Below are 288358 nucleotides of genomic sequence, written 5' to 3' on the forward strand. Positions count from 1 at the left end.
AGCACGACCAGCAAAAACGATCGTCTAGCTGTCGAGGATGATTACTGGCTTTCGTCGCTGTTATCATAATTGATGTAACGGTATGAAAAGTAGATTTAGGGTTTAAGAAAGTCTGTTTCAGCGAAAAAACAGAGTTATTTTTTTCTTCTTCTTCTTCCGCAAACGACTGAAAACATTTATTTTATGGCAGATTGCTGTCAAGAAGACGTATGAGAGCTCTGACTCAGAGTAATGGAGTTTAAAACGATGATCAGTGTCTTCCTCTGATTAGAGTGCCGTCGTTTGTCTGTCAGTTCTGTGGCCGATGCCTTGCTTACTTCGCAGTAAGTAAGTTCATCTTCAACGATCAAGTTCAGTTTTCAGTCAGGGAACTCGTGCAGAGTGGATTATCGTTGAGTTACCATCACACCTCAGGATTAGCAACAAATGAAATGGTCCACACGATAATGAAAGGTGAAATAAGTATTTATGAAACGGTGCATAGCAATTAATGGAGGAAATATGGGAGTGTTAGGCATCAGTGGTGTGAAGCGTGTGTGGATGAGTCAAGTATAAAGTAGACGCAAAGATGTGGAAGTGAAGAAAACTAACACAAAAGCAAAGTAATCTATAGAGAAGGCCGTATGGAAGGGGTACATCCCAATTTTCCTTAAATTACATCAAGGTTTCACTCACTTGTGTCCTTTCCTGGCATCAAGGAAACAATGAAATCTGTTTTAAGAGAATGGAGACGTCCTTTCCCTCCGAAGCTTCATGTGAAGTGACGTCTGTCTCTGATGACATCGGCTTTGACAGCTGTAGAGAGGTTTGATGAATGTATCTGCACACCTGTGCGCTGTGCTAACACTAACAGAGGCACACTGTAGATCACTGCAGTGTTTTTGTTACCTGTTTCACAAACACCTGCTCATGAATAGGAAGCCGCGCTCTGTATTCATACTGCGTACTGTACCCTGCTCAGAGGAACAGGAGCCATTTCTGCTGCCAGAATGCAGTTTGTTTAGTTATTCATTATTTCCATCTGTATCTCTTGATATTCTGATTCTGAATTCATCATTCAGTAACACAGGATATGATTTGGAGTGGAGTCGTTTGGATGATGGAATATTATTTATTAGGATAAATCTTTCAGGGGAAAATATGTAAGGTATCAAACCCGACACTCAGGAATCATCAGCCTCACATGTGACTGAAGGAAATGATTATAAATGATGAGTAGAGATGATTATAAATACTGAGTTAAGATTAGAAGCACTTTTTATTTTTAACTAGATGGTGAATCAGGACACAAATTAAATTCAAACTTCGGAGAAACACACTTGGTTTAATCTGTTATCTGCTTCATGAAACTCCAGCGATGTTGTGATGTATCGGGGATCAGTACGATCAGCTGCAGCATCCGGTCAGCAACAGCATGGGGCGTTTGTCGGCCATTAAAAAGACTTGGGTGATGCCTCGTGTGTCCTCGCTTCTCTGAGGCAGAAATAAGTGCTTTGGGACGGCGTGCAAGACGATGGATCAGAGCGACTTCCGTTTCAAGCGAGGAGCGAGGAAATGTCAATTAAGGGAATTGAGAAGCACCCTGAGAGAAGACAGGAGAAGGAGTTAAAGCCTGTGACTATAGAATACTGTATTTATTTCTGAGCTTGTCGCTCTCCCCACGAGGAAACCACCAACCTCAGCTCAGCGGGGAGCGGAGAATGATGACAATGACTTCCCCCGGAGAGATGTGTTTGATGTCGACAGAGCAGTATGTCATGTTAGCGCTGCAGTGACAAGTGCATGCTGTGAGTGCAGCGGCAGACTCAAGTTGATTGCTGGAACTTGCTTGCAGGCTTCATTGAGTTAATGTTCAAAGGTGGCACGACAGCATAGTAGTTTTGACTCGTGAGATTAACAGTATTGTGTATTTCTGCTCCCGTTATAGATGAATCTGGTGACTGATTTATGTGGTGCGCTCTCAGGCACGGCCTCCATTACTGTGGCGACGGAGTGGAGCTGAACACATTTAGAGGGAGCAGAGATGTTTGGGGTTTTTTCACAGTCGGCGGTCACCCCCTCCAACAGATGAACATATTTTGTATGTATGTGGAAGTTTTTCAAGACACAAAGCACTTGTCTGAAACTGGCTATGATACCAGCAATTGGGGGAAAAATAACATAAAGGTACCACTTCTGTTAGACCTCCACACTCTGTGAAAGCTCTGTGTAGAGATGGCTCAACCCAGCAGAAATTATTTAAATAATTTTACAAAAAAGACACCATTTAATACAAATTAAAGACACATGATGTTGTTAAAGTCGAACGTCTGCCAGTAAACGTAGTAACACGGAAGCCTGACAGGCAGCTGGTTCTTGGTTGGTCCTATAATCGCATAATGCGATAGAAACTTTAAAGATTTAATGGAGATTTATGAAACTGAAATGGATTTCATGGAGCAGAGACTATTTTACCCAAAATAGCTGATGAAAGCACAACCCAGAAAAGATCTCCAGCTGTCTGTAAAAACTGGACTAAATATCACTGAGAAGTTTCAGTTTGTAGATTATAAACTTTATTTTTATGGTGTTTGATGGCAGGATTACAGGATCTGTGTTCAACCCAATGTTTGTTTCTACAAACCACTAATATGTTGGAACTTTATATTTCTTTATGTTGCAACTTTATGTTTCTTTAGGTTCAATTTTCTATTTTATGTTTTATGAAGATCGTGAAGAAATTGTCCCGATCTCTCGTCAATTTATCAGTTTTTTGTTGCCACAAACATAACTGGAGATCGTCCTTGGTCACCTGAGGTTACTGTGATCCAGAGTTCTTCATGCTGTGTATTTTCACTGTTACATCTGAAAGAAGTACCCCATAACTGCATCAGCGTCAAAACACTGAGGTTAAAAGAAATGATCTCAATTACAGTTGGGTGCAAATGAGGTCATGGGATGGTTTTGCAGTCACAATAAGAGAACAAAGTGCACCGGTTGTGACTTTTCCGTATGATTTCAGACAAAAATCCTCTGAGAACATGTTGCAGGATGAGTTCAAAGACCCTGAAAGGTAAAAAGCAATAAAAAGTCATCCAAGCAGAACCGAGCATCCCCTTTTCAAATCAATGTGATGTTTTTATAATTAGTTATCCTGCCTAATTAATGCATGAAGCAAAGTAAAAAAGAAAAAACAGTTTTAAATAATAGATTCATGAAGATAACGTTAAAAGCATTGTGATAATTATTTTCCTTCTTGCATAAAAAGATGTGCTTTGAGTGAAAATAGTGTCTTCATTTTAATTTTCCTCTTAACACCATAACAATTAACTGAGATCACTTAAGACTTATCTGCTCTAACATGCGTCTGTCCTGAGCTGCTTGTAATGGCAGAGATGACAGAAGGTACACGTGTCAGAATCGCTGGTGTTTCTCTTTGAAGCAGCTCGAGCTTCCCTCTGGCTGCTTTCATCTCCGTGCATTCACATGCTTTTGGTTATTTTCCTCTCTGTGCTTCACCACGCTGTATGTCCCCACATGAAGCAACAGACAGCATTTGATGTAAGAATTTCTCGTAATATACGAAGACTCGTGTAAGAAGTGCAGATCAGATTAAAAGACTTTGTTGTTAGGAGTGGGGGAGGACACGTTAGTAAGCCCCTGAAGACCACTGTGTTCTGTGCATCCGAGTCGGACGGTAATTTTTAACTCTGCATGTAAAACCTAATCTGGCTGCAAATGTCTTCCAGGAAAACTGCACTCAAATAGAAGACAAAGTGGTAAATAACGCAACCAAACATGGGTGAGAACCGTGACATTCATGTTCATGAGTTATGTTTAATTTCAGCATGGCATCCTCAGCTGGCAAACAGTGGCAGTGTCTCTCCTACTGTTGCACTTGACATTTTGATTTGAAATAACAGGTTTGTTTCTGCCTTGTTAATGGTTTTTAATTTTACACCCAGGTAGTCAAAACGTTGCCACTGAGCAGCTTTCATAGAAATCCAACGCTGTTTCCAGATTTCTCTCTAAACTCATTAGATATATGGTTCTGTCCCTGTTCGGCCATGTTCGTAGAGAAGCTGCTGAGCCTGGTTCTGTTGCGGCGGTAGCTCAGGAGGTAGAGTGGGTCGTCTAGTAATCAGAAGGTTGCCCCCAGCTGAACCCCAAATTGTGCCAATTGTGCCACCCATTCACACACATACATACACTGATGGATGATGCAGAGGCTGCCATCAGTGAATGAATGTGACTAGTGCTGTAAAGTGCAGCCAATAGACTATAGAAATGCAAGTCCAGTTACCATAGCTTAGGGTTACTAACTACACGGCTAACTGAGCTAACTAGCCAGCCTGTAGCTACAGCCAAAGATAGCTACAGCTAAGAGTCATGAGCCGCAGTGAGGTGGTGTGCGGAGCGACCTTCGTCAGGAGACCAGTTCTTACATATTGCACCATTAATATATAAAGACATTGCTGTTTGTGTACCTCAAGATTACAGTCTGCTGCGGAAATACCCTTGTGTCGTGCTGTGTGTGCTATTATGCAACACGTGCTGAGAGAAGTCTCTTAAACAACCGGTGACTCGTGATGACTTCAATCATTGTCTCTGGGACTCACTGCTCTGCTGGTTCTCATGCTTTTTTAGTCAGACGCTAATTTACACCTGGAATGCCAGCTGAATGCATATAATTAGATAGCAGAATAGAAAACCAGCAGCAGCCTTGGTCAATTACCAAACACTTAACTCTCTGCGGCAACTCATCAGTCCTCCAAGATGAAGGACATGATGCACGGGTTAATTGGGTGCAGGTAAACGCTGTCCTGATGGACCTCTGCTGATGCTCTCTATTAGTTTTGATTGACACCTGATCCTGACCCCGCCTGCCAAATGTGCTGCTGTATGTCAAGTAGTGCATGTCCTCCTGTGGGTTGTATGTATTTGCACCTTAATAGCGCCGTATGTAAACAGTCGACCTTCTTTGCAGTCACTGTGGCACGATGCCAAGTCCTCATACACGCACAAGAATCCTGCTGTAAAGATCACATTATTATAAGCCTCTGTATTAGCAACAACCGAAGAACAAAGCCAAATCCAATATCCACCAAACATATTGGGGTATATTGTCTTAGTTTTAATCTGTCTTTACCTTTCCTTTCCTTTCCTTTCCTATTCAGATTCAGATTCTGTCCTCAGCTCACCTGTTCTTTGCCTAACATTTCAAATTGATCTGAGACTAACAAGCTCAACAAAGACCATTAGCACACTTGCCAGCTGATGTAATTAAGCCTGTTTCAATACGATTGCCCTCCCAGCCAGAAGCAAATATAGAGGTCGTCAGAAAAAATATTCATAAGCTCAGATGAAGATGTGAAACTCATCGACATATGGAGTGTGACTAATCTCTGCTGCACATATGCTGTTCTAGAAACGACATATTTGTTGCTGAGCTTCCTTCATAAACAACGTAGAGAACATATTGTACATGTAGAGGATGCCGCCATTATGGATCGTGCAGCCGTTGATCTGTGTAAGAATGCAGATTAAGATGTGGGCAGACGAGGCAGATGGAAGCTCTGCCGCCAACATTTAGGAAGTAATTACTCGATCATATTAAATATTCTGTGCAGTGTAAAGACAAAAATAAGTGCAGTGTAAAGACAAAAAATAAATAAAAGTTTGTTTTTTTTATTTAGTAAAAGTGATCCAAAAACTTCGATATCTAATATCCAGCAGTTTTTTTTCTTGTTGTTACTGAATGTATTTATTAAATTCCACCTTTCCTGTGTGGCATTCAGGTTGTCTTCACATGCACAAGTATGCAAAATACTCCAGCCTATTTGTTTGTAAAAGGCCACACACTTGCATCTTTAAGGTAAACAACTCCTTTTACCATGCCAGCTTGTTGTATGGAAAAGCTACCTGAGCTGCATGTACATCATGGGAACTAGCAGGTGTATGACTGACTGCAGTCATATGTCGCTGTATGTCTCCTTTATTTAAACTTTTCTTCTGACTGAGAAGCTGCTCAGGGCAGTTTGATACACACTTGTAGTTACCAGCAATAACCACAGGTGGCACCACATCAGCCTGGACTGAAATGAAAGGAAGGGTCCAGCCCTGCAGACTGTACAAATGATGCCCCCTTAAAACATTGGGTTTCCATTTCTTGTCTGTGAGGCAAAGAAAAAAGAATGACCTGGTCTGTGTTTTGCAAATAACTTCCTCTTCTTCTTCCTCCTCCTCCTCTCCTTCTTCTTCATCATCGTCATCTTCTTCATCTTCTTCTTCTTCTTCGTCTCCTTCTCTTCTTCTTCTTATTCCTCCTCTCCTTCTTCTTCTTTTTCTTCTTCTTCTTCTTCTTCTTCTCCTTCTTCTTCTCCTCCTTCTCATTCTCAATGCAGTGTACACCATTCAGGGCTTTTATTGTGAAAGGTACAAAGACAGAGAGTCTGCAGCTGTGAGCAGAATAACAGTTTGCTGTCCTGTTTCAGACTCCGCAGCCTGCTATTATTAATTTATTATCTTCATAAGTATTCGCTCAACCTACAATATTTATGAACATAAATTGGCCTCTTCTTCAACTTCCGTCACGTTTTTGCTCTTAGCTGCAGCTGGATATACATTCAAATCAAGGCTTGTGACGGTCAGTCATGAACATGAAATGTATTATATGTAAGACAATAGATACGTTGATGATTGATGAAGAAATTTAAAAGAAATATGGTTAATTGGCCACAGAGCTTTCATAAAGTCCAGGGAACATATTATTTGAGGACGTGGCCTGTATTTCTTGAGAGAGAATATTTTAATAATGAAGATGAAGACGCTCGACATAGATCACATGGATTCACGTCGTGAAAAGATAGAATGATACAACACTGTGTTGGTGCGTGTCCCTCAGGCCTTTTCCTCTAGTTCTCTCAGCAGCTTCTTAAAAATCCCATTTTCTTCATGGGCTTCCTGATAAGACCGGTCCGTATATCAAGCTTCTACTTTGCATTTTTTCCCTCCATCCATCCATCGCTCCATCTCTGACCAATCAATTCAAACGGACGGGGGCCCTACAGTGATTTCTCCCATATCAGAGGAAAAGCTTTGCAGCGCACTCAAGTATTGTCATGTGTGATATTTCCCCTTTATAAGATGTAAATAGAAATCTGGGTGCTGATGATGGAGATAGGGGAGGAAAACGCAACGCGGTCTGCAAAATCAGCGACATCTGAGATAGCTGGTGATGAGCAGCTGTCCGTCAGTTAATCTGCAAGTCAATTTCAGAACACAGCGTGAAAGTACAGGGACAGGACGCCGCAGATTCACATTAACTGCACGGAAAGTCAACTACTGCAAAGCACCATCACAGAGGGACTAATATCTGTCATCAAGCCGGTCGTTAAATATCAAATTTTACAGGTGGTAGTTTTAAGAGGAGCTGGGAATTATGTTTTCATCTAGAGGGCGTGAGGATGGTCATTATTTTCTCCAGCTCTTGAATCTCAATCATCCCGGGCTGTTTGGTTTCCCAAGAGAAAGGGAGATGGATGGAAAACAGACGAGTGGAATCCTAATAAAGCTTTTTGAATTTGACAAATGAGCGTTTCAAGCTGATTCAAACCGAGCCAGCAGCTCGTACGTGCTTGATATACATTTATATGCGGGATTTAAGTGATTATCACATTCGTGCTCATTTTTCTTGCATTGCAGGTGTCCTTATCTCCACTTTTTGTCTCCTAGCAGAGAGCCGTGCACATACATTAGTCCTTTAATTAATTAATGACAAACTCCAATCCTATTTACGCTTTTCATTAGGAAGCGTGCTGCGTTATCAGATTTTTAATTTGTGCCAAATCACATTTAATCTCAGTGTCACGATTTAATCCTGCACCACCTCCACAGGTGATCAGAGATGCATCGGAGTTAGCTCATTAACATCAAATTGAAAATACAATCTGGGAGCCGACTGAAGACTAAACTCAGTTATTTAAAAAAGAAAAATGCACCAGTCTTGAGCCTTTATGTGGGAAACCAGCCCTTTAAAATATATTTCCAGAAGAGAAAGAGATTTTAGGTGAAAAAAAGAAACCTACTTACTCAACCTACAATCAAATCGTGCTCTGTAAAAGGCTGTTAAAGGCACAGGAGCAAATGTCATTATATGTATACTTACTGAGACTTACGCTGTGCTAAAATGATTGCGGCTTTGAACGAAATGTCACCCAAAATGTCACACAAATCCTCTGGTTGATGTCTCACATGTGGAAAACTCACATATTGTCACAGTCTGGGTCACTTTTTATAAATATCACCATCTCTGAGGATCATTTTTATGTGCACGTCTCATTTTCACATTTGACTCCGGAGCATTGTGAGAAGTGACCCCATGGTAACAATCGTTGTGTAATGATAGCCCGGCTGAAATAAGTACTAAAAAGACACACCCAACACACACACACAACTCAAACCTAAACCTAATCCCTGCCGTGTAACCCAGCCTCCATCTTCCTTCTTCTTCGCAGCTCTGATCTCAGACCTCACAGATCTCAGCCAAACCATGACTCAAAGCTGTGAGTCATCGCTGAGGAGGCCAGGGATCACAGTACGAGAGCTCCTTCTTCTTATTAGATAAACGTTTTTGGACACAAACACCGTTTTTCAAGTCGTAAACTTGAGTAAGAATTATCTGAACTCGGTCCTCGATGTTATGACGTTAAGCAGTATTTATCGCGGCTGTGTTTCTTCATCATGTTGGCTGATCCTGTCGCCCCTGGTGACGTAACTCCTCTGTTTTTTGGAGTTGTAGTGTACTGTACCGTATGAGCTAAACCAAAACAACCACTGGATTCATTATTTCCACTGGTTTTTTTGGGGATGTGGTTTGTCTGTTTACAGTTGCAGAGGAGAAGGAGGAAGAGGTTTGGCTTATGCTGACATGCTGAAACACCAACCAAAATATCATACTGCTTGAAACGAGCCGTGTGTTGTTGTCATAACAGAGGATATCTTTCTTTTATATTTGTGGGTAAGCTGCTGAGAAAGTCAGAGCATTTTGTCACACAACTTTCTCTGCCCAGATTGTCCAAGTGGTTTTATTTTTCACCAGAAAAACAAACCAAAACTTGGTTCGAGGTTAGTTTAAAAAAATGTGATAGAACAAGTTTTAACCAGGGAAACTCCAGCAAATCCAGCGGGACTCTTACAGTTGGTTTTTAGCTTTGGATGGTAGCCAGGCTGCTAACGGTAGCCATGTTGCTAACGCTGTCTTTGCGACGGTGGCACCGACAGCAATACCACAAGGAAAGTTGAAAAGTTATCTTGAAAAATGGGGTTATATTGTCGTTTTAGTTAAAGGCTTACTCCACCAATTTTACGTATCAAAGTGTGTTTACAGGTCTTGGGGACTACAAATGCATATATGTGGGTAAAAAAAGTTAAAAGCCTTTTGTGGCTCCAGAGGAAGCTGCGTGTAATCTGATAAATCGCCTCCAGTGATGTCACTCATTGGCTCAGTTGCATTGTGGGAAATGCAGGCGCCAGGTTTTCTTTAAAAGCAGTCCAGACTCGTTTTGGACAGTTTTAAGACAACCAGAGATATCACCTGCTGTATTCCACACATTCTTCTTCCTTTTCAAACCATGGTGCCTACATTACCCACAACACAACTCAGCTACTGAGTGACATCACTGGAGGCAGCGTATCAGATTACATGCAGCTTCATCTGAAGGCTTCACACTACTTTTTTTGACACATGCAGTAGTACTCCCGGAGACCTGTAAACACACTCGGGGGAGTTGCCTTTTGACTGAAACCACAACCTCTTCCTGATTAATTTGACATTATAATCAATTTTAGCCAATGAATTAAATAATCAAGGTTAAGGGCACATTGAGGTACTTGCCACTTTTCACTCAAGGGGCTTTCTACCAGCAGTTGGTTAAAACAAAAGGTTTTTCTTTGCCAATTCTCAGATTTTTCCTCAGTGTAGGGTTTTTATGGATTGAATGGATTAATTGACTGATTTCTTTCTGTTCTTATGACAGTGTGTCTTCTTTATCCAGTCCACACCAGTTCACTGACCTACCTCATTTTCCTTCGATTTGGATAATTAACCCGGCATTTATGTATAAATAAGTAAACATTCCCCGCCCACAATCAGACAGCCTACTGTCTTTCACAGAGCGACGAGTGAACATGTTAACGGATGCCATGCGAGGCGAACTACCAATACTCCCACCTTTGATCAAAGACAGATCTCTGCATATTTATTATTCATGGTGAGCAGACCAGCAGCAAAGACATGACCCTGTATACCTCCCACTCCCTCTCCTCATTACTGCCTGATGAGAACTGAAACATCCCTTCAGGGCTCAGGCAATGCAGTAATAGCTGCTGTCTGGTGACTTAGAGGTCTGGTGAAGAGCGCAGTCACCCATGGCATACCAAGCTCTAACCACTCATTTATTCAGCCTGAACAAATTGACCCCACTAGCAGCAGCAGCACCTCCTTTCAGTACAAGTGGCTGTTATGCAGGAAATACAAATGTATAAATAATAATATGTACTTAAGCATCGGAAGGCATAAATGGTGTAGTAGATAGATTAACTCGCTTGTTTGCTGCCTGAGCTCCCCGGGGAAAAACAGGCCAGTTCAAAATTTAACACATAGTAGTGCAGTGTGGTACAGTACAGTATACAGTATACAGTATACAGTATACAGTATACGGGAGGCTCATTAATGAGATCAGGAAGGTTTGTCTTTTCTTTTTTCTTTTCTGCAATATTTTATTTCATCTTTATCTTTTCTTGTATGGCTTGTTTTTATCGGTTATTCTTTATCTTTTCTTATTTTAACCACATACTTTATTGTAATTGGTGTGCATTAGTCTCTAAACCTGATTTTGTTTTCTTAACATACCATGTTTTCTCGTTTACTTGTAAAACACTTTGAATTGCATTTTGATTTGTTTGAAAGATGCTATAGAAATAAAGTTTTCTTTTCTTTTCTTTTCTTTTCTTTTCTTTTCTTTTCTTTTCTTTTCTTTTCTTTTCCGCTTTCTTTCTTTTAAAGTTTGTGGATAAACATGTAATTATGGAAAAGATACAGCCAGTACGAAAAGCTATTCATCATTTTGGCTGTTTGGCCATTAATTAAACTTCCTATACTTTAGATACAATCCAAAGCTTAGAGCTGCAACAATTAGTTGATTAATAGATGAGTCAAAGAGAAAAGAAAATGAATCACCAATTAATTTGATAATGGATAAACTGCTTTATAAAAATATCATTACAAAAATGTCCAAATTGATGTTGAAAGATGTTACTATTTATTTCATTTTTACATTTTTTATTATTATTATAGTAGTTAGCACCTACATTACATCTGACAAACTGTAACAGACCTGGGATTTTGTATTTAGGACAGTGATGCTCACACGAAATGTCAATTTCTACATAAGATTCAGAGTCAGACAGCTTTATTTGAACAGTTTGCCTTGCACACATAAAACATACAGTTACCTGTAGACACAAAAATAGATGAGTAATAATAATGTTGTTTTAACAAGAAAAAATACACTTCAGTGCAGTGCTTGCAGAAAAAAATGGCAAAGTAACTTTAGTTATTCTTCACCACTGGTGCACTCAACACAGTCCTGAGAGGAAGTGTAAACAGCGCTTTACCAAACTATGATTTATTGCAGGACAGTGTGCAGGTACAGGTATAAACTAGCAACTCCATGTATCTTTATCTTCATATATCTGCTGTGTTGACAGCCTTGGAACAATACATTATGATTCAGCAGCTACTGTGTGAATGTATAGGGAGTTACATACAGGCAGGATGAGAGGGGTCATAATTTAACTCAGAGGTCTGGGCGAGAATACAGATCAGATTATGTGAGTGTTAGATGTGACTTGGATGTTCAGAGATTGGTGAGATTCATTAATTTGTCACTAAAGTCACTAATTTAATGTTTCTCACAGCATAACAAATGTAAACATTTGCCGCAGATAAAAAGAAGGGCTACAAAACTGAGTCTATTTTCTTTGGTTTTTCTCATTCCTCCCATTTGTTATCATGTTTATTCAGCCATACGACACGCTGATAGCAAAGGGAACAGTTGCCAAGTTCCCACAATGCAATGTGCCGTCGAGGGCTATATGTTTTCCTGCATTTGTTGACAAGGCAAATAAATGGCGCTTATTTCCAAGTAATCATTTCCTGATATTTACTTTGCCTGTGTGAAAGGAGCAGACAGCGTTAGATTTACTGCGGCTCTCTGGTGCTATATGTAATGGGAACATTGAGAAAAAGAGATACATGCTGTTAATGTTGGACATAAACAGAATTTTGTGTCTCCAGCTTTGTCTTTACAGCTTTGAGGAGGGGCAGCTCATTTTTCTTATGTGTGTCCTTGTTCACCCCGCTCCTCTATAGAACATTGAGACAAATATTTGGTCTTTAAAAAGACAGATTGAGTAGAAGATGGTAAATAAGACAAAAAATAGATTAGGTGTGTCACTGAAAAGAGGCTGGATCCATGGAGGAGAGCGGAGGAGAGAGTCTGGTGCAGAGCTAGACCTTCTGGAGGAATAAACACCCCGACTCGCATCGTATTCTGATGTGATCCAGAGCGGAAAGCTCATAGATTACTTTCACTTTTTGGGATTAAAAAGTGGGTTTATCTTCACTCCTGTTTATCAACCTGACTGCAGCAGCGCTCCTCGGAGGTGACCTCCCTTGTCGGGTGTTTACGTTCTGTAATGTTGACTCCTGACCGGAGCTGGAGGGGCTTTACTTCATGAACGTAATGTTACAGAGAGGATATTTGTTTGGCCAAACCCTTATAGTCCCTAACATTAAATCAACTATAATTTATTGGGAAATAAATACAGTGTAACATTTAATATAAAAGTGTTTCTCATCAATTGAATGTATTTCATTTTAAAATAGTATCACTGCATGATTTCAGATGATATTTTGTCATCAGAACTGATTTCTGTGGACATTTCAACTGTGAGTTTATTGGTCTGAGATTAGAGAGCTGCCTCTACCTGTCAGTCACGCACCGAACCCATCAGTGAGATCTGGGCTTGTGCAGGCGCCATTAGCATTCATCACATTCGATAAAATATGATCACTGTCGCCATGACAACGTTGTGTGTAATCATTTCATGTAATATAAATATCTGCACAAGTTATGAAGGGTATTTACCGTGATTTGAGAAGACGGACCCAGAGAGGAAGAAGACAATTTATCCCTGAATACTCAGTGTGGTCAGTGTGTGAGTTTCATTGCTGTCAGTAAGGTGCAGCAGAGAGATCACAGACGATATCTGTGCTCACCTGAATGTGTGGCAGGCGCATCAGGAGGCATCACAACCAGAACAAAAGTGAAAAGAAGTCCTGCCAACACTGCTGCTGACATGATTATACATGACACTTCAGTCTACATGACATTTATTAGGTATGAATGTTATATGCCATGTATAATATGCCAGCAGTAATTCAAGATTACTAGTACTAAACTAGTTAGAGAGTACTTGGTTAGTGTTAGGGTTAACTACGTGTCCGGGTTGCTAACAAGCACAGTTTAGTTTATGACTGATTTTTACCGGTCCAGAATCAGATCCTGTGACCCATGTGGGCATGTTAAGTTTCTGAACAAGTTGACGGGTACACCGTTTAAGGCTGCAGAGGGTTATTGGATGCTGAGCGCTGCAGAGTTCACACCAGTTTTGTCCTCCAAAGTTTTTCTTTTCTGCTTTCAGAGGAGCTGCTGAAATGAGAACGGCCTTGAAGGCGTGTTTTTTAATGTATTCAGTCTTGAAATTCAGACCTTGAGCCCCCCGAACTGGGATGCAGCAGCAGTTCTGTCCCGAGGTAAGGGAATATATCTTGACCCCGGATAGAAGGATCCAAACTAACCTGATAAGACTTTGCACTACTGCTCAGAGCAGCTGCTGTAAAATTAATTGGACTATACTGTCATGTACATAGTGTTCATTGTCTCTTAACAACCACACACACTCGCAGGTGTAAGTGCAGTCACAGATGAACACACATGGTTGGACATAAATCTCTTGATGCACAGCCCACTTTACAGAAAAAAAAACACTATTAACACTGCGGAGAGAGCTGCTGGAAAGAGCACAATTACTGCTGCCTGGTTTCAACCCCCAGGACCAGGAACATTTTTATGATTCATACGGTACATTCAGACTAAAGCACAAAAAAATCTGTATTTTTAGAAAATTGAGGGCATATTACCATTTATATAGTTATTTCAGTATTTATGGCCATCATTCCTGCTGGTAAAATTTGAGATTTTTTACTCGCTAAGCTAACTTCTCAGATCTGAAAACAGAGCTGCATCCCGAAGAAGAAGTCAGACAAGAAAGAAACACTATTTTTTATGCAGTTTTGCCACAACGTGGAAGCGATGCCGAAAATATGGATAATTTTATACCCAGGCAACAAACTCTCCTTATATACTTCCACGGATCAGACAGGCTGCAAATAAATGTTAACGTGTGACAGAAATGTGACAGTTTACAGACCAACTTCCTGGTTCAACTTTGACATACTGCACTCGGGAGAGGAAGTGATGTATACATACATATACATATATGGCCAAAGCTAACAAAATAAGACAGAAGTCTTGATAAATGTAATAAAACCATTGCAATCTATTATATTTATGATGTTCGTACACGTCGCATACAGTAATATTTGCTTGATGTGTCATTCACTTCACCCGTGCCTGCCCACAAAATGTTTTTTTTAAGTTTAACAGTACATTTTAATTATAGATTTTGACAGTCAAGTTCTTAAACGCTGTTTTTCTTCCAGCCCTCTCTCTGCCTTTTTCCGTGAGCCCGACAATATTCAGCACAGGTTGATTGAAATGTTAAAAAAAAAGTCTGGTTACAATCAATACACCTTGGCCACACAATTATTTTCATTAGTGTAATTATACAATGGGATGATTCGCTCCGAGTCCTGCCTGGTTTCATCAGAGACTCTCCTACTCTTTTTTAGCCACCTATTGTGCCTATAGAATTTTGTATTTTTGGTCAGATTACAGTCTGTTTCATGGTTAATTATAGTATTCCTGCGTCTATGAATGTTGTGTCATGCCCAACCAAATGAAGCAGGGAGAGTAAATTACTGTTATTACTGTTGCTTGTTTGGGTTTCTTCTATATAAACAGTCACCAGATCTAAAAACACATGAATGCATTAGTTTGTTATGCAGTTTATTCATGTGTGCTCATTCAAGAGACCTTTTTCCAAGAAGTTTTCCTACTTTTACTTCTTACTTCTTAGTTATTCATTCATGTTTGTCTTCAGGAATCCAAGCCATTATCCCCGTGACCTTTTCCCGACGCTGAACTTCAGACTGAGTGGGCGGACATAAATGATGCACTACATAAGTATACATCAGCCGTCGAATCGATTGCTCACTCAGAACGCTCCACACGGTGTTTGGTTGAAGGCTCTGGTTGTAAAAAACTGTTGAGGGATTTCCTTCACTTTAATGCGATATTAGATATTCATGAGAAACAGATGCATCTAACGGACGAAAATGGAACGTGGACGAAATGGACGTCTGCAAACAGAAATTACAGCTTTTTCCCGGGTTATTCCCAAATGAATACGATCGCTGCCTGACAGGTAATTCAACATGTCTGATAAGCAGATATTTGTGTGATAATTCCTGTGGGTTTAAAGATGTCATGAATTATTTTGTATCTGCCTCGGCGAGTTGATCAAATTAACATTTTTAACAGCGAGGCATTGACACCACTACCTAACACGGGCATGATGGATTCCATTGATTTGACATCGGCTTGCCTGATCTATCGTCCATTCCTGTAATTTGTCCACATTTTTGTCCTCAGTTGACAATAATGTGGATGGATGTTAAATATTTAATATGCAGGAGGGGAGGTAATGTAGCCGCCGGCCCCCCTGAGCCAAACCCTCCTTTCCTCTTCCTGTGCTGCTGCTGACTTGGCAGGATGTCCTCAGCCACTTAGCCACTCAATTACCACTGAACAGCTATCGAGGCCCATTCCTCTGAAAAGGATGCACACAAACACAGTGGTCAAGTTCACATACGTGCATATAAAATTGGACAGATGGGAAGATTGGAAACACATTGGAGCAGTGCCACACACAGAAACACTTTAATTTATCCAGTGTAGCTCTGCTCAGCTCAACAGTAAGGCTCAATCTACTTGCTACTTTAGATTAATACAACTGTGTTTGTAAGAGATTCATGAGGTTGCTGGTGCTACACCCTTGACACACCACTGCTGTTGTACATATATTGCAATATTGACCTCTGAATGCTTCGCCCTGTCTGCCACGACTGCAGAGAGCAGACTGTAAACACACAATTATGGAAAATTAAACGTTACCACTTGACGCTGGCAGTTTCATCGTCCTTCGGGGACTGTTAGGAAACTGAAAACGACAGCTATGATATGTGAGAATTATAAGTTACAAAACTACTACCGTTTGGCCAGGAACTTATCAATTTGTCCATACTGACCAATCAAGAACTGTTACCAATTTAGTACCAGTCCCTGATACTCATCCCTACTCCACAACCTTTCTCTGGCAGTAGAGTTAATTCCTTTTCCGGCATGATTATATTAGATGACTTGCAACTGGATGTTCATGAAACTCAGAGGTTGGACCGTCATGCCATCCGACAGCCATAACACACACCGGCTGCGCCGTACAGGCTAAAAATGGCTGCTTTTCGTGATGAGTTGACTCAAATTGATGCTGGTAAAAATGGAAGTGGCGTATCTTGAGCAGTCGTCAACCCGCAAAAACATGTGCCCCGAGATGCCGCGGCGCACGAGCTCCACTGATTCGTCCCTGTTTTTGTCTGTCGCCATAGCAACTGTGGCTGAGGCTCGTGGGTATCTCTGAAAGCCATAACAAGACTTCTTAGAAACAAAACGTTTGAAATAACTCAAGCTGACAACCGTAACATAAACGTGTGGTTAATTTCTCTGGGAGACCCCTGTGTTTCTATGTTGTGGGGACGTTAAGTGTATAATTTAAAGAAAAAGTCTATTGCGTTAGATTTTCCGCTGGGAATGTTTTTATTTATTTATGAAGCTACAAATGAGAATCATCTCAGTGAAAATAAAGACGCTCTCTCAGTCTGTCTGTCGCTCTACTTCTTTCTGAGACCATTCCTCTCAGCCTTCACACACACACAGAATACCTGTAGACACAAGCTGACCCCGAAATCTGACAAGGGTCACTGTGATATTAGGCAATAAAGAAATACGAGGCTTCTGTGTGGAACCGCAGATCAGCGAGGCTTTGATTTTCTCACGTTGCCCTCTCTGGAATCATCCGTAGAGCCTGTAGTGCCAACAAAACCAATAAAAGACAGCTGGAAATATCAGTGTGGGCTTTGCTCAGGAAAGGAGAGATATTGAAGACAGAGGATGAGGAGAATAACACCATTTTTTAATGAATTGCCAGATTCCTTCTTGTGGAGAGGCAGCGCTGGAGCTTAGGAGTAAAATGTCTTTGATTTTGGACCAGCTGGCATTTTTCTGTAGCTGTATGTCTGTTTTGGGGGCTGCTGGTATCTGGTGTGTGGGGGCCTTATTCAAGGGCACGAGCAGTGAGCATGCATACAAATGTCCATTTTCTCAACGTTATACAGAAGAGCACATACACAGCCCGGCCTTTCATTTGTGAGAACAGTCTCACACACACATCCACCAGAAAAACTGTCTGACTGGGGATTTGCAGTCTCTAAACAAATAATATTTATCTGTGTATAACACCCTAATTATGGTGCATATTAACATTCCTTGTTAGGGGGCGACCTCTAGTGGCTGTAGTATATATAACGGCTGCAAAGGAGGAAGTGAATAGTTGTATAAAGAGCAGCAAGTCTGCATGGGAAGGAAGTGAGGGATGGATGGTTGGGTTAAACAAGCAGAGGCCTGTCACCCAGAAGACCGCTGATACCGTTATATTTTCCTAAACCTGACCAAAGTCCAAGCGTACAATGAAAGTGTGGTACGCCTGTTGCAGGTACACAAATGGTCATGTTGTTTTGGAAGAAGAAACGCTGCACTGCTAAAGATTGTGACTCATACAACACGGTATGTATTCCAAAATGTTCTGATTAATATGTGTCCACAGGAGCATTTTTTGGTTGCAAGGGCTGGCGCTGCTTCCCAGCATTGGACGCTTGATTAACAACCTCCTACAACCATTAAAACATCCAGCCGCCCCTGATTGGATGAATGCCACTCGTGAGCTATCCACTCCGGATTTCAAAGTGGACCAACACGGCTGCTCGTTCAGACACATGTTCCCTTTTATTCTGAAAATAGCTCAGCGAAACGTGTGAAATTTTAGGCAGTTGCCGAATCTTTCTTCATTTAGACTCGACAACCCAAATTGCCCCTGATTTGCATATGGGTCAATGACGTGACGCAATTTTTTTGGTGTTCTTATGTTTCAGTTGAATTTAAAAAGGTTAAAATTTGAAAATAAACGTACAAATTACTTGCATACATTCTCTTTTTGAAGACCACATCTAAAATTTCTGGATTTAATCAATTTTCAGAGAATATTCAGGGGATAATGGCAAAAATGTCAATGAGGTGTAACCATAAAAACTTCGTACCAAATAGTTTAACTTGTTCAAAAAAAGGTGAAATTCTCAATAAAACACCCTATCAACTAGTTTGGCATAATCTTACATTTGTGTTGTTTAATAATGAATAAAATAAATGGAACACCATTGTTCTGAATATTATAATTAATTTGGGGAATTGTGTCTGTCAAGTCAACTTCCTAGTGTGTCAAGTGTCAAGGTGGTTTAACCAACATTCAAGGAGCCATTTTGTTAATTTGTGCAAGAAGACCATGTGACAGGAAATTATATCACAGAGAAGGACCCCTGATTAGCCTAACTGCTGCATGACGAGGTTAGTAACTCTCTTTGAAATCTTGATAATTTGACATTTTTAGGGTATGGTCAGGTGTGCTTAGGGTTACATGTCAAATGGTATGACCCCAGGAAAACATTAATCATTCATAATAATTCTATCTTTTCTTCAGGAGAGATTCACCTGCCCTCAGACAACTTCTGCCCTGAGACCAGGAGGGATTCACCTGCCCTCAGACAACTTCTGCCCTGAGACCAGGAGAGATTCACCTGCCCTCAGACAACTTCTGCCCTGAGACCAGAGGAGACAGTTGCCTCCCTTTTGTCCAACTACGTTGCCCTGAGAACAGAAAAATATGACTTCTGCCCTGAGACCAGGAGAGATTCACCTGCCCTCAGACAACTTCTGCCCTGAGACCAGGAGGGATTCACCTACCCTCAGACAACTTCTGCCCTGAGACCAGGAGAGATTCACCTGCCCTCAGACAACTTCTGCCCTGAGACCAGAGGAGACAGTTGCCTCCCTTTTGTCCAACTACGTTGCCCTGAGAACAGAAAAATATGACTTCTGCCCTGAGACCAGGAGAGATTCACCTGCCCTCAGACAACTTCTGCCCTCAGACCAGGAGAGATTCACCTGCCCTCAGACAACTTCTGCCCTGAGACCAGAGGAGACAGTTGCCTCCCTTTTGTCCGACTACGTTGCCCTGAGAACAGAAAAATATGACTTCTGCCCTGAGACCAGGAGAGATTCACCTGCCCTCAGACAACTTCTGCCCTCAGACCAGGAGAGATTCACCTGCCCTCAGACAACTTCTGCCCTGAGACCAGGAGAGATTCACCTGCCCTCAGACAACTTCTGCCCTGAGACCAGGAGGGATTCACCTGCCCTCAGACAACTTCTGCCCTGAGACCATGAGATTCACCTGCCCTCAGACAACTTCTGCCCTGAGACCAGAGGAGACAGTTGCCTCCCTTTTGTCCAACTACGTTGCCCTGAGAACAGAAAAATATGACTTCTGCCCTGAGACCAGGAGAGATTCACCTGCCCTCAGACAACTTCTGCCCTCAGACCAGGAGAGATTCACCTGCCCTCAGACAACTTCTGCCCTGAGACCAGGAGAGATTCACCTGCCCTCAGACAACTTCTGCCCTGAGACCAGAGGAGACAGTTGCCTCCCTTTTGTCCGACTACGTTGCCTTAAAACAGAAAAATACGACTTCTGCCCTGAGACCAGGAGAGATTCACCTGCCCTCAGACAACTTCTGCCCTGAGACCAGGAGAGATTCACCTGCCCTCAGACAACTTCTGCCCTGAGACCAGGAGGGATTCACCTGCCCTCAGACAACTTCTGCCCTGAGACCAGGAGAGATTCACCTGCCCTCAGACAACTTCTGCCCTGAGACCAGAGGAGACAGTTGCCTCCCTTTTGTCCAACTACGTTGCCCTGAGAACAGAAAAATACGACTTCTGCCCTGAGACCAGGAGAGATTCACCTGCCCTCAGACAACTTCTGCCCTCAGACCAGGAGAGATTCACCTGCCCTCAGACAACTTCTGCCCTGAGACCAGGAGAGATTCACCTGCCCTCAGACAACTTCTGCCCTGAGACCAGAGGAGACAGTTGCCTCCCTTTTGTCCAACTACGTTGCCCTGAGAACAGAAAAATATGACTTCTGCCCTGAGACCAGGAGAGATTCACCTGCCCTCAGACAACTTCTGCCCTCAGACCAGGAGAGATTCACCTGCCCTCAGACAACTTCTGCCCTGAGACCAGGAGAGATTCACCTGCCCTCAGACAACTTCTGCCCTGAGACCAGAGGAGACAGTTGCCTCCCTTTTGTCCAACTACGTTGCCCTGAGAACAGAAAAATATGACTTCTGCCCTGAGACCAGGAGAGATTCACCTGCCCTCAGACAACTTCTGCCCTCAGACCAGGAGAGATTCACCTGCCCTCAGACAACTTCTGCCCTGAGACCAGGAGAGATTCACCTGCCCTCAGACAACTTCTGCCCTGAGACCAGGAGGGATTCACCTGCCCTCAGACAACTTCTGCTCTGAGACCAGGAGAGATTCACCTGCCCTCAGATAAAATTGTGGGAAACAATACTCTCTGCCCTGGGACCAGATGAGACTAAACAGCCATGAGGAAAATCCTACAAAACGACTTCTGCCCTGAGACCAGAGGAGACAGTTGACTCCCTTTTGTCCAACTACGTTGTCTTAAAACAGAAAAACATGAATTCTGCCCTGAGACCAGTTTTTTCTTCATTGAAAATAATTTTAAAAAAGTTCAATTGACCTTGCTCACTGTCATGCTTGATTGTTAGTGCCAGTTTCTTCAACAAACAATGGCCTTTGACTGTAGAAGCAACATAGTCAGGTTTTGTAACTGGTTTGTGTCAATTGGTGTAAGCAGTATTTTTCATAAAAATATTATAATATACAGGAAAATTCATGTGGAATAAGATGTAATCCTCTATTGCAATGTATTAAAATATTTTTTAACAGTTTATACATAATTTGTCAAATATTATTTAGAAAACACAAAGTGTTTTCAGCATTTGTCCTGCTCTATATTACAAAAACGCATACAATTTTAATTTGAAATAATCCTAATAAAATCTATTTTCATGTGATATTTTAAAATTAAGTAACTGTTTTCATAAGTACACTTGCATACGCTCTAGGTGGAAAGAAATATTTAATATTTCTCCTTTTGTTGTGGTTACACCACTTGACATTTTCAGGGGCAATCAGTCTTACCTTTCGTAAAAAATAGTTCAAATGCTATTTCAAATTACATGAAACCAACATAAATATTGCAACAAAGCACACTTCTGATACGTATTTTTACTGACTTTTAACATATGTAACGTGATATGATTTAAGGAGCCAATTCATGATTATAAAGTAGGACTATTACTTTGTTTTTAGTAGTTTAAAGTGCTGATCCAATTTGCAGAACTGCCTAAATTCTCCCCTGCTTGGTGCTCTCTAACTCCTGGAGACTTTTTAATGCACCGTTGTGATGATAATGTTCCACATCCGACAGCAAAGAATAATATATTATAATACAGTGTTGTTCCCCTCCATTGTTTTCCAGACAGGCACAGCACACATCTCTAAAGGCCCAACATTAGGATTTTATTTCACTGCACTTTATGCAAATCAGATGAACTGCTGCAGAGCTCATTTACATGTGTCGTCTCAGTAAATATCCAGCTAAATTGGAAAAGAGCAGTGGTGCCAAATTTTGCACTCTGGCTGTGATCTAATCTGCAGTAAATATCTACCTTAGTGTCTTCTTATTCTCTAACCATACATCCTCATCTGCTCCTTATTGTTTGACCTCCCTCCGGCAGTTTCAAGCTGATTTACACTTTGACATTAGTCAGAGATGCTCTTAGTCCTTCCGCTAATCACTTACTAGAGCTGCTCCGGAGCAAAGTGCCTACATGCTACCAGCCTTTTAAAATGTCTGCATTACGGGAGAGACTGGGAGGTGGTGAAAGAGAGAAAGGAGCGATGTGAGCGAGGTGAATCTACAGAACATGTGAGGGGAAAATGGCTTTTTATTTTTCCTTTGGCAGACTGGAATTTAATTGGTGAGATTGGAGAGAGTTGCAGCAGCAGCGAGGGTTCAGGTCCAAGCCAAGAATGGAGGCTTTAGACTGTGTGTGTGTGATGGAGGCTTGAGCTGTGCCAAGAGTCACATCTGCAGCATATGCAGCATACATACATACCTCTGTAATGGAAACAGAGAGTGGAAAAATGTAATTTGAGGTCCAGGGTCAGACCATCTGATGATGTACTCAAGTTAGTCCAGTTTCTTTTTAGATGTTCCAGTTAATATCTCTGCGTCTTTGAGGCCATTGTGGTCAATGTTACACATGAATGAGCAGGACTGTTTTATAGGAGTTTTTTTTACAGGCATTTAATTCACCAGATTCGACAAAGACTGACACTCCCATCAGATTATTTTATACATTTAGTTTACATTTAAGGTAGTGCTGAAAATCGATACTCAAGTAAAAGTGCTATTACTCCATAAAAAGTTACGCAAGTAAAAATGAAAATCCACTCAAGTAAATGTAAAAAAGTGGAACCTGGTTGATAAATTATTCAAAGCACAAGTTACTTTCCATTTTAATAGTTTTAGATTCTTAATTAATTGCAAACAGTGTGGCCAGACGTAAGCAGAGATTGTTGCTGGAAGCTCCCTCTTGTTCTGGGTTTTGCTTTGTTGTGGTCAAAAGACAGGTGGTGCTCCTTTTTCTACCAAGCAGATGGCAACCTTGCATCTGCAGTAGAGATGCTCCTTGCTCCCCCCCATCCTACATTTAGGGCACACTAGTTGTAACAAAGGTAAAACAAAATGGCAAATGCAGTAGATTACTCGTTAAAAAGTATACTTGAGTAAAGATTAGGAGTACAGCTTAAAAAAAGGAACATGAAAAAATAAAAAAGTACCTTTATGCTCATGTGCGTTACTTTTAACACAACCCACCCCGTCAATATTATGATATATCACACAGATTTTAATCAGAGTTATGTCTCATCCTAAAAGCACCACATTTTCTAAAACAATTTCCAACAAAATCCTGTTTCAGAAAAAAGCATAACTACATCTGAAGTGCTACTTGTCATATCAAAGATTTAAAAGAAGACATTCAGATTCAGACAACTTTATACATATTTTATTTTGGAAGGGAAAAACGGTGAAAACTAGCGGGGTTTCGAAAAAGGAGAAGTAAGTGAGCTTTCTATCCTTTTGGGTTTAGCGGGTAAAAAGAAAAAAAACAAGTGAAACGCCTGGGTGAGCAGAAGGGAGATGGAGCACAACAGGGCCTGACTGTGCCACACTGTGCACCGGCGTGACCTGTTAACACACTGGGCCCTCTATCTCGGACGCTGATCCTTTATTTTTTTTCCAGGTTGTGCACACCTGGGGCAGTCAGTCAGAGGACGATTCAATGTCACAGAGTCCCAAAATGTCAGTGAAGACGATACCGCTGCACCGTTTCCAAGCACGTATATCACAAAACCACACAGGGATTTAACGAGTGCAACAAATGGATGTCTCGTTTGCTCCCTGTGGTATCTCTAATAACCAGCGTGCCATATTAGAGGCTGTTGCGTTGTCCTCGTACTGTGTACACTCAGACTTAAAAATAAATCAGTGCGTATCATCCCGGTGAGTATTGCATGCCTTTGGCGGTGTAGAGTTCTTGCGTTTGGCTTTCGTCCCCACTATATGTTTATATTTACTCAGAGTGTTCATTACATGGTATATTTGATGATAATAAATGAAATCTCAGATGGAATCGCTGAGAGCTTAACAAGGGAACACTTCCCAACAACAAAGACATTTGGTTTGGCAGTGGCACACATGAGAAATTAGAGCTCGCACTCTTCCTGCTCGCATACCTCTACAGCTTTTCCTCCTCTTGCTCTCACTGTCTTGTTTTCTCAGGCTCGCGTGGAATAAGAGACATCTGGGGAGAAAGAGGGCACACGGCAAAACGTAGCGAAGGAGCGGCAGAGGCTGTGTTTGCTTTGGATTCGGGGTCGTAGATGAGCTTTAAGACAGCTGCGCTTCCAGGCACGGCGACACGATGAGACGTCTTATGAGTATCAGGCTACAGAAGAAGTCAAGAAGATGAGGGAGCGATTGGGCTAAGTTTTATCTTGCGTGGTCTTAGATGTGTTGGGAGTTTGAAGCAGGATCACAGCTTGTGTTGCATCACATCGTCCCCGAGGATTCTCTTTTTTAAGACGTGATTTTTTTTTAACAAAGGTTGCATGCTAGACTCCAAACCAGGCACACTGTAATTACAGTATACAGCTCAGTGCATGTCTCAGAGCTGCCATCTTTTTGATCACCCTTACTTTTAAATGCACCAAACCTCTCAAAAAAATAGCTGAAGAAAATTGTCAAAACATCACTTTACAACAGAAGGTAAAAATAAGGAATAAGTGTTTCCACTTGGGTGAAATGTGTCAGTTTTCTTTCCACCTGTGCATTAAGGAGAATGTGGTCTTTTCAGGGAAATTCAATGGTTGGTGCTGAAAGCTTGATGGTGTTATTTGTAGTGTTAAACAGCCACTTTCCAGGTTTCCATCCAAATGTGTCACACATTTTAACTGAATTTCAAGAAATTAGCCAAATAAAAAAAATGAATGATGTTCATTATGTGATTAATAGGTGTTGGTTCATTGAGCAGTAGGTGGCACCAATTCTCTAGTCACCACTATACCATTGCAGAAGAAGAGGGGTGCACCTAGATGATGTCATTTAAAGAGCACCAGCAGACAACCCAGTAACCAGAATAAATGTTAGCTGAGTACGTTTTTGCAAAACCACAGATAAATTCAAGCTGCTTTTTCTTTATGTTGCAACTTTACGTTTGTTTAGGTTAAATTTTGTGCTAATAAGCACAGAACAAAATGAGATTTTTTTAGGCACGTTATGAAGACAAACATCTTGAAGAACATCTCAAACTGATGCAGTGAACCTCAGCAGCCTGCAGTGCGTGAACACGATCACCAGGGCAGCTTAGGACTAAAAACCGTCTTTTTTTTGGAGGACATGTACTCATTTTGTTCTCCTTCACCATGAATATTGAACAGGACTTATCGGCCTCCTTGCTGTGGTAAACCCTCTGCACCTGCAGCGTCAGTCTCCAAGAGACTCTGGTGGAGCAGCGCTTCGATCCTCTGTGCCGTCAAATCAGCGCAGCCAGAGACCTTCATATAGACCTATAGTAGTGTGGATATTATCAACGATTTACATTTACAGCATAGACTGCGTATATGTTTTTGTCTCCGTGGACCGTCTGCGCTCTGAATATGTAAACAGTGAACGCTCACCACAGAGAACTGTGGGCTTAAACATGTATTAGAAGTGTTTGGCTTGTTCTTCAGACTTTATGCATGGTGTTTGGATGTTCGTGTGTGTGGTTATAGAGAAATTTCATGACATTGTGTCCCTTCTAGGGCTGTGGCTAACAAATATTCCTATTTTCACTCTGTTAAATGTCTCACAGTTTCCCAGAGCCCAAGATGACATCTTGAAATGTCTTTTTTTTGTCTGACCAGCAGTCCAAAATCTAATTAACAATGACATACATTGTAGAACTGTATTTTCACACGTTGATGAGTTAAAGGTTAAATGCAGTTGTGAAAACGTGGGCTGGGTCCCGCAGGAGCTTGCAGGAACTTAAATAATTTGGGAACAACAAACATACAAGTGTTTTCCACTAGCAAGGCTTTTTAAGATTTAGGTTATCATTATTTATTCTGACAGCAGCCCATTGTGCAGAAGATGGACACATTTTGACAGCTGATGCTCATTGAACAGATACGTCAGTCAAAACTGAAATATTTTTGAAGCCTATCTTGCTCGAGGGTTCGGTTCCAGTGCGATGGAGCCTGGCAGCTTGTGCTCAGTTTAACCTTTAGCATTTTTAGCTTCACATGCTGAGCAGCGTGGCTCTAGGAACAGCAATGTCAGTCTGTATGTCGGTCAGACAGTCATTCATTCTCATACAGAATGAATGACATTTAAAATTTGTCCAATACTTTGGATAACGACCATGTAGCCTGCACGCAAAAGAAATGAAATTTCCTTGAGCTTCAGCTGTTTGTAAAGCTCACCATTTTAACATTCTAACCCTTTATGGTAAACATGGCACATCTGCCAAACATCAGCATGTTAATATTGTTACTATGAGGATGTTAACATGCTCACATGCTTAGCATTCAGGTCAAGGCACCACTGTGCCCAAGTGCAGCCTCACAGAGCAGCGTACATGTTGATTTGCACAAGAGAAGACATGCCAAGGTGAAATAAATCAGTCATGTCAGGGTTTTGATATTATTTTAGCGAGACAACAGTTGTTTTTAATTCAAAATGATTTACACAGTGGGAGTACACTTTGTCTGCTTCACAAGAGGCAACAGAGAACAACCTTTTTGATATGAAGTGCCATTTTTAAATTTTTTATGTTGATCAATCTTGTTCATCAGCCATAAAAATTAACAAAATAGTTTTTTATGCACACTTCTTATTTAAGCGCACTGCTTTCAATAACTTCCTCTCATCTGCAGTGTCGTCAAACAAAGAGAAATAAGCGCAACAAACTTTCTGCTGGAGTTGTAAACTTTCTTTTGACAAACTGTTTAATCACTTGCGAGTTCCTCTCCTCTGCATATGGGCTGTGCTCGCCCTCCTTTCTAATCAGCTTCTAATGGAGAACAATGCTGTGTGTGTTCCAGGCAGGGTACATATCTGTATGTGAATATGCGCTGTCCCTTGTGGGCTCAGCACAAGCTACAGTGTGAAGTGATCTCCCTACAGAACACCACTACACAGCCAACACTCTGTCTCTCTCTCACACACACACACACACACACACACACACACTTGCATGGACCAGAAATATTCAGATTTTTTCTTCAAATCCATGCCAGCTCCCGGGCAGGAAGGCTGGCATGTGTGTGAGGCACGTTTATTCAGAACATACAGGCCTTGTAAGTGCTGCCAGGAGCTGGTCTGCATGTGGAATCCCGAAAGCGCTGCAGTCCTGAACATGCCTCGGTGCTCGTACACGCGTACACACATACAGAAGATGCACGCAAATTACACAGACACGCACTCTCATGATTATCTGTTATCAGGCTTCTCTCTCTCCCCACTTGTCACTCAAACACTCAAGCACTCAGCCCATGTATTAGATGGCGCCCTGCTTGGCAGAAGAAGAAAGGCGATAGCAGAGGGAATCTGGAGGCTGTACGTTCTATCACACAGCAGCATTAGTATGCAGAGGAGCCCAGGAGCCAAAACACAGGCGATCAAGACGCTTCTATAGCAGCTTGAAAAGAGATGAAGGCCACTTAAAGGTATGATGGGATACGACCCCAAGTGTCCTTTGTGCTTGAAAGGCTATTAAGCACATTTACATGTGATATTTTAAACATTGAGACATTGCAGCGTCCCCCCAACTGCAGAGTAACCAACTGGAACTGCAACCAATTCATCCTGAGACATGTTTTTTTTTTTTCTCCTTTCCGCGATTACTGTATATTTTCACATATCAGTATGTGAGAATTTCTGCTGCCATGAAATGCAAATTATGGTCATAAAAGCATTGAAAAATTACATTTACAATACGATACAAAAATACGCTTTGGGTTGGTGACCGACCCGACCTACCAACCCAAAGTGTATTTGATGAGTTAGGAATGAGAGTCAAGAAATAACTATCTTACAAATAGGAGCTTTCAGTTGAAGTTGAAATGTCAAAGTGTTTGTTTGATAGACAATAAACGGTTTTCATTTTACAAATCCCTCCCAAAACTATTTTTAAAAAAACCTGAATAAATTAAACTAACCACCAAAACTGGACCACCAGACCTCCACCCTCAACAGAAATAAAACACAAACTAAGAAACAAAAGTGACAAACAAATAAATATCTGAGACTGTCAGAGCTGCTTTGCTCCTCCAACCCACGATGGTCCAACGTGGGCAGGACAATCCTTCAATCATCAGCCTGTCAGAAGCACCTGAGAGAGGAGAGAACAAACACAAGGAAAGGGAGCGTGTAAAATCGACATTATCAGAAAAGCATTCGTCTTAACATTGCGATATTGATTCTGAACACTGTGTCTTCATTCTTCTGTGGAAAGAGAAATGCATTTTTTTTTTTTTTATCATGTTGAAGATGTAACAATGTATGAAAGAGCCGTGAAAGTGTGCAGTCAGTCTCTGCAGCTACTTCCTATCAAAGGAGCCGTCCCTATGGAAACAGTCACCAGCGAGATCTGTTAACAATCTGGAGTGACAGGGACTCTGTTTCTGGAAAGACACTTTGCTATAGAGCTCTTCAAATGCTTTGTTGTTGTCGTACAAACCTCAGAGACGGATAAAAGCCCAAACTATCTTCATTTCAGGCACCGCGAGAGGTGTTTTTTTCCTTCAAATTTCAGGTGAACTTCTTCTTTTGTAATGTCGGGGGGACTGGCCCTTTAAAATCGAGTGCTAACATCACCCACAGTTGTTGTACACGGTCAAGGTTGAATAGAGCCGTCGCTGAACAGTAGTAAATAAATAGTATGGTTCTCAGTGGTGCAGAGAGTCACAGCGAAGAGACAAACTGTTGATGCGTCTGCACACGGACGAACAATGGCTCAGTTTTAATTCAGCCCAGCCTTCCTCTCTTATTTTCTGTGCCTCTAACCCTCAACACAAAAACAGTCTGTAGTGTTTGAGATTGTTTCTCACTCTGTTTGCCATCATCTCTGTTGCCTTGGACACATGAGCACATTGTGCACATACACTGATAAACACTATGGATGCCCCCTCACAGTACATAGCACTCGGCTGCCAACAGAGTTTGTGATTACGGTGGGCTGAAATGTGCAGCAGGGGGTGTAACACAGTGCTATATGCATTGCTGTGTTTAAAGGAGACCTTATGCTCATTTTCAGCTTCATAATTTTATTTTGGGTTGCTGCTAGAATAGGTTTACATGCTTTTATACTCAAAAAACACATTTTCTTTGTCTGTTTTAACTCCTGTCTCTTTGAGGCTTCCCTCCCGAATAAACAGTCTGCTCTGATTGGTCAGCTCGCACATGCCCGAGCCAGCACCGCCCATCATGTTTCTGGTTGGAAACAGTTGCCTATTAACACTGAATAATCTGAACTTGCAAAGAAACTAGTAACTGTGAAAGAAAAATATGATTCAAATGAATCTAGTGGAGTGGAAGTACTGTATAACATAGCAGAAAAAGGAAATCTTTAGGTACAATATCGTACAATCTGTCTCCTTCATTACAAATAATTGCTATCAGCCCTGAGAAAACGAACCAAAAAACACGGTATCTCTGGTGTCCCACAGTACTTCTTGCAGTAAAATAAATCACAAAGCACCCCCTGACTGTATCATTCAAATATATTTCTACGTGAGCTGTCGTGCTCAACGGAGGAGGAATCCTGTAGATTCAAACAGAGTGACAATATATCAAAATAACTCAGCTGTCACTGTCAGTGCCAGCACATTCATCACATTTCAAAGAGAGACATTTACCAACAACTGCCCCCTGTTTTTACAAATCTGTATGTGTGAGTCCTGTAGATATCTCAATTTATTGTATTTTATCCACCGTTGTGCAGAGACCACATCTGTATTTTCGCTGTGTTGCCTCTGAAACTTTCCCAAACAAACTTCTCACTGAAATCACTGCATAAAAATAAATGCAGCGCTATTATTGTGAAGTGTTTACTGTAAGTCAAGTGCTCCAACAATGGCTGTAGACCTTCTCCCTGAAGAAAGGCAACATGTTTATGTTTCTGTTGTTGGAGGTATTATCAAGAGGTTGATTCTCCAAAGCCACTCTGCACTCTGTCTGTGTGTTTGTGTACTCTGACTCGCTCCTCAGTAGGGCGAGGATAAATGATGGACTAGCTATTACAACTGTTATTTGTATGCATAACTACACATGACTCCATCAGCGAAATGGCGGGAGCAAACAATGCGGCGCACAGTGCTGAAGTCACCACACAAAGGTCCTGCAGGAGTCTCTATTATCAGCCTTTAGAAATCTTTGTTCCTGCTGTTCAATCAAGGTGTCACTTTTTCTCTCAGACAGGGATCTTGATTATAGACAGATGCCGACAGGAATATTATCTTCAGGGCTGCAATTCTCCTCCGCTTTTCAATTATGGCTCCATTGCCATCACATGAATTACTACAATTTCACAGGAAGAGGTTATAGAATCATGGTCAAAAAAATCCGAAGCAGACCTTTGTGCATTTCAGGCTGCAAGTGTGCAAGCAGAGTTATCACACTTCTGTTTAAAAATCTGTTCTGCAATAACAGTTTGGTTGTGAAATACACTTCCTTATGTGTGAGAGCTGCCAATTACTATACGCATGCATGCCTAAGTTTAAAAGCAGGGGAGAGACAGTAAGTTTATTTCGGTCAGTGTATAATCGAAAACACAGAATTCACACAAAACATGTCCTGAAAAGTCACAAGATTACTGGAAGAAATTCAACCTTTTCTTACCTTACTGTCTGTCAAAATGTTCAATGACCTTTTGTTACAAAACATCTCTCACTCTCCATTTTGTTTTTGGGGTTTTTTTTTTGCAACTTTTTATGTCGTGACAACACTGTGCTCATTGTCTAGTTAGGTTTAGGCCCAAAAACCACTCGGTTAGGGTAAGGAAAAGATCCTGTTTTGGCTTGCCTTGTTCTGTTACCGCAAATATGGCTGGAAAAAGTCCTGACGTCTGGTTAAAAATAGGCTTTCCAGTGGTTTCGTGCTTACAGATGCTGAAACGCCATCTCAGATGTGCTCTCTGGCTTGGCAGCCTTCACACTTGGGTGTAACACTGCCACCACCCCCTTCACATCTGCCGCAGGGGTAGTACAGGTTTTGGGCACAGGTGCTGTGTGCTTTGTGCTAACGTTTGCCCCTACAGGAGTGTGTTGCTACCACAAAGACTTTGTTTTGGGTTAGGGTTAGGGTTAGCCAGCTCGGTTACCAGCTGAACGACAGTCTGTCACTGCCACTGCTGCTCACTTCTTCACTTGAGTTAGCTAGCTGCTGAAGAACAGGCTGTGTACTGTACTGTCATCGTTAACCAAAACCCGACTACCTCATGTCTCTCTCACATGTAAGTAAACATGTAACATTATTATAATGAATGTAAACAACAAATATGGCTGCTGCTAGCACTCATCGCTGTTAAACTAGTATGTTAACATTTGGGAATTTTGGTTTATTACTTTATCTGCCATTCTTGTGCCACTAGCTGGCTAATAGATTTAGCAACACATCCGCCTAGCCCTGCAGAAGACTGCAAAGGGTAGAATGTGCACAGGCAAGTATGAACTGTAGGTAGACAGTAGCTAGCCTGTTCAATCTTTTCATACGATTTGAATGAGTCCAACGTTACTGGATTTTTTTCTTTTTGATTTGTCAGAGCATTTGATGTATAGACTGCTGTCAGGAGGCTACAAATGTAACAAAAAACAACTCTTCTAGAATAACTAACCAACCCCAGCTTTAATAACTGAGTGACTCTTCCAAGATTTCCAGATATTTTTCCTCTATTTATTGGTTGTGTAAAAAAGCAGGAACATGCACTGAAAGAAAAAACAATGACCTGACATATTTATTCTCCACCTAGAGGCTCTCTTTATTGTCCATAAAAACAAAGTTCATTATTGTTTCGGAATATCAAATAAATGCAAAGTCACGGACTGCTGTTCAACGCCAACAGCATTTTTTGAAATAAAGCATTCCTCTTGAAACACAACACTGTAGAAGACCGTCTCTGTGTGCTTTTCATTGATCCCCACAAGTCTTTTCATTCCTTTGTTCGTGATTATTTTCCCATAAGCCTCCCCAACTGTGCTGCGTTTTCGACACTTCTTTCTCTCCTCTTGTTTCATTTAGTCGCGTCTCACTCCTCATCATCTTCTGCATTCCCTGAGTTGCTTGTGTGTGTTGTCTCAATTGAAGTCCGTGGCCACGTGACCTTGGCGCACATGTTGACGGTTGCGGATCGTCCTGTCCGTGAACGAACATGTTCGATCCACACTGGGACTGTGTCCAGAGGAAAATCCATCAAATGTAAACTTTGTGTATCTTAGATTTGGTGTTGCACAATAGATGAAATTGGACATGTGACGCGCGCACACACACATGCACACACACACTTGGTCTCAGTGTGAAATGTAGAAAGAGAGGACACATAAATGGATATTCTGGCAGGAGAGAATTTAGAGAGGAGTGGGGGGGAAAGTGTGTAAGAAGCCTATTATCTGGCAGCCATTAAAGCTCAGCTACACATTTCTTAGACGTGATGATGAACAGGCCTCTCCCATCAACCCTGACTTGCACTGTATTCTCACCATTATAATGGCAGCGCTGAATAAATTGTTTGTTCTCCTGACTGTAAATCTCTTGACGAGCCCGGCCCAGAGAAGCAGCTTGACTGCATCTTTTAAATCCTGCGGTCCGACCGCACTCGATCTCTTTATGTATATGCGTCCATATGTTGCCTGTTTTTTAAAAAAAAAACGCTGATGTTCACGCTGGGTGGACGTTCCTGACATGTGTTGACATGTGAAGCTAAACTTCATGGTCTGGCAGCTGGGTTGGACATAAACACGCTGTACAAACATTTGTACAGATTTTTTCCTGCCATAGTTGGATTCAGAAAAGGGGAATATCTCTGCAATCACTTCTACCATTTGACACACGCTGTGTAATTACCACTGCCGTCAGAGGCAAGCCGATTATTGTGATTATTAGGCTGATGAATGAAAATGATATTTGGTGAACATATACACGCCAAGTTCATTATGAATGGATTTAAGTGGAATAAATATGCTGGTTAATTAGTCATTTAGACCTCCTACAGGGCTTCTAATTCTCCATTAATGATTTTGTTTGGTAAGTGTTTCCACAAAGCCACTACAAGAAACTTTTTCAAAGAATTACAGACGAGTGCAAGGCTGACCCTGTTAGGATGGTCAGTTATAGTTAGTTTACAGAGAAGTAGTTGTGTGCACATCTGGAGATGCACCGATTGATCGGCTAGAGACGGGCATCGGACAGTTTTAAGCATGACCGGCCAGGAAACACATGTTTTTTAATAGTCTTTTTTTTAAAAAATTTATGAACATATAATTGTTTGTGTATGCTGTCAGTTATAGTTATTTAAAAGAAAATTGGAATTGGCAAAAATCAGAATCGGCAGGTCAGAGAAAACGCAAAAATCGGATTAAACTAAATAAAAAACCTCAGTTTATGTTCTGCACGGTCATATTATTGCTAACATGACCGTGCAGAACTGACACTGGAGGGGAAGATAGAGGGTCGTAGTTTGAAGCTGCTGTATTTGATGAGTTGGAAGTGAGAACGTGTTGCTGCTCTGTTAGCCTGGTAAAGCTAGAAGATACAGTCAGGTTGCTGGTACAGGTGGGCATGTCCTCAGTTCTCAGTCAGATCCACCCCTCGCACCCAACTCCAACCACAGAAGTCACGGTGGCTATGTACACTTCTTTTCTACAGTCCGTAGTTAGAAAACAGGCTCACCGTGTGTGGATTAGTCCTCTCAGGATTGTCTGACTTTGCACGTGTCTTCGTAACAGATTCTAACTTCTACATCTCACTCTCACACTGTGTCACACTAATCACGGCTAAACAAGGTACGCCTCCATGATGGAATGAGGCTCTTGGCGCTGTGCATTTCAAAGGGTTCCCCTCGTGACCGGCCATATCCATTTGGATTTTGCTCCACAGGGATTTTGACTCTCTCATTTCCTCCCCGCCACTGCAAAACCAAAGGAAATCAGTCTTTGCCGGTGCTGAGCCCCAGCCATAATGAGATTTGAGGGACATCAAAGTGCCTCTCCTTTCAGAGGGAAAAATAGATCGGATGAAAAATAGGCCTGAAATGCAAATGTCCCACTGCGATGATGAACATGAGTCAGCTTCCTCAGGAGCGCGGCACAAAGGGATGAAACGGGCTCAGACCACTGAGAAGTTTGGAAAATGAGTCTGTGGACATGTTTCAAAGATAAGCTGTTTTTGTCTAACACCAGATATAAATCATGTTGTGATGAAAAGGGCCGCGGGGGGCTCCAGTCGCAGAAGTGGCACTCACAGGTATGAAACAGCTGGAGAACAAGATACACAACAGAATACAAGCAGAGTCATTCATCCTTCTCAGGAGCCCGAACGGCTTCTGATTTGATTTCTGATCACTGACCTCTCTCTTCCTCGTCGAGCGGGATTAGAGGGTTCGTCGGCAAAACTTTGAGGTGAACCCTCGGGTTCAACCTGAGCTCTGTTGCCATGGTAACGGCAGGAATATAATTGGTGAACACTGTCTGATTACGAGATAATAAGAAGGCCTGTAGTTTATTAGCTTTGCTTTGCTTTTTCACGATAATCAGATGATTGTTATTTCACAGCTTCTGTTAAAGGCTCCCTGTGGAGTTTTTGTACTATGGATCTGTTTCTACAGCCACTTTTTCACGGCTTGTTCAAGGCAGGACTGTTTTCGCATTTCTACGGCCTCCGCGTTGCATGAGGAAGGACATGCATTTAATACTCAAGGATACACACAATGTGTTTTTGGTGAGGAACACTGAATGGAAACATAACAAGTGTTGTTTACAAGAAACCTCCACAGGGTTCCTTTTAGAAAAATCTTTTGACAGGTTCTCAGCTGAACTCTCAGTTTTGCAACATGTCAAGATGAGGCTGACAGTAGAGTAAAGACACTGTTCTTCACCTGCACATGTTCCCCTTCCTCAGAAATGGATGATTTTCTGCATGAATTTGTGCATTGAGCAGCCATCAATACTGCATGTCAGACCTGTCCTTCGTCATATTTATAAAGCTGTGTATAAACCTTATATAGTTCTGTTTTCCTAATGGCCATTACTGTGAAACTTGATGCACTTGCACAAATCTAAACGTCTACTCCCACTCACAACCACCGCACATACTGTCATTAATACATCACATGTAGCCTCCCTGTCTTCAGTGATAACATCTTCATTATTAAACATAAGAAAGGTAATCAATTATATATTATTTGCACTGTATTTGAAACAGAGTGCTTCACAATAAAGGATGAATTGAAAATATCATCAACAAATAAATGCTAAATAATCACACCATCACTTAAAACAACCTGAACAGTGTTTAATTTTTAGATGCTGTCTCTCGCCTCATGTTGCAGCTCCATGTTATTCCACCTTCAGATCTGAATCATACCACGCATTTCTGTGTGGCTGCTGTGTGCTTCTCATACACATCTGACCCCAGGCTGTGCTGTTCCTGCCGCTGATCCCTCAGCGCTTCTTCCCATTGATTAACAAGCCAACAAAGCGCTGCAGCATCTTTAAATAGTACGACAAACGTTCGTTTCATGATTAAATGCCACCCCGGCGCTTTGCTTACACTGTGCTCCCACCAGGGTTGTTTCTAACGGCTGATGTTACTTTGTCTGAAATTGTTCCCAACTCCTATTTTTCATCTTATTTTGCAGTGTAGTTTGCTAAATGGCGTTGAGAGATCCCTCTTCTCTTTCCTTACAAAGTACATTTGCATGCACACTTGCTTACATTTCAATGAATGATAAATAGCACTGTTAAAGATCGCACCGACTGTGAGAGTAATGAATCATAACCACGTAGCAGTTCGAGTGAAGCTTGAGTGCTCTCGCTGCTACAAGCGAAGCCTTAATAGGAACATTATGAGAGCATTTGTGCTGTAAAGGTTGATGGTAAAGAGACAGTGAGAATGCAACGTGACATAAATTGGGTTCCAGCTTCTTATTCGAAAAGTGAGTTTTGGTCTAACAAGCTGAACAGCCAGAGGATCAAAGTGTAATTCTGATCACTATTAAAGTCATTGCAGCTGCTTGATTTGTGATTTTTTAAAATTGATTTACAAAATACAGATTAAAATGCTGTTTCCTCCCGGGTCTGGCAGCCTTAACCTAAAGAAAGCTTATAAATGGTTCTCGCTTAAAAATTGATTGGGGTTTTTATAGTGTGCGAGTATCATAGAGTATAAAGAAACACAAGCCTGGAGCCTGCAGGCGTGTCTAGAGATTTGTCTGGGGTCAAATAATTTGGCCTCTCTTACACTTCTGGTCTCAGCAAACAGTTTTTCTTTTCCCCCCAGAAGCTTTCAGTTGTGTTGTTTACTGCAGCAAAGAGAGGAGAAAGTAATGTTCAGATTGTTCTTCCTCAAACCACCAAACACAGCAATAATAAAAGGAAGGGCGCGGAAATAACAACAGATTTTTATCAGTGAGATAACAATCCCAAAGGGTCTGGTAAAAACAAAAACCGTCAGTGGACATGAGCGGAGACGAGAAACAGTAATTCTGTACAGCTGAATTATGTTCTGGATACGTTTAATTTATAGCTACATGCTACACATTGGACAGGTCAGACAACAAAGACAAAGATGTTGAAGATGATAAATGAAAAGTAGGAGATGGAAATATAAAAAATGAACAGCATCAGTGCAGCTTGTTGTGAAAGCACAGAAACAAACATAACGTCATGTTGATCTGAATATTGTTCGAACGCAGCGAGAAAGATAGCGACGCAGACGTGACATCCATGACAAGGAACAGACACGTTAAAATGGCTGCCTCTTCAAAACTTTTTGAAATAAACTTTCGTCATACACTTGAATAATTTCCTCCAGACCAGCTGTGAAATACAGGGCGTTTTAGGGTTGCGTGATTTGCTTTTGTTTGCTGAGTGTTTTCAATAAGTCTGCTGCCGGTCGGGGTCGTATTATGTGTAAGACTTTGTTTTCTTAAGAACAGAATAGAGCAGGTATCCACCCTGCAGTATGTGCGCTTAAATGTTGGAAATCACTGCTGTGAAAATGAATGAAATTATTTTTTAAGAAGCAAATTGTTCTGCATCACAGCTATTTTTGCCCAAACCAGCCCTCCACAATCAGTTGTATACCACCAACAATCATCCTTGCAGTCAGTTAATCATCATTTGTCATCATCATCATCATGGCATGGTACTGCGGACCAATTACCAGGAGAAAATACTGGCAGTTGACATCACTGCAAACCACTGATGTACATTTTGTACCTGTCATTGGCCTGTGTTGACATTTCTACAATATGTGTCATGCCACGATCACATTAGATGTTTATGACCCGACTTTTATATCAGGAGTTGGAGGGGAGGTTCCAACATTTGTAAGCATGAAACCATTGGATATTTTGGTATTATACTAAATTTGATATTTTTGGGTATTTTGAGCCAAAACATGATCTTTTCCTAACCCTAACCAGGTGGGTTTTGTGCCTCAACTCAACCACAACATAAGCACAGCTTTGTCACAGCATAAACTAGAAATTTAAAACCTACAAGAAACATAAAGTTGCAAAATAGAGAGGAATAAAGAAGTTTCAACATATCCGTGGTTTGCAGAAATGAACATTGCCAACATTCTTCTGGCGAGTGGGACGGGCACTATCGGTGCGTTCATTAACTGTCAGTATTATCAGATGAAAAAAAAGGTTTTCCGACTGGAAAGATTCACGTGACTGCCCTCTCGAGTCGGAACAACAAGTCAAAAAGTCGGAGAAAATGTTGGTACACGAGTTGCCGAGTTGACGTCATGTGAAGCTGAAACATGGCGGATGAAAGTACACTTTGGGTTGATGGTAAGAAACTTTGACCAATGTCTTGTACAGTCATTGTATCATTTCCTTGGCTCTTCTTCGTCACTCAAATAATGCAAACAGCTGTCAGCGTGTTGTTTAAACGCTCTGAGCGATAAAACGCAAAACAACTTCTTTTTGGCATCCATGTTGTTCCCACATTCTCACACGAACACCCTGAATTCTGATTTCCCAACTCGAGACGAAGAGACCATGCTGCTCAGTCTCTTCCTCAGCTTCCCTGTCGCACACCTGCTCCTCTGCCTAGCAGTGACCATGGCCCAGCCACCTCTCCTCCGTCCACCCAACCCCTGCAGCAAACATATCTGTGATTTTTGCACATTTGGCAGCATCTGCATCTAGATTCTTTGTTTCTTTGGCCCAGCATGCTTCTCAGCACCCCCTTCCACTAAATTTTGCTTATCCATCTTGACAACTGACAGCAGATGTTTGGCTCTGGGCCACAGCATCTGACACGAAAAAACAGAAAGGATATAGGGGGAGGGGTGGGGCCAGCCCAGTAAGGGATGTGATTATGTCACCCTTCTTTATGTTGAAAATTAAATATAAAAATTCAGCCCCGAGGTGCCTGTAATGCTAGATCACCAGTCCCACACTGATAACAGCAGCACTCTGAAATCAACAGACATATTTACCTGTTTTTATGAGCTTAGTGTTTTGTTTCATCAGGAATTTTCATCCGTTTTGTTATGGTGGGTAAAATTATATACAGAGTGCTTCTCCTGAGATCTCATGAATATTGTGCGTGGGCAAAGTGTTAATCACACTCTGAAGCCGAGGAATTGAAAAACAATTTCCTTTATTCCTGAAATTCAAAGTTGTAAGACTTCACTCCCAGTTGATTTGGCAACACGTGCGGCAACTGGTAATAAGCTACGACAAACAATCGATGAGCAGCTACTCCATCAGAAATAATTTTATTTCAGGTTATCCGTGGTGTGAGTCATTTTTCCACACAGCTGCAGGGCACAGTAAAGTTTGTCACCTTGCTGACCAGCTGTCAATATGCAGAAAAAATTTAAGTTTTCTTGTTTTATAGATAAACAATCAGCACTGACGTCCTTGACAAGCACATAAAAGCCACTGTGTTTTGCCAGTTAAATGCTTTTAACGTGAAACAGTAGCAGTCTGCAATTTTTGTGCATTAGTATTAGCTATAGCATTAGCAGTGACCTGATACACATATTGCTGTAGGAGGCTAAATAGTAAGAAGTGACACTGATATGAATGAGATAAGATCATAAACAAAAGCTGGATTACATACTCTGTTGTGAACCCCTTGTGGGTGCGAAGGAAATTTCAATCTAGTGTCAGACTGGCGGACCCCGCCACAAACCATTTAACGTACTACATAGAGAGGTAACTACAGATTGTAAATACATTTAGTAGTAAGAGCTGAAACGTTATGAAAAGAAGCAAAAAACAGGGTTTGATTTTCTTGTAAATCATATTATACCCTTTAAACACATCCATCTTAACAAGGTGTTCTCATGTTCAGCCTCATGCAATTATCTTTGTGGGCGGGTAGCGCTCTGCAGGGTAGCCTCTGCCACCAGTGCGTTAATGTGTGTATGAATGGGTGAATGCTGTGTTGTGTTGTAAAGCACTTTGCGTGGTTGGTAAGACTAGAAAAACGGCATATTGTTTATAATAATAGGTAATAATTTGACTTGTTCTCAGTGTAGTTTCTCTTGTTTCAAGAATTTTCTAATTTTCTTCAACTGAGACAAAATAAAACAAACCATGTCACGCTTTAGGAAGACGAGATTACTCAAAGTCTCTCAGGAAATAAACAACAATTTCCTAAATCACAGTTCGTTTTCTAAGTTGATTAATAATGAGTCGTCACGTAACCTTTACCACAATGGCGTCTTTATCAAACAGAGAACAACATGTTAGCTTCGATCAACAGAGAACTTCATCATGAGCTGGATTAGGTACCGCTGCCATTAAAGCAAAGGACAAGCTGCAGATGGAGTGATCCATTATTCAGAGCAGAGTCTCTCCAGCATCAGGCTTCGACAGCCATTTGTTAGATTAACTCCAACGTGTTTGCATTTGGACAAAGGAGCTATAATGCTGACAAACATATGGGCTGCTTCCAAAGTATTGTATCTCAACCTATATACACACCAAGCCCTTTTTAGAGATTTGTTTAAAATGGCAGACGCTTCTCGGGTTCTAGATTCATATTCAAAAAGGCTTAGGCTGCTCATTTGTAGTCCTAGTTTTTCTGCTGGGAAATGTCACAGGTGCAGCCCGCCATTAAAGTTGGTTTTCCCCTTCAGTAGCACACAATCAGTGGAAAGGGTCAAGAATACAAGCACAAAGGATCAGGAGATGGAGGCAGAAGTGTGACCGGTGTCACTAATGACCACTCTGAACCACTTGTTCCAGCAATTTCTGTCCTGAACAAGGGAGTGAACTACCTATTGAACCTCTATTTGTTATCTTTTTTAGGTTTTGAGCTGGATTTCTGATTTGGACGTCGCAATAAAAATGATAATGAACCGGCTCAGCTCACATTCCTCGAAAACAGAATTCATTAATTTGGGAGCGTTGTGAATATTAGGCTGTGAAAAACAGGGAGATTTTCTGAAGTGTCGTCAAATTGCGTAACCTCGACGGCCCCTTCCCGCTCCCATATAACCAAACACCACAGATTTAAAAAGAAATACAAGGATGTGAAAGTAAAGTGCCTTTTCATTAGTCTGAAATTCATCTAAGATTTACATCTCAAGAAATATCTTTAAGTGAACATTGTGAATGCTTGATGAGGAGCCAGTAATTTCCAGGTAGTACTATACTTCAAAAAGGAGAAGCGGTAGTATAAAATGCTGGAGGACTGCAGTCTGCAGGGTGGAGGAAAGAGGACGGGGGGGCCAATGTCGGTAAATGCGAAGGTCTCGCACCAAATTGAGTGAAATCTGTAGTGTATTTCTTCTTCTTGGGAACCGTTTCATCCATTTTTCAGCAGCAATCCGAGCAGAGTGGAGGGCTCGAGTGAGCGCAGTGATGAGACACACATCAGGCAAGGTCGTGGAGAGGTGTGCTCACCTCTGCCTCTGGGTCGGGTTGCCAGGTACCACGAAGAAATATCCCACACAGAAACTGAGAAATGCCTGTTTTATTCTCATCAATATAAAATCAGGGCAGATCAACGGGAGAAATTACAGCTTGGGTGCAAACCAGCAACTACTACCCGTCTCTGAAGCGAGGAAATAAATTACATCAAATAGCACTGATTTTTACATAATTCTTCCCATTTTGAGAACAGAACCGTTGGCAGATGGGCTACGAAAAATCCTATTTAGTTTTGACTAACAAATACATGGAGACTGTCCATCCAAGAGGAACAACAGCATCAGTCATTTCAGCAAGAGCCCCAAAAAGACACACATATACGACTTATGTACCCACATGTACACTTTAAGGGTTTTTGATGACAGAGCAGTGGATTTTTAATCTGTCTCTTCACTCACAAGAGTGATCAGTGTCATGTTTACGTCCTTTAAATGATACATAACAACGAGAATTGTCTCACTTTGGTCCATCAGTGTTATTTACATGTTTATTGTGTGCAATAAAAACATTCAACGTATTATCTACCACATGTAATCTCAGTTTAATCCGGACTAATGATGCACGCTGCTGTAGATGATGTAAAAGAGGCTATGCAGGACTTAACTCCCCGTCGGTGTGAGCAGCGTTAACTAACAGACAAAATACGGGGCAATGTATAGGATCAGAGTTAAAGGAAATACAAGGCTTATTCCAATATTAAATCCCGCTTCCAAATGGGAGCCAATCTCTTACAACATTCATGGTGTCAACAAGTGCAACCCCTTGAAATACAATGAAAGAAAGGAGGGTGAGGGTGAAAGCTGTAAATGCCAAGTTTTCCCTTGTATGTACTTAAGAAAATGCCAAAAGTTGCTTTCAGGACATTTCACAAATCTAAAAGTGGACTCAGATGTGAATGGTTATAAGATATTGAAGGTTTTAAAGCACTATGTGTGTCTGTATGTGTTTGAATGCTTACACTAAAGGTTCATGGCCTGATTTTAGTGTGTTTGAGAGTGTTTGTACAGCCAGACGACGATTTACAACCCTGGTAATAGAGCAAGAAGTTTATTTATTGAACACATTTCTTTCCGAGGGTGCTTTACAGAAAAGCAAAGAAAAGCAAATTCAAATTTAACTGCGTTGACACGAGGCTAATTAAAAATCACAGACGAGCATGAGTCTTTATAGTGTTTCTAATGCATCGCAGGATATTATCAGAGCTCGCAGACAGCTGATAGAAAATAACAACCAATACCAAATCAAGAAACCTCTTTGACACTTGAGACAGATTGTGTTGATGTTCTCCTTTGACCAAATTTTAATTTCTAGGCTCAGTAATGGCGGCGATTGGTGAACCCAAAATCCAGTGCCAGATGCTACTTCCATATTTTCCACCAGTCTGTGGTGGGAATATATTCCTATAGAAGGGCCATTATCCATCTGTCCATCCTCGCGTCCATCCCGCTCTTTAGGCCAGATGTCCCCTTTCCATTCGCTGTAGGAGTAACGTTCACTTGGACGACTCTGCAGTTTATGGCTTGCGTCCGGTGCCAACGCTCAGTGCCAACGTGGGAATTAGAGTGACATTTATAAAACGCTGCCAAAAGTAATGTTGGAGTGGTGGATGGGCGTATTAATTAATATGCTTGATGGCACACTTGAGCCCACGGTTTGCAGCATCAGCTTGTTTCTTAACATTAAAACCTTGAAGATGGTTTTGTCCTAACCACGATCGAGCTACCTAAATTTAGAGAATACGTTTGGATTTTTAGTCGCAGTGTGGCTGAAGTGACGGTGATGTCGGTCAGTCAATACATTTTGGATGGATTGTTTGGAAATTCATGGTTCCCGGATTAGATTATGTGTCCTGGTGACTTTGGTGATCCCCTGACCTTTCTTCATGCTTAACCATGAGGAGAGGAGAGGAAGGAGGGGGAGGAGGAGGAGAAGAATATGTAGGAAGAGGAGAAGAAGAAGAAGAAGAAGAAGGAGAAGAAGGAGGAGAAGAATAAGCAGGAAGAGGAGAAGAAGAAGGAGGAGAAGAAGGAGGAGAAGAATAAGTAGGAAGAGGAGAAGAAGAAAGAGGAGAAGAAGGAGGAGAAGAATAAGCAGGAAGAGGAGAAGAAGAAGGAGAAGAAGGAGGAGAAGGAGGAGAAGAATAAGCAGGAAGAGGAGGAGAAGGAGAATAAGGTGGTGGAGGAGGAGGAGAATAAAGAGGAGGAGGAGGAGGAGAAGAAGGAGGAGGAGAAAAAGGAGGAGGAGGATGGGGAGAAGAAGAAAAAGGACAAGGATGAGAAGAAGAATGAGGAGGAGGATGGGAAGAAAGAGGATCAGAATAAGCAGGAAGAGGAGGGGAGGAAGAATGAAGAGAAGAAGAAGAAGGAGAAGAAGAAGAAGAAGAAGAAGAAGAAGAAGAAGTAGAAGAATCACCACTATTGATCAGCTGATGGTACTTTGATCGGGGACACTGACGGGAGAATGAACCTCATACACACATACTGACAGTGAGAACAACAGTGAGACAGAAAGGCCTTCACCCGTTCAGATATCAAACCCAGGACCTTCTAGCTGTGACATCACAGTGTTTACCTCTCAGCTGATGCTCTGCTGCCACTGGATGTTCTGCCATTAAACGTGGTTGCTATCTCCCTCTTACACTGGAGTAAGCTCTCACGGTACTCTGACAAAGATGGTCCAGATCTTCCCACTGTTTTTAGCAAGAAGCCCTTCAGGGTATATCTGATTTTCTCAAGTCTGAGGTAATGCATAGTGTCTCTGTGAAATCTCTGAACATGTCTCTTATTTTTTATTAGACTTTATCAGCGGACGGACTTCATAGAAGAGGCCGTTACTGGAAATCGAAGAGGAAATGAAACGGCACCGGCATGTAATCGAGTAGCAACTTCCTGTATCAAGATATTTTATACACTCCCATATAATGAAACGTCCAAGCCTAGTACAGGCACGCACACACACACACACTCACTCTCACACACACATACATATATCGATAATGCTCTCAGAGGAGCAGCAGGAATATTCTGTGTGTGTGCAGCTGCAGCAGCATTTGCACTTAAAATAAACCTTTATTCTCTTCCACCTCCTCCACTCCTGCAATTGAAAAACATCAAATGTAAATGTCACACCGCCGGGCATTCAGCGCGACGAGATCGTGTCACCTGCAGCTGGTGACTTCCTGCATATTTGCCTGTTAGATTAGTGACAGAAATATCTGACTGCTGGAAGGTTTCAGTCAGCATACATTTGCTCAGCACAGAGGAAGGGGGACATCGTTTGAATCGGAGCTGAAGCCATCCCATTGAATAATATTTTATGAGCCCTGCCCGCACTAAAGCTGGACTCCCTAAAAAAAAATGGATGTGATGGCATGAATAAAAAAAAAGGCTTTCACTTTGCCGTACGCTGACAGATCCTGGATGTGTTCAGGATGCCGCTGTCGGCGTGCGGCCTATTTGAAGCAATTATGGTAATTTTGTTGTTGAAAAGAAGGTTTCTGTTTTTCCAGCTGTTACTTCGATCAGAATAAATGGAAAGCATTATCTCTCACATTTGAAAGGTATGCAGATATGATCATGAGGAAGAGTATTATCCACTTCTGTCTATCTGTCTATACATCCATAGATTTGTTGGTGGCTATTAAATAAAGTGGAATAGATAGAATAGAAAAACAAAGCTCATTTAGAGTGATCAGAGTGAGCCCTGATCCACTCTGCTGGTGTTCGTTCTGCGATAACGATCACCACTTTGCACAGTTTCGCTCACAGACTGCATTTAAAATCAATGGTAAATGCTAATTGCCACAAATTCAGTTTCGTTATCAAAATATAGAGTGAAATTTATGGTAATTTATGCGGTTTTCTTTACATTAAGTGTCAGAAGTCACACAAATGTTCATCCAAGAATGTGGCTCTAAAAAAAAAAAATCAATGTTAGTGCTGGTGGTAATGATTTTTATCATAACTCATTAATCTGTGGGGAGTTTATTTGGGGGAGTTTGTTTGTTTACAAACTTTCAGTGTCTGCAGAGCTGCTGTTACAGCTGGTCCACTGTCACAAAGTTAGATATAAACACATTTGGCAATTGATTAGCTGTTAAAGGGAGAGAAGGCCAACATTTGCTGGTTCCAGCTTCTCAAATGTAATGAGAAAAATCCTTGTTTGTCTCTGATTTAAGGCATTATAAATAGAATTTGGGGCCCAGGAGGTAGAGCGGGTCGTCCAGTAATCGGAAAGGTCGCTGGTTCGAATCCACGACTCCTCCAGCTGCATGTGGAAGTGTCCTTGAGCAAGATACTGAACCCCAAATTGCTCCTGATGAACAGTTGGTACCTCACATGGCAGCCTCTGCCATCAGAGTATGAATGGGTGAATGTGACAAGTGCTGTAATGCAACTCCGTTTACCATTTACCAATATCTGAGGCTCTGTGGACAAAACAAACAACCCAAAGACGAAACCTTTTGTTATTCTGCACCGATTTAAAGACATTTTAGCCACTAAACTGAAGAAACAAAACATTGATAGATTGATGATAATGAAATTTAAAATTACATGTTGAATGAAATCATTAAAATTGCATTGTTTGTCCTCCAGAAAACCCTTACACAAGAAGCCGGCACTGGGACATGTTTAGCATTTTTGCTTGACAAATGACCTAAATGATGAATTTAGAATAAAAATTGTTGTTAATTTCCTGACAATTGACTAATTGACTAATTATTTCAGCAGTAATCAGTATAAGAATGGATGACCACATCGAATCATGAGGGATCTAAAAACTGAATTATCATTATTATCATCAATATTATTATATAACATACTATAATGTATATCTATGTGTTGTTATTCTGTTTATTAGCCTATAGTAGATACCATATATATATACACTACTGTGTATGGATATGCAAGAAAAGTCAAATGAAGTGTGTTGCATTATATTTGGGGACCAGAAATATTCACAAAACACAAAAAATAAAAATTCTGAATTAACAATCAAGTGAAAACACTAAAATATCCCAATGATCCCTCACTATTTTGAGTCGTGTATATCGACAGGGCTGCACGGTACGGTCAAAAAGTGATATTGCAAATTATTTTGACATATATCGCCATATAATCCATGATAATTATGTATTCTCAGTGCTGTATCGTAGGCAGCTGGACGTGTTTCAGTTCCTTGACGATGTCTCACATCTCGTCCAAGAGGCTTCTTCAGTTCTGACTAACTGGAGGGGAGTTGCAGGGTTTTAACCTCTGTGTGGGAGTGTCCTCGCAGAGTCGTTATGGACACGTGTGAGCTCTGAGTTCACGAGTAGTTAGGGCCACTTGTGGGTTGTTGACTTAACCGGCCTTCATGTGGGTTGCAAAGGCTAGGTGAGCCCAGGTGTGAATGGTTGTTAAGCTGTCTGGGGAGAGAACTCAGTACTGCATTGTAGGTGTAATAATTATGGATGATTACATTTTACACAAAAACTAGTAAAATCATGAAGACGTGGCATTTTTCTCCCTGTCTCGGCCAAGTAAATGTTTTTTATTACATCTGGAGAACAATCTTCTCTGCAGCGCTACAAAATGTCATTAAAACACTGTTTTGTGACACATTTGACCTTTTATAATAAAATAATTGTCATATTGCAATTTCGATTATTTTGCGATTAATTGTGCAGCCCTATATATTTATGCATCGTACGCTCTTATTTTGCACATTGCAGCATCAGTATCTACTGCCACCGTGCACAATCCAGGTCAAACTTTGTGCACTACTGGACACATGTGGACAGTCTTCACCTACTTTAAAATCACTCACACTCTATTCATATTTATATTCACGCTCTAGAAATACAGATAGATAACTTTATTAATCTCTGAAGGGAAATTAGGGTATCGTATCAAAATACAAGGACAAATATAGAAACAATAAAATACTATATACAATAAAAATGCTTAAGTAGCTATGAGATAAAATAAGATAAGAGGTAGTAAAGTAAAATAGAATAAAATACTGAGGTAGAAGAGAAAAGGTAAGTTGTATTACCACACAGCACGTGTAATTTATCTACCTTATACAAGGTGGACTAATCTCACCTTTCCCAAAGGGAGGAGGAGGAGGAGGAGGAGGAGGAGGAAGGAGGCGCAGTGAGGATGAGGTCAATAAATAAGGAAAGCAGCGGAGACGTTCCGCATTTCAGTCCCGACATGTGTGAGTGTGTACAGTGCGTGCTTTACAGTGGTGGTCCTGTAGAGAGCGGTAGATAGTTTTAATAAGTGGTCACACGGCCCCGGCAGCGCTGCCTTCACTGTACTGTACATAAGCGGAGGGAGGAGCGAGCCGTGTAGTATTTCTTTTTTGGTTCTTTCCCTCCCTGTCGCTGCAGCCCGTCCAAAACCCGCTCCTGGAAGAGACCAGCAGAAAGAAAAGAAGAGAAAAAAAAAGAGGGGAGCAAACAAAACGACTCATTTCCACGCTTGGACAAAAAATCGTAGGACGGAGGGGAGGAAAATAAATAAAAAAAAAAAAAAACAGGGGGGGAGAATCCGCCTTGTGAGAGGAGGGAAGAGAGAGGAGAGGACCGAGCAGCTTTGAGCGGAGCACCGGGCTCGGAGTGAGGCTGGTTCGGGGAGGGGGGACGTGGAGCCACTCAGCGCCGCCGCGACACTTGTGCAGAAACCCGGAGGAGGAGGAGGAGGAGGAGGAGGAGGAGGAGACCCCCGCTGACTTTTCTCCCGCTTCATTTCCTGCCTGATGCCCTGATATCCCAAGAACCGAGCTGGTGTCCGGGGACCGCGTGGGGGGCTCGATCCGACGGTGAGTGTCGTTATCGGGGCTGGGAAAGGGGGGAGAAACCGATAGCGTGGTGGTGGTGGAGGTGGTGGTGGTTGCATGCAGTTGTTTGGCGGAGCTAGCTTCAGTAGCCTGGTTTGACAGATCAGATCAGATCAGCAGCCAAGGTACACACACACACACACACACACACACACACGGTGGTACTGCACTGCCGGGCTGCAGCCGTACCGACACTATTGTTGTTGACGTTTGGTGCTTGTTGTCAATGAATCGGGCCGGATATGGGTGCACATAGGGCCGTGGTGCATGTGTGATAGTGGGTCATGTGTGTGCACCACACAGGCCCCGAACTTGGGTTTTTTTTTTTTTTTTTTTTTCATGCCTTGCTGCACTCTGGGGCGCGCGCATTGGTCCAATCGCGCATGCACACGTGCACACAAGATAGACTGATCGATAAAAAGCTCACTATCAGCTGTAACACAGCCCCTGATCGTCCTGCAGGGAGCTCCCTTCCTTCTTACTCCTGCAGGAGTGACTTTTTTTTTTTTTTTTTTTTTTTAAAAACGTGTTTATAACAGTGATCCAAAATAAACATGCAGTGATAACAAATGTGATTGCACACCTCCCTCTGTGCCACGCTGAGATGTGTGATGATCATTAACGCTCATATTATTCATGCCCTTTTCTTGAAAATGCAGTTGATGGTTGTGTATAATGGTGCATGTGATGCTCACACGCTGGCATTTAAGAGTTGATTAGTCCATCTCATATGTCTGTGCTTCATGGTTTGTGTTGCTGCAGCGCCGGTGATCAGTTCTGATTCCTCCCCACTTCTTGATATATATCAGAAATTCACCAGTATCAGAACAGGCTGTTCTTACGGAGGCACAATGTGCATTTCATTAGAGGCTGTCAGGGTCCGGGGGTATTAAATTACCACAGATGTGCCCAGTACAGCTCAAAAACAGTGTGTTGTGCTTGAACTAAAAATGCTTAAGTGATATGCCCTGAGTGACTGCTGCCATCCCGCTCCTCAGACCCATGTGAGAGTTCCCAGTAACAAAAATGACCCCAGAGCAAGCAGATCATCAGTACAATGGTGACAGTTTGTTTAATGCGTCTGCAGATGTTTGTGTACGTGGGGCTCCTTCATCACCGCTGTAATAATTAAATCGCCCTGTGTAACCACTCTGCTCGGAGCCCCTTTTTATTTTTCAGGGGGTCTCGATTCTCGCTCGCACTCATTTCCCACTGTAGTATCTCCCTCTGTGCTGATGGGAAGTGACAGTCTAAAAGCTGTGTGTACTTGCAGTTGAATCCATTGAGCTGGCAACAGAGGCATCTCCTCTGGCACACTGAGGGCTTTATCCTGAAAGTGGATCAACATGGTAACCAGTGAGAATTTCCAGCAATTTTTGACTCTTGGATGTCTAAATCATGAGGCTGGGGCTTATTTTTACGGTATGAAGTCCAAAAATACTCAATCTCATACCCGTCTGGGAGATTGCACGCACCTTGATTAATAAGTAATGTGTAATAATGTCATTATTATGTAAATTTATCCTGCTAAACCACTGCAGAGTCCTGGGATTTGACACAAAAATGAGCTGAAACAAAAGCTAATTTATGTCCGATCAGCTGGTTTTGGCCCCAGATGCCCACTGTTCATTAATCATTAGCCATCACCATCAGTTTAAATCGCTGTGTTCTTTCTCCGGGTTGATTATTAGCTCCCGAGACCAATCCACTGCTCGAGATTTCATCTAAGAATAGGATTTTTTAAACAGACTTAATGTGGACAAACGCATGTAAATAAAGAATAACACTCATGGAAACAAATACAGAAACTCTTTGAATCGTTCAGTTGACGTTTTCTCCAAAATCTTCCCACTTTTTTCCTTTTATTTTGAACATTTTTTTCCATGCATAGAAGGGAAATACTGGCTCCGCTCCCAACCGAGTGATGTAACAGTGTTGTACATGAGAGAGCACACACAGAGGCTGTGGTGGGTGTAGCCCCATGTGACCTGGTCTATATCTTCTCTTCTTCTCTTCTCTCGGCTCTTCTCTTCCCTGCATGGCTGGGGCTCCTTCAGGGGGCCCAGAGGTGACCTTCTTCAGTCCCTCCCAGCAGCGAGCACCCCAGTGGGCCTCTCTTTTTGTGACCCTGTTTCTGTCTGTCTTTCTTCCTGGCCTCCTCCTCCTCCTCCTCCTCCTCCCTCCTCCTCTCTCTCTCTCTTCATCTACTCCCATCCCCTCCTATTCCCCCGTGGTGGGGCAGCAGCGCTTAATGCTTAGAAACATAGAGCGTTCACTTATATAACCTTGGCTGTGCAGCTGATGTCCTGGTCTGTATCTGCTGTATAATGATGTCAGAGCTGTCTAGAGAGGCAGAGGGCATGCTGGGTAGGCCAATATGTCAAGAGCTATTCCTGAGCCGAGCCTGGTGAGAGAGGGGGGGGGGTGATGATCCTAGGATTTGCCTCCCCATTTCCTCCCTTTTTTGTCACTTAGGATGATGATGGAAGCTAAATGGAGGCCGACGGAGATACAGTTGATTAGATGTTCGTTTTTTTTGTCAGTCAGCTTTAATGAAACACGCGCGCATGATGCATCTAAGTTAAAGGAATGTCCTGGACATGGCAGTAATTGTCCCGAGGGAGCAGCTACACATTGTTTGCCCATATGTCAAGCTGAATACCTCAAGTCTCCACGACTCCTCTGATTTAGATTTTTCAGGCGTTTTTTTCAAACACACCTATTGGTAGATCGGCGGATAATTAAAGGTCAGAGAAGGTGACATATTTGCAGCTGATTAGCGTGACACGTGAGGCTTGTTTGATGTCGCCTTTCCCCCCATGAATGCACACATCCGAGACGACAATGGAAGGACATGCTTGTTATTCTTGTGCCTTTACGTTCTGTCTGACCTCAGTTGACTGTTGCTCATCTTATAGAAGCCGGGGCCCCAAGGCGCTTAACCACGTTGTCTGCGTTGTTCCATATGACTAATTAGATTATGCCACCCATATGCTATGGACTTGTAGGTTGGGTCATAGGATCTATTCAGCCAGGACGGACGCAGCCAACCACAAAATGCCATCTGATCATCACGGGTTCCTGCACTGGAACTGGGTTAATGGATTTTGTGGCGGCGTTAAATATAGCTTGTGTTTACCAGCGTAATGTATTTAGAAACTTGTTGTAAACAAAGCCATCTTTTATCAAAAGCATTTGTATAGAAACATTTGATCCCGCTTACTTTCATTTAAGGGAATAAATCGGCCACTTTACGCACAAAAAGCTCGCTCAGATGACCAACATTAGGCGTCTTTGTCTGTATAGGCCTATAGATCATCGTGCATGCCTATTGATAGAGTCCAGGCACAAATGAAGTCATGATGATCTGCTGATTTGGGTGAGCTAGTCACTGCCTCACAGCTCCAACAGCTCTCTGCTGCTCACAAAACTTCCTCTTGTGCCACAAAAATCCAGGTCTGAGCAACAAGTAACAACAAACTTGAGCTGTTTCAGTGTTTTCAAATGCTTCAATTTGGAAATTTTATCAGTTAATGCACATTTTCGAGTCATAATTAAAATTTCTAATTCTGTAAGTTTGTTGGTAGACTTGAGACAAGCAGGTTAGCGGACGGCACACTAGGATTTATTGCAGAATAAGTACATTTAGAGTGATCGACGCAACTTATAACTCTTACTTTATATTCATGTTTGATATTTTCTATACTTTATGTTTATATTGCATGTTTAAATGTATAGTGCATGCTCATATTTTATATTTATTCCTTTTTGTAGCTTGGTACAGCACACTGCATCTTGTTGCATGTATACAATGACAATAAAGGTATTTTATTATATAGTACCTTTTGTGCGAACATGCCATCCAACGTCCTTTATATAGCAAAATTTAAAAAAACAACACAGACCGGATGGCATCTATCTATCTATCTATCTATCTATCTATCTATCTATCTATCTATCTATCTATCTATCTATCTATCTATCTATCTATGTCAATATAATTTAATAAACAACGTAATAAGAACTCGTGTATCCTCCGTCCTCTCTGCCCTGAAGGAAACTCCGTTGCCATTTCCTGCAGTAATATCTGGCACGCAGAGTAATGACCGTGTCCTCGCTGGCAATTCAAACCTCATTAGCCCGAGAAGAATGAGGCTAACCTTTCTGTGTGATGTCGTGGCTGCCTTGTGTAGTTGCATTGAGAGGCCCGTGCAGCTCCACCACTGATAAGCATGCTGTCATGGTGAACACGACAAGAGATTATCAGTGCATTCTGCGCACAGACCACTTGGGGTCCTGCTGTCTTTGAGATACTGTAACCCCCCCACCCCACCCTGACACACAAACACACTTGTAGTCACATGACGTCAGATGTCAGCCAAGTTTGTGGCTTCTTCTCACTGTTGTGTTTTTTGTTGCCCCTCCCTTCAGTCCCTTCTGAGTGAGTTCGCTTTCGTTTTCAGTAGTTTCTGTTGAGCAGGGGTTTCCATGCCTGGCTCCCCCCATGTCTTTTTTATTTCTCTGAACCATTGTTACTCTCTGCTGCTCTCTGTCTCGAGCCTTTGCTTCAAAAGCTTCTTAAATCACAAGGGAAAATGATCATTTTTGCAAAAATGGCCTTTGTTGGCCAAAGAGAGGAGCGAGGCTGTTTTTTTACACAGCTGTACTGCTCACTTATTAACACCAGTCAGCTTGGCTCTGCCCGGGTACAACTGGGGCCACTCACAACTGGCTTTTCATCAACGGGAATACTTGGCACCGAGGGCCTGTGAGGTTTATTTTTGCCAGGGTGAAGCGGAGCACTTTACGAGGAGGAGTCCATCCCACATTCGCTGGCACTGAACTGCGTCCGCTCGAGAGAGAGAGTGAGAGAGAGCGAGAGAGCTGCTTCAATTTATTCAGTGGGATAAAAATTAAGTCACTACACATTTGCAGACATATTAAACAAACCAGTTCCCAAGACAATAAAGTGGCCACTCTTTTCTACTGTGTCGTAAACAGTGAGTCGTTGTGGCGTACAGAGGGATTCCCTTCATGTGGATTTGAGATTAAACTGGCAGTAACAGTTTCAGTATCCGTGCCCCCGGGGCAGATGATAATCAGTTTATAATCAGAGTTCCCGAGAGGAATTAATGTGTGATTACGACTCAGTTTGTGTGTTGGCGTTAAAGAAGTGGAACTGATAATAGGAATTGTAAAAAAAATAATAATTGGGGTTTACTTTGGATTGATAATTGTTTTGCTTTGACTGATGCAGTGGTAGATAATGTGTTTGTATGCTGGATATACCTGTAAATAGATAAACAATACAAGATTGTTTTCGTCATTATTTATCTGCAGACATTTCTCAATTAATTGATTAATCGCTTGGGCTATAAGATGTCGAAAAATGGTGAAAAATGCCCATCATGTGGGTTAATGGATTAATTGTCAACTTTAAAATGAATTGCCTAACTGTTTTGATAATCAATGAATCGCTTTAAGTTATTTTCAAGAAAATAACACCCAGATTTTGTAATTTCAGCTTCTTAAATATGAATATTTTCTATTTTCTTGAGTCCTCTAAGGCTTCTAAGTCACCTCAAGCAAAATTTTATGGACCAGACAACTAATCGATTGATCGAGAAAATGATCGACACATTTATCAACCTCAATTACAAGTTCCGAGAATCGATGGTGACGTCCTTTAAGTTGTTTTGTCCAAACAAACAGTCGAAAACCCCCAAATATCCAATTTACAGTGGAATAAAACAGAGAAAAGCAACAAGTCCTCAAAATAGAGGAGCTGGAGCCAGATAATGTTTGGACTTTTCCCCTGAAGACACTATTTTGATAATGGTTCAGCTATAGTATGAACAGTACAATGTTTTTTCTGTGCTGTGTGTATATATAGTACACAAATTACATCACCACAATCAACCGCCTCCCAGACGTAGAGGACAGTACGGTTGATGGCCCCTGATGAAGACAGTGGCTTTAATGCATGTGATAAGAGGCAGAAGAACAGATCTGTGATGCTGCTTTCTCTTTGGAAATGCACCATGCTTCAACGTATTAATCTGCTGAGGTAATGAATAACTCTGAGCAAAGAGATGCTTATAAAACCCCACAATTAGAATTTTTTGGCCGAGACCCAAGTTCCACTATGGCTCCTCTGCTCTTCCCGACATGTATATAGGTCAGCGCTGCATTTACTGTCGGAAAAAAAAAAGCAGCGAGCGCAGAATAATTTGACCTTTTTTTTTCATATCCCATCAGAGTGAGGTTAATGCTCTTTACTCGATGCCCTTGCAAATGAAACTGTAGCAGGATTTTTTGGTAAACAACGGTATTGTATGTCTTGAATGCCCCAGAATTAGAAGCTGGATAAATCATTGGCAATGCAAAAGTAAAGGCTGGAGTTTTTACTGCTCCCTGTTTTGTAATCTGTCATGCTCGAGGAAACTTGGATGGAGCCGTTCCAACGCCTGATGGTTTGGCAAGCTTCTGCAAAAACTCCACCTCTTGATCATTGTGTAGTTTCTAAATTCAAACTGTGGTTAAGGCCTCCACATATATACAAGTCACCTAAAGTACATTTGCTACTGAATAGCTGCGTAATTACGAGACCAAAAATAAAGACCTCTTGGCCTTCAGAATAGAAACATGTAGGTTTTCATTAGGGGCCATGACTTTTCGCTCCAGACAGTGTGGAATTACAAGTGTCAGGGGTGAATGAGGCTGTTATACATGTTGTACAGCAGCAGACACCCACAACCCTGAACTCTGTTAGGCCCCCTGCAACAACACCGCCCACCATGGTCCTAATTTCTTCACTTGAAATGATTTCAAACTGGGTATTAGTCAACTGTTTATTATATATAAGTGGATAAAGTGCTGGATCCACAATATTTTTTATCATACGCTTGATTTGTCAGTCAGCCAGATATTACAAGAGTGCAGACTTTACTTTTGATTCAAGCAAACAAAACTGTTTATCCATTAGGCTACTTTTATTATTTATACATTTCGACAATCTTTTTCAACCATTTATCCATAAGTTTATCAAAGTATCCCAACTGTTTCTTTTATTCTAGCAAACTATTGCCATTTTTCCACGAGCAGTTTTGGCCACGGCCGGGCCGTGCTGATTTGCTTTTCGGCGATGGACCTGCTCCAGAGTAGAGTCAACCCACCTCCAATTGGGCCGCGATGATGTCTTGCTACTGCAGCCAACCCCCAACAAGCACCCGTCTCCCCCTAAAATTGATACTCAACTCACGTCAGTGCAGGAAACCTGAGAGGAAGATGTTTTAAACTCAGACTTCAGCCTATCCATTAGTTTTAGCTAACTACTTTGACTTTTTAAAGTTGTAGCTCGCCAGTTCAGCAGTTTATCTATTGTTGTAGCTAACTATTGAGACTTCCCTGCTCACTTGCCAACATACGACATCGACTCTATGGTCTTCACACACTCTTAATCGCAGCATCAGGGCTATTCAGTTGATTCAATATGTGAGTATTTCCCTTTAATCAAATAGTAAATGCTGTTGTATAAAATTAGGTGAGCTCCATGCTCCCCCTGACAACTGCAGAAGTACTCCTTGAGGTACAGACACCCCTGGTTGGAAATCACTTTTCTGCAAGTACGCTATCTCTTAATAGAATATAGTTGTACTGGTAATACGTTGTTTAATTATTATAAGGTAATTCAAGCCCAGGGATTATGCTTTCAAGCCTAATATAAAGGTTTTAATACGTTCAGTTATGACAAGCCTCTTCTTTCTAGCTTTTATTGCACACCGCTCTCCTATTAATTTACAGCAAGCTGCTTCCTCAGTTGGCGAATGCCCCAGATTTTGGTCACATGTTTGGTTTTCACAGTGGTCGAGTCACAGCCCGGTCTGACTGGATGCAACAGGAGTGTGTGTAAGATGTTCCCCCCCGGCTGAAGCAGACTTTGGTTTATGTTATGACTGTCTGTGAGGTGAAAGATCACTTCAGAGTTTAGTTGGGCTTCCGTGAAGTGTGACTGACGGTGACCCACTCTTCACCGAGCCATGCCGTTTTACTGCTTACCCAGCACTTTTTCTGTTTGAGGAAAATGTTCTGTTTCTGACATCACATTCAAGCTGGGATCATCTTCACGCCAGTGACTCTTTTTCCTTCCTGCGATTATTTTGAGCGAATTGCTTCGGAGTGAAAGTGAAATTGGCCACTTGTCGAGTCAACTCAGTACATCTGTTTTTCACACAACTGCTGCCAGACTACTGTGTGTGATGCCTTCAATCCAATCCAATAATCGAACAATGATAGTGGCGGAAATCGTCTTGCCATTACATGACAGCTGCGGGTGGGTACGCTGTGGTTTGTGCAGGCCTGTGATGGTAACAGGAAACACAAGTCACCTGCATCAACAGTTTGTTTGATGCTACGATGCCAAAGCTACTTGTGATGACACTTTCCTCTCCTGATTATTATCTCGAGTTCCTGCACACTCACACATTGGCGCACTTGTCACTTGAGACTTCTCACTTCATTGCGGGTAACACAAATTTTGAGCTTTTAGCACGTGATTCTGAACACTGAATGTAATGTTTTAATGTGTTAAGATAAAGTGGCGATAAAAGAGGCGAGACACGGCCCTTCAGAGGCATCGTTCACCTGCAAGATCTTGCTAAGAAAGGGCAAAGTTACCTTTTTGTTTCAGCCAAAACAACTCTGCAAGCTTCACTTACTGATGCTCGCTCTCCATGTGGATGCAACCTTTTAAACCTGTAATCACAAACTCATGCCGCGCAGCCTTGCCAAGCTCAAACCCAAATGTGAGCATCTGATGCTTTTCTTTATCAGATTGGAGAGTAAACTGAATATTTTCTGGGTTTGTTTGGAATGTTTCTGACATTTTACAGGCAATAAAAAAGCAGATTAATCAATAAAAATAATCAGTCGCAGCCCTAATACTGTCAGACAGAGTAGATTAAGATAAGATGACTTTTCCAACCTTAAAGCTGCTTAAAGGGAAGATAAATAGGTAAAACCTGTTAGGGGATTAATTAATTGAAATTGCCGCTGTTTGTGCTGTATTATGTAATATTGTTGACAAAAACGCATGTAATTCAAATGTCAGTGGTTATTTTTAAACCAGGCATCACACTAGTTTGAATCATTTGAATTCTTGCGTCGGAGAGCTATTCTTATGATTGATGTGAGAGGTGTGCACCGGATCGCTGAAAGGGAAATGTGTTCGGCTCTTAGGTGTGGAACTGGCAAATAATCAAACAAAAGATGCAGTAAACGCTCCAGCGCTGGCAGCCTGCCCTTAACAAACACAATCAAACACAATTGAATCCTCGTCCACGAGAGCGCCGCACAAGGGGAAGTCGGCTGCTTATTAGCACTCTGAAATTAAGCCTTTAAAAATTTGAAGTACTAGTTTGGGAGCAACTTAGGGAGTTGTAAACAATCATTAACATTATATTATAAGATCACCAAGTTTCCCCTTCCCACAACCTAGATATTGTTCTGCCTGAGTGCATCATTAATCCTGGGATTTACCTGGCATTTTCCCTGAGCCAGGGAATGTGTTTCATCTCTACCTGTTAGTGTTGCTCGCCAAGTAGAAGGATGGAGATGGAGATGGAGATGGAGATGGAGAGAGCTACACGCTGGGAGGTCCAGAATGCCAACTTAATGCCAAGCGCCCTGAGGCTGTTTGTGCGTGCGTGTGTGTGTGTGTGTGTGTGTGTGTGTGTGTGTGTGTGTGTGTGCGTGCGTGTGCGTCTTTTGGAAAAGCACAGAGAGACTTGCTGATCTGGCAGAAGCGCACATTCCTCATCTGAGATGTTTAAACTGCAGCCAGTCAACAGAATCTGGCTCGCAGTAGTTGAAAGGGATTCAGTTTCTTGCTGATATATTGGAAATAACACCTCGTATTTCACGCACGTGCACGTGAGGGCAGGTGGCAAGGGCAGCAGTTGCGTTAATGCTCGCTGTGTGGACATTTGCGTGGCCGTATTTCTGCAGCGGGTCCGTGTGTTTGGTGTTGAGGACGGGCTCGTGTTTCCTTCCACATAGCTGGCCCGGTTCGCAGGAAACTCAATAGGCGATAGTGTGAGGCAATCACTCTGTTATTAGTGTACTGTACCGCCCTGCTGTATCTTTGGCCCCATCAACACTGGACGCAGAAGTTCAGGGAGTTCGGGTTTGCACTCTTGCACAGCAGTGTCACACAGTTGATATGCATTCATGTACAAACGCGCAATCACTCCAGCAGCAGCCACACACATTGATGTTCATCATGAGTTCACACAGGCAGCTCTTCTTACTTCACTCAGGCTCCTACAGATCTGTGAAGAACACATGTTGCATCAGATACGCAGTGTTTGCTCAATACTGTGCATAGGGGATATACACAAAGCCACTTACAGTTCATTTTTCAGCCTGCCAGCCTCCCTGTTTGTACAGCTCTGTCTAAACCGTCGCCAGTAAGTGTTCAGCGCCCTGCCCAACAACAACTGTTTTACTTGCGAAATGACAACCGAGTGGGAGCTGCCAACAGTCCTGTACTGTATCACTGCAACAACTTCCTCTATCAAAACAATTGTCGTTTAATTAAAAACAGCGTCCTTTTCACTTTGATTCCGACATGTGGAATTTGTGTATTTTGATGCTCTGACTAAAATGTCAGAGCACCAACAGACAAAGCGCTCACAGATTTTGCCTGGACGGAGGCCCGGGGTGATCGACGAGGGGTGTCGAGCTGGCCGAGCCCCTGAGAAGAGGCTCCAAATGCAGCTTGTGCTCTCTCCGTCCTGTCCCTGACCCTTGTCCAGGTTGGAAGGGCTCCAGCTGGTCCCTAGAGCGAGAGCTCTCCCCACTTTCACATCTGTAGTCCTCTTCTGTGCCAGAGCAGGCAGCGCTGGCCCTGCTGGAGTGTTTGTGTGTGTGTGTGTGTGTGTGTGTGTGTGTGTGTGTGTGTGTGTGTGTGTGAGAGAGAGAGAGAGAGAGAGAGAGAGAGAGAGAGAGAGAGAGAGCTATAACTTTAGATAACATTAGAGCAAGAAAGAGAATCATGTGTTGGACTCGACTTAATGTATTCTGTGTGTACTTCTATCACATGATGTACATAGTTTACAGCCCATCGCTCCCCCTTGTTATTCCTGTATTTGTGTGTGTGTGCTAGTGTGCTAAGCACGAGTGTGCCGGGCTGACCCTTATCTGACACGGGGGATTAGTTGACCGAAGGCGACTCCTGGTCTCCTCTAACCTCTGCCTGTCGTAGCCCTTCCCCTTGTTTTCGCACAGATTGTCAGTCAAACATGCTCTGCTCTGCAAAAACCAGAGTCTGCTGTAGCTTCTGTACATTAGCATACATTAAAAGGACCACCAGGATTGATTTAAGGACCATACCAGCTGTTTTGCATGGATTACCCCTCATTAAATTCAAATTATGTATTCCTGACATTCCTGTTAATCATTTCCTAAAGCATAACATGAGGTTTTTAAATGATTTCCAAGCTTCCAGAAAGTCATTTCTCTTCTTTAATTGTATATTTCCGTGTGCCATTTAGGGGAAAACAATTTGTCACTTACCTCTAATTAAAAGTGCACAGTGTTGTTTGGCTGAAGACATTTTAATCAGAGGAGGAAGATCTTCACTGACTAAACAAACTAAATAAACAAACACTCTTTGTTTTCATGACTGAACAAACAAACTGACCTTAAAGGACAACACAATTTCATACTGTTTTACTTTGTTTATGTGGCGGACCCTGCCACCTTTCTAGCTTCACACAGTGTTCAAGGGACCTTATTTTCCTCTGAGAACAGCTTGTTCAGTTATGAAAAAGATAAATACTTTACTTTACTTTAGAGTTTGTACTATTACCTCATTGATACTGTAAATTCTGAGTTTCAACTTCTTTCACGGCCCCTTTAAACTTTAGTCAATAGTTATTTCACTATCACGCACAATAAAATGCTTTATTAAGCATTTGTAAAGATTAGAAACATCGTTTGCAACTTTACAATAAAACAATTGCTCAATAAATGTTTTATAAAGCATTTCATTGTTTGTTAACAGTGAAATATTTTGTAACTAAGGTTAAACTAAATTTACAGTAAACCTACTGTATATTAATGATGTCTATTATAAAGTGTTGCCATGTCATGTAAAAAATGACATCACTTGACTGTCATGCAGCTTCTGAAGACAACACTTCAAGAAATACAGTATAGTCCCATATGACGATAATGATACAATATACGTATATTGTGCAGCCCTAATGTTACCCTCTGCATGGCAGTTTCCATTTTTGGTGGCAGGGTCCGCCATTCCTGCACTGCAGGATTCATATTGCCTTCTCATGCAGCAGGGATTCACAGGAAACGATGCAGCATGTAATCCAGCGTCACTGTAATTTAATCTCATTGATGTCAGCCCTCTCTGTTCACTGTTCGCTCTCCTGCAGCTGTATCAGAGCTGTATTAAGTTACTGCTAATGCAACCGAACATTTCCCTCAGCTGCTGCCTCACATTCAGACATGAGTTTGCTTTTATTGTAAGGCAGTCGTGGCCTCAGTATTCTGAACTAAACCACACTCGCTGTTCACACTGTGACCTTGTCTGTGTGGCTTAATCATCCAGGACTGGAATCTTGAGGAGTATAACATATTTTATAAGTAATTTAATGCACTACTAACACTACTCGTACATTGCTATTGTTTCCAGTGCTGGTACGCTACTAAAGACCGTATTAATCCAAATTACAAAGAAGTCTTTGTTTTGACTTGCTATGCATTTTCTGCCTGGACCCTGACATAGTGGATGTAATGGGTGTATAGTTTCTGATGTTGAAAGTGTTGCACAATCACATTCAATCACATTAAATTCAAAAGTAACATAACAGAAACAGAACAACAGAAAATTGTCCTTGTTAACTGGAGAAAATATCACCTTTTGGGTGAACTGCCCCTTTAAAATTCACTTGCAGAGGCCTTAAAGGTAACCAATCACAGTGAAGATGTAGTTAAAGCATGTAGCTACAGAGTTCAACTGTAACCACTAGAGCCTCAGCGATCAGTCGATTTATTGATCAGTCGATTAATTGATCAGTCGATCAAAAGAAAATGTGAGGATTTGTCTCTTTTCATTCATTTATAATTGTAAATGAATATTTTCTGGAGTTTGTTGAACAAAAGAAGCTCTTTATGGACCGCTTTTAGACTTAACAACTGCAATTAAAAAAGTGTAATGAATATAAATGTGAGTAACAACTCTGCACGCAACATATGCTCGAATACAGACATTCATAAATTACAGTATAATGTGCAAATGCAAAATATGCACCAGCGCTACCAGGGGAAATTTCTCCTCATTATTGTATGTAATTACATATAAGTTTATCCATCATCGCGGGATAATGTGGCTCAATTACTTCCTCAGAAATGCAACAAATAGACATTTTTGTCTGCCATCAAACAGATGTGCCAACTGATTTTATTATTAGAAATGAGCGCCAGTGTGTTTCCAGCAAGTGAATAATTGATTATCGGACTGTCTCTGTTGGAGCGCAGGCCTCTCATTATGCATACTGTTGGACACATACAACACATGTGCCTGCCTCAAACAGCGTACACACACACAAACACTCAATTTCCCATAAAACCCCCTCACAGAGAATATAAAATTGTTTGTGATTTCCAGCCCAGCATGCTCTGCTCTCTCGTTCCAGTTATCGCAGTGCCGTATAGTAGATTGAGGCTGCGTACGTGGGTGTTTCTGTACATGTGTTTAAGGCGTGTGGGTTCGGTTCCTGTGGCACTGCGTTTTCATAGGAGCGCCAGTGAATCTGAGTCAGACGGCTTCTTTACTGTAGATTAGAGGAAGGAAGGAAATTAGTGAGAAAGGAGGGGAGCAAGCGCCGAGAAATGGGTCAGACATCTGAGAGCCAGGCATTCCATTTTTCTGCGATGGGTGTCAAGACATTATCCAATTGCGTCTCCTTTTCTTCTCCTTACTTTCTCTACTCTCATGCGTCTTTTTTTTTTTGTTTCTCTCCCCACTTTCCCCCTGCCAAGGAAAAGTGCAAAGAGAGGAGAGAGTTATTATGCTTGGCATGTCTGCAGAGGACGGACTTTAATTTGGACACGGCCCAGCTGATCAATCTCCACATTGGCTCAGTTACAGCACTCTGGCTGTGTGTGTGTGTGTGTGTGTGTGTGTGTGTGTGAGAGAGAGTGTGTGAGAGTGTGTGTGTCTGAGACCACATGTAACAGCTAAGCTTTTAAAGTATGCAAAGCAGCAGATTGCTCTAAAAGTAAAGCACAGTGGATTAATCCTGTGTGGAAATGACTTATTCTACACACAGTGGCGTGGAGGAACAATGAATTGGATTAGAGCTGAAATGAGCATTAATGGAATACATGCTGCTCTCAACTCTAACTAAGTTAAAATAAAGGAAGTTAGGTCTATTTAGTGGAAGGCAGTCTGGATGTCAGCTCCAGCTGAGTGCCTGAGATGTAGGTGTGAAGTCCTATAGGTGGCACAGCTGACACGAGCGATGTTAGTTAATGTGTCACGGTAGATTGTAAGCTGATTTGGAAAAACGAGCTCTCTCGCACACAGACGAACACACATTTACTCCGATTTACACTTAAGTAACTCTGGGTGATTTGCATAATATGCAAACAGATGGATGTGATTCAGCGGGTGGTTTGGCACAGCGTCAGCGAGCCGGCACCATTTCCTGTTTGAGGCCTTTCTCTGGCATCGAGAGCACTTAGCCCACTACTATTAGAAAAAGTCCTAGTCGTGTGACAGCCGCTCTCAGGATCAGACTGCAGGCGGGACCGCCACAGCAGTGGACCCACCACGGCAAGAACGTTATTTAGTGAGGGGAGGAAATTAAACAATGCAGTTTATTCATCCTTTTCTCAGTGATTCGTTTTTGTAAAGTGCCTGTTATTATTCCCCACAGCCCAAGGTGACATCCTTAAATGCAGGGTTCAACGTTAATGTACCTGCCTCAAGTCAAGTTTTACATACAAATGACCTATTACTGTATTTTTTTATTGATAGGACAGATTGAGAGAGGGGGGTGACATGCAGCAAATGGCCACAGGTTGGACTCACATGGGTCGCACGCGCTTTACCAACAGAACTACTGGGCTGCCCAGCTTACTTGTATTTATTGCCATTATCTCCCAAAGACGAAGTCAACATGTGTAACATCACGCTTTCAGAAGCGATGTGTCTGTTAATCAGCAGCCACATCTTTAATATAGTTTAAACTTGGTTAGCCAACTTTCTGCATGTGTTGGGAGAATAAACACATGTGCAGCTCATTCAGATCAAGGACAGATGCTTTGTGGCTGTACTTGAATATGACAACCTTTTGTTGATCCTAACCCTCTCTGTCATCGCATATGTCAATATAGCCGATCTAACAGCACAGATGTTGACTTATGTCTTAACATTTTTACGAGGCGATCAGATTTCTTACTTGGTTGGTTCTCTGACAAGAGAAAACAGATGTTCATAAAGAAAAACAACCCAAAATCACAGACATACAAATTTGCATGGGACTGATATTATCACATGACCTCTGTGTTTGGCGAAATATGGTCGGTACCACGCGATGGAATTTTTACAAATTACAGGCATGGCAGATTCGACATCCGCAATTATTAAAAATTCCTGGAGGTGTCCAGGTAAAAGTAGATCCATGTGAATATGACTGAAGACTAAAGATAATTGTCATTGTTGATCTTTATATAAACTAAATGGATCAGAACAAGGACACAGTGTATCATAGATGCCGAGCAACAATCATTTTTGCATATGGGAAATGGTCATGTTCCAGTATAATTAAAACATTTGCTTGTGCTTCAGCTTTTTAAACGTCCTTACCCACCGCCATTTTCGGGCAGTCCTTATTGTTGAGTTCTGAAATGCCTTGTTTTGTCCAGCTGCTAGTCCAAAACCCAAAGATATTTAGTGCAATCACAGAAAATTTAGAAAAACAGAAAAATCTTCCATTTGAGAAGCTGAGTTGAGCAACTGTTTGGACTAAAAAAAAAAGACTGAAACGAATGTTCAGCGTTCAAAAATAGTTCATCAAGAGAGACTTCTTTTTTGAATGAATATTTATTGACATCAGATGAGAAAAAAGAGTCTTTGACGACGAGGCCACATTTTGATGTCTTGATTATATTTTAAGAGGGAAGCTGTGAGAAGGGAACCCGTGTAGAAAGATGCACAGAAGACTTAAGGTTAGAGCTTTTCCCTCAGTACATGGTCCAGTTTCATTTTCAGAAAGGAAAAGTTTGATGTTGTTTATGCGAAGCTTTTGACAAACAGCTCTGTCCCAAACGTCAGATTTGTCCAAAAAGATTAACAAATGGCTGCGGTCTAGTTTCGGGAGATGCTGTCATCTTACAAGAGATATCATTTTATTGTGAAGATAAAGTATCAGCTTCTGCCCACAAACTGTTGGTGTGCAGGACGGGCATACTGATGTGTGAGACATCCTCTGTCAAACCCGCATGGGAAGACAGGGACAATACTTCATTAAGCAGGAAGGAGCTTTGCATTAAACACTAGTTTTATTATTCTTGGCTGGATGAGGTCTTTAGATCACGCTTCTCATCAGCTATCCTATAGAAAGCACATTCTCTCGCACTATAAAGAGGATGATGGCAGAGCAGAGAGGCAGGCTTATATAGATACCATATCGGCCTGATGTAAGACAACCTCCCTCTTTTTTAGACTCTGGTGAACAGTGCAGTTTTATATAGACAGCTGAATTAAAGCAACAAGCTGTAGTCGAAAGATTTTTCTCAGTTTTAGCGTTTCAAAGAGAATCAGAAATCGCCTGCGGACTCTGTGGATGTTAGTCCTCATCCTTCATTCTTTGTCTTGTAAAAATGAAACATATGTTTGCTTCCATAAGCGCAGGAATCTCACCTTTTGTGTAGCCTGTCCAAGAACGCAGCCGGTAATCCTGCAGGCATTCATTCTGTTCTTCTCGTTCTGTTGTGAGAGATTTTATCTGTTGACTGTTTAAAAACTGTCCTTCAGGGCTCGCCATCTCGTAACGTGACGTTGTGTGAGATTGCTTAATGTTGTTCCATTGCACTTTCCGTAGTTGACCGCTGTAAATGCTTTCCACTAGTTTAGATAACATTATCAGCGATGTATCTGCGGACGGATGCCGAGCTGCAGTACATTAAAACCCATTAGACAAAGCTCTCTTTAATAATAATCTCTCTTCTGTGTATTAAATACTGGAATGGAGTCAAGTATGTGGTTAGCGTAGCTTAGCATAAAGGGTAAATGCAGCGAGAAGTTCATAAAATAAGCATACTATTTCCTCTAAAGCTTACTTATTAAAACAATATATATAATGGGTTTTTACGCATTCACAAACAGAAATAAAAAAAGCATGGTGTACAGATGGAAAGTGGCCAGTAGCTGGATCAGGTTCAGAGCATCTGTTCTCTTCATCTGGAGATGCAGTGACTTTAATTTATCAAGCTGTGAGTAGAAGAAAGTATATAAAAGGATCATTTATGCAAAATGCTATAGGCTTAAGCTAATAACGGTGACCAGCAAAAAACAATTATTTTGTCTCCTTGACGGTTATTATTGAGCCGTATTGTATATGTTTGTATTTATCTGATGTGACTCAGGCGGAAATGTTCAGATGAGATAATGTTTTAAAGTTAAACTGACTTTACGTTTCAGTCAGACTTCCTTCCTCGCTCTCTCTTGGAAGTTATAGCGTTATCTGGGTTTTAACATTCTTGGAAACATCTTCGACACTAAGTACACAAGGTTTTTGACATTTTAATGAAGAAATATCAGATATCATATCTTTAAGTAACTGCCTCAGCATATAATATAACTTGCAGGAACATATCTGTGTCCTGGGATGAAATGGCTTCATGTTTTACCCTTCTTATATTCAGAATGTGGTCGGTGGTCACAGCCGTAAATGGGCTTCAAGGAACAACTAATATTCTTTAATGCGTTTTAAATCCTGCTTTAGGGTGCATACCTTAATCTGTCATGGCCGTCTGGTGAACCTCGAAATCATGTGTCAACCCTGTCGGTGCCGCTGTGTGTTGGTGTGCACTAAAACAGGTCACGAGCTCGTGTGTCTCACTTGGAGTGCAACGTTGAGAAAGAGCAATAATCTTTTTTTCTGGTTTTCTGTTTCTTCTTCTATCTTGAGTATCCGTCTGTCCTTCTGAACTTCCTGGTGACTGTTGGTGGTCTCACATCACAGGAAGGAATATGATTACGAATGGCTCAGATTCTGTCGGTGTGATCAGTGTTCCCAGCTTATCTTATATTTACTCAAACAAATGAGTGAAATAATGATGTTTACCTGTGGTATTATTTTATAACCCCTATTAATGATACCACAACAAATTGGTGCAATGCATGGAATGCAACTAATAAAGGCAGGGTGCGGAGTAGGGCTGGATATCATTTGAGCTGTTTTGATCCTAGAGCCGATACGATACCGATGCCAAAAATATATTTTTTGATACCTAATTTTGGATTATCTTATTGGTTTTTCGGAGTAATTACCTCCTTGACACAGATTATGTTCTCACCTGTGTTTGTTGGTTGGCTGGTTGATTGGTTGGTTGGTTGGCTGCTTGGTTGATTGGTTGGTTGGCTGCGTGGTTGGTTGGTTAGATGGCTGGTTGATTTGCTGGTTGATTGGCTGGTTGGTTGGTTGGTTGATTGGTTGGTTGGCTGCTTGGTTGGTTGGTTAGATGGCTGGTTGATTGGTTGGTTGATTGGTTGGTTGGTTGGCTGCTTGGTTGGTTGGTTAGATGGCTGGTTGATTGGTTGGTTGATTGGTTGGTTGGTTGGTTGCCTTGTCGGCAGGATTACACAGAAACTACTCAACGGATTTCCACAAAACTTGGTTGGAGGATGGGTCTCAGCCCAAAATAGACCCCATTTACTTTTGGTGCGGAACGAGATGAAAGAATCATAACTCACTTTCTTTAACATTGCAAGATTCAACATTTTTTTGATGTGGCTGATACGTGGCTGTTATCTGTGTGTGAGTGCAAGTTGATGCTGATCCTAGATCTGGTGAGCTTAAATGATAGTAAAGCATTCTGGGTGGTTGATACAGGGCCATCGAGTTTGATATTGGATTAGGCTTGAATTAAATTGTATTAAAGGAGACTGTTGCGCTTTGGCAGAAGTATGTGCTCTACTGAGTGCCATTCTAGTTATTGTCATTATCAGTTTAATATTGAAATACTGCAAATATTGTACACCTCACCTCAGCTTGGTAACAACTTCACTGTGATAAAGTCTAAGATATATGCTAACTCACACCTCCACAGGCACTGAAGCCTATAGAGGGCCTTTAATTTTTAACAGAATCCACCAGAGGGGTCGAACTGTTCGACTCACACTTCCATAATGATTACTCAGTTTGAATCCGATCCACCAGTGGTATGATTTATCAAAGGATGGCTGTATACTGGAGCATTAATGCCAGGAGACACTAAGCTGACCTCTTCCATAAGTCCCATCTGAGGTGAACGTCTCTTAAAGCGACGCCACTCGTTTGTTTTCATTACTGGCTACTGCGGTTCAGTGTGGTCAGGCATCTGATTCTCTGCCTGGCTAATCCATATGCTAAGCCAGCTCTCAGCCACTCGGGGACGGATAAATATGCATCGGCACAGGCGGGAGAGATAAGAAGGCCAGCTGCTTGGAGGCAAGGTTAAACCTGACAGCACTCAAGCCCATCTACAGTATATCCCCGTTTTATTTCAGCCAGGCAGAGAGAGATACAGGTTGGTATAGCAAATAGAAAACTCACAGTGATGATTCAGTCAGTTCTGTTCAGAAGACTCTTCTCTGTTTTTCTTGGGTTTGTTGAAGACTTCGGTGTATCTACTTAATAACTCATAGATACCAGCACCTGAAATAATTTTTTTCATCAAGATCCATGCTTTATTCCCAGAGAAATTAACGAAAGTGTTGAAAAACATCCTGTCTCGCAAAGTGTAAAAGAGTTAATGGGGTTCATTCTGAGCCCAGACCCATCCTCCATCCAAGTTTCATGGAAATCCACTCTGTAGTTTTTCGTGCCAGCCAAGAAACGGACACAGGTGAAAATACAACCCTCTAATAACAATTGAGTGAAACTGTGATACTTTCTGAGATGTTTATCGTACCACACCAGTGTGACAGTGCACTGCGTTTTGGAGTCAGGGTTATGTAATTTTTCTAATATGTGCTGTTGTATGAGAGCCGACTTACAGTGTTTCTAAGTCTAAAATAACTCATCGGAATGTTGCTTCTTTAACGCAACTGGGATTGGGAGTAGCAGAAGCATACCATAAGCTAATCCAATGTACCTTAAAAAATCTAATATATTTCTGTTTACAAGGAACTGCATCTGGCAGTCAGTGCCTTCTTTGTTTTCACTTTGATGGTACTTAAAAACGTGGAGACATCACAGAGTGTTGTGAAGGACTTCAAATGGAAAGCCTTTGAGTAAGTTAAATGCTTAATACAGAGAGTCAGCGTAAAATGAAAATGGATCACCTGCTCATTTTCTAACTGATGACTTGGATTTGTGAGAAAACAATCTGATAAAAGAAAGGCCACCGGTCCTGTTTCATGTTTCTTTTTGATGAAGCCACCGACACGTCCGTGTGCATCCAAGAAGAATAATTTGGTTATCTTCTCAATGGAAGATAGGAGTGGCCCTGTGCGTGTGTGTGTGTGTGTGTCGCCTGCCAAGTCAGGTGGAAAGGTGAGAATGCCGTGGCGCTACTTGGCTGAATGTCATCCGATAATGACACAACCGGGAAAAGAATGTGTCCGAGGTGCCAAAGACGCAGACACTTGTTATGTAATGATGTGAAAGTGGAGATCAATGAGTTTGTGTTTGTGTCCCAATTAGAGCTGAAACTCAACGATTTAAATGGAAGGAAATTCATCTTTATACATTTTACAAAATATTTTAGAATATTTTTCAGAATAAGCATATATTTACAAAAATCAATGAAGTTGATGAGGTAAAACATTTAATATATTGCTTTTAGTACTGTTTTCAATTGAGCATATGTCAAAAAGGATTGGTAAATCACCACATTTTGTTTTATTTATGGTCCCAAAACTCCCAACTTACTTGGAAACAGTAAGATTAATAAGAAATGACATAAAAATGTACTTCTTCTGCCAATAACAATCTGAGTGTTACAATGAATAACTTTTTATCTAGTTCCTGAGCGGGATGAGTTTCCACAAAAAATGCTGCACACTGGGTATTGTTACCTCTCCGCCTGCGTCAGTGTCGTCTTTCTTAATTTCTGTGTAGGACAGTTGAAGCTGCTGCTGTTGGCATTCCTCACCTTATGTTGACTCTCAACTAACACGCCACCCTCTCATATGTAAAGTTTGAGGTGCCACCGACTCATTTAACTGTAAAGTTGTGGTTTTTGAAGAATGTGAAGATTTTGGGCAATCTTATACTCTGTAGTCTCTGGGTTTTCTCTCAGTGTGGGAATGTTGTAGGCAACTTGAGGCAGTTTTTTGAATGGGGAACAAAGTGAGCCAGCAGGGGAGCAGCTAGTGTCACACACCCAACTAGGACTGCAGCTAAGGGCCCTATTGGTGAGCGTCTATGGCCCTAGTTGTTGCAGTGTGTCCTGCACTGTTGGCACCAGCCAGCCCTTGTCATTGGTAGAATCGGCCACTGAGCCCGTCAGTGAGAGAAATCACTCAGATTGGCTGTTCAGCTAAGGAGGTCAGTGCATGAGAAGAGAAACGGAAAAAGGAAGGGAAATCCTTTGAGCCTGTTGCATCCATTATTTCCCCTATTCAGTGTGTTTTTTCTGTATTTTTGGCCTCCACATCTTTGTCAGTGCCATTTCCAACTTTTTATCAGACCGATTCTTGATTAGAAATGACGTTATTGGTGTCAAATAACCCTGCTTCATCATAACAGCGGTTTGTATATCCGCAGTACTGAGTCTTCTGGTTTTCCCGTTTTGAAAGATGAATACAGACGACCACAACCTGGTGGTACGGAGAGTTATTTCCTTTTTATGCAGGCACAGCTAGTTGGTGGTCGGCTGTAGACTTTGTGATGTGTTCAAGTGCAGCTTTAAATGTATTGTTTATCTGGTTCATCTGGTCAAACTAATCAGAGAAATTGAGGTGATTAAAAGTGATTTTTGTTGCAACCCTCAGTGTTTTGTCTGTTTTGCGAATATGTTTCTGTATAAATGTGTATACCGCATGTTTGTGTATGTGTGTGTGTGAGAAGCCACAAATGTGAAGCATTATTCAATCTGCCTCTGCCAGTCACTTTATTTTGATCCAATGCGAGGAGGCAGACTTTGGTCCTGTTGTCCGTAAGAAGATTGAATGTGATGTTCTATGTAATAGCATTTACTTCAATAGTCGTTCATCAGGGACGGACTGATTATGTTTATAGCCCTTCGAACAAGGTTTCTGCGCAGGTTTGCCAAGAGCTGCATGCTCTTTCTCAGCAATGATGTACTTGACATTCACAACAGCGATGTGTCTTCTCACATCCCCAGCTGCATTTCTCATCTCCACCTTGATGACATTTGAGACGTGACAGCTAATTATTCACTCCGGCTGCCAGGATTGTGACGTCTTGAGTTGATGTATGAGTGGCAATGATATTAAACTTAGCCAAGCTGTCTGGTTAATAACACCTCGAGCCTTTTATTGTTTTAAAGCCGCAGGTGTAAATAATGGGCTGCGCTGCATGAAGAAGCCAAGCAGATGATTAAGGAAATACCTGTCGCGAGCAGAAATCCCTTTCCATCGGTGCATTCCTGAACAGATAGTGTACTCGTGGCCTCTTGAAAGTCTACCAAGGTTCATACTATAAACTCCCTTTGATTCCTCTGGCCAGCCTAAGCCTGAAGTTAGACACTTCATTTGGCTAAAGGATTAGACTACTAAGCCTTTTAGTGGTAAGCTGGTCACATGAAAATCTGACATCGGTTTGCACAGACAAGAGAACCTCGCACCTCCTTCGGAGATTTGCTTCTCTTGAACTCTGAGACTCCGCCCATGTCATCCCTGACTTGGCAGTACATGCATGCATCAGTGGCCATGTGGATTTCCTCGTGCAGAGCGGCGGCTATCTGCAGGATTTGGCCGTCTCCTTGTCTCAAAAGATCCTACTGTAAGCCTTCTCACTCTCTGGAGTGTTTGTCTTTTGTTGGCAAAGATGTGAAGGAATCACAGATTGTCTCCTCTGGTTACAGAGTTCCACGAGAGCCGCATTCGGATAACGGCGGGGATCAAATGTGAAGAACAACAACAACAACAACAACACCAACAGCAGTGGAGTGAAGACAACTGACCACCGAGGTAAGTTTTCTCAGCTTTGTGCACACCCTCACACGTTTGCTGCTCAGTCGCTCAGTGTTCCCGTTCCTGCACATACTTGATTAACTGTGAACCGACATCAGTGGGAGTGTATGGTTACCTCGATAGTGTCACAAAGTCAAAAGACCGCTGGGGAGATGGGGTCTGGTTTTATTTTTCCGTGCTGGAACACAGTGTCTCATTTCCACAGGTGCAGATATCAGATTTTGTTTGGTGGGGGGATCCTGAACCTACATGCGAGCTACACAGCAGCACATATGTAGAGCCCACTGACATGTCAGCTGCCTACGCTTTTTGCCTGTCAAGTCTGCAGGGTAAATTGGAAAGTGATCAAATATGCAGTATGGAGTAGTGCAATCTGTAGCAAGAATGTGCAGCTTTCTCAGACGAGTTACATGAGCGCAGTTTTCTCTCTCATCACCTGAACAGCACATTGGTGGTACAGCATATACTGACAGGTTTATGCGTTGCACCGGCCTTCATTTACAAATCAAATCGCATGTCAGGAAACTTTGCATTTTCTTAGTGATTCATCGGCGTGATCGCATACATTGCCTACACATCACTTTGAATAATTATCAAACAAATCACACTTTTAATATCCCGTAAAAAAATCACTCTGCGTTATACTCTCTGAACACGTCCCTGTAGAAGTCACTCCGGGCTGAATAGACAGTAGCTGGCATGAGCCTGATGCTGCAGCAGTCAGCGCTCGTTCCCCGAGAGCATCATCTTGCACAGTCATTGCTGCTGTCCACACGCTAACACGTGTTACCTCACTGACAGTAGGCACCTTTGCCTCACAGCAGCGTTGATGTGAACTGATCTTTTTCATATTGCAGCTGCTGCAGTAGACAGATATGTAGCAGTTGTCTTAGGTTGATATATTCAGATTCCAGTACTGGGTTGATTATAGCTTAAAAAACAGTCAGTTGAGGTCTGTATTCAGCTGTTATTGGCTCAGAAGGCAGAAGCAGTTTCGAGTGGCAGCCGACTTAATTTACGACCTGTATCTACAACCTGAAAGTGAGATGAACAGCATATGAATGATGATGAAATATGTATCTGATGCATTGACATGCGGAGCAACAGGTGTCGCCGGCTCAAATGTCAGGAGGTTAGCTCAGACGGAAAAAAGTGATGAGCGTGCCAGGGGAATTTTTAAGAAAAGGCACAACCTGAAGATGCTGATATGACTCCACTTGTTTACTTTGCATCGTTAAGTTAATGTAGTCGTGTTTTGTACATTCTTTGCCGATGAAACAACAAGATCCAAAATCAGAACTTTACTCTAGTTGTAGTCGACTCTCTCTTCTGTCGCAGTGTGCAGAAAGACTCAGCATTAGCAATCTTCCTACCACTGTAAGGAGCTGGTACATGAATCAAAACAAAGTGGCTTCTGTCGGGGGGATGAGAGGTGAGCGTGGACGCAGCACCGACACACACACACACACATCCTGCCCTGGGGGCTTCTCAGGTGGCAGAGACAACGAGCGAGCCACTCCCTGCACAGCTGTCATGCCCATCAGGGGAATCACTTTCCCGCTCTGGCACACGCACTCACGCAAACGAGTACACATCCCCCCCCACCTGGGCACACAAATACAAACATGCACGCACCTAATCAAATAGACAAATACGTAATAAACATGCACACAAATACAAAACACACACATTCATACTCGGATAATGTGGGAGCTCTGCTAACATTTATCTCCGACCGGGGAGATCCGTGGAGCAGGATGGGCAAACTGTGATCGGGCACCGAGCCAGCGGTTGAATTACTTTTATTCTCCGACAGTTTGACTCACCACCTGGCCGGGTAATCCCAGCGCTCGCTTTTGGACAGCTCCAGTACTAAACCTCAATTCCAATTTGAGTGAATTGAATTTCTCAGATGGCCATTCGGGCTCTGCCTGCCACTAACCGGAAGAAGTAGGCTTTATGACCGTTAATGCTGTGCAGACGAGAGACACACTGACATTTAAACTGAAACCATTACAGTCAGATGGATGTACGCACAAACTGTCGCTGTATTACTGCTGTCTCCTCTTCTGTTTGTGACATTTGAGTAAGCATTTTTCTCGGTGATCAATAAACAAACTTAATAACCAGCCTGGAGGAGCCTCTTGATTGTCTAGACAGAAATGAGTACCGGCAATTTGGTTTTATTCCGCAAAGAAGCCAGGGATTAATTAGCATGCTGCTAAATGACATTTCCAGGAACTGAGGAAACAATACACGAATAATGATGCTGGCTAATACCAGGTTGAATTAGTTTGTGTCCATGTGGCTTACTTTGTGGCTTTACCTGCGTTATAGCCAGCGGGCTCTGCTGGGTCACGGTGCAGCGGTGGAGGTGTGACTCTCTAATGCACTGGGCTTTTTGTTGTGAAGGGCAAGAGCCTCCCTGCTCTTTCCACCATATGGTTTTATTGCAGCACAGCATAAACAAGGTGCAGATGTAATGTTGGGTTGCAGCATCGTGCAGATAGAGTGGGTGGTATTTTGTGAAACTGTGCGGTTTCTTGGACAGCTCTCTCATTCATTGAAAGGAAGTGGTTTTTTGCCTCGTCGCAGCAAAACACAAAATGTTCCTCTTTTGCAGCTCTCGGCTGATACTCGGTCGTCTCATTCACTCTCGTGCGATCAGATCAACATGTGTATTAAAAGCTTGGGGTCAGAAGGAAGGCTCAAGCGGAAAAGTGCAAACCGCAGTTGGCAGAGAGTTGAAGAGTTGTTTGCGGGTGATTTTGTTCCTGGTTATGGTGGCTGACCTCTCAGAGCTGCTTTTTTGGTCTTAATTGGAGTTGATTGGAGTTGCAGAGTACGCACACTAAGCTCAAGTAGAAGTTTATGATGTTTGTATTAGCTGGATTTGTTTCATATTATCTTTTAATTGCATTCTTTTAAATCACATTTGTATGATCCCCTGTTCTCACTGTGTTTAATCCACACCCAAAGTGATTTTAAGGTGACTGCAACATTAGAGAAGTGGGAGCCAGAATATATTTGACACTTTTGCTTTTTTAATTAAAATGTTTCTGTCCATCAACTAATTGATTAATCAATTAACGGCCCAGGCACGCTACCTATTTCTTACTATGCATGACTTCTACCTTCGTCAATTAAAAACTAAACTAAACTATAAAATGGAAACAGACGAGTCAATTCTTTAACTTTCAAGTCCAAGTCGAGTCTCAAGTCATTTATTTTCAGTCAAGTCAAGTTTCAAGTCATCAAAACCGTGACTCCACATCCCTGCCTCAGCCGGACAAACTATCTAACAGTCAACACAAACTTCCCTCAAACAGATCTCACCGGCCCGTCTGCACTGAAAGTCCTCACCACTTATCTGACAGCAGGACACGCCCTCTTTGACATATCCGGTATGAGCTACAATCTCCTGATGATATCAGAAATCTCCACGCGGATCGTTTAAAGTCAGTTTAAATGATTGATGTGTTCAGCCTTCAAACGAGCCATCAGGAATTCACGTCAGCGTCTCAGTACACAACAAAAATCCGAAGTTATGTTCTCCTTCAGCGCCGACATTCATTTTAAACAGCTCAAAGGACGGATACACAGCTGTGCCGCTTGTCTACAGAGCCGACTGTCTTCCTTTAAAGTGTATCTCTCCTGCTGTGAGAGCACTTTGTTTCATCACTGTGGATTTTAGGCTACGACAGAAGGGGGAGACAAGATTGACACATTAATGACAGTTGACATATTTCCAGGAAAAAAGCTATTTGCTATCGAGCTGCCTTGTCCCCGTGACCCCTGCCTGGTAACCTGTGATCAAAGCTGAGACGAGTTATATCCATGTTGAATGCGGCCGGCTTCCTCAGCAGGGCTGTCTGAATGGTGCCGGCCACTGCAGCAGCTCCTGTCACACAGCCAACTTGGATATCACGGTGTGAAACAGATATGATTGTATCGAGCGTTATCCAGTTTCAAACTCACAATGACTGAATTCTTTCAGCAAACCAGACAGGGCACATTGTTCGAAGTCAGTGATATTCAATTTACGGCCTGTGGGCCAAATCTGGCCCTCGATAAGGGTGCCGGGTGGCCAAGCAACCATTTTTCTAATCACAATGAAAATAAATGGTTTCACACTGGGACCTTTTTGCATTTTTTTAAATGTTTAATAATACCCCGTAGCTGACGTGCATAATGGGATAGATTCAGCTGTCAGTAACAGAGAGAAGGCTGATTTTTGCTGGACGTTCTTGTGCAAAGCGCAGTTGTGTCAGATAGTGAATAGAGCTGCCACGATTTGTGACCTCTGTGGGCTCTGGGAAATTGTGATGAGCCTTTTTCAAAATGTATTGACTATGGATGAATCGACTCATCATGAAAAGAATCAGCAGATAATGATAATAATCCTTAGTTGCAGGCCGAACAGTGAATATGAGCTGAAGAGGAGCAAAAATTGTGTCAAAATGTGGATAATACTGATCCCATAAATGTCTATTTGACACAAAAAAAGCTTGAATATGCTCTTTGTTCTGTTCCTGGTCAGAGAACTTCCTGTTTGTGGTTTTATTTCTATGAATCAGTCCAACATGTTTATTGTTTTACAACTTCTTTCAAGTGTAGCCAAAGTATTTACAACTAAGATGCAATCGCAGCTTTTAAATTCATTAAAGTGTCTGAGACATCTGTTGTTTATGTGGGTCATATAGAGGCATCAGTATTAAATTGAGACTGTTCATAACCAGTTAAAAGTTCCTTGTAATCCATTTAAGTGAAAGAATCTAAAAGACGGATGAGTTATGGACCTTTTAACGATAAAAAATTATTCATGTTTGCGCTTTCATTTTTGCAGAAGTGGTCCCCGGGCGAAGCAACTTGAAAAGTTAATAAGCTCCTGTTTCCTGATCCTGCTGCGACAGTTAGTCTGACACAAATACAAATCAAGCGTTGACATTTTGATCTATTTACATACTCGAACACAATGAACATGTTCTGCAACAATCTGGCTTTGTAGCTCTCAATGAAAAAAAAAAAAAAAACTCCTAATGACTTTCTAAGCTGTGCTGCAGTTTGATCCAAGATAACAGGATGTTTACGTAGACCGACATACTGTGAAATACAACCACAGAGACGTTGAACCTGTTTGCTGCAGTGCTTTGAACCTTCGGTGGCAGTTGCATGTTCGTGAGGTCTGAGGGGGATTGTGTAACATACAGTAGTTTTAATCACAGAGCTGATCGGACAGCTGATACGGATGTTAATGAAACGTAGTCGAGGGGCGTATAAATTAAACCACTGGGCAGCACCTCTGTTGTTATCACATCCTGGCAAATGGATGTTACGGGTGTCTGTATTGGTAATCCATCTAAATTTGTATCTGTGATAACACATCGGTGCTCGATTACCTGTATTACAATCCATTTGAACATTTATGGCTATTGTTATTGCTGTCTCGTGATCATATTTCAAAATAAAATGCAGATATTTGACGGTTTCAGCTTCTCAAATGTGAGAATGTGTTGCTTTTTCTTGTCCTACACTATAGTAAATTGAATTGATTTAAGTTTTGGACCATTTGTTGAGTAAAAGAAGACATTAAATGATATCACCTTCGGCTTCAGGAAGTTATGATGGACATATTTCAATGTTTTTTTGATTTTTTTTAAGATTAACTGGCAGATTAATCACAACATCCTACTTACCTTACTACTTTAGCCGCCATTCAGTTCATCCTGAACAACAAAATCGTAACAAACAAAACATATGGGCGCATTATGATCTGCAGCATTGTTTGAGGAACAGACAAACAGCCGTTACAAAAATTACTCATATGAGTGTGTTATTATTATAGAAATTAATATACAAATACATGCACGAACAAGTCATGAAGTGCAAACACAAGGTCACAGAGACACAACTTAATAACACAGTTTCTGACACAGTATGTCAAATTAAAAAGAAAAGAGAAAAACACATGAATAAGCAAACAGGTAAGACAAAGAGACACGTACATTTTGATGTCGAGTTTCTCTCACAGTAAAAACTCAGTGAACAATAAAACAAACTAGTGTTGACTGTCAGTAATATACTGGATGTGAGTGTGGGGCTCCCAGCCGGCTGCTTTGTTGTTTGAAGTGTGCGAACAAACGTCTCAGTGAGGACAGCCTCCCTTTGTTGTGACTGTGATTACCATATACTAAAGGACTGAAGTGGGTTAGTGCTTTCATCGGACTGCCACCTAATTATTTTTGCCACAGAGTTTCTGACACATCCTCGTACTCTGGATTATCAAATATTCATCCGCAGATGAAAAGAATCAATAAATACATTTGCAGAATAAATGCAAATCAAAAACTTAACTTTAGTTGCTGGAAACCCCAAACTGTTGAGGTGCCAGTGTGTGCTCTAGGTATTTTAAGGGTGCTAGATATAAAACATTCAAAAAATGATCAACAGAATGTGATGACAAAAAGGGTTTGACATCAAGAGATCTATGTAGCGTGTTGCAGAGATGTCTACTTGTAAGTTAGCACGCTAAACAGATAGCCAAGGCCCATCCTGGCCCAAAGTTCCTGTCTGGATCGCTAACTGCACTGCTAACTGAGCTAACAGCAGCCACAGTTGTCAGTTACTCTTTAAGCCAAAATCTTCACTGTAGCTGCCGAGCTAAAAGTATTAGCAGGACGAGCTTGACCGCGTGTTGTGGGTGTAAATAACACCTTTTCAAATCAGTTTAGGTTCTCTGGGTCTTCTGCAAACTTGGGTCCCCCGTCTGCTTCAGTTGTTAAGGAGAATGCTGCGACACCAGAAATGCTTTGTGGACTACAAAAACTTCACCTGACTTCCCATCTGCATGCGGGTGGGATGATAAGAACTGGATTTTCATTCATGGGTGAAATGTTCCTTGTAAAAAAACAAAAGATCTGAAGCAGCTCTTTGCATGTTTACGGCAGCTGTGTTTATGCTTAACATCTATATGTTCTAATAGTCATGCGGGCCTCCGTCTTTATGTACATTTTGTCCTTCTTTCCCCCCTCTGTGCCCCCTCTCTCCTCTCTTCATGTCTCCCTTAGGCGGTGTCAGTTGAGGCTGTGAACAGGTGCAGCAGAGAGTGATATGAACACAAGTTCCTGCTCAAACAGCAGGAACTGCCCCCCGCCCCCAACACGCCACATTATACATGTATATATCTACTATACAGTCCAGTCTGCCACTGTGCTGCCATTCACGTGGGCGGAGAGGGGGTTCAAAGTGTTCGACCACGCCAGACGCTGGCTGTGTTTGCTCTCACTCTTGCCGTGTCAGCGTTCAGCATGTGTGGGATTATAGATAAAGATAGCATGTATGTCACAGACTAAGACCTCACGGTGTCTTTTACCCCTGGCTGAGGACAGAAAAGCAGAGCGTCTGCCGGTTTACAAGTTTAATGAATAACACATCAGTGCAGATAAGCGGGGCTGTACATCTTGTTTGGAAGGAAAAGTGGGCCATTTTGTTCTACGTGCTCCGAGGGAGTACATGTAAGAACATGCTGCTTCATATGGTTCTATACTGGGTGTTTATGGCTGCATATAGGAGTGTGTGCTTATCCTTGTTGAGTAGAATCTGATAGTGTGTACTCTTGCAAGCGATAATCTCAACTCAGAGGTGCTGGTGTAAAGAGTCGGTGTTAATTTCAAAGCTGCCTTCTGCCCAAGAAAGGCGGTCTTTGTGGCCACAGGCACCTCTCAGAGGGCTCAAAACAAAAGCCGTATATCCGCAGCCAGTGTGTTTATTATGTCCAAATGTCTGTAAACATGGTTACAAAGCTCTGAGTACAGCGAATGTCTATAATCAAGGCCAGACCACTGTTCCTACAGGAGGACAGACGCTGAAAAAAAAACACAAAGAAGAGAAACATTAGAGAAAAGACTTGAGGGAAGAGAGGGCAGAAATGGCTCGAGAGTGGTGGGCAGCATTAACCAGTTTGGAGAAGGACATTCCAGCTTCTTTTGTTGTCGGGCCACAAATATTCCAGTCTTCCCTGCTCACTCCTACTCCTCTGCCACACAAACGAAGTGAACTTTGGAGGACTCCAATAAAAAGGCGGAGAAGAGTATTAAACGCCCGGGGTTAGGAACGGTGACTCGGTGCACACACTGGACGCTCTCGCAGCTCTACACATGCTCTCGACTGTTGGTTCTGCTTGGCTCAGTCTGGTTTGAGTTTTTACGCAGGCATGTGGAAGAGTTTCAGGAGGGGTTCAGAGTCGCAGTCAGTCTTACACAGACACTGTTAAAGACACAAGTCACTGAATGAAGTGGATATATTAGTGTTGAAACTGTAAACCCCCTTTCAGACATACATACAGGTGAACGCTTGCACAAACACGTACAGTATATCTGAATGCATGTTTTCTCATTCCTGCAGGTACGGGGGGGGGGGGGGGGGATGTGCACAGGAATGCATCAGTCCACCTTTTGTACCGCATTTGGATGAGTTCCAGATCAGTGAACCGCGCTCTGCACCTTCTCATTAAAGACGCACTTCTGTAAGCTAAGGAGCGGGTTTCAACATGCCACGACTAGCTGAAGCCACACTGGGACGTTTTCCCCTCCTACGCCATGTGTGCCGAGTCCACTTTTATAGATCACGTCATAAAGTCTGATCAAACTCACACCTCTTCCTTATTTAACTTGGCAGTCGGTCGAACATTAACTGAGCGTAGGCTTCGATCTCTGCCAGCATGAGTGATATCATTATTTTTAAGCGATACAGAAGCCACACCGAGGCGAGACGTATGACTCATGCGATCGTACATATTCATCCCTAACGACTGGAGAAGGTTTACTCTATATGTTGCTCTACTTTCTCATTTTGATGCTTCTTCTCGCCGGCGTTATTGCTGCCGCGCGCCTTCATGTCACTTTCTTTTCTCCTTTTTTGTTTGTTTGATCTCGCTCGGCGCTGCCAGCTGAGGTGTTATCTCGATTGCATAAACTGCCCACGTGCCTTTTGGCAAAGCAGATCGTGTGTAGAAACTCAGCCAAGTCTGTCAAGGTTAGTTTAGCTGAAATTGTGCCAGCGTGGTTAAACGCACCTGTGTGTGCATGTGTGTGTGTTTGTGTGTGTGTGTGAAGTTGCTGTTAGAAACTTTGTTCAGTAGTCGGCCGTTTGTCAGATGGATCTTTCAACACTTCTCAGCTAATGACTCGCGCTGTCTATTTTTTTCTTGGAAATCACGTCACAGTATGGTTCTCAGAGTAGTGTTCTCAGAAAGCATCATAAACTGCATGACAAATACTGGAAGGAGCCACGGTGACGTCACCCATTGATCTGTGGAGGTTTTGAAGCCTCGAGTTTGGAGGATAGGGTGGACGCCGTGGTAGCGACCTAAAGCACACGCTGCTGTATCGTCTATTTTACTCTAAATGGGACCATATTTTACAAAACGATCATCATGCTGTTTTAAAGAAGACTTCAAACTAGCAATTGAGACCATCAGCTCAAGAGGAAACTGTTTGCTGAGGTAATAAATCAAGTGAGAAGTAGGATTATTTTTTTATAAGCTTACATACAATCAAACCAGTCGAGTCCTGCTGACCATTACAAAAGATGAAGGTTTGAGGCATTAGCTTCACTTCTTCTAAGGATAACATGCAGCAGCCTCAGCCTTGACCTTTGACCTCTCCATAATTTCCCCCAGTCTCATCAAGGCTGCTGAGGTCATAACAATAAACCACCATGTTTGTAATGCTCCTGTGACCTTACCCTCCGCTTGGCAGCTTCCTATCTGTACGGTTCCTATAATGTTGTGCAGCTCGGTGTTACACGAACAGGTTTTTATAGCTGGAGTCTAGTTTTGATGTCATCCAGAGACAAATCCTGCTCCTGCTTCACGAGCGGCGAAGTGATTCTGACAGCACCCGTAGTGATTTCACCGGGGTAAGAAGACATTTTTCTGTTTAACCGCTGTGAGGATGCCTGCATTGAAATAATCCTTTTGTGATATCTCGAAATAAAAATGTACAAGCCCACAGAGTCAGTAGGTCATACTGTGGCGGCAATTGCGGTTTGATCCCTACCCTGGCTCCTCCTGTGTATGTGGGGCAATAAAAAGTAAGCTGCTTTGGACAAAACTGTGTGCTGGGCTGCAACTAACGAGATTTTCATTGTACATCACGGCCTGAGATGATGTCACCTTGTCCAACAAACAGCGAGGGATGGGATAATCAAAGATTTTATCGCAGATCAGGATAAAAAAAACAATCGGAGAAGTTGATCGTGATAAATTTCCAATATCAAGATGATCATGAATATCCACACGAGTGATTGAAAAATCTTTCTAGGTTGATAAAGTACAGTCCTGATTTGATTACTTGAGTTTTTATTTTTTTTATTTTTTTGTTGAACTGCCGAAACATCTGTGTCCTATTTGTGATGCAATAAAAATAAATGTTTGCCTTTTTAAAAAAAAAACTTGACAGAATTGTCAACATTCACTAAAACTTTTAATTTCTCAGCCTCTGGAGCAGATAAAACTTTGACTTTTAATGGAAATTATTGTCTTTGCTCTAATGTTCATTAAAGTAACGCACAGTGCATTTCTCCAGTCACGTGTCTTGAAAGTGACAACATCATCCAAAACACGCTCAGGTCGCACAAGGTAGCATGATTACAGCATGATTACAGGGTATTTTAAGAGTTGTAATCATACTCAGATGATTATTGGCATAATATTTTGAATAGCATTTCTTTTAGCCAGGATAATCGTGACAGGAAATGTTCATATACTGTATGCCTACCAACAGTTCACTCGTCAGTGACATTCAGTCTACTGTGATGGAGGAATTTATTGTCTCATTGGACGTTTCACCTCCAGTAATGAAGTTTAGTTTCAATAAACCAAAAAAATGGATAGAAAGTCTTGATCCATTGCCTACCGGACCTCACCCGCCACCGTATCGCTCTACAGAAGTAAGCATGTAGGATGTAAACATTAACGGCATCCTCCTCGGCTACTTTAGTTAGCTGGAACCGCTCGTCTTTATTTTGCGTGTCTCTTTTCATGTGTCCATGTGTATGTCATTCACTATATTTAACACTATATGTGTGTCCTTGTCCGACCGTGTCCCCAAACGTGTGAGTGTGTCCTTGTGCGTCGCCTCTGAATGCGTCTCTGTGTGTTTATCGCCGTCTGTGTGTCCATGCATCTTCGTGTGGGTGCCCAAGACTGTGTATGTGTGTCATTGTCCGCGCCTCCTCCCAGTCTAGATAATTCCAACGCGCTCCATACGCTCATGCATACAGCAGTGGGAGAGACGACTGCAGAGGCATGCCTTGGGATGTGGTCAGGAGTGGCCTGTGTTTTGTGGAACATACTGTACTAAGCTGCGCCACTGCAGTAAAGGTGCTATAAATAGAAGGTGCTGATAAAGAGGAAGAAAAAAAAAAAAAAAGAGGGGGACTCGGTGTGAAACTGACTCACCGAGCCGGTTTCTGTTTGAGCGCTCAGCCAGGGGGCCAAAGGATCGCTGCAAGTCTAGGCTGAGCTAAAAGCAACACTCAGGTACATAAGAGCACATAACCAGGAGCAGATTTTAAAAAAAGGAGCAGTATTCTCAGATTTACTTTTAATTTATGTGTTTATGTTAAAGGTTAGGGGTTTTGGGTTTCAAGACTTGATGTATTTATGATTTTCATTAGGGAAGTAACGTACAGTCATATACGTTAAGTGTTACCACACTGCGACCACATCTGTCACCGTTCGTGGAGGTCCGCCGGAGAATCGTCGGTCCGCAAATATAACGAATGTTTATAATGTGTCTGGGAAAACAGAGGTACACGTTAAAGTGTGTTGGTGTAAAATTCATTAGTTTTTAAACTTGTAAAAGATAGGTCTGATGAGGTTGGTTTCTGTCCAGGTTTAGGTGACTGTAGCTCAGTGTGTAACTTTAGTCTTGACTCTTCGCTCCAAACTCAACACACATGAGTTGATTTTTAAATAACAGGACTGATGCGAGGAGTCAGACAAGCAGCAGTGGGTAAAAGGAGCAGCAGTACATGTCAGTTTTCTGCACTGCTGTCTACTACTCTTAGTCGTATAGAAGTAGTGCATGACAGTATTGCACCTGGTTTCATAGACACTGGTGTGTTTATGACCACAGGTGGCTGCAGAAGGTGGCAAGCTATCGTAGCTCTCCGTTAGCGGCGCTGAGTCGATGCACTCGAGAACCTGCATAAAGTCACATCCTTTGGTCTGTAAATCCAACCAGAGTCCTTCACAAAGACGTACACAGTCCAGCAACATGTAACAACTTCAACAAATCATCCCCGAGGCTTATAAAGGCAACGGAGAGAGACGAGGACGGTCTCATTTTTCTTGCGTCATGTAACAACCCAAACCCCTTTGAGCTAGTTTTAGTTGTACTGGCCAAAAAAGTAGGGGTAGGGGAAAAATATCAGGTAACGGATGTGAACACGTGACGATGGATGACAGTGAGCAAAGATAATGGAGCTAAAGTCATGTGTTTATTTTAATTATGGAGCATTACAAATACACTGTTAGCAAGTAGAAACACATCAAGACGCATAGATAATGGGGTTATTAATCGTATCACAGCCCTCTGGATCTGAATCAAATTGAATCATGAGGTGTCTCGAGATTCACAACCCAACTCCCAAGCCAATATAATCTGTACGGCATACACCATCTATCCTTGGAAACGATTATTAAAAATCAAATATTTTGTGCGAAGAAAGGCGGATAAACACAGCAGAAGCAATGACGTGATTGTGGACTTAACATGCAGGTCTTCAGGACGTTTTTGCAAGATACACAACATCTTTAGAGCACAGTCTTTGTAGCTGCTGAGAGATTGGTGGAGGGTGTCTGGTGAATTTACAGGAGTTTTCTGGTGGCTGAGCAAGAGAAATGAGAGGAGTCTTAACCCCGCGGTCGGTGACTCATTCTCAGGAAGAGGAGTTTTGTAGGTTCTCAAACAAATTGTTTGCCCTCTGATCCGGCAGGCTATAATAGGGCTTACATGGATGGATGGAGGCAGGGGAACAGTGTTTGCTTAGCCTTAGATAGAGTTGAAATGCACATGGATGGGTGAGAGGAAAACAGGAGCTCTGTCACTAGAGGACTTGCAACCTTCATCTTGTCAATGCATCTTTAGATTTGAGTCCTTGAGTACAGTACGTCGCAAAGAAAACCTGTTTTTTTTGGGTCTGTAAGATGCCTTTTAAACAGCGTGCCCTCCTCCAATGTGCTAATAGGTGTTGAAGACACTTTAGCCTCAAGGTTGCACCACATCAATTTGTAAAACATTAATGAAGAGCCTGTGTCACTGCCAGTTTTTCTTCAACAGCCTCCTCCAAGAAATCTGATTTAGAAAATGTGCGTGAAACGACAACCTGGCAGCTCAGTGATGTGTTTAATTTCAACACTGACACCGTACATTTGCACTTTCCCAATGGTGAGCATCTCTTTCCCTAACGGCTGCACATTCACGGCTTTAAGAGGGTAAATCCTCCGCTGACACCCAGCCCTCTTAAACGGCACTGTAACCAGTTTTATGACCTTGTTTTTCTTCGATTTTTTGGGCTTTTTTTAGTCTCACTTTCGCCTCCTCGTCCTTAACCCCCTCTTTATTTCATCTTGTGACATACCTCTATAACACTCCTTTAAACATGCTTTGTGCTGCAATGATACACGCACACACACACACACACACACACACACATATGCACATGTGAACCGCGGTATATCTGTCTGGCTCCATGCACACACTGCACCCCCAACGTTCCCATTTGGAATTCACCCGTTCCACCATTCCCAGAATCTTGTTTCACCATAGCAACACCAGCATGTCTGCTGCTTCATGCGCACACACACACACACACACACACACACACACACACACACACACGCACAGCTATTTCATATTCACCACATTCCCTTTTTCCCTCTCTTCCCCTTCTTTTTTTTTATACTCCAGTTCTTGGCTGGTTTTTATGGCCTCCCCCCTCCTCCCCTCTCTCCCTCCCTCTCTCCCTCCCTCCCCTGCTCACTGTGTTCCTTCAGGAATTTTGGCCCGCGTTCAAAACTCCTAAATCAACTACAGGCTGCTACAGCACCCTGGGCCCCTTTTCGCTCGGCGTCTGTCACCCCACATGTTGACCCCGGGGAGTGTTTGTGTACGTGGGGAGGGGGCCGACAGACAAACCTGTCCTCGAGAAGGTTGTGCTGACTCTTAGATAGCTTCTGACCCCCCTCGTCTCTTTTCCTCCTCGCTGTCTGTCATTTCCTCACTCTTTCACTTCCAGTCTGTCTGTTTTTTTGTTTTTTTTTGGTCACAACTTGATAAATTGTCTGACGACGTTTAGGTAACCTCTGTGACCCACATCACTCCCAATCTCCAGCGGTGATGGTTGATTTTTGTACCTCCCCATTAAAGTCTTCTTTTCTGTTCCTAACTTTTCTCCTTCATGCGTCTGTGCTTCAGAGACAAGATTGTTTAGAGAGCATACCTCCGCCAAAGCAGTCCCCTTTGACGATTAGATTGTGATTTGGATCTGAATCAAATTTTACTCGAGCTGCCACTTACGCCTGACTTTATTCATCAAGTTTCATGCATTATTACAGTGAGAAATTAACGGAAAATGTCAAAAAAACGCCATGTTAAAGAAAGTGGGAAAAGATTTCTTAGATCTTTCCCTTTATTTGGATCCGCACCAAAAGTTAATTGGATCTATTCTGGGCCGAGACTCATCCACCATCCAAGTTTTGTGGAAATTTGTTCTGCAGTTTTTGTGTAATCCTGCTGACAAACCAACCAACCAACACACTAACGGGGCGAAAGCATGGAGGAAATGATAGAAAAAAGAGGCGGCCCAACATGAATAAGACTCACCATATTTCCAAATAAAGTACAATCAAAGCAACCTCCAGTTCCCTTTGCACTCTCACACCCCCCACATACTGCAAATTATGTGCTTCACCATTATCATGGAAGAAAGAAATTAGAGAACGTGTGCCAAATTGTCCAAAACCAATCAAGCTTATTTCTTGTAGAGCGCTTAATCTTCTCTAAATCAAAGCCAGTAAGAAATTCCACAACTTTCTTTTTTTTTTCTTTTTTCGGGCTATTCATCATTTTTGCTTTCAAGAAGCAACTAAAGATCTGAAGTCATTAAATTCTCAGAAAGAGCTCACATAACTTTTATTTTATGGTTGCGTACATGCACTTCACTGCCTCGGTCTAGTTTTGTCTCTTTTTCCTCCAGGATCATCTCCTGCTCTGCCTTCTCCTTTTTGTGTGAAAAAAAAAAGTACAACGGAAAGAAATTTGTTCTACAGATGTTGTCTATCCCGTAGCCTGGAGCGAAGTCGAACAGAGGATTGCTTTCTCTCCCTCTGAGTCCCCCCATGACTCCTCTGCCTTCCCTCTACCTCTGCATGACCCTCTTGTCTCAGTCGCTCATCTAGCCCATCTCCGTTTTCTCTCCGGTACATCATGTCCGTCTGGCCCGTTGCGTGCTGATTAACAAACTGACTTTAATTGATTCACTGTACTGGCGCGGTTAAAAAAGCTAAGATCTGCTAAGCTCTGTCGACACAGGGGTCCCTCCGCTGGGCTTTCATCTGGGGTCATACACAGAAGATTTGGCGTGTACGGAGCTGCTTTTGACTGTTTTGGTGCATGTGTGAGATGCTCAGATGACAAGCCTGTTGCACATTAGCGCTGTGATTTAGTGAGTTTGGCCGCGGCGCCAACCTCCCCCCCCCACCACTCCCGCCTCGACTCCCTCGCTAGTTCATCCTGCCATAGGGATCGCCGTCGGTTGTCCATTGTGTTTGGTCTGGTTTGGATTCCCAGTTCGGTGAAGGAGGGGGAAGACATGTGCAGAGCCGATGTGTTGTCCCGCATGTTTGCGGCAGAGCCAGCTTCCTCCCAGCATGCCAGCTCTCCCCGTCAGGCTAAAAACTATTTTTCATGCCTTTTTGTGTATTATGTCACAGCAGGATGACCTTGTGCATGTACCTGTAAACACTTACAGTACAGTCTGGTGATTCACTGTTCCCAACCGCATTCATAAATAACAAAAGAAATAATCTCCAGGCGCCCAAATGGAGTCAAAAAAGACAAAAAAGCACCAAGCTTATGATTACCATATTTTCAATTCCTGCTTATACACATGGCTTTTTAGCTCTGTGCATTAATTTAGCGTTTCACAAAGGCATCAAACATATTTAGGCTGTGAGGGATTGAGCAGTGTTATAGAAGAGTGTATGTGGATTTTTAGGGCTTTGGACATCACAAGTTTTGTGTAAAGGCACATCCTTTGTTACGACGAAGTGATCCTGGTTCCTGTTTTTGAACTGGTAAAGCTGTCCTAATCCATCCATCAATCCCCTCAGTACCCAGTCAAATTACAGTGAATGTAAACTCCCGTGTGGTTATCCAGTCTAAGCCCATTACGATCTATCTTGAAAACCAAACGTGGGTAACAGACCTTTCCTGATGTGTTTAGGAATGATATTTTTCATCATTATTACATTAGAAGGATGTCCACTTTGATCTGTTGCCATACAGAGCTGCTTACACTGTGGCAGTGTGTTTGTATGTGGACGTTACACACAAAGCTAGTCTGTTTCGAGACCTTTGACCACCATCCTGCATCGTTTAACTCATCAAGCTTAGGACTGCACACCTGAAATCGCAATATAGCTGAGTGCAATATCAAAATCACAGGAGCTGCAGTTAAAATGTGTCACACGAAGCACAAAAAAACGAATGATATTCTCCAGCCATTAGGGAACGTGCAAAAACATCATCATTTTTATACTCATTATCTCAATATGTTTTTTTTGTTGATTGTTCAGTTTTTCAAAAAGGCCCGATGGGCTCATTTAATGCTGTTTCCCCCAGGTGAAGAAACAGCTTTGCAGGCAGGATTAACAATAGGGACGTCATCTTCCTACACAGCTTGCTGCCTACATGCATGAAATATGGTGACCACGAAAAGGACGTAAGCACGGATGAGATTGGATGTTTTTAAAAAGTGCAATATGTAAGGATTCAAAACTTCACCAGAACGTGAAAAACAGTTCTAACGTTACGGCATCTGTGTACTGTGTTGCAGAGTTATCAGAGCTTGCACTAGCTAGTGCTCTCAGTCCCTATTGCTAGCTGCACGGCTAACTGAGCTAACTAGCGAACTGCAGCTACAGTTATCAGTTACTCTAGTGATATCCTGCCCCCCATTTGTTTTAGATACGAATGCTACAGGTGGCCAGTTCTTACATACTGCACCTTTAAGATGACTCACATAAATAGCAGCTCTTAAAAAGAAAATGAAAAAGAAACAATGTCAGCTCATGCAGCCACTACCTAATTAACATGTTATGTGGAAATTAGCTGAGATGATCACAGTTTCAGAATGAGTGAAATAAGTGGAACAAATTGGCAGTTTAGTTTTCTAGTGACAGAAAAATGGCAAAGCAAAGTTCTCTGCGTCTTCAAGAAACAGGTCGTGTTGAAAGCTGGATGATGTTGGGGCTACCAACTGGAATAACTGGCTACCTATGTAAAAACATGAAAAATGATGACCAGAACATGGTGTCAATTGATAAAGAAATAAATCTCAAACTTGCACATTTCTTCCATCATCATTAAGGCATCGACTGCTCTTCGTAAGCACGACCACAGCCCCTGTGTCGCCTGAAACTTTTTGTTTTGGAATGTATTCGTGGATTTGTACTGATATGGTCGGGCCAAACAAAACGAATACAAGACAGAAAGAGGCTCACATGAACAAAATGTCACACTGAATGAGAAAAAATGACACAAAATGGCAGGTTTGCCTTATCATCAGGCAACAGAAAGGCCCCTTACACTGCAGTGCAAGCTGTTGCATCAGGCAGTTAGAAGTCTTGTAGCTGCTCTCCGAACTTACATTTCAGCAATAATGTATTCATGCCAACTACCGCAGAATGTCCTCCAGGGCTGTTGTGGTTGTTGACTTCTGTCTTTGAATAACAGGCTGTGTTTTAACTTCTCAAATTTTCTGGAAGACGGTGCAGGCCTGACTCACTTCTTCATCATTCAGCTGCCAATACACAGCTCATCACATGTTTACTCTACCTGTAGAAAACTTCTCAGAAATGTCAGTCTGACTTCCCGTCCTATCAGAGATTTGATCACAGATCATATAGCGGTCACATCTCCAGTTCTCTCAGCACAAAGACGAGCATACAGTAACTCCAGAAGGAGTCCCCCCCCCGTTGGAGTTACCTGATCCAGCCAAAACGTAGTAGCTCATATGTTGAGCCATCAATTATGTAGCAAAGGCATCACGTTTTCTGTAAAGGGGAAGGTCCACGCTGATGATAGAGCTTTTTATTTTTTATCTCAGTTTTAGCTCTGATGGTGAACCTAATGCAGTTCAGTAGTTGATATTGTACAGTGGGACAGTTTAGTAACATTCACTGTTCGGGCTGCTACCAACAAAAACGATCATCATCTATTCATTTATCGATTAGGCCTGGGTATCAAATTTCAAACTTTTATGGCACTGACCGAATTGCCTCGATATGATCGATTATCCTCTAACATCTTGTCGTCTGATACCACATTTCAGTACCTAAGGGGTTAATCTCATCAGCGCCAGTGAGCCAATAAGCATGCATCTTTTGTTAAAAATGGATTTCATAAAATTGGTATTGAAAGAAGTCTTGTTCAGGTTCATTTCAACTTCCCAGAGCCCAAAGTGACGTCTTCAGATTGCTTCTTTTTTTTCCAACTAACAGTCTGAAAGCCGCCGTTTACTCTCATAAATGTCAAAGAAGATCAGCAACTAGGCCGGGGCAATATCCAAAATTTAATATGACGATATCGACCAGCCAGGTGAGAAATAACATTGTAAAAAATAAAAATTGAACATTAGAGTACAATCAGACCAGGTCCTCTCAGGTGAAGAATCACACAGTTGTTCACACTTTGTGAAAAATACTGCACATGACGGCAGATGTGGCAATATTTGATCATATCTAATATTAGCCAGCAAATGTTTGACATTTTTTGCTGAGAAGATGAATCGATTATCAAAAATCGTGGGGAAGTTAATCTTCTTTAGATCAACTAATTGATTAATTGACTAATTGTCGCAGCTCTAATAACTGCACTGTACAAAAGGGACCCTTCATAATGGATCTCCTATGACTGTAAAAACCTTTTTTCCAAGATAACATGATGAGGACACTACACTTCATCCGCTGCTGGGAAAATGAGTTTTCTCTGCTAATGATCCTGCAGCAAGACTGTAAGAATGCAACTGTACAGCAGTGATAGTTGCATCTCTACAGGAAGTTGTTGGTTACCCGCTTTCATAGTACAGTATCTGTGCTGCGGCCGACAACTCTGTTGTAACTCACGTATTGGCTCACGTACACAATCAGAGAGTTTGGCAGGGCGATCGGTCATAGTGTGAGGCTGCCAGTGCCGATTGCTTTTTCCCGCTGCCTGTCGGACGACCGTCTGTTACCCTGCCAGACCTCTGCTCCACTGCTGTTGTGCTTATCTGGCGAGGAGAAAGGGAGAGAGGGGAAGGTGGGAATTGGCCTGAACTTGTGACAAAGTCAAAGTCTGTTCAGATCAGCTGGGACAATGTGGCTGCTGTGCATTCATCACGCTTCAACCGAGCACCTAAATTTAATTCGACGGCTATAGCCATGGGGAAGCTGGAGACAAATACTGCTGTGTGTTTACTAGAGAGTTTATTTACTGTACTTGTGTTTATTTTGCTTCCTTCCAGCATTGATTTTGCAGGTCATGTAATACAAATTCAAATGCTGCTGTTGGAAAATGTGACAGGAAATGCTTCAGAGTGTGATCTCAGGGATTGTCTTTCCCTTTTGCCAACAAGCACACACGCGTCTACCTGTTTTAAACAACAATACTACCAGTTTTGGCTTAGAAAGAAAAAGTTAAGTGTTGTCGAAACACTAGCGGGCAAATAACACTTTGTCCTGGGAATAATTATGTTACTATTGAAGAATTATCTGATCAAAAGATTAATTAACAAGATTACCAACCTGACCAGACTTGTGTGCCAGTGGGTTTTGTCCCGTTAGTACAATCAACATTGATAAAAGAAGTGTTTTCTTTGCAGCCGGTCAGAATTGGAACAATTAAAGTGACCAACAGCGCTTTACATGTACTGTACACATGAACATGTCAGTGTTATCCTCTGCCAAGCTTAGCATAAGGACCTGAGGCAGGGGGGTTGGAGCTCGTCTGACTTTGTCCAAAGTGAAAAACATATGGCCACAAACGCCTCTATAATTGTCTCATTAACATGAAATGTAAACACAAATATGTGTGATTTTAAGGGGAGCCAGGTTAGCTGTTTTGTCATGCTTCCGGTCTCCATGCTAAGCCAAAGCTGTGGGGGGTTCTTTGAGTCTGTTATTACTATTTAAATGTTTTAAAAAATACAGTAATTTCTTAATTGAGGAAGGAGTTTTGGATGAGGATGGGCTGGAGTCAGCTGGTTAGCATGCTATCTTCAGTAGATACCTCTGCAACAAAGTATGAGGAGACCCTAACATCCAAACTGCTATTTCTTCACATTCTGGTGATAATTTGAGTTAATTTTTTAACGTTTTCAACCAAAATTCTTGCATATTGCCCCTTTAAACCTGCCCAGTTTGGTGACTCCAGATGCTTGGTAACTTTCGTGGTGGTGGTGTTTCTTTTAGTGTGTTTCTTTCTAACGTACCGAAGTTACTGCTGTTTTCTTCCTCCTTTAAGGGCTTTAGAGGTCGAACACAACTAACAGAGGCAAAGACACATCCGTCAGGGGATGTGACAGTTGATCTATCCATCACGATGTTTTCACTGTGGACATCGCCCCAACCTCGCTTCAAGCTGTTGGTCAAACTATGTAATGGAGACACTGTTTTCTAAATTACCTCGGATATCTTGTTACGAGCCATCCAACGTACAGTATACCCTGATACTGATACAATCGTGATAAGCTAGTGTATGGGGTCTAGTCAGGTGACCTCCTTATCATGACATGGCATCAGAATTTATATATTGATCTACTCCTTTAAGTAAAATGGCTCAGAGTGACTCTGCTGTGCCTCTGGAAACCTTTGTTACGGCTCCAGTAGTGAACGCAGACCCCCCTCTCGTCTTTAAGATACCCACAATGCTGTCAAAGAGGTCCTATTTCTAATTTTATGCCAGCATTTATCATCCCCCTAATAACCCTGCCACCACCTTTATAACATTGTTCGGCGTACTGAAAGGCCACGGCGGGCTGTAACACCACCTGATATGCACTCAGCTGTAACACAGGCCTATGCCTGTGGCTCCGCATGATGAAGATCTCCCTGTGTTCATGGTATAGATCCGCCGGTGTCACCTCTCCGGCGAGGACAATGCACTCTCACATCAGCGTTCACAGGCGAACAGCCAGCGAGGTAGACACCTTCCTTATCTATGTCCCGAGTCTGAGAGAGAGAGAGAGAGGAGAGGATTACTAAGCCTGGGTATGTAGCACAGTGCAATGCCATGCTTAAGTACATAATGTTCTGTACTTTACGCGCACTACACCGTGCACAGCATTAAAAGCTGGAGCCGAGCTAATACAAATAAGGGTGTGTCCGCACTAAGTCCTGCTATAGAATTCAGCTTTTATGCCATGGCTGCGAAATGAAAAGGTTCATCGTGAAGCAGAGCAACTTCATTATTCTAACATACAGCGGGGGTGAACTGTGGAAGATGTTATCTATGGACTGAGGTTTCAACATGCGCGTCGAGTGTTGGGTAACGTTCTTAAGGTGGAACGAGAGGCAGGTCTGCTGACGGCACAGTTTTTCTGTCAAGCTCTCGTTCTCTCTGCTGATTCATACTTATACTCATGCAGTTAGGCCACAGGGCGTTATCGATGACTCTTTTGATTGATCAGGTGATGTCTTCATGGTGTCAAAGATGTACAACTAAAATAATATAAAGCTGAGATAAATAGGAAACTGTGTGAGAACCTTGATCACAGACGCAAAGACGCAGAAAACATGAAAAGGATGCTGCATTACACTTCTCACAGCTTTTTTTCTAAGAATGAGCATCACTGTCCTGCTACAACACCAGTTGAGGCAGTTTGCAGTAAAACTCTGACATAAAATGTATTTCTGTCAGCAACAGTTTGAAGTATCTCCCCCCCACTGGCAGAATTTCTTCTCCGAAGGCGACACAAAGGCCAATCAGGCTGTGCAGACACCACAATGACTGTGATTGGCCTACTTAGGTCGCCTTGTATCTCTGTGCCACCGTTGTAACCGCCCTGTATCTGTTTGACAGTGAATGTGAGAGTAGGCTGTGCCGTCAGCTTAAAGCAGAAGTGTAACGCAGCTTCTCTCTGTGCCCGTCGAGAGCCGAGGTGAAACCAGAACATCCAGGTTATATTGTAGACGACAGTATATCCTGTAGATCAAGCCATTTTATTATGAGACAATGTAATATCTAAGGCTGCCCACGACGAGGGACTTTCCCAGTTGACTAGCAGTTGTTACATCACGTCATTAGTTGACGAGTTGCTGCACGTTTATGATATTAATGTAATTATTTCAACATATATTTTGGGTGGCATAGACAAAGCCAGCCGTCTGTAAACGCCACTGCCAACAAAGACTCTGAACGTGTCGGAAACAACCAGTGAGGACGCTGAAAATGCTGTTGATTTATTTTCAACATAGTATAACATCTCACAATTCTGGTTCAGATACTCACGGACTTATCAGCACCACACCTTTCCTGTCCCCGCTTGAACCTGTCTTCTTCGTCTCCGGATGTCAAAGTTGCGTACATCAAATTGGCCTCTGTTGGTGTCGAGTCCAGTTCTGTGTTCTGCTCACTCTGGCTCTCGTCATTCCTTAAAACTCCCGTCTTCTGGTAATCTTAAGCTCTCATGCTAACAGTATAAACACAAAAACTCCCCTTGATTAGCTGCATGGCTAACAGGCGAACTGCACAATTGTTTGGACATTTTGGGAAATGTGCTCATTATCTTTTCTTTTCCTTTGTTTAATAGTGGAACTAAAGCCTGTAAACCGTTAGCTTAGCATTAAGACGTCCTCCCATAAAATCATAACTAGTTGTTTTTACACAGTTCAAACAAATGAGATGCTAATTACCTAGCTTTTTACCTCTGCACAGAGCCAAATGGGCCATTGTGTTCCCCCTTCTATCAGGGTTTATTCTGAGCTAACAGGTTGATCGTCATTAGCATGCAGCCAGTAGCAGGATAGGGAGGACTCTGACAGCAAAGGTTACGGCTCGGGAAGTCATTAGAAGAAAGTGTATGAATGCATGGATGAAGAAACAGTCACTTTACTTTAATGAACAATAAGCAATCGTGGATAAATCTTCATGAGAGCTTTAGTTTAGTGAATGCTGACACATTTGTATTTGTTGAGAGTGCTGCAGTTCATCGCAAACCCCAGAAGAGCTTTTCACTTTTTCAAGACAAATGAAAGAAATCCTGGCTTTAACCTCGTCACCTTTCTTTCTCTGCTCTTCACTTTCTCCTCCCTCGTCATCCTTTCTGACTCAAGCTTCACTCGCTCGCTCCTTCACGCCGCTGCTGTGCGACAGTCTAAATTCGGTTCTCCGTCTCTTCTTCCCTCTGCCTCTGTGCGGTTGTATCTGTGGAGACCCTAATAACAAAGCCAGCACATATATAAACCTGGCCGAGAGAAACCTCACAGAGCTTACATTATATGCCACCGCTGTGCACTTTCATGCAGAGAAAATGGAAAAATCCACAGAGGAAAAGCGGTGAATAATAAGAGCACAGAAAAAACACACACACATAAAGATACACAGACATGCAAGAAGTTGAAGGCTTGAAGGGCTTTGCAAAGTCTCGGTGTGTGTGTGTGTGTGTGTGTGTGTGTGGCTGCCGTGACAGTGTGATATCTGTATCAACCTGCTAATGTATTGATTTTCTGTGAAATGAAGGCTTTATTTTCTGTGAATCGAATGGTTTTCTCACAGTATCTCTAACAGTTTGTTGAGCTTCCTGTGAGAAAATGAAATTTCTGTTCATAGCATCTTGTTTTGTGTTGTTCTTGGTGGACTGATTCTAACTTAATTTGAGTTTTTCTACAAAATCTTATCGTTTCATTTGACATAAGAAGCCAAGGTTCTTGAACACAAGAACTTCGACTGTAGAAAGTCGTATAAAACTGGCAAAAATAGGAATTACATCAGGAACTGTTGGATGCATGAATAAGTCAACAAATCTGGGAAGACATCCAATGCCGTCTTGCTGTATTTGACAGGTTTTTACACTTCATGCTTTGGACACATCCCAGTCCCAGTTGCAAAACCCAGTCCTGTCAATGATTAATATGTAACATACTTTCAATTTAAATTGAAAAAAAAAAAATGTTCCGTGTCTCTGCGAGTTCAATCTTGGGGTAGAGTTAAAGTGAAGTTTTTGAGTGTGCAGTCTGTGCAGATGAACCAAACCAGCAAGTGACAGTTTTCTGCCAAGGAGTGTGGCTTCACAGCCGTCGCCATCTTGGATTTCTGGAGCCAATAGTTACCATATTTAGACAAGAGGGTGGAGATGAGGAGGATCCTGATTGTTTCTGGGACCATTTCCTCCAGAAAGGCAACAAAGTCAAATGTAAATTATGTGATGCTACTCTTCAATTTAGTAGTTATAGTAAAAATGGCTTCCATGTCATAGATGGCTAGGATTGATACGAGCTGGTCCTAGGCCTTCACCCAGCTTAACGATGGGGACTGATGGCTGCAATTTATCATGGTAGAGGGATTTAAAGAGTTCAGCTCATACGTACATTATGACATTGTGAGTTACTGTGACTGAATGGGCTAAAAATCGAGCTAGATCTGACCACCGACTGCTGGAAGGCTCTCACAAACTAAAGCTACATCACATCTACCTGTAACTTTAGGTGGGAGTGTGCTGCTGCCTCAGATCCTCTCCATCCGGCACACATCAGATAATCTTACCAAGAAGCTCACTAGTGAAAGTAAAAATTGGACGGTAAGTTACCAGTTAATGGGTGTCGGGCTATTTTGAGCTAAATTAACTGAACACTCCTACTCTGTATCATGATCCTGCCCGGTCCTGCAAGTGGAAATCACACGTGAACCCGTGAAATCTCCGCACCTCCTCTCCTCATGCGTTGTGTCAGAGCTGAGATTTATAAAAATGGCTGTGTTGCAACCGTTTGGTGTGTTTGTTCTTGTTCGAGTGTGCTCTGTGGGTGGAACATACAATCATTATTGCTATATGCAGTGTTATGTTCTCTTGCAGTGCTTTTTCCCCAAAAGCACATTATGTTATGCTGCAATACTGAAGATAGAGAGATGTTTTTCTTCTTTTTGTTACAGCCATTTGAACTCATGTTGTGTTTCCTGGCAGAGATCTAGCTGTTTTAATGGCTGCTTGGCATTTAAATGATGCCGCAGGTGTGTTCGTGTTTAGTTTTTTGGTGTTTTAAGGGCTTAGTGTGTGTATTTAGGATAACAGAATTCATCATTAGTGCTTTCTGTGAAACAAAAAATTGCTATTGTAACACGAGCCAACAGCTCTGAACCCAGGTGGACACACATACATGACTTATGCTCCAATGAGTCACGTTACATGATCTCAAAAATCAGTTCCATGTGCCAGCGTGTGTGTGTGCTCTCCTCTTTGTTGTTTATTTTTGCATCAGTAAAGAGGAAAGCTTGGATTTTAAAAACAAATGTAGAGATCGGGCGGCTGAAGTGGTTGCAGATGGGCCAGAGAGAGAGAGATACAGAGCCATAGATAACGCACCCAGAGCCACATGTGACATCATGTGGTGAGTCACATGGCTCCTCAGTGTTTTGTGTGGCAGCCTGTGTGGATGAGCTCAACCGCTAAACTCCTAAATGTCTCTTATTGTGTGATAAACACCACAGTTTTAATGGGGGCTTTGCTAAATAGACAAGTGGCAGCGTGTGTGTGTGTGTTTGTGTTTGTGTGTGTGCGTGTATGAAATCAAGATCGCGTATTAAATCGCATTGGCGTATTTATGGACATGCATGTGATTGCTGTGATGAGTTTTTCTTTGCCGGGAATAATGCATCTATTTTAGATCGATGTGTGCTGAGGGGCGAGAGCTGCGCTCCGGCGGCTAATTAGACTCATGAAGATTACAAGTCGTTCAAAGTTTTTGAATGTTAAACTCGTCACGTGTCGGACTCTGCAGCACCAGACGGCTCCTCGTGTCTCTCGGCCTCTCATCACGTATGTTCTGAAGGCACCGGCTGAAGAAACTCTCGGCACACATAGCCCCTGCAGTGTGCTGGGTTATGTTAATGACATGGCTGCACAAAGGAACTGTCTGCTTTAATTATGTAAGAGTGTTGGGCTCATGGCTCCTGCTCCCCTTTTCTGTTTCTTTGATATTCCTTCCTCCTCTTCCACGCAGTTCCTTCCTTTTTTTTTGCGCCGCCCCCCCCTAATGTGGGCCCTTTGATTTCCCCTCCCCTGCACCGTGAGGAGAGGTGGACTAATCCTCTGAATCAAATGTGTCACCTACTCTGAGCAGGAATGAATAGACCCTAGATTACCACTGGACACTAATCGCATTTAGCCTCCACGATGATAGCTTCTGTTCTGGGCCGGGCCGTGGGTCTGAGGCAGGGGTGATTTAACGCATGTCCTGAGCTTTGGTGGGGCCCCCAGCTGTTGTCATGCACCTGTTGAGCTTCTTCCTTCCTTTTTCCCTTCCTGGAGCCTGAGGAGGGAAGGTCACTGTGGGATCATGAACATACTTATGGAGAGGATGGTTCGTTACTACTACTTCTTCTGCTCTGTTTTTTTTGGCATAACTTATCCTATACCGCCATCGTCTAATGACACTACGCTTTGCCTAGCCTAGTTTATTTGCTCCAAACCAGTTAATTGAAATGCACATAATTCAAATTTTCTTTCTTTTGCTACATCTTAAAAAAATCCCTTCAAATACGCTTGACAATTAAATGGAAACACAGCAATTAAAACACATAATTAAAGCTTTAGTATGGAACCTTTGTCTCGCTCCCTTGTGGCCATTTAAAACTGTGGTTTACTGTAAAATACAGAGAGCTTTATCTGAATGGTAAAGTAAAGGCTTCATCAGCATGTGTCAACTCACTTCTCACTTTAAGGAGTACAGGCTAGACCTGCTCCGACTGAGAAGTGTCATGAGATAGCTTTTGTTGTGAACTGTTGCTATATGAAATAAAACTAACTTGACTTGAATTTATAGGCATAACATCTTTGTAGGCCAAACATGTTTGTTAGAAATGGCGCAAACACTTATTTGAAACAAGTTGGATCTTATTTTTATATCATTTCTGTGAATGATGATTACAATGTTCTCACCTCTTTTACAGCTTTATGTCTCCATTTCACAGAATTTTCCAATTACGGTAACTTGGTGATTCATAACAGAGAAATTGGCCAAAACTATGAAAACACTGCAAGATCCAAGTCGTAATAAAATTCAATTACCCTTCAAACTTGAATTTAGACCATAAAACATCCAAAAGAAGCAGAATTTAAAGTTGGCTTTACATTATTTTGGTGTTTCTTCTGCTGTGATTTATCGCGGCAGTGTGCTGCTGTGACTGCTCGTGCTATAGATCATAGAAAAAGCTCTCATTTGAAACACAGCTGAACTGACTTCTTCATCAAAAAGACGAGGAAGACCCATCTGGGAAAAACGGCATCAAAGAATTTTCTGTTATTAACAAACCAGCGCAGCGCTGCTAATATCAACAGCATGTCTGTGATGGCAAATTAAAATCACACGAGCCGGTATGTGAGGAGGATAAAAAGGGTTGTTAGAAAGTGGACTTGGGTTTATTTAGCTCTTTTCTGTGGCTCGAAGCGCTTCTCAACACTTCTCACGTTCACACATTGGTACAGTGATGGCAGATTCTGCAGCGCAAGGTGCCGACCTGCTCATCAGGAGCGATACAGCGCTTCCCATCCCAAATCCCCCCGTGATATCTCTCTGCTCAGCCGTTAACGCACTCGCAGGAGCAGTTTGGGGTTCAGCATCTTGCCCGAGGACGCTTCAGCGAGCAGCCGGGGGATTTGTGGATCGAAACCACTGACCTTCTGATTAGCTGACGACCAGCTTTACCACCTGAGCCACGGCTGCCCCAGAACAGCAGGGCAGGTGTATTTGCCATAACAAACTTTAATTACAATGGGAATGTATAGTGTTTTACATCAGGCTTGTGAAGCACTCAGGAACAGGTCGTTCACAGTCTTATGGAATAACAATAGGGCTGCCACTAATGAGTATTTTTATTATCAACTCATTTATTTTTTTTATTAATTTATTAAAGGTGCATTATGCAACTTTTTGTGGGCCTTTAAACAGAGATTCTTGTTTAAGGGAATAGCAGTGTGCAACAGGTAGCTTCAATTTTCGACATACTCACTGTCTCACTACTTCATCAGGGCTCAAAACAGGCTTGTATTCTGAGTTATGGTGGGGTGAGAACACAAAGATCATATTACCCATCTCGAAGTCCAGAGTTACTAAAAAAGTTACAAAGTGCACCTTTAATCATTTAGAGAAAGGTTCAGCCCGAGGTGGCGTCTTCACATTCCTTCTTTTGTCCAACCAACAGACCAAAACCCAAAGACTCTTCATTTACTGTCATAAATGACAAAGAAAAGCAGAGAATCCTCACATTTAAGAAGCTGGAACCAGCAAATGGTTGAAATTTTTGCTTGAAAAATGACAAACAACTAAATGATTATCAAAATAGTTGCCATTTAATTTTCTTTTCATTGACTAATTGATTAATCAACTTATTAGCAACATATTTGGGACATAATAACGTCCTCTTATTCAAAGAAACCCCAAAAAACTAAAACTAAAAGATTTCTTTTCATTGCACAGGAGTTTATTCACACATACAGTTCATCTTCTCAAACTGACCCAGAGTGTAACTTGCAGTATTTCTAAATGCAAACCAGGTCTTGCTCCATCTCATGCCCATATATACAGACACACAGGATCTATACAGCTCCATCTTCCTTCCTCTTTCCTCACCCTCTGTCCGTTTCTCTCTCTTTCTCAACACATACTTCATGCAAATACACCACCGAGGGCACAGAGCAGAGCTATTTGCAGCTTGACCGACAGTAAATTTTCATTTTGACAAGCCCCGTTGCATTGTCTCCATGGCCTCCTCCCCCTTTCTGTCTCCTTGAACCATCCAGCTGTGTAGGCCCTCATCAACGAGTCTCTCTGTCTGCCTATCTTCGTCATCTCTCTCCTTATTGCTTATCCTCCTCCTCATCTCTCTTTGGTCATCTTTCCTCCTGAGTGCTGTGCATTTTTATGACCGCCCGTGCGCTGAATCCAGTCTTTCACCGGGACAAAACGACCGCCCTTGGAGTGACACTATGAACATGCTGTCACCCTCTCCCCCGCTTGCCGTCCCTCCCCTTCCTCTCTTCCCCAACCTGAATAGATTGACACACAGATGGCCTGAAGGACATTCACTGTAGTTGTATGTGTGTGTGCATGTCGGGAATGCACGTCCATGTATGTGTGAATAAAATGCTTTTATCCACAGCTACTCTCACACGGCTTGTCAATCGATTCCTGATGTTATAGGCTGCATCTCGAGCTTTATATCCAGAGTGAAGGAATGCCTTCAAACCCACAACATGTTTTTGTTTTGACATGAAACAGCTAAAATAGCATGAAGGAGCAATTTCTTCTCCCTAACGTACATCAACTCCAGATGGCTGAAATACCGATTCCCGAAAAAGATGCGTTTGCGCGTGTGTACCGCTGTCATGCAATGCCCATCATGTTACCGTGATGATGCCTTTACTGACCACAGACACATGACAGATTGGGCTGTCACTGAAGGCAGCGGCTACATTTCATCTCACGGCTCTCTGTGTGGTGAAACCTTGACGAAGAGGTCCCAGTTTGACCAACACTGAAAGTTCATCTTGATGTACAGAAATGTTTATCTTGCTCACAAAGCCAGAAATCTGTTAATGAGAAGAAGATCCACAGTTTTGAAGTATTGTATCATAAAATGGAAACAGACAGCTTTTGCTCCTGAACATTTTCAAGCGGTATTACTGCTGACAACCAGATCATTTCTGTTTTTCCTCAGAGCAGCAGCTACCAACCACACAGGACAAAACCTCAGTTTGTTCATTAATGGAGGCCGAGTACACACACATATGGTTATTTAAAAAAAAAAAAAAAAATCCATCCATACAACACACCTGAAAACACTTACAGTGGGCATGCACGTATCCTGGTAAACAGGAAGTTGATTGTAAACCCTGGTCGGTTGCTTAGTTACAGAAAATACAATGAACGAGGAAGGGAAACATGACGCTGAATCATATTGGATAACTCAGCAAAACATTGTAAGCAGCTGTTTTTGTCTCTCTCTTCCGTCACTGTATGATAATTGTCCGCTTGTGTCTTTCTGAATATAATGTTAATAAACAGTATAACATCCACTCTGTCAACGTACAAACTCAAATACTCCAATATCATAAAACACATGATGCTCCATACTCTAATAAACGAGGGTGCCCTGGTCATTGTTTCAAACGTAAACACTGCAAAGAATCCTGAATATCTTCACCCTGGAAGGAGTTTAGCAAAAGCTCAGTTTTCAGTGACCTGAAATGCTGTTCACGTGTGTACGAAAGGCCAAAACACATAGAGAAAACCTGTATGTGTCTGCCAGGGCCTTAGTCTATGATGCCTGGCTGGGAAGGCAAGGTTTAAAGGGAACCAATCTAACCGCCGAAGGTGTCGTTATTCTACGTTACATTATGCAATCAACATTTACTTCATAACGGTACGTTAAAGCAAAAGAAGTTGTCTAATCCCAGTTTAAATCAAACGGTTCACTCATCCGCTCTTTGGAATGATGTTTTCACGACTATATGATGTGGCATGTTTGCATTTAGTGAATCATTGAATACCTAATGATACATAATAGATAAGTGTTATATTAATTATGATTTCTGATGTACTGTATGCTTATAAGAGAGGTACATAATTTCCCATCTTAAGTTACCATGAAGCTCAGTCTCATCTGCAATTGATCCGAGAGCTGTTAGTCAAACAAGTAAAAGTTGGTCGGCAACTATTTTGATAATCGATTAATCATCTTCAAGCACAAACATCAAACATTTGTCATTGCTTTCAGGAACCGTGGCGCTCACTGTATTCGTGTTTCCACCCTATTTTTCCTCTTCTTTCATGTGAAATATATTCTTGACTGTAAATTGTTGTGGTTAAAGTCTTCTTACATGTCGTCTACACTGGTTTCCTTGCAAAAAGCTGCATGTCAGCAGCAGCAGCTCCGGTCCTCCGTCACTGTCTGATCTGGAAGCACTCAACCACAGTCGGCTTGGATGTTTTTTGTTTTTTTTTTCCTTTTTGCAAGGCTCACAAACGATGTGTAGAAATTAAAAGTATTTTAAAAAACATATACAGTAAACCAACTCAAGACAAAGACTGCACACCAAGCCAGAGAGACTCCGACTTCTTTTCTCTCTTGTTGTCTTGCTCGCGCTCTCTTTGCCAGACAAGTTTTGCGATCCCTCGGGCTGCTGGCACCGAACGCTCATAAATTGCTGCAATTGTTTCACAGTATTTTCTCATCGTGTCACTGGTTCATGCGGGCTGGCTGTGTTCTGTCTTCCTCCAAAAAGAAGATCAAAAGGGGCTTTGGCTGTTAGATCTCATTTACTTCTTATTTTGAGTAAGTGAGTTAGGTGAAGGTTAAACGCAATGGAAGCAGAAGATGGTGTGCGGGCGGTGATGAGTTGGATTTGGGAAATAAAGTGGCCCTAAGGAGGCCGGGGTTTTTCATGTGAACTCTGCAAAGTCACTGGCAAGGGGATCTGCTTTATACCAAGCTGCTACAGATTGGTTTTGAGCCCTTTCCCACACAAGCCTCAAGAATATCCACGATGCAGAGAGGAATCAAAGCTGGCAGAGTTCCCCTACACCCAACACAGATAACCAGCGGATCAAAACCGTTTGCCATTCACACTTCACTAATAATCATCTTCGGCTTTGACATCCCAACTAAAACACTGTGTTGTTTAGCACCTCAAAGTATTTCTGGAGGCAACTTAGAAACTGACAATCTGGTTGATTATGATCTCTTGCTGAAATTGCAGGTGTAATTGGGGCCTTTGTACATCACGATGACACTTTGCGCCCCCAGAGCTACGGCTCTTTATGACTTGCCTTGTTTAGCCATGCGCGGCTCGGTCTGCATCGTCAGAAGATCGTCTCCCTGGAGGCATAACAGCGAGGCAGGATCTGATTTTTTTTTTTCTATCCACCATCATTCACAGTCCTGACAGGCCAGTGAATTCCCCACACCCCCTCCCCTCCCAGCAGCCTCTAGTTCAAAGCCTTGCATTTGCCACTAGAGAGGGTGTGTGGTTGTGAGCTTGGGGCCCACTGACAGAATTTACCCTCAAGATGTTTTCAGTTGGACGTCCTCTGAAGTGGGAAGACTTTTTCTGCTTCTGTTTAGGACTTCCTCAAGTCCACTGTGGGTGTTTTATCTGGCAAGATCATGTTGGTGGTGCTTTCACTTCGGCGCTCGGAGGAAGGACGGGGAAGCACTTATCCCACAAAACAACCCTCTCTTGCAGCGCGCATCAAAGTCACTTCTTTGGAAATGTGGAAGTCTCGTAACTGTGATGTCTTTGCTGCAGTGTCAAGAAACAGCAGCGCCTTTTGATTCGTGCCAACTAATGATTGTCTTCGTTGTTTTGTTGAAACATAGAAGGGGAAAAACTCTGTTCCATAACGATCTCTGAAATACTTAAATCAGATTCACAGAACTTTCTTAACTCTGTGAAAACCAGACCTCCTGCTGGCTGACTGGTTGTAGGAAACTGTTTGCAATGATCCTGTTTAAATCGTTCTGAAGTAAAAACCGTAACATCTTGAGCATCCATTCTTTTTGCAGCGGAAAGCTTAGACATCATTACAGTGCTTTACATGCAGTGCAAAACTTGGTGACGAGTCGTGACGCAGTGAAGTGACACCAGAGAAGTAAAGAAGCAGGACAATTTTTATGATACAGCTTCAATAATTGTATCTGCTTGTATGGTTTATTGACTCACACAGCCTCTTATCTTAGGTTGTACAGATTTTATGGATATGAAGCATTTTAAGAAAACCTGGGAAGAGCAACACCAATCGCCAGAATAAAAGTTACCTGTGTACGTTTCTGCAAAACCACAGATGGACGTTTCTTTATGTCCGTTTCGGTTCAATTTCCTATTTCTCTCTCGTCACAATGCTGTGCTTATGCTCTGGTTAGGTTTAGACACGAAACCCACTTGGTTACATTTCAGAAAACATCATGGTTTGGGTTAAAATACCTGTGTTTGTCTCCATGAACATAGATGGAGATGGTCCAACCTTCAGCGACAAACGGCCTGTTTTGGTTGCCAGAAAAACAGCTGGAAATATCTGCAGGTCTCCTTAAAAAATACCGGGCTATGAGCACATCTCAAAAACTAAAAAGTGTACATACATAATTCAAATAACACATGAAGTGAAGAAATATTTTGTTCATGTGTCTACATTCAGAATTGCTTTGGATCAATATGTTCTGTCTTTATTTAGTAAAACTGATGAAAAACATTTCATCAATTATTATGGTTTATTCGTTTAAATCACCCTGAGTCATATAGATATTAGGGACATGAATTGTTTTGAAGATACTGCAGGAAATGGCATCACAACAACCAAAAATACCATCTCTGTTGCAGAGTTCAAATGTTTACAGGAGAGACTGTTAGAACATCATAAACTATATTTACAGGGCAGGTTTTACTGCGTGTCTTTGAAAAATGTAAAGGCGTGGGGGTGACGTTGGGACCTAGAGGGCAGGCTGGGCCCGATAGGCACCGAACAGTCGGTCAGGGTGAACCTGAGACTCGGCCTTTGATGCATCTTATCAAAGCCTCCCTCCTTTTTCTTTTTCTGGAACATTTCTGTGCTGGTAGAGCCAATTTAGAACAATCAGATAATTAGATATTCCTTTTAAGAAGCTTCCCCTTTTTTTGGTTTGACATTTTGACGAGTGAAGAATCTTTGTCTTTATGTGTTTAAGTGCTACTAAATCAACGTTAACAAAGAACGGCACTACATTTTCTTAATTAAACCATGAATCAATACTCTCTTGTCTAACAAACATCTTCATTGTCTTGTCACTGTGGTAAAATGTTACCTTTATGTTCCCTTCCCAGAGTTGTCATCTGCACTACCTTCAGATTCAACCTTGCACTTTGGTATGCATTATCGATTCTTTGTGCATTAGTCTTTGCAACCTCACAACCACGTATTGTTTACTCGCAGCACCTGTGGTCGCTTTGTTAACAGGAAATAGGAAGTCGCCAATTTACATCTCGCTCCGCCATGACTTTATTGTTGATGTATCAGATGAAGCTGCTTCCTCAGATGTCAGTATCAGGTTATTTTAAACCTCTAAATGATGCTGTTTTTCTTGCCTGCAGCAGATCTTTTTATAGCTTTGAGTCGTCTTAAAAGAAATACAAAATCCTGTTCAGTGCAAAGAAAAGAGCAGGTAATTAAACGAAATCCATCAAGATAGTTATTGATCTTTTTCACAATGTGAAAGTTGGAACATTTTAGTAAGGGTACGGTATTATCTGACATTGCACCGGGATCAAATTATATACATTATATAAGATAGCTATCCTGTCAGTGCAAATATAGCACAAGCATGTGATCACATGCCAGTCTTCACAAGACGCCCATCAGCGTGTGCACAGGGCCAACAACGTTTCACACATTCTGTGCAGAACAGACGGATGAGACGACTGTATTATCACTTATGTTCTACAAGGCAATTGTAGATGTAGGAGATATCTCAGGGTGTTGTCTGATAAAAATAAAGTGAAAATGTCATTGTTGTTGCAAATTTTTATTGTTTGAAGTCAAGATGAGATGAAAAAATTGCCTTTGTAAACCTTTTAGATCACATCCCCCCGTCATATTGTGCGCCTACTTAACAATAAAGGCCAAAAATATTACAAAAAACAATTTATTTGAGTTATTATATGAAAATACAACCATGATTGCTTCCTGTAAAACAAAAAACGACATGTGCTTTTGTGGGTTGAAAAAAACAATAATATCATGACATCCACCTGTCAATCAATCTAGCTAGCTAGTAACAGGATGTCAGTGTGTCTTTGGGCGGTCGTCACCTCACACCTTTGATCCGTTTCCCCAAAATACTGTAGAGACGCACCTGCTGGTGAGAATGTATTCACTTTGAGAAAGTGGTCTTCAGCTTTAAAAACACTGGATCCTACATTTCCCATGATGCAACTCACCTTCCATTGGAAAAGCCTCTGCCTGTTTATTGCCCTCATCTTTCCAACTTAATGCCCACAGTTCAAACACACGTTTCCTGCCAAACATTTGATGTGTCGAGTCTGACCTAAAATAACCCCGATGACATCACAGTGACATCACCAGGATTATTTTTTTTCCCTTGTATTCATTGTTATTATTTTAATCCCTGTTATCCCTTCATAGCCACAGAAGATAAGTGTTTTCACACACTGAATACTATTCTCCATCATCGGTAAACCGTTGACTGCACTGGTTTCAAAACAAAGTCTGATTGTATGTAAGCTTATGAGAAAACGGCCCTACTTCTCACTTGATTTGTTACCGGGGGAAGCAGTTTCCTAAAGAGTTTATGGACTCAATCTCTAGTTTAAAGTCTCCCTCAACACAGCATTATGTTTACTTTTTAAATTGCGGGCCCTTTTAGAGTAAAATAGACGATAAAGCCGGGTTGGATTAATGGCGAAGCTACCTTCTGATTAAGAAGTCACTGGCATGGCGTGTCCACTGGTTGCGTTTCCTCCCCAGCTCTGCACTGTCTTTCTGCTATGATGCCAAACTTGAGGCTTCAACGTCCACCAAGTACCCCTTTAAATCCAACCTGAAGAAGCGAGGCAGGTCACATTACCAATGATTGATTCAACATTTAGCCAATTGTCAGCTGTTGACAGGCAGAATAGTTGTCACATTCTTGTAGGTCAGCCACTCCTTAACAATTCCATGTAAATACCAACTGCAAGATTCATATTTGGTTTTTGACAACCCAGTGCTGGTTAACCACCTGTCAGATTCCTGCCTTGAAAACCGACACAGCATGGAGGCTGAGAAATCTCTCTCTTTTTCCTCCCCTCTGTTCAGAGCACTCAAATGATACCATTAGTTAGTTTTAGCTGCAGCAGGAGGGCATCATATGACTGCTTCTACCATTCAGGCTTTTATTGTTTGCCCAGATCCCCTTCGCAGTGAGCTACCTTCTCTCCTTGTGCCTAGTCTTTTCTGCCCAAGCAGGTCTGCAAGGGGGAAGAAGAGCCCTCCAGCTAATTAGAGGCTTGCCAGTGGAATTTCACTGCGACAAAGGGAGCTATTCATGTCGGCAGAATGGTGAAAAGGCCGCACTGGCAGCGGCGATAGCATTGCTTGGAGGGGTTAGCAAAATGAAGAGACTTGACTTTGAAGCTTCCCTTCTTCCAAAGACACCCAATTTCTCAACTCAGTGCACGCCTCCACCCCCCCTCAGCTCGCTTTGTTTCTGTTTTGCCATCTATCATCTTCCGTCGCTCTGCAGTGTGGGAAGATAGATTTGAGTGGACCCCTGTCACAGACCGTCAGCGCAAGGGTTAAACAGTTGACCTCCCATCCTAGCGTGTTGTCTTCAGCTAGCTGATCTGGCACATGTGACCCATATCCCCCCCCGATGCTATTTTTATTCTCAAACAGCCTTACACTGCACAGATAATCTATTTTACTGGTCGTCAGTGTTAGTCCAATATCTGACTGCATCTGTAAACCCCAGAGATCCCTTGTGTAAACTCAGTATTTGACCTTCGGCCTCATCTATTAGCATAATTAGTCATGTTTGGAGGCTCCACTTGCACTTCTATCCATCAAGCTATCCATCCGTCTCACCATCCTCTCCTGTCCACAGCATTTCTGCGAGAAAATAGTTTCTTTATGTTCACACTGAGGGGAATTCCCCTCATGTGGCATGTTAAATCCGACCCGTACTTGTCTTTTTTCATCACATTTTCCACGCATGCCATCAAAATGTATACAGGGAGTGACTGGGAGTGGGCGATAAAGATAAAGAATTCCTCATCTCAGTATAAGTACATTGAAATCACGGTTTCAATTTATGTCAGGATGTAGCGCATTTTCTGGATTATTGCTTGGGGAAGTTGATCACAATGTTCATTCTTGACCATGGAAATGAAGCAGAAAATTTAATTCTGGCTTAATCAGTGGGAATTAAAAGTAAAGCTAGTAAATTAATCTTGAGTTCGGATGTATTTCTCAAAACGAGATAAGATCTCCAGATAAGGTTATCCTCTTTGAAAGCTCTAGAAAAAGTAACTGCATTGGGTTATGACTTAACGTTTAATTCAGAATCTGTTCATAGATAAAATAAGCTGGAAGGATTTCCTGTTTTTTAATCACCTAGTAGATAAAAGACCTGAAAAATCAAGGTCCACTTACTGACTTCAACAGCAGACGGGTACGCCCTGAAAAAGATTATTAAGTAGACCTTAGGTCAGGATTTTCTGGATGAACGAACAAATTAAGTTGATTAAACATGTGAAGAATTAAGGATTTCAGTAAAGCAACCAAAGCTTGTTGAATACCAGAGATATTAAAGGTCCCATATCACAGAAAGTGAAATACCATATATGTATTTTTTAATATTAAAGCAGGTGTTAAGTAAAAAGTATGTAAAATATGTAATATATACATAATCATCCTATATTACATGAGAAAATTACTGCAACACAAGACGCGGACACTTCCTAATTTCACAACACACATCCACATATACAAGTGAGACACACACACACACACACACACACACGCATTACTTCAAGCACTTCCTGTCCGATGGGACCGTAAAGACATTTGCAGCTTCCTCTTTCCCTTCCTGTCTCAAAGCACTTTCCAGTCTAGGTGTTTTTCTTACCTTCGTCTTTCTCACTCTCACAGATTTTCTCACATTTCTGGAGATTTCCTCTCATTCAATCTCTCACCTTCCTCCAGTCGTCTGTTTGTTTCTGTCTGTCGTGCAGCAATTAGCTGTCTGTTGTGGCCAGCCTGCAGCCTACAGACGCAAACCATAAAGAATTGCACCGAGGACAAAATGCCAGTGGCCTCACCAGATAATAGACGTTTTGCGTTGTGTTGTGAGGTACAGCTAGTGTAGCGACAATCAGATCTTCATTTTGCGACTGATAGGAACTGACACATAGGAACCAAAGTGAAAGAAGTGTCTTGAAGCAGACAAAACATACGGAGACATATCCGCCCCTCAGTTGACTATCGTTGCACCGCTCTTATCATAAAGCTCAGTTCTGCTAAATATTCGGCTATTGCCAAGTCACTGAAGTCTTCCAGCCCACGCTCCGCTCTGCTCTGCTCTGCTCTCTGTCAGTTCTTGTTTTCACGCTTCAGACTTTTAAAATGAATGACTACCGTTTAGTATTGTCTCTTGTTGGCACCGCCGAGTGAACAGTTGAGATAATGCTGTGTTCACAAAAGATGTTTTAAACATTGTTGTTCTTCTTCTTCTTCTTTAAACATTAGAAGTTGAAGTTAAAAGCTGTCCTGATGTGAACGATGTGAGCAAAAAGGATATCATGAATAGAGCCAGGCTAGTCTATAGTCTTAATGCTAAGCTAGGCTAAACAAGTCAGCTCTATGCTTTATGCACAGACACAATATTGATAGAATTTCTCTGATTTCACGCTCAAAAAAGGTGAATAAGTATATTTACCAAAATGTTACGAACCCCTTATTTAGCCACATGGAAGACTGGCAGATCACAGCTGATGTTCTTAACACAAGAGTGCTGCACCAGCTCCTTATCTGAGATGACGGGTTGGTAAACATCAAAGTCTGACCCTGAAGGTAGCAGAAGTCCGTAGCGTGCATGCTAACGTCTGCCAGCCCCGTCAAAGTCTCTAGTTCCAATGCTGACATTAAAACCAGTAATGCTAGCTGTAGGAGGATGTTTCTGCACCCATTATAGCATGACTGTGACGCAGGCCCGTGGATGAATGTTTGGCTTTCATGTCTGTCCTGTGAGGTAAACAGGCCGAGGCTTTCTGAGGCCAGAGTTACATTTTCACAGAGATAAGCGAGGGATGGAGAAGAGAAGAGGAATAAAGACTAGAAGTATGAACAGTTGAGGAAAGAGGGAACAAAAACAAGTCTTAAAGCTGAGAAGAAGTGGAGCGGTAAAGGAAAGATTAAGAGATAGAAGTCAAGAGAAGAAAGACAGACGTGGAAACAGAGCAAGAAAAGTGAGCACGAGGACAGAGAGGGAAACGGGGGAGTTTATGGGAGGGAGGGGTGGGTGTCCTTGCTGGCCTTTGTACTGTATGGCCTTGTTTGTTTTCTATATGCTATATCCCTCCCTTCCTCCGCCCTCTACCCTCTGCCCTCCTTCTCAGCTGCTCGCCCGGCCTCTAACAATCCTCTTTTTATTTCTTCCAGGGCGGAGACGAGGCGGACCACACAACGCAGGAGGCCGGGGGAAATCATTAACCGCACACAAACACAATATGACTGGTAGGTTGTGGTCTGCCCATCTCCCCGTGTGTTTAGCACATGTATGTTTAGCGGCGTGTGTGTTTACACATCACAGACTCAGCGTGCGGGCCTGTTGGGAATCTGTGTTGTTTGTCTAGCGATTCATTATCTTTATCTCTTTCGACTGTGTTCATTCACTAATTATACACGGCGATTTGTCACATGTGCAGTGTGCTCATATACTCCCTCTGTAGTCTCGCCTCCGACACTCACAAGCAGGAAGCTTCAGCATCCAGGCTAACAATGTCATTAAAACACAGGAGCGACATGTTCCCCTCACTTTCCAAAGTCAGATTTTTTTCAAACTTCTAAAGTTTTAGTTTGATTTATTCAGTAACACACTGTCACCTACAGTCCAGCTGTCACCATTAGAAGCTCATCTGGGTCACCTTGAGTCATTCCCGTGCGCTTACAGGGCTTTGTCGACCTCCTGTTTCACCCTGTGATTTGCCTGCCAGGCTCAATACAGGTGTTTGTTTTTTATGTTTATTATACCATTATTGGAGAATTGACTGTAGAGAAAGATAACAAGAAATAGAAGGGACATGGACCGAGGATGTTACAATCCATGGCCAGCACCTTAAAGCTGCTATAATCAATATTTGTTTAAAAGCACAGTACATCCCATCGGCTTTACAGAGCTTTATAGACACTTTCAGTTCATTGTCTAGCTGTCCAACCCACAGCTTTACTGTGTTGGCTCACTCTCACTACACTCAAAGTGACATTCTCAGCCGCAGCAGGAAGTCGTTTTTTTTTAGCACATTATCTCTAATATCTACGGCTGCACAATATGCATATGGTATTGTGATTATTTTGACAGATATTACAGTTGCGATATGATACACGATTAGTTGTGGTGAAATCCTAAACGATCCGGATGATGTGACAAGCTTTCTCACATCCGGAGAACAATATTTGTAGGCGAGGACATCCGCAACACCACAGTGCTTCATTAATATACATTTTACCGTTATCAAAGAATTGCAGCTTCTTGCAATTTGGATATTGCACTTAACCATATTGTGATTTAGATAATACTCCAATTAATTGTGCAGCCCTATTTAAAAAAACAAACAAAAGAAAAACTGTATGCTACCGGCTCAGGGGCCAGACAAATGCAGTTAGCGACTAGATAGTGAACATAGCAGAGCATTTAGCAACTCAAGACACAATAATTTCCCTCAGGATTTGGTGGAAACCAAAAGAAGAGCAACTAAGAAGACTGATCCGAGTCTTTGCATGCTTTACTTTTTATTTAATATATTTCGTGGTTTTGTGGTAAATGTCAGCCTTGTCTTGATCTCTATCAGTTAAACTAAATTTAGTTATTGCATAAGTGATGCAAACATCTAGGCTACATTTTCAATTCTTCTGTTTGACTAATGAATAAGAGAGTGCATGTAGAGCATTCAAGCTTTACATTTTAGACATTAATTAAACTCAGTTTTCATTGTTTTGTTATTATTATTATTATCAGGAGTTCCTTGTGTTGCTGTTTGCTCACATTTGTCATAATTGCCTATAATGTGCAGTGTTTCCACAGTGCAAATGTCAGCAGACAGCAGGGGTTGAGCGGTGTTATTCTCCCAGGTGGAAAAATAATGAAAAGTTGAAAATTGTCGCCAGATATGGCAGCCGCTCGTACACCATCCCGGGAACTTAGTGTGGGAAACACCGACGTGTTAATGCTTATTAATGACAAATCCGACTATAAGTAAAAGGGTTTTTCTCTGTGGTCGTCTACAAGACAGGAAATTGGGATAATCGTGATGGCTGAGGTGACGGTCACAAAATCAGTTTTGTTTCTGTGACTCTGCACACACGAATGGTGCCTCCCATAGTCCTGTATCCTCCTCTCCTCTCCTCTCCTCTCCTCTCCTCTCCTCTCCTCGCCTCTCCTCGCCTCTCCTCGCCTCTCCTCCTCTCTTACCGCACAGCTGGAGTGAATGGGGAAGTGCATAATTGTGGTTTAATCCTGCCCTAAGTCCCTGCAGCATTAGGGAAGCAGCAGAGGGAGATAATGCACAGCAGCTCGGGCGGAGTGAGATGGAATAACCCCCAGAGCTGTTTGGACAGATGCTTGGCGAGAAAGGTTTTAATGGTAGAGAGCTCATACTGGACCAGAGGGGACTGGTGTCAGTCGCAGATTGAACTGCTACTTGTGGGAACTGATGCTGATGCTGAAGTGAGCCTGTTTAATTGCTGCTTTGGCTACAAGTGATTATTTCAGGGTAACAGCACGCTGAAGGTTTGAGCGAGTCTCACGCTGGAAATGATCAGTGCGTCTCATCGATCAATAGTCTCATTCCTTTGGAGTAAATTGAGCTGTCATCGTTGTCGCAGCCCCTCCTTCTTTGTTTGTGTTGGGGATCGATGCAGCATGTGCACATCGGATTTGGTATCTTCCAGTGGAGGAGGAGCTTCTTAAGAAATTACCTTTGTAAATATCTGCCTGGGTCGTAATTGATTATGATGCTGTTGTACATATTTGACATCCAGGGTGTTGACCCCTGACCTCTGTAAAGTAAGAGAGATAAGTGAATGATATAACTAAAAAGACGGTCCAAAGTAATTTTACTTATTTACTTAGTAACGTAATTTTTGGCCTGGGACAAGTCTAATTACTCAACCAGTTCTCAAATGGCAGATTCATTGGCACAGAGTTGCAGTATAACGCAGTGTGGCTTTAGACAAATCAGCAATGAGGTGCATTCATCCAGCTAATCCAAATAATTGGTATCAGGGCCGATCTGGGCATATTTTAACGGATCGGTATCAGCCTGTTTGTCAGGTTTGTGTGCTCTCTGCAAAAGGTTGTTTTTGAAGGAAGAAGCTCGGACACAGCGCTGTGCAACTCTACACGAGAGCGTCTTCAATGTCAGCCATTGAAGCGAGAAGCCATGTATTCATGATGCTTGTAAAAAGCTGTGACATGTGCTCCCCTCTCACTGGCTGCTGCCGTGACCTTTTCCAGCCACTTTCAAGTCAGAGTGGTTCCCCACAAGACAACATCTCCGTGCTCTTTGGTTAGATGAAGGCCAGAACATGTTTGATTCGTCCACAAAGGAAGGAGAGATGTCATCGTTGGGGAAAGAAAATTGGTTGGAGGCGGTGGAACTGGGTGAAGGGGATATTTTAGGAGGTGTGTTTAGCTGCAGGAAGTGAAGTCTTTCAGAGCCGGGATGGGGGGTTGTGCAGACATTAGGCTCACACTTCTGGGTTCAGGGGTTGATGTGCACGTAGGCAGCTGTGTGTTCATGCGAGTGTGTGTCTGTGGGTTTCTTTTGTGTGTCCTTAACTAGGAGCCGGGGCGGGGTGTGGAGGTGGGATCAGTCTCCCATCAGTGGGCTGGAGGCAAACATTCTTAACACCTCATAAATCTCACCTGGTGCTACAGGCCCGGCTGCTGACATAGCTGCTGCAGGGCGCACACACACACACGCATGCACACACCTCATACACACATGTGCAAACTGTGTAGCATGCACTTTTTTTAGTGGGTGCATGTTGTATGCAGCCATGTGTGTATATATAGTATGTTTCATAGCGCTCACGCAGTTAAAGCCAGAGCCGCAGAGTCAGTCATGTCAACAGCAGCAGCATTTGGAAAAACAAAGTGATGTATAATCTGTGAATGTAATCTATTACATTTCATCCGTGCACTCTTTTGACATACATAAGAACAAAATAAAGATAATCTTGGCAGCATTGTAGATGCACTGAATTCAACCCTTTGAATTAATTCACAAGCGCAGGACACCAAGTAAGACTAATCCCTCTGCAGATTTGTCCTGGTCGTCATCACAATCCAGTGACTGAGCGCTCGCCGGTTCAGTTCTTTTGGTAACATTAGGTGTCAATCACTGTCCACACCCCAGTCCAAAGTCTTAACGTAATCTACACAGAACAGTGGCCCTTTTGTCAGGCTGTTTTTAATGTCTTTCAGTGGATTTTATTTGTCATGTTTGCTGTCTGTCAACTCGCAGTCATGCGATTCGGAGCCAGTCGGCATGCAAAAACAAGGGAGAGTCCATAGTATTTACTTAATTGCCAACTATTTTGATAATCAGTTAATCAGTTTAAGTAAATTCTCTGATTCTAGCTTCTTAAATGTGAATATTTTCCCTTGACAATGAAAATAATTGTTAGTTGCAGCCCCCATCTTTGATATAATTTGACGGAAAAAATAAAAATGTGCCCTTCTGTGTTCATTTCTCAATGATTGTAACGGTTGTAACCGCTGTGTTTAATTCTTTTTACCCATTAAACCAAAACCATTCAGATTTTATAAATCCATAGACAAATACTTTTGACTTTCACCTGTTTTGGTTGCGCAGCTGTCTGTAAATACAGCCCAGGGGCTCCACACAGCGCTACAACAACACATTTCACGCTCGAGCAAAAGAAATAATCTGCCTCTTTGCTCGTGGGAAATTATACTTAATCTCTATTGTGTTTTTCTTATTTTTCTTATCAGCTAAAAAGCTGGATGTGCTATCGCTGACAATGGAGCAAATTGCCCACGTAACCCCTGCAAATGTACAGGGAACAGCTGATGTAACTGCAGCCAGAAGATGACAGTTACTGGCGTGTGACATTGAGCCACTCGGTTTTGTTATCTCTGCTGTTGTTGTTAATGTGTGTGCTCAGTGAACTGCTGTGTAGGAAGGAATGCGGTATGGCCGGAGCCCATTATATATTCACTGAACTTAGGTACTTTTCCATCTGCAGTCGGCTGCTCCACAGGTGGTTTTCATGCACGTGTACACATACCTCCCTCACATCATGTGTCCCATTGTGTGTGCAATGATTACAGTGCGTTTACCTTAAGACCCCACTGTGTCCTTAAAGGATCTGAGCATGTAGTGTGACTGTAAACATCTCCTCAGGTGTGAAATACTTGTTGACACAAAACAGTAATACCTGGATAGGAAAAAAAACTTAAACTCTAAAGACAGTTAAACTGAGTACCTGCTTTTATTCCACGGTCGCACTCACAGACTAGACTTTAAAGACCGCATGGCCGCGTTTAGTGGAAAAGTATGACAGGTGAGTTCTGTTCAGGGTTAAATCTGTCCACCTGAGGCATCCTGGGAACAGTCTAGCACTTTGCATAACTGGCTCACCTTCAACAGAGAGGCTGTTTATTAACTAATTGACTTTCTTCACCTCGTGTTCTTACCTCGTCATGCTCACCACGGACGGGTTGAGAGGACAGCACACGGTGTTACTGCCAGTCTCCCCTCTTTCCTCTTTTCACATGACTGTGCAGAACACACACAAGCCTGTGAAGGCTTGAACAGTAACAGCAGGTAAAGACCACCGAGTTACCTTCTGTCACACACGCCTCCATACATGACTGTGAATATTCACATAATTTGCTTAATACCAACTTAAAAAGGCACCTGTGATTCAAGATAAATCAATAGTATTGGATTCTTTTTTAACAAGGAATATAATGATCTTGAATGTGCCTGAGATATATTAGTATAATGTGTTTTTCATTATTGATTATACTGTTTATTTATAAAGCAGAAAAAAAAAGTTTATATTTTCAGTGATTTTCTGTAGTGAATTACTGGATATTTTCAACTTTTGGTTTCTTCTAAAATCCCTCAAATGCAATAATCCCACTTAGTTTAATGTGCATCCACTTATACATGCAATAAGAGGTCAAAAGCAGGCTGGGCTTCATTTCAACGGTCCACGTGCCAAAAAGAGTTGGCGACTAAAATAATAGTTTATTAATCATTTAGAAATTGCGTCACTGAAGTTGAACAACAATGAAGGTATCACAGTTTGGACTAAAACTCACCCGACATGACTTACATGTCACTTAAGGATCCCACATTATGTTCATTTTCAGGTTTTTACATTTATCACTGGTAAAACATGTTATTGTCCTCTTTTCACCCTTCTGAACGCTCCATTTCAGTGCTTGTCTCTTTAAGGACAGTCTCCCTGCTCCGATTGGTCAACTCTCACAGGCCTGAGCAGGCACCGCCCACTGTGTTTCTGCATCGGCACTGCTGGCGTGCTGGGGTGTAAGTTGAGGGCGGTGACTGTGTAGTTGTGACATCACAACCTTGCGTAAGTCCTGACGGCTTGCTCTGAATATGTGCGTTTCGTCGTAGATTAGGCGTTTGGATATTTTTACAGTATCTATGTTGCACCTCAACCTGCTTTATGATAGAAAGAAAGACAGGAAATCTCACTTTCTACATTATGGGACCTTTGAAATGACAAAAATGGCTATAAATGAAATATAAATCCTTGCCAAAATCAACAATGAGTTACAGAAAGACTCACACAGGTCGATGGGCCATGGACCTGAAAAAAACATGTAATCAAAGGCAGGCGGGGCTGCTTGTTGCTATCAGCAGCAGTGCAGTGTTTGAACCGTCACTCCTCCTGCCTGTAACGACCACAGACACACACACACGCACGCACACACACACACACACACACACACACACACAGAGGGGATCTCGTCTTCATTAGCCTGAAAGTGTCTTTGCTTTTCACTCTCTGTCGGAGCATTATCAGCCGCACTAACTAGCTGTGTGCTGCCACCCTGTCCCACAGCTCATTGATCAGCGGTTCCTCCATCGCTCAGGGGGCTATTTGCTAGCAGCTCAGAGGGGAATGGTTTCCTGGCAAACAGAGAGGGCCCGGCCCAGGCAAAGAGTGTGTTCTGTGTGGCCGACCTGCCCGCTCACAGTCACTGAAGAGAGCCATTTTTTTCTCTTACCCTGACAGGCGTTAGCCTAACGAGAGATCGAATACATTAGCGCAGAAAGTACACAGTGCCGACCGCTGCAGCTGACCGCCGCACTTCACTGCTGCTGCTGATGTTTTGGAGTGAGTGTGGGTGTTTGCAGCTGTCATACACAAGTGAGTTTTGTGGTGGCTAAAGACCAGACTCATTCATTTTCCTGTGGCATTTTTATTTGTGTTTGTGGATGTCAGTGCCGCCCCTGCCTTCACATGCTGATTTTTTTGGGGGTCTTTTTGCCTTCTATTCTGAGACCCGGTCAGCATTAATGAGCTGTTATGTTAGCCGCTAACAGTGGTGCCTTAGCTGCAGCACTCCTCTCTCTGGCATCATGTCAGCGTACATACAGTAAGTGTATCCAGGCTCATGGTCAGGCTTTTTTACTGCTGCGCTGCTGCTAAGAAACTATACATCATCCCTGACAAATAAATGTACACAAAACTACACAAAACTATAAATGGTGTCCCACTTCTCCAAATCCACAGTCTGATATGAATTTTGATTTTAAGGTCACAATTCGATTTGATTAAGGAGCGTTTATCAGCACTGACGGCTTTGCTATTGTTAGACTCGCATCTGGATTTGTTAAGAACAACAGATCATTGGTTTTTATACCCTGACAACTGTCATTGACATTTTCTTTTAAAAGATTTTACAACAACAGTTTGACTTTATCCTGGTTGCATTTTTATGTTAGAGTTAAGTACGTTCAAAGTACAAAGTTCAGTTTCTGGATACCATCTTCTCAAGCAAATCAGTAAAGGATATCTGGCAAAGATATCAGATTAGTTCTTCCCTCACAAGTAAACACTCTTCTTAAATCAATAAAGGATCTTTGAAACATCTCTAGCAGTGTTGTAGTTACCTTCTGGAAATGCAGCTGCAGGCTACCAGTAAGCCAGCTGTGTCATCTGTGATTTTTTTCCTTTCCTTTCCTTTCCTTTCCTTTCCTTTCCTTTCCTTTCCTTTCCTTTCCTCTCCTCTCCTCTCCTCTCCTCTCCTCTTCCTTCCCTACAAATCGCATAAAAGACCAATCCAACTCCACCTTTCAATACTTTCCCACAACTCTACTCTGTCTGTGGCACGTTGAGCACATCGGCCCCTGCTGAGGACATAAATCTCTTTAAAAAAAAGTCAAAATACTGTATATTTAGTTTAACATTTTATTAAGATGTGGTGTTTTTTGTCCCTAAATCAACTGGTAGTTTGTAGCAGATTTGTTGGGGACTATTTTCAGCTACACATTAATACCCATGTGGTGCTCCAGTGTGTATTTACAGCAGCAGGACTGAGTGGGTTATGGGACTGAGTCAAAATAAACTACAGTGAGTGAGTGTTCATGGTGATGAGGGAACGTGTCGCCCGGCACAACAGCGCGGCTCACTGATGTGTTTTTAATCGTTTTTTGGACAACAATGGAGCTCTTTGGCACAGAGGAGGAAGCAATAACAGGCTTTGATACGCACAATACTTGTTAGTCGGATCAATTCATTGTTGGTTTTTCAGTCCTTTCATTGGAGTTGTTGACAACCAAAGAAAATATAGAGTATCCAGGGTGCATTGTTGCATCGCAGATCAATACGAGAGCACGCACATCGATCTTTGTCTCAGTTCTGCCAGAATCCTCTCAGATCATTTCTGCTGCTGTAATTATTGTTTGATTTGTTTTGCTCTTCTATACAAAATCCTTTTGAGGTCAGAGTCCCAGGCTATCATCAGAAATTTCACTCTGAGTGCAATCACATCGGATAATGAACGTGAACAAATAAGCCTCCCCTCTCTCTCTCTCTTTCTGTGTAATGACTCGTCCACGTCGTTTCCCTGCTCATCCATTGGCTCGTCTCGCTCCTCCTCACGTGACCGCCATCGTCTCACTTCACAAACAGAAACACACTGATGCTGTTCAGCGAGGGCGCCCGCTCATAATGGGCGACGCGCTTGGAGAGGACCCAAAAGAGTGACTGTTTGCTGGGTGTGCAAAGCGCTAAATGTGCTTATGTGTAAGCGTTTTTACCCCGTTCCTGTGTATGCCTGTGTGTGTGTGTTTCTTTTACAATTTACAATCCCCCAGGACTTCAACTATGACAGACTGTAAATATTCACACACTGTATTTTATCCCAAAATGGCATCTGCATCGTCAGGAACAAATATTATGTGTGTAAAAAACACACATTTTAGGGTAACAGCATAGAGAAATCCTTGTTCCGCTGCCAAATCATGTTTCAGGTCGTTCTCCCTCTGCTAGGCCAGAGAGAGAAGATTTTTTTTCACACATGTCAACATGTATTTTCCGCCCTGTTTGTACAGTATTTCATCTGGCCTCGGCCACCGCTGATGACATCAGAGCACGAACAGGGTGGCATTCTGCCGATCAAACGACCACAAGCAGACACAACCGGCGGTCTGTCCATTGTCCCGTCAATCAGCTCGTAAACGTCAGCAGAAGGATGTGGCAGCTATGGGACAGATGAAACGTGTTGAGAGGACTTTTATCCTGCACAGTGGGATACAGTGGGAGGTAGAGGTTTTCCTCCTCATCTGGGACAGTTATATAAGTTAGAGCCTGGTTTCTTTAACTAGCAGTTGGGGCCTGATTCGGTTCGCAGGCATGTGTCTGGTCGGTCCCCACAGGACGAGTGTGAACTTGGAGTCAAAGCTGAGAAATATGATATATACATTTTTTTTGCACTCTAAAGTTTCTGACACAGCAAGAGTTGGAGACGTTGATCCAAACTTTGGGAGACGACATGAGTGTAAATAAACACTTCTTTCTTTGGCTAAGTCAGCTCTAAAGACTACATCATTACTTCTGTTTGCGTTACAGTGTTATGGACCACTTTATTTTTTGGCATGTGCAGTATTTGGAGACATTTGAGGATATAAGATCAATGTGATGTTGAGAGGAAAACCTCATGACATTTTATAGTTTTGTGTCATGATTATTGGGCCTTCCCTCTCAGACGTAGAAACGAAACACATCATTACCTTGAGTAAATTTACAGACTTTTCCGGGTTTGAATATTGTTGCAAACATTTGGGAACACTTAAGTACACAACTAACAAAGGTGTAGTTGTTTTAATGCCTAATTCTTACAAAGTATCTCTTGAAAGCAGCTGACAGGGAAATAAAAAGAAGGAAAGTAGATGTGAGTTGGATTTATATATGAATTTGTTTCATCTGATGCACGTGTGCTGTACCTTGTAGTATTTCTGGGATGATCCAGAGTGCAGTTTGATTAAACAAAGGCTCCTGTCTGGACTCAAATCAAGGGCACTGTTCTGCTCAACAGCTGTGATCTGTTATACTTAAATTTTTGGAGCTTTTTGATAAACTAGAGGCCTGTAACAGTGACCGGCAGCATGATGTAATGACTCTGTCTACAGTAGAAAAATGAGGTGTATTTGAAAAATGTGTTTACATCAGTCTTTATCACATCTTTTTTTTTTTTTTGCAAATTCCCTCTCCACTCCGGGACCGCCATGGGAAAAACAGCTTCTAGATTCTTGTGGGAAAAGCTTTTTTTTTGTTTTTTTCTTGTCCAGTAACACATTTTAGGAAGAAAAAAAACCTCACAGACCTGATTAGTGTAGTATCCAGCAGTGCTGTTGGAGCTTAGCAGCAACAGTTCACAGACTCACTCTGCACATACTCAGACACATTCATACAAGCCACATATAAACCACATACGCTCATACCTAATGATCTGGATTATTAGAGCCCACCCACAGCATGAGTCTGCTACACTGTTTATCTGTTTGATCAGCTAATTACCCCCATTATGGGCGTGCACACTCACACACACACACACGCACACACACATGCACACACACACTACCCCAGAGACTGGTTTTATGCAGTGAGCCGCTGGGCCTTGGCTCCCCCCCTCCCCCTCTCTTCCTCTATTTCTACTCTTTTCTTTATTCTCTTCCTCGGAGCAGCCTTGGCAGCTTGTGAGTTACTGAAATAAAACAAGGTCCTGAAACACGGTCTTGAAGAAAAAGTGGCGAATAAGTGTCCTTCAGACTTGTTAAATTCCTGTAAGTCTGCAACATTGCCCTCCTTTAAGATTGCTTGGCACCGATACTGAGCTGCATATTTCATGATGTGGGTGAAATATGGAATCCAAGTTGGGTTTTCATGGGCAGAAATTGTGCATATGTAGGTACGTAGTTTGTCCCAGAAGTGCCACAGCAAACAGCTATGTGATATAATTCAGTTAGCATGCTAGCACCGTGGCTCTAGAAAGGGCACCGGTCTGTCAGTTGATCATTCCACCACTGTGTTCCAGATTGAAATATCTCAACAACTTATGGATGCATTCACACACATTCATGTTCCCCGTAAAAACATTTAGCTTGTTTTCTGAACTATCTCGACCGCTGCTGAATAGATTGGTACCAGATTTTGTGCAGACGTTCATTTTCCCGGAGGATGTATCATAATTAGGGAGCGACCATCTCCCACCTCCCCCACAGATGTGTTGTGGGCTGGACATCGAGTGAGAGTCTGAAGCCAAAGTAGCACATTTTAAAATTAATTTATCTTATCAGCAATCAGATAAAAATACCCCACAGATTCCAATAATCTGAAAAATTATGAATATATTGGATATTGGATGGATTTCCATTAAACTTGGTTCAGACATTCGTGTCCCGACTAGGATTAACAGTAGTGGCTTTTCATTACCGCCATCATCAAGTCGACATTTTAAGTTGTCCAGTACTTTGTAGTATGAACCATCAGCCTCAGCTTGTCCTTTGTGTTTGGTGCTAATTTGCAAACATTTGCATGCTACCATGCTAAAATTAGATGGCGGACATGTTTACTATCCTATCTGTATACCTTCTCAACACAAGTATATTGTTATTGTGAGCGTAGTAGCGTGCGGATGCAGCATGTAGGCTGCAGATCAAAGGTTTGTATAATTGCAGACTGTAAACCAAAAATGTGTGAAAAGACGACGAATGCAAGATCTTCAAATCCACCATCTCAACTCGCCTATCCACCGGCCCATCTTATATTAACTTCCACTTCTCTTCCTCACCATCTTTTTTCATTTACCTTTTTATGTTTTCCCGTCACATCCACCCCCTCTCCTATTTCCTGGCCTCCCCTCTCCTTCATTTCTCCTCTGCAGCGCTGCAGAAGGAACGAGCCACGTTTCCTCTCTGTTAATTAACATAATCGATGATGGCCCTGCCACTGTGTTTCCCTGTAGTTCTGCTTTCTGCTGCTCTACCACCCATACGCTCTCCCTGACTCGGGGGGAAATGCATTACCACCTCTGGAGCGGCTCCTGCTCGGAAAAGATTAGGGTCATTACCTGGAGGTCTGCTCTGTGCATTATAGCCTTAAACTTTAACCTCCATCAAGCAGCTCTGAAATGCAAAGAAAACAAACACACTGAGCTATTAGCAGCTTCTCCAGCTATTGTATTCCTTCCCATAGGGAGGCTCTCACTGCCAAGACACGCTGTACATTTGAGACCCTTCTTTATGATCTTTTTAGGACAGATTTTCCTCAGGCAGGGGAATTTGTTTTAAATACAGTTTATTCATTTTTCTTGGATCTAACTTTAACTTTAATGTTGTTTGGTGTGTAAGTTTAGACAGCCAGAAGGGCAGAGCTGGTATTCCCCCGACAATATGCGAGCCATGTGCCGCTGCAGCCTCGTGTTTACTCATCGTATAAAGCCGCAGTTTTACATTTCCTTAATTTAATTCCAGCCCGTATAAAAGAACAGCTGAGCAGAACGAACTGGATCTCCACTTCCAAAACCACACTGCCGGGTTTTTCTAATTTTAGCACATCATTAGAAAATATTTCTTTTTTACTATCTCTGCCCTCTTTTTCTGTGCCCACCGTCATTCAATCTTACATCCACAGTCATACATCAGCGGCTAAGCGGTGTGGAAAGCGCTTATAGGTGGTCCGCGATGAAGTTCCCGCTGTGGGCTGAGTGTGTGGTTTTGAAGGGCGGGCTCTTGGAAAAGCCACAGAAAGTAGAAAATACTGCAAGTTCAGGACTAGAAAAGAGTCTTTTTTTTTTATTTGCAGCTCTCTCGTACTGTGCATCCTCACTGTGGCTGTCCAATCTCCCAATTTTTTTTACATTTAGCACCTCTCCGGGTGAAGTGTTTTACTGAGAGCCTATCAGTGAAGTAGCAGTGGAATAAAACCACAGTGAGGAGGTGAGAGCGATGTGTTTTGACACAGCCAGTCACTGCTGGCAGCTGTCTTCCTCCTCGCAGCACAGCCCAGGTCTGACGTTTGCTTATGCGCTGACTCCAGCACCAGCAGCACCAGTGTGTGTGTATTATTCTTAATCTATCAGAGGATGTTTGTATGTGTGTGTGTGTGTGTGTGTGTGTGTGCGGGTGGGTGTACAGATGCATAACAGAGACGCAAACCTCTAATTGCCCAGGCAGAAAAGGCCAGAGAACCGGTGCCAGGAACCTCAGTGAGCATTTCAGGGGTGGGTGTGTCGGGGGTATGTACCACTTTCAGCCAATCCGCTCGCGGCTGCAACAGGAAGTTGTGGTTTTGAACACGTGCTGTTGTGGCAACTGGGGAACTGAAATGATAACGAACAGGGGAAAAAGAGACGGAGCTGTTTAGTGCCGGAGTGCAACCTCTGCAGTTCAGCCGGCACTATTGTTTCATTCACGGTCGCAGTGAGATAATGTGACGCTTTTAAACAAGCTCGTAATGAACAGAAAGAGGCGTCAGGGAGCTCGTTCTGTAGAAGTCGTTGCACAGATGGAGAGAAGGGAAAAGGAGAAACAGAAAACGAATCTGCGTGGGCGGTTGGTGGAGAGATTTAGTCTCACCTTTCACAACTGCACATTGTCACACACTGAACAAATGTCTCTGTGGTGATATCCCCCCCCACACTCTCCCATTGTCAGCTAATGGACCGGCACAGGATAAAGGCATATTCCCTCTCCACACACACACACACACACACACAACTATCCTGAGAGAGGATTGAATGACACAAGGCTTTATCATCCTGCACAAATAGTGTCACACTATTACTGGAGATGACGCATAATCATACTCTGGCATTGTGGAGTATAACAGTATAACAAAAGCGATACAGAACAACAGCATGAGCAGGAAGGTATATGTGATGTATACACACAGTTGATGGGAGTTTCACAGAGATTTCAGTAAGTGAAAAGCATCCTAGTGCCTCCGGGGGGAAAAACAGACATCAACACCAGCTTTTAGAGCAAAACTTCCACGTTGGATTAATTTAAAAGATCCACTTCCACATTGAGATACAATCGCTTGATACCTTAATTATATGGTGTCTCTTTCCCCCTTTGTTTTTCTCACCTCACATGCTCCGTGAGGCCACTCGAATCGGATCAAAACAATGGCTCGGTATCAAACAGACTTGTGATTTGCTGCCAGCGGTGATGTCTAAACTAGAGTAAAAACTCTCCTGTTGTTTCTCTTCTCTCTGGCATCTTTTAGACTGCTGCTTCATCAAACACAGCTTTTCTCCCGTGTGGCTCATGAGTTGAGGCTCTACATCTGCTCTTCCTGTTGAAACATTTTCTGTAAAAGATTATACATCACCACTGATTTCCCAAATCAATTCAGGTCCGATTTACATGGTCCTGATTAGATTCTTTTTTCTGATTTAGTTCAATTCAGTCCAATTCAATATTAATTCGTTTAGGGATATTTCAGTTAATATACCATTTTTGCCTGGATATAAAGAGAGTCTGAGAGAACTAATGCTGCAAATTGTACAAGGAGCCCTCTAAACTGTTGCTAGATTAAACATATTAAAAGTCCCACATTGTAGATTGTTAGATTTCCTGCTTTTTTATTATTATTAAGTATGTCTAGCATCTATATTATGACCCGTCAGGACCTCTGTAAAGTTGTGATGTCACGGCACTCAGCCCTGCCCAAAGCCCGGCTAAGGTTTCAAACTCAGACAGAACTGGAGCAGGAAACACGGTCGGCTGTGCCTGCTCAGGCCTGTGAGAGCTGACCAATCAGCTAGGCTTTTCAGGAGACGGGCCTTAAAGAGACAGGACACACATTTGACAACAGGTGTTAATTTGCCTTCACAGTAAAATTTGATCATTCAATCAGAAAATAAGGTTTTAAAACTCAGCTAGTGGAACATTTTTCTCACTATGAATCGACTTTTTGTTCACATTAAAACACAACATAGATGAGCTTATATGTTGCATAAATCACGCTGTAATTGCCCTCCCTGTCAGTTCTGTATTGATTTGATTAGTGCTTTAATCAGGCAGACCGTATTCTTGGTAATGAGGTGTGTGTTTTTGCTGTGGAGTCATGTAACGGGAGGTGTGGGGAAAGAAACACAGAGATAGATCGAATTAGAGAACAAAAGAATGAAAGAGCCGATCAGGCACCGTCCCCCAGCGGAGAAAAAAAAGCCATTTTATTAAATCAGATCTTCAGTTTATGCTCTGTGTGCAGGCACAATAGCTGCTTCTCCCTCGAGAAGCTTACTGGCTGGCATTTCCTGCTCTGGGACGGCCCTGTCCAGATTAGAGGAAATTGATTTAATGGCTCAGCTTTAATGGCTCAAAAGGCTACATCCAGTGTGGATACATTCTTGTTCTCTCTCTTTTGCTTTTTTTGTCTTTTGCCTGTTCTCGCTTTTTTTTTTTTTGCCTTCCTCATCCGGTTTCCCACCTAATTTTCTTTATTTTCTTCGCAGCACAGATTGTATAGGAGTTGGTGTGTTTGTAAGTGAGTGTGGATGCTTGTAGGAGACAGTTTGGCAGACAGGTCTTGAGATCAATAGCAGCGGTTAAACCAACACATAAAGCCTCGGGCCCGACAGGATGTTCAGTTAACTGGAGCCGGTACACACAAACAGAACCGCTGTGTCTTTGCTCGCTGTCAGTGTTGCAGAACTTCGTCCAAACTTTGCTTGACCAGATTTAGGACGTAAACATTAATACCTGTGCGCTGATTTCCAATATATCAGTGTAAGTCTTTTAGCAGGCTGACATTAGTGGATACGACTGGTTTGTTATAGTCCCCCATGGGCTGAGCCAGAATCCACATCCTCCATTAGCTTCACTTGTTGGGAAATAGTCCCCGCTTCACTGATCGTAAGTGACCCAACTGCCTCAAGAGAAAAATCCTGAAGATGGGGTTAAAACATTTGTGCTGTTGAGAAGAAGATTCTTTACTCGGGCCTTTAGCAGCAGGGTTAAAAGGCCCTGGAAACAAATGTTCTCAATCAAGATTCTTTACGAAGACAACTTGGGTCCAATATGTCAACCAAAATGGAGACAGGAGAGGGAAAACCAGAAAATACCATTTTCAAATCAGTGAAGGGTCCCTGGTTTGCTTCTTTTTATACATTGATGACAGCATCGTAAAACTTAAAGATAGGAGGATGTGGTTGGCTGCTATATACTGTACTTTAGTTTTGTTTTGCTATCGTTTTGCTATCGTAACCCTGTTCGGCACAGGAACAAAAGTGACATTCACAACCCAGCTATTTCAAAAAATATAAGAAACTTATCTAAAGATAAACAAAAGACTACAGAGCACAGTTTCGACTTTATTATCTGGACACACCCCAACATGTGTTAATCTAGTGGCACTTGTGCTCTATATGCTATAGAGAGGGTGTGTACAGTATCTATAGCATGTGAGGAATGCGTATATGAGCATTCAGTTTTTATGGGACCCTCTCAGCACTGTTACAGCTCCACATGGATCTGTGACAGGTGGGAGGCACATTGTGAGTCCTCAGGTCAGGGGCTGTACAAGGACAAAAGCACATCTGAAAATATGATACACCAGAGATACCAGAAAACAGAAACACAGTATTAACAATTGAAATGTATAGGCCTGTATGTAAAGATTATTTACATTCATTTCATTGTTGTTTGGCTCATAATAAGACTGATAATAGTAAGAAGTATACATATCGAGGACACTGCACTAAGTTATCAATCATTGGGGGAAAATTAAGGCATCTAGAAGTTTATACAAAACGGCAATACACACACGAATCGAAGAATAAGAATATAAAAAAGAATATAAGAGTAAGAAAACAGTTTTGACTTTATGTTACGGCGCCGCTCTTTGCCAGCATTCCCTCCTAGGTCCCATCCCTCCATCCAGGGCCTCTAAAACCTTCTCCTCCCAGCAGTCAAAAGCTCCTGTGCCAACGGTGTAAACAACACCCACACTTCCCCCCAGTGCTCCAAGCTCCCAGTCCCAGTGCTGCTAGCTGCACTGCCAACTAAGCTAGATAGCCGAAGGATAGATAGCAACGGTTGGCAGTTACTCTGTTGGTATGCTGCCCCCTCTTTGTTTGGAGAAGAAATTCATCAGGTGGCCAATTCTTACATATTGCACCTTAAAATACAAAAATTATTTTTAGACGCTAGAAATGTAGAAATTAAGCATATTTGCTTTAAAATCTCAAAAATATGTTTCATAAAAGTAGATATTATAGGAAAATGTAGAGGGATATGTATTTTTTTCTGATTAGGTCATTTATATCTCCCATAATAACTCACAATATGACCTTACAGATGTTTTGCAAGCATGCTTACACACTAAACCGTGTGTACACAGAAACAAATCAACCACCTATTGGTCTTGTTAATTCTTGAACATGCTGTCTGAGGTCACATGAACAGGGAGCATGGAGAGCCAGCTAATGCATCACTTCACCGTAGTAAACAACACATTTTGTTGTGACTTTTATAAATGTAAAGAACGACGCTGGATGCCGCGAACGACCTCATATTAATTATCCTACCCGGCTATTAAGTGACGAGCGGCGAATGGTGCACATTCGTACGCAATTAATTAAACAAAGACACAACAACGACATGTGCCCATTCTTCAAAACACCCTGGCAGTTAATAAAGATAACCCTTGGGTTTTGACTAATGAGCGAGGTAATTATATAGCCACATACAATGTGATTAGCTGCAGCGTATAGAGGTTGCTGAGGGGACACACACACACGTGTGCCTTTCACCGGTGCTGAGGGACCGTTAGTGAAGGAAAGCAGGATGGCTCCAATCCTCTTTCCCGGTCCCCTAAGGTCCCATGTTACTTTAATGTTTCCCATCTGACAGCGGCCATGCATGTCTGGCTGTGTTAGTGAGCGGCAGCGTAGCCAGTCTGTCTCCTGTGTTACCTCGCGTGATCATGTGCGGTGTGTGTTTGAGCGTGACAGATGAGGGGACGCTGTGCTATCTAGGTTATCTATTTAGACTGCTTGTTTAGTCGCAGAGAAGCCTCGAGGGCCCGTGATTATGAGTCACCATGCTTGGGTCTGAATCTTCTCCTTGTTTCCTGGGTTTTTTTAGGCGCTGGAATAAATTATTCTAACTGTTGCGTAATGATCTATAGCACCAGGGATGCTCCTGATCTGCAGGATTGTACAAACTTTCAGATTTGTACAGTAATATTTACATTTTTATGTTGTTGAGCTGCCAGATGGTTTTCATGCATGGAGAATGTGCCTAATGTGGAATCTTAGTATATCCTCTCGTGTCCTAAATAGTCTTAGTTGAGGGGATTAGACTGTATACAGGATTTTGGCTTCATAAATACAATCGCAGAGGGGCAGTTTCAGCTGTGGTGCAGTTTATCAGTTGCATGAAGTCACAGTTTGCTGACTTTTCCCTTCCAAATCCCGTCATTAATGCTGGTAATGGGTCATGGTTCATCGCTTAGCCAACATAGGCACCAAGAGGGTGCTGCCATCATTATATCAGCTCCACAAATAATGCATGGATGTTCAAACGCTCAGTAAATAACGTCCCCATAGGGGTGCAGCATTCAAAGCCGGGGCTCAAACTTCAATGAGATCAAAGACCACACGTTTGCTTTATAGCCCAATTACACAGCAAAGATAAAAACTCTCTAATAAAAACTTTCCGCAGAAAACATTACTCAACTCTCGCAGGTTGTGTTGATTTATAAATGGAGTGGGTTTCATGACATCCACTCGATCACTCAGCTAGTTGTGGAAAAGGATTTTCCCTACCTGCTGCCATCGCAGGTACTGGATTTTAATCTGAAGGGGAAATCAGCTAAATATGTCATGTTGCTCCTGGCAATTCATTAATAGTCATTCATCCCACTCTTTTCCTATCATTTATTCACTTTAGCGCTGCATATCCTCCGAGACTTTAATATTTTACTATTTCACGAGAAGTCTTGGGATGCAAAACAGGCGTTGTGCAAACATAAAAGAGAATGTTTAAAAAAAAAAAAGTTCAGTTAGACAAAGGGCTGCCTCATTTACTTGCTCAAACAATATTCAGTTATACATATTTGCTTTAGGCAATGTAAAGGCCAACTCCACTGAAAACTTTTCTCACTTCCTCTCTAATCTGCAGCTCAGTCCGTACTGATGTTTCTTTAAGTCTCTGCCAGTCGTCTCCTTCATGGTGTTTTTATTGGTTTCTGCCTGCAATGCTGCAGCAGATTTGAATATATTAGGACCTTCACAGGAAGCTGTTTGATGTCATTGATGTATGTATAGTATAACTATCAACATCCAGAGGCTTGAAAATTGCCTGCACTAGTTAAATCATCACTTAGGACATGAAGCTCTAATTTGGCATTGTCATTTCTTAGCAGCCATGTTTGATATTTTCATTTCCATAGAAGCAAGAACAGTTTCCAATAAGAGAAAAAAAATGTAATTGATAATGTTTCCATTAATGTCTCTTTTGAATTATCGCACTAGAAAATTACGGTTGTGTTTATGGGGCGGCTGTAGCTCAGGAGGTAGAGCGGGTCGTCCAGTAATCGAAAGGTCGCTAGTTCAAATGCAGCTCCCCCAGCTGCGTGTCGAAGTATCTTTGAGCAAGACACTGAGCCAAAACTGCTCCTGATGAGCATGGCAGCCTCCGCCATCAATGTATGAATGTGTGGCATGAATGTGACAAGTGTTGCAAAGCGCTTTGAGCAGTCAATAGACTAGAAAAGCGCTATAGAAATGCAAGTCCATTTACCATTTATTTAAGGATCCAGAAGCAATTGGATCTGCCTCTTAGTCTTAAGAGGCACGTCCAAGGTGATCGTAGAGTACAGGCAGTATGATTATGCATTGACAGTGTCTATGCTAAATGCTAAAATCGGTCTCCAGATTTACTTGGGCGGCCGTTAACATACCTGGACGTATATTCTGAGGGCATCTTAGTGAGCTCGGAGCAGGGTCACATTTCAAGATAGAAGTGACACTAAAGTTTTACTCTTAATCTATCAACAAGTGAATCAAAATGACAGGGAAAAGTGGATGGAAAAAGAAGTATAATTGACAACAGTCTTCCAAAAATGAAAGGTTGTTCGAGGCGTGGGAACACAGCGCCGTCGAGGGTCGTTTCATGTCTCACTTGGATTAAGCTGGACACTGATTAATGTGGCTGTTGTCATGAATAAAACAGGGAGTAGGTTATTTCTAATAGGCAGGAAGGAGATTATAGTAATGTTAAACACTGCTCGCTGCCATGTTTTTACTGACATTAAAATATATTGATGCAGTCTGTGCGAACAGGAGTCGGCTCCGACAGTGTAACCCACATTCAACATATCAAACTAAATGTATGCTTTGCCCTACTTTTAAAATAACTCATGTAATTTAACTTAATTAACGTAATTTAATTTAACACTTCGTGCATTGTTGTACCACTTCGACTTGAGTGAAAAGGTGTCATCCTGCAGCCTGGCTATCAGCTGTCTGACAGCACCAGTCAGAATCACACCTCTTGCTTTTCCCCCAAATGTTCTCAGGCTGCTGAAAGATAAAACAAGCTCTCCTGTGTTGCTTGTCACCTTGCCACGGTAACTAGATTTCATCTGAGATGTTGCTGTTGAAGTTTTTTTGTCGAGGATTTAATCCCAATGCTGATGCTCACCCCCTGTGAAGAAACATATCTGCTGTTGTTGTTCATCCTCCAGCACTTACTGTCACAACAGAGGAGGAGGGATCCCTCTTCTCTGGAAATGGGACAGACCGCGCAAACACACAAAGAAGGCAAAGCTCGAGCAAAACCTTTCACACAGATAACGCACCATTTTTCGACTAACACCTTCTCTCGCTCACATCAAAAGGTAATACCTCTTAGCTGTGTCTCGCGCGCAGGCTTCCCCCACCACCACACCTACCTACCGTGTGCAGAACCAAGCATTCACCCAGTATACCACCCCTCTAGCTGTGATATTTTATTCAGCAGAAAGTGCCTGGTTTGAATTCCCAATCCTCTTAAGCGGGGGATATCTCCACAGCAGGTATCACCCCTTGCAAAAGCACAACATTTGACTGGCGCTGCCTCTCAGCTGTGTACAGTTTCTGGTGTGGCACGCGAAATAGAGTTTTGGGAAGGCTTTATCGTTGTTTCTATGATAGCAGCCACTCACGACACATTACTGACACCTTTCTCAGCCACATCTCTCTAGAGCTTTAAAATCTGTGTTAGTAACAGATTATTGTCAGATTCGAGGCGATAGATTAAAGGTCTGTAATGATTTACATCAGAGGGCACTGATGAGTGACGGAGTTCAAGTACAGTATGCACAAGTTTCCTGTGAAGGTCACTGGGGACGTAACTGGGGAAATGATTTGTGGTGATACTTCCGGTGTTTAGCGTAACTAGCCTAAGCCACAAAGTATCATAATAACTGATGCACAGGCGACTCTCAAGGCTTCAGAGGCATCAGCTAAGTGGGCAAAGCAATAACAATAGTGTTATTAGTATTCACTGGATAAAGTCGCTAAGATAGGTATGATGATAAGATCCAATGTCACCCTACTAAGTAGTTAATGTGGCTGTTATCATCTAGTAATGACCCTGGTTTTAAGTGTATCCACCTGCTTCCTAGCCCCCATGATACCTTGCTCGACTTCTGGCTTTTCCAGTCAATTAACAGGAACTGGCGTTTTTGTTAATTTGCGTTAGTTTGGACGTGCACTAGAAGTATAACCCATAATTGTTTTCCCAGTAACCTCGTGGATACCTTATCTTTTACAAGTGGAGGTAAAACAGAGCGGGAGATCAGTAGGCAAATTAGAGCTGCATTGTCGCAATGCAGCTGTTGTACCGTTTGACTATCATGGTGAAGACAGAGCTGGGCCTGATGGCGAAGCTTCCAACTCAGATCAAAAGTTTGGGAAGTGACCAAAAGAAGAAGATCATCGCTACAACGGACAAAATAATTGTCTTGCACAGGGTGGATCGAGCACCCGATCAGAACACCTGCTGGACACCTACTGGACGTTTTCTAGGCATGACCGAGGACACGATCCCATATAACATCTGTCTTGTTCAGCTTGTCAGCTTCTAAGTATTAGTTACGCTATGCGTGATTTACCTAATACCCTCTCACGACACCAGTTTTCTGTTCAGGCAGAGACAGCATGAACATATTTGACTCTGTGTTGTTCTACATGGTCTCACTTTGTAGCCTGGTGTAGGCCCAACAGGATCAATTTAGATGGACTAAGTAGAGGGTGTTTTATAGACTGTGCTGTACATCCGATTTGTCCTTGTGTATATCTTGTTTCTCGTTCCAGTTATCAGGGAGGTGTACCTTAAAGGTGCTCTGTGAAAGAAAAGAAGAAAATGCTTGTACCCACCCTGGGTTTGTCTCATTTTATCAATGAAATGAATCGTGGCAGACTCTAAGGAAAAAGGAAAACGGATCGTTGTGTACTCAAGAGAAGATAACAAATAAAAGGTAGGAGGCCACCGGCAGGAAAAAGCCCGACAGTCAATTATATGATTGATGGCTCTGCACCGACCTGTAGATCTCCCTGATATGAGCTCTGCTGGCATGTTAACATTAATCGACGGCCCATTAGTCTAATGATATGGTCACATGAGCTCCAGGCAGCTGGTATAGGCCTGCTGTTTGTGATAAGGCTGCTGAGGCGGCCTGTTTGTCAGTGGGTGCAGCTGTTAGAGGAGGGCTGTGGCCACAGTATAATGGGCTCTTTTAGCGTTTACATCTGAACAGACGCAGGGGCAGCATGGTCCCGAACAACACACATGAGACCACTTGTGTTCGTGTTGATGTTAATGTTGTTGTCTCTGAGATTTTTTTTGTTTTTGATACATCCTTTGATAGATTTCTAATGGAAATAAAAAAGCCAAAATGTAGGTTAAGATCCTGAATGGTGTCAGACATTCAGACCTCGTATTAACATCCGTCCTGAGTGATCCCATCACAACTTGACAGCTGTAAGCCCGTCAGTTCACACCTGGCATTAACATGACCACATGCAAACAGATCTCACTTCCCTGTTCGGTGTGCAAATAAACATACCTCACTGGGACAAACGGACACAATGGTTTTTTACACAAAGAATGAAATATGTTTGTGTATAACGTTTGCAGAATTAACAAGAAGGCCCAACTGTTTCAGAAAATGTTGTAGTCAGCATTCCACAAAGTTTATAAAGTGTCTTCTGACACAACAACTCTCAAAATCGAGTGATTTTTTAATGGAGTCTGGGGACTTTATCCACAGGCAAGAACTAGCCTATATTTATTACTGTTTACTAGTTTGACATGTGTGTCATCAATAATATGTTGTCTTCTTTCATAAATTCTGTGTAAATGAGACATTAATTTATATTTCTGTTTTGATTTACTTTCCCTTTTCATTTTACATTTATTTTACATGTAAATTACATTTTTTTTACATTTTAATGTAGTTATTTTTCTTTTCTTTTCCCTTTGCATTTTGGAAGACGATATTAAAAAAATAAATAAATACATGGATAAATTAATACATTTAAGAACGACTCAGACAGCATGTAATCCATTCTGTCGGATGTTTTAGCTTCTTCTTATTTCACAGAGGACGTCAGCTGAGTGGGCGGTCCTTCAGCGTGGCCCAGGACACATGTTGTGTACACACTGCTAAAAGAATGTGGTCACATGCAGCCCGGACCACCTCTGAATGTGGTCTCAGTGATTGGATCACTCAGGATGCATGTTGATACTGAGTCTGAACGTACTCAGAGACAATCAGCATGAAAAGATTTTTTTTTTTTTTTTTTTTAAAAAGGGGCACAGCCAGTTTTATTTTTATCAAACCATTTATACAAAATGCAACTCAAAGTGCTTTACACAACAGAAAGGAATGCATTAAAACCACACTTAAAAATGAAATAAATTAAAATCGAATAAAGTGGTATGAAACCAGTAAAATACTGCTCTAAATTTAATAATGCAAGAGAGGGCAAAGGAAATGAATCAATCACAAGCACACGGAAATGGGACATCTTATTTTCAATTTGGGTTTGAATCTAGAAGTCGTAAGTTTAACAAGGCAACTGTATCTAATAATAAAAATAACAGCAAATCCAGTTGCCTTTGACAAAGTGGTTTTTGAAATATCCTGCTACTTGACTGAAAATCTTATGATCATTTCGCACATCTAATTAAACGTGAAAAGTCAGGGGGCCCAAGAGACGGTTATTTTCCTGTCATCTCTGTCAGCTATCTTTTTTTTCAAACTGATTAAGCCTATCCCTCCTCTCACATACTGTACATACTCCAAACACACATCAGGTATCTTGTGTTTGTGTTGGACTGGATGACCCAGAATGTCTTGCTTTGGCAGGTCTGTCAAACAATGCTTCATAACGTAAAAAATGGGCTGCGGTAAGACATGTGTACATTCACTGATGCCTGCTTGGCAGTACAAGATGTTTATCATCAAGCCTCGAGATGGAACAAAATGTCCATATAGACTTCCCCTCATATATGTCGTCCTCCTCTCTCAATCTCTCCGCTAATCTTCTCCTCCTTCCTTCGCCTGCCTTCCCTCTCTATCTTTTCTCTCTTGATTGGATGCTGAACCAGCTGTTTGGGCTGCAGCAGCGCAGATCCGAAAATGGATCTGTAGAGCGATACTGCCTGTCAGAACGGTAGTTAGTAAATTATTTTTAGCACGTATTATTTATGTTTTTGTCTGTCACATCTTGGCATGTGTAGAGTTCAAGTCTGTGCTCAGATGCCACAAAAATTCAGAGAAGCCAGAATAGAAAATACACGTTTTTCTGGGCTGGCATGTGGCATAAATGTGCACATGCCTCTCAGGGAAGTAATACGTACACATATAGCTCCCCGCCGCTGTGCTGTGAACCCTCTCTGTGCTGCTCCCGCTGCTGTCCCTCCTGCAGCAGCAATCAGCTCCATTTCAGGGATCATTGCTGGAAAATCTCCTATCTAACACAACCCCTTTGCTCAGATTAAGTAGAGCAAATCCTGCATGCGCTGCTGTAGCTCAGTGTCCCATGGCAACATGTCATCATCTCCCATTTTATCTCCCGTCTATGATGCAGCGCTAACGCCACAGTCAAATCTAGACTATAGATCCCAGTGGCCCTGCGCTCCACCACTGGGCTTAATGGAGCTAGGCAGAGCTTATTCACTATTTATGTCACTTGGGTTCTCCTGTAACACAGTGAAGAATAATAGCCCCCCTCTGAACTTTATTCCCACAGATCTGAGTTAACCGTTTCAGTAAAACAAAGGCCACTTTTGATCTCAGGTTTTTTAAGTCTTTATGTGCGCCCTGGTGTTGGTTGCGTCCCACTTGACTAATGAGAGCTGTGGGAGCGGCGGCTGGCTCTGCACTAGATACTGGATCTGCCGCGACACACTGTGCGGCCTAGAATAACCCGTTACAGTAGCTAATTGATTGTCTTTTGAGTCGCAACGGCTTGTTTGTCTTTGATGTATCGCTCGGATCAAATTGATAAATGAAGGAATGGCTTCAGCAGTAGCAGCGTGTGTATCATGGCAGGACTCCATTCGCTGTTATGTTCTACATGCTGCATGGCTATCTTTGGGTAGAACAAGCTTGGGAATCTGCTTTTGGTATGTTTGTCATGCATGGCATGTTCGTAATCTGTGTTAATGTTTTTCCTGCTTTGCATACTGATCTTCCCACTGCGAACGTTCATTCTGGGTCGGTTTGTTTAACATAACGATGCCAGCCGGGAAGATTCGGATTTCAACAGACCATCCTGGTTAAATATAGATCAGATATACTGTAGATCAATTAGCTTTTAAGACAATACTCACGTTGGCTTGCTGTAATCAGTCTTTACTGTTGTTCAAGGCCGTTTAAAGATACCTTTCCTAAAGCACTTCCAATGAGGAACAAAGCCTTCAGTCCTCGTTCTTTGCAGACTTACATTTAAGGTTTATCTGAAGTGAACATGTGGGTGATTATTCAGTCTGTCTGTTGTTTCTCCAATGCAGCTCAGCAAAGACAAAGAGGGAATCCTGGGAATAAAAGACTGCAAGGTTTGAAAGATACCATCTTGATTTGTGTAACTGAAGCTTCATATTAACTTCAGATAAATTGTTAAACACATTTCTGCACTCGAGACTACTGTAGAGTTTGTCCCCTATCTCTTCTTATAGAAGCATTTTATCTTTTAATGGCCTGCATGAACAAGAGGAAATACAGACAAAAATGTCTGTTCGCAATGCTGAATTCAGACAACTGTAAAAATGACTTGTCTACCTCCTGCTTTTGAAAATAATACCTTCACAGTTCACACCAGTGGAGTGCGTTACTGCTTCATTCTCCCTCTTAGTCAGCGATGACTAACTGCAACTAACGATTTTCTACTTGGACTCTAATGATTAGAGTCCAAGAGGACGTCTTCAGATTGCTTTCTTTGTTCAACTAAAAGTCTAAAGGCCAAAGATATTGAACTTATAGTCGTGTGACACAGACACCAGCGGTTCATTCTCACCCTCTAGAGGCTGTAAACAGGCACTTAAAGGCGCAATATGTAAGAATTGGCCACTAGTTGAATTCATACTCCAAACAACTTGGACAACAACTGATGAAAAAAAGTCAGTCATATTTAGTATGAGCGAGTGCCATTTTTACTTTGAATGTTTTAAACTAAAAATCGTACATATTGCACCTTTAACAAATGACTTTTGATGATGATTAATTGATTATTAGAAAGGTGTTGATTCATTTTATCTTGATTTACTAAGCAATGAATTAACTAATTGGAGAATTTCTTCCTATGAGTGCTGTTTACATTAAATGGAGATGGCCCTCTTTTTTTATGACTGATAGTCCAGCACAAAGTGGGAAAACCTACTTTCATGACCGTCTAAGAACTATTCCTCTGAGATGGACCTGAGCAGCTTGTTCGTTTAACAAAAGCTGTAGGAAAACAAATGTTTCACGGTGAAAAGGTGGTGAAATAAAGATTGAATGTGTAGGGGTGAATCATGATGCGCACCTGTTAATCCAGACAGGTGTGTTTCTGTGCGGTTGTGACAAACAGCATTCTTTCCCCTATTGCGCGAGCTCGTGTGTGCTGTACGTCTGCATGTGCCCATATGTACTGTAAATCAAGCATACACAGATCACAGTGTGAAGTCAACCATGCAGACAGTCTATCTGTCTTCTTTGTTAGCCTCTTTTCTTCTCTGCTCCTCACTCAGCTGTCCTGTGTTGACTCTCCCCTCTCTTTGATTTAGAGTAGCCTGTGGGTTAGAGCATGAAGGGGTCAGCAGGCCAAATTAACACTGTGCTCAATAGTTGTTTTTCTATAAGGAAGAAATAAGGGGAGGAGGGAGTGTGTGTCGGGTGCACTTGATTCTCCAGCAGCCTCAAACAGCCTGCAGTGAACTTAAGTGTACTGAACCCCTCTGACCTTTCCGTGTGCATGCATCCATACAGCGCGCATAGACGTGTTTCTGTATGCATGTCTGGCTGCGCTTAACGCATGTGTATGATGTGAATCTGTGAAAGTATGTTTGTGTGCGTCACGCTGTTTTGAACACAGTTTCTGTGAAGTGTGACCGGGACATAACAGCCGCTCTGCATCTGGTTGAACAGGACCGTCCCGCTGAAGTTCATCTTTATTCTTGTCGTCGTCGAGCGGCATATATGCTTTGCCGACTTCCCCCTCGAGGGGAAAAACCGCTCTGACGAGAACTAACTAAGCGCACATAATGTTCCATTTGTCCAAGAGGCTTTTCATCTTCCACACAGGTTAATTAAAAACCTGAGATTTGCCATATTTGCACTTTTTTCTTAACCAGATTTTCTTTTATCTCCAGCCCAGTGTTAATACTTTACATTTCTGCATATTTCCTTTTTACATTAACCCACATCTAATTACTTTTTATCGCTTTTTGCTCATCAGTTTCAGTTTTGACTTTCATGTGGAATTTTACAAACCTATTTAACTTGGCTGAACAGCAGACAATGACAGGATAATGGTCAAGGCTAAAGCAAAAGTAGAAAAGAGTAGGGATGCTCCAATTTCCTGCCAAACATTGGTGTCGGCCGGTAATCACCTCACTGACTGCTATCAACCTATCAGCAAATAAGATAACGTTCAGCGATAGTGACGCAGATGTTTATGTGATGTGTGACATCAGTTTTTCGTTGGCACATTCATTAGATAATGGCTCGTGACAGCCTGCTATCAGTTTATAAAGCTAGATACTGTGAGTACTGAAACATTCTTATCATTGAGTTGGTGGGTAATTGTATAGCAGGTTAAAAGTGCTTTTGAAGCAGTTATTTTTCAAAAAACGAATCTTTTTTATGTGAAAGTTTATATTAAAGGTTAATTTGTGTGATCCAATCTGTGCTCTTTCACAGATACTTGTAATGAAGGGCTGAATGACCTTTAAAAAGTGCAGTTATTTTTTAATAATTAAGATTTCTTTTGCAAGCCCTGAGCATATTTAAGTCAGAAGTACATTTCTTTGCTGATGAACCCAAATTTTAATTTGAAGGTTGGAGGATTGTGTTATTTCTTCTTTTTCAATCCAAGTAGTCCCAATTCATAGCTAACTAAAAGCTAGGAAGTTGTTCAACTTTCGGTTTTGCACATATGTAAGAAGAATTTGGTCAGCGCCTTGCTTCCAACATCAGTTTGATCATATTGTGATTATGATATATAAGTGATGAGGGAAAATATTTTTATTGTGATAATGATTCCAACCATGTCATTCAGCCTGAAGGTTGAAACGAGAGGGAGGGACAGAGAAAGGAAAAGCTGTTGTGTAATCTTAAACAATCATCTTCACTTTATTGTATGTGTGGATGACTCATAGCTTTCACAATCTAGCCTTGAAGTCTTCCATTCTGATCATAACAATAAATAAGCTAGATACCCGTCTTGTTTAGCCTTCAATGTAAAGGTTTTCAAACATCACCTCAAAAAAAAGTAGTGAGAAGGGAGGAGGCGTCGGTCGACAGTTGAATGTGATGTTAATACCTGGATTGACAATCGCACAGCGTTGAGTGTTTGTCTGCCTCGACCTCAAGGACAGTTACGAACACATGTTCCTCCTTAACTCAAAAATGTGTTTCGCTTATTGTTGCTCCGCTTGGAGGTTTGACCTTCGCCGTGCAGAATGATGTATGTGCAGAGTCTGTTCTCACCTTCATCTTCTGAAAGTTTCTCTGCTCTCGCCCTGGAACATCAGCTCAACACGTGGATATACAAGACGTGTTATGTGGACAAACAATGTAGGGCTGCATCTAACAATTATTTTTATTGTAGATTAATGTGTTTCCTAAATCCAAAGATGACGTCCTCAAATGTCTTGTTTTGTTCACAACCCAAAAATATTCAGTTTACTGTCAATGAGGGGTAAGGAAAATATTTACATTGAAGAAATTGGAATTGGAGAATTTGGACATTTTTGTCTTTTTGTCTACAAAAAAATATACAAAGCCGAGTATGTTTCTATCTTACAAAATGTCTTAAAGGGGATTTTTAACAGGAGCTGTATGGTTTACTTTGCGTCCTACATATCCAACGCTAAATAATCTAAATGTACATACAGTACAATATACATCCACATGAGTTCTATATGATTTCACTGTGGATCTCGCTTGATCACACAAACACACATCCTGTGCCAACCACAGACGCCGTGCCATACAGCCCCAAATCTTACTGTATAGAGCATTCATCCGATCATTAGACAGATTCCAACCCACCAAAGCAGAAACACAAAGCAGAGGTGGTGCTGACGGGCTGTTGACAGCTCGCCCTGCCCTGTTGCCCCTCCTCCCTCCGTCTGAGGATGCAGCGCAGCTCAGTTTCTTCAACCTTTGCCACATGTAGTTTATTTCACTTTGTCTCTGGAGGCGTGTGGCTGCACGCTCAATTAATTAAACAATCCGGTGAGACTGAAAGCGTGTTAAAAGTGCAAACGTGAGTCCTGGATCCAAATGTGTAAAACATGTAGTAGGGCATTTGATTCATGAAAGATCATGTAGTTAGATTAACCAGTTTAAATAATTGCTGTTATGTCAGATCGTTAATCCTCAACACTCATGGAGTTGAGTCAGACGCACTCCTGAGGCGCTTTGACAGGTGAAGCCTGTCTGAAGAAGCTTTCACCATTACTCTAAACTGAAATACTGACTGGCTAGAATTCAAAGACATGTTGAGGCAGCAGAAAATTCATCCCGACATCCAGCCTCAAACACACTTCTATCTTCTTTTACTGTTTCTCTTTTAATCACATCCACAGTTCGGACTTGACTGCCACATGGACACAGCTTTCCTCAGGTTCTCTAAGCAAATACGCACCGGCGGCAAACTCCCGGTGAACTCATACACAGCACAGAAAAGCATCTCCTTCATGCACATACAGTATCTGTTGCCATAGGTTTTATTCTGTAGATTCACTCTACTTTTGTGTGGAACATCCCTGAAAAGAAAACAAAGAGAACGTATGGGAGAAAAAAACGAGACGACTGAGTGTAACTGTTTCATTTTCATTCCTCAGTGAAAACTCTGCGCTCTGACAGCCTTGGCCCTCGTCGCGTTCTTCCACTGCTTCTTTATCATCCTTTCTCAGTCTCCACTCTACCATTTTGCTCTGTTTCTTATCACCGTCTTGCGTTTACGAGTCGAAAACCTGTAAACTGCGTCCCCCCTCGATCTGTTCTGACGTCGTTCCAATAACAAGTGAATCTGACCAGTGAGGACGGCGTTTGGACTCCATGTGTACAGCACGTGTTCGGAGACTGATTGGGTATGTGTGTAACAATCTATAAATGCTAGCCTGTGTTAGCGTTTACGTGTGGACAGCTGTAGCATGTTGTGTGTGTGTTGTGTATGATGAGGGCTTGCCGCTAATCAGATCCGGGACCACACAGGAACTCGGGTGGGAGACGGCGGGAATCTGCGCCCATGGCCGTCTGTACCCCCAATCAGACTCCCTGCCAAGAAAATCACCTTCCAGTTTGTTGGCTCCACGTTTTGAACCTCACCAAACCTTCCCCCCCACCGCCTTTACCACCTTCTCCTCTTTCATAGATTCTGCTGCATCCAGTCAGGAAAGGATTGTAGTGTGAGGGGGGTGTAGTTATGGCTCAGGGGCGCCCAGGGGCCTCAACAGGCCTTGTAGGCTTCATTACACCCCTGGGTTTGAGGGATTGGTGGTGGTGGTGGTGGTGGTGGTGGTGGAGGGGGGCATGTAAGAAATGACCATGTTGGTCCTTTGTGAGTGTGTGTATATATGTGTGTGTGTGTCTGGTCTCTTTACAGTATGTGTTTTATTGCTCATTACAGAGGTGATGGAGATGTGGAGATGAATGGAAGGTTTTGAGGGGGGTGGAGAAAGGTGACATGGAGTACAGAGTGTGTGTGTGTGTGTGTGTGTGTGTGTGTGTGTGTGTGTGTGTGTGTGTGTGTGTGTGCGTGTGTGTGTGTCCTTAAAAACGTGTATCTATGTTCAAATACGGTTAAAGGAGCAGTTCATCCCAGTTCTGTGTTGTAGTCATGTGATTAGTCTGTGTAAAAAAAATCTGAACACAGAAATATACACATACAGCTTACAAACACTGAACAAATAAGGTAAAGAATGATAAAGAATAAAGAATTACTAATGGTCTGTAAATACTGGATAAATGCAGTACGTGTACTGTAGTGGGGATGGATTATGTTCATTAAATGCATGTTTACATGTATATATATATAATATACAGCGTGCAGGCTATATCTTAATGGTGATAAGTAAGTGGATGATTATTTTAATCAAAATTCTTATCTAAAAACAATCCTTTGACAGGATTTCATATATTTCCTCTTTGCTTAATGCATCGTGTTGTCAGAATGGAATAGGTTGAGTATTTGTTTGCTGCGAGCACATGATTCACTCAGGGTCAGCTGCTTACCGTGATGCTGCGGGGGTGGACATCATTTTAAATCAGAAATTAATTAACAAAAGAACTGGGGCACAATTCAGATTTTACGATTTCAATTTGGTTTTAATAATCCAGAACGTGGACATGTGGAGCGTGAAATACAAAAGCTGCACAAAGGCTTTCAGGGCTGCTGTTTTCAGGCTCTTCATGCAGTGTTTTCTGCATTAATACAGGAAGGTTTTACTTGTGTCTTTAGTGCAGTATGAATAGATGAAACAAATCTGGCACTTTTTATTTCAAAAAGTTGGGCAAACTGCAAACAGTTGAAATAATGTGGAAAAAATGTGGTTTAAATACCTTATAGACACCCACGATGCCTCAACTACAGCATTTGCTAAAACCAGACACTCTCTTGGCTCTTGTTAAGTAAACGGCGAGACTCTGATGTGCACTCCCTAGTCTATACATCTGGACATCTGTCCTCTTTAACTGGGAGAACAGTCTGACACACACATGACCTGAATACACAGCCTGACACAGCTCACTCCTCTTTAGGCGGGCTACTCGCCGGTGCCGAGATCTCAAATATGGTCAGAATGGCCTCAGTGTTGTCACTCGGTGTCATCTTATACATGCGTGAGGCATGCGCTGATTGGACACGTATAGTATCTTGCAGCACGTGGACCTGCTGTATCTAGGCCAGACAGCTGGTGACGTTGCCCCATACAGAGAACAAGCTAAACAGCATGAGATACAAAAGGTCGACTTAAAGTTCAATGGAAGAACTCGCTTTTTTTCCTAATGGTAGTGGTTTTATTTGAGCCCGCACACCAGAATTAAGCTCACAGGCCTAATAATCCGGCTACTAAACCTCACAGGACCCACCTGTGTCTTGGACCTCCACCTGCACGTGTCCACAATTTTGTAGTTTTCCGATTTGACGTCTGCAATCACTGACTACTAAAGACCTCCAGATAGAAACACACAGACCTGCCTCAGTAAAGACACCAGACGAGCTGCTCCCACGGAGCTCCGACTGGCTCCATCTCAAACACAAACCCGTCCCAATTTGTTGAGGTTTTGCTATTTCACTCGATAAATTTGCACACATTTATTTATATCATTTTATTTGTGCCCATGTTTATACGCGAGTCTGGTTTGTTTTATTTGAGCTGAGGCTGGTGCCTGGATCCCCGCCCTGTTTGTATACCCAGACACACACACACACTTAAACACACACACACACACACACACACACACGCACACGATTAAACACACACAATATTCTGCGGCAGGCTGTTCCAGTGAAACACTACAGTATATGCACACGCACACACTTGCAAACTATTGCTGTTCTTTCACAACCGCTTTGGGAGATAAGAAGCTGTGAATCTGTCAAACAAACAACCTTCAGCTCATTTTAAATCAATCCTCCACATGTGTATTAACACATCATAATTGCAAGTGAGTTGATATATTTATTTTGTTTTTTGTACATAAAGTGTTAGAAAAAAAAACAGGAGAGAAAAGAAAAAAGTCAAAATGTGTTAGAATAGAAAAAAATACTGAATATAACAGTTCTTGTTTGGGGAACCCTTTGTCAGATTATTATATTTTATTTCTTTTTTAAAGTCCTAAGGCTTTCATTTAAATGCAAACATATTTTTTTTCACTGATAGGCATCATGATAGCCATTTTAACCACTAGACTTTGTTTTTTCCTCATTCGGTAGGCCATACACTGTGTTTTTCTGCGATTTCATGAGAATCATGTCCTTGCTGTGGCCTTTCAGGGGGTTTCCCTGTTGCTCCATCTCTAATCTGGGAAAAGGAGACCTCTCCCCGGGCTGTCGGCATGGCAACAGCACCTGTACGGGTGCAACAGAGAGACGAAGTGAGGGAGACGAGAGGGAGGGAGAGTAGAGCAGAGTGGTTGCCCAGATTGCCGGCTCAGTTGGACAAAGTTACCCATGCAGTCACAGCCGGTGTGTGTGTGTGTTTCTGTGTGTTTGCGGCACTGCAGGTTAGGCTCAGGGCCCAGACGCACACATAAACACACACACACACACACACACAAAACCTCTCCTCTTGCCTTCCAGTGCCAGCTCAATCTGCCTAATGTTGGATACACACACATGAGTCAACACCGACACACACACAGCGACAAAATACTACAAAAACCACACACGCGCACAGACTGGAAATGGAATTCCCTACACTGCTAGTCCATCTAATTACACCACCTGCACATGCTGACACACACTCACACTTTTCCCTCTTTCATAGAAGGAAATTTGGCGTGACTGCTGCCTCCAAACACTTAACCACACAGGGATTCGATCGCCGAGGCCACACCATAAAGTCTTAAATCTACACTTTCTCTCCTTGGATCCAGCATGTGTTTCCATTATGGGAACAGCTTCCTTTTTCACTTTTTAAATAGCTACAATAGTTAGCGGTTGATGTAATGTAATGCGAACAGACAGAGAGTGAGAGACGGTGGCTACAAACCTCCTTAAAAGGCCCCTGTAAGTTTTTGATCCTCTAGAGCGATGTAATGCTAATCATTTTAATAGTAATGGATTCTCTCTTTTATGGCTGTGTTGTCTCGTTTACAATTAGACACTTCCATTAGCTGGGAGGAAATGAACAAGTGTGGGGAAGCGGTCATCTCCGGGAAAACAATCAGGAAAGCACACATGCATGCAGCCTTCCAACAGATTCACACAGAGTGCAGTTTTTTTTTTTAAGGTGGGCTGATGAGGGAAATGCAAGGCAGGGGGAAACAGCTGTATGTGAGTTTGGGGTTAAAAGAGGGTGAAAAAATACACTTTCAGCTGAGGGATCTGCAGGTAGGTCGATCTGTCTAATAAAAGAAACATTTCAGCTTCTGGAGTCGTCGGCCTCTTTGCAGCGTTCACATGTCCACCTTAAGAAGAAGAAAAACTGCCAGCGGAGGAAAAGAGAAGAAGTGAAAAAAAGAGAAGTGAGCTGGATTTGTTTTCCAAATGCAGTCACATTCTTGGCAGCACCTTAGCTTGTCCTTGCCAGAAGAGGGTGGGAAGAGGAGGGATGAGAGAGGTGGAAGGAGAAAGGACAGATTGTTTTTCCTTTTTTTTTCTCCCCTCCTCCTTTCTGCCCACTGCCGAGTAGATTAAAAGTTAATATGTGAACATTATCTATAGATGTACTTTAATCTTTGGCCCTGGCTCACATTGCCCTATAAGCAGTCACGTGCACGGGTTTTGTTATCTTCTTCCAATGTATTTTGGCTCCTGTAAAAGTATACATTGCCTCATTTAGCCCTCGCTGACAAATGCACCATTATTTTGTTTGGTCTCAACAGCAACACAAGCCAGTCACAGGATGTCCTCGGGTTTGATTCCCACCGCTTTGTCAGACTGCATATAAGCCTTTCCCCAAATAAAACCAGCATACTTTGAGTTTCACCACTACCCTAACGCATTAAGTTATAATCTGTGAATTGTTTTTAAAATCCACAAATAAGAGCTGTAAAGTTACGTCTGATGAATCTGTGTTTTATTTTACTGACATCACATGCATTTTGCTTTACTTTAAAACACATAATCCTGCTTTTAAACATTTGTGATGACCTCTTGCCATAGTGTTGTGCCAAAAACAGTGTCTTTTCGTACCGAATTGTTTTGTCGACTGACTGAAAATCAACGGACAGCCGCAGTTTCAATGATTTTAGTAAGAAAAACCAAATATTTGCGAGCGATCACTATAAACTGAATATATTTGGATTTCCAACAGTTGGTTCGATCAACACAAGCAGTTTGAAGATGTCAACTTGAGCTTTGAGAACTTGTGGTCACCATTTTTCATCAGTTTCTGACATTTTAAAGGCAAAACAGTTTCATGACTGAGAAAATTGTGACAAATTCACTGACAACCGTTTCTTGCAAATCTTTTTATTTGCTAAATGCAACATTTAAAGAAAATCAAATCGAGACAAACATAAAAAATACACAAATGAGACACACAAAACACCTCTTTTACAGCCTGTTGTCATGTTACGGGTTAGAACTGACATGTTGTCTGTCGTAACAGGACGGTAAACGTTAAGAATGAGCGACTTTGTAGTGCTGGGAGGGAAGAAAGGGAGGCTGGCAGCATCGTTAGTTGCTGTGCCTTGCAAGTATGCAGATGTCATTCGTAAATTTATGTCTTCGACTACTCATCGGTGCCAGGCGCCAGCCAGCTCTGCCTAGCTGTGCCACTGGACTTCCCCTGAAACAACTCCTGCTGATGAGCAATGTAGCTAACTCCTTAAAGATCTCCTAAGGAAAACAGTGGTGTTACTGGATAACTACTAGATGTTCTTCTTCTGGGGAAACAGAGGTTTTAAAAGAGTTCCAGCCCGCCTGTTTGTACGTGATCCAGCTCATCTATAGTAACCATCTGGCTTTCTTCAGGCTCCGCTGTACATGCTTCCCTGTTTCAACATCTTCATCTCTGATTGCCTCTCTGGCTTTGTTGCAATCATGGATTATGACACAATGGACTGCTGGGCACAGACATGTAAACAGCCCCCCACCCCCCACCCCCTTTCTACTGTACATTGGAGGATGTCACCCACACCGAAAGGGAAACAATGTGCATTGTTTGTCGTCATTTTGTGTGTCTGTGGTTGCTCTGTGTTTCTGTGGTTGTTCCCCGTCTCTTTATGGCCATTTTGCGTGTCCTTGTAATTGTTTTCCATCACACTCTGTGGCCCTTTTGTATCACTTTATAGTCATTTTGCATCCCTAGGTAGTTGTTTTCTGTCTCATCGTGGTTGTTTTGCATCTCTGTGGTCATTTTGCATCTCTTGGTAGTTGGTTTACATCTCTTTGTAATCATTTTCAGGCGATTTGTAGTTGGTTTGTATCTCTTTGTGGTCATTTTGCGTCTCTTTGTAGTTGGTTTGCATCTCTTTGTAGTTGGTTTGCATCTCTTTGTGGTCATTTTGCGTCTCTTTGTAGTTGGTTTGCATCTATTGGTGGTCGTTATGTGTCTCTTTGTAGTTGTTTTGCATCTCTTTGTGTTCATTTTGTGTCTCTTTGTGTTCATTTTGCATCTCTTTGTCGTTGTTTTGCATAATTTGTAGTCATTTTTGTGTATCTGTTGTTTGTTTTGTGTATCTTCTATTTGTTTTGTATCTCTTTGTAGCTGTTTTGCGTCTTTTTGAAGTAGTCGGATTGATTTTCTACGAAGAAATCTTCACCTCAGGGGTTCTTTGCCCGATGGGGTCATTCAGTAGTCCTTCCATAGTTGCAATGTTGACGTAGCCTGAGCAGTTTTGGCATGATGTTAATCGGGGAGCAAAAATAACAGAGATCTCACAGTGGTTCAGCTTTCCCATGGGTTTTGTTTTACGAGCCTTTTCATCGTTACTGTCATTATTAGTTCTGAAAGTGACAACCAGAGAGCCAAAGAATGAGGTGAAAACAGCTGGAGAAGTGGTGACGTACGGTCTCTTGGAATAGATCAAAAACAGGGTTGAAAGAAAGATAAAGTAGACGAGGAAAGAAAATTGGTGAGAGGAACAGATAAGGCTGAGAGAATAAGAGAAACAATAACACTGTCTACCCAGTATGTCCTGTTTGTCCTCTGTCGGTGCACACGTGTCTATATGCACGCCCAAACACACATACTGTACATGCAGACAGAATAAGAAACATACTGTTACCAGCAGAGTCAGGGTAGGACACGGTGTTCCCATTTTTCAGCAGGGCAGCTCTGAGGGATTTTGTGTGTGTACTATATAAAGGCTTATACATACACACAGTGTAATGGGGGCTCTTTGAAAAAAAATGTGTTGTTGTAATAAACACCCTGCCCTTACATACCGAGCAAAAGAACGTGACACAATTTAAAGGATCCATTGTTTGCTTGTTTGACATCTACATTTGGAATACATGAGACAAACTGAGTGCTGCTGATCACTGCTCGAAAAGCTCTGTGTTAAAGTAGGTCAAAGTTCAAATAGTTTGAAACCAGAGATTCGTGTCTTGGCATTTTTTCTTGAGCAGTTTTCTGCGTCAGGTGAAGGACACCGCTGAGTCAGGTGTTGTAGCTCCTGTGGGCCTATCAATTAAGCTGCCATTATTTTAATATTTTATATGAAGATCCTTGTAATAAGTGTTCATTAATGGGTAAAAAATAATTAACATTACTGAGACTAGAAAAGTTTTAATAATAGCCTAATAAACATACTTATTGTTATATTATAAGAAAGATGTGCTGCCCCCTATTTATTTGTAGCATGAATTTGACAGGTTGCCATTGTTGACATATTGCACTTTTAATAAGGACTCATTTCATATTAACTAACCCTTATCACAAGGACCTTAACATAAAGCGTAACCATGAATTGATTATTCGTTAAGTCTGTCAAATGTCCAAAGATTGTTCAAACAACAGTCCAAAACCCAAAGACTCTTTATTTACTGTAATAAATGGCAAAGAAAAGCAGTAAATCCTCCAATTTATGAAGCTAGAATCAGCTAAATGTTTAACATTTTTGCTTGAAAAATGACTAAAAGCAACTTGGCAACTTACTTTATTTCGACTAATCACCTAATTGTTGCAGCTCTATAATGAATAAATGGACATAAGCAGTTTCTGAGTAGATTCCTTCTATACCTGACAGATATGAAACCCCAAATCACCACTTGTGTACACACACGTTAGCTGATCATTAACATTTTTGTGTCTGCAGACGTCTGTGTTCGTGCGGACTCAAAGCCACAAGGTCACATTTAAAGAAATGGTTGCACAGACAGCATTTAGTCACTTTGCTTTGACCTACTGGCACCTATTAATAATCCCCTGGCAGTAATTATCGGGCGAGAGAGGGAGCAGAGACGTAGCATGAAACATGATCTCTTTGCCTTTGACTGCTCGCGACCCTGGGGTACTTACACCCACCACCCCCCTTTCCCACCTCCATTTCTTCCACGATCGGACTGCATGCACCACATCAACAACTCGGGCCTGGCCATGTTCCATTACTTAACCACTAATTGCTCGGGCCACCCTTGGGAGTCGGGAGCACTGACCCCACGACTGCTGTCATGGTGCGAATTCTAACAAGGGCTCTCCTCAGGAGCTCGAGGGGCTGAACTTTGCTCGCCGCAGCCGAGCATGTGTGCACCTTCATCTTCTATCGCACCAACGCCGATGTTACATCAAACAAGCTCTCGAGGGGAAAAGAAATGTATTTATTCATTCATTTATATTTGGTTTGTTTTGCTCATTATAGCGTATGGTTTCCAAAACAACTGTATAAGACACGTAGGATACCATATTATTATTATACCCATAATATTTATACACATTTCATTAACAAAAGAAGAGCAAGAGGAAGAAAAACTCATATTTTCTGAACTTTTTTGACTTAACCTCTGCAGATTTTCAGGTAATAGTCTATTTCTGGCTTTACATGTGACTGATAGCGACTAAATAATAGCGACTTAATAATAATATGTATAGATGAATTTTTGAATTGTTATTTCATGTGTTTTAAATGAAGACAAACATTTTTAGCATTAAAAAGTCTGTTTTAGTGTGTTAAGACATTATCACATGTGAGCTGACATGTGATCTGCTGCATGCCACAACACGCCAGCAACTGCACGAAGCATTAAGTAGCTTTGAGAGGTATATGGTGGACTGGGCTGCCCTCCTTAACACCAAATGACCGGTTAAAGAGCCCTGAATCAAAATCCAGCCTCTCAATCACAGTGTAAGTGTGCGACTATAACCTTTTAAATGGACGAAAATTGGAAAAGTGATGTGCAGAGGGGGGAAGATAAAACCAGTCTCCATAGTGTTGAAAATCTGCTGAGTGATTTTCTCGTTCTTTCACTTTCCCATGAGCCGTTTCCATTAACATATTTTTATGAGCTCTTAAAAAGTTTGAAAGGAACCTGCACATTTTTAAAAACTTCCTTCCTGCTGAATGGGAGATGGGGAAACTTTTTTTTTCCAAATAAATTGTGACAGTGAACAGTTAACTCACATGACGCATCAGCTGTTTGCGGAAACAACTGTCAGCATCGTCAACGTGTGAACTTGTTTTGTTTCTTCTTCTTCTTGTTTGAGGTGTATTGGCGGTTGGTTTTGTCAGCAACCTCTACTTCTTCTACTCTGTTTATTACAGTCATGCGTAGAGTAGACTATACCGCCATCTTCTGACAAAACTACGCTTTCTATAGCTGATCCAAACACGCCTAATTCACGTTTTTTTAAATTCTTTTTGTCTGAGACGGGGACTGTCTCTTCTCCTTCTGTCTTGGTGAACTGATTTTAAAGCTGAGAAACTGGAGATTGAACGCTCATGAATGTAAAACCAGACAGAGTTATTGTACCTCCCAATACATAGATAAAGGTCACACAGACACACCTGCATTGTCAAGACCGACTGACTGAATCTTGTTGATCTGACCCAACTTCACCCAATTTGCTCACGGTCTATCAGCTGTAAGGGAACAGGGCAGATTTACTGAGTGTCTCACACATCACGTTCACACCATATGGAATGGAGGGTGGAGATTGGAAAGACACATGAGCGGGTAAAAAATACTCTGCACTGACAACATAACACTATGTTAATTAAATGTGGGATCATTACAAACTGTGCTAATTAGAGTCTGGCTGGCAGGAGACATCTATGTTTGTTTCCCATTTCAATTCCACCGAGATGTTGACACAGCGCTATGTTAAAGTCTAAAACTGGCAATAACGTCACTCCAGTATGACATCCTGACATTCACACATCGAACCAGTCCAGCGTAAGAGTCTGATCTTTTGGCTGTGGAGCAGCTCCACTGGTGCAGGTGGGGTCTGAGGGCCTTGTTCAAGGTCACTGTAGTGGTGGTCATGAGGGAGGGGCGAGGGCTTGTTTCCGTAGGAGAGATTTATGTTGCCGCTCTGCGGGACGAAGGTCGACCTTGCAGGCAGCTCATTTAACCTCTAATAATGTACTGATGTACTCGTGATCCCATGTTGGAATTTGGAATAACAGTCAGTTGAGTGTAGGCCATGTTGATGCCTTTTTGGCAGATGTGTGTATATGGTATGTGTGTATTGCAGTAGTGACTTGAAGTGTTTTTACACCCAAATACTTAAACTGGTGCAGAATTTCCCACAGAATGACGGACAGATTAAAAAAAAGTTAAAAGTAGTCTACAAAACGCTTAAATGGGTCGGCAAATATACTTTGGCAGCTTTTTAATATGCCTGACAGGCCCACCCAAATATACTGTATGTGTGGGAAACACTGTGGTGTTAGACAACTTTATTTGCTTTAACTTATGATACTGAAATAAATACTGATTGCACAGCGTAATGGCTGTACCAGAAAAGAAAAACGCGTCTGCCACTGCACCACCAAATCAGGAAGAGGCATCGTTTTCCCCAGTTGCTATCCCCAGGTAACGGTGGAACAACTGGAATAACTTTGGAAACTCGTAAAAGTAAAATAAGCTTACTGACAGAGGAGGCAAAGAAGGAAAAGGGAGAGTGATAGAAACCGAGGCAAAACAAGAGTGAACGGACTGGCATTCACTCAATGGATTGAGTTTCCCTTCACCACCAGGACTTGAGATGGTTCAAAACCACCATTGGGTCAGAAACTAAATTTAACTACTTATTAATACAACTGGGTGTTTTACTCTGCCTTTTCACAGTACTCACAGTAGGATCAGGGTTCCAAGGTAAAACTGAGATTCTTACAGGCAGGAGCCAGGCTTCTAGCGGTAGCCAACGCCGTCTTTGTGCCAAAGTTAAGACCACAGGGAAACGCTAGCAGCAGAGAAAGTTGAAGAGTTGTGTATTTCTGCAGGGTGATTTTCAAACACAGCAGTTCTCCTAAACCTTGGATCAGTTATGCACCGTGCATCCAAGGCTACAAATATGAAAACATGCCCTTCACAGGTGCTCTTCCCTTCCCTGCACACTTTCTGCTAATGGTATCCGTACTAGAACTCACAAACTATCAAAGCGTCTCCTCTCCCATGAATTCCCGAATATTGTTTCTGTGCCTCTTTTCTTTGATAGTACTCTCAGTTGATTTCTCTCTATCAAAACACAACCCAAACATCGTTGAACTTAATTATTTCTTCCCCGTGTAGAACTTCGTTTATTTCACACTTGCCTGCTTTGCACTAAAGAATTCACCCCCCCTCTTTTTCTCTCCTCTCACTTTCTGAAGAACAGAGACGGACATCCATCTCTCTGACCTGAAACAGAGGAGAAAAGAGAGCAGGTCATGTTTAATTAATTCTGAGCTTCTCCAGGCATCAACATACATTCACTAGTTATTCTTTTGATGCATTTTAAAGGCTGTATTTCAGAGCGTGCAATTAAAGGTGAGCCGTGCTGGAGGGAAAATGCCAGTTTTTTTTTGCAGGCCCAATTAAAATTTGGAGGCTGTCTTGGAAGGGGAAGGGAATCAAGGTGCATGTGGATGAACCATGTGAGTTGTAGTGTGTGGTTGTGTGTGTGTGTGGTTGTGTGTGTTCTCACTTCAAAGGAGACACCATTGTATAGAATCTGAGAACTTGTTGGAATTTAATTTCAAAGAAAATGTCAGACTTTTCAAGTCAACCTTCGATTGCAAACCACTAATTTGATGTATGCTCAGTGCAACTCCAGGAACTCCAAGTGTTCAGATGCTTCAGATGCTGTCTTGCGCAGTGTCTGTAGTCCTCTGCTTCTATACCCCTATATGTGTCTGTGATGATATAAACTAAAAGCAAATTCTGCACATTCTGAGGTGCTCTACTGTACTTAATCGTGACCTTCAATAGTCTCTGTTTGGCATTACTCCAGCAAGAATTTTCCCAGTTTCGTCCAGATATGGCTGAATAAATCTCCTCCAGAATTTGATGACTTGAACAAGAAACAGTGAAACAATGAGTGTTTGTTACATGGCGATGGACAGCTGGACATCTGAGAAGTGGATTGTGCTGCTGAAGTGTTTTGACTTGTTTCAAAGGATGGATGGCATTTTTGGGGCATTGTAAGCCAGACGACAGTAGAGAAGACAGCAGGATGTGAGTGAGTAAGAGAGATCAGGAACAGGTATCTGATATCGCCATGTTGGTGTTATTCCTGCAACATTGTGATAAATGGATCTCTGGGACCAGCGATACAGTTTCTTTTCAGTTTTCTGTCGCTGTTTGGTTGGGTAGGGAACTAAAATACTTGGTTAGGGTTATGCTACTACAATAACTGGTTGGGTTTAGGGAATTTACATACTTGGTTAGGTTTAGGAAAACGCGTTATGGGTTCAAATAAACCCTTTCAAAAATGATCACGCAGGATCAACATCCAATAGAAGTCCATGGTCGAATGCAAAACTGTGAACAACAACCTAGGCCAACCCAGGTCTGTTGACCACAGCAGCTGTTTTCTGCCACTGAGGCAACCTTTTCCAGCATAAAGTGTTTGAAGATGGATTTTAGAGACTTCATGGTGCCTGAGTAGTTTAAGGCACATGCCGTGTAACTACATGCCGGGATTAACCCAGGCCCCATTCCATTAAGGGTCCCAGTAGGTAAAGTCAGTTAGCGAGCATGCACAGTGCTGGAGCGATTGGAACTGGCTCTCCTAACTGGAATGCGGCCATCATTAATGTTTCCACCTGGGCCTTTCCTGCTTTGTAAAGTCAAAATGTCTGCCGTGAAAAGGAGTCTATTAAACCCAGCTGGGACTCTTTGTTGTACATCATCCCCTATCTGTCCCACATCTCCTGCCTGCTTCTCTACCATCCTCTATCATGTAACAGCTGCCGTTGGACGGCAACCTCAGAGCATGTCCCGCCGAAGCAGCAATTAATGAATCACATGTTATTATATATGATTTGTTTCCTGATGTAATCTCAGCATGAGCTGGATGTTCACATTTTTATTGCTCAACGATGTGCGCAGGGCCATAAATGGTTTTGGTAATAAATCTGTAACTGATACTGTGAAAATCCCAGACATTTATCTATATATGTACATTTGTGCTCAAAAACAGCTGAACGCCCTAAATCTGCTATTTGACACTCCCTGTTCTCTTCCTGTTATTTGTCTTACAGCTCTGATAAGTGGGTTTATTTTGTCTTCATTCCAGCATCGACCTAAATCAAGTCTTTCTTTTACCTTTCGTCAACTTTACCTCAATATACCCCTCCACAAAATCCTGCACATACTATCTCAATCTCACTCTCTTTCTTTCTTTTTTTCTTTCTTTGCTCCTTTCTCTCTCACTTTCCCTCCTTATCGTCTCTCATTCTCACCATCTTTCCTCAGCTCAAGTATGCTATGTACCCAAATACCCCAGACCACTTGACAAACTGTATTTTCATGGCCCGACCTTGTTATAGAGGATATTTATATGAGCATAACATCCTGGGTGGGAGCAAGGGGCGAGCGAGTACACACAAGGACACGGTAATTTAGAGGGCAACTATAAGGCCCACAAAGAGAGGGGAGGTTTCTTAAAAAGATTTATCAGACTACTTTTGTTCTTTTTATTGAAGCACCTTCTTACGTGCTTTGACAGTCTGGTTATTTTCCATCACAGCAACTTGACCCGTGGAAGAGAGCTAGCTAATGCTACTGGATTTCTGTTATCTGGTAATTATGGCCATTAAGCCACTATTTTAGCTTATTGGTTGACGTGGCCCGAATAAACGATCTGCTGTTTGAATCAAAAGTCAAATCAAATGAAGAATCTGGAGAGCCGTGAAACCAATAGTAGTTACACCTAACATGCCAGCTTCCTCTTTACTCCTGTACACAACCAACACTACATGAGCCTGTTAATAAGAGGGGGAAAAATGTCTTTACGTCAACATTGAGGCTACACAAAGTTATGACGTGCTACCAGTCAGTAGCGCGCCATAAATCTGACAGCGCTACTCCTTAGAAACGCTGGTCCTCGGAGGTCAGTCAACTGCACCCATGGGAAACGACCAATCCAGACACTTGAAGCCTAGACACTGTTTCCACAAATATGACCATAAACTGTTTTAACCTCTTTTAAAAATGGAAAAATATGTACAGCAGCTGCAGTATCGTCGTTTATGTTTCCTTACATAAAAAATAAATGGGGGGGAGAGATGTGGGCCTACCCCCGGCCTGTCGCGATCACACAGCCCGGCTATTTCTGGTTTGAGAGATGAAGATGAATAGAAAGCGATGAGCCCTCGGGTCATAGAAGATGCTTTTCTCACTAACAGTTCCATATTTCTTTGAATGAGGTTGGACATGTGCTCATTTATTCGCCGATACTCGGAGCTAATTTTCAGCTGCTTATCAAACAATAGGCTCCCTTCTCTCGTCCGTCATCTCAGCACCCAGCGTGATAAACAACAAACTGTTTGTGCCACAAACACAAACAGCAGCAGCACTGAGGCTAGTGCCACTTGTAGCGACAGTCGATGTGATAGAGAGACGGCGGGGATAAAGCACACTCCATTAGTGGCAGGGCCTCGGGGTTTGTGTCATTACCGTCCTCTTCAGCATCACACCAAAGTTGGTCCTCTTAGGGGTCAACTCTGCCTCATTACAATGAACTGAGTGTGTGTATGTTGTTCACTGGCAGCAGCTTGTTTGTGTGCGTGCTGTGTTGAAGTGCATGCTTGAGAAACTGTTTGAATAAGGTTCTTGATTTTCTTTTCAGTGGACACATAATAGATAGGTGTACGGTTGCAGAGACGGCTGTTTATGATTTGTCTGAGATGCTAATTGGCTGATGGTGGAGTAGTGAATGAAAACAATGAACAAACCCTCCGCAATAAAAGGCTTTAGCAACATCCCCGGTGTCCATTAAGCTACGTTTCTTTTCTCAAGCCTCTTGATGAGTCATTAGTAAAAAAATATTCTGCTTTTTAAAGCTCAATAAAAGCTTTATAACACTGTGAACCCTTAACGCCTGTAGATTCAGCCGCTCTGCAGTGACACAGAGTGGCTCTATCAATTCATAAATTCAACAGGTTAAAGAAGGAGTTAAGTCAATGTGTTTAAGACATCTGTCCTATTAACTAATTAACCTTTCAGTTCTCAACCTTTCAATTTATCAGACAAGTATGCAATCTCTTTAACAAGGGAGTCCTGGCCACGATGAACAAGCATGAGACTTAAAAACAAACGGCAAAGTTCATCAAGACAATGAATGAGCAGTGTTCGGTGCATTCAGTGATCAAATACTCCTTAATGCTATTTTTATAGTCTTCCAAAATGATCAAATAACAATAATTTGAAGGTGTGTCTGTAGCTTAGACCAAGATGATGATGCAAAAACTTTAAAAAAACATAATAACGGACCACTGTGCTAAAGAAAACAGTTGCAGAGTGGATTAGTCGGTAAAGTCGTGTTGTCTAATATATAGAAAAATACTAATTCTGAATATTTGGGCCTGTTCAGTACTCATTTTCCACAGTATCTATGCTGATGTCAGCTGTGCTTTCTCGCTCTCTCTTCCCAGCGACTGCGAGTTGCCACACACACACCGCTCCACATGTTCCCGCCTCCTCCCGCTGCCCCTAAATTACCTTAAATGCCGTCGCTCTAAACACACAGTACACACACCTTGTTCTATTTATCTTAACATAAACATTTCATGCACTCATTATTGTGTCATTTTTTCCCCGTGGTATCGAACATGGTATCGATTATCGAGGTTAGAAATTCTTCCAGCTCCTTAAATGTGAGAATTTGCTGCTTTTCTTTGTCATTTATGAGAGTAAATGAAGCATCTTTGGGTTTTGGACTGTTGGTTGGACAAAAGAACCAGTTTATAGACATCACTTTGGACTCCAGAACACTCTAATGAGCCTTTTTCACAATTTTCCGACACTTTACAGAATAAACAAATAATTAGCAGATTTATCGATCATGATTTAATCCTTAATCGCGGCCCTACTTCCCACTGGGAATTGTTTTCCAACTTAAAACATGTGACATGCACGGAGGCTGGCTCAGTGAGAGACAGAAAGAGAAATTCTTTGTAGTCACACACCAAGTTAAGACTGGATACGGTGGCCTGTAAGGTCAGAAGGGGGGAAATGTCACCGCCGACTGCTGCTGCTAAAACTGAATGTTTCCTGGAAGCCTGTTTACAGAATGTCACCTCTTATGCAGGGTTAAGTAGCATTAGGATGTGCAGCTGAATCTGCGTGAAAGACTGTATGTGTGTGTGTGTGTGTGTGTGTGTGTGTGTGTGTGTGTGTGTGTGAGTAGTCAGAGGGTCCTGATCCATTAGCCCCTGCCTCCCTCCTCTGTTGTCCAAGGAAGGCTTTATTCTTTCCTCCGCTAATCCCCGGCTCAATGCCTTTCTAATCCGCAACAGTGGGATACGGGGCATGAGAATGTCCTTAGACATGACTGATATTATTATTGCTTTTACTGCTAATAGAGAGATTACTGGCTGCATTGAAAACAACCTTCCTCTGCAGGAAAATGAGCGCTTTGTCACCTACAGAATACGTGTTGTAGAAGGAGGAGACCCAACAAGAGACGCCATCAGACTGTGTATCACAAAGATAAAAGCAAGATCTGTACCAAACTCATATATACTACAGTCAGACTGCCTTAGAAAGTTGCACCTCACTCAGAGGAAGTGTGTTCGCTGGTGTGTTCCAGCACCAAAGTGTGTTCTACAGTGCAAAGACGAACAACGTGCAAAGGGTTTTCTTGCTGACAAGATATCGATGAATGCAAGTAACAATTGTTTTCATTAGTAATTGACCTCCAGGAGCCCACTGACTGACTGCTGATGATCGAACGCTTTGAGCTCTAGAGACGGTGTCATCTAACTGTGTCCTTTGTTCTCTTCCAGGCTGGATCACACTCCACCCTCCGCACCCCTGAGACTGACACCCACCTCCAGCCTCCGCCCCCCCCAGCGTCTGCAGATTTACCTCAACAGGACACCTTCGACATCTTCCTCATCTCGCAGCGTCACACCGAGCTGCACCGCACCGACCTCACAGGGCGTCAAGTCCTTCTGGAGACCTCACCCCCTGCCCCACCCCACTTCCTCCCAAATGCTCAGGGACGGGACCCTGTCATGTTTCACTGACTGAACCCTCCCGACCGGCGAATGACAAGTGTGCATCCGAGGGTGGGGCTTGCCTCAGTCTCTCATGATTGGCTGCTGGATGGAATTAAGGTGAATGGAACTCGTTCCCAAGGAGCAGGACCCTAACCCATCAGAGGGAGAAGAGAAACGGTGAGTGTGACGCTGATCTCAGTCTGTTTTTTGCGGACAGATTCTGTCTTTACGGCCTTTAATCAGCTCCTCCTTTAGGTTGTCTCTCCTGATGTAAACACATCTCTGAAATGAAGCAGACATGTCCTCTCTGCTGTGTGTAATGCTGTTATATATGGACGATGTTCTCTGAGGACATCCAGAAGGAAATCTTTATTTTTTCAAGTCTCTCCTTTATCATTTAAATCTTTCTCATGGTGCTCTGTTTTCACATCTCTGGGCCGTTTTGTCTGAACAACGTAACCCCCTTTCCCCCCGCCGCCGCCGCTGCCGCTCTCTTCCTCTCGTCTGAATTGTTTTTCAGAGAGCTGAGCCTATAGCTACATCTGACCCCGGCACTCCTCCTCCCTCTGTTCATGTCTTGAGGAGCAGAGCCAGTCAGACCAGCCCGAACACAAACAAACACGGCACTGTTTAAGCTCCTTCTCATTAATGAAAACATAATATTAGCGGGATGGAGCCGTGCAGCTCTCGAAGTGCCGTCGCTGGAGGAAGGGGGCCCTCTGGGTAAAGGACGGATTATCAGTCAGTATCAGTCAGCTTTGGCTGCGAGGGAGGGCTTCAGTTAGACAAGAAAACAAAAAGTTAAATCGTTAAGTTTGTCTCTGTTCGAGAGGATACGGGTCGGGTGTTTGTGTTTTCAGAAAATAAGTGTAGGAAGGTCACAGCAGCTTCTGTTTAATCACATCAGGGTTTTTTTACTTTGTTTAATCTTTATTCATCATGCAAATAACTTTCATTGGAAGTACACATTTTGCAAAAAGCTTATTTACATTGCTATAAATAAATATTCCTCTTGCTAATAAAATAATTGAAACATTAAGTGTTCATTCTGGCTTTAAAATAAATGTTTTAGCAGCTATTTTTTCTGTGTAAAAGCAAAGCACTTCTGTTTGACGACAGATGTGCCCAAACGTTTTGCCTTGAAGGGCCGAAACTTAAACTTATTAGTTGGCCACAAGCCAAAAGCAAACACCCATTGTATTTAATTCTTAAGATACAAAATTGGATCCCAAGTCTCCTTAATTGACCGACTTCTGTCGCTTTCTCCACTCTTGCTTTTCTATTAACAGTTTTGCCGCGGCGAGGTATACCGAACCACACCCGAGATGGATCCTATCTGGAGAAGGGTCATCTTTAACGTCTGTTTATTGATTTTGAAAATAGATATGGGTAGACAAAAGAACAAACACTTGAATTATCACAAAGGTTACAGGGTATAAAAATGTGACACTAAGACACGGTTAGCCTGCTATGTGTTCAATCAGACTAATGACAGGTTGCCAGATTTTCTGAAAAAGTCCCCCTCTGTTTGACATAGTGAATCTATTTTTCTCTAGTTGTGATACATCCTCATATTCCGTTAAATCTTAGTTTCTGTCCTGCATCCCTGTTGCATATATTCGCTTTATTTTACTGTTTCATCACAGTCGCCCTCAACAGACAAACCATTCCTGATTTTGCTGCTTGGTTTTTTAAATTGATTTTAAAGGTCCAGTTTGGAAGCAAAGTTGATTGTTGAGTCTGATTGTTAATATTAACATATAACTTATAAATCGAACCTTATGCTGGCCAGCAACACAAACAAATGCTCTGACCCCTCTTTTGGCAGCCCTGGTTAGAGACATATAGTACATACTGCTTTCTTGGCAGTAAGAGGATAGGAGCTACATGTGAAGGCAACACTAGACACATGGCATTAATGTCATGTGTTTAAATTGGACTCCTGAACTTATTGACACTTAAATATGTTCTTAGCAACCTACTTATTTAAAGCTATAGGAATCAATTTGTTGCTGTAACACATCAACAAGTTAAGTTTTTACACTGTGGAGGTAAAGTACAGTGTGGGGTTAGCTCAGGTGGCTGAGGGACCTTGAATATTTCGAGGGTGTGTTGCAATCCCGTCAGAATGAATTTACGCGATAACGAGGAGTATGTTATTATTACCATGTGGAGAGACTAGCAGGCCGCCTAGAATGCAGCATCAGAGAGTTAAGAGAGTCAACCCGGTGGAGCCTGCATAGATTCCTCAGCTAACATGAACACCTGTCAGGAGATTAACAGCTCTGCTGACCGGGGACAGGCACAGTTGTTATGGTCATGGATGTAGGAGCCCGTACACCAGCCTATCCGTTTCACTTGACATGTCGGGGTGTGAGTATTCTATATATCTCTGCTTGTGTTTGAACACCTGTACAGAGCGCTGGCTGCAGCACTTTGCACCTCAAAGATTAATTTAAAACACAAGGAATGAAGCGCTCGGGGCTTCAGACTGAAGCATCAATATCAGTGATGTGTTCTGGATGACAGTGGATTTTATTAAATCTCTGACAGCCCCTCCCCTCTACATGTTGACAGCCTGTTGTTCTGAGCCTGCTCGGCCTCTTTGAAGCGGTGCTATGGTTACCAATGTGCAGACGGAGAAAGGAACACCTGTACCTACGGATTGAAGAATGTTTGATATGTTGGTCAAGACATTTTCGGCTCATTTTTTAACATAAATATGAAAGATTCTCTCATCAAAATTTTGTTTAGTTTGACCCACTTTTTTGAGGTTTCTGTGCTGCTCAAACCATAAAAACTGATGGCGTTCCTCACGAGTTTGCTTTCACATATTTGCCTCATTAAAATGCATAAATTGTTGTGCGCTTTGTCACGCCGGATTTAGTTCAAACGTAGATGTGTAGTCGCGGCTTGCGTCACTCGCACTAACATATCACCGCAGCTGATGCAAGGCTGCTTGCACCGCGTTGCATTAACAGCGACGAAGGCTGGCGCGTGGTTCGCTGCATCCAGGAATCTTTGTTGTTGATGCGCTTCAAGAGGCCTGTTTTCATCCACTGATCTGAGAGCCTCCAGTCAACATGAGAGCAGAGAAGATCACAGTGCTGGGCTACATCTCAGGGCGGCGGTGCATTCGGTGCTGTCAAGATAAACTCAGAGACAATAAGTGATTTAATTACTCGTACGTGTCATTACTGCTGGTTTGCGTCCCGCGTTGTTCTTCTAACCTGTTAGGCTGGGTGTCGCTGCTCAGTCGGATTGCATGTTCACCACAGGTATGAGCTGCTTCGCTCAGCTGTGAATAGCAGGAGACGTCTGATGGTAACTCCTTGTAGTATCTGTATCACATACAAACCTGTCTGTGCATCCAGAGAGAGGAAGATCAATCTCAGGCTGCGACTAATCATTATTTTCATTTTTGATTAGTCTAACAATTTATTTTTAATGATTAACATATTAATCTTTTAGACTGAGACTCTTCATGTATTATATACTATATACTATTATTATCATAGCAGCAAATCCTCACATTTAAGAAGCTGGAACCATGTACAGATACTTGTGTACAAAAAGACTCTGGTAAAAGTAGAAGTACTGATTTTACTTCTGTAATCAAGTAAAAGTAATAGAGTACAGGCTGTGAAATTTGCTCAAAGTAGAAAAGTAAAAAGTTTCCCTCTGAAGGACTTTTCTACCGGCCCTTTCTGTGGCAAAGCTAACTGAAGCTCACGTCACATTAATATAATTCAAAGTTAAAGGTAAGGTTATATTAAAGTAAAAGGTAGAATCAGTAGGATTTGTCCCAGCTGTTCCTAAACGCACGACAGAGATAGTTGATTGGTGAGTCTCATCCCCAGGACGTCAAATAGCCACATTTTGGGTTGGTAAAGCGTCTCTAGCAGCAACAAAGTGAGAAAATAAGAAAATCCAGGCAGAGGGCTGCAGGGTCTCTGCAGATACGAGACACTAACACGCCTTTCCCCCCATCCCAGTCTCCCTCTCTGTCTGTTTATGTCTTCTTACATATTTTATGTTGTTTCGTCTCGCTGCGTCTGCCGTGCGCGATGTGCAGTGACAGGTTGAAATCAGTCTTGTAAAGTCGGGAGGCAGCGTGCAATGATGCAAAATAAAAATAATCAAATTCCCTTCAAATGCAGTAAAACTAAAGTAATAAGCATGTTTCGAAAATGTGAGGAGGAGAAAGTTCAGATATTTGTGTTAACATGTGGGGAGGAAAAGTAAAAAGTTTTCTGAAAAATAAATACTCAAGTACAGATACCTGAAATGTACTGAAGTACAGTAACTAAGTATTTGTACTTTGTTAGTTCCCACCTCTGATGGTGGGCACGTTCCACTCTTAAGGAAAATATCAGCAAGGCGAAGAACAAGAGCATCGAAGCAACTGAATTACTTCTTATATGTTTTATTGCTTTCCTAATTACTTTTACAGTCACATCTAATTACATTAATTTATGCTGCAAAAAGAAGTAATCAATATGAACAGAAGTGTATAATTGTGTAAAATCTGTATGTTTTACAAGTTTATTTATAGATTTCCCATAATAAAAGTACACAAACTTGAAGAAATATGTTATTATGACACCGATATTAGCCCTCCAATCCACCCAGGTGACCTCCATCAGGGTTAATGTGTCAGAGAAGCATCGCAAGAATATACATGCAACCAAAAATAATAGTAGAGAAATTAAAAAATAATTGAAATAAGAGAATAAACTAAACAAATGCAGCAGCAAAACAATAAGCAGAATGAATAAAATATCTATAAACACAAATTAAAACGTGACTATAACCAAAACAAACCTGAATTATAACAATCACACTAATCTGTCTAATTTTACAGGCAATCTGAGAAATTAATTACAGCTGCACCTCCTGCAGTCACAGGCAGAATCTCTCTCGAACATGTGTTTCCCTTCATCAGAGATAAACTGTCATCATGAGAAATAAATGATGATCAGGCTTTGTTATATTTCTCTTCCAATCCACTTATTATTTTCCGAAACAGTATAAAATATTTGCATCTTGACACACTTGGGAGAAAATACGATCCTTTTTCCAAACCATGTGTTACAAATGTGTTATCACTTTGTTTTCTTCACCTCCTGTGACATAAACATCAAGCCTCCCTGTTTTGCTCCCCACTGACTTTAACATCCACCACAGCTCAAGTGTCCGTGCTGATCAGATCCCCCCCCCCCGCCCGCCATGCTACAGCGCAGTACGCCTGTAGTAAACAAGCCTTTCCTTCCCTTACATACATGATGACAGGATGTCCTGCCATGCCCCTGTTGAAGGCATTGTTAATTGCTCTGTTGCTATGGATTTTGTGACTTGTTACATCACTGCTTCTTTGTCCGCGTGGGAATTGAATTATACTAAGTCGGGCTTTGAAATTCACTGAATGCCAACAGGTTGAATAGAGAGGGAGTACATAACCGGTTATTTCTGACAGGTGATGAAGGCGTTTTGTTGAGTTGACAGTTGCTCCAGCAGTTTATGGGTGCGTCTTCATAGTATGTGTTCAATGTATACATAAACCTGCTGAACCCAATAACCTGATCAAATACCTTTGTTATTAATAGACTAGTCTTGTTGACTGAAAGCTGATCATTGCTGCGTCTGTGGGGAGTAAGACTGTGTGTCATGTGAGATATGTGACTTGTGTTTTTGGAGATGACTCTTACACATTTTGGGATCTTAACCTCAGCCCAACCTGCCCTCAGATCACTGCGACCTTCGTCACCATGGTGATGTAAAGTGTTAAACCCAAAAATTCAACTTTCCAGTAATGTGAGAGGGAAGCAGCCTCGTACTGACAGGAGTTTGTGTATGTGTGTGTGTCAGTCAGCGTGCACCTCGGCTAATCGGAGTAATTGATCGAAACAGCTGTCAGTTTCATTGTTGTCCTGCAGCAATCGCAACAGCAGTGGCAACATTTACTGGAAACTGTTAGTTTTCAAGGCAAAGAAGGAAAGAAAAGCTGATTTCTGCCCTTTGAAAAAGTGCCAAGTGCATTTGTGTCAATTTTAGGTGACACGTTTTAGCTATTTCAGGTGAATACCAGGTCTCCTGACGACAATAAGGCTCAGGCACAGCACCTAAGAGGAAGAGAAGAAGAAGAAGAATCTTTATTTATATCACATATCATACAATGTACAACATGTTGACACTGGTAATCTGCATTTAACCCCTCCTGAGGGAGCAGTGGGCGGCCGGCGTACAGCACCCGGGGACCAGTGCTTCGGTCAAGGGGCCATATGAATGTAAAATCAATGTAGAGAGCAGCAAAAATAACTGACTTCTCCCAGATCTAACAGTTGTAGTCGGTCCCAAGTGCACTTCTTAAATAAGTTTCATTTGGGTTCATCTGCTTTAGCTTTTTATAATTTTCTGTACACTGATATGATAATGATAATGGTCCACAGTGATGCATAATTTAGAGCCCAACACAGACTGGATTATTGGATTTTTGGGGCCGATGCTGATGCAGATATCAGAGAGCAAAAGAACTCGATGTTCTTTATATATGGAAAATATGCATAAACACACATTTTTTTGAGTGTGATCCCTCAAATGTGATTATCAAACACTTGTGACAAACATATGTAATGGAAGCCGGATATTTTAGTATGTCGGATAAGTATTTTCTCTTCATAAAGAGCGGATATTGCAGTTAAGAGTAGCAGCATCTTGGGGGGGAGTGACTTGACTTAATGACCAGGGTTGGGAGGGTTACTTTAAAAATGTATTCTGATACAGTTACTAATTACGTAATCCAAGTTTCACATAGTTAAAGTAAACATATGCAAAAAAAAAAAAGACAAGAGAAAAGAAAAGAAATCAATAAGTCAATAAGATAATGTGTGTGTTCGGTGTCACACAAGACCAGAGTGATGTTGTGTGAGACTCGTGAAGTGTTGTCATGTGTGCACACGTGATAGTTATAGTTAGTATATCAGTCTTTATGTTAAAAATCGTAGTCCTCAACGGTGGAAATAGTTTAGGAAAGTATAGATTATAATTTACAGACTCAAAACACATTAAATTCTCATACGAGTTGTGAAATAAAAGCAGCTAATCACAGGCTTACTGCACTAATTTAGTCTGCAAAGTCCTTATTTAAGTTCTGTAGTACAGCGTGTACCGAGCTATATGTATGTGAGGATTTAGCTCCATGTTTATTATTGGTTATGTGTGGTTTGCTGTACACTTGTGTATTTGGACAGAGGGAGTTGTCTTGCTTTCACTCAGTGGCATGCTATATATCCCCCTCCAGCACAGCCTGTAATTTAGACAGTGGCGGGACACATGAGGGAACAAAGTGTCCATTAGCTGGATGTATAGGACGAGACAGTCTCAGCTATAGGACTGTAGCATGCACGCTGAACAATAGCCCACTGTGGCCCATTAAACATTGGACAGGGGGCCTCATTCAGATGCTGTTATGGATATAAATCTCTGGACTATTCTGAGTGTCTTTGGATTGTTCTGGCTGTTCAAGGAGCACGAGCTTCAAAGCAGGTGCTTCTTAGCCCTCCATTATCGATGCAAAGGGTTGATTCGGACAATTAACAATAAGCATTTTTTTTCTCACTCAAAGTAACGTCTTCAGATCGCTTCTTTTGTCCAACCAACAGTCCAAAACCAAAAGTCTCTTCCCTTACTATTATAAACGACAAAGAAAAGAAGCAAAGCCTCACAGAAGAAGCCAAAACCATCAAATGTTTGACATTTTTGTTTGAAAAAAATGACTGATTGATCGTGGTGGTAATGTGGTGGTACCCCAGCTCCCTCGAGTGGTACAGTAAAGAGAAATCCAATGAAATGAAATGAAAATAAGTTAATTTGATAGTATGTAATGATAGCAAAATACTGAAGAATTTTAAATTAAAGTACTAAAACTGGAAAATGTAGTATATTATCGTGAAGTTAAAGTTTCAAAAAGACTCAAAACGTAGCTCCAGATGGGAACAAGGTGAGCCTAATATTTTTGTGAGGTGATACACGGCGTAAAAAGTTTGAGTAAATGGGGATTAATTGACTGATGGTTGCAGCTGTTCTTACCTCTGACCCGGGACATCACCGGCCAACTCTCCCAGGACAACTCACCTCCGTGTACCTTTTTTTTTTTTCTACAGTAGTTGAATTAAAGGTCCGATTGTAAGAATTCCCAACTCATCAAATACTGATGCTTTGGGATGTTGGGAATGAGACTCAAAATCAACTTTCTTACAAACTGGACCTTTAAATTCAATTTATTTGTTGTGTTTTTATTTTTATTTTCCTCTCTCCTGTCCTCTTCTTTCTTTTTTCTTTCTTTCTTTCTTTCTTTCTTTCTTTCTTAAAATATATATCATTTTCATTCAACACTTTGCTCCTCTACTGTTGCACACCAACCTGGATTTCTACAACACTGCCCTGATACAATACCTAGAAACATATCGATACTGATCTTCAAAAGCACTACAGCGGTGTAGTGCTGAATCTCCGTGTAACTTTGTATCGATATTTTTGATATTTAACATGAATAGGTTTAAAAACTACTGTTTGTGTTCGTGTAACTTTCAGTTCATAGTCAATCCGAGCCATTTTTGCTGTTTGCCTGTATTCAATGTATGTTTTGCCCCTTCATGCCGACCTGCCTCCTGTGTTGTGTCTTGTCTGACTTGTTTCGAATCATCGTGCTTGATAAAGAATAATCATGTTGAAACATATAGACTAACGCCAACGTAATCCTTTAAGTGCATCGAACTCAGGGTAATTATCTCTAAGAACACACAGTTCTGCTTTGTTTTGCAATCATGCGTGCTGCAGCTGTCGTGAAAACCTACGCTGTTCTTAAAATAGAGCACTCAGCTACCTGACAGCCTCGGTAATTACCTGTTCAACACACCCCTACAGTTGCTGTCAAAAGTCACAGGTGGAGACACTGGCTGTCTTCCAATCAGGGGCGACTGGGTGGTACTACAGTGCCAGCAGAGCAAGAAAAGTCCCACAGATTGCAGAAGTGGGAGGGAGGGAGAGGCAGCATGCATTTGAGTGGGTCAGCAGGCTAAAGATAGCACAACTGGTAGAGACATCAGGGTTTAAGAGAGTGAGAAACACAGATAGACGGAGTCCATGCGTGAGAGCTGTGTAGCGAAAAGTCAGGTACATCTGCAACTTGAACTCGAAGTGCTCCTCGGCCATGCATATTTTACAGTCCCACTGCGTCATCAGGTCAGCACTGTAAGTCTTTATCATGTCATCTCTTTTGGCTCGTGTCGTCGAGTCTTCTGTTCTCTATTTGTTTTGGGACTGTGCATTTATTGTGCAACAATGTGTACATGCTGTACAAGCGGCCATCGAGGCCGTAGAAATCAAACTGTTGCTCTCGCACGTCAACTAAAAGTTTTACACTCTCTTGTGCTTGAGTGTGTTTGTGAGTGTGAGTGTGTGTGCTGCAAGGAAAGTACAGTGTGCACGTTTTCTGCGGGGTTGGCTCAGGTTGCTGAGAGGCACAGTGTGAGGGACTTTGCATATTTAGAGCTGTGTTGCAATCCCGTTGGAGTTTTTCACAGTTGGAAATTGAAAAAGCGCTCCGTGGTATGCCTGTCGTCATGCCTCGACCTGTAAAAACTTGCATTCCATCAAAAAATATTCAATCATGTTTGTTGTTTTTATTCACTAACCGACACACTTACTTCCACACTCACTGTTTGCAACCACGGCTGTGTGACATATGTTGAAGTCCGGCCAGGCTGCCTGCTTCTTTGCAAATGAAATTTCCCTTTAGTTTGTTTGTTATCATCTTCGTTTAGAGTTGTTACCTTGGAGCGATGATGTTAGACAAGAAGTTAAGTTGTTTGAGGTGCTGTCTCCTGCAGTACATCTGAGCAGATGTGGGAACTTTCACACTGAACTGTGTTTGTTCTTCTTTCTGTGCCTATGTTTTTGTTTTGTTGTCCTTTTGCTTCTTATGGCCACTTAACACCGTTTCTCTCTCACCCTTTCCACTGAGAGCTCTTAGAGCAGTGAAAATCACTTCTGAAGCTCTGCCAAGAGTGCTAAGCTCTTTTGGTTTTTTTAGCTGTGAGGCTGCTGATAATTTCAATAATGCTATTTTTGGATTGATTGGACTGTAATAGAGGGTTAGAGCTGGAGCTTATTCAGGGAGCCATCATTTATAGTGTCACTCCGTTATTATCGCTGTGCCAATTCTCTGGTTGTTGTTTTATATCAGATGTGTGGTTGAAAACAGAAAGCTGTGCAGCTCAGCTGTGGGAAAATAAAGCTTAACATGTGGCAGGCTGTGGTGTCTTAGGTTATGAGGGGACCAGTTGTCAGGATGCGAGATGCAGAGAAGGCGTAGTTGTCATTTGATTGACAGAGACCTGAATAAATCTGTTTTTATCCAGTTCGCCTATATTTCCATCTCCAAACAACCTGCCGCCACTTGGGAGGAGTGAACTGTCACATAGCTGACAGTTTGATGGCTGTCGCCCTCAGCGGCTGTATGGAGTGATGTGGATGTTTACATTCGAGTGGCAGTGAAAAAGTCAACCTCGTCTTCCCACTGCAGCGTTAATTGGTTTTTCTCAGCCTACCTACGTAACTTTTGCCCAAAAGAAATGTTCAGAAAGTTCAACATGCAACTAACCTGACGCAGCAGATGTTTTGTTATGCAGAACCACGCGCGAAGTCGTCCTTTAAAAGCTGTGCACTTTCAAAAAAATACTTGGCTGGTGATTGAACGAACCATCTGTCCGTTTCCATCTATCACGGACTAACCTCAACCAGCTCAACAGTAGGAGAGCACCACCAGAGACGTTATGAGAGAGGAGACAAAGCATTTGAAGTCTGTCACGCCAGGGATTATATGATACATATCGAGTGAAGAACTAAAGCATCTTTTCCATCTAAAAAAGAAAAAAAGCCTTCAGTGTTTTTCTTTTCTGCTCTTTCAATGAACTAAACTCTCCAGTTCTGATATAACCGATGATATAACAGCTGAGCTAACGTCTTCAGGAGCCGCCATTGTTGTTTTCAAACATACAGTTGCTTCTCCTGCTGGTCGTCACATCCAAACCACACCTGCAGCTGCCAGTAGTTCCTCAAAGGTCACAGACTGGTTCAACCGCTGTGTTCGGCGACGAGCCCAGAGAGCTTGAAGCCTGGCTCGATGGATTCGCAAGACCACAAGATCGTGATCCAGCGTTCCACACAAACTAACCGTGCAACCTTTGCTGTTGTTTTATGTACAGTGTCTTCACAGGTGAGCATCCTCAACAGTTGTCTTGTCAGATATCCTCCGTTCTCCTTCAACATCACAGCATGAAAAGAGCATTTCTAATAAGATGCTACATGCACCCGGTAGGCTATTTAGGAGATTATTTAATGCCCTGTTAAGCCATCTGATATGTTCTGAAAAGGGCAAAGGGAACCATCAGTGAAAACAAGCCAATGCTATAATTGAAGTCAAGGTAAAAATGTGAAAGGCAGATCGAGTTGGCATTTAAGCTCAATTACAGCAACTCCTGAGCTCCTCCTATATGATGTGTCTGAGGGGCAAAAACATGATTTGCTGACTGGTGTGAAATATAAAACGTGCTTGATTATAAGAGCGGTGAGAAAATGTTGTCTGTGAAAGCTTTTGATCAAATAGTGAGGGAACAGAAGAGCCGCTTGGCATAAAAATCTCCTTAGATCATGTCTGTGCATGCAGGCGAATAACAGAATAACAGAGAGGTTTCCCTGACATATGGAAATGATAAACAGAGTGGAGGTAAAGAACGCCTCATCACAAAACTGAGTGAGGTCATGTGGACCCCGCCAAGTACATACTGTTTACTTCAGGATTTAAAGAAATATTTAAAAAGCGTAGGAAAAACATGCATCCCAGTTTCATACTACATATTCTCAAGTAGCAAAAGATATATAGAGTGAGTTTATTCCAGCATGCAGGTACAGCAGAAATGAAGCAGCTCAGACAACAACGTTGTTTCAAATGTTGTTTTCTGGAGTTGCGATGGATGAATTGATCTTCAGCCGCACACACGACTGAACAAAATGACGAGGAGTGGCGTGACGGCAGACAAACGACCGAGCACCTGATGTCGAGAATTTCAGGGGCGATTTCTCTCTCTGGAAGGAGATTTTACACATATTTTATTTGAGTTTATATATCTCGTGTTTGGTTTATTTGTTGATTCTGGCGGCTCCTGTGGACAAAAGCGGTGTGAGCACCTCCACCTCCAGTCAAACCATCTAGCTGGCACGTGCATTTGTTTTGAAGCAAGTGAAAGAAAGCGGCAGCATATTTTTATTTAGCTGTTTGCAGGATGCATAGCGATGAGGTAATGCATCTGTTGAGAATAACTTTATGGAAATAGCCCGATGGTCCTCTCATTGATGCTAATGTAGGTCATATAGAGACTGTTTTACAAGCAGTTAAAAGTTCTTCATAGTACATTTAAATGTCTTGTGTTTGTATTTATTTAGCATCTTTAATGCAAATGAACATTTTTATGCATCAGTTGCTTGTGAAAGTATACAAAGTATATCAAAAGTATACAGTCATGCATTCAAACCTTTATCTAATCCTCAAAAAATATAGTCTTTACCTTCTGGCATTGTTATAAATTCTGCAGTTGGGTCAGCGCTTTAGCCTAAAATCACTAATAACCGTCTATCCATAGACTTTAGATCCAGACAGAGAAGAAGTCTGCGAAATAAAACATTAATGAGACAGAGGGTGTAACACCAGGCTTCATTCCTCCACATAATAACAAACATGCTGTAATACAACTCCATCGCAGTGCAAATGTAACCTTTAGGCCTGCGTGGTGCATCCTAACAGAGCCGGACCTTGTTTTATTTGCGGTGCTAATGGAGTCCAGCTCCCTGTCCTGGAGCTCGTATTAAAGGAGCCTGGTGTGGGAGGAGAGCTGGAGGCCATCGGGAGAGTCTGAGAGCAGAGAGCTCGACTCCTGGGAATGCTAAACACATCCAACGCTGACAAGAAGCACTCTCTCCCGTACTCTCCCTTCAGAAATGTTTTCTCCCCCTCTACTTAACTCTCTCTCCATCCTCCATCTCTGCGCTTTCATAATTCCCCTCAGAGCAGCCAGTTCCCATCTGTGCTTTACATGCCTTTCACATGTGTCAGTGAGGGTGCAGGTGTGTTTCTGCTCCTCGAGCATGCATGATGCTCTGCGTGATGCATATTACTGATGCGGGCTTTGTGTTTGGTCTCTTATTGTGTGCCTTTCCCATGTGTACTATAATAATTGGAGTTGTTTTGGGGGGATTAATTGTATTCCCCACAAAATTGTTTTCCGACTGTTTGGATTCAGTTTGGGAGAACCCTTGAGAACGGCGCTTATTCTGTCAAGTGAACCATTTGTTGCCACAAATTCTCCCTTCTGCTTTGACACAGGGCTTGTGATAAAGCGTTTACTTGTTGGTCTAAAGAGCTAAATAAGTTCTCTGTTAGAAATTAAACTGGCAGTAAGTCATGCTCCTGTTGTTCTTTAACCTAATTAGAGTAGCAGATTGTTAGCTGGTACAGGGATCCAGGATGATGGAGGGAAGAGACAAATACAGAAAAGTTTCTGGAAGTCTGGACATTTCTTTTTTCATGGGCTTATTTATGACACTGTCTGAACTGTACAGACACTTTCTATGTTCTCCTCAATATTTGGTTTATTGTTGCATGTTCTAACTCCATCAGACACCATTTATACCTGGTATAAACATTTGTTTTTTATTGGATACGATATCTGGAAAATGGTTGCCAAGTGTGCCAACCATGACGTTAACCATCGGTTTGTTCTGAAACGTCGAGTTTGACATTACGACCATCACTATCTTGTTTTTTTTTAAAGCCAGAAGTGGCATATTTGGACAACGGGGTGAAGCTGGGGAGGATAAGCAAATGCTCAACTCTATCCTTAGTGTCAATTGTCGTGGTAGTTACTTCTCTCAATCACGCCCTAAAACATACCTTGCCTTATCGTCTTTTTTACTCGAACTGGCAGATTTCACTGGGCATGTCTGCATCGCACTGCAGCCGCAACATGGCTGCTGGAGCCAATGATTGTGTTTCTGCTCCGCGGAGAATACGCTGTCAGTCTTTGAAGTGGATTGCAACAGATCGAGCAAGACAGGAAGTCAGACAGCGGAACGGCATCCGGTCAGTTCTCAAAATAAAACAACCTGTGCAGACTACAGCACAAAAAAAGTTGGAAATATTAATAATAAACTCACTTTAAACAGACAAATAAATCGATTTAACTAGGTAGTAGGGTCATTTTCTTCATAAGCTTACACACAAGTCAGACATCTTTTTGCAACCAGTGGAGTCGTCCCCTGCTGGCCATTAGCCAGAATGCAGAATTAAGCCATTTCAGTGTTGCCTTCATGGACTGGCTGCCTGGGCGTCTCTGTATTTTTTTGTTCTTTCCAGAGGAAGCATTCGTCCGTAGCCCTTTTCCTGGGCAGTCTGAGATAGCAGGAGGAGGTGGAATTAGATGACCTTTTAACTTGTTGAGCAATTTTTCCTCCTTTTCACATGTGGACAGACTGTGCAGACTGCTTTCACACCTGGCTGAGATGTGATCACATTGCAAGCCCAGAACAATTCCAGATGTGATCCGTCCAATCCAGTTTGGATTGTAATATATCCTGATACAGAAAATGCACCGTTACTTATTTCTCTTTGTTTTTCTCCCTCCTCTCTTTGTCCCTCTCGTTTCTCTCTCAGGTGGCTCAATGGCCCGAAAAGGAAGAGGAAGAACAGCCAATGTTCGGTGAAGAGCATGACTGGTGAGTACCTGATGCGGGGTGTTTTTGGTGGAGATAGACTCTCTAAAGCAGATCTGAAGTGGCAGCTTGGAAACAAACCTGAATTTTTAAGTCTCTTCAGAAACACACCTCTCCTTCAGAGAATAAAAGCAGTCAGTCTGAAAATCACTTCTCCAGCATTTGGTTTCAGCTATGTTTGACACATATTTGAATTCTTCTTAGAAAAGGAAAACGGTTGCTGTCAGTCTCACCACAGTGAATGCAGGCAGCTGAGTGACTGCACAGAAGCTCAGGGTACATTATTCATCGCTGCCTTGTGCACATTACGCTTTCGATTTGTCACCTCCAAAGAGAAAAAAATAAAACATCTTGGCAACTGTCATCAATAAACGAAAGCCTTCTGCTCCGTCTGCCTTTCTTGTCGGACGTAGAACGTTGTCTGAGTGACAGCTCCAAATCCCCCGAGCTCAAAGGAGCGAGTGAAGAAGGGGAGAGGGAGATATTGAATGAGATTGGGTGGGAGGCACACCAACATAAAAATCTGATTGTGCAGGATGGCTGATTTGGCATTTATAAAATATATCTTCCAGGCCAGTACTCGTCACGTTTTTCCCTCCCAGCAGGCTTTTTGCCTGCCGCTCTGCATCACTGCTGGAATCTTGTACCATATTCTAGCCGCCATGGTCCATTTGAGCCGGGAAAGTATGACAGTGTGTCTGTCTGAGGGGCATGGTTGGCTTAGATCAAATTACATGCACTGTAATGATGTCAGTGTTGTCCTGTGGGAGAGTGGGCCCTCAAACAGACTTTGGACACTTCAGTGGGCCTTCAGGACAGTACCAACATAAAAAATGATATTGGTCAGTGTTTTCGACAAGGTCTGAGGAACACTCACTGCCAGATGTGGAGCCATTGTTAAAGGCATACATTGGAATAAATGTTCTTAAAGTAAACTAAAACATCTCTTTTTTTTTTTCTCTTTGGCGGCACCTGTGACGATAAGCAGAGATTACAGGTACGCTTACAGCACTCACCAACCTTGTTTCCAGGTAGCAGGTAGCTGTTTTTTCTGCAAAAAGCTCTCATAAATTCACAGCACCAGACGGCAGATGGACAGATTAAGCAGCATATTAACAAAATTAAGCATTTAGCAGCTCAAGAGCTAGGTACTTTCTTTGAGGAGTGAGTGAAGACGACAGACAGAGATGAAAAAAAAGTGAATATTGGATTTACATTTGTCTGGTGGCCAGAAAAATGACTTTAGATGAATCCAGTTAATTAATTAGACAACAGATTGCTTACTGATTGATAACACGTTAGCTTAAACACATTTGTGCGGTGACAACCTGTCAAAACAATCAATTAATCAGTTATTTTTTTACTTATTAATTTGTTAACTTTGTTAAGCAGGACAAAAATTGGTATTTTCTACTTTATATTGTATAAGGATTTGCACTTAAGGTGTATCACTTTAGGTCTTTTGTTCAGACAAAATGAGCAGTTTGAAAGCAGAACAGATCAGTAAGTTGATTTATTGGAAAAACTATAGATCAATTGAAAATAGAAAACAACCATAAGTTGCAGCCCTGCTGTATTTTCACTGCAGTAGCGGGAACAATAGGTTTAGCATAACAGCTGTAGTTTCAGTTTCTCGTCTCCTGATATCCTCATTGTTTACAGTCTCAAATGTCACCTCACTGTGCTGTTGTCATGTCAGGACCTCTGAGAAACAATCCTGAGACTCCTTCAGGGACCTGATTCATACTGTACCAACTCGATCCGCACGCTTTCATAGAAACCCAAATGGCAGATGTTGTCTTGGGAAACTTGCGAAGACAAAATATTTATCTTGAGTCAGCCACACTAGAAAAATCTCCTTCCCTTTCCTTTCCTGGGTTGTGTTGGTGGACGTATTGCAGGGCCCGTTGTGGGAGGGGCGTGCAGCCGGAGCCAGAGAGCTGCAGCAGTATTGATTTTGGGCTTGGCTTCCAAACACAGCCACAGCAGGCTGGCTCTGGGATCCGGCTGCCGCTGCTGCTGCTAGCCCTGCCAGCGCACCGGAGCTGACATTTTTCCTATATGATCGTTGTCTGATGTCCTCGTTATCTTCCCTTCGTCCTGTTTCTCCTCTTCCTCCTACTCCCCCCTTTCACACCTCTTCTCCTCCCTCCTCCTCCCTCATTTAGTTTGTATTATTTTCTTATTGTCTTTGGCCTCAGTGTTTTTCATTTTCCCTCTCTGAAGGATTGACTTTCGTTCTTTTTTCTCTACTTGTAAATTTGCAAATGCACTTGTGCGCTTCCTTCACTGTTTTCACTTGAGTGCTTTGCTTTTTTCCTCCACGGTCTAAATTCATATTTTGACACTGAATGGATTTTTCTTATCAACAGAAAATGCTCGAGCTCTTCAGCGGTTTATAAAAAATCAATTTGGCCAAAATGTCACATGTGCCCCCCCCCCCCCCCCGCTCTCGTCTCTCCTGCTCCTCGTCTTTTCCCTCTCTTTCCCACCATCCTCTTCTTGCCCTCCCCTTCCACTAAAATCTGCAACAAAGCCAAAAGGCAGAGCCCAACTGACACTGCCAGTCACAGCTCTCACCACGCCTTGGTATACACACACACATACACACACACACACACATACAAGTGTATGTGTCATGTGAGCGTCATAGACATGTACTGTACTGTATGTACAGAGTGCAAAGATCTACCAGTGGCTCTTTGTGTGTGTGTGTGTGTGTGTGTGTGTGTGTGTGTGTGTGTGTGTTTATTTGCGACTTGCAGTGTACCATCTCCTCCCCCTCCCAGTTTGGGAGCTATATATCATACGCAATGGCTGGAAATCTGCTATTTCCTGTGTCTCTGTGCTCCCTCCCTCGCTCTGACTGGTGTTGCAGGCCGTATGGAAAAAGAACAAAGTGTCCTATTCCCTAGTTTAAAGCAGAGGAAAGGCTGCAGAGAGAGGACGCAGAGTACAGAGAGAGAGCAGTCCACATATTGTAAATTTAGCTTGAGGACGTTTATATAACCTATGCGCCGTATACTGTTTGTGCAACAAGTTCTCTTTTAGCAGGATTATATTGTAATAACATTAAAGAAACCAATCTGTAACGTTGTGACCTCAATGATTTGAGTCATGTTTGCATATGTGACTGCAGGGAATGAGTAAATGTTTACGTAGCTTATGTTATGGCCAGGAAACATCGAACACTTACTACTGACAAGTGTTAGTTGGTCTATTAAAAGAGTTGACAATCAATTAGAGAGTAATTAGACAGACTCCCTCTGTCAGAGTGGACATTTGGATCTTATATTCTACTTAATAAAGGGACAGTAAAGGGAGAGAAGCAGTAGCAGTGGTAGCTACCGACTTTTAAAGGTGCCCTGTGGACTTTTCTTGTAAACCAAAAAAGAAACCAAAAAAGTCCTCTTAACATAAAGTGTTTCTCAGCAAAAACAAATTGTCTGTATCCTTGAAGGCTTTACAAATACGTTGAATGGATTTTCCTCCTCATAAAACACTGCCAAACCCGATTTTTCGAACACTTTAAATTAGGCATGTTTACAGTCTTCTTCTTCACTGCTTCTTTGCTGGCGCGTTTGCTGCATTTCTTGGCGCATTACCGCCACCGACTGGCGATTAGAGGAATAGTGTGTCACGGAGTGCAGCCGAGGCCACAGAGAGTCAGAGTAACAAAGCCCAACCTGAACTCGACAGGCTCAAACCTGACGTGATAACAGACGTGTGCAGTGTAGATGAGGCATTGTTTTATATACATAGATATAAAATGTAAAAGATTTACATATATTTGATATCTATTGTTATGCACTTAGCAACAAATAGCCTCTGTGTTGCGTTCAAAGTGTGTCACGTAAACAACAAACCCCAGCACTCAACAGGACATATAGTATAGCCCTAACATAACTTATTATCACTTATTTTACACTATATTTCGTTATTTTTACACTATATTTTTACTAAAAGAACTTGAAAGCACCATGTCAATCAACATGACCTAACCCGACCTAAACCCGGACATCATTTTCTATATTTTTTTTGGGTATCCGTACTCTGAGTGTGCCCTCGTGCACCTGCGCTCTTCTCCTGGATCTCTTTATCCCATTATAGAAACTATTGATTTTGTTGCCCTGCAGGCCAGATGTTGCTGTATTGTTGCTAGGCTAGCTGTGGAGGACTGTGAGCCAACTGTTTAATGTTAATGTCAATGTTCAGGCAAGACAGGAACACCGCTGCTCCAAATGTGGTGCTGCTTTCCAGCTCACTATATATGCTCTTACTCTCCTGCTTTCCCATTGTTTGGCTTTAATATATAAATCCTTCCTTAGGCTGCTTCCTTCTCATCTGTGTATGTGTAGAAACCAAAATCAATATCGCCTGCGTTCTTACATTATTCTACAGGCATTATTCCCCAGAGTCAGACAGGAAATCTGTAAAATAAAAGTAAAAAAAGCTTTCAAAGATGCTGCACCTTCCTCCTAGAATAATCTGCAGAGAGTCCTGCAACAGTCAGAGCTGGTTGCTATGGAGGAGTTTAAGTCAGCTGCTCTGGAAATTGTTCCTGTGTACATATAATAACTGTTTTCTCTTGTGGTTGACCTTGTTTTGCTCACTCATATATACACACACATTTTTTGCAATAATCGGTCAAATTTGGTTTTCAAACACTTGTGACACAGATGATTCAGTCACTCTTGAAAAAGAGAAATATAAGAACTCATATATACTCCAGAATAATCATATATGGCATGTTATGAATTGTAGCAGACACTTGAAAATGAAAAGGTTCTAGCTTGCGGTGTTTTCCAGGAAAGGGAAAGTGGATGGCTGCAGTTACGGGTTTCCCCGGTTTGGGTGACTCAGCAGAAATGGTTTCAGTCTCCGAGCCTGCTGCTGTGGTGATGAGTAGAAAATAGTGTGTGTGTGTGTGTGTGTGTGTGTGTGTGTGTGTGTGTGTGTGTGTGTGTGTGTGTGTGTATGTGTGTGTGTGTGTGTGTGTGTGTGTTGGGGGAAAAACAACCCGAACAAACAAATTGTTCTGTCTAACTTTCGTCTTTGCTTCTTTCTCTCAGGGTACATACCCAGCTACCTCGAAAAGGATGAGCCATGTGTGGTGTGTGGTGACAAGGCCACAGGCTACCACTACCGCTGCATTACCTGCGAGGGCTGCAAGGTACACACACACACACACACACACACACCACAACCGAAGAGTTTCAGAAGACACACCAGATTTATAACCCACATAAAATCTGTCAGAAAACCTGAAATGAGGCTTCTGAGGTCACCTGCTTCTACACACACGCTGCTACATATCTGAGACACACACACACTCTCTGAAACACTCACTTATATCTGCACAAACACATGAAAGAGCCACAGTAAAATGATGTATTGACATGTTTGTCTTACACCTGTCAGTCTGACACGTCAGCTCTCAGCCTCGTATCATTTGTCTTCCTGCTTCTCTTCCTTCTGTTCCTGTTTGTTCGTCAGTGACATGTGATATCTGACGCACCACCGGAGAGGTTGCGATTTATCTTCGTGGGCATTGATGTATTTGACGAATGACTGACTGGCCGCCAATTAACAACATCAAAATCATGCTAATCATTTTATTATCAATCATAATCAATATTGCAGATATTTCTTCACGCTGCAAAACAATTGAGGATTATTTAATGGATTTCAATTAATTTCATTTCCTACATGGTTCCAGTAGTTCCAGTACTTGGATCTTAATGTATTATTAGGTATTCCTCTCCTTTGTCAACAAACCGTCCATCCGCTGATCTCTCCCCTGACTGTGTGTGTCCACCAGGGTTTCTTCCGTAGGACCATTCAAAAGAACCTCCACCCCGCCTACTCCTGTAAGTACGATGGCTGCTGCATCATCGACAAGATTACCCGCAACCAGTGTCAGCTCTGCCGCTTCAAGAAGTGCATTGCAGTGGGCATGGCCATGGACTGTGAGTGCTGCACCTATTACACACAGACAAAGAGAACATACATTACTTCACCTTCAGGCGCAGCTGTGGCGCTAAGTCTCGCTCATCGCTTCTTTATCACTCTGGAGAAAAGTTGCAGACTTTTGGCAACACGTAAAGTAATTTCATTCCTCTTTTTCCTCCTCCTCCTCCTCCCAGTGGTGCTGGACGACTCGAAGCGGGTGGCTAAACGGCGGCTAATTGAGGAGAACAGGGAGCGACGCAAGAAGGAGGAAATGGTGAAAACTCTCCAAACCCGTCCAGAGCCCACCGGGGATGAGTGGGAGGTGATCCACCTGGTGACGGAGGCCCACCGACACACCAATGCTCAGGGCGCCCAGTGGAAACAGAAGCGCAAATTCCTGGTAAGAAGAAATAGACAAGTGACAGTTACCCGCCAAAATGCAGCAGGTTTACAGAAAACAGTCTGTATTCAGATTTTAAAGGATGATTCTGGGTTTTTTTTCTGTCTTATTTTCATAGCTCAGGGTTATAATAGTTAATTGCTTGGAACACATCACTACAACAAAGTCTGACAGGGCAAAAAGAGAGATCAGACAGGCCGTAAACAAGACAACCTCTTTTTTTTATGTCAAATATGAAACAGGGAAATGTGAAAATGAGAAATGTCACAATGCATTAATCCCTCCTTGTGTGAGAAAGCTGTTTGTGCACTCAACTATGGCAACTATGTGTTTACCACACACGTTTTCTACCTTCCGTCTCCCTTTAAGTGGGGCTTATCTGCAGGTTTGTTTTAAAATCTGTCTGATCGTCTCACCACTCAAGTTTCTTGCCCTGTCTGTTTTTTGTGAATCAACGTCAGTGCTCCTAGATCTCAGCTTTTAATCTGGGGTATACAATGTTATCATATCTGATAGAAACACTGGCACATGACATATTGCATCATGCAAAAGCACTAAACAAAGAGACAGTAGAACCAATTTGATATGAACAAAGCCTCAGAGGTTGAAAGTATTGATTACAACTATTTAAACACTTTTAAACGAAAAGTAGTCATTATCTGCTCATTATCACGCTGATGGAAAGTCAAGCATAGCTTCACGTACAACCTCCTTACTTGCTATCAATAAGCAGCAGAGGGAGGGAAAAGGGGGAAAACTCTAAACATTAAGTGTTTTATAATGACTAATCAACACCCAGTATTGTTCTAATGATAGTTAATATGCAGAAACCCTAATCTAAATTGTTCCCCCGAATATATGTTTTATGAAGTTTATGAAGTTTATGTTCATGCAACAGCAGGAACGATTTGTTTAAGCACTCAGGACGGGTTGAGTGTGCGGTAACATTTAGTGCCAAACAAACAAACAAACAAACAGCCACAGGGGTAATATCAAACTGTAAATTGTGTAGTGCAGCTTTAGTGACAACGGGACAATATGGATTATTTCCTCACACAAACACGCGGGCTAAAATCAGAAATGATAGTGTTTCATTTTATCCTCACATGGCTGCCTGTCAGAGCTGCTCTTTATGACTTTATCACTCTGCGTTCCCTGCTGTCTGTTTCTGTTCCTGTCTCTCTCTGCCTGCGTCTTTATTCCTCAGTTCTCTCCAGTGTTTGGAGGGTTTTATTCATCCTAATCCTTCTGTGCTCTTAACCAGACCTAATTCCCTTCATAGTTTTCATTCACACCTCGACTCTCTTTTTTTTTTTTGGCTTTAATCTCTTTCCCATCTTCATTTCTTTTGTTTCCTCTCCCACTGTCCCTCCGCGTCTACCCTTACTTTCACCTCTGTTTTTTTTTTCCCGTTTGTTTTCTGTGAGCTCCCCTCCTTATCTCTGCCAGCGCAAATCCTCAGTCATGAGCGCTCATCTGCAAGTTTGGCAGGGATGCTGGCAGTTCGAGTTTCTCCCTCTCAAACTAAAGCTGAGCGATTGCACAGCGGGAAGACTGCAGTACTGCTCGGATTTATCCTGGACAGCCCTGTCAGGGTGTCCCCGCCTGGTATCAGTCTTTCCCCCTGTCTCACTCACAAACACAGACAGATGCTGACCTCATGTTTTGGCCGAGGATTATCTGAGGTGCTTACCCAGTTTTAAGCACTCGTTTACAGTTTCACAGCAGCTTTAGGGCCGGAGCTCATGGTCAAATCTAAGGGCTTCATTTAAAAAGGAAGGATCTGTGAGGTGTTGCTGGGCAGGGTTGGGTCAGATTACTTTTGAATTGTAGTCGATTACATGCCAGGTTTTGTCATTAGTAATGTAATCCATTGAATAACAAAAGATGGAAACTAATCTGACTACTGATTACTTCGAATTAAAACTTCAGGCAACCGCAAAAAGTTTATTTTTTGTCTCTTTAAACGGTGAAAAAAATGCATTTTGCAAGTTTAATTATATTGTACGATTCAAACAGAAGGCAATTTACATTGTTTTACAGGCGGATAGCAATACATTAAAATTAAGACATGGTAGCACTGTAATGAGCATCATTAGTAAACGGTTTGTTTTACAGATGTGAACAGGGCTTTAACTGCGTCAGGCTCGAGTTGGTATTTCAGACATTAAAAACGCCCAGGCTCGGTTATTACTCCCTTTATTAAGAAAAACAAAATTTAAGAAAACATGAAAGCACTAAAACAGTCAAAACAACAACAATATAAAACAAATCTAATTACCCTCACAAAAACAGTGCTGGCACAAACAGCAGGTGTACTGTTTATATTTGACAACATGTGATATGCCATCATTTAAAAACATAATAAACAAATGTTATAAGGTCACTGATTTCTCGCAGTCTGATTACATAATCCCAATTACACGCTATCAGGTACAACCCGACCCGGTCGGCGGGTGTTAAGAAGAAGTTTAAGAATTTCCTTCAAAAGAAAAGATGAATTTGTGTACTATGTTTTCTGTGATCCTTATGTCATCACTCCAACATGATTCGAGACTCGCATTTAGGATTAAAAACACAGTAAGTAGGTCAAGGTTAGTATTTAGGAAACATGTAGTATTACTGTATTAACCTGCTATAAGTTGTGGAAAGCCTGCCTCTACATCCAGCCTGGCACTAACCAGGGTTTGAATGATTAGCACAGTAACCCTGCTACTGTGAAATACTGTATATAAGCCCTGAGCTGGGTTCATCTGAAAAGGATAAATAGTTCTATTTCACACAAGCTTCACCCACTAACGGGGCTCTGGAGGCTGTAGCCACCGAACCCTGAATATCTAAATTTACATGCTAAGCCTTTTCAGCCCTGCGGCTATAAACCGGCAGCAGTGACACCGCTCCTCAACACACACCGTACTTCAGCTCACAAATGACTGCTCAGTCGAGGATGACTGTGTTGAATGATGCACTGATTACAGTAAGCTGTGCATCAAGTCAAGCAAAGGACAGCGGTGAAGAAAGAAAGAAGAGGCAAAGAAATGCAGAGAAAAAGTGGACAAAGACTCAAAGAAATGTTTGTTTTTTTCATAAATTGAACAGCCAGTGTGCTGTGTGTGTGTGTATCTATTATATATTAAAAATATATGAAAAACTAGAATGAGAGTCAGTAGAGCGCAGACCTCCGCCAGGGCCTAGCAGTCCCCTTTTGTACACATTCATAGATTCACGAGCCACTTTAATACACCTTATTTTTTCATCGGAAAATTAACAAAAAGTCCTATATTGCAGTGGTAAAGAAAGTGTGTCCCTTTATCTGGATCCACACCAAACGTTAATGGGGTCTATTCTGGACCGAGACCCATCCTCCATCCAAGTTTCATGGAAATCCGGTCAGTAGTTTTTGTGTAATCCTGCTGACAAACCAACAAACCATAAAGCCATTTTGTGATTTAAAAGAAATAGCGAGAACTAGGACTATATTAGTACAAGATGATGCTCACGGAAACATTTTCAGGCCTTGTTAAATATCTGGGATGAGAGGGTTTAAATAACAAAAAGACCTTCACCAGCACTTTGACCTAAAAGCATCTGTTATATCATTTATTTAAGTCATAAAATGTACTGAAACTTTGACTTGATGCTTCCAAAAGAGCAGATTGTTTTGGGCGTGTTTTCAACAGGACACTGCAAATGTAGCAAATGTAATGACAGGTGCAGACTGTAAAACATTATACTGTTAGATTTATAGATTATAATTATTAGGGGCTCCACAGTGAATTGAAATATTATCATAATCACAATATGGCCAAGTGCAATATCTTAATTCACTCAGTTTGGTTCTCTTTCCAGTCACGCCTTGAGGAAGAGACCATTCAGGCGTTTCTCTCCTATGTGATTTTTTACTCTGATAAGCCCTCATTGGTTTGGTGCGAGTCCGCCTGAAGTAAACCTGTGTGCTTCCTATTTCGAAGTCGCAATATCTAAACTACAGCGGCTGCATTTTTTCTATAAAGGTCAACTGTGTGACAAGAAAGCATTATAATAAAATACTTCAGCGCTGCAGGGATGTCTCGACCTACAAATCTTGTTTCCAGATGTAAGTAAACATGTTCGTTTGGCGCAGACCCCACAAAAGTCGGATCATCGTGATGATTTTAATAGTTCCTTTGCTGAAAATGGAAATTGTGGTGGTCCCTCCCACTAATCATGAATCAAATCAAAATAGTGCAGCTATCATGATAGATTTGTTTTGGGTTGAGTTTGATGTGAGCAGGAAATTCGAGTCTGTTCATGTTCCAGGAAACTTTTTGCGTTTATTTTCGTCTCACGATGTGACCCATATTCTCGGAGTATCTGGTTTAAGCTGTTAATTGACCACGAACAAATGCACCCGATCAGCAACCGTTCTGGTTTGTTTGGTACAACAAGAGCCCAGTGGTTTAGATTGTTCACAGTCCCTAAATCAAACAGCAACACTTGCAGTGAAAACCTGCTTCACTCCCACGTCCTGAACCATTGTAGTATTTGGCTGAATGCAACGAAGCACTCACATCTGTCAGAGTTACGGTTACACAGTGTTCTTCTCCTTAACGCGCTGCGGTCAGGCATCTGGAAACAGCTTACACAGCGATTTGGTTCATACAGCTGTGTGTATGTAAATGTCTCCACATCTGTCGTGAAGTAGTTTCTAATCATTTGTATTAAGGTAAACATTTAAATCCATGGTGATTAGCACGTGTTTGATGCAACAGTCCCAGACTAATATAATAGTAATCACCAACATTCAGAAAGATATAAGACTATGAACATAAAACTTATTTTTGTTTATGAACTGACAAAAGAAGAGGAGGGTCTTTCATTTCATGTGCATATGGAATAAATTAGCCTAAATCATCAAGAATGACTGCCAAATTAATTCACTCATACATACTTATATCCAGGATGCTGTTTAACTATCCATTAGTTCTTGCTCATAAAGGTCAGTCCATATTTCTTACGCTCTGGGTCTTTTTACTTAGTTTTCCAGGCCAAGTGAAGCATAAACTCCACTGGCAACCTTTCAAATCAGCACATATCTCTTATTTTCAATAGGTTGTGACCTCATTTACTTTATCTACAGTCATTTGCTGGCCTGAAATGTTCTCCTCAGCTGTGCGTGGAGGACATATGGTTTTGGTTGAACGCAGACATTCAAAAACATCAGCATTTTTTTCACAGCATACCTTTAGTGTTGAAGTCACGAGGTGATCGTATCACCTTGTTATGCAGCGCACGGCTCTGTACATTTTATTTAAGAGATATTATCACCAGATGATTCGTATAAATCCGTAGGAAAAATCCTCAAATGTCCTCGGAGTGTGTGTGTGTGTGTGGGAGTTTTGGCATTAAAGTTGAGTTTGGAAGCCAGAAATTTCAGCAACCTTGAAACGTAGCCATTAATGTATTAGTATCGATCAATATCTCCATCAATCTGCCTGATATCACTTCACAGTATATGATTTCAGTGCTGTAAAGAGTATCCAGAAGTCATGCCTGAGAAGAAGTGAAAATACTGTGGAAAAATATTACTTTTACCCATAGTATCTAAAATTAAGTGTTCTGAAGTATCTGAAGTACAAGTAAAAGAAGAAGACCACAAGTCAAAAGACAAATATTTTTTTTAATGACGGCATGCACTCGACCTGGCATGGACTCCACAAGTTGGTGCCATGCCTGATGACTCATCCCAAGATGATTTGATGATGTTCCACAAAGTTTCTTGTGATGTCGAAGAATGCTTGACCGTCTCAGTGTTCAAGTGCCGTACAATTGTCAAATCATGCTGGGATAACACAAGCTTGTGGAGTCCATGCTAGCTTGATCCCATGCTGTCATTAAAGCAAAAGAGGGGCATGCCAAATACTACGATAGAATAATGTAAATGGATTTCAGAAGATATTAATCTGTCCTCCGTTTTTGCCATACCTGATCATCCCACGATGATGTGACATCCCAAGAAGCTTATCATGCTATAAATGAGTCAGTGGGTTTTACACTAACTTGTGGAGTCCATGCCAGGTCGAGTGGATGCTGCCATTAAAAGCAAAAGGGGGAAAGATATTCCTTTTTTTATTGTATTGTATGTATTTTTCAAAGATTTCAATCAATAAGTGTAAAAGTAAGCTACTTTGGCCCTGATGCAGCTAACTTAAGTTATCAGACAAATGTAGTGGAGTAAAAAGTCCAACATTTGCCTATAAAATGTAGTGAAATAGAAGTATAATGTACAGCAGAAAATGGAAATACCCAATTAAAGTATAAATACTGTGTAGTGTTTTATGTTATTGGACAGTAAGAGTCTCACTTTCTTCACATCTTGAATTTACTCCGGGGCAGTTTCACCACAACCCTTTCAATATTTTTCTGCTAAAACACTTAACTTTATTAACTAAAAAAGTATCTTCATCACAAAGTATGATGCATGTAGAAGTCGTAGCACTGTGGTGAAACCATCCATCAGCCAGATTAAAACATATTGGACCTCATTTTTCTTCTCCAGCTCCACTGGAACAAACTTTTCCAGCACTAATCCATCTGATAAAAGGTCAGGAGTTGAAGCTCTCCACATAACTGATGAGACTGCAGGAAAAAAAAGTTTCCCCTCTTTTCTCCTCTCGATTTTAACAGCTGCCAATTCACAGTGTGCACCGAGGAGTTCATGTCAAAGTCCAAATATGTCGGGCCTCTTTTTGGACACATCCCGAGCGCTCTCCTTTTTCTATACGTTACAGAAAACGAGTTTCTTTAGGAGAGCGTATCCCATATTTACCCTTGTGTTATCTCACAACATTCAGGCTCCCTTACCAACCAGCCTCCAGCTCTGCCTGTTTACTGTAGCCAAGTGTTTTCCCTCGATGGTTTTGCCCAGATGGCCATGTAGTTAGTAAACAAACATTAACAGTTGCAAGAAAATCATGTTAGTCTATATGAAGCCGCCACAGGCCCGAGATGTGGAGAACATTCACGAATATCCAGTAAACCCGAGCACAGCATAATCACATACAAACACATTTCTGTAATTGCTCTGTGGAAGTGTCACAGCTCCAGCAACACTCACAGTACTGAGACTACATTTCTCATCAAGTTTTTTTAGATGACTTATTTTAGATTACTGTACTTAAATCGTTATTTCTCCAACATTAAGAAAAATAAATTGTCACATGACTTTCGTGCGGTTAGTTGTAGTTATTTGTCCATGTTGTGAGACGTCTGTTTGACATTTCTGCAGCCACACCAGTGCAGTGGAGGTCAGTAGATTTTTGTTTGCGCTGAAAAATGACATTTGAAAATTTTATTTTTAAAAAACATCAACAGCAGAATCTGTCTTCATTAATCTGGGTGATCCACAGACTTCACCGTCAACAGTTTTTTACTACAGTCTACCGACAAAATAGTTTGAGTTAAATCTACTACAAGGAGGGTTTTTAACTGGTTATGAAAAAGTCTCTACATACAGCAAGCAAACGAGACCGTCAGCGAGAAAGTTAACTTTTTCCTGTTTAGCTTTTCTTGCACGCAGACTGGAAGAGCCTGTGTTTACATTTTCCCATGCAAAGTTACAGTGAGTAGTTGAAAAGAAGCAGTAGAGTATATTTTTCTTTTCATAATGTTATTTTTGAAATTATGTTTTGTGGTTTTGAGGGTGGAAACACTGCCACTTCTGTCCACAGGGGCCTCCAAAATCAACAAAACATCAGTCAGTTGTAGTAGCTTTAAACAAAACACAATTAAAACACCCTGCTGATGAAAACAAATCTATCTGCGTGACTCAAGGAGAAGTTTTGGGATGATGTTGGTATACAACCCAACAAAATAACAAAGGTCTCAAAGCGGATATGTTATGTATTATCTCTTCAGAGACGATATTTGTCACTTGTGACTCTCGGCTGAACCTTTGTCTTGTAATTTGTTTCCATTCTTCTTCATATCAGAGCGTGGCGTGCGTTCAGCAGCTCTGAACCTCAGATGCTCTCTCCGCGTCTCTCCGGAGAGATATTTATTCACCACCGAAATGAAAAATGCCACTGAGACCTCCACCAGTGAAACCGAGAGGCTTTGTTTTGGCTCTTGCATGACACCAGTTGCAGTCCATCAAAGTTATTATCATGATTAAGTTTGCGCTGATTCACGCAGTCCCTCTCCCTCTGGATTATGATTGATGGCTCCTTGTGTGAGGTGATTATTTCTATACTTTTAAACTCATCCCGTTTACCGTCGAAGCCCCAGCCAGAATAAATGACTTCGGCCTCGACACTCGCTTTATTCCAGTGAAGCGTGAAACAATATTCTTCATAGTCAGAGCCACGATTCGAACAAATCTGTAAACATATGTATTACTGACATTACAGTTTCCCCCCCATACACTGCAGTCCTCCTCAACGCAACCGCTATCCGTCCGGTGACATTGCTTTCACAGAGCACAATCTGCCGACTTTATCTAGATAAATTGGTTTTAATTTGTCTCCCAAGGCAAGCGAGTGCTTTGTAGAGGAGAAGAAAGGCTATAAACCCGTTAAAAACTCTTTTCTTTCCTCTGTTATATTTCACTCTAAGCCCTACACCACTCTTATCGATTCTCCTTTAATCTTGTTTCACTCTTTTGTGCTCTTCAAGAACACACACACACACTCAGCTGTAACTTGTTCTGATATAATTTATTGTCATATCGTGTAACGCACTCAACTTTTCTATTTTCAGCTCAGCTCAATGCTCTCCTCTCCCACTCTACCATGGTATACAGTATGTGCCTTAAAGTTAAATTAAAAGATGAGGCTGTAAAATAATCTGTATGTTCCTTATCGTCACAAAACCCCATGAAAAGACCAAAAGCAACAATTACAACTGCAATGATTAATTGATTTCATTAGTTGTCACCTATTAAATTAATCTGTTTCTCAGATTCCAGCTTCTTAAATGTAGTTATTCTTTGGTTTCTTTACTCCTCTATGACAGTAAACTGAATATCTTTATGGAACAGCATGTAAATTTAAATACATTTCTTTATTTGAACCTCGGCTGCCTTAACAATTGATTGTAGGGTAATCATTTATAACGTATGAAATATGTTTCAACCGCTGACTTTAAGTGTGATGCAACATCAGACTAGGCAACATTAGGAGTTAAGAACAAAGATGAAGTAATCACCAGGTTACTTAAATGATAAACCACATAATGCCCTTAAAACCCCTCAGTGAAGGAATCAGTTCATTGTTGTTTTTTTTTGCATTTGTTGACAAAAATAAAAGCTTTAAATACTTTAGCTCGTCCTCACATCGGACTCCTTTTGCTCATGTGTAACGTCAGGTTTGACTCTGTTCTCTAATCAGCCTCCCACGTCTCTGTCCCCATGTAGCCAGACAAAATCGGCCAGTCCCCGGTTGCCCCCACGTCAGATGGAGACAAGGTGGACCTGGAGGCCTTCAGCGAGTTCACCAAGATCATCACTCCTGCCATCACCCGTGTCGTCGACTTTGCCAAAAAACTGCCCATGTTCTCTGAGGTGAGTGGAGGTTAATGGTTTTCAGGTTCAGAGTGGGAGTCGCCAAGCTTCTGTCATCCTGTGAATTTGTCGAGGAGAATAATCAGTTTATCTGAATGAGGAGGACCACAGAGACATGTGAAACAGGAGTTATGCAATAATCTGAATTTTCGGCCTTGAAATGTCTTTAATATGATTTTGACAGGTCTTAATTTGAATTGATTGGATTATTAAGTTAACCTCAGTCTGGCTTTAAGCAGAATAGCATAAAACAGGAACCTACTTATTAAAAAAAAGAATTGCTCCACAGCGCCTCTAGTTTTCAAAAACTCACACGGGGCACCTTTACCATCAGGAATATCACTAAAATGCAACTCGAGTAGCAGTCTTAAATTAAACTTGCAGAAGCCCTGTTTCTGAATCATCCTGTTGTTTAAAAGAAAAATACAAGGCCCGGGTTATCACGCTGATCATTTACATTTTGCTGCAGCGCTCACGATGTACGTCTGGCTCTCGGAAAATGAAACCCAGAAGCAGCTTTTGTTGCTGGCGACAATCACAGAAGCACTTCTGCTCCTGTCTGCCCCGCCTTAATTAGCAACATGTAATCATGTTTCTTGTCTCTGCGTGCTCATAATGAGACCTTGTGTGATTGGATAATTATCAGGGTAGCAGAGTTACTGTCTATTTGGGACGGCTGCAGTGTGTATATAGAGATACGAGTCTAACTTCTAACTCGAGCTGTAATCCATTACAGATTTTGAGAACCATAAATCACAGATAATTTAGAAAGTAGAGGTCGTCACTTTTTTAATCAGCATGTGTAACAAAACAGTAAAATTCATTCAGATTGTTTCTATTATCAGACAATCATTACTATAATGGTGGATAATAGTATTCAAATGAGTGTAAATTAGAATAGATTCCTCATACTGCTGCTGGATTTTCTATTAATTTTAGAGATGAGGAAACTAAACAGTGGCAGATAAGGAAATTTTAGCATTCCAGACAGTGATAATCAGTCATGTTTAACGTGTTATCTTATAGTCCCGTTACAATAGATCATATGGCGAAAAGCAGCCCTTTTTAATCTGATGAAAGAGGTGCAGGGAGATCTGTTCACTGCGGGTGAATTGCTGATATGAATGCACGGAAACAAACTCACCAAGCCACTAAAAATTAAGCGTACCCTGCAGGTAAGGCAAATCAAGCCAATGAATGCCAATTAATCTACTCAGCAGTCGAGAGCAGCGGACTAAGAAACACGCTTACATTAAGGTGAGATTTAATTCGGCAGATCAGAGTCTGTAGATTTAATCAAATGGGTTTCAACCGGGAGATTCTTAATATCCATGTAAATCAAGGGCGTGTTAGTCATAATCTGTGTTCATCAGTGGAAAAACATGTCCGCCTCTTTTCAATCCATCTTCATGTTTCTCTCCCGCCCTGGCTCTTTTGTTTCTTCATAACTTTCCCTCTGATTCCTCCCTCCCTTCATTTGTTTTACTGAATCCCCCTCTTTAAAGCGTAATTCCAGTCTTTTACATCTCGGGGCAATCACCGAACCTGATTGTTGAGAGCAAAGAATACGGCAACACAACGATCATGTCCAACAACAACAAGCAGTCAGACAGTCAGACTGCTTGTAATTAAGTGGAATTATCCTTTAAGATTTGGGATTGTGTTTATTTTCGTTGGACGTATCCGTTCCTGAAAAAAGACTTTTTGGTGGTGGAATTTTGGATCCTCTGCATGTCGCTGCATTACCGAGCATTGCATCAACAGCCATGTGTGATGTTTACAGTGCGGTGAACTGAGGCGAGCGCTAACAAGTGTGGGCTTAGCAACACGTAAACAACAACAAGGCCACAGTTGTATGCATAGTACTTAAAAAGTATCAGCTGATGCTAAACATCCATCTCAAGTGAGGTCAAGTGTAAAAATCTTGTTTTTCTCTCTGGAGGAATTGTGTGAGCACTCTGGAGGATTTTATTTTGCCTTTTGTTTCATAGACACATCTGTTTCTTTTGTTTGTTTTGTTTTTTGGAAAGGAAATTTGGCCAGGTTCATGATTTTTCCTTAATTTTTCTTTAAAATGATGACTGTGATAAACAATTGGTCATCTGCTCTACTCTAAACTCTAAACATCTACTAGTGAATGGCAAGATAGAAGGAAAAATGTAAATATTATCCACCTTTGGACCAAAATATACCTCATGATTCTACAAATTACTAGTTGGGGAAACCAAAATATGCTGAAAATAAGTTTGTTTTTTTTGCATTTGCTATATTTATCTATATATATATCCCCAAATATGGAATATGGATTTTTGGTTCTATTGTTATTATGTCATATTTATTGTTTTTGAATAACAATATGAGTCCTGTGCAAATAAAGTTATTATTAGAGTGTCAGATGCTGCTGACATGCTCCGCTATACTCTAGTTGCTGTAGCCTGCTCCGTCGCTACAGTTGCTCCTCCCTACAGCTCTGGCAAAATAATTATTGCATCGTCCAAACTGTGTTAATTTTTCTAATTATTTAGAGAAAGAATAACCCTGCATTAACATGAAACACTTTTTTTCCCATCAGCTACCTTGTGAAGACCAGATCATCCTGTTAAAGGGCTGCTGCATGGAGATCATGTCTCTCCGAGCCGCCATGCGCTACGACCCGGAGAGCGAGACGCTGACGCTCAACGGGGAGATGGCCGTGAAGCGCGAGCAGCTGAAGAACGGCGGGCTGGGCGTCGTGTCGGACGCCATCTTCGATCTGGGCAAGAGCCTGGCACAGTTCAACCTGGACGACACGGAGGTGGCGCTGCTGCAGGCCGTGCTGCTCATGAGCTCAGGTTGTTCTTGATTTAAGAACTTCTTTTGTAAAAAACTGCATGCCTTCACTTCTGTGCTGCTCATAACACTGGTAGTGCAGGAGTTAATGTAATGTAAATGTAAATTTTCAGTCTTCTTTGTCCTTAGAGACACACACCCACCACAGTCCATATTCCTAGTCATTACCCGCTTCTTTGCAAAGTATATATTGTAAAGCTATTGTGAATCAAAATGTAATTACGGCCCAAAGATAAAAGTCTGCATACATATCCTGTGTTGAAAGGAGTAAATCTAAAGCTCATCCTAAATTTGATTAAAGAGCCTTCACTCGTTGTAAAAACTCTCACACATTTTGATTTTAGGACGCATGTCACATAATACGCTCAAGGTTTTGAAATAACAGGGCAGAAATAACGAGAGGATGTGTGTAATTCTGGGTTCTTGCGAAAGAAGCAGTGAGATAATTCAAAGGTTATCTACAGGTTATTTAAAAAGTAGGGAAAATATCACATCAAGTTTGTGAAAGTATGAGATAAGACAGCATTTTTCTTACGGTCTGTGGCACCAGCACTTAAAACCTGCTTCATTTGGCAGAGCGCTGATTTCATTTCGCTGAGATTGTCGCTGCCTTTTGAGAGAACGTTGTTAATTGTTGCGTTTGTTAATTAGAAGTATATAATAACGTATCCAAAAGGATTCAGACTTGATTAGTGAATTTCATGTAGCATTTGGGATAATTAAAAATTCAGCAAAGCCCAAACCACCAGCACGCTCAGTAATGCACAATGGTAATTGTCCATAATAACACATGATAGAGTTCACTGAGCTGACTGAAGGTCACATTTTCATGCCAGAATGTTGACATTTAGACATAATTACAGTGTGTTGATGATTGCTTGTGCACTCACTTTTCAATCGTCTTCCTCCTTCCACCTTTTCCCGTCTCTCCTCCTCACCCTTCACCAACCCTCCCCGTCACCAGACCGTTCTGGCCTGACCTGCATGGACAAGATCGAGAAGTGCCAGGAGACCTACCTGCTGGCGTTTGAGCACTACATCAACTACCGCAAGCACAACATTCCCCACTTCTGGCCGAAGCTCCTGATGAAGGTGACAGACCTGCGGATGATCGGGGCGTGCCACGCCAGCCGCTTCCTCCACATGAAGGTGGAGTGTCCCAACGAACTCTTCCCGCCGCTCTTCCTGGAGGTCTTTGAGGACCAGGAGGTGTGAAACACAGTTGCCACCATGCAAAAGGAAGTGGAAGTTGGGGCAAACTGGGAGATGGGAAGGGCCATCGTTTTTATAGGGGAAGGATGGAGGGAGAGTCCTCTCGGCAGGAATCTGCATTTCTCCGACATCACATTTACAGTATGTGGTTTCAAAACTGGAAGCAGCGATCACAGAAACAACACACCAGCAACAGGAGAGTCAAGCAAACAGAGGATTTTGTTTTTTGAACACCCTCTCCTCCACCTCTTTCTCCTCCTTTTACTTACCCCTGTTTTAAAATCCGTGTGGGGGCCCTTCTGTCTGAGCATGATGTCTTATCTAGTAAGAGTTGTAGCCATTTGCCAAGACACGTACACAGATACACACAACACACACGTACACACACACACACACACACAGACACACACACACTGAGCCACAGCCTGTTCCACCTCAGTTCTTCAGAGCGGCGTTCTTTGCAGGGGTCCGTTTCCCCCGTTCTGGGGGAACAGATTTACACATTTTGAAGCCCATGTTTTCCAGCTGTCACGCTGGCCAGCACCTCTCAGTATTATTTCTGAATCACTCTTCAGGCAGAGATTCAGAAAACACGGTCATCAGTGACATATTATTGCTCACAGTCATGCAGGCACACACAATCAGCAAAACACTGCGCGTTGATATATTCAGCAGATGCTTTAGGCATTTCTCTGGTGTATACTGGCTCGCGGTCGTAAAGCGGAGCTACCAGACCTAGTTCATTATCAATTCCTCAACTCAATCTGAGCCGTTACAGCTGTTTATGAAGCTCCTTCCTCTTAGATCCCAGTGAAACCGGTGCTATATTTATACAAGGCTACTCCAGTTTTATGAAATTGTGTTGTCTACCTTCGGAAAAAAAAAAAACGTGCAGACCATGGCTCCATATCTACCTTCATTTGTGTCATTGGACCGGCTCCTGTGACATACAGTGCACATGCAAAAATACACACACACACGCACACACACACACACACACACATATGAGCAGACTTGCCTTGTCATTGCCCGTGCTGCTTGTGCCAGCAGCCTACTGTCTTGTGAATGACAATTAAGTCCCTCTCTCTCTCCAAGGAGTTACTGCATTGAGGAGGTGAAAGAAAGAAAGAAAGAAAGAAGGGAGGAGAGGAGAGAAAGGGGGAGAGTTACTTGGAATAGGGAGAGAGGGGAGGAGCAGAGATAGAGAGAGGGGATAAGATTTAATAGGTGGATTGTAGATCCAGAGCCAAGAGTCGGAAGTAAATCTCCCACATGCAGCCTGTAAGGAGGCTTTGAATAGCAGCAACCAGCAGCAAGACGGCAAAGCTCATCTTACACACACACACACACACACACACACACACTTTCTCTCTATATCTGTGTCTCTCACACACACACACACACACACACAAACACATAAACATGAAAACACACATCACCTCAAAGTAACGTGAATGCCTCATTTTACTGTATATGATATACAGCCCTAACCTGCAGGGTTTGTTCAGAGTCCACTCCTCACGGACTCAGCTCAGTGTGGCCCCTCCAGGCTTCCATACACATTTGCCTTTTTTTACCATGGGCAGTCACTGAGAGCAGGCAAATGCCAAGAAGGCTACCATTTACCTCAAAGTGGACACACCCCCAGGCTGGGGCAGCAATACTGCCCCTGTGGTGTCAGGCACTACCTCACCTCTGTGGACACAGGGCAGCTGCCCACAGCCTACACACAGACATACACCATTCAAGTTGGCGCATGTGTAGATTAACACACAACTGTGCATAATTTTTTTGCCTATAGGTGCACACTTGTAGTCATGGAAAAGACAAAACACTCACGGCATACAACACACACACACCCTCAGTGCTATCACTTGGTTGAAATGAAATACCACTGAAGACAGGAGGGCCAGCCATCCCCCTGGAACGTGTCACCTACTCCAGGGAATGGTACCCATTACATTCGGGTTATCTCTTTTTGTTATATGGGACCAAGTGTCATCTTTTTCAAATTTGGATTTACCAGTTTCTGTCAAAACAGAAAATCGACTCACAGAAGCGACGAAAGGACAGTGTGGATGTGCAGCCCAGCTAACGCCCATCGCAGCATGCGCCAGGAGGATAGATACCGGAGGATAACTGAGAGCCAGTGGTGGCCACGTCCGCTGAATTAGCATGCACAGAAAGGGCAGTTTTCCCTCTGCATCATGGCGATCTTCCACAGTACATTTACGATGACTGCCACTGGATCTTGATCAGTAATCCCGATGAAATAAGCTTTCTCTCGTGCATGGACAGTGCATTAGACGTAAAAAAGGTGGAATGTTCTCGACCTGAAATGAGGCAACTCAAAAGCTCTTTAAGCGTCACTCACTTTACCAATGCTCACCACTATTGCAGTAATATCTCACCACAGATATCCATGGCAGATATCGTAGTGTACTAGCCAAATGACCATTCAAGAATGTAGATTTGATCATAAAGCCCGCTCTGTTCATTCCAATTCTGGGGGCCAAGCCAAATCTAACTGGGTTTACCACTCTTACGAGAAGAGAATGGAAGATAAAGAGAGACTAAGAAAAATCTATTTTATATTCAATGCCAAGCAGTAGTTCATACTGGGCACTTGTACAGGAAGGGTAATCTGCACCCCTCAGAAGTACCTAAGCAGAGTAACGCGTGGCAGGGATCACGGGGAATCGTCACGGATGGCCGAGCCTCGCTTTCTTCAACGTCTGGAGCGATGCCGATCGGAGGGAGGAGAGAGGAACTGGAACGCCATGTTCGGGCACAATGGCGGAGTCTGGTCTGACTCCCCTCCACAAACATCATCCCCCACTTCCAGAGATCCATCACCTGCCCTGCCTTACCCTACCCTACCACAATGAGCCTAGCTCTGACTGAATTGTACCCCGTCACCATTAAAAACAGCCCCCCACCCAGCCAGGCTGGTGTTAGAGTGGAGTTTTTGCACTACTGTAGCAGTCCTCCCTTCAGCCCCTAATCATTAAAGTTTAACCTACACCCCTTGTTGGATTAATTAACGTCCCTGCTGCTCCGTGTAAAACAGAGCAGTTTGGGAGTATTTGGCTGCTCTGTGTAACAGAGGCTGGCAGCCGCAGTGGGCTCAGTCCCAAACCTGTCCCCTTGTCAGTATTAGACCAACAGCACATGACCCTCGCCCCCGTAACCGACCCGACCCGACCAGGGGTGGAGAGAGAGCCCTGCGTAGGAGGGTAGGAGGGCTGTGTTGCACTTAACCATTCTTCTTTTAGGAACTCATTTTCCCATCATCCTTCCTATAGTAGCCCTGTGACATTTCAAATCCAGAGCCCTCCCTTCCATCATCACCCTCTCTCCCTCTCTACCCTAGCTATCGTGCCCACTCGCCGCCGAGTGGGACTCCCTCCACCCCTAGTTTGACCCAGAATCATTGACAAATCAAACGGGATCCAGGCCTCTCCCTTGTCAGACAAGGCTGGCCATAACTGCCCTTTACAGAGGCGCCACCGGATGAATGTGAACGGCAAAAAAAAAGCAGCAGCAGCGTCGCGAACGAGAGACTTTGAGCGCGAGGATGTGAGGATGTGAGAGAAGAAGAACGCATGGGACAGGAAACAAAAAGCTGAGGGCCTCAAACCCTCACTGCCATCATTGACATGGGCGAGAGAGGGTGATATGGCCGGTTGTAGAGACGATGTTAACGAACACTCGGGGGGAAGGGGAGACGGCGATGTCGGGAATATGTACGGTCTCCCCTTCGGTTCCCAAAAACAACCCCATATTTGCCCACCCCGCTCCCATGCCAGCTGACAACCCCAAATGTCCCCCCTTCAGCTCCCTCCAAAAAGGATAACCACCTCCAAAGGATCGAGGAAAAAGAGATCCCTTATTCCAGAGATGCAGGTTTGGAGTTCCAACACGTCTTTGTAAAAGAACTGAAAAAGAGAAAAAAAACCTTATTGATGTCCTTTGTTCTCGTGAGCTGACTGGGTATGTGTGTTTGACAGAAGGGGTTATAATGCTGCTTTACCTTCTGAGTCTGATTTAGATTAAGAAAAAAAAAGATATATGAAATGATTATAAATCCATAAAACAAAAATGAAAAGAGATGACTTTTAAAAAGAAAAAAAAGACTCCTGAACAAAAATGATTGGAGATTTTTTTTTTTTTTCATTTTATTATTGTTTTCTTATTTTTTTTCTGTTTGTTTTTTGAAGCTTAAACTGCTCTGTGTAAAAAAAAAGGAAAAAAAAACAGCTGTAGTCACTTTTTGACCATGCGTGCAGTGTAACATAGAAAAATATTTCACTTCTTTTTCACATCTATAGTTTGTGTTGATAAGCCAACTGATCTGTTTGTCTGTGTGTCTGTCCAGCTGTCCGTCCCCCCCCCCCCCTTTTATCAGGAGGTATTTACAAAAACCAACAAAACAGGAATTTCTTTTTTTATATTTTGTTTCTTTTTTTAATGAAAATACAACTTTGGAGAAAAAAAAAAAACCTAAACAGGAAAAATAATGCAACAGAAACTGAAAATACAGAAGAAAAAAAAGAGAAAAGAAAAAAAAAACTGAAACAATCTTGTCATACCTCACACAACACAAAACTCAAAGGAACTTGGGAGGAGTCATATTTTGCAGGCACATGTGAAAGTTCAGAGATGCATATATAGATTTAAAAAAAAAAAATGTATATGTTAAGATAATATGTGCTTGTGTGTACGCATCAGTAGAAGTTACAAAAGGACTCTTTCCCTCAAGCTTTTGTGCTCTCTATCTTATCGATTTGGTTTCTCGGATTGATGGGAGATGCAACGCGAACGTGAGATGTTAGAGATCATCTGCTAATGTGAGCACTTCTCCAACTTAAAGGCACAGTTTATAAGACGGTAAACTCAAAATGTGAATGGCCCAGAGACTGAGGGATTAAGACTTTTGTAATGGCTGAGTGTTTTATGGTATTGAATGTAGCTGACAGGAGGGGGCTGGACCTGAGCCCGGCACCCACAACCTAACTTCCACACACCAGCAGAAAGGATAGTGGTGTCACATAGACGTTACAAACAAACCAACAAAACTGAGAATATATATTGCCCGTCTGCAAGGTGCAATACTATGTTACGTATTTTTCTATGTTTTTTCTGTTTTTATTTTCATTTCATTTACATTTTTATTTTGGCCATAACCAAGGATGTAAATACAAAAAAAACATACGACACTCGAGATTTATCGCAACAGAGTAAATTTTAACCGCTCCATCCCTCACTGTCATGTAAGAGGAAAAAAAAAGAGTAATGTGTAATGCTTCGTACATTTGTATGTGTGCACTCTCTCACATGTGCATGCCGATCCATATTCAAGTGCCCCGTGACATTAATCATAAACCCTGTGCCTCTTCTTTGTTTGCAAAGAGATAGATTCGTACCCCTCATACTCTCACAACAGGACACGCTACACATGAATGCCTATTGTTGTGCGTGTGTGTGTGTTCATCTATGGAACGGCGTTCAGTTTATTCCAAACTATCGGTGTGAGTGTTGCCAGCAGCCACAGTGGCTGAAGATTAGGAAGGCAGCGTGGGTTTGTCTTGTTGGATTAAGTGGGAGGTGGGGGAGGGAGAAACGAATAGAAACATAAGCAAGTTATTATGAGGCTTGATTGTCGGCTAACTTGGCTGCAGCACACCCACATTATAGTTGGAAAAAGTCCAAAATGGATTCCCCCATTTGTCCACCACCCCAGAAGCCAGCCTAAAAATCCTCGCAAGCTAAGATTCTGATTTAATATAATCAAGAAAAATAATCGAGTAGAAACCTGAACCAGTTTACAACAAAGGCTCCATTTACACTTTCAGGTGTCTTGTATCCAGATAAAATCCAGATGTGATTTTAAGATTCTTTGTTTACACTAAGCCGCAAAAATGTGAGTCCATGAGCCAGACAGCAGAACCGAACCGGGGAAGAAGAACGCCTATACGCTCGCAGTTTGGTTACAATATATAACAGTTAGCAAAAACACCTAGTTAGCTAACAATGCAACATTTCAGCATAACTTTAGCTATCGTTTGTGCAGGCGGCGAAGCTATCGACCTTATTCCTAGCCGCTATGATACCTTGCGCCCCGTCACTTGACCAGAAGTGGCGTTTTCCACGGTTACAGGACGCTAATCCTCGTTCATAGAGCGATCGGTATTCTGTATCAATCATTCATGAAGATCAAGGTTAGCGACTCTATCGTGTGTACTACTAACACTATTATTACTGCTTAGCGCACCTAGCTAATGCTTCTACAACCTTGAAAGTGCCGCCAGTCCGACAGTTATTACAAAATTTTGTTACTTACACTAGTTCTGACGAGCACCGCTATTAAGTATTTAAGTATGTATAAGTACTGCCCATAATGGTTTCCACAGTAACCTCCGCATTGACGTGCCCAGGAAACTCATGGATAGAGGCAGTGATAACTGACTGACCGAGTTACGTAACCTGATTTCAAAAACAACTTGAAAGCGTCTTGGATGCATTTGAACTTGACTTTTTGAGGTCCAGCAGCTATCTGATCCACCCAAGACTACATGTATTGAAGTGTAAATGGAGTCTTAGATGATTATGAGAGTTTGAACTGAGCACCATATTTATTTTCAGCTCTGACTGCTTAGAAGCTGAAAGTAATTTGGGGTCTATAATGACACCCCTAACTCAAGCAAATTGCATTTTATAGACCACAACAAGCAAAGCGAGGGTTTCAGGGCTGGCTTTGCGGGGGCTTCCGAGCCCATCCCTCCTATAATATTATCCTGGGTTTATTCTCACATGTTGACACATTGGACAAGGGTGGAGATTGTCTGTGATGTTTTATGGTTTTTATGGTTGTGTTTGGTCCCCCCCTATGCCAAATGTAGAGTTTGTGAAGACATGCAAGTAGCAAGATGTCTATGCAATTTCCCTCCAGCTCCCTTCGAAAGACGAGCTCGACGCAACAACAAACGAGCAGGTTCTTGCTTCTGAAATCAAATTCGGCTCAGAGGTTCTTGACGTGACCTGGAGACCCTTTGCTACTCTTGTGTGGGCGAGGGTCAGGCCTTTAGCCCGGCTCACCGGCTGGTCCTCAGGGTCGGTAACTGTTCACAGTAGCCCAGGTCTCAGAGAACAAGTAGGAGGGGTACTGGGGATGTTGTGGAGAATAAGGATTCTACGAGATGTGCTGTTTTTTGTAAACTGCTCGGAAAGTGGTGTGTGTGTGTGTGTGTGTGTGTGTGTGTGTGTGTGTGTGTGTGTCGATGTATATGTGTGTTGTTTGGTAGTTTGGGTGCGATGCTCTCATCATTCGGTGGGTTGAGGCCACAGAGCCTCAAATTCCAAGATTTATACGAGCCCCTAAATTCAATCCCTCTGCTACATGTGTGTGAAGCTTTAATTTTTTCTACCCTGCGACCAAGTTAATGTAACGTTAAAGAGTATTCTGGTTGGTTGATGTCCGTCAGTGGGGACGCACATCGCATAAGCAAGTTTACTTAACCCATTACCTCTGCTTGTGAGATGTGAGGAAAGGATTTTTAAAAAATCTGCATCACCCCACCGAGAACATCTCCAACCCGACCCGACCTGACCTGACCATCAATTGTACTTAAGCACTTAACTAAAAATGCACTTTGAACGGCCCCGACCCAAGCCACGTTAAGTGGAAGAATCTTTGGTGTTTCAAAATAAAAGATTTAAATTGCACCCAAGCCTTTTTCCAACATTTAATTTAAATTTTTCCAACGTTTAATGTTTTTTAAATGAGTCGAGCCCGAAAAATAAATAGAGTCCCAGCCTTTAGGCACAAAGACGTTAAATGACCGATTATAAAGTTTACAATTATTTTTTAATGAAGTGCAATAAGCGAGTGAGTGAACCTTTTGGCGTATTTCTCGCCTCATCGGATCTTATTTATACATTTGTGGGGAAAAACAATAATCTCATGATTGCTTTTTAAAAACGCGCCCACCTGTGAGAGCATCGGCTCGGCCCGCTCCAAACACACACACACACACACATACACACACACACACACAAGCACAGACCACTTCTTGTGACTGGGTAAAGGAAGCTATTGAAGGATTCTCTCAGGTAAAAGAACATTTTCTAATAAATGATGATGAACCTTAGATGAAAAATGATGTTAGCTCATCTTTTTTTTTGTCTTCTCCATTTACAATCAAGCAATGTACCTTTTTTTTCCTGTGTCAGATTGAAAAGACGTCCAGGTTTCAACGATTTGGATCCTGAGTCTCATCTCAGCCACAAAGAATAATGCCCTCACTGCTTTCTTAACCCTGAATGAAACATATTCCCTCATGTGTGGAGGCGGGAGAGTGTTGTGTCCGTCTGTTGTTTTTGTTTGATTGGTGAGTGTTTGTGAGTTGTGTTTGTTTGGGTTTTGGTGCTGCGCTGTATGGAAGCCTGTTCCTGCCAGAAAAATGTAGTTATTAACCCCAATATCACAAATTTGCCTCAATCCTTAGATACTTTATTCGGATCAGGAAAAAGGATGTTTAACCACCGCTGAACAGATAGAGCCTGAGTGACACACTCTCCACCGTGAAGCCCTGGAAATGGAGAAAAGCTCAAGGGCACCAAAAACTCTTCAGCAGGACGAACTTGGACTATAAGTACTGAGCGTAGTAGCCTGAATTTCAGATTTTTCTGAATTTAGGAGCAGGACACTCTGTTACATCCTGACAACCCAGCCTCTAATGAAATATTTTGGATATGATTATCTGCTTTTATGGGCAGATAAAGTGAATTTAATTCAGTTACTGGGTATAAATAAAGTTGAGAGTTGAAATATAAAGAGAGAAAAGTAGATGTCCAATAACAGAGCCATTAGTTACTCCATATTAAAAGTGTTTTATGTCGTATTACTTTAAGAGACACATGGCAAATGAATCTTCCAGCTGGTGTCAGAGCAAACAGTGATCTGTGGGGACAAAACGTACGCACTACACGCTACAGGCTCTCAAATTGAAATCAAGACGCAACGTTTTACCACTCTGAAATCAAAGCAGTATGTGGACTGGTGTGATGCTCACCGCCTTATTCTGAATGTGAAGAAAACTGAGATTATATTCGATTTAAAATCAATTAGGGACCATAGTCCAGCAATCATTCATTAAGTATAAATCAGGTATGTATAAATTAAGGTTTAAATAAGCTTAACTCGATGATGTTTTTGGTTCATCAGATGATTTTAGAGTGTAATTTGATACAAGTATGGTGTGGTAAGTTGACAGCACAGTTAAAGTCTCAAGACTCAAATAGCCTTGACGATCTTACAGGAAATGAAACATCACTACTTGTTGAAGCACCAGTGTGACTTTATGTCCATGTCTAATAAATAAACAAAACTACTTTCAGGGTTTATTAAAGCTGAAGGATCAGAATGCTAAATGTTAGGCTAAACCAGTACAAAAGTTAATTCAATCCATCCATTTATTCCCTTAAATTGTTTTAAATAACTCCTGTCTCACTCCAACATGTGAAGTTAAACATGTTTAAGGATGCAGGTGTAAGTATGAATGAATGATGTATGTGTTGTGTGATGCAGCTGCTCGGAACCCAAGACAAATGATCCTGTGAGACAATAAAGTATATATCATTTTATCCCAGAAAGTCTGAGGTGATACCAACAAACTGAGCTGGTTAAATAACAAACCAAGTAAAACCAGAAGTACCACAAAGGCTTTACTTGATGATCAAAGGTCTCATTCAAGTGAATATTGAAATAACCGATAATTAGAATCTCATCAAATGATTAACGAGGTAAATCCTCCAAATACTTTTAAAGGTCAGGATTAAGATCCAGGTGGTCTGTACAGTTCCTGTGATGCCAACGATGTCTTAATGTTAGCGTCTTATGTCAGAAGCTCTAGCCCCAGATGGACAGTAAACAGTTGCTAACAATTTATTATTAGTGTGCGTTGTTTAACCCTTTTCAGCCACACAATCACAGTTATTTGCACTTTGGAGCCAAACAGGAAGAACGATCGTCATCTGCCGACGCGACTGCGCTAGTGGTGTCATCTGACATCTGAGGTAACGCCAGCAGAGTTGAGCTGTTCTGTCTGAAAAGACACATCGTATCTGCAAAGGAAAACAGTTAGCACAAACCATTTTAAACCGGCTAGGCGTTAGCTGTCGGTGACTCGGCTTAAAACTAAGTTGAGAGGGCAGCAACAGAGGCTACCCCCAAATGCTTAGATGTCTCATAGGATTTGGATTTCATGAAGAGAATAACAGAGTTGATAAGTAGAAGATTGAAGATTACAGGTAGTAATGAAAAATGAAAAGAGAAAATGAAAATTAATGAAATCAATACAGTAAATCAATACAATTTCTGACTTTTTATGTCAAAATTATGATAAAAGAAGTCAAAATGTTCAACTTATTACCTTTAAATTTTGAGTTACAATCTCAAAGTTATTCAAAAGTAAAACGTCAGCAGGTTATTTTTTATCATCTCTAACATGTTAATCCTCTTTACCTGGCAGAAATGGGCTTCCATAGCAGAGTTTGATCTTGTGATCCTAAATAAATCACATTTTTTCATAAACACGTTCCAGAGGTGAACAAAAGCAAACTCAGACATTACTGTTAGTGTCGGTCTGGTCTTTGCACTTTTTCCGGTCAAAGCGCCAGAAGCAATATCCAGCTCCCCCTCACCCAGTTGGCTAATGGTGTTCATACAGCAGTATGTGGCTCCCATCCAAGCCGGGCCCCATCCGTCCACTGCTCTATTTCAGTGTGCTTTCTGTTTCGCCTTTTGTGATATACCGAAAGACTGGCATGGCTCTACTCAAGGCTGTGCATGTATATATATATATATAAAGGTGTGTGCATGTGATTGTCAGCGTCCATGTTCATGTGAGAGATCTGTGTTATGAACGTCTGTGGTGCTGATGTCCGATCGACCTGCTTCGCTTTTCCCTCCAGAACCCCTCAAAAAAAAGCACCTTTTTAGGCCGCGGCACGTGACAGAAGTCCTGTCATAGACTTGTATTATATCCTCTGAAGAATGTAACTAATGCTGCGTTCAGCAGGCTAACGGAGAGCAACACGCAAAGGGGGGTCTCGAGAACCATTTATACGTGGGAGTGGTTGAGGTTGTAGGCGATGAAGAGTGGGCGACATTTCAAAAGAAAAAAAGCTGCAAACGATTCCCTCAAACGAAGAGCGGACGACTGCTGCCAGTTCAAGGCTTTGCAATTTCGTTTCTGTTTCCAAATGATGGCCTTATTGATCGCTTTTTGTATCCCCTGCTCCTCTGTGGTGTTGTTCTACACTGTGTTTCATAGGGCACTAGAGGATTTATCATGAAAGCTTACACAATCTCTGGTAAATTACTGTGCTGGGTGGTGGCGGTTAAAGACTCCCTGGGGTGATTTTTAGGTTATGGCAACACACAATATTAAATGACTAAATCAAAGCCAATAGTCTCTTTTGGGGGACATTAAACACAACAACAAAAAATCAGTAGAGAATATTTAAACGCATGAACTGAAAGATGAAATCAAAGTGCCAAATCTACATCAAATATTTGAGACATTAAATGTTCAGACTGTTTTTAGATTAATTAACGGACTGTTTCACAGCCTCACTTGTGTGTTAATGGCTGAATAAGAGGCTTTGTGTAAACACAGGGATGTACTGATCATGATAGAACTGCACCACATTAGGCTTGGGCTGATATTAGATATTATCGAATATCGTGATATTTGCCGTCATATGCAATATTTCTCTACAATATCAAACTGCAGTTACAGCATCTTTGGGCTGTCGTGGCAGCGGAGGCAATGCGCGTCGATATTGACGAGGTGGGAGGTTAATTGTCCTGACGTAGTGGCACGCAGCGCTTTAACATACAGACATGGAGGACGTAGTTTCTAAAGGCTTGTTTATTCTCCTTTTACGTACAAAAATAGATACGCCCGTTCCAAACGAGACAATAAATCGTCTATTGCAATATTTTGGTGGGACAATAATCATGATTTAACATTTTGGATATCGCCCCAAGCCGACGCCACATCACAACGTCCCTAATCCGATGGCACATGGAGCTCCATCCTCTGCACCCAACTACAATCTGGCCACGAGACATTATGAATAGCTTTGCGTGGACACTGTCCCCTCTCCTGTTGTGAGACGGTTGCCCAGTACACCAAAACCCAAGACGGAACTAAGAGCACTTATAGGTGGGATGGAAGGGTAGTCACGGGGGTATTTTTGTAAACGGGTGGGAAACCACATGCCTAGACAGCTAAGAATGTACGCAAATGAGCTCATCTATTAAATGTCTATCTATCAGAGATATAGATCAGAGATTAGATAAATTATTAGTTCTGTTAGTTTGGAGAGATCTGCGCTTTGAAGAGAAAAATATGCAATGTTTGTCAGGTTGAAAAATAAGGTTTTGAATTGGTTCAGAACTGCTCAGGTTTGATAAACCGGCCTCAAAGGGTGCTTTCCGTCCTCCTCCCTGTGCTCCTGGTCCAACGTTTGTCCTCTTGTTTCTCTGTTCCGTCGTCCAACATCCCTCCGAGCATTCACACTCACCTCTCTTGGCAACGTACACTTCACAGACCCACTGTTGTATGCAAAACCAGAGGAGAAACGCTCTCTGCTCAGCTGAAACCTAAAGGAAGGGATCAGTTTATTCCACTCTGTAGCAGGTCCAAGCCACTTTTATACAGCACCAGCAAACCACCAACAACCACCTCTTTAAGGCTTCATGTCCACTGGGAACATCTTCTTGACTGGAACCTCCTTTATTTGCTCACACTGTTTACAACAGAAAGGACTTGGTGCATGTACAGAAAGCTCAGCATGCTTGTAGTATGTTCTTGAAAAAGTTTTAGCAAAAAACACGTGATGCTTTCGAAGCGGTATCCTCAACAGAAGGACGGATGTTTAGCGAAAAAAAACACAAAACAGATACCCGGTGGACTGCGACAAGTCCTACGTGTCGGTGCTGGTAGACGTCTCCATGTCAGGCTTTATTTCTAGATATTGTACAAAATGTCTATGAACTGTCTTATGTGTCTGCACTCACTATTTCACAATCCGCTGTCCTGTTACGTGACGAGAGGCTCGAAATTAAAAAGAATGTTTACACACCTGTCGAGAACAAACAGGTGCATCAGAGAACATCAGTGATGAATCATGACAGAGTCAATGGTAAAGAGTTTACTCTGTCTCGATGCCGCTTTCAACGTCCGGACAGTGCATTTAAAAACACCTCGTGTGATTGGATATTTCAGCAAATTCAACAAATAGGAACACACTGAAGTCAACCGACATTGAGATCTCTCTGGGCGAATCTTTGATTTCTTTGTTTTCAAGTTTCCTTTGTGTTCTTGGTCCCTGTTCAGCCTGCTCCGTGTATGTGTAACTAATCTATAACTTCATGACTTCAAGCCAGCAGTTTTACAGGCTTTCAGACAAACACAATAAACATGCAAACAAGCTATAACGAACCACACAGCAACAGCTAATACAACTACTTTTCTTACTTTTGTACCACTCCTTCAAGAGTTCCTCGCTTCACTGTGACTGCAGAGGCTGCTGGGAAAACTATGATGTGTTCTGCAGACGCTCAGGGGTCACGACCTGTCCCAAAACAAAGGATCAGGGTTAGTCGGAAGGTGCCAAAGACAGGGATGTGAGGTGTTTCGGTCAAGTTGTATTGAAAGCATGTCAACCTCTTGTCACAGCTCTCCACGCAAAACTAGAATCCCGTCCTGTTATATTCTCTGGAGACTTCTGGGAACAACAGTGTGCAAAAGATTGAGGTGAGGTTCGCCAGCGGTCCTGATCCAGGACTGGTACTGTTCGTATCACGGTCCTGGATGGATGTGATCTCCTGAAACCCGAGCATTTCAATCACTCAGTGGCTCAAAAAAGTTAATTATTGGAAGAATGTTTGATTTTACGTGCTTTGTGTTGACCATGGATGCATCGATTCAGCAACACATCCTCAAACCTAAACAACTGAATAAGACGATTGCCAGTGACTCCCAAAACAATATGATCATTGCAGTGTACCGGTGACAGGAGTAGCAGAACTTTGTCGTCTGGTGTTTGATGTCCACAGGATCCGTTGTTTCGGTGATAACAGCTGAGGTCTTGGCTACTGGTTGCAAATAAGTTGCGTCCAGTAGGACTCAGCGCCCCTGGAAAAACTATAAAAATGAACCGCTGTTGAGTTCAACTGGAGACAGAGTCAGAAAATTCATGGCTTGTGTCTCGCCTAAAATGTCTCCAAGAAAATTTCTCATATAAGAGAAAGTTTCTAAAACAAAATCCCAGAGCAGTCAGTCCATGAGTGGCGTTCATCCAATCCCGTGTTTGGGAGGGTGTGGACCGCGTTGTTCGAGCCCCGACATCCAAAAACACAACTGCCATTATAAAATAGACCTCTCAACATCTTTCACTGCAAATGAGGTCAATTAAAACCCTTTCTATTTTGATTTTTTTAATCGATAAAAGTTTTATATTTGTTAAACTTTCCTTAAAAAAGTGTGTGACGTCATCTGGATGCCATCTTGTAGAGCATCAAGAAAAAAGCAAATCGATTTCAGTCACTAAGAAGATGTCTTCCCAACCGGAGTTTGTATCTTCAACATTCTTCCTGTATTGATTCATGAGTGACTGAAATGTCCAGGATTGTTCGCATCTCAGTCCTCGATCGGGACATACTAAAGGGAGGCTTCTAGAGAGTATAAGAAGGGAACACAAATCCAGATGAGATCTGTCGTAGAATATATTATCGCGCTTGCAGTGTATAACGGAGTTTGCAGGTACATCCTCGGCTGGACTCTCCTGCGAAACAGCGGACAGAGGACACAGTACACAGGGAAACACATGGCCATTCACTGTACACAGAGCAGAGCTCCCTCCTTCTGTCTCTATCCAGATGTGCCAGATAGTTTATATTTTCAGGGTCAAACAAAGAGTTTTATTTAAGAGTTTTATTCCAGATAAGTTTACTTTTCTGCGTCTCACAAAGTACAGGAAATCTATTTAACTGCCCTCTTACCACAAACCCTACAGCCTCCTGGTGCAGGTCGAAGCAGACAATAAGAAGTATCTGAATATATTATTATTATTATTATATTATTTTTTATTATATTCTAATAGTTGAGGATTCATTTCCACGAAGCACAGGGGCAAACAAACATGCAAAGGATGTACAGTCAACCTTTAGGCGACACTCTGGGCTTCATAAACACAACACGGTCTTGTCTTTCAATAAAAACACACACATGCGCAGGAAACATCCGAATATCTACTGTGATCTCCTCTCACACCACCCACACCTTCATCACACCGAGCCCCTTCTCACCTGGACCTGTCCTCCCCCCTGCGAGTACCCAATCCCCTGCTGTTCCTTAGCACCCACTCACCCTCTTTACCTCCTCCTCCTCCTCCTCCCAACACGAGTCCAGTGGGTGGTGTGATGTCAGGTTTTTGTGGTGGGCTGCTTATGACAGGTCCAGACAATCAGCGTGTTTGTAAATGTCTATGTGTGATTTTCAAATCTTTGTTTATGGTCAGGGTTTTAAAGGAAGATATTTTTATGGTAATTGTCGCTGGTCTATTTTACTATATATTTATGTAATAAATATGTGACTAAATTTACATCTCACTGGCTCTTTTTGGCTCTCAGTTCTCCAGCCGGCTACGTCATGTGCTGGAGGGTTTTCATTTATGGACTAATAAATTAAACCCACAAAAACCCTTTTCTCGTTTTCACCTCATTGTCTCTGTTATATGCTGTTGTATGTATGCTTTTAAAGGAACACTTCACCCCAACAAAAATTCAGTCATCATCTACTCTCCTCCGTGCTGAAGGGGAGGTTTCGTAGTCCGCAAAACATTTCTGGAGCTTCACGGCAAAACAGGAGATGAGGTGAGGAGATGATGATTGAATCTTAATTTTTTTGGTTGAACTGTTCCTTTAAGTCACTGTACAAAGGAATGAATGTTGTTTTTCTATCAGGATTGTATTATATCTGTAATCCACATTGGTGAAATTGAAGATTATAAGATATATCTTCTTAATATCTAATCCAGATTCATGACAAACGCACTGTTTATTGTCCTTTTTGGCCAATCTAAAAGATGAAAAGCACATTATCAGTGCATTAACTCCTCACTCAAACATCCTCTGCCCTCCTGACGCAGGTTTCAGTGATAATAAATGAAAAATGTAAATGTGCCCGTGTACCTTAATCCAACATGAGCGCTTAATCCTACTTAGATTGAGGACAGCCGTGTATTGCAGCGGTATGCGTGCACCTCCCCGTCTGTGGAAAATATTTGCATGATTGAAAAACATTGTTCTAAACAGTTGCATGCTGCAAAAAGGGATGTAAAGTCGGTGGGCCGAAATAATGGCTAAATGAGGAGTAAACAAGGTTTGTCTGGTCGAATCAGTGTCAGAGCGGAAAGACAGGCGCTGGCAGCACTGCTCAGTTCATCAGCACATGTCACACCGTATCCTGTCTGACTTATTGACAGATCGAATCAGATGTCTCTCAGAGTGCTGCGAGGTTTCCCCCGGTGAGAGACAGCCGGTCTCACGGCTATGACTGATAATTCTTCTACCCGGAGTGATCCGTCGTCACAGATGGAAGACTGTCGGCCTGCACGCTCAGGAGAAACATTTGCCAAATTCGATGCATGTCTGCTGATGATGTGTTATTGCCCCTCAGTGAGCTCCAGCTGCTTCTGTTTTATAAAAAAAATGCTGAAAAACATCAACATTATTGCACCAACCTTGTAAATCCTTGTGTCATGGGTTTAGGATACATGCTTTGGCTGCAAGTTGGGGCAATTTGGATTACGGATAGCAGCCGAGCAGCTCAGCAAATTGTGGAAAGGCTGTCATCAGCTCTCTTGTGACACCTTAAGTACAGCACAAATGTGGAGTAATATCTCCAAAAAACCTTGTGAGGCAAAAAAATTGTTCCCCCCGTAAAATGTGATTCACGGTTGAAGAGTTTTCAGTTATTGGTTTTCTTGTACAAACACAGATCCAGGTTGGAGTGTGTGACATAAGAAAACATAACTGATGATGTGGGCTAAAGGTCTGCAGTGACGAGTCAGGTTAGAAAAGGTCACCTGAGGGTGACACCTCCAGTCTGACAGTGTATCGCCATCTAGTGGTCAGTTGATGAAGAAAATACTACTGCTGCTAATAATAGCTTTTTTATATAGCACCTTTAAAAACAGTGACAGAGAAAGCTAAAGTGGGATACTCAGGAAGACAAACACTCAAGGCCAGGCAAAGGAAAAGAAGATAAAAGTCAAACAAGAGGACAAAAGGTGCAGAAAGCAGATTTTCTATATAAATAAACACAAATAAAGAGAAGAAGGGCAATAAAAACAACAACAACATATAAGAGCAAATGAATACAGATAAAAAGTAATAAAAATAGTAATTAAAATGTATCTCTGCATTGAATCAAGCTAATTATTGTGAAAAAAGCATCTTTATTAACAGCTTTGTTTGCACCATGTGGAGGGAAGTATACGAACATCAATGAATATCTGCAGAAACAGGTAAACAGTGTAGAGACGGCACGCATAGACAACAGTTACAAATGATTAAATACAAAAAAATAAACATATAATACGAACAATATGTTTTAAGAGTCATGATATCCATCTGGCACCTAAAAATGAAAAAAAAAACAGGTAAAACAAATTTTCAAAGCAGCATTTATACATTTTTGGCCACTTGGGGGCAGTAGAACCTCCGATAATGACATTGGCATATCACTTTATAAAGTTGTTATTTGCAAACAGCGTGAAGTTGTTAGCCCAACATCATATCATCATCAATCTTATCCCTCTTTTTACTTCAGTTTTCGGTTCCCACCGACTCCCGAGGGACACATATGTCCTCTAAGCTGCTAAAACAGTCCACTGTGCTCTTCAGCCAATCAGAACTGAAAAATCAATCATCAATCATCTGAGAGAGTGAACCAATCAACAAAACTCTCCAAACACCGGCTGGTTCTCTGTTGGTTTGTTACTACGAGTGAGAAATACTTTTGTTGATCCCCTGAGCAGAAATGTCACTGCATAGCAAAAGTATGAGAATTATATAAAATGAAGAAATATGTGTATTAAACTGTTATAGATATTGATATTGATAGATATGCTTTTTCAGCAGCCTTCTTAGGGGAGGGTGAGACGAGGGGTGCTCAGTTGGTTGCAATCTTCTACCTCACTGCTAGATGCCACAAAATCCTACACACTGGACCTTTAATATGAAATGATTGATTAACACTTAAAGACCTGAACTCAACGTCTGAAACTCTACATGGTGATCTAGTAGGTATTTATTTCTTTAGCTGTGAGGATGAAGGTTGTGCGGTTCTGTTCTTGACCCACTTTTAGTGTCACCCTGCATCAAGATCATATTGGTAGGTGAGGAGGTTTGTCACTGTCTTCACTTCTACTGGACGTATGAAGGAAAACGGTGATTCATGCGTCAGGAGCTCTCTCGCTCTCTCGGTTCTGACTCACCTGGAGCAGGGTGTAATTGGGTCTGTTTGTGTGTGGCAGGTGCTGTGAATGACTTCCTTCTTCTTTTGTTTTTTATGAATTTGGTGAAGGCAGGGTTGGATCTTGTCACATGAAGTCGTCCATGTGGGTGGAAGCTGTTGTGGGGGCTGTGATCTCACAAAGGCAGCTTTTCCGCCAACCAATCCCTCGCCGGCTCTTTGGATGATAGCCCAGCCCCCTCGGATCGCCCTCCTTCTCCCTCTCTCTCTCTCTCATGTGCATGTCATGCACACACACCCTCTCTCTCTCTCTCTCTCACACACACACACATGCACACACTTCATGCTCCGTCATAGCAGGAATTTTCCACTCAGCAGCAGCAGGAGAACATTGCAGCCAGCTGCGCTGTCAACTGCACTGTATGGTTGAATCTCAAAGACTGTTTGCATACGCTCCCCCCTCCTCCTCCTCTTCTTCTTCTTCTTCTTCCAACCCTGCTTCTCCTGGCTTTTTTCCTTCACCACGTGTACGACTACACACATGCACAGAGCCGCAGCAGCTAGCTAGCTACACAAAGTACACAGTGTACTGTACATGTTCGGTGCATGGGAGCCAGCAGCAAAACTCCTCATTTTCATCTCTGCGTGTCCTCGACAAATAGAGCCAAAAGCAGCGTGTGTTTACCAGGACAGTGGAGCAGAAGAATGCAAATCCAAGTACTGGGACCCATGGGAGACAGGACGGCCTACTAATACCTCCCCCCCTTGTCTCCCCCTTTTGTCTCTTTCACTCTCTTGTACACACTCCCTCCTTCCAAAGAAATCGTACATGGACCAGCTCCAACAGTAGCTCCTTTCCCCCCCCCCCCCCCCCCCCCCCCCCCCCCCCTCTTTATTTCTCAGTCTGTCATGAGAAGATCAAGGACAGTCGTGCGCATGTACCGTGTGTTCTGTATACATTAGAGGCCCGGTTATATAAGCGTGAGCCCAGCCAGCCCCTCCCCGTCCCCGTGGTTCCATACGTTCTTCCCTGCTTCCTCTCAAATCAGGTCAGGTGAGGACGGCGGAGTGAGAGATCTGCCGTGGTCAGATGAGGACATCATGGGAAATATATACATAACGTTTGAAGCCTACACCACTGGGGGGGGGGGGGGGGAAGAGGAACATTTTCCATAAACACTGGCCTGATCCGGAGCAATGTGGCTGGACGGAGGGAGAAAAATAAATATTCAGTTTTAATCTAAAGTAGCATGGTACCACCTGTTTAAACATGACGAGTCTTGCTGGTGTCGATTAACACACTGTTATTTTAAATTGGAAATTTTGCAACATGTGGCCTAAAGCGTGTGGACACTCGTATCTTCTTCTGGTCCAGGGTTGTGTTTCGTGGGTCGAGCTGGGCCCCTAAAAGGAAAAACAGTGCCAGGGATTAGCTTAGCTTAGCATAAGGACTGAAAGCAGGGGGAACACTGCCACCTCTAGAGCGAGGCTGACAGTCGGTACAGGAAGTTTAAGGACAAGTTCGTCCCAAAATGAAAATTCACTCATTATCTACTGACCCGCCTGCTGATGGAAAGTAAAAGTGGTCCACGAAACATTTCTGGAACTTCACATCAGAACAACTAAACAACTGAAACAGTAAAAAGTTGTTTTTTTCCAGTTCGGTGTGGAAGAACTTGACCGGGCTGCAACGAACCCTCACCTCAACGCCATCCAACACCTTTGGGATGAACTGTGGGCCAGACTTTATCACCCGACATCAGTTCTGGGCCTCACTGATGCTTTTGAGGCTGAATTGGAGCAAATCCCTGCAGCGAAACTCCAAAAAAGTCTTCCCACAACAGTGAGAGGACCTGAATGTTGAAGTGTCTACATACTTTTGACCACGCTGTGTGTATGCTCTGAACTTTTGGCCGTGCTTGCTAACACCAGAGTTACTTCATGAATTATAGTATAGGGACACTTGGGAAATAGAAAAATGCACCAACTTGGACAAGAACCAGCGTGACGTCCGAGCGGAGCGACCTCTTGGGAAAGGGAGCTTTTCCGAGGGAATCCATTACCGTCTAAGTCAACATGGGAAGACATAAAGATGGAAAATGTTTGCTTTTAAGGAAGCGAGAGTCGGAGTATGAGAAATGACAAGTGAAGCAAAAATAATTAGCAGAGATTACAGAGGTTCAGCGCCCATCTTGTGTTACATACTGGAACAAGACAAGTGCAGACATAATCTCATACTCCTTCTTCAAATGGTCAAATGTTACAGGTTGTGTGAATTATGTGAGAATTTATGTGAGGTTTTCTTGATCAGGAATTAAGCCGGAGCCTGTTAAGTACATGGTGTGTTTATGGATGGGTAATTAGGATTAAATTTAATAAAGAGATTAGAGGCAGGGGGTCTGAGAGGAGGGAGAGCCAGCGAGGCACCGACTGAGAGAAATATGTAGAGTAAACACACAGAGGGCTGTGTGTGTGTGTGTGTGTGTGTGTGTGTGTGTGTTGAAGGGTTAAGGATGTGCAGGGAGATATATAAAAGGGTTATCCCAGGACGAAGGGGAGGAAGGCCCGTCCTCCATGTCCTGCATACTCCCAACATAAACAGCATACACCTGACAGCACACATAAAGTGATACAATACGCAGTGTTGGTTAACCGGTCCACACTTTCTCCCTCAATAAAACACTTCCAAGTCTCCTCCATGAGTCAAAAACCTGTTAGCGAGTGCAAAACCATGAATCACCCGCGTGCAGTGACACTTTGTGTACCGGCCCGAGATAAAAAACCGAGATAAAGTTGAAGTGGAAGTCTGAGCTAAGTGCTCAAGACTGCACGGAGTGATTCGTTGCTATAGACTGCAGACTAGGAGACAGAGTTCATGTCTTAAGTTTATTTTATTTTATTAAATTTCTTGCTCAACGCTTTGTAACTTGTGACTCCAACTATGTATTTCTAAGCTGCATAAATAAAAAAAAAAGTATGTTGACTCCTTGTAAGTGACACTGTGTACTTTTATACTTTGAGTACATTTCAGAGCCTGTACTTTATTACTTTTACTTGAGTAAACAAGTTGAAGCAGTACTTCTACTTTTACCAGTCTCTTTCTTTTTTTTACACACAAATATCTGTACTTCTACTTGAGTACAGAATGTGTGTACTCTTGCCACCTCTGCTTGACTGCTTTTTAACAGCTGGTGCCTACATTACCCACAATGCAACTCTGCCAACTATGTGACATCACTGGAGATAATTTATCAGATTACACGCAGCTTCCTCTGGAGCCACAAAAGGCTTAATACCACATTCTTCACATATTCAGTCGTGCTCCTCAAGACCTTGTAAACACACTTTAATGTGTAAAAGTTACCCTTTTTAATACGGTATGTGCCTTCAGCAGCCTCGATGCTTTTGGGAAGATTTTTGCAGAGTTTTGCTCCCGTGAGAAGATAAGTGAGGTCAGGAACAAGCTGGATTACAGTGTATCCCAAAGGTGTTGGACTGGGTTTGAGGTCAGGGCTCTGTGCACGGCAGTCAAGCTGGGAAAACCATTTCTTCATGTCGTGTTGAAACAGGAAAGGGCCTTCCCTTAACACTTACCACAAAGTTGGACGTGCGCCATTGACTAAAGTATAATTGTATGCTGTAGCATTAAGATTTCCCCTTAATTGTAAGTAGCCCCAAGCCACAAAAATCTGCACCAGACCAAAAATACACCTTTTCACATACTTATGGCCCTTTATTGGAGTTCACTTGGGTCACATCTGCAACATAACCCTTTCTACGACTAAAATATCCTAAACCGTCCAGAGTTTCTTAATTCTTCATCCCACTGTTGCAAAGTTATTTAGACAACAAGGCTATGCCAGACATAACGTCGCTCCCGTTATGCACCCCGAGGGCCATCGCTGTATCTGTAGGCCCACTGAGCATTAATTAAACTGGTAAACGAGTTTAAGATGTGTGTTTTTGTCTCTACAGCATTGTAGAAGATGTTGCAAAGAACCATATCTCTGCCAAAATCTGCAGGAAAACATTTACGCAAGTCACGTGCAATTCGTGAAACACGGACCAGGCGACGCAGGCTGAGTCTTTATTTCACTTCGTGTTTAAGTGATATACCTCAGAGATTTGATTTCACTCTTTTAAAATACAGACTTGGACAGTCTGCTGGCAAAACACACGAGACAAATCCATATTTTACTGTAAAAACCGCACATGTGCTCATAAGGGGTTTTAGCGCCATCGTGCGGCAACACCGAGAACTCCAACGTGTCGCTGGTGATGACGTAATGACGTTAACCAATAGCGAAGCACGTTCGAGAAGATGCGGAAGTTGCACTAAATCCAATATGTCTGCTGGCGTTTAGCTTCCCTGAACAAAACAAGACTCGTGGAGAATGGCAGACGGTGGCGTTGACGAGCTCTCGCAGCTTGAGTATCTGTCTCTGGTGTCCAAGGTCTGCACGGAGCTCGACAACCATCTGGGGATAAGTGACAAGGATTTAGGTTTGTATTTTGTGCCCGTGCTGAAACGAAAAAGCTTGGCTAACTAACTAGCTCATGCTAACTAAGTAGCTGTTTATAGCTCGCCACAGCGTTGTCTTAAGATTGGCTTGTTTTACTTGCGGATTGAGTACTTTGCGAACTGTTGGTGGAGTTTTAGTAAGATTTTAAAGCGATTTATTTCTATGCTAGAGTGGGTTTCGATCGACGTCAGTGCGAGACTGCGAGTTAGCTAACTTAGCTTAACTGTTAGCTCAACTGTTCACTGGTAACTTGTTGTTTCTTCCCTCCGCAGCTGAATTTGTCATCGACCTCGCTGAGAAGCAGCCGGCGTTTGATGGATTCAAAGCTCTTTTGCTTCAAAATGGAGCCGAATTCACAGTAAGTTTAACGCTTGAGTTTTACGCCACAGTAGTTTCATAAAGTGATGTAAGCTAACGGTAGCAGTTAGCTAGCTAACACTACTTAGTGACTGAAGCGGTTTGTTGTGTTCCCTGTAGGACTCTCTCATCAGTAACTTGCTCAGGCTCATTCAGACTATGCGACCTCCATCCAAGGCGTGTACGAGCACAGGTGAGTTGATTTAAATGTTGAGCTGTTAAAACATTACGTTACATAACATTACGTCTTGCTCTTCTCAAAAGTGACACTTTAGTCAATACATTTTATAGTCTACTACAGAAAAGATCATTATATATTCAGAGTAGACAACCATTTAAGCACTTTCACAGTTTAAATTGGATCGGGCACTGCATAGGTTCAGCTCTTTACACCAATAAATAGCATATTTTCCCTAAAAAAGCTGTTTAGATTTGCTTTTGTGTCGTGTCATTGAAACTGTTGCACATCTGTGGTTCTCTTGTACGATGTCATGTGGTGTTTCCTCGATTTGCAGCCTCTGAAGAGGTTAAGCCGAAGAGTGAAAAGGACAAGTTGAAGGAGCTGTTTCCTGCGCTGTGTAGAGCAAATGATCCAGCACCGAGGGTATGTGGCTTTAACACAATATTTGTAGGTGGTGCCTGTTTGACTTGTAATGCCACAACTACAAACAACTCAAAACAAGGTCTTCACACATGGACTGATTATCTTTATTAGGCTTCATTACACAGTATTAACTCCTGAGAGAGACCAGCAGCTCTGATTGTTAACACTTTGATGAAGCCAAAAGTTTTGCAACGTGTTTCTAATTGTGGTGGACTTGTACTGAAGCTCACGCTGCATTTTGCCATGTGTGTTCTCAAAGTTAGAAATGGGAGCAATGTACCTGTGACAGAAGTTTGCCTCTGAGTTGCCACTGTTTACAAAAGTCATGAACTCCTAACTCCTCCTTTAGTCAAATTTTTATTGAAATCATTCGTTGGAAATAACATCACATTTATTTGGTTGAAAAACTAAACAAAGCTGCCGACAGTTAATGGTTTTGGTCTTTTGTTTGATTCTTTCAGAAGCTCCTAGATGAAGATGATGTAAAAGTAGCAGCTGATGCCATGAAAGAGCTTGAGATGTTCATGCCCAGTGTCAGTGGGACGGAGACCAAAAGCAGCAAGAGCAGGTAAGATTCATTTGCCTTCTTGATATAAAAACATGTATGTGATGTTTGCTTTGTTAGGGAAGCAAAACCACAATTGGCAAATATGCACTTCTACTTTCAAGTTTGTTGTATGAATGAAACCTTTTTCATGGTATGTCAGCAGTGGCTTGTGAGGTTTACCTGTTATGTACTTTTTCACTTAATTATCGCAGGTCAGAAAAGAGCAGACGCCACAGCCGAAGTCGCAGCAGAAGCAGAGAAAAGGAGCGACACAGAGACAGGGATAGAGACAGAGATCGCGATAAGGACAGGAAGAGACGACACCGCTCTCGATCCCGATCCAGGTCCAGGTCTCGCTCCAGAGACCGTGAGCGGCACAGAGACAGAGAGAGAGAAAGAGATAGAGACAGAGAGAGAGATAGAGATCGCGGCAAAAGACGAGACAAGTCTTCACGTTGGAGCGAGCGATCACCTAGCCCCAAAAAAGACCAAGACAAAGATTCTGACCGCTGGAAGGACAAACATGTGGACCGTCCTCCGCCAGAGGAGCCTTCTGTAGGGGACATCTACAACGGCAAAGTCACCAGCATCATGCAGTTTGGATGCTTTGTTCAGCTGGAGGGATTAAGGTCAGTACAAGTCACCAGAGTGGTGTTAACACAACACTGACCTGACTTGTTTGCAATGTACCATACTAAGGCCTTTGTTGTCACATTTAAATTATTTATTAACATCATATATATGTAACAATAACTTGTGTCACCAGTCATTTGGAAACTAAATGTAAACAAAAGAAGTCAGAGGTGAGAGGCTACCTGCCATCTAGTGACTCTATTTTGTAATTGCAGTGTGCACTCTTCACAGCAGATGTGAAGCATATGCTACGCGCAGAGCTTACAAACTGTGGTTTCCTGTCAACAACACAAGCGTTGATGACATAACTCACTGGGAACTCAAAATATTTCATGTATGGAGCATAAGTTACAGTTTCTGCCAGTTAAGTCAACCATGTCGTTGTTCTCTGCATGTAGGAAGCGCTGGGAAGGGCTGGTCCACATTTCCGAGCTGCGGCGAGAAGGCCGCGTGGCGAATGTGGCTGATGTTGTCAGCAAAGGCCAAAGAGTCAAAGTCAAGGTGCTCTCATTCACCGGCTCCAAGACCAGTCTTAGCATGAAGGTAAGAAGAACCGAGAATAAACAGTTCAAATGTATGCGTGAGCAGAACTCAGGGGGAGCATTTTCAGATTTCTTTGTGTGATCCTTGTTGTTCGTTTTCTCTCCGGGTCGGCTTTTCCCCCCTGAATTGGCAAAATGTAAACAGCCTTATGTTTTCCTCCTCTCTTTGCCAGGATGTGGACCAGGAGACGGGAGAGGACCTGAACCCCAACAGGAGGAGAAACGTAGGCCCAGACGGAGGCGAGGAGATCTCTATGAGGAACCCCGACCGGCCGAGCAACCTGAACCTGGGCCACGCCCCCGAGCTGGAGCAAGACGACACCCTGGAGCGAAAGAGGCTCACCAAAATTTCTGACCCAGAGAAGTGGGAGATCAAACAGGTGGGTCTTTATAGAATGGATTTCTGTTTAAATCTTTGAAGGCTTATTTTACCGCACGGAAGTATTCATGCTCTCCGTCTGTCCTCAGATGATTGCCGCCAACGTCTTGTCCAAAGAAGAGTTCCCCGATTTTGACGATGAGACAGGAATCCTTCCTAAAGTCGATGATGAAGAAGGTAAGAAATGATTCTTAAGTAAAACGCACAAAGGGTCTCTTATGTCCGAACACAGCACTGTTAAGCATGTTTAACCCTGAAAAAGACTTGAATGACATGAATATTTCTTCAGTTTAAATCATCTGAAGTGTTTGAATCAATTATGTTAGTAAATTATTAGTTTTTTGCTGCTTGTGGCTGTGCCTCTGTCAATGGCAATGTCCGTCTGTCAACCGAAGCAGCAGGTGTCAGCTTTTTCTTGTTATTTCATGCTTTAGCACCTGCAGGCTGCAACACTGAGGCTGCAGCTCGTGCTTGCGCTGTGTAATGATTTTCAGGTGATACATTCCCTGAATGCAGCAACACGTGAAAATAATCTTGCATACGTGCCTGGACCATATTTCTGCCTGTAGGCGCGTGTCTTGCATTACATTTGTATGAAATACGACTTGCAGTGGACCGCAAGCTCACTGATATTGTTTGCTGCTTTTCAGATGAAGATTTGGAGATTGAGCTGGTTGAAGAGGAACCTCCATTCCTGAGGGGACACACTAAACAAAGCATGGACATGAGCCCTGTCAAGATTGTCAAGGTGCAGTATACGTCTGAACATGTTAAATGGCATTGAAATATTTAGTATAGTGATTATTTCTTGAAAGAAGTTGATTATTCTTGTTCAGTGAATGAAAATACACACCGCGCCTGCAGCGTAGTAAAATGGACACTTATGTTTCCCTCTGCTTGTAGAATCCAGATGGCTCTTTGTCTCAGGCGGCCATGATGCAGAGCGCTCTGGCTAAGGAGAGACGAGAGCTGAAGCAGGCAGCACGAGAGGCCGAGATGGACTCCATCCCCATGGGGCTGAATAAACACTGGGTCGACCCGCTGCCAGACGGTTAGAAATTACTTAATCTGCACCCGATGCATTTCTGAGGCGCAGATGTTGATTGTTAAGTACGATTCCTCCCATCAGTTTGCAGCCATAAAAACATCTGCCAGCTGGAAATTAGCATATTGATTGTCTTATTGTGCATCTTCAGATTTTATTTAATTATATATTAGTTTTATCTTTGCTTCTGGCACCTCAGCTTTGATTATCAGAATCCATTTTGGAATGCAGTGTGTGTGTGTTCGACCCATTTTATCAAAACCAGTCTGAGTCATACATGAGACCATGATGGCAGACAGCACCCCTCAGGCTCAACAGGACTAGAGATTGGTATCTGGCTTCCTGCATCTCCATTTCAGGCCGGATGGAGTAGTCTTGCCATGCTTCAGTGTGTTTATATGTCCTTTATGGCCTCAGGTGGTCTAGACAGCTTCCACGTGTTCCTGCCGTAACCGCACAGATCTGCCAGTGACGACACTAAAGATGTGATGAGATTTTAGTGGAAGTGTTTAATGTAGACGCAGGTTTTTTCTTCTTTATCAAGCACACTTCTGCTCCTCTTTTCCAGCTGATGGTCGGCAGATTGCAGCCAACATGAGAGGCATTGGCATGATGCCCAATGACATCCCAGAGTGGAAGAAACATGCGTTTGGAGGCAACAAGGCCTCGTACGGAAAGAAGACGCAGCTCTCCATCCTGGAGCAGAGGGAGAGTCTGCCAATCTACAAGCTGAAGGAGCAGCTCATTCAGGTTCGCTTAAAAACACTTTAAAGACAAAACCCAAAGGGAGACTTGTCAGCAATTTAGTTTAATGCTTCACAGAAGAGTTTAGAAATGATTCTGATGAGGTTCTTTTGAAAATGTGATTATCTTTTAACAAACAGATGTTGATGCTTTGAGATGCACTAAAGGGAAACATCTGTTGACTGTAAATTACCAGATTTCTGCATCAGCAACACACAAAAGAGAATTAAACAAAATGAAGTATGACATAAATTAGCCTGAGCTAAAATGTGGTTAAAGTAAAAATACAGTACCAAGAGGCCACAGTGCAGGTGGTAACATCATCTGTAGTACAGGGCTGCAACTAGGGATTGTTTTTTCAACAGTTTAACATTGTCTCCTCCTGTTAATCCTCCACAGGCTGTTCATGACAACCAGATCCTGATTGTTATCGGAGAGACGGGGTCCGGTAAGACCACACAGATCACTCAGTACCTGGCGGAGGCGGGTTACACCACCAGGGGAAAGATCGGCTGCACGCAGCCTCGTCGTGTGGCCGCCATGTCAGTGGCCAAGAGAGTCTCTGAGGAGTACGGTTGCTGTCTCGGACAGGAGGTGAGAGATCTGTCCTTCACTGTGCTCACATTTAATGATGATTTTTTTACTTGCTTGGTTTGATCTCCAGAGGGCTAATATGATTATGTTTTGTTGCAGGTGGGTTACACCATCCGTTTTGAGGACTGCACCAGCCCTGAGACGGTGATCAAGTACATGACAGACGGTATGCTCTTGAGAGAGTGTCTGATCGACTCTGAACTGGGCCAGTACGCCATCATTATGTTGGATGAAGCTCACGAGAGGACGATCCACACTGATGTTCTCTTTGGTTTGCTCAAGAAGGTAAGCAACATGAGAAAATGCTTCTTTATTCAGGCTTTTGATGGGTAAACAAAAGAGATACTGAGTCTTTTTTTTGTTTGTCTCAGACTGTACAGAAACGCACAGACATGAAACTGATCGTAACATCGGCCACACTGGACGCTGTGAAGTTCTCACAGTATTTCTACGAAGCACCCATCTTCACCATCCCAGGAAGAACTTATCCAGTGGAGGTCCTCTACACCAAAGAACCTGAGACAGACTACTTGGATGCCAGTCTCATCACAGTCATGCAGATTCATCTGACCGAACCTCCAGGTATGACTTAAAATCTTCAAAGGTCTACTTTTCGCCAGTAGACCCCGACAACGGTCCTCATAAAATCTGTCTCGTCCCTCGTCTCTGTCCAGGTGACATCCTGGTGTTTCTGACTGGACAGGAAGAGATCGACACCGCCTGTGAGATCCTGTATGAGCGTATGAAGTCACTTGGGCCTGATGTTCCTGAGCTGATTATTCTGCCAGTTTATTCTGCTCTGCCCAGTGAGATGCAGACCAGGATCTTTGACCCTGCACCTCCAGGCAGCAGAAAGGTGACAGCATCTAACGGCAATCTGTCAAACAATGTTGCACTGTACCTAACATGGCAAGTTTGCCATTTATAGACCATGTACGAACTCGAAAAAGATGAAATATTGAATTTTGTTTTTTTACTACTACGACTACTTTATAGTAACAATTTTAGATGTGTCGAAGACGGCTTTTTTGGTTTAGGTACTTTATAATTCAAGTCCTTTTCGAACACTTTCACTCTTCAAAGTCTATGAACCAGGCATTTTAATGTTTTTAATGTGCTTTAAAATATATATGGGCAAATGTGGAATGATCTGTATATGTGTGCTTCAGGTGGTCATTGCCACGAACATCGCAGAGACGTCTCTGACCATCGATGGGATCTATTATGTGGTGGATCCTGGATTTGTCAAGCAGAAAGTGTACAACTCTAAAACAGGCATCGATCAGCTGGTGGTGACTCCCATCTCACAGGTACAGTACTTTTATGATGAACTTTATATTCAGGGAAGAAGATTAGCAAATGCTTTCTGATATATCGGCATACTGGATTGTTTAAAAACGTGTGTTTCAGGCCCAGGCGAAGCAGAGGGCAGGTCGAGCCGGCAGAACCGGCCCAGGGAAGTGTTACAGGCTCTACACTGAGAGAGCCTACAGAGACGAGATGCTGACCACCAACGTGCCTGAGATCCAGAGAACCAACTTGGCCTCCACTGTGCTGTCTCTGAAGGTAAACGGTCATTCTGCAACCAGCATCTTTAGGATGAGCACCAGGTAGAAATGTAGCTTAGATCTCAAAGGAATGGGAATAAATTCATCTGAGAGAACTGACACATCATAGCTTGTCTTGTGGCATTTGAGTGAAGTAAAAATCCATAAATAAAAAAGGACAAAAAAGTTTCTCAGTCTTTAAGTTTAGAATTTCATCAAAACCACTTTCTGCTTACACTTGTGTTTCCTCCAACAGGCCATGGGTATTAATGACCTCCTGTCGTTTGACTTCATGGACGCTCCTCCGATGGAGACTCTGATCACAGCCATGGAGCAGCTCTACACTCTCGGAGCTCTGGATGATGAAGGCTTACTCACACGTCTGGGTAGAAGGGTGAGGGATGCTTTTACTTTCCCCTCAGCTGCGATAACTAAGAGAATAAATCTGCATCAAATCACATTAATGCTCTTTGTAGTTTGAATAATGTAATTATCTCGTCTAACCCTTTTAACATCGCTCTAATTATTTCCATCGTTTGTTCTCTCTGCGTGTGTCCTCTAGATGGCCGAGTTCCCTCTGGAGCCCATGTTGTGTAAGATGTTGATCATGTCCGTCCACCTGGGCTGCAGTGAAGAGATGCTCACCATCGTGTCCATGCTGTCTGTGCAGAACGTCTTCTACAGGCCTAAAGTATACCCACCACTAAACTTTATATTTAATGTCCTGAGTGGACAGCTTTATGTAATATGATTGAAGACTCTAGTCAAGATTCATTAGGATCATGGGGAGTGTTTTTATTTCATGTCTTGATTTATAGGGATACAACATTGCTGTGCTCGTCACTTGTCAGTTTGTTTTGTGTCCCTTATGCATAAAGTAAAGAACAGCTTGAAGTTTATTAAAAAATGACAGTTGAGCCTTTAATTTGAAAAGACAAGCTCAGTCAACTTTGAATTTCCCTTTCTTTGCTTTTTTTAAAAATTCTACTCGAGTTTATGAATCATATCCTGACAGTTTGTCCCCTCATCATTTGACCGTTCATTTCTTTTTGTGTTAAAGGACAAGCAGGCCTTGGCTGACCAGAAGAAAGCAAAGTTCCACCAACCTGAAGGTGATCACCTGACCCTGCTGGCGGTCTACAACTCCTGGAAGAACAACAAGTTCTCCAACCCCTGGTGCTACGAGAACTTCATCCAGGCTCGCTCCCTGCGCAGAGCCCAGGACATCCGCAAGCAGATGTTGGGAATCATGGACAGGTATGATTGTTAAGATGACCGGTAGGGTTGGGCTGACGTGAAAGATAGAATTAAGCCAAGGCCGGTCCGGACTGATGATGCCGAATTTAACCACTAGTCACAAAACATAATAAGATCACGAGACTTCAGACGGCATAACCTGCACTGGATCGTCTCTGATGAGAGTAATCTCTTGTGGATATCGTTCGCAGTAGTATAGCAGCACTGGTTTCTCATCAACTTGCTCTGTTTTCTTCAGACATAAACTGGACGTGGTATCTTGTGGAAAAGCCACAGTTCGGGTCCAGAAAGCAATCTGCAGCGGTTTCTTCAGGAACGCCGCCAAAAAGGATCCTCAGGAGGGCTACCGCACCTTGATAGATCAGCAAGTTGTATACATCCACCCCTCCAGTGCTCTGTTCAACCGCCAACCTGAGTGGTATGACGACTCATCAGTTCAACATTTCTCCTTTTATAAACAGTTTACTTCCAGATGTAAAAACAGCTTTGTGACATCCTGCCTCTCTCATCCTCAGGGTCGTGTATCACGAGTTGGTGCTGACCACCAAGGAGTACATGCGGGAGGTGACCACCATCGACCCCCGCTGGCTGGTGGAGTTCTCACCAGCCTTCTTCAAAGTGTCCGACCCCACACGCCTCAGCAAACAGAAGAAACAGCAGCGTCTCGAGCCTCTGTACAACCGCTACGAGGAGCCCAACGCTTGGCGTATCTCTCGTGCCTTCAGACGCCGTTGACGTGTGTGTGACGCCACAGATACAAAACAAAAACGTTTCTACAGTGATGAAGTCGGATGCGTCATCTTCTGCCAGCTCTGGAGATGTGATCCGACCTCATCTTCGAGCTGTGTGTTCACTCCTGTTTTTATATTTGTACACATCGTATATATTCCTCCAGCAGTTCCTAAATCAAAGTGGGGAATTTTAGTGTCATTGTTTTAGAAAATCTGGAGCCCTTTACTTTACACAGCACTGACACAGGAACTAATACAAACTTCCACGTGTCCTTTGAGACAGCAGGTTTAAAGATCTTCTGTGAGGAGATTCTGCACAACAGTGGACTAATTTATGTTGACTGTGTAAATTGTAACAGCATATGTTTCGCCTAAATAAGGGCCCGGTTCGAAATGTAATGGGACCTTGATGTTTCACTAGTTAATACTCTGATGATGTCAGACTGTCAGGATGGAACGAGCATATGTTCGATAGATTTTTGTACTATAACTGAGACAACTTTCACAGTATCTTGTATGTGTAACTGAGACTCTCGCTTTGCTATACATGCCAGTGGAACAATGAAAATGTGTCCCCATTAAATGCATAAAAAGTTTTCTTAAATCTTTTGGTTTTGTTGTGAACTTTAAATGTACTTCAGTGAGTTTGTAATTGGTTATGGTATTTTAAATACCTGTCACTGGGTTGGATTCCAACTTATCTGGATTGGATAAGTTGCAAAAATGTGACCGTAAACCTGAGATAATAAGCTGCTCTGTAGTCTGGTGGTGCAACACTAAAACAAAGTTTACTTTGTGCCACGACCTCCTGCAGGGGCGACCACGATCAGTTAAAGATGGGTTCTTTGTAGCTCCTTTAAGTAGATGAACACGTACAGTAGATGGAGACATTTTCTCTTCCAAGTTTGGGACATTTTTTAAAAATGGCATAAAAACAACCAGAATTCATTGAACAGGTCCTTAATATCTATTACTTGCCACATCAAAAAATTTAAACATGTTGTATTTGTTCTCATCTGCTTCACATAAAAACAATACTTGTTAAATGAGTGCCTGATCTAAGCGAATACATTTAAATAGAGTAAAAAGGGGTCTCTGATTGCCAAACTCAGTGAGTGGAGAAAGTCCCTTTGCAAATGCCAAAATACAAAAAGACTTTCTGTGGGAGAGAGTATCTCCCTTTGGCGTGGACTTGGGGCTTTTTCACTTTGCAGACATTTACATGCACAAAAATACTTCATAACACATGAAAGGAAAGGCACAAAGCATAAAATGACCTCTTTCAGTGTTCCTTTATGTGTTGAGAAAGTTGAATTTATTCATATTTATAAATATACAGATTAATGTAGCAGTAATATTAATCCAAAAACATCTGATATAATAGTAAAACACTGGCAGGGAACATTTTTCTTTAATACTTTAACTACATCTTGCTGATAAAATGTATGTTTTTATGTTAAACCCTTAATTTGCAAAGTAACTGGTTAATGTAGCAGTGGAATTAATGTAGTAGTGTAAAAAGTACATAGTAATAAAAGTAGCATGGAATAGAAACACTCAGGTAAAGTACAAGTACCTCAAAAGTACACCACAGTCCTGACTGTAAATACTGCTGTCTGCCTGTTGGCCGGTAGGGGGCAGCAGCACTGACACACGTCGTTGGAGCGCAAATTAAGAAAGCGAAGAAGAACCACTTCCGGTTGAGGCTAAAATAAACAGAAGAAATGGCTGCTTTGGACGAAATCAAACGTCTGGAATATTTATCTCTGGTGTCAAAGGTGTGCACCGAGTTGGAGAATCATCTGGGAATAAGCGAGAAAGATCTGGGTAACGTTACGATACACGACAGCATTGTTTTCTCAGCTATATAGCTAAGTTAGCTAGCTTGCTATTGCTATTAACACAGGCAAGATGATGCTAACACACTGTGTCTAAGTTAGCATGAGGGGCTAAACACTAGTTGTTGTTTTTTTACAGCTGAATTCATCATCAGTCTGGCTGATAAACACCCGACATTTAATGAGTTTAAAGCAGTTCTGTGTGAAAATGGAGCAGATTTTACAGTAAGTTCACAGCTAACTAAACAAACACCTTCATCTTCATGTTTGTTGCTTTGTGTTTTTATCTCTAAACCCTCATGTCTTTTTTCAGGACACCCTCGTTGGTAACTTACTTAGACTTATTAATACCATGCGATCCTCACCATCTACAAGTAAAGGTACAGAGACCAGTATTAGATGTCATGATGTATTACTTTTCATAACTGTAGGTTTCCTGTTGCATAACCTCCTCTCTGTCGTGTGTGACAGGTCTTCAGTCAGAGGTCAAGAGTGAGCAGGACCAGCTGAAAGAGAAATACCCTGCTTTATGTAAACCAGACGCTGCTGCGTGGACGGTGAGGCTCATCTGAAGACATTTGCTTTAAGCATGGCACGATATGAAGATTGCATAGTAATCCCAATGTACTCCCAGGTATCTAATGTACAGACCGTCATCTGTTGGCACAGCTGGCAGAAGTACACACGTTCATTACTCAAGTAGAAGTACAGATACTTGTGTAAAAAAGAGACTCTGGTAAGAGTAGAAGTACTGATTCAACTTCTTTACTCACGCAAAAGTACGAAAGTACAGGCTCTGAAAAGTATAAAAGTAAAAGGCATCCCTCTACCGTCCATTTCTGTGCAAAGCTAACCGAACCTCACATCATATTAATGTAATTTTGACTATTCAAGACTAGTAAACTTAAAGGTAGAATCAGAAGGATTTGTCCCAGCTGTCCATAAACGCACCACAGAGATAGTTGATTGTTGAGTCTCATTCCCAGGACGTCAAATAGGAAAATTTTGTATTTGGTAAAGTGTCACGAGCAGCAACATAGAGACAATAACAGGTTGAAATCAGTCTTGTGATGTTGAGAAGGCAGCATGACCCCTTAAATGTATTAAAACTAAAGTAAGGAACCTGCTTTGAAAATGTAAGGAGGAGAAAGTACAGATAAAACACTCAAGTGAAGTACTGATACCTGAAAAATCTACTTAAGTACAGTAACAAAGTATTTGTGCTTTGATACTTCCAACCTCTGTGTATAGAATATAAACACATTGGATTGAACTTTTTGTGTTGGGGACACAGTGGGACTTTGGACTGATGGGAAAGATGCAGGCTTCTCCTTGTAGCTTTTCAAGATAGATCAGGAAATCAACATAGGACTGTATGTGTTTGAGCTTTTTCAAGTCACTCCTTGACTTTTTTTCTTAAAAAAATACTCAAACCGATTTAATAGATTATCAAAATAGTTGGCAGTTAATTTAATAGTTGACGACTAATTGATTAATCTATAAATTATTGCAGCTCTACTTTCCTGAGAGGCAGTCTTCTCTCTTCTAAAAATAAAATTCAACTCTTTGTCAGTGGAAAAATCAGGAATGGCATGAAAAACACATTTCAGAGGAACTGCAGTTGGTTGTATTTATGGAGTTATGGAGCTGTCATTATTTTTTTATACCTCCCCATCAGATTCCACCGCGACACCCAGATAAAGATGATGAGCAAGTTGCAGCTGCAGCCATGAGGGAGCTGGAGATGCTTATGCCAAATGTCTGTGGAACGAGCTCTGCTGACAGGTAATTAAAAAAAGAGCTATTTGGAGAAGAAGTGGCTCTCGCTGATCCAGCAATTTATGATATATTTTAAAATGGAATCACCTATTTATAACCGCCTCACACTGGCACCATCTGGAGTAAAAATCTGACTTCTCTCTGTGTCATTTGCTCCCTGGGGTCTGACAGGCACAGTGACAGAGGTCGAGACACAGACAGAGAAAGCGGACGTAAGCGAAGCCGTTCTCGCTCAAAAGATCGTGACGGAGACACAAACCCGAAGCGCAAAAGGAAACGGCCGTCTCGCTGGAGTGACCATCCACCGAGCCCACGCAAAGATGATGACAACAACAACAGCAACAACAACAGCAACAGCAACAACAACAAGGATGACAGAGACTCTGACCGCTGGCGAGACAGACTTGTAGATCGGCCTCCGCCGGACGAGCCTGTTGTGGGCGACATCTACAACGGCAAAATCAGCAGTATTATGCAGTTTGGTTGTTTTGTGCAGCTGGAGGGTCTCAGGTTGGTGGGCGAGATGTCATCTTTACATCCATACACACCAAAACAGCAAGAAATATGTCTTTGTTTTTCCTGGTGGGCTAAAAAACATGTGCCCGCATGGTTGAATATCACAAACATCCACCAGATGATACTTAATGTCACGCTCAGATTAGTTTTAATCATTATCTGCCTGTAATATACTTTGGAGTTTGCTCCCTGATGCCAGCCTGTTGTGTGTCATTGTCTGCAGAAAACGCTGGGAGGGTCTGGTGCACGTCTCTGAGCTGCGCAAAGAAGGACGTGTCGCCAATGTGGCTGATGTAGTCGCCAAAGGCCAGAAGGTGAAGGTCAAAGTGCTGTCATTCACCGGGACCAAAGCCAGCCTCAGCATGAAGGTGAGAAGAGAAGTTGGTTTGAACGCTAAACTGTAAGATGAAGTGAAAACTGCCACCTGCTGGTTCGTCAAATGTGAGCTTGAAATGAGTGGTCACGTGTTCCCAGGATGTCGACCAGGAGACGGGGGAGGACCTGAACCCCAACCGGAGACGAAACCTGGACGCTGGAGTCACCGGAGACGAAGCCATGAGGAACCCAGACCGGCCTGTTGAAGCCACCGTCCTGGAAGTAGAGGATAACCCAACAGAACGCAAGCGGCTCACCAAGATCACTGACCTGGAGAAATGGGAGATTAAACAGGTGTCCATCGAACACATTCACACGGATGTAAAACAGATTCTGTGACATATTTCTTTTTTAACCATCCGGTTTATGTTAAAAATGTCTTTTCTCCTGTTCAGATGATCGCAGCCAACGTCCTTCCTAAAGAAGAGTTCCCAGAATTTGACGAGCAGACGGGAATCCTTCCCAAAACAGATGATGACGAAGGTAAAACTTTTTACACTTTAATCACAAGTTTTTGTAAAATTAAGGTCGGGCTGCATGATAATGTCTCTTCTGTAACTTTTCCCTGTTCAGATGAAGAAGTGGAGATTGACCTGGTTGAAGAGGAGCCACCGTTCCTGAGGGGACAGACTAAATTTAGCACGAACATGAGCCCAGTGAAGATAGTGAAGGTATTTATCCAGACATCCCATTCACACTGCCCTTTCAATGCGGGAATCATGCGCCGATACTCCGCCTTGCTGTCTGTGTGAAAGAGATGGAGAGGTGGAGGCCTCCGATCCGCCATTGGAGGTAGTAACAGCCGCAGCACAGGCGAGGCGGCGTCTGTGTTAATGGAAAAGCCGGCAGCGTGTGACGGGGGTGTGTCTGATGGTGTTCACAGTCTGACAACTAAATGGAGCCTTCACTCATCAAATAAAAGAGAAATGTCCCACAAAGCAACGTTACAGGACCAAATAACAGTAACATGGTAAATGGTAGTGTCTTTGGCAACTTATATGAGGAAAAATTCCGCATCCATATGTGGAAAAGCCTCTGTCATCCTGTCTGTCCTGCCGACTCATCGTCACAGTTCTGCCCGAAAAACAGCGGATACATATTAACAGGTGGAAACCGGGGGATATGTGTAAAAATAACACACGGATGTCAACGTTATGATTTGTACCGTCACACCTCTTTTGGTTCTGCAACGCCGGCATGCATTTTCTATTTGTTTCTCTTACATCATCATCTGTCGTCATCTGTCAACAGTCTCTCTAATTTTGTCCTTTTAGAATCCAGATGGCTCCCTCTCTCAGGCGGCCATGATGCAGAACGCTCTCTCTAAGGAGAGGAGAGAGCTGAAGCAGGCGGCCCGCGCTGCAGAGATGGACTGCATCCCGACCGGTCTCAACAAGAACTGGATAGACCCAATGCCTGACTGTAAGGACCTGGAGTACACATTTGCACCCAGCAAACACTGTGATAAATGCGGCTGTGTAACCCCGACAGGATGACTTCTTCCTGTCATTTTCAGGCATCAGTGGACAAATATGACTTCCACCCGGAAATTAATTATAAGACAACGTCAATCCATGTTGTGTCAGAGATTTAAAATTTAGAAAATACAATTTAACCATCTGTCCTGTGCCAGGCCTATTACACTGTTACATTGTTACCACAGCATGACTGGAGATGATTATCTGGCTTCCCTCTGAGTTTACACTGGCACACACAGTCATAATGCACTGTGACTTCCGTAGCCTGAGGGAATATCGGAGGCTTAGATCCTTCCAGTTACAACCTCTGACTCATAGTTAATGCAAAAAGATCTCGTTGGGAAGTTCATTGTCGTTGCAGTTCATCCTGATTAAATAAAATAGTAGATTCTGGGAGGTTCGGATGGATCTTGGCAGAATTTAACATCGTTCCGGACTCTCTGTTCCTCTCCCGCACAGATGAAGGAAGGCAGATCGCTGCCAACATGAGAGGCATCGGCGCTATGCCCATCGATCTGCCAGCGTGGAAGAGATACGCCCTCGGTGGGAACCAGGTGTCGTATGGCAAGAAGACAGAACTCTCCATCCTGCAGCAGAGGGAGAGTCTGCCCATCTTCAAACTTAAGGAGGAGCTCGTTCAGGTATCAGATAACTTGATTGGAAAACTGGCCATGAAAGATGTCTCGAAAGACATAAAGCCGATTTACAACCTGCAACATGTACAAATTCCTCAGTCTTTATTAAGACACTTTAATAACAGTTCATTCTTTTCCCTGACAGGCTGTCCATGATAATCAGATCTTGATTGTAGTTGGAGAAACAGGGTCTGGTAAGACCACCCAGATCACTCAGTACCTGGCAGAGGCTGGTTACACCTCCAGGGGGAAGATTGGCTGCACGCAGCCCCGTCGTGTAGCTGCCATGTCGGTGGCCAAGAGAGTCTCTGAGGAGTATGGCTGCCGTCTGGGCCAAGAAGTGAGTGATCTTTTTAATCTGGACACAAAAGTCTTAGTGAAAGCCTGTCCTCTCTCTTGTAGCATTGATACATTTCATACAAGTTTTTGTAAGACATGTTTTGTACATTAATTTTAGGTGGGCTACACCATCCGTTTTGAGGACTGCACCAGCACAGAGACAGTAATCAAATACATGACCCATGGTATGCTGCAGAGGGAGTGTCTGGTGGATTCAGACATGAGCCAGTACTCCCTCATCATGCTGGATGAGGCTCATGAGAGAACAATCCACACCGATGTGCTCTTTGGCCTCCTCAAGAAGGTATTTAACATTCTACCAAAGACCTAACTCTATACAAAAAATGCTATTTCACATGAAATAACCTCCTCTGTCTCTTTTAGACGATACAGAAACGCAAAGACTTGAAGCTGATCGTGTCCTCTGCTACGCTGGATGCCGTCAAATTCTCACAGTATTTCTTTGAAGCTCCCATCTTCACCATCCCAGGGAGAACCTTCCCGGTGGAGATTCTCTACACCAAAGAGCCCGAGACAGACTACCTGGACGCCGGTCTCATCACTGTTATGCAGATCCATCTAACTGAGCCCCCAGGTATGGTTGTGTCAGAAACACGCTAAAACTGTCTCGTAGGGAGTTTTATCTTTTCCACTGAAAGCGCTTTTGTGCGTCTGACAACATTATGTAAAGGATCCCTACAGAGAAAGACCTCTGAGATTCCCTTGTTAAAGAATAAAATCCTCTTTGTTCAACCACAAAAAGCCAGAATGTTACTCTTGCTAAATCCACCAGACTCACTTTAGACTCTTACTTACACAAACAGTAATTTTATCATCGTAAAACACATTTCATTCAAACTTGACAGGCACGAAATAAAACTCACCAAATCCATCTCGGTTTCGTCCACTGTTCCAACAATCATCAACTCTAGTTTGGTTGAAATAAGCCCTTAACTCACCTTATTATATGTAAGAGTATTCTGTTTTCCCCCCTCTGACCTCGCTCTCCCTCCTCTCCTGATATTTCCACATCACACGCGGTGACGTAAGGTTTTTATTTCAACCAAACCAGAGTTGTTGATTCTTATAACAATGGAAATGTGAACCAGGATGGTTTTGCCCAGTTTTATTTTGTTTCTGTCAAATTTGATTGAACTGTTTTCTTTTGTTTTTTTTACGATGTTAAAATGTCTGTTTTTGTAAATGGAGTCTGGTGGTTTGGCGAGAGTGTCGTACTGGCTGTTTCTGGTTAAACAAAAAGGATGTTTTTCTATAACAGAGAGGTCTGTCTCTGCAGGGATCCTTTTTATAACGTTGTCAGACACTGTCAGGGACTATTTATTAATTATGGACTATTTATTATATATCCCCTTGCAGAACACTTTGGTCCTGGGAGAGGAGATTTCTTTGTGTTGTTTTTTTTTTTAAGAAGCCTTAAATTCGACAAATATTTTTTGTTTAAAACATTTTCATTTCACCCCTGTCCTTCTGTCCAGGTGACATCCTGGTGTTTCTGACCGGACAGGAGGAAATCGACACCGCCTGTGAGCTCCTGTATGAGCGTATGAAGTCACTTGGGCCTGATGTTCCCGAGCTGATTATTCTGCCAGTTTATTCTGCTCTGCCCAGTGAGATGCAGACCAGGATCTTCGACCCTGCACCTCCAGGCAGCAGAAAGGTAGTAAAATGCTCTGGATTCAATTAAAGCTCTGAGTCGTTGAGCGATCTTATCCAAAATGGCACTTTTAAAAACACCTATCTTTACTGTGTGATGAAAGCCTTTTTATTAAATTCAGCACAGACCTGATGATAAACCTTAAAGAGTAGTTCATGTCTGACTCATTTTTCTGTTTACTACCAGGTCATCATCGCCACAAACATCGCTGAGACATCTCTGACTATTGATGGCATCTACTACGTGGTGGATCCGGGCTTTGTCAAACAGATTGTGTATAATTCCAAGACGGGCATCGACCAGCTCGTGGTGACTCCCATATCACAGGTCAGTCCTCCTCATTTGGAAGTAAACATTTTAACATTCATCCTACATGGTAATTTTTATTTATTTATTCCTGCATAATCATTTAAAGATTCCTTGTTCTGTTTTCAGGCCCAGGCCAAGCAGAGGTCCGGTCGAGCCGGCAGAACCGGCCCGGGGAAGTGTTACAGGCTGTACACTGAGAGAGCCTACAGAGACGAGATGCTAGTATCGAATGTGCCTGAGATCCAGAGAACCAACCTGGCCTCCACTGTGCTGTCTCTGAAGGTAAAGTACTGACTCCATGAATCATTTCCATCGGTCCAACTGCTTTTGGTTAAATAATCACTGTTATGTTTCCAGATGCCCAACTAGTTGTCTTTATATGTTCCCCATTTATGATTATTTTCTTCCTGTCTCCCAGGCGATGGGTATTAATGACCTCCTGGCATTTGACTTCATGGACTCTCCTCCAATGGAGACTCTGATAACAGCCATGGAGCAGCTCTACACTCTGGGAGCTCTGGATGATGAAGGCTTACTCACACGGCTGGGAAGAAGGGTGAGGAGAATAGAGAGATCCGGGCACTCAGACAGATTGTAGCATTATAACCTTCTAAAGGCATTTATTACATTGATGATACCTTACACCTGTCTCTGCGTTCAGATGGCTGAGTTCCCTCTGGAGCCCATGTTGTGTAAGATGTTGATCATGTCCGTCCATCTGGGCTGCAGTGAAGAGATGCTCACCATCGTCTCCATGTTGTCCGTCCAGAACATCTTTTACAGACCAAAGGTACGCGACTAATGGGATCAGATTAGACTTACGCATTCACATGAAATGATTCACGATCAGACTAACAAGGTGTTTTCACTTAATGAAGCATTTTCCAGACTCTTAGGACGTCATATAAACCTTGTCCATCATTCCATTTTCAGGACAAACAGGCTCTCGCCGACCAGAAGAAGACAAAGTTCTTCCAGCTCGAGGGAGACCACCTCACGCTGTTGGCCGTCTACAACTCCTGGAAGAACAACAAGTTCTCCAACCCGTGGTGCTTCGAGAACTTCATCCAGGCCCGCTCCTTAAAGAGAGCTCAGGACATCCGCAAGCAGATGCTGAGCATCATGGACAGGTATGAACTTCAGCTGTGATTTAACCCTTTGTTAGAATGATCTCTGTGTGTTTCAGTGTTTGCTGTATGTTTTACATCGAGTATACAAATCTTAATCAACACTAAATGTTCCTTAGACACAAGTTGGACGTGGTGTCTTGTGGAAAAGCTACGGTGCGGGTCCAGAAAGCCATCTGCAGCGGTTTCTTCAGGAACGCAGCCAGGAAGCACCCCCATGATGGGTACCGTACCCTGATCGACCAGCAGGTGGTGTACCTCCACCCCTCCAGCACTCTCTTCAACCGACAGCCAGAGTGGTGCGTCCTGACTGAAATCCATATCCCACATTATCTGAGCCTCACTAAGAGCTGTTAATGTTGCATCTCTAGAGTTTGAATTATATGACTGATTAGTTTATAAGTTGATTGAAGACAGAAGATTCATCAACTTCAGTCATTTATCATTAAAATTCAAATATTCACTTATTATATCTTAAATTTAAGGTTTTTTTTCCATGTTTTATATAATTGTAAATTGAATACGTTTGGCTTTTAGTCTGTGATGGGAGGGTTTCACTATTTTCTGTTTTTTTTTAAAAATTATTTCTTTGTTTAAATGATGATGATGATGATAATCAGTGAATCTAATCATCCTTTTTTGTAATGCTTTATAGTAGATCCTTGTAATAAGCGTTGGTAGTGATTACTGTTGGAGCTATTAACACTTATTTTAATTAAAAAGAAACACTAATCGCTGCTGACTGTACTTTGTCTTAATTACTTTTCCTCCAGGCTTGTGTATCACGAGTTGGTGCTGACCACCAAGGAGTACATGCGGGAGGTGACCACCATCGACCCTCGCTGGCTGGTGGAGCTCGCTCCGGCTTTCTACAGAGTCGGCGACCCGACGCGCCTCAGCTACCAGAAGAGGCAGCAGAAGCTGGAGCCGCTCTACAACCGCTACGAGGAGCCCAACGCCTGGAGAATCTCCCGCGCCTTCAGACGCCGCTGAGGGTGTCTTTAATCTTTACACCAGGTTGGACTCATTGAGCCAGATGTGACAAGGACACTTGAATAGATATCGTCATTAAGCTTTGCTAAAGCCAAACAGTAAATAAACCACAGATAAACGTCTTATCGGAATGTTTTTCATAATATTTAAGATTTCTTACATTACTTCATTGACACTTCATTTTGCCTTATTCGCTCTGTAATACCAGTTTCAGGTGTTAACACTTAAGTCGGTCAATATTCCCCATTTTGTACTTTCTATGAAATGTTTAAAATATAAGTGATTTAATTTTTTTTCATTGTAACTTTGATGTTCACTTTTGGTGGTTACACATAAACACTGGATGCACTTTTAATTGCCTCTGCTTCTTAATGTCTGATTGGATATGGACATATATGGAATACTTAATCAATGCACGTGCACGGTGTCAGTTAGTGCGGCGGTGTCGAAGCGTCATTATACGGCCCATTTGTGTGAGCAAACCACTGCAGTTTGAAAAAGTAGGCTAATGTTTATTTTGCTGCTCTTTTGAAATTATGGATGTCTCCTCGTGTTTGGTGGAGGAGTTTTGGATCTATGATGCTTTGTGGAGACATCATCTGTTATTTCAGGATAATTGGTGGTTCTGTTTCTTCTCCTGGATCCTGCTGCTACAGCAGTTTAATACTGGAACAATTACCGCTCAAAGTATTGCCGATATATTTATAAAAATTGCGAAGCCGTGTCGCCTTCATGTGGCAACTTAAAATGCGTAATAGGATTATTTTTAATTCTGTCGACCAGCCGGTTTGATGGCTGGCTTTCATGATCACAGCGTGATGTCTGGTTGCTTTTCTCCAAAAGTTGATTCTGGCGCGAGTTTTCTCTGCAGGGCCGCTTCTTCTTTTTTTCGGCGTCCTCTACAGTCCACAGCGCCAAAGCCTAAATGCACTACCCACAGTCAAATTAATGGGAGGACCGGCGTTTTCACAGCGATACTCGATTTTGTCTGAATGCTGTTTCGGTTAAAGGGATAGTGCAACATTTTGGGAAATGTGCTCCTTTTGCTTTTTGTCTCTTACAGTAAATATGAAGCTGCGGACTAGCTTAGCACAAAGGCTGGAAACTGTGACACCATTAGTCCTGATTCGTCCCGAGGTAACAACATCCGACTACTACATCTTTCAAAGTTCACTAACATTACAGCTGTCTTGTCTTTATGCTAAGCTAAGCTAACCAGCTGCTGGGAGTAGCTTCATACTTACATTTACAGACATGAGAGAGACATCAATCCTCTTATTTAACCCTCAGCAAGACAGCAAATAAGCATATTTCTTAAAGGGACAGTTCACCCAGACAGTTTTCCTCTTACCTGTACTGCCGTTTATCCATCTAGATTATTTCAGTGGGAGTTGCCAAATTTTGGAGATGTCTGCTTTCTCTCAAATATAATGGAACTAGATGGCAAAAGAATACTACTAATAGACAACAGGCTAGCTTAACTAAGCACGTTAACGTTTACATCTTCTGCTGACGAGGAACAAGCCTGTTATCCATGAGTAGTTACACGCCTCCACCTGTGTGGTGATGCAGAAAGAAAATAGTTCCCACATGAAACTGTTCACAACAACGTCTGAGCAGTTTCTGGAAAGAGACATTGATGTTTTTTTTGGCGCCATCTAGTTTGAGAGAAGGCTGAAACTCACACTAAACAATGTAGATGCATAAATAGCACGTTAAGAGGAAAAGTGTATAATTTTTATGGTGAAATTTCTCTTAAATTAAGATTATTCACTCAGAAAAGCGGAAAACAAGGGACAAGTTAAAGACCCCACATGTGTGATTAATAACACAAGCACAGGAAAGAATAGCCCGGACTTCAGTTTGGGTATTATTATGGGTATTTATTAAGCAATCTCTTCAACCACAGTCATGTTTATGGATCGAATAGGCCTCAGATGTGAGAGGAATGCAGCTCTTAAAAACAAAAAAAAAACAAAAAAATCCCTAATGAGATTAATTTAAAACAAAAACACCATAGCCTTATATACAAGTGGATGGGGTGGGCATGTGCAAGAGGTGCATGGGGGTTTCAGGGGGTGTGTATGATGATGGGTCGGTACAACAGGAAGATTTCTGAAGGTGGAGGGGAGAAAAGAGGAGAGGGTGGGGGGCTGGCTTTAGTACATGTAGCCTTTGGAGTAGGGCTGGGGGCCCATGTTTTGAGGGGCTTGTTCGGCGGTGTAGGGCACCCCCTCGTCCAGGTGGGAAAGCGGCACCGTGTCCTCCTCGTTGACGTAGCGCTCGAACTCGGCCTTCAGGCTGGGCCGCTGATTGTCGGGGAAGGCCAGGGAGATGAGGGCCTCGGGCTCACACACAAACTTGTAAACGTAGCGCTCCCCTGCCACCTGGAGAGAGACGGAGCGGCTTGAGTCATGCAGGAATGTGTACGGAAAAACACAGTCAACTGTTTTTTTCCAGGTGTGCAGACTTAAAATTTTCCTATTTGAGTCTTGCAGCAGGAAGACAATGTAAATGTCTATAGTGGAAAATCTCTTGTTTGAGTTTATCCTTCTTTAACATAAATATAACGATATCCAGATTTTTCACTCCCTAATATCGGCATCTGTCAGGCTCTACTGCAGACTGTCCACACCAAAATCTCTTAATTACCAGCTCAGACTTGGTAAACTGTAGTAAAAACCCTTTTGTGTCGTGCTACAGAAAGAACAACACCAGCCACTGGGATTATTTACAACCTGGCAACCCAAAATTAATTCTTATTAATGGCTCAAAACTGATTTATAAGTGAAAGCAATTAGTTACGACTTATAAATATTACTCTACTATGGACAATATATGACGTTTTGGAGACAATAGACTAATATCTGGAAATAGGGACACTTCAACATGAAAAAAGGTGCTTTTTAGTACCTTCTGCATGATTCCCTTCTCGTAGTAGTAGCGCAGAGAGCGGCTGAGCTTGTCGTAGTTCATGGCTGGACGGTTCTTCTGCATGCCCCACAGCCTGGCAACCTGAGGAGGAGGAGGAGGACGAGGAGGAGGAAGGGAGAGGATGGCAAAAGAGGAAATGGTTGCGGTTACACTTCTCGAGCAGTTCAGCTTCGTTGAGCTTTATTTAAATGTGACTGATTATTTTCATGCTTCAGATTATTGCCTTCCTCAAAATGACACGTCAACAGAAGAGAAGAGAATCACTCGTGTCAGCACTTCTCTCTTCCTGAAGTTCGTATTCCCAAAAAAAATCATAATCAGACACAGTTGTTTGTATTTCCACGCTGTGGCCACTAGGGGTCCTCGGCGGCAAGTCAAAGCCCTCCCCTCCTTGGTCTTTAACTCAACAGCGTCAACATGCCAAGACCAGGGCGAGTCCCCACATGTGGATTCACTTCCTTTTTATGTAACCCATTACCACTTGAATGCAACCAGAGTCCCACAGTGTTCGCAGTGAAATAGGAGTCATGGCTGCTTGTCAGAGGCAGGCCATGAAATACACTCGCAGCCCCAAAATTGAACCCTCAGCTGACGAGGGACCGCTAACTCTGATGGAAAATTAGTGTCTCACAACGACCCCACGCAGGCAGACAGGGGGGGGGGGGAGTAAATCAAATCATTTTCGCAACAGTGAGCGATCTTTGTGTTGACAAACATCTGAGCCGGTGGAAGAAGCTGTAAAGCCTGAGGGGTGAGGGGGGGAGGGAGAGAGACGCTGAGATTCATGACTCAGGAAGAGACAGGTTGTGTCCCACAGTGGCCATCAAGCCAGCAGCCCTGTTTGATCTCTGAGTGCGCTCTCAGCTCTAATTGCTCTTGTAAAAACTCTCAGCCCATTCATTTTTAATGTACAGTAAAAAGATAATGGAAAACACAGTATAGAGCCGCCCGTATTAGGACCCACCTAAATGGACGCTGTCTGTGGCGTCCAGTCAAAGTTTCAGACTTAAACATCGCAGAAATGTCTCGACTGGAGAAACGTGAGGAGGTGAGAGAGAGAGAACGGGGGGGTGTTGGATGATTCTCTGATGGCGCTCGTCCTTCATTTATCAATCCAGTGTTTCACGTGTTGAATAATGAATGGGGAGGACTAATGGAAGATGGATCAGAGAATAGACCTGCGAGGGAGAATCTCACTTCAGATCGCTCTAATCTAAAAGGTAGCGCCTTCAAACCCCTGCTAACATAAATTCATTCCGAGAATAACTCCTGTGTCGTCCTTATCAGATTTATATTAACGTCATGATCCCTATCAACGGTTCTCCACTATCTGTGGATAAAGGCCGTACAGTAATACCAGCTAAAAATAGTGCTGATGCATTTTTAAATGCTATCTCTTTAAGTCGAACTTTTAAGGAGGGGATATTACAACAGTTTTAATGGAAAGAGGCCAAGAGAACCTGGAGATGCCCTTTAATAGTCAATACTGAGCAAGAGGTTCACACCCAACAAACCCGACCCGAACGCCTGAAGGCCTTAAGAATATTATCCTCTCCAATATTCATTTTTCTGATTTCTGATCCTTTTTTTTCCTCGTCTTCTTTGTTTGCCAATAAAATAAATGAATCCAGATCTGATGCAGCAATGTGCAACCTGCACATTGTTGTTTATTAATTTAGATTTTAATTTGTTCTTCTTGTATTTTTTTTTTATCATTTTGGTATTTTATTTCATATCTTCTATGTAAAGCACTTTGTACATTGGTTTGATAAGTGCTTGATAAATAAAGATTATTGTTATTATTTATTTTTTCTTTCCTCTGGAAGTAAACTGAACATCTTTGTGTTGAGGACAAAACATTTTTCACTGAAAAAACTGTTGAAATAAAACATCTGAAAACAGGTATGATCGTGACCACATTTGCTTGTTTCAGCCTATCAAACTGTCTTTGCTTGCTACAGTGTTTGAGCTGTAAACCCAAATTCAAGCATCCAAACATCCCTACAGATGATGTCACAGCCTCTACACTGGTCCCACATCTGTGAATGTTCTTTGTGAAAAAAAAACCAACACTGTTTGATAAAAGGGTTTTCAGACGTACCTCTTCGGGCTCGATGAGTTTGAACTCCATGCCGCGGCCGGTCCACGCGATGAAGTGGGCGTTGCCGGGGTCGTCCAGCAGGGCCACCAGGAACTGCCAGAGCTGCAGAGAGCCGCGGCGCTGGTAAGGTGTGCCCTCACGAAAAACTCCACCGCCCTCCTGCTTCACCTCACCTGGACCGAGGAGGAAACAAGATTGGAGTTAATGGTGCAGTTTAAAAACATCTGTGGTTCTCCGGCTGCTCCGTGGTTTACCACATGATGTATTTTCGGCACGTTAATCTGCATCAGCACATTTAGATTCAATCATTGCATTACGGTCTAAAATGGGTCTTATATTACATGTACAAACAAGGAAATTTTGACTTGGGAAGTATCTGGATTGTAGTGCAGCCAGTAAATCTAATCTTGATGTTTCATGTTTGCAAACTGACGTAAACTGAATCAAATGCTCATTAACTACAGCTTATCGAGTACAGCACTAAAATGGCAGCAGTGTGTTTAGTGGAGACAGAAATGGGAACATTTTGAGGGACATTTTAGTGCATTAAGGTCATAGATATTTAGAAACAACAAGATTCATACCACTGATTACTAATACTGGATGAAGCATTGTAGGGAGGAGGATAAAGCCACTGAGGGCTCTGACTTTTTTTTCCCACAATTGACTTTTTCTCTCATAATTCTGACTTTATTTCTTAAAATTCTGACTTGATTACTCAGAAGTCTGACTTTTTTTTCTTAAAAATCTGACTTTTTTAAAAAAAATCTGACTTTACTTCTGACTTTCTCCTGAAAATTCTGATTTTATTTATTAAAATTCTGACTTTTTAAAAAAAAATCTGACTTTTTCCTGAAAATTCTGACTTTTTCTCTCATAATTCTGACTTTTTTCTTAAAATTCTGACTTGATTTCTCAGAAGTCTGACTTTTTTTTCTTAAAAATCTGACTTTTTAAAAAAAATTCTGACTTTACTTCTCAGAAGTCTGACTTTTTTTAAAAAAAATCTGACTTTTTAAAAAAAATTCTGACTTTCTCCTGAAAATTCTGATTTTATTTATTAAAATTCTGACTTTTTTAAAAAAAAAATCTGACTTTTTTTAAAAAAAATCTGACTTTTAAAAAAAAAAATCTGACTTTTTCCTGAAAATTCTGACTTTTTCTCTCATAATTCTGACTTTTTTCTTAAAATTCTGACTTGATTTCTCAGAAGTCTGACTTTTTTTTCTTAAAAATCTGACTTTTTTAAAAAAATTCTGACTTTCTCCTGAAAATTCTGATTTTATTTATTAAAATTCTGACTTTTTCCTAAAAAATTCTGACTTTTTTCCTGAAAATTCTGACTTTACTTCTCAGAAGTGACTTTTTTTTCTTAAAAATCTGACTTTTTTTTAAAAAAGTCAGACTTTACTTCTGACTTTCTCCTGAAAATTCTGATTTTATTTATTAAAATTCTGACTTTTTTTAAAAAAAAAAAATCTGACTTTTTTTCTTAAAAATTCTGACTTTTTCCTAAAAAATTCTGACTTGATTTCTTAAAATTCTGAGTTTTTTTCTTAAAATTCTGACTTTTTTCCTGAAAATTCTGACTTTACTTCTGACTTTCTCCTGAAAATTCTGATTTTATTTATTAAAATTCTGACTTTTTTAAAAAAAAAATCTGACTTTTTTTTCTTAAAATTCTGACTTTTTCCTTGAAATTCTGACTTTTCCTAAAAAATTCTGACTTGATTTCTCATAATTCTGACTTTATTTCTCATAAGTCTGACTTTTTCCTTGAAATTCTGACTTGATTTCTTAAAATTCTGACTTGATTTCTCATAATTCTGACTTTTTTTTCTTAAAAATCTGACTTTACTTCTGACTTTTTTTCTTAAAATTCTGACTTTTTTTCTTAAAAATCTGACTTTACTTCTGACTTTTTTTCTTAAAATTCTGACTTTTTCCTTGAAATTCTGACTTGATTTCTTAAAATTCTGACTTGATTTCTCATAATTCTGACTTTTTTTCTAAAAAATCTGACTTTATTTCTCATCATTCTGACTTAAAACTCAGAATTCTGAAAAAAAAAAACCAAGTCAGAGCCGATTTTTTGTTTTTGTTTTTGTTTTTACAGTGGCCCTAATCCTCCTCTGTAGCAATGTGTAAATGAACACGGATTCCTGTTTCGTTCTCAGTTGTTTACCGGTTACTGGATATGTTGTACACAAGTGTAGGAACATGAGACGCTCAGCTAACTAATCTCTCAGTGTTTCTTGCACACTTCACTGGTTCAACCAGTGCTGACACCCTCAGGCTCTCCACTCAATCTCCTTTAGCATCAATCACTAACACCAGCAGCACCATGGGAAACTGTCTATCTCTGCCCTCGCCGTGACAGAGGAGCCCTACATCGTGTGTGCGGAGAAACCAAACCCACTAACTAAGCTGCACAAACACCCATGTACCTCTCACGTTGTTCTAAGACGTCAGGTCAGGTATAGAGATTGGAGTGGGTCACTGTATGGCTAGTGTTTCCCTCCTGTACCTGCTGTCATCCATCTAACAGCTCGAGAACAAGTGGTTCGGGGTGTGCAAATGAAATTGTGTGTGAATGCAGAGGGATTATGGGTACAGCAGGCTCACCTTCGAATTTCTCTGGAACCACGCGGGAGTCATTTTCAAAAAGATAGCCTGGGAGACAAAGGGAGACTTGTGTTAGAGTTTCAAGGGACCTTGATCTCAGCACAGCTAGGTGGTTCATTTGGGATCTGTGCCAGGCGTTGAATAACATCCCAACAAAAAAAACAAGGATATATTCACATATCGAGTCCCAATAATTGTTGACTTAAAGTAGACTAGAGCTCTTCAGTTACATTTCATTTTGGAAACATCTGAAAAGGACTAGTGCACTTGTTATTGGGAGCAAAGATTCAAAACATCTTTGAAACCTTTAGGAGTCATTTTAAAGCTCTCATGCACTGAACATTCGTGGTGAATAAGAATCTGAATGACCCAAAATGGTGCAACAAACAATGAGAGTGAAGGGAAAGATTGTTTTCCTTTCTTTCTCGGGGAAATAAGAGTGCTTTTTCCACAAGTTATGTTTATTCAAGGATTCTTGAGGCAGGGGTGAGGCGAGAGCCCCTGCCAATGGAAACATAGACACACCGTTGGTTAGCCAATGGAAACACGGACACTCTACGCCGGTTAGCCAATGACCGCAGAGCTCTAACCAGCAATAGATACAGCACTGGAGAGGAGCAGGCTGGACAAAGTGACATCGTTTCGATTCCTTCAACTGAATACCAACTATGTTTTGGTAGAAAACGAAGGTTATCGGAATAAAAGTCAAACAGGAAATGGAAAAAAAAAAAATTACCTTCACTGCTGTGCTGGGGGTTTGGGTAGCCCTCGCTGTGGTGGTACATAGAGGGACATCCAGGCACATCTGTAAGAGCAACACAAACAGCTACAGGTCAAAGGTTTGCCCTGAAAATGTGCTCTGTCAACCATCAATTAAAGGAACAGTTCACCCAAAAATTAAAATTCATTCATTATCGACTCACGCCCATGCTGAGGGAAAGTCAGGTGAAGTTTCGTCGTCAACACAACAGTTCTGGAGCGTTAAATGCTGCAACACTTTTCTGCTGTGAAGCTCCAGAAATGTTTTGTGGACTACGAAACCTCACCCGCATTTCCGTCAGCATGAGGGTGAGTAGACAAAGAATGAGTGGGCGAACTGTTCCTTTCAAGTGGCAGAAGAATAATGACTGAAGAGTTAAATCTGATCATCAAGTTCGAGTCAATAAAAACCCAAACATTCTGCTTACTCAGCCGGTATCAGCTTGAGAAAGTGTGTGTGTGTGTGTGTGTCTGTGTGTGTGTTATATAGGATATTTTGCAAGGACAAACGCTGCATTTATCATATCGCTTCTCTTGTCTCTGCTGGTATTTTTAGGCCGTGAGCAAGCACCTTCACCAGACCAGAAAAGTGGTACAGTATACAGTGTCTGCACTTTATCTGGGCACATCATTGACTGACTCAAATACTGTAGATGCATTCACTGAAATAGATCTTACAGTACGTCCCTCTTCATAAAAAACCCCTCGAGCAAAAATTCTCTGCAAGTCGAAACACTTGTACAAGCTCATTTGTGTGATAATGAGTTCAGCTGTCTGAGGAGTGTTTTGTGTTCTACATCCTGTGACTGCCCTGTTCACCTTTGTGTATGTTTTTCTTGTGTATTAAAAAAAAACAGGCGTGTCCCCAGACTATTCTACTTGTGTTGGTTTGTCTTTTAAACCGTCTGTCAACTGTATGAACGAGACAAGCGAGAGCACAAAAAACTGAAAAGGTGCAGCTCGTTGCCTCCGGCTCTGGCCGTGACTCACTCCTGGGGAATGCAGCTGCAGCACCGCCACTGTGATAAGATGCCATTGGGGAAAATCAAACCCTCCATTCTGGGGCAGCAGCACTCGATCATACTGTAAATAATACGTCTGCCCAGAGATGGCAGGCTCCCACCAGGGAGCGATGGGTAGATTGGGTGTGAGAGCACCGGGGTTAATTGTGTACCGAGTGGCATGACCATTTTGTGTCTTTCATGCGACACAATAGCAGTGATTAAGCTCTGGAACGCCAATTTGTATGTGAAACTAGGGAGCCTCCTTCTCAAGCCTGCTTTTAAAAAGGAGACGGTAGACTTAGGGCATTCGGCGCCCATTGTTCACATTAAAAAGAAAAACACAGGTGTCGTTGTCTTAACACGCCATTTACTTCAATACACATCTTTTGTACGCTCCATTACCTGCTTCTCATTATGACTCTACAGTCTGAGACCAGTTTTCTTTCAGTTAAATGACCATAAATGACTGGCATTATAAATCATCAGCAAATAAACAACAGTCACTGCAGACAATTTGGCAGTGTAGCTGCCTGAAAGGAACAAAACCTTTACTGTGTCTGCAAATTAAAGATATGTTACAGAACACACAGTCTTTATGCCCGAGTAAAAAAACTGTCTTTGTTTTCACGACTGAATAAACTGAATAAAATTATGAAATTGTGTTGTCCTTTAAGGTCAGTTTGTCTACTTTGTTTATATGTGGCGGACCCTGCCACCTTTCTAGCTTCAAAGAGTGTTCTGGGGACCTTATTCTCCTCTGAGAACAGCTTGTTTATTCAGTGATGGAAATAAATATTTCTGATTTTGTTTTATTGCCTCATTATATTGTAAAAATTAAAATTCTGAGTTTAAATGTTTACATAGTGCCCCTTTAAAGACTACCTGAAATCACATCAACATTTTTCATTTTAAAGCAGTTTTATTTATTTTTTTCATCGCCTATCGTTCTTTTAATGCAAGGAGCGCTAATCATTAAAGGAGCAGTTCACCCCAAAATGAAAAATTCAGTCATTATCTAGTTTTAGTCAACTAAACATTTCTTGATCTCTTAAACAACTGAAGTAGTTGGAGACATGTTTTAAAACTTCTACTACAAAGGACTGAGGTTTGTATGCGAATGTATGCAAGTTGGAGCTCTTGCATCCACGTCAGAAGGTAATAAAGCTTTTAGCTTAGTGGCTACAGTGAAGATTTGGGCTTTCAAAAGGGTGTAAATAAAATCTTTTCAAATTCATTTAGGATCTTAGGGTTTCCAGAGACTTGGACTACACCAGATGAGCTCTATGGACCATAAAAATGAGACTAATGAACTGTGTTTTGCTGTAAAGCTCGAGAAATATTTTGTGGACTACGATACTTCACCCAGCTTTTCATCAGCATGAGGTTGAGTAGCTGATGACTGAATTTCTGTTTTTCCGATAAACTGTTCCTTTAAGAGAGGATAAAAACTTCTCCAGACAGATTCATTTGACAACCGTGTTTCCAAATTTGAGTCTCCTGTCATTTATTATCTCGGGAAAAGTGTGGCGTCTTGTATAACTGTCTACTAAAGAACAATAAACTCTGATCTTTAATGTCTCTGCAGTTGGTCAAACTCGTATCAGAGGAACCTCTCTGAGGAAACCACACCAAATCCAACTTTCTCCTCCTCCTAGAAAAACATCCTTTTGTACTTTCCCCCCTTCTTTCTGTCTCAAGGTTGTGTGATTCCTTGTCAGTGTTATATCCTGTCTCCTTATCGAAGGTGCAAGAATAAAAACACAAGAGAGTGAAAGGAATTAGGTCGCTGTTGAAGCATAAAGTGAGCTGGTTTCAGCGCTGGAAGGCATAGCGATGTGGGACCTGTGGGAAACTCAACAATAGCTTCTCTGCTTTACGTCCTGCAGCAGCTTCAGCACAGGTGAACGAGGACACAACGTATGTGGAGTGTTAAATTTCTCACTCCTTGTTTTTAAATTGAGAGAGGCAGGCAGAGGAGCTGGTTTCTGTACTCTCCAGTGGTAGAGCTTGTTGTTAAAGTGCCTGAGCTGACTACCCCACCCGTGCCCCCCCACCCGCCAGTCCTACCACTCCCTCCCCCCCTCTCACCCCTCTCCCAAAGCCCAGCCAGTGAAAGGTTCGGGTTACTGCGGCCACGCTCATTTTTCCATTATGAGTTCATCTGCCTGCAGAAAAAGGAAGCCGCTGGTGCAACCTGAAACCCTGGAGCACTCCACCGGGGACTCTAGTCTTTCCAGTGCCCTCCATTTTCTCAATGAAATTCCTCTGCCTCTCTCTCACAGAGAGCGGTGGAGGGAGGGAGGGTAAGGAAGGAGGGAGGAGTGTAGCTGCCGCAGAAAAAAAAAATACTTTTTTTTCTTTTCTTTGCAAAGTGTCAGGGAGTTGAAAGGAGGAGTTTTGGAGGTGGGAGGGAGTCGTGTAGGAGTGTAGATACAGTGAAGAAGTTTGTTTGCCTTTTGGACATTTTGTTCTTGAGTGAGCTGTGCACACTGGGGAGGCTTTGTCTCCAAAATGAGGCTGATTTAGATGTCAAATAACCTTTATAAATCATCATAACCAGTGTTCAGATTCTAGTTTCAGTTCACAGGCACATTTTGTATTTACTACATTCCCTTAAAGGTGCAGTGTGAAGGATTTAGGGCGATCTATTGACATAAATGGAACGTATTTATGTTTCCATTAGTGTTTAATCACCTGAATCTAAGGATCAATGTGTTTTTGTTACCATCCACCCTATTGTAGCCATTTTTGTACAGTAGCCCAGAACAGACAAATCAAACAAATTTTTCGATCAACATAACATTTTTAATCAGTCTTTTGTTAATTGATTAAGTGTTTGGTACGGAGGCCCTGAGGGGCAAGTGAAGATTTTTTTTTCTTTTGATCCATTTTTTAGAAAATGTTTTCTCTCCCTTGTTTATGACTTCAGACCTGGTGGAAGAAAAGTTTTGCCTGATAAACTTTCTAAGTTCCTTAATTTTTTTTTCCCATTGTGAAAACCTGTGGGGAAAAAAATCTGATTTTTTTTGAAAAAAAAGTTTTGTCAGGAGAAATCTTTTTAAGTGTACGTTACAAAAAATCTAAATATGTTTTTGAAAAAAAAAATTGTCCTAGGAGGTCCACGCATTTTTTCATGCGTGAAGCAGAGTAAAAAAAAAACTTTTTCAGGAGATTTTCTTTTGCAAGAGTGAAACCAAGTGAAAATAAAAAAAAATCAGGAGGGAAAAAAACAAATGTTCTGAATTTTTTTTTTTCATTTGGTGTTAAAAACGAAAAAAAAATCTCCTGAAAAAAATTTTTTTTCTTCCACATTTTTCACGAATGGAAAAAAAATTAAGGAAGATTTTTCCTAGCAATTTTTTTGCTAGGAAAAATCCTCCGCCCCCTGGCCCTCCACTGCTGCCATGTCCCGCTGGGGCAGATTTTCTTTTGCAAGTGTGAAACCAAGTGAAAATAAAAAATTTCAGGAGGAAAAAAATGTCCTGATTTTTTTTCCACTTGGTTTCACACATTCTCAATATTCAAGTTCACAAGTTAAAAAATAACGAACAGGAGAAAAAAAAAACTTTTTTTCATGTGTGAAACAGAGTGAAAAGAAAATTTCAGGAGGAGGAAAAAAATGTCCTGATTTTTTTCAGGGGAAGATTTTTTTTCGTGGGTTTCTACCACATTTTTCACAAAAGGAAAAAAAAGGAAAAATATAAATTTTTGGAAAAAAAAAGTTTTGGCAGGAGACAACATTTATTTTGTAAGGCTCATTTTTGTATGTTATTAAAAAAATTTAAATATGTTTAATCCTGAAAATAAAATCAACTGGCTTCACACATTCTCAATATTCAAGTTCACAAGTAAAAAAATAACAATTTACAGGAGGGGGAAAAAAAAAGTTTTTTTTTTTTATGTGTGAAACAGAGTGAAAATAAAAAATTTCAGGAGGAGGAAAAAAATGTGAAATTTTTTTCATTTGGTGTTAAACACGAAAAAAAATCCTGAAAATTTTTTTCTTCCACGTTTTTTACAAATAGAAAAATGAATTAAGGAACATTAAAAGATTTTTCCTAGCAATTTTTTTTCCTGACCAGTTCTCAAGTCATAAACACAAAAGAGAAAACAATTTAGATCAGACTGATCAGAAATGGATCACCAGAAAAAAAAAAAATCTTCACTTGCCTCTCAGGGCTTCCGCAGTTTAGCTAATTTAACAAACATTTGCTGATTCTGGTCCATCAAATGTGAAAATGTGCTGCTTTCCTCTGTTTTAAAACATTGTTTATCAATGTCTTTGGGTTTTGGACCGTTGTTTGGGCAAATTCTAAGAAATGTGGGATGCTGTGATGAGCATCTTTACCATTTTCTGATATTTCATACACTCAATAATAAATATATATATCAACACTAGTCTGCATTACTCACCAGGCTCGTAGGTGTAGTCTGTGGGCTCCTGCTTGACCATCATGTGAGCTGGTGGGAACCTGTGTTGATGCGGGTGTGAGTGTGGATGCGGGTGGGGGTGGGGGTGAGGGTGAGGGTGGGGGTGAGATCCATGCCCCTGTCCGTGTCCGTGTCCGTGTCCTGGTCCGCTCCCGTGCCCGGACCCTGCCATGTGAGCCACCCGCTCGTACAACGGGTCCAGGTATTCTTGCTTAAAGCTCTGCTGCAGGTAGGGCATGCAGGGGTCAGAGTGCTGCCGATGATAACCACCTCCACCGCCGCCGCCTCCACCACCTCCGCCCCCTGGCCCTCCACCCCCGCCGGCTCCAGCTCCACTGCCGCCATGTCCCGCTGGGGCAGATGGCATGCGCTGAAAGGCCTGCGCCTGTGGTGGGAACTGGGGGCACATGGGGTCTCCTGAAGGGCCCTGATACCTGGTACTGAGAAATGAGAAACAGCAGCTCATTTCAGGATCTCATATACATTTTTTCCGCAGATATCTTAGTTTCAACAAGATTGAGCTTTTGTTTATACACCTGGTATTTATTCAGTTCGTGACATCCGACAATCTCTAGAAAATATTAACGTTAGCGTACGTTAGCTCGCTTACTCAACAGGGGCTAGAAATTGGCCCTGTTGCTAGGTTGTTGCTAAGGTGCACCATACTTACTGGTGGAGTAATTTAGGTTTGACTGCATAGGAGGCTACAGACATGACTATGTTTTCCAGTTATTAGTCAGACCCCAAAGTATTCCACCATATGAATACATTTTGATTAAATCTTTTATTCTGTCTTGATCCTTTATATGTATTGTATTGTATTGTTAAATCACACTCGAGGTTGAGCTTTACAGTCATTATTGGCACGACGAGGACCTCTGTCATCACCATCATGCCTCTAATGACGGTAAAGCACACCCTCCTGTGTAATTGCAAAAATGTCACGGATGTGGTTAAAATGTCAATCAGAGCCGGTGTGTCACCTGGTGTTGATGGGGTAGCTGTTGCTGGGCAGTGGCTGGGAGGTGGCAGCGGGGTTCATGTAGCCAGCGTCGGGCCGTCCGGCCGTGGCAGGTTTTGGGGAGTAATGCTGCTGCATGGGAGACATGGGGGTCCCTGGGCAGGAGCTCTTGGCCCCGCCTGCAGCCCTTTTCTGCTCATAGGCACTGGAAAAAACACGAACACACTCATGAGGACATGCATATATGCACATGTTAGGACACGGCTGTACTGGGGAGGGGTCCTAGTATTTGTTTTCAGTCAATACAACAAACAGAACTAATGGGGGGTTTGCTGGTCAATAGCATGTGGTCAGTGTTTCAACTGAGCTGACATGACAGCTGATCAGTGCTGGGTCATTGGACATAGATAACTTCTGTTATTGAGAATGGTAAAATAAACTCATTACTGTTTTGTTTGTTCTGCCCTCGGTAACAAAAGGATGCCAGTAAATATGCAGAGAAACAATAAATCAGCCAATTACAGTTAAGAAATGCTCCAAATAAGAGCTTAGAAAAAGCCTAAAGGAAGCCTGGTGCAGAGGAGGAAATGACACGGCTCTTATTTGCTCTTATCTCGAAAACCAAAATTAAGAGAAGATGAGAAACCAAAGAGTGCATGTCATGCTTTTAGCTGGTTTTGGTTTAATTTGTTCAGAGATATCCTACTCTGAGACTTTTGCCGCCACTTGTTTTATGTTTTTGGTGCTCACAGCGTTGTGTAATGACCTTACTATGGAGAACTTACTACACTCAAAATAATTGGCCTAAAACAGTGACTTCAAATATTTTAATCACACGTTCCATCTAATTCTACTTCATAGTGAAGATGCTCATCACAACTTCCCACATTTCTTAGAATTTGCCCAAACAACAGTCCAAAACACAAAGACATTGATAAACAGTGATATAAAACAGAGGAAAGCAACAAATTTTCACATTTTTGATTGTTTAATTAGCTAAACTACGGAAGCCCTGAGACGCAAGTGAAGAATTTTTTTTTTTCCGGTGATCCATTTTCTAAGTCTGATCTAAATTGTTTTCTCTTCTGTGTTTATGATGTGAGATTGGCCAGAAAAAAAAAATTGCTAGAAATTATTTTTTTTTTAAAAACACCAAATGAAAAAAATTCAGGAACTTTTTTTTCCCTCCTGAATTTTTTTTTATTTTAACTTGATTTCCCCCTTTAAAAGAAAATCTCCTTAGAAAGATTTTTTTTTTTACTCTGTTTCACACATGAAAAAAACAAAGGTTTTTTGTCAACTTGAATATTAAGAATGTGTGAAACAATTTTTGAAATGTGTGAAATGAGGTGATTTTTTTTTCCGGATTAAATTTTTTTTTAATAACATACAAAAACAAACACTTCACAAAATAAATATTTTCTTCTGCCAAAACTTTTTTCAAAAAAATCAGATTTTTTTTTCCCCACAGGTTTTCACAATGGAAAAAAAAATTAAGGAACTTAGAAAGTTCACCTTCTGTGAAAATGTGTTGAAAAAAAAAAAATCATGAGTAAAACCTGTTTTTTTCCTGCCTGGAACGGAGTGAAAGAAATATTTTCTCCTGAAATTTTTTTTTTCACTGTTTGACACATGAAAACTTTTCTCTGGAATTTTTTTCACGTTTTCATGGATGGAAAAAATGAAGGAACTTCAAGAAAACTGTTTTTTTGGATTGCTAAGAAAAAAAATGTCTCCGTCCAATGTCTTCAGGGCTTGCGTACTATAGTCAATGTTTTAGGCATAATTGAGAAAATAGTATTTCCAGAAACAGCAGAACTGTTTCTGGAAAGAAGATGATCAATGCTTTGAGCAACACAACCAATATCACATTAACCTTCATGTATTGGGTTTGAGGCAAAATGTCAAAACCTGTAATAAAACCAAGACTGGAAACTATAGTAGAGTAAGAAAATGTTGGGTTTTTTTGTGGTAATTTTGGCGCACTGGCCGGATGGGGTTTAGGGGCTGTGAGGCCAACAACATAAACTACCACAAAACATATACTTATCCGTCCTGTTAGAGGTATACCTGGCATAAAGGCACTGCTCTCCGCTGGGGTAGCTGAAGCTCTGCTTGTGGCTACAGGACTGGCTGGGGTCGGAGCCCGGGCTCTGCGGTTCCTTCTTGATAGTGACTGGAGGGCTGTGAAATGCCACCGCTACAAGAGACAGTAAACAGAAAACAGAGATGAGGGTTGGCACACGCACACGGCGGGGATTTGTATATTCTCTTCTCACTCAGCCCTGCCCCGATACTACTGTCATTAAGCTCAAAGGCAAAAGCAAATACTTCTGTCTGCACAGGAATCTCTTTTACGTGCCAGCCAAAATGCTCAAGTGACTGTCAGCTGCAAAACACAGGGGCGGCAGACAGACACGTATAAACACACACCGACGCGCACACAAACACACACGCTCACACACGACTGCATTCCTGCAGTCATTTGGAAGCCCAAAGTGTCCTCGCCCACTTTTCTTCACTCTTCCAGACACAACAGCAGCCAAAACTTCCTCTGTCAAAGTCGAGCTTAAAGCTAAACAACTCTACGGGCCAGAGAGATGTCTGTGGGCTGATGAAAGCGAATGTCACACCTCTGTTAGAACAGCGTATACACTGAATGTCGGCATTCTTTCCTATTGGTATCCAGATGTTGGCAAATCGCTCGGAGGCTTTGCTTTGCGCAGGAGGGTAACAGTAAAACAAAAGGACAGAGGGTGATAACCTGATAGAGCCACATTTTCCCTTCATATTTAGTACAATTCCTTTTTCCCAAAACAACCACTAACCCTCCTGCACGGCGAACTGTCCATCAAGCAGGACTGCTGCAGGGGACCTTTGCCTTGATGGCCACAGAAACCACCCAAAGTGGAGCTTCAAACTGTGCCGAGGGCTTGTGTTTATTATGTGAGGGGAGGTTTTCACCCGGAGAACTGTACAGGATGTTTTTCTGGTCCCGACAGGGTAAACAGCAGCAGCTGTGCACTTCCAGCTGGGGAGGCCTGTATTTATGTGTGTGCAACGAGTGCGAGAGTGCGCATTTGAGTGTGTGTATTAGGAATCTCGGCCAGTCTGTATCTCCGCGTGCGAATGTGTGTGTGTGCAGTGGGTGTGGAGCTGACGGAGCAGGCCACACTGAAAGCTCAGCCCAGGTAATTACATACCGCCGTCCATTCACAAAAAAAAAGGAGGAGAAGAAGAAATGTCTGGCTGACTGAATAAGGCCAGAGAAGGCTGCTCCAACAAAAGGCGAGAGAGACAGAAAGTGAAAAAAAAAAAACCAAGGAGGAAGAATAGAGTGGACGAAAAGCGAGAAAAGATTACAGTGACGTAAAAACCACAAACAGCCTTGAGGATCTGCGGTGATGCTCGACTTGGCTGGAAGTAGTTGTTTAAATCTCTTCTTCTTGAAATAAAAAGGAAAGATTTAAAAGGATTTCTTCTTCAGAAATACGCATTTTCATTGTCTGCTTTTCATTTATTGAGGTAAAAACGACTTTCTTGCTCCCCAAATGCAAGGATTAGTGTTTTTTTCCTGATTTAAATGGTTGTAAACGTTTTATTTTGAGTTGTTAGTCAGACAAAACAAGCTAATTTACGATGTCAGCTTGGGAAATTGCAACGGCATCGCTAACATGCTGATGTTTAGCTGTTTACCGTGCTCGCCATTTTAGTCTCGGGTGCCAACATCTGCCATAATCTGATTTGTTGGTCAGACATAACAAGCAAATTTGAGACATCACTTTGGATTCTGGGAAATTCTTAAGGGCTTTTTTCATTTCCATTCATTTTCTGACTATTTGTAAACTTAACATTTCAACACAGAGTATGTCATGAGACAATGAAAACAAAAGACGTAGTCCGATGATGTCGTGAAGTGGTGTGAGATCATGGGAATTGTTGTCTTCATTGTTGAACAGCGACTACTGTAGATTAAAATCTGATGCTGTGACTCAGGCAGAAATGTTCACGGGTGAGGTAATGTTTTAAAAGTTTCATTCGTGTTACGTTTAGGCTCCTCGGTCCACTTCCTTCCTCACTGTCTGACCCGTTATCTGATGTCTTCCCAGATGTTAAAGCGAAATAAAACACACCGTTACCTTTAGTAAAATTCCAGATTTTTCTGGGTTTGAACATTGTTAGAAACATTTGGGAAAACTCAACAAAACATAACAAAGGTCGATTTCTTGCGTATTATATCTTTAATAAGTCGTTTGGGTACAGGAACGTTTCGCTGGCTGACACTTAACTGTTACATTTTTGTTGTATGACTCTGGGATCAAGCAGCTTTGGTGTGTCGTAATTCACGAACATCTAAGTGAACTCGTGTGCTAAATAAAGAACTCAAACAACAGGATTCTTGTGGTTTTTATGCTTTTCAAAAATGTTGAAACGCTTCCTGTTGCTGTTCAAATGTTTATTTCGCTCGAACCCGTTTGCCTGTGACCGAGAAACAGAAACATGTTTAAACTGATAAACCGAGCCCGAACAATCAAACGGCGCTGCTCATCGTAATAACCTTCCTATTTTTGGTCTGTAGTCACTCTCCCATGGCAGGCAGGCAGGTGAGGAAGTGTTGGCTTTAGCGGAGGATCAACAGGATTAGAGAGCATTTACCCAGATTTCCCAGACAGACGCGATGGGATTCCAGCCTCCTCTAAGTCTCCGACAGCTCGTCTGCTGGTACACAGAGGGTGGCACATGACTGCCGCTCTAATAATACTAGTGTGTTTGTCTATTGACATTCCCCCCCCTTTCTCTGCTATGGTCATGAACTGCAAACAATCCTCAGAGTGTACATAAGTCCACTCACAGCGCAGCCAAGTAGAGCCACTAATGCGATTGGCGGAATATTGCCCTTGATGTGGCTCTCGGTTTTATGAGGATGTTCCATTTCAGAAAAGTCCGGCCTGGGAACGGCGTCAGCTGTAGATGTAGAGGTCTGCGTATGCACGTGTGTGTGTGTGTGTGTGTGTGTTCGAGCCATTTGTGTGTGACCTTTCTGGATTATTAATTAATCTTGTAAATGAGCATCAGAAAAGCTTTTTGCGCTCGTGTGTTTGCCAGCGATTGTTCTTGCCGTTTTGTTGCATCTCACGCGTTTTCAATTAGATAGAGCTGGTTAATGTTCCGATTAAGGATTCACCAGTTTATAAAGCTGAGGATCAAAGAGCTAAAGAGGAAAATTGGAAAACTCAACGCACTTTGATCCTGAGATTGTGAACAGCTTTATGAATTTGATTAAATTATTAAACAAATTTGAACAGGACTCGTCTTAACCCATGCAAGCAGCAATGCTCACAATGCGTCGATGTTTAGCAGGTTTCATGTTTACCGTGTTCACCATGGAAACACCAGAGTTATTACAATTCATCCTGAGGAGGTCATGAATGTCTGAAGCAAGTTTCATGGCAGTCTGTCCAAAAGTCAACATCGTGGTGGTGCTGAAGGAAAAGTCAGAGGATCGCAAACATCATCTGGGAACCGTGAATATCTTTACGAAATTGTAAACCAATCCATTCAGTAAATGTTGAGATCATTCACTAGGTGAGTTAAAGTCAAAGTAATTTGGGTTCAACCTCTGGGGGCCAAGTATAACTGCACCAAATTTCATTGTAATCCATTCAATAGTTGTAGAGACATTTTACTCAAAAACACAAACGTCAACCTCATGTTGCTGATAAAGGAAGTCAGAGGATCGGCAACATCATTTAGAAATATCCTCTTGGAACGATGACCAATGCATTCAGTAAATGATCAGTGTTTATATCTGTCAGGTGAATGTTTACTGGATTAATTTCAACATTGACCTGCTATTGACGCTACATAAAAAGTCAGGAGATCACCAAAGTCGTTGAGATATTTGAGTCCGACAAAGGCGATGGACAGACATTGCCTTTTTCTTAAACCCGCTAGCGTGACTGAAAACATCATTTCGGGATTAATCTAACATCCAGTTCCAAGAATAGTCCTCAAATTAAAACAAACTCTGGTCCCCACCAACTATTACAAACTCCGTGCCGTGTTACAGTAAATCTCCCTGTCCAAATGATGTCAAATTTGCTGCTAAAGTTTATAAGGTGGTGGCAGTCTTGTAAACGGATCCAGGGAGAGTTATGTTCTTCAGGTTCCCTTCTCTTCCTGCTTTTATTTGGGGCAATATGACCTCCTCTAACCGCTTTGTTAAATGTTACATCACCCTTTCACAGAGATCCTCATATTTCATTGTTTCTTCGGGGAGGTGGGGGGGAGGGTCAGTTCATGAACTGTGGAGAACCTGAAAGGTGTTTAGAAGTGAAAAGACAGATACAGTACACAATAGCTGTTGCCTTTTAAAACAGACAATTTTGAGATAGCGCAGGAGCGTGTACGCTAAAGTACGTATGAACCCTGGCAGATTCCCAGCACCTCCTAAACTGATAAGGTCAAAGGGTTCTTCCTCACTCCTAACCTGTCGTATCCCCTCCTTCCTTATTTTGTGTTTTTCTTCACCGTCTCCCATTCAATCCCCATTCTGAGGTCTAGGTAAAGAGATGACCCGCAGCTAAAGGCAGGGCGGAGACCCACTTTTACATATGTAAATGTTGTCTCTTAGAGGGGGAGGATGCAGGGTGAAAGGTGATGGTCATGGTTGAGTGCTTTAGGAAGTAGAGGGATCATTACATGGGGGGGGGTCCCATTCAACAGACGCCCACCACAAACAAATCGCAGGAGCGGGGATGACACCCCCTCCACCCCGAGCACACTCACACATACTCTTTCTACACAATGGGCCCCTCAGCTGAGCCATATGGAGGTGGTGTGAACATGTCGGGAAACACTATTGGGTCTCTATGGGATTCCTGAAAAACAAATCGCGCCGACTGAGATTTACTACAGCAGGTTGTGCGAAAACATACTGAGATTGATCAACTCATTTTTCAACATATTGAGGCCTTCGATTGGCGACGAAAGAGACGAAATCAGGGGATTAAACTCACGTATGGCTTTTTAACGAGACCTCGCTATGAACTCCCCCATCTTATTTCAGACGGAGTATTTCCTACCATTAAAGGCCCTAGAGTAGGGAAATCCAATCTGAAGACAGCCGCGGATCTGGAGAGTCTTACACTGGATGTTTATGTGCGACTTGGCCAAGTCTTAAGCCTCTGGAAGTCTGCAGCCCATGACAGCCTCGCTCACAATAACTCATTGGACATCAGCCCCTGTGTCAAACAGGGTGACTGGATCTTGCTAAACCGAAGAACATGTGAGCGTAACGTAAATACTCACTCAGTGGGTCCAATCATACAAACACGATTTAAAGTCGTACTCTTAGGAGGAAACATCTCAGGGCTGTCTGGAGATCTGGTTCTTATCTCACACGATATGTATTGTACTGTACATGTGGCGGTGCGAGCGGCACGAGGCCTCGCCGTGCTGCAGACGCACTAAAAGCAGGCTGAGAAAGCGTGATAGGCTACACCTGGTTCTCTCCCCGCATGTGGCGATGGATCAATAAAAACAAGGATGGCAATTATACCACAATGGTTTTAAAAGGTTAAAAGGGAAGCTATTGATTCACATGGGTTGCAAATGACATTAGTTGCTTAGCTGAAGACATGGCTCCATTGTGGTGAGAGGGCGGCGTAATGGGGAAAAGCAACAGTGTAATTTTAAAGTATTTGACTGTCAACACTGCATTATAAGTAAGATATAACCTATACTTTGACTGTAATTTTAAAGTTCTGCACGCAGTATGTTTTGCTTTCTCAGACCGAGTTTGGATGCTTTTTATAAAGTTGTTTTAAGGGCACCAAACATTTAGATGAAAATAAAAGGCTGACAGCGCAGTGTCACATTTTCTGAGCTTCACAACAAGTCGAACTGTGCGACACAATGGAGACGAGAAAAAGGCTGAAAGGTCTGAAAAAGATGTTTTTTGCCTAGCAAACGGATCGACGGGAGGAGGTTTTAATGCATTCATTTGATACCTTTACAGGTTGATTTTTACCTCCAACATCATTGGCATACCTTGTAATGAGATCAATACAATCAATAAACCCTAAAAAATACTACATTCAGGATTAAAATCAAACAAGATAACATGAACAAGTAAGAAGCTGATGTTGCAGTAAACAGTTCCTGCTACTTTGCTCAGCTCGGCTACTTATGGCTTCCTTTTAGCAGAACAAGTTGCTGTTGCTCCTCCGTGATACTAACTTCTTCACATTATATGAAGATGTTGGTTCATCAAATATGATATTTTTCAACAATAGGAAACAACTAGTGAGAAAGCAGCGGCTACATTTAGCCTTTTGGCTAAGGCTAGCTGTGGCGCTCTCGCGAGCTAGCTCTACATGCTTGTTAACTTGTTCGAAATGAAAATAATATTCAGCACTTCATTATATTTATTTTGTCAGCTTTAGTTTCTGTGTACTTTGCAGAGTCAGATCATTAATATAAAATATGAAGTAATATCATGATGTATTTTGCCGACCAGCAGTTTGCTAGGCTTGTTAAAATCATCTCCAGCTTTACATTATTGACTTTTAGACATGAGTGCATCAATAATTCTAACAGAGTCTTCTGACATGGGCCAGTCTGCATAATGAGTACCTTTACAGATGATATGCGTTTGCCTTTTGACTCAAGCTCATTCATGTACGAAGGAATTTCATATATTTGTATGCAAGTTACAAACAAACTTGACTTGTAACACCAGTATGAATTCCTGTTTTATGGTATGAACGTCACAAAAGTCATGTTTGAGTCTAGACTCTGCGTTGACTAAATATTTATTTACTGTGTTTTGTCTTTGTAGGTTGTAGTTGAGTGGAAAAATCCTGAGAAAGAGGGAGAGTGAGGGGAAGCGAGGCGAGGCGGTACAATATGATCCAGACCGTTTCGACTGCAGATTGTATCCAGTCATTCCACTGGTGCATGGAAACATGTGCTGGACATGTGTGTGTGTGTGTGTGTGTGAGCCTCTCAGGTCACTGCACAATCAGGAAGACACACAGAAACAGAGAGACAGAGAGAGAGAGAGTAAAGCAGCCTGGCCAGCACTGACAAACTCATCCTCCATCCTCTCTGAGAGCCAACAGGCCCGAGAGTGGCTTCGGTATCTGTCTGCTCAGGGAGCCCAGGAGTGTTGGATCCATTAGTGTCTGCTCTATCTGATTTACAGGTCGCCCTCTCTCATCTGATAATGGTTCAGGCTCCTTGAATATTTAAAGAATGGTTGTCAGATACCTGCCAAACAAGCCTAACGAGATTGATGGAAAGTACAACGGTATCAGCGAGACACACCATTGGCCGGGACAGCCCTGTGGCGCTTCTCGCAAATTGGATTTGTTTTGCGTGGGCCGTTAAAACGTTTTTTTTTTTTTTGATGCATCATGTTGTGTTGGCTAACAGGATGTAGATGTTGAATGACACCCATCATGAGAAAGGCAGCAGCACGGTGTATTTCTGCAAACATCAAGGTTTCACTTCCCTTTTGTCAACTGGAAATAGGGTGCAGTGTCTGTCTGAAGTGATGAGAATGTTCTCGTTTGAACGGGAACACTCAGCTTTATTTCTCAGAATAGTCGCTGCACTTTCAGCCTTGAATCCTGTCAATGAACCTGATATCAGTAATCATCTGTCCGACATTCAGCCAGAACGGTATATTTTCACAACCCTAACACTGAAAACGAGAAAAAACACCCAAAATATGATTATATACTTCATGTTTCCTCGCTCTGGCTCGCGCCAGGGGGATCACAATTTCAATCGGTCAACGCTCTGACGTCTCACGTTTTCCCTATTGTCCACTTCACTTTCAATTGTGCCGCGTGGGCTTTTTATAAATGGCCATTGACCAGTCATAAATCTCACCGCTCCATTGCTGTTTAGTGGACCCGATACAATACATCCCTGTCCCGGGACATGTGCAGCGAGAGGGACAGCCCGTCACAGGCGAGGCCTGGATGTAATTAATCTGGCACAATATTGACTCCTCACTCTCAATCCCTCAGCCCCCAATATAGCTGTCCCCTCTTAATGTTTAATGCAGCGATCGATTCACCCCCACACTGTTACTGAAATGATATAATGAGCTTCCACTGCCCACCAGGGTACCATGGACGTGAGGAGGAGAGGGGGGAGTGTGTATGTGCTGTGCTTCATTTGTTTGTTGCGTGCCTGTACGCGTGTTTCCAGCTGCTGTTTCCAGGCAAACTCGGTCTTATCAGAAGGAGATAAGACGCAGAGCGGGCCGGACACCTTGCTGGGAATTATCAGCGCACATGCCACATCCACAGTTCCTCCTGCTCTTCTCGCAACACCCCTCCCTCCTTCACCCTTCCCGATCGGGATCTCGACCGCGATGCACACGGCACGTTTGACCCCCTCTTACCCCTCTCCTTCCCCTATCTGCCTCCATGCTGATTTATCTGCGCTTTATCTTTATCAAGGCATCCATCAACCCTCTCCATCTCCTCCTACTCCTCTCCAGGATCGGCGAGGATCGATACGGCCGCACGCTGGCTCTCAGCTCGCTCTGCACACCTACTGGTCTGTGTCAGCAGGTTACTAGAGGTCCAGCCTCCGCAGCCACCTCCTCCACTCACGTGCAGAGTGTGTTTTGTGTGTCGAAGTGTGTGTGTTGGACTGTCAGGCGGATGAAAATGGCTGCTTTTGCTTTCCTTTCTTGGTCAGCAGTCATACACGGATCACAGTCTGTCTTCCCTTACAAGGATAGTTCTGTTTTGATACAACTTGGATTGGTTTTCATAGTTTTGATCATCATTTTTAACAGTTTTGACGACATTGTTCTCACCAAAGTGATTGCTATGGTCTGGGAACATGGTGACAGTGGTGCAACAAAGTAAGAGGCGGCAAGAAACATGGTCAGAAATGTTTAAGAGGTTGAGACCAATTTGTTTGTATGAAGTGTCGTCTGACCACATCTGAAGGCAAAACTGTTTCAAAGCTGACCCGAACTGGCTGAAAAGCTCGTCACCACACAAAACACAAAGGCTTTCATGGCATTACACATATGAAAAGTGATAGAAGTTGTATAAAACTAACCAGAACCATCTGAGAAGTTCTTCTCTGAAACAGTTTGGAAAAGGGCAGGAACTTTCAAGAGATACTTGGCAGGTGATTGGACGAACCGTCCGTCTATCACAAGCTAACTTCAACCAATCAGATCAACAGTAGGAAGCACGATTGGAATCGTTGTCGATAAGTCAGTTTTGGAAAAATGCAAAAATTGTCGAACACAAACCACTCAGTTCCAACATCGGAAAAGTGTTGAGGTGACGGGAGTTTCAGGCACTATTTGAAGATCTGACAGCCTTTATTTGAATCATACTGACATTTTTAGACCCAATTCAGCCGAAACATCTCAATCGCTGCATTTGGAAGTAAAAGCAAAAACGAGTGCAGCTAATAATCCCTCACTGCCCAGGAAAACTGTGCGTACACAAGTACAGTAAGTAAATTAGTTTAGCTAACCTGCATGTTTGCTTATAACCTGACTGACCACTCTCAACCTTGTTTCTCAAACCATTTAATACAATATTATTTTTACCAATAGGAATGATGGCCAGAAGGAGACTAAGACCCACATTTTAATGAGCTGGCATTGTGGCAAGATGTCCAAACTGGACTCAGCGACCAGTATTTTTTGGACTGACTGTACTCGGTCTGTGCTCGCCTTCAAAAAGAGAAAACGCTCCAGCTGCAGAGAGCAGAGCCGGACTAAACACACCAACACGGACATAGAAATGCAGCGGCACGAGCATCACAGGGATGTACTAGCACACACACACACTCTCTCTTTTCCTTCCACACACACCTCCCCTCACTCTCCTGTAATAAAACACACAGTGCCGTCCATTCACACAGCTATGCTGCTGACACTCGGGCTGCGCTGCCTGGCTCAAATCCCCGCGGCCCCCTGGCTTTGACGGGGCTGTTCTGAATCAACACGCAGGAGTACAGCTTTTACTTCCCCACTGGAAGCTGTTAAACGCCTATTACTCTCCACGCTCGGCCTTTACAAACCCATTTTCACTGGATTTAATCGACTTAAATAATGTTGTAAACTTGCAGTCACTTTTGGATAATTGTAGAGTCTTTTTTTAAGTTCTAACCTGAAACAAATGTAACTAAAACTGTCTGCAATTTGGGGAAACCAGAGAGGTGATTGCAGCTAAACTAAGGAAAGAAAGTGCAAAAAAAAAAGCCTGAATCTTCACCACATAAAACAGGAGTCTGTATGGAAGCCCTGAGGGGCAAGTGAGAACATTTTTTTTTATCTGGTGAACCATTTTCTACAGAGGAATTTTTTTTTCCATGCATGAAACCCAGTGAAAAAAAAATATATATATATTTCAGGAGAAAAAAAGATTAGCAGAAAATAAAATGCCATGTGGGAAAACAAGTTTCAAAAGATTTCCACGATATTTTTTTTTTTTTTTTACAGTTGATGTCTATGATGAAAACCACTGAAAAAAAATTCCACTTGGTTTCACACACCAAAAAATTTTTTTTTCGAAAAAAAAAACATCTTCTCCAAAATATTTTTTTTCATGTGCTAAACTAAACAGAACCATTTGGTGGATTTTTTTCCTTTTTTTCTACTTGGTTTCACACATGGTCAAAATTTTTTCTGCTGATTTTTTTTTTTTTTTTACTGATTACTTGAAAATGACCTGAATTTCTTTTTTGTCCTTTTCTGTCAAAAAAAAAAAAAAAAAAAATTCTCCTGCATTTTTTTCATGCGTTAAAATAAGCGGCAAAATAATTTCCACTTCCGTTTTTTTTTTTTTTTTTTTTTTAAAAAAAGGCGAAAACATTTTCAGGAGGAAAATTTTTTTTTTCAACTCCTGAATTTTTTTTTCTAGTTTTCACACATGGTCAATTATTTTTCTTTTTTTCATGCATGAAAAAAAAAAAAAATACTCAGGATAGGTGATAAAACATTTAAAAAAAAAAAAAAATTGTTTGAGCAGAAAAAAAATTCAATGTGTTAAACCAAGTGGAATTTTTTTCCACACGTTTAAACAGATGACAGAAAAAAAAGAAAAAAAAATTCACGAACTTACAAAGATTATCCTGGCAAAACCAGGTCTCAAGTCATAAACACACGAGAGAAAACACTGTAGATCAGACTTAGAAAAATGGATCACCAGAAAAAAAAATCTTGGCCCTCTGTGCTTCCGTAAATTACACGCCTCCACAAAAATGTTGTCGCTGGATAAAGGCTGGCAGAAAATAGGCTGGTACCTCTCATAGGTGTTGTAACTGATAGAGTAACGTCCCTCAGCGCGATGAATGAAGGTTCACTCCCCTCAACTCAATGTGCTGCCTCAGCCAGTCTTTCACAACCAGCCCATTCATAAAACTGCCGGGCTGAAGTTTGTGTGTGTGTGTGTGCATGTGTCACCAGGCCAAGTGTGTTTATGTGTGTGCATGAGTAAGTGGATGAGAGGCTGTCAAAAGAAATCATCTGTACATGAAATCAAGCATTTTACTCGCAGGGAAAACAAAACAGCGCAACAAACACAAGCCCGGCCTCCCCAGAGCGAGCGAGCGAGCGAGCGGTATCCAGGGCATATCTGGCAGGCACCTGGCTGTTTTTGTGCACTTTGTTGCATAGCAGCTGTATTTTGGAAAGTGGCGAACACAGAGCTGCATGTTTCTCTTCTGGGGAGAGAGGGAGTTGGAGAGGGAGGGGTGCGATTCAGTCCCCAATCGCCCCATGCTCCAAATAGGGCCTGATTGGGCCAGTTCTGATCCAGAAAAACAACCCAAACAAGAAGAAGGCTGTGAATTCATGACAAAGCAGAACACGCAGAGCCAGAGAGACACACTGCTGGGAGAGCCGAGTTACTGGAACCTTTCCCCTCTCTTCTTACTTTATGTCTGTTTCCTCTCTTCACTTGTGTCTTTCATTCTGCAACTTTTTTGGGTTTCGTGATTAACCATTAACTCTTTCTTTGAGCGTGAAAGCTGAACATGACCTTCCCGTTTCCCAGGATTTGCTTGTTTTCTTTGTCTGATGCAATAGTGCACCGAATATCACAGGGCCCAGACACAACAAACCAACATAGAAAAACTGGCGGCAACGAAGGCTTTACTGTTGCATCGCCTCACGCTGCACTTTAACACACTGCAAAGACTACAGCCAGCAGCTAACTGCACGAGAGCAGCTCAGTCGCCAGGATATAATATTGCTGCAAACCATAAATAAGTCCAACATTTGACATTTGTACCAAACGTGGCGGTGTTATTCTGAGCCACGTTGGAGTCACACCACGGGATATTTTTAAGGAGACCTTTGGACGTTTTCAGCCATTTATGTGGCGTCAAAACCGCCATTTTTTCACAAGAAGTTGGACCGTCTCCATCCGTGATCGTGGCAACAAAATAGGTATTTTAAGCCAAATCAGGATTTTTTTTACCCCCCTGACCATAACCAAGTGGTTACCAGAGAATAAGCACAGAAAAAAAACTCCAAAAGGGAAACTGGAAGACGGAGGAATGCGGATATACAACTCTGGCAAAAATAGTCGAGAGGCCGAGATAAAATGGTTGAAATCATGGATACTGTTTCTCTTGTCATGCACTGATTCACTTCAATGGTCAGCCAATTAGAGAGGTGTTTCTCGCTGGCAGGGTCCGCCACCGATTCTACATGCTCAGTCTGCCAAAAAGCCGCCAAAAAGGGACGACTTTGGTCGACGCCTGGACTGTCAGTTGGACAAAACAAGCAATTCAAAGATGTGAACCTGGACTGGGAGGCTGCGAGAACGTTTCTCACAATGTTCTGGCATTTTATTGATCGATAAAAGAGGAATTAAAGCTGTGGGACGAGTATGTTAAAATACAACGTCTTCACATTCAAAATGTCTGAATTCATATTTTCATAGGTATTTAATACATTTCAAACATGCAGGTGAAAGGAGTCCCGGCGCCCACTGCTGAAACTCACTGAAACTCACTACATTTCCACCATGTTTGAATTTTGTGCAAAGCTTCATGAGTCTTTGAGGAAAGATTAGGCCTTAAAAAAATAGATTAATTTGGCAGAAGAGGAAGAAAAATAATAATAATTGTGCAGCGTCACTGCAAAACACAGTACAACAGTAGAAAAAACTGAATGAAAGGGTGGAAGATCCAATAAAAATCAAACAGAGGATGCACATTTTGACAAAGCATGTCCTCTTTTTCTTCCTCCTCCCTCCTCTTTTCTTTCATTCTCTCCTCTTTACCAAACTTTGCTCAGTGAAAAGCACTGCGACGGCGCTCTATGGCCACAACTTCCTATATAATTACTGCAAGGCACAAAACTAAACAATCGTCCCACACAGCTCCGAAAATCGCTGGATTAGTTCACATCTTGGAACACTCAATGTGTGCAGAGAGAGGCAGAGAGAGAGAAAAGGGAAAGGGGAGGAGAGGAGGAGGACGAGGAGGAGGTGGAGGAGGGGGTGGCTGTCCAGATTTTTAAATTCGACTTAGTTTGTACAGACACAGGAAGGGAGGGAGGGGTTTGGAGTATCCACTTGGAGAGGAGGGGGGTGTCGGAGAGGAGGAGGAGGGGGTCTGTAGTACTGTAGGGCTTTTTTATGAATGAAGACCGAAGGAGAGCAGCGGAGGACTGAGAGAGAGAGAGAGAGAGGGAGGGAGGGAGGGTGAAGGAGAGAGAGCGAGAGGGAGAGAGAGGGGGGAGGGAGAGGCACACTTCCTCTTACGCACGCAGGGAAGAAAATTTATGAATGGGTCACATCTCTCGAGCTGCTCCAAGTGTAAACAACATACTTGGACAAAGAAGAACGAGCTCTCGGCTCTCGCTAAACGCTCCGACCGAGGCCCCTTTTTTTTTTTTTTCTTTTACTGTTTCCTGACACAAAAAGGCAAAAGCAGCGACACGTTCAAACTCTTTTAATTAAGTATCGCTGCGCTATAAATTTGACTGACACCTCCATGTGTTTCTTCCCCCGCAGGCGGTTAACAGACAAAGGAGATCAGTCCGACAGCCCAACGTCAGGAGAACATAACCCCCGAAGGTGCCGTCAGCTCCCAAAACCAAACATGAATCCTTCTTTACTTCAAGACTTCCAGTCACATTATGAAAAAAACTACAGTCACCAATGGCTTGATTACTTTTAAAAGGAGCAGTTCACTAAAAATCTAAACTAGTTATTCTCTTCTCAGCAACATGTCGATGGAAAGGAAGATGAAGTTTTACAGCAAAACAGCGTTGCAGCGTTCTCCTAAACAACTGAAGTAGATGGGGACTTGTTTTAAAATGTAAATAAAACAACTGAAGATGAACACAAATTGGCTCCACACAGCCCTGAGATCCCAAATTGATTTAAAAAAAACATTACTTACACCATTTTTTAAAGTAGAAATCTTCTCTGTAGCTGCTAAGCTAAAAATCGTCACGCACACTCCCTGTGAAGTGGCTCAACCACAGGTTGAGGGTGTAAATAATGTCCTTTCAAACCAATCTAGGATCTCAGGGCTTCCTGAGACTTGGATTACAAGGGACGTGTGGAGACATAACATGCTTTTTTATTTAAAACAAGTCCCCATCTACTTCAGTTGTTTAGGAGAATGCTGCGATGCGGTTTTAATGTGAAGCTCCAGAAATGTCTACAAAGCTTTCCATCGGCCTTTTGGATGAGTAGATAATGACTGAATTCCCCTTTTTTGGGAGTGAACTGTTCCTTTAATGCTTCCAATCACATTACATGACTACAGCCTTATCACCGACGGCTCAATTACCTTTAAAACACACACACACACACACACACACACACACACACACACACACACACACACACACACACACACACAGGCAGGTCAGCAAGTACATAAAAGTTTTGGTGTTTGTCTAACCTTCCCTCAATGGCAGCCTGCAGACAGAGCACGCTTGTTAGCCGTGAACGGAGGGAGAATGAACCAGATGAGATAGATTTACCAGATGTGCAGGTATTGCACAATCCCTCCTTTTTGCCCCCCGCCTGCTGTTCCCTAATCTAGCATTCCAACATGTCCCAGTGTTTTCACGTCTCTTCTTCTTTCGCTGGCTCCCTCTTCCTCTCCGTCACCGCCACGCCCGAGCAGGTAACGACCTGACTCAGTAAACAACAATGTTTAATTTTTACCAGGGCGCCGGTTTTCAATGCAGGCCTCAATTATATTCCGGTCACCTGGGATTAAGGCTTTATGCTGCTTTTTTTTTTTTTTTTTTTTTAAACATGCTAGAGTTTCCAAAACAGGTGAGTCACCTGTTTTTAAAAAGGAACAGCAGACACTGAGGAGGCCTTTTCTGGGAAAATATAAGGCTTTGTTTGGTTTTAATAGACCACATACAGCACAGAATAAACACAAAGATGAATATATTTATAGACGCTTGTCAGCTTCAATTTTTCACTGAATAGAGATGCTTGAACTCAACTCGGCGGCCATTGACTGTGACCAGCAGGGACACTGTCTGTCAACGCGGGAGTGTCTCCGCTGCATATAAGTGAGCTGCCCGTCAAACCGAAGCCCCCGTGACCCTGCAAATCACACCCTGGTCAAGCGTTAGCAGAGGCCTGACAGCTGATTGGCTGACAGGTCAGGGGGTTAAGTAGACATGGCCTCCGAGTGCCCCGGGGCTCATCTGCACTTCCTCCCTCGGCATTGTGGGCCAACACAGAGCGACAATGTTGCACAGGGCATGTGTCACCGAGGAAGGCCGAGCGGTCGTGACTCGGAGCTGCTCAAATCACATGATGTTTACACACAAAAGGACGCATGGGCTTCAATGACAGGAAGCGCCTTTGACTCGGACTGAAAGCTGTCAGTTTTAAGTTTGGGGATGAGATTATTTTCTCTTTTTCCCCCCAATCGGTTCAGTGTCATTGCTAAAGACGGGGGAAGCCTGCAGTGTGTTGAATGGGAGAGGAAAAAAAAAAAAAAACTGTTTGTAGAGCGACACGTCCTCCCACCCAGATCCTGACTCGCCATTGTTGAGACACAACAAGAAAAAGGGAAAGTCATTCAAATAGCTGCTCAGTTGTGCAGCCCAGGAATTTGCTTTTCCATTTTACACCTTCCGACGTGCACAAAGGGCCATCTTTGTACCTGCGCCCTGAATTTCCTTTTTCTTTTTTTTTACTGGTTTCCTGGGCCGTGCCCATTCAAGCTTTTCAAAGGCATGCAAATGGATGACGGCAGCACATCCAAATTCACTCCATGATGACTGGCTCATTAGGCCTTCTGTTTCTGCATAGCTCTGTCTGCCAGAGAGATTACTGTAACATCAGCGGGTTACAGTATCCCCACCTAAGCCTCTGGCCGTGTCACAGCCAAGATTGGACGGTCGGTTTTTCGTTCCTCGCTGTCTCATCACATGCAACTGTGTCAAATCTGAGAGGAGGCTGACAATGTCCATGTGCAGCTGTGCATGCTGCATGGATCAATGCATGATTGAATAAACTATATTAAAAAGAAAGATCTGATCTGTGTCACATATGATCAGGAAAATCTGATTTTCGGCGCAGTGACATGGACATGCGTGCATGGAAAGGACACAGTAAGCTGAAAGAGGATTACTCACAGTTCTCGGAGTGGAAATCAGGAACAAATTGCTCGTCACTGTCAGGAACCTGAGCTGAAATGAGAAGAAAAAGAAAGAGCAACGGTGACTTAAACATCATCATTATTATATTTCAGGCCAAATCTGACCTTTCTCCATCTCCTCTCCTGACTTCCTCTTTCTGTTTGACTTTTTCTCTCCTCTGAAATCTGAGTCAGAGCCGGCTGAGCTTCATTCATTCGACCATTCACACCAGAACTTTGAGCTCAGGCCTGGGTCATATAACGGTATCATATTGTTATTGTGATAGGGCATAAGTGTTGTCTTTTCCTGGTTTTAAAGGCTCCATTACAGTAAAGTGTTGTCATTTTCTGAACTGTTCTTCTTCTTGTCTTTACCGGTTTGGTCATTACATCCAAATTACTGATGATTATTTATCAAAAAACTCATTGTTTTAATATTTTGTAAAAGTACCAACAGTCATCCCTACAATATTCTTGCAATATCGATATTGAAGTATCGATATAAAGCAAAAAAGAGACATGTAGTTTCACTCTTAACTACTCAAACTGGTCAGACATCTGTACGCCACCAGTCGAGTCTGTTCCACCAGCTTTTAACCAGTTTCCTTTTATTTCCATTATTGAAATCCAGACAGACTAAACAGGCTGTTCTGGCAGAACAAGTGAAGAAATCTGTCAAGCGCTGTGACGAACCAGCTCCTCTGATTCAACCCCTCTCCGTCCCAAAGTGTCTAACAAATCGAAAAAAGTAGTCTGGATTTCGTCCGCTGCGTGAATGAGGAATGGAGAAAAAAAAGACTCAAATCCAGAGAGGTGAAGGAGCGGAACAAGAGCGAGTCAAGGTTATAAAGCACCGCGTGGATCTCGTTAAATGGCGACAATCAGAGGAGGGTTGGTGTGTTTCAGGAGAGGCTACAATGATTTGTAAAAAACAGATGAGTCAATGCAGCGATGCGGAGCGTGTGTGATATCTTGATCTGAAACATAATGAGCTGCAGTGGTGTACGAAGTCAGTGGCCCCTGATTGGAAAACGCTCTCACAATGAAACTCATGTAGGATCAAACTGAAACAGCACAGTCAGTGGTGCCAAGCCCAGGTGCAGCGGAGCTAGACAGACACTATTGTACAGCCCTTTTTTTTTTTTTTTTTTTTAGGAATCCAAACCCATTCACAATTGTCCGTTCAGAGCTTTTGGACATTGAGTCACACAAACAGGTTAGAAAAGCCCGAATCATTCGCCTGCCAACACCCCGCAGAGGGGTGAGGAGGTCAGACTCACCCACAGAGCCGCGGTTTGATCGCCGGCTCTTGAATTAACGACCGAACCTCTGAATCTACCAGCAACCTTTTTATAATCTGGCTCCGCTCCAGCTTCCACAAGGTTTCTGGGGTTTTTTAAAAGTGTTTCCACCGCTGGGGGACTCACACTTACGTCATGGTACAAGCCAACTGGTAGGGGAAAAGTTGATGGGGGATCATTAAATATCATGAACTCAATCAGGGGCGTAATGGGCTGCAAAACAAAGTGGCACCATGCAGCGGGGAACTTTGGCACCGCTCGCTGACTGCAAATGGACACGGGACGAGGACTCTTGCAGAATCCACCATGACTCGGCACCAAAAGATGTGAACAACCCAGGGCTCGTACAGCTTTTTAAAGAGCATTTTCTTGGCAATATATTGATATTATATCGTCATCGTGATGTGAGACTATCGTCCTAGATTTTGGTTGCACAAGTGTTGTCTTTTCCTGCTTTTAAAGGCCAATTTTGTGAACTTACCAGACTGTTCTAGTTGTTCTAATACCTGACTTTACCAAAATAGTCATTATATCCACATTACTGATGATTATTGATCAGAAATCTCATCCTGTCACCCCTACAATATCGTCGATATCAAGGTGTTTGTCTTGATTTTGTTGCCAAGTCCTAACATCATGAAGTGCATTTGAGGAGATATTGAGGTTCCCAGGTACTTTCAAGGCACATGAAAACAAAAATTTCCAGACTCAAAGCCTTTTTCATCACATTTAAAGGTGCAGTGTGGTCGGGCCATTAGGTTGAACATTATAACCAAGTAAAGACCCTTTGTCTCAACCTGACCTATGATGGCTGCAGAAAAGTGTGTACGGCCCGGTTTCTGCTGCAGAACCACTACTGTAGAAACACGGCTGACACAGCAGACTAAAACCCTCAGTAATTCTTAGTTTCAGATGATTATACACCAATGTTTTGATTATTATAGCACATTTCTTCCAATAGATCCTCTTAAATGCATCAGAGGCGTCTCTCTAATCGAGATCATCTAATTCTCGCTCATCTCAAGGAGATAAATATGACAAATGGGATCATTTAATTTCGAATGCTGAAAGGATTTTTTGGTTTACACGAGTGGTTGTGTAGAATAAACACCAATTACTTTAAAAAATCAAGCATTTTCCGAGGAGTATATCTGAAATCAAGCATATTCCTGATATTGAAAACAGATTAAACAGTTTAAATCAAGCAGTGAGACGATAAATCTGACCCTGCATTCAACCTCAACGGTCTCCTCTCTCCTCTCTCTGTGTGTGCTCATCCTCCATTTTCAGTTTCCAGTCGATGATACACAACACAGAAACCAAAACTCAAGACAGACACAGAGCTCCAGAGACACCAGAGAGAGGACAAAAAGAGGAAATAAGAAATTCAAATCCACTTTCGTGTCGTCACACTCCTCCTTCCTGTACAGAGGAAACCGGATGACGGCGTTTTGGAGCATGTTCAGATAAATTACATCGATTTCTTATACAACACAGCATCCTGCGGCTTACTATACCATAATAATATTACCCCCTTTTAACTTTTCAGACCTTCAGCCTCAGGGGGGGAGAAACAAAGCTGCTGAACGAGACAGAGCAGCCGCCAATATTTAGTTCTGCACATCCAACAATCAATCTTTTCTTGCTGGTTTCAACATGTCCAGAGCGGAACACGCTGGACCTCATAAAGACGCAGGAGGGATCAGAGCATCAGACGTTATCACGACGCTGCCGTGCGCTCGCGTCTGTGCGCTTTCCTGTGTGTGTGTGTGTGTGTGGATCTGATTCGTTTCCAGGAACACCTCGTCGGGGGCTTTGAGATGCAAGTCAGCACAAGAAGGAAAGTGTGTTTATACGAGCGCAGACGCATGTTCTCCCCGATGCTTCCAGGCACCTTGAATGACTTTTTTTTTTTCTCTCAGTGGGAGATCCTGGGAGGAGCGAAGCCGCTTCAGTCATATAAACCTGAAGGCCAAACTGAGACAAGATGTGACAAGCTCCTGAACTCTTGCCATTCAACGCTTCACCCCCTTTTTTTTTTTTCCCGTCTCTCTCTCTCTCTCTCTCTCTTTTTGCTTCCGCTCTCCTTTGGAGAAAAAAAACTCCCTCCAGCTACCCAGCTTTTACAATCTTGGTGAATCCCTCACAACTGCAATCAGTCATGATAAGGTCTTTAATTAATGCAACAGGAAAGGAGAGGTCTAAGCCGGGGAAGCTGAAAACAAGCCCGTACTTAGGGTTAAATAACACTTTGATAGAGTTACACTTCCATCTTTCTCTCCTGGCCTCCTTTTTTTTTTTTTTTTTTTTTGTCTAGTTCGCTCGATGTGACTCAACAATAAGCTTCCAGTAAATCTGTAAAGTCAGGACATAACATAATGTCGACTTTTAAAGGGTTAGTTCACCAAAATGACCAAAAATATATACTTTCTTATCCGCCTCACAGACGTGTGCAGCCACGCAGACAGTTTTGGTTTTATTTGCAAAGGTTTTAAAGTTTGGAAGAGAATGAAATATAGTTTGTGGTGTTTAAATATATAAAAATAATATGTGATGGAATGTAACCAAGTACATTTACTCAAGTACCGTACTTGAGTACAATTTTAAGGTACTTGTACTTGAGTTTTTCCAATTTTGCAACTTTATACTTGCACTCTGCCACATTTTGGAGGCAAATATAGTCATTTTTACTCCATTACATTCATTTGATACTTAAGTTACCAGTTACTTTACATATTACATGCTGCATCAGAGCCAAAGTAGCACATCTTTCATTTTTATTTGGTATTTCTTTAATTAATTAATTAATTCAGTCATTGTGATCATCAGAAAAAGGCTGAATATCAGATCTGATACTCTTACTTTGACTTTTTTCACTTTACTTTTGATACTCAAGCACATTTATTGCCATAAAATTACTTCTGATACTTCAGTACAATTTATAACAGTTGAAGATTTTTGCTCCAGTACAATTTATAAGGGTGACATTTACTTTTTCCAAAATAATATTTTAAAATGGTGTTTAAACTTCAACTCAAGTATGACTTCTGGGTACTTTTACCAACACTTTTCAAAGCTTTGAGCACCACAAGTTAAACTCCATTCACATACACTGTAGTGAGTTGGTGGCTTAAATCTCAGCCTTGGCGAATAAATCAAACTCATCCTGCTACAGACTTTATACCACCAGATGTAAGTGGACAAAGTGGGCTTTTTTTGGTGAACTGAACCTTTAAGTGTGGCCCTCACAGTGAAATCTGAATACAAATAGGGCTCCAAACTTTGAAGCGACACCCATTGTCGCAGCTTTATTGGCCCTTGCGTCTTTGTCTGCGGGTGTGAAGTGAACTTGCTGGTTTCTGACGCTGCATGTGAAAAGGTGAGAAAGCTAACGTGGACGCATCATTGTCTGCCACAAACAGGCCGGCCGGGGAGGAGGGGGCTCGACTTAAGTGTCTGGTCTTCACTCAGAGTGACGACCGCTTCCACCTCATCTCTGATTGTAACCGCCTCACTTCCTTAAGTTTAGTTTACTGACCTGCTGTGAAGTCAAAGTCTGCGTATGACTCAAAGTCAATACCGGGACTAGTTGTTACTGTTTAAAGGTGACATAATATTTCTAACTAATCCGCTTTCACTCCTGATGACAGAGCAGCACCCAGACATGTCAGGGTAACTCACTCTCATTTCATGAGAAAAGCATTTACATAGAATATAAAATAACCTTACTTTAAGATCCAACTGCTGAAAACTAAAAGGGTATAAAGGTAACACAAATAATTCACCAATTAAAAGGCTGAAGGCACATCCTCTCAAAGATTAACCATAACTTTAAAATGCCCTCAGACTTGTTTTAAGACGTCTCTGCTTGGAATAATACTTTGCCTTACATGTTTTTCCACAGAGAGTTCAATTAACAAAAAAATCCTCACATTTAATCTTCTCCTTCTTTCTCATTAATACAAATCTGAAATCTATGATCATCAAGTTTTAAGCTACTACAAGGAGTTTTTAACTGGTTTATGAAACAGCCTCTATATGACCGACATCAGCAAGAAAAATTATTTCTTTAAAAAGGGGCACAACATTCACAACAAACTCAATTTACAATATTAATGAGGTAATGATACAAACTCAGAAATATTTATCATAAGTGAATAAACAAGAAGGTCCCAGAACAGTGTTTGAAGCTAGAAAGGTGGCAGGGTCCGCCACATATAATCAAAGTAAAACAGCATGAAACTGTGTCGTCTTTTAAAGGTCAGTCACTGAAGTATCAGTCAGTGAAAATCTTTCTCTTCCGATTTAAAATTTCTTCCCCCAAAACTACAAAGTGCACCTTTAACTATTTAGTTTTTCTTAACGCCTGCCACCAGGTCTGGGCACAGACTGTCAGAGTCTGTGTTTACATCTTCCCAGGCAAAGTTAGAGTGAGTAGTTGAAAAGAAGCTGGAGGAGATTTTTTTAAATTGTATTTTCAACATTATATGTTGTGGCTTTGATGGTGGAAACACTGCCACTTTTGTCCACAGGGGGCTCCAAACTCAACAAAATATCAAAGTCACCTGTAGTAGCTCTAGAAAAAATTAAATACGAGTCACAAGATGTCTCACATTTCACTAAAAAGTCCATTCTCAGTGTTCAGCTTTTCCACATCACACTTGTATACGTTGCACATTGGACCATGATCCCTTTCCAAACTCTTGGTGTCACAAAATCACCTCTGCAGCTGATGATTAACAAAATAGGGGCCGGGCGACATGGCCTTAAAATGATGCACAATATATATATCTCAGTATTTTTAAATCTCCCCAGAAACACTTCATGAATGCGAGGACTGGGCGACAAAATCAAATATCACAGCATTTTTGACAAATAGCTCAATATCAACCAGGAGAAAACAACACGTGTCATATCACGATGTCACAATATCCAAAATCAAAGGTAATATATATAGTTTCATATCACGCTAACAATATAACATCAAATATATCTATAATAGTATCTGTCACGTCACAAAATCACTTTTGAGAGCATGAAGGTGAAAACAGCCTTTTGCACAGTGAAGCTCAAACATCCAAGTGAAGCAACAATAAGCAAAATCTATTTCCCTCTGTCGCAGGAGGACTTTCAACAGGATTTATCAGCTTGATGTGGTTCACATTAAATGTCAAGAATGAGTGGCATTTCCCTTTAAACCTCCACATCAAAAGCACATCAAAGCCTCCGACACAACTGAATTCACACCTCCTGGTGCAGCTCTCCTTTCTACTGGCAGCTTTAAGCGCACTCGGCCTCTCCGTCCCGCCACTGTTGTTGCTCCAGGTTTTCGCACAATGACTCACGGGCCCGTGTTGTTTCCCTCCTCTTGACGTACGGTATAATTACTCTATTAGGGCTCACATCATCGTTGCACTTATTAAGTCTACTAGTTGACAATTGCCTCTGACTGGGCCTCATTTCATTGCTATGTTGCCTTTGAGTGACACAAGCCAAACAGCCTGTTTGTTTGCATTGGCTGCTGGCTGGCACGCATGCTACATGCCAACATGGCCAAAATAGGACATGCTCAAAAAGCTAATAACGTCCCGTCTGTGTTCTCTCTGGACCCTTTTTTTAAACTGTTGTATGTTTTATGAGCATGTGTGTTGCATCAGAAAAGTTTGGGGCTCTCGAGTGAGATTGAGCAAAACTCGAGGAGGTCATGTTTTTCACCAAAGCCACATTCATGATGAACACAGGACTTGTTATAAAATGCTGTCAATGGACGACAGAAGTTAAAGGAACAGCTTGTCCCAATATGAAAACTCAGGCATTATCTCGTCAGCCTCGTGCCGATGGAAAGTCAGGTGAAGTTTCGTAGTCCGCAAAACATTTTTGGAGCTTCACAGCAAAACAGCACTGCAACATTCACAACTGAAGTAGATGGAGGATTGTTTTAAAACGTTAAAAGCAACTGAAAAGGAACATAAAATGTCTCCATCCAAAGTAATCCAAGTCTCAGGAAGCCCTGAGATCCCACACTGATTTGAAAAGATAATATTCACAGTAGCTACTTAGCTAAAAGCGCTACCCCGTCTGAAGCGGGTGAATAAGCTCGACCGCGTGTCAGGAGTGTGAATAACGTCTTTTCAGATCAATTTGAGATCTCAGAGCTTCTCAAATTGATTTGAAAAGATGTTATTTACACCGTTGTTGCACAGTCGAGCCGCTTCAGACGGGGTAAGCGCTCACACTTTTAGCCTAGCAGCTACAGAGAAGACGTGAAAGACGTCTTTTCAAATCGATTTCCGATCTTGGGGCTTCCAGAGACTTGGATTACACAGGACGAGCCGTGCGGAGCCATTTTGTTTCTGTTTTTTTAAGGTTTTAAAACAAGTCCCCATCTGCTTCAGTTGTTTAGGAGAACGCTGCAACACTGTTTCACCGTGAGGCTCCAGAAACGCTTTGTGGACTCCTGACTTTCCATCAGCAGGGAGGTCGAGCAGATAACGACTGAATTCTGATTTTTGGCCACACTTTTCCTTTAAGAGCTGAATAAAATGGGACGTATTTGTTGCATTCATTAGGTTTCTGTGTTCACCAATCTTTCCAGACAGACTCACGAGGAAAAGGAAAGTAAAAAGCAGCTCACCTTCTGTGAGCCATGTCTCTTGGAGTTGGCTTAAATCCTGGAAGAGGTCTGAACAGAAACAGAGAAAACAGTAAACAGTTAAACGACAAGTGAAGATAATGCACTAACTCCAGTCTCAGCCTTGACATCCCCCCCGGGGTTCATGATGTAAACATGCGTCATGTAAAGAGACCAAGAGGGCCAACTTCTACTACTTTACCTTCAGATTCCTGAGGGGGTAATTCTGTGTCCATGTATTTCCTTTTCGCTGCCATCAACAGTCTATTTAGGGGCCCATTTCCATGCGACTTCTGCAAAAACACACAGATGTGAACAGAGAAGTGAGACGCAGACTCCAAAAAGAGTAATGCCATGTTTAACGTGGACACAAAAACATGACGATTTATACTAATTTGTACGCTTCACGTGAAGTCTGCTGCAGCTACAAGCACACATTTCTCAGTTGTGGAGGCATTTCTGGTGGAAGAAACCAAAAAAACAAACAAACAAACGCGCTGTTTGCGTCTGAAGAAAGTGACCATTTGGCGCACACTCAGCCAAACTGTGCCACGGAACAAACCCCGCTGACTAACAACAACAACCAAAACGCAGCACATTGCTCTGCTTCACTTTGTGCAGATTTGTGTCACTTATGAAGTATTTTTTGTATCGCGCACACAGCTGCTGCTGCTGCTGCTGCTGCTGCTTCGGCACAAAAACTCGTGCAGGACGCGACGCGGAGACATCGACACACACACACACACAAGAGAAGGAGAAACACAAAAAGCGCAAAGCAAAAGGAAAAAGCATTGAAGTTAACATCCATACGTACATTTGCTAAAGTGTAAGGCACTTGCTGGTCCAAATATCCATCCATCTTATAATCCATCCGTTAACCGTTTGTGGTCATTTAGGCTGAGTTGAGTGAGATCCACGCAGCCTGCAGGGAGAGGAGGGAGCTGCTCGCTGCTTGTGAATGGAGCTGCGTGGAGGCTGCATGCATAATGAGCTCCATTCACAAAAAATGCCGAGGGGAAGTGATGGCGAGTGATTACCCAGCGGGCTGCTGCCCTCTTTACAAATCTCTTTTTTTTGTGTGTGTTTGTTTGTGTGTATGTGTGTGACAGACATTACCTTTAACTTCCAGGTACTTTAACACCTCAAGAAAACTCATCTACACTTTTTTTTTTTTTTTTTTTGTGCGCAATAATTCACATTTATTTGGTGGATTTCTGCTCTTTTCTGTTTTTGTTTTTTATTTCGTTTATTTTTAAAAGCAACATGTCCACCGGCTCATAAAGTCGTGTGTGAGTTATGAGTGTTATTTAGCATGTCTCATGTTTTTTGGGCTTTTTGCCACGTCTGCCCCGGACTGCCAGGCTCCACTTTTCCAGTGACGGGAAACAGATGTTGTGTAGTTCGAGTCCACAGCAACACAAACTCAAAACCTTATTTCGACGAGAAATAAAATCAAACAGCAGACACACGCAGTTGGAGGGAGTTTATATTGAATTTTGGTGACTTTTGGGCGCCAGCTGTGCTGTCATTTCAGCCCCAGACTTTTTTTTTTTTTCAGTAAAGCAGGGAGACTCGCTCTTCTCGCTCGGACCAGACTGAGCTCCACGATTGGTCCATTTCCTCTTTCAAGGGCTCGGATTTCTTTGCCTTTGTCCTGCATGAATACACTGACTTATGAATGAAGTCTCGGTTCAAAGCTGCGAGCCAATCAGAAGCGAGGTAGTCAGAGCTCCTAGCAACCAGAGGCGGAGCTTCGAGCAGCAGCGAGCCAATCAGAACCCGGGGCAAAGCTGTGGGCTTTTTTATACTGGATTTTCCAGTTGTTTTTCATTCACAAAAAGAGAGAGAGGGAAAGTCAGAAAAAAAAAAAAAAACTTCCATTCATAAAAACCTGCCCTGGCACGACAGTCCTGACATGTTTTCCTTTTTTCCGCCCTGACAAACTCAAAGAACTTGTTTACTTCACTTCATGTCTCGACCTCCTCCTTTTTTCTTTTTTTTTTTTTTTTTTACAAAGTGGTGATCAGGCAGGATAATAAAAAAACAAACCCTGTGCAGGAGCTCTGTACGTTCACACAAGCATCCACACTGATGTCAACCCGGCTCAGGGATATGCATTCTTACATTCTTGTGGTTTTTGTGAAAAAAAGTGTGCGCCACATGAAGAACCGCAGGACTTAAAGTTCTGCTTCGTACACAACACTAACAGGAGGGTGAAATCCTTCTGCTTGCGTATTCAAACTGAAGCCACAGGCTGTTTTTTAAGGAAGCCAGGAGACAGGAAACAAAGTTCTTCTGATGGGATTTGAGGTCTAGTTTCAGTGGTAACACACACACACACACACACACACACACACACACACACACACACACACACACACACACACACACACAGACACACAGACACACTCCTCTTCCTCCTCTGTTTGCATCTGATTCAATCTCCATAACAGGTGATACTGTACATGTTATTTCCTGCTTAATGATGTTTAGATGTACATTTAGATACACACAACAGGCTATAAATTTTACATTAGCCCTTGCGCTCGCTCTACAGCCTGCACCGAGCAGGACAGGCTCGAGGATATTACAAAAGGAAACATTATGGGTGTTCAGTACTTGATTCATTAAATTTAAGCTCTTCTGTAACCATTTAGGCTAATAGAGTGGATATGCAATGGTCAAAGGAGAAGTGAAGGGAAACAGATGAAAACAAAGGTGGTGACACATCGTTATTTTCTTTCTTTTCTTTTCTTGGGGTGAAATACGGTTTAGTTTTTTTCTCTCTGACCTCTAAAAATCTTTCAGATTAAACAGTTTCAAGGAGGAAAAATCGTGCAAACAGCAGATAATGCTTCCATGAACAGTTGTTACCTTCGCATAAGACAAAACACTGTTCGACTGGGAAACAACTGGACTGAAACAGCGACAGACTCGTGTTGTTTTTCATCACCGGTACCTCATTCGATCCCGGACATTACAGCAAAACTAAACATTATTCTGTTATTTCCCAAAAACCACACACGACTTCAAAGCATGTCAACTCAAGACAGGGAATTTCCCAATTTTAAAGCCAGAATAGCATTTTTTTTAGCCACTTTACTTCATGGTGGATGTCCGTCTGCCGGTGGGTCAGTCCAGACTGAAATATCTCAGGCACTATGAGATGTATCTCTGTTTAATTTTGCCCGAATGTTCATGGTCCTCAGAGGATGAATCATGGTGATTGTGGTTCTGACTTCTCCTTCAGGGCCACTGGCAGGTCGAGGTTTCTCTTATCCAGTGAAATACCTGCAGATGGTCTGGCACAAACTCATCTCATGCAGAAATGCATGGTCCTCAGAGGATGAACCCCGATGACTTTGATGATCCTCTGACTTTTCCTCAGCAAGTTAAAAAAAGTCACTTTTTTCACTTATCTGGAGGAATAACTGCAGATGGTTTAGAACTATTTCTTGTGCAGAAATTCATGGTCCTCAGAGGATGAATCCCAAAAAACATTGGTGGTCCTCTGACTTTTCCTCTAGTGTCACCAGCAGGTCAAAGTTTCCCTTATTGAGCTCAATATCTGCACAAGCAATCATTGTTTTTATCCCAAAATTATGTTCAGAAATTCATGTTCCTCAGAGGATGAACCTCAATGACTTTGGTGGTCCTCTGACTTTTCCTCTAGTGTCACCAGCACGTCAAAGCTTCCACTTATCCTGTGAAATATCTGCACAAGTAATCGTTGGTTTAGCCAAAAATATTGTACCGAAATTCATGGTCGTCAGAGGATGAATCTTCCCTGACATTCCTCTAGTGCCACAATGAGGTTCACATTTGTTGTTTTTGAGTGAAAATTGTGTGAACTAATACCTGGATTGCCATGAAATTTGGTTCATACTTTCATGTCCCCCTCTGTTACAAAACTAACAATCAACCTCAGCTGTACTTTTTGTGCCAATTAATTAATTAATTAGAAGAAGCATTAGCAAATGTTAGCATGCTGACCAACTAAACTTAATGGTAGTCCGTGAAGAGCCGCTCCGACTGCCTGTGATTAGCTTCGACCCTGACTTTTTTTTTTTTTTTAACCCTAGCCATCTCACTCGCCATCTAATCTTACCCTTTTTCAAGCAGCAAACATTAGCCGAACAGAGGCAGAGCAGCGAGAAAGAAATCACGGGTGAGGGGTCACTGTGCACTGTATAATCTTTCAACATTTTTCATGCTAATCGGGTTTCAGAACAATGGGCAGTCCCCGTCCCTGTGACTGTGTTAGCATGCTGACATAATCACTTATCTCAAAGTGCTACTGAAAGCAGCCTCTCAGAGCTGCTGGCGTAGACGCAGACACCTGTATGACACTTATCTCTTTAAAGCAAAACAAGAAAAATCCCTTTTTGGTTTGATCGAGACACAACCTGTGAAGACTGTTTGGTTTTATTACGTAAAGACTTCCTTCTTGTATAAACTGTGAGGAGAATAGGAACATGCTGATGGTTAGATTCCCCTTTATTTCATTACCGCAACCTCATATGTCGCAGATATTACAGCATGACTCAACATTATTGTGTTGTGACCACAATGTTGGCAAATTCCTGCCTTTGCAAAATAAAAAGGTCACATGAGATGTGTCACATTAAACCCCGTGAGCTGTTTGGGCGCAACATTTTCCATCTGAAAATGACATTTTTTCCACACGTGAATCATCTCTTTTTCGTCTTTATGTGAAATTAACTTCTCACATGTGAAAAATATTGATTTCAAGCGAAAGAAATAACAGTTCTCGTGTGGAAAACCCCTCTCGTTGGCTCACCATCACCTCTCACCCTTGAGTCAAATCAAAGAAAAAGTTGACTTTTGAATTTGAGGCACGTGTTCGGAGAGCACATGTGTTTTTAATTCACATGTGGTTGACATCTTTAGAGGCAGAAACAGCCGTGTTAAATACCTACGCCGCCGTGATATACCTCCATTTAATATTGTGCTGATACAGTCGTGTCGCTACAAGATTTACAGCCTCTTCAGATGGTTATGGATGAATTGAAATTTTAAAGAACACAGGCAGTCGCCATAGATCACCTATTTCATTCACACACACACAAGTGCAACACAGCGCTGAGATGCATTGTGAAATCTATTGTAATAGTCATCCACCCCTGAGTCTAATATAGCTTTGTCAGCAGTGAGATAAGTACTGACAGAGACAGAGGGGAGACATTTTAAGTTCAGTGCGGTGCTGTGGAGTGGACTCAGAGTGCTTATTGATCAAAGCTGGCTGTGGCTTGATGGATGGCTGAAATGTTATTATAGCTGAGAGACAGAGATGTGTCGAGATGGAGGCAGACGGGAGACGGCGAAATACTTTCAAGAGAGAAATTAAAAGACAAAAAAAAAGGAAACAAAGCGAGAAAAATTAAAGAATGGAGACGAGGCGAGAGGGGAAGAACTGAGGAGACAGAAGGAGCCAGAGGCCGAGGCGTCTGCGGGGGGATGGTGTTGTTTGGAAGGCTTGTCGACAACACCTCTCCGTCTTCCTCCCTCTGGAGCTTCGTCTTCCTCTCTCCATCCCTCCCACTCCTTCCTCGCTCCTGATAAGGCCGATGGTGACCGATAAACAAGTGAAGATCTTTGATAAAACAAGGACACCACACAGGGACTTACTGGAAGAGTGATTAAAAAAAAAACAACAGTCAGGCACACACGGGTTCTTCTTTCCTTCGCTTCATGGTCAAAACAAACCTGGATGAAAAATATAAAATATTTAATCTAAGGTTTCTTTAGATTTATTCATTTTAATGTAAAAAAATCTCTTCATCATATCAATGATATGAATTTAATGTATCTCTGATTTTCTATCAAAAAATTAGGCTTCAATACTGGAATTTCTAATTTTGATACAACACCTTATTGTTATTCTAGACCATGTTTGATACCATGTGGAAAAAAAAAGGCAAAGATATGAAAAGATGAAAATATCAAGGCCAAAACATGTCGACAAGATGTGACTTTTCTATTTTCGGCTAGTAGCAGAGAAAGAAGAGAAAGAAACATCAAATATCACACTTCTTTTTTTGATGAAAATGTTTTTTTCCTCTTTAAATAAAGCCTTTAAAATAGTGTATGTGTCAATTCTCTGTCAGAGAAAAGAGAGAGAGAGTGGAGCTGATATTGATAAATGTTAAGAATGGATGGATATTTTTGGTTGAGGTTTGTGTTTACCTGGCAGTGTATCGATCTTTATCATCTCTGTGTGTTTTTCATAAAGTCGCCCATCTTCACCAAACAGCTGTGTCCGTAACGTGTGTGCAGCGGCTGAACTCCTACTGGGACTGTAATGGATTCCCATAACAAGTATTGCCCTGCAATGCCAGACGCTGCCAAAACCAAAACCAAACCATCTGGGTTTGATCCATTTGTGCCAACATTTAAATTCCTCACCACAAGTGGATTTATTGGTTTTTGTTTTTCATTATTTTTGGTGTATTTTAACTCTATGGTTAAAAGAAATGTAAAAACATTAATATACTGTTCTGAGGTTGAAAAGTGTAATTTTTAATAAAGTTATTTCAAACTGAAATACGATGCTCATACAAATCATATCAACATTTTTACAACATGTGTCGTATCACGTTCATATTACATGATCTGACTTCTTGTAAGGAGGTGGAGGGGTCGGTGGCAGCGTGACATTAAGGCTGTCAAGTGAGAGACCACTGTCCAACATTTGTAGGCGCGAGACGAACGAGACGTCGGGACATTTGTGGCAACAGAACCAGGTGTGTAAAGCCAAAACATGATCTGTCCCGAACACTCACCAAGTGGGATTTGCTCCTACACCTAACCAGAACATAAACACGGCGTTGTCACAACATAAACATTGACATTTGAACATAAAGAACCGTAAAGTTGCGACATAGAGAAAGGTGAAGTTAGCAGAAGCACGAAATAAATGAGGTTGATGAGACATTGAACTGAAACAGTACAGATAAAAAGGCCAGACAACCAAAACAATGAGCTGATAGATGCTAAAATGCTCCGTCAGTTTAACCTTTTTGCACTCAAGTAGTCCTGTGATCCATTCTGAATACAGCGATGTAAAAAGTACTCAAAAGTCATACTTGAGTAAAAATAAAGATATTGTGTTAAAATATTACTTTTGTAAATGTTAAAGTCACCCATACGAATAGTGCTTGAGTAAAAGACTTGTATCTAAGTATCTGATATTATATTATCTGGCAAAAATGTAAGTAAAATTAAATTATATATATATTTATACCTGTATACTGTATAATAGGGGTCGGACGATTTACCCTGGCAGATTATTGGAGCCAAAATCGAGTGAATATGATTCCAGATTTAATTAATTTGTTTTAAAATGTGCTGCTTTTCTCTCTGCAAAGTAGCTAGTAACTTAAGTAATTGAGTAAATGTAGTGCAGTGAAAAGTACAATATTTGCCTCTTAAAACTCGTGGAGTAGAAGTATAAAGTAGCAGAAAATGGAAATACTCAAGTAAAGTACAAGTACTTGATTAAATTCCATCACTGTCTCAATATATTCACTGCAGCTGCTCTCAGTTAAAACAAATATTCTGATATTTCGTATGGTTCATGTAAACTTTTGAAATAAAACTGTCACATCCGTCACCTCACACTGTCCCTGCGCATGGATGACATTAGTTCAGCCGTCACAGGACCATTAAAACAAACAGGACTTACTCTCAGGCTGCAGGCCGCCAGAGAGCCCGGGTTTGTTTGGAGTGTGGACGGGCTTCCGAGGAAGAGCAGCCTCTCTCACGTGCCATGCCAACTGAAAAATGATTCCTAATGCAAACACTCATTGTGTGAAACACAGCGCAGTCAGTCCCTTGTTTCTCATGCCCTTGTACCTTTGCTTACGTGTCCATACCCAAAGACAAACCTTTTCCAGTTTCTCTTCCAGCGTGACCAAAAATAATATCAACACAGTGTAAGTTTCCTGACTTATCACACATCCTTACTGTGCCACGTTGCCAAATCTGGACCCCCCCAGGACTGCCTTGTGTCCTGCTTGTGCAAAAAAAAATCACGCTGCCTGATTTACATCCAGGAGAAGATTTCCTCAGCAAACAATACGCACCTGAAAATAACTCCAGACAAAATAGAGACAGCTATGTTTGTTGCGTGATTTTCAAAAAACGCAAATAGCACTTCCTTAAAAGGTCACGCTGGATTATTTGAACTTGTAACCTTCCTGGAAAGATCCCCATTGTTTGGGGCGTTAAAGTACTTCTATATCATGTTGCTGTTGGAGAGCTGCCCTGAACAGACACGCATCAGCGCCTTCATTATGACAGTCAACACACTGTGCGCCATACAAGAGAGCTACAAGTTTGATTTGTGGGTCACTTCTGCTGACATGATTGGTTGTTAGCTTCGGTGATGTTCCAGGATTGTGATTTACACCTCCGGGCGATGTGCTCCTGAGGCTGGTGCAGGGGATTGTCACTGCCTGCTGGGCTTCAGACGAGTGATTTCCCACCCGTGCACCACCCCTGTGGAATTCCTGGCAGTGACGTTCAGTCAGCACCCCAGACAGGCTTCAGCTGAGCCCTGCCTGCTCTCAGCAACAGAGGAGCTTTGGTGGAGGTGTCTGTGTTACCATTTCTACACCAAAATTAGCACATATATGCAGATTTTTTGGAAAAAAAACTGGCGCACCCCATAATAATAGGCTGCTCTCCCATTGCCAGTGGACGAGTTTGTTGCAGAAAAACAGGGACCAGTAGAAAGCAGTGGAACATAAACCTCATCTGACTGTTAAAAGTCAGCTGCTAGATTGCCAAACTCTATAAACACAGCTAAGCAAGTGGGACAGCCATTTCAAGATAAAACCACATCAGCAAGGTACAATCAACAAACAAGCAAACAAGCTAACAAACTAGCAGATACGAAGTTCTTCCAACTCACCAATAAAGTGTCTGGGTGTTTCAGTAGTGCGTCAAACTCCAACAAAAACTGTCCTCTTTTATTCCCAAATGTCCACTAGATCCATTTTAGTAACACATTTAGTCCAAAACACAGTATTTCATAATTAAATGGTGACAAAGTGACGCTTTTTTAGGCTTTTATCTCATTTGATAGGAGCGTCTAAGCCCGCCCTAGAACCTACAACAGCCAATAACTTTTCTTTTAACCAATTAGGCACTAATTTTCACCCCTTTTCCTTATCTAAGGACCGAGACTTCTTGTTTCTTTCTCATCTCTGTTGAGAGTTGCACATGTGCAGTACAGACCGGGTACTGACATGGATGCCAGTGACAGTCGTTATCTTTTACTTCAGTGTCTATTTTTAATCTCAACGCAGACCGAATGATGTCCGAGCGCTGCTTGAACATCCTTTACTTCAACGTGCATCATTGCATCGCGCTGGAAAAGGAGCAAAAATTGGCATGTACACCCAGCTGTCATGATAAACACATGAGACGACTGCAAAGTCATTTGACCCAAGAAGAAATGCCAATTGTACCTTTTCCCATTGAAGACAAAAGCCAGATGCGAGTGGGTTTTTTGTCCGGTGTGAAAGGGGTGTATGTGTGCGAGAAGAAAGAGGATGAGACAGAAAGAGATCTTTATTAGCGCGTTTATGAGAAAGTGTGTCTGCGTCATGTTTAATGCATGCGTGTCCCATACATCCCCACCTCCTTTTGCTGTAAAACCCACCCAAGGCCTGTTCTTCATTCCCCCAGGGACACTGCACCGTTGCTGGGATGCCTGCTTGTGTATAGCCATAGTCAGGAAATGTCACTGTTGGCATCTGACGAGGGCTAGTGCGCCAACCCAAGCGTGCCTCCTAGCCACCTGTGGCCCAACCTCC

At 42.1% G+C, this 288358-nt stretch overlaps 4 protein-coding genes across 4 annotated transcripts; 3 read left to right on the forward strand and 1 right to left on the reverse strand.

Moving 5' to 3' along the window:
• Positions 1–47998: 47998 nt before the first annotated feature.
• thrab (thyroid hormone receptor alpha b) lies at positions 47999–202165 on the forward strand. Its single transcript, XM_073489288.1, has 11 exons — positions 47999–48079; positions 71381–71486; positions 111157–111231; positions 159043–159435; positions 174026–174087; positions 179157–179257; positions 179906–180053; positions 180231–180436; positions 189828–189974; positions 192547–192805; positions 193768–202165. Exons 4-11 carry the CDS (start codon positions 159380–159382, stop codon positions 194016–194018), a joined length of 1230 nt encoding a protein of 409 aa, XP_073345389.1. The 5' UTR covers positions 47999–48079; positions 71381–71486; positions 111157–111231; positions 159043–159379; the 3' UTR covers positions 194019–202165.
• A 14713-nt stretch (positions 202166–216878) lies between these two features.
• LOC141015344 (ATP-dependent RNA helicase DHX8) lies at positions 216879–226676 on the forward strand. Its single transcript, XM_073489381.1, has 23 exons — positions 216879–217072; positions 217365–217450; positions 217570–217642; positions 217965–218053; positions 218515–218621; positions 218813–219229; positions 219632–219776; positions 219949–220155; positions 220244–220331; positions 220805–220902; positions 221058–221205; positions 221768–221949; positions 222343–222537; positions 222637–222822; positions 222909–223119; positions 223212–223393; positions 223707–223847; positions 223948–224103; positions 224341–224478; positions 224647–224775; positions 225145–225341; positions 225580–225759; positions 225857–226676. Exons 1-23 carry the CDS (start codon positions 216964–216966, stop codon positions 226074–226076), a joined length of 3684 nt encoding a protein of 1227 aa, XP_073345482.1. The 5' UTR covers positions 216879–216963; the 3' UTR covers positions 226077–226676.
• A 1076-nt stretch (positions 226677–227752) lies between these two features.
• Positions 227753–237491, forward strand: LOC141015286 (ATP-dependent RNA helicase DHX8-like). Its single transcript, XM_073489263.1, has 23 exons — positions 227753–227899; positions 228050–228135; positions 228224–228290; positions 228382–228467; positions 229589–229695; positions 229861–230199; positions 230429–230573; positions 230680–230874; positions 230976–231063; positions 231154–231251; positions 231855–232002; positions 232518–232699; positions 232839–233033; positions 233151–233336; positions 233417–233627; positions 234529–234710; positions 234894–235034; positions 235143–235298; positions 235435–235572; positions 235678–235806; positions 235950–236146; positions 236263–236442; positions 236917–237491. The coding sequence occupies exons 1-23, from the start codon at positions 227797–227799 to the stop codon at positions 237134–237136; spliced, it is 3579 nt and encodes a 1192-aa protein (XP_073345364.1). The 5' UTR covers positions 227753–227796; the 3' UTR covers positions 237137–237491.
• Positions 237492–239004: 1513 nt separating this feature from the next.
• On the reverse strand, positions 239005–279513 carry etv4 (ETS variant transcription factor 4). Its single transcript, XM_073489264.1, has 12 exons — positions 279331–279513; positions 278719–278809; positions 278520–278567; positions 270583–270636; positions 254022–254151; positions 251974–252156; positions 250973–251430; positions 245533–245601; positions 244797–244844; positions 242172–242344; positions 240050–240151; positions 239005–239523 (listed from the first exon to the last, which is right to left on the reverse strand). Exons 1-12 carry the CDS (start codon positions 279385–279387, stop codon positions 239296–239298), a joined length of 1641 nt encoding a protein of 546 aa, XP_073345365.1. The 5' UTR covers positions 279388–279513; the 3' UTR covers positions 239005–239295.
• Between the last annotated feature and the right edge of the window lie 8845 nt (positions 279514–288358).

Source organism: Pagrus major, chromosome 20, assembly GCF_040436345.1.
Source record: "Pagrus major chromosome 20, Pma_NU_1.0".
Lineage (NCBI taxonomy): Eukaryota > Metazoa > Chordata > Actinopteri > Spariformes > Sparidae > Pagrus > Pagrus major.

What these genes read in the sequence shown, in the direction of transcription:
- thrab (XM_073489288.1), top strand. Translation starts at nt 159,380, where the DNA reads ATGGAACTCGTTCCCAAGGAGCAGGACCCTAACCCATCAGAGGGAGAA. An exon ending in TTCGGTGAAGAGCATGACTG is followed by an intron (nt 174,088 to 179,156) that starts GTGAGTACCTGA and finishes TCTTTCTCTCAG; the next exon opens with GGTACATACCCAGCTACCTC. An exon ending in AACTGCCCATGTTCTCTGAG is followed by an intron (nt 189,975 to 192,546) that starts GTGAGTGGAGGT and finishes TTTTCCCATCAG; the next exon opens with CTACCTTGTGAAGACCAGAT.
- LOC141015344 (XM_073489381.1), top strand. Translation starts at nt 216,964, where the DNA reads ATGGCAGACGGTGGCGTTGACGAGCTCTCGCAGCTTGAGTATCTGTCT. An exon ending in GATAAGTGACAAGGATTTAG is followed by an intron (nt 217,073 to 217,364) that starts GTTTGTATTTTG and finishes TTCCCTCCGCAG; the next exon opens with CTGAATTTGTCATCGACCTC. An exon ending in AAAATGGAGCCGAATTCACA is followed by an intron (nt 217,451 to 217,569) that starts GTAAGTTTAACG and finishes TGTTCCCTGTAG; the next exon opens with GACTCTCTCATCAGTAACTT.
- LOC141015286 (XM_073489263.1), top strand. Translation starts at nt 227,797, where the DNA reads ATGGCTGCTTTGGACGAAATCAAACGTCTGGAATATTTATCTCTGGTG. An exon ending in AAAATGGAGCAGATTTTACA is followed by an intron (nt 228,136 to 228,223) that starts GTAAGTTCACAG and finishes GTCTTTTTTCAG; the next exon opens with GACACCCTCGTTGGTAACTT. An exon ending in CAAAACAGATGATGACGAAG is followed by an intron (nt 231,064 to 231,153) that starts GTAAAACTTTTT and finishes TTCCCTGTTCAG; the next exon opens with ATGAAGAAGTGGAGATTGAC.
- etv4 (XM_073489264.1), bottom strand. Translation starts at nt 279,387, where the DNA reads ATGGATTATAAGATGGATGGATATTTGGACCAGCAAGTGCCTTACACT. An exon ending in AGCTACCCCATCAACACCAG is followed by an intron (nt 251,431 to 251,973) that starts GTGACACACCGG and finishes CTCATTTCTCAG; the next exon opens with TACCAGGTATCAGGGCCCTT. An exon ending in AACTCATCGAGCCCGAAGAG is followed by an intron (nt 240,152 to 242,171) that starts GTACGTCTGAAA and finishes CCTCCTCCTCAG; the next exon opens with GTTGCCAGGCTGTGGGGCAT.